This window comes from Denticeps clupeoides, chromosome 1 (genome assembly GCF_900700375.1).
Source record: "Denticeps clupeoides chromosome 1, fDenClu1.1, whole genome shotgun sequence".
In the NCBI taxonomy this organism is placed as follows: Eukaryota; Metazoa; Chordata; class Actinopteri; order Clupeiformes; family Denticipitidae; genus Denticeps; species Denticeps clupeoides.
The window spans coordinates 11681343-11915712 of NC_041707.1; the positions used below are offsets into that span (position 1 = coordinate 11681343).

General features: G+C 42.0%; 3 protein-coding genes and 1 pseudogene across 16 annotated transcripts; 1 reads left to right on the forward strand and 3 right to left on the reverse strand.

The window, feature by feature from the left end:
* Positions 1 to 4524: 4524 nt before the first annotated feature.
* Positions 4525 to 28352, reverse strand: kiz (kizuna centrosomal protein). Of its 7 annotated transcripts, none has more exons than XM_028996619.1 (15): positions 28226 to 28352; positions 27770 to 27832; positions 27252 to 27414; positions 24549 to 24614; positions 21487 to 22042; positions 20992 to 21256; positions 17367 to 17498; positions 16547 to 16711; positions 15794 to 15944; positions 14354 to 14519; positions 13414 to 13473; positions 12152 to 12268; positions 11862 to 11934; positions 6383 to 6429; positions 4525 to 5335 (listed from the first exon to the last, which is right to left on the reverse strand). In XM_028996619.1, the coding sequence occupies exons 1-15, from the start codon at positions 28288 to 28290 to the stop codon at positions 5238 to 5240; spliced, it is 2187 nt and encodes a 728-aa protein (XP_028852452.1). In that variant the 5' UTR covers positions 28291 to 28352; the 3' UTR covers positions 4525 to 5237. The 7 variants fall into 7 exon arrangements, with proteins under 7 accessions (XP_028852452.1, XP_028852461.1, XP_028852442.1 ...); XM_028996628.1 differs by having other exon boundaries at positions 6383 to 6426; positions 13414 to 13476; XM_028996609.1 differs by having other exon boundaries at positions 13414 to 13476.
* Positions 28353 to 96475: 68123 nt separating this feature from the next.
* ralgapa2 (Ral GTPase activating protein catalytic subunit alpha 2) lies at positions 96476 to 187299 on the forward strand. Of its 8 annotated transcripts, XM_028969623.1 has the most exons (43): positions 96476 to 96729; positions 112447 to 112557; positions 113998 to 114047; positions 123203 to 123260; positions 124974 to 125017; positions 126052 to 126232; positions 126856 to 126971; positions 127309 to 127447; positions 127960 to 128162; positions 128537 to 128767; positions 129045 to 129221; positions 129315 to 129449; positions 129556 to 129704; positions 129973 to 130084; positions 130250 to 130487; positions 131037 to 131210; positions 132387 to 132527; positions 132984 to 133106; positions 133349 to 133449; positions 133576 to 133666; positions 136228 to 136398; positions 136793 to 136945; positions 138014 to 138207; positions 138515 to 138613; positions 138918 to 139073; positions 142464 to 142592; positions 143055 to 143183; positions 143276 to 143334; positions 143488 to 143596; positions 147513 to 147623; positions 147746 to 147814; positions 148072 to 148209; positions 150980 to 151163; positions 154404 to 155232; positions 156830 to 156901; positions 157625 to 157748; positions 158026 to 158181; positions 160955 to 161113; positions 162544 to 162671; positions 178797 to 178921; positions 180350 to 180409; positions 181601 to 181641; positions 184841 to 184971. In XM_028969623.1, exons 1-42 carry the CDS (start codon positions 96624 to 96626, stop codon positions 181603 to 181605), a joined length of 6039 nt encoding a protein of 2012 aa, XP_028825456.1. In that variant the 5' UTR covers positions 96476 to 96623; the 3' UTR covers positions 181606 to 181641; positions 184841 to 184971. The 8 variants fall into 8 exon arrangements, with proteins under 8 accessions (XP_028825456.1, XP_028825479.1, XP_028825438.1 ...); XM_028969646.1 differs by lacking the exon at positions 180350 to 180409; XM_028969605.1 differs by lacking the exons at positions 180350 to 180409; positions 181601 to 181641 and having other exon boundaries at positions 184841 to 187299.
* A 1657-nt stretch (positions 187300 to 188956) lies between these two features.
* Positions 188957 to 191690, reverse strand: insm1b (insulinoma-associated 1b). Its single transcript, XM_028990232.1, has one exon. The coding sequence runs from the start codon at positions 191586 to 191588 to the stop codon at positions 190041 to 190043; it is 1548 nt and encodes a 515-aa protein (XP_028846065.1). The 5' UTR covers positions 191589 to 191690; the 3' UTR covers positions 188957 to 190040.
* A 12747-nt stretch (positions 191691 to 204437) lies between these two features.
* On the reverse strand, positions 204438 to 210221 carry LOC114788327 (NACHT, LRR and PYD domains-containing protein 12-like; annotated as a pseudogene).
* Positions 210222 to 234370: the final 24149 nt, after the last annotated feature.

The window sequence follows — 234370 nt, forward strand, 5'->3', positions numbered from 1 at the left end:
ACTCAATTGGGCCATTTGCTGGCAGAAGACGCAAGCAGACTGAACCACTGGTATACCAGTGGGCGAATCACAAGTGACCTCGAAATTCAACTCTCTTCCTCCTCAACATCTTCTGTCATCAACACATTACAGAACGCCACACACCTTTCATGGTTTCTGGTCCCCTGGAGGATCCCAGATTAGATTTTTTCAGGAAACAACACAATGTGTAGTTCTCTTGGAATAGAGAGCAACATGCTAATACGTTGGAACAGAATAGGCAAGACAAGTACATCACATTCAGGGAAATATCCAGCCACGCATCTTTGCGTAGATAGGAAAAATTAATTAGAAAACAGATGCACTGTAAAGCTATATTTAAAAGCATCTTACACTGTGGGGGGCAGTGATGGCCTAGTGGTTAAGGAAGCGGCCCCGTATTCAGAAGGTTGCCGGTTCGAATCCCGAACTGCTAACATGCCACTGAGCAAAGCACCATCCCCACACACTGCTCCCTGGGCACCTGTCATGGCTGCCCACTACTCACCAAAGGTGATGGTCAAAAGCAGAGGACCCATTTTGTTGTGTCACCATATGCTGTGCTGCAGTGTATCACAATGACAATCACTTCACTTTCAAAACTGGAGAAAAAAGTTAGGACACTTACAAATACAATATTGTAGCATTCTAAACCCTTCGTGTACAAATGTTTTTTTTTGTCATTTAATCATCTGACTTCTGTATTATACAGCTGCTGTGGTAAACCCAGCTGTGCCTCTCTCAGCCATCTGCAGCCACACACTTCTTGGAAAATGATTGTCTCATTCCAGAGGAAAGAAATCGATAGGCCAAATGCTATCCTCTCTACAGAGGATTTGCTGGTGTGGTTTTCAGAAATGTTGATAGAAAAATGTTCGAAAAAATTATTTATATTAGGTGAAAGGAAGCAGCCTCTCACTTCCTCTTCAGAATAGGCAATTATCTTCTGTTGTTAAAGCAGCTGTATTACAGTATTACCGAAGAGAAGAATGTGTCAGAACATCTGCACTGGTAAGGCACCAGACATGAGGAAAGTTCTGCAAGCTTAACGTGCCGTTTCATGATTTAACATTCATGCTGTGAACATGCAATATGTTCCACACGGTGATTAAACTTCTTCTGCCATATGCACACTGATGTGGAATGATTCAGCAGTTGTCTCAGACCAAGATTATGCAGCCATTACCGATCAGGGACATTTATGTCCTGATTTTTTTTGCAGCCAATCACATCTCTATGCCACCGTTCCCCCAAATCCACACCAACACACACAGCTACAGAATTAACGTCCATTAATCTTTCCTAATCCTGATGAGGCACATACACAGTATACACAGTATACCGTGTATTGAAATAATGTTTCACACAGACCCCCCATACTGCAATCATAAAAGAAAATGTATACAGTACAGGCCAAAAGTTTGGACACACATTCTCATTCAATGTGTTTTCTTTATTTTCATGACCATTTACTTTGGTAGATTCTCACTGAAGGCATCAAAACTACAAATGAACACATGTGGAGTTATGTACTTAACAAAAAAAGGGGAAATAACTTGATGTTTTATATTCTAGTTTCTTCACCCTTTGCTCTGTTTACTGCGTTGCACACTCTTTTCAGAGGTGTTTAGCACTTGTTGGCCCCTTTGCCTTCACTCTGCGGACCAGCTCACCCCAAACCATCTCGATTGGGTTCAGGTCCGGTGACTGTGGAGTCCAGGTCTCCACTTTATGTTAAGTACATAACTCCACTAGTGTTCATTCATAGTTTTAATGCCTCTTTTGATGAGAAGGTGTGTCCAAACTTTTGGTCTGTACTGTATGTATATACACTAAACTTAACTAACCAAAACTTAACCCTATCATAGGTGCAAATAAACATTTACATTTACATTTAAGGCACTTGGCAGACACCCTTATCCAGAGCGACTTATAACGTGCTTTCATGTTTTCATCGATGAAGTAATCAATACTGGTTCACTAGGACCCCCAACTATGAATACAATCTTTTTATTCACTCACTACTGTGTTGTGTAGCAGTCGCTAAAAGCATTTCACTGCATATCATACCGCGTATGACTATTTATGTGACAAATTGAATTTGAATTTCACCTCAAGGGGTAGTTCATTCCACCACCAAAGGGCCAAGACGGAGAAGAGTCTAGATGAATGTCTTCCTTTTACCTTTAGCGATGGAGGGACCAGGCGAGCAGTACTGTACACACCATACAGACACTCCGGATAGAGATGTGTTTGAGTTTTTTCATGTGCTGAAGAGCGGATAAAATCAGAAAAAGGATAGGGTCAAAGTCAAATGTAATGTGATACATAAAATTGAATGGAAGGACCCAAAATGCCAAAACCTTTTTGTGAAGGCAGGACTCTGGAGGGCCGCCCCGGTCTGTGCATATATGTACTCCAATATTGTGTAGTCTTCACTGGATACTTGTATGTGAATGTTTGTGTTGTATTTTGTGCACTGTTCTAAGTCCCCTGTCCAGTCCATAGCAGTGGTAGCCTAGTGGTTAATAAAGCAGCTCTATAATCAGAAGGTTATGGGTTCGATTGCTGAAGGTGCCACTGTGCCCACACTGGGGCACAGACTGCTCCCTGGGCACCTGTCATGGCTTCCCACAGCTTACTAAGGGTTTATGGTTAAAAACAGAGGACACATTTCGTTGTGTCACCATGTGCTTTGCATCAGTTTCACTTTCTTTTTTTCCAGTCACAGTCATGCAAGTGCGTCCTTCCTGCTCTGTCCTGTTCCTGCCACCACCGTGACACTTTTTCATGTGCACAAAATAAAAACGAACACATCTGCAGTTCTGAAGACACATTAAGTGTTTAGTTTCATTTGGGAAATTCTTATATGCGCATACTGCAAGGGTGCTCGAATGAGTCTATGTTAAATAACACATCAAGTAGTCTTTAAGCTGTACAAAGAAAACAAAAACTACTTTTAAAGTAAATGGTATCCAAACATTTGTGCATTTAAATATTTTTATAAAGCTACATTATTTTTGAAAAGATTATTCCACTTATATAATAGTCACTTGAAACCTAATATAAAAAATGGCCTTCCATGGTTCTTTCATCACGGTTTTACCATTAACATTTACTAAATAATGTTAATAATCAGACTAGCTTGTTTCAATGTGTTACTATGGTTACGTGGGGTCCTTTGCTACCTCATGGCTGGCAGAAATATTAAAAATAGTTATTGTAAACATAAGTGGAACTACATGCCTTAATCCCATTGACCTTGATGCATATGTGATCATGACATATATATACTGAAGTCATAATAGCCATGTCATACTGCACTTCAATACAACATTTACTACCATAAAAAAACACTAAATATATTGGCAGTAATGCACGAGAGGGAGCATTAGGACCAAGATATTAGCATGGTTGTGCCACATTTGTGAGCATGAGACAGAAGGTTGAACTTTTTTTTGCAATTATACATTAATAATAATTACTCTGATGTTATTGAAAGTGATTATGAAACACTGCAGCACAGCACACGGTGACACAACGAAACGGGTCCTCTGCCATGACAGGCATTCGGGGAGCAGCATGTGGGGACGGTGCTTTGCTCAGTGGCACCTTGCGGATGGGGATTCGAACTGGCAACCACTGTTACAATAATTACTTTAAAAATAGTGAGATTTTATAGTGATTAATTAATTCACCCACCTCTAATGCAGCTGTTCCTATGCTGCAGTCAGTCAAATCGTGTTTAAACAACTACAAACAATGCAATTAAGCAAAATTCTATATAGATACCTCAGTGTGCTTGTAAGATGATATATTTAATAACTAACACAACACAACACATTTAAACTACAAAATGATTTTTGACTGGAATTCAGTTTTAAAGTTTTGATGTAGACCATGACATGAATTGATAGATTTTCAAGACATGAATGTTGTGGAAGCCAAGTGCCCTGAAAATGAACACCATCTCCCTAGATGAACTGATCAGAGGAAAAAAAAATTCTCTCAAAAACAACTTATTGTGTTGTTACATGTTAGAGCAATATAACTCTGCTCTCGCTTTGCACACAAGTGTCTGTTGACATGATCCTTAACACAGATTTTATGTGAGGGGAGCTTTTAAGTAAAAACTCCAAATTATCCACACGTTTCATTTTGCTCACAGCATAAGGGTCAAGGCTGGCTGCAGCCATTACGCATAATGATTGTGGAGTCCTACTCTAGCATGTTCAGGCACATAAAGTCATCTAAAAGCTGACTAATGGAATCACACTGATGGTCACACCAAATGCTGCCGTTTTTGCATTACAGCAGTGCAGTAGAAGTTTGTCCATGTTAAACGTACCTCTGAAAACAAATGGGGTTTGAGGTTGGGCCTCATGAGGATGTACAGCCTATGAAGTGTCGCGAATGAATCACCTTGATTCGTGGAGGTACACCCACATCTGGTATTATTTGCTTGTGTAATCATTTCATTCATTAAAAATATTATGATGAAGCATAAAACATGAGAAGGCTTTTTATTTCATCAAAGCCAAGCAGTACATCCAGTATGCTTATACTAGCAAGCAATTATTAATTAATCGGTCCATACATAAATTTGTCTGCAAAACTTTTTTTTAACAACACTATTTCTTTAAAGATCCCCTGTCCAGTACAATTTCATTTTTTTCAGTAGCATCTAATAAAGGCATTATAATGATCCAATGTATGCAGTGAAAGTCTGAGAGTACTGGGAGTACAATGTAAGATTAAATAAAGGTCAGAAATGAATTTTTAACTAATTTAAGGGCACTTAGAAATCTAGTACATATCAAACTATACACTTTATTTGGATACTTTTGTAAAGTTGGTCAAATGTGACTAATGACCCTACAGTTGTCATCCCTCTAGTTACGCCCTAGCATTAAACACAGCATTAAGACATCTATACCTCTCAACCTTAATGCAAAACTCGCAGACTAACAATTGTTCACTAGCATTTCAATCAAGTTGACTAAAAGCATTCCACATCAGACACATATGGCCTGAATGTAAAAAGAAATAACCAAAAGATGGCCAGTTACAAGGACAGCCTTTTAATTAAGGGGTGACGGGGTGGAGAAAAGAAAAAAGAAGCATACAAATCTGAAGATAATATAATTTTTTTTTTTACATTTTTAATACACATAGCACATGTAACATAGCCCATATTACTGAAAAAAAAAAAAAGTCAGTCAGTCGTAGAAATCATCATCACTGGTAGGATTCCAAGACTGTGGCCGCAGGGCGATTTCAATGTCTGAGCTGCTGTCATCTGATTCACCCCAAAAAGCTGGAAAAAAGCAAGTGATACAAACTCCATTTACTTAGAAATATTTGTACAGTGAATTCACAGGCATTTTCAAAATTTTTGTTTATATATTATACATATTTTGTTTATATTTTCAAGATTACAAGAGAGTCGTGGGTTCAAAGCTGTACATTCCAACACCACATTGTAAGAAGGCAAGTGACTAGTCGCAACATTAAAACTGTGTGCGCTGGCAGACCATCTCTCATTGGATGAGGAATGGATACAATAAAAAGGGTAAAAGGTACCACGATTTTGCCTGGGTTGCCTGATCTGCAAAATAAACCCCCCCCTGACCCTCACTGGATGTCCATCCTTGGGCAACTTCTGGCAGGTACAATCCACTGCACACCAGTCTAGAGATGCACTGACTTGACTAAAATCACTAAAAAATGGACTAATATATCCAGTTCATGGCAGTGTCCAGATAATGACTGTTCTTCATCCCACCTCTGAGTGGTTTAAAATGTTATGTCTGATCAGTGTTAGTAAAACACAGAAAAATAAGATTAGTTTTGTAGAAATGTTATTTTGACAGAAGAAGTTATTCCAAATTTTCCTGCGATCAAAGGGTCTCATTATAGTGGTCAGTTGACTTAACAAATCTAACATGGAAATGAAGCTGATCTAAGCAACTCATTAGTCACAATCGCAATAAAGTTGCCATAATTACCTGCTGCAATTAACAATGAGCGGCGAGAACAGAGCATGAAATAAACACACAGATACCAGGTGCTTATGTAAGTTCTGATCACGGCCAGCCATGGCAAACAAAAAGGTCTGACACCATTTTCAACCTTAACGTATTAATATATTAGACAATCTTTCAAATGCAAGCACACCACGGGTTGTCTTTTCATATTCCGATGCTAAAAACACTCGAGCAGGAAGTAATTTCCGGAACATTTTTAAGCTTACATGTTACACTGGCTAATGCATTAATACAAAGCAATGATACTGTATTTATGACAAGTGTAGCATAATTTGTGGAATTGAACAAAAACAAACAAGTATGTAAAAATATCTCACCTTTAGACTGCACTGCAGAAAGTGCATCTGCTTTGGTTTTGTTTCTGCTGAATAAACAAATTAAACAGTTGTTCAAATGTATTGTATGCTGCAGTTAAATATGAAGCTTCCAATAATATTGCACAAAAAAAAAAAAAAAAAAAAAAAAAAAAAAAAACACACACACACAACACTTTACCCAATGTCAACATTTTGCTAAATTCTACAGAAAGCAGCAAAACAAACTAAAAATATGATACTTGCAACACAACGTTTAAACTCAAATACAGAATAAAGAACCACAATGTCCCCTGAGGGATACAAATGCTAAGGACAATCTCTGTTGGACAAAGTGGTCAAGGCAACTTCCGTGACTCCTTCTCTAATCTTCCTGAAGGACTCTGTCAAGGCGTATTTAATTTAAAAGCGTTCCAAGCGCAGGGTTACTGGGTTCCCATAACATCACTGATATCTTTATGTAAATGCACAACCTCGGAGAAGCCTTTGATCTGTGCTGATGCATATGCAAAAGCCTGGGCTACTTTTCTTTCCCCTCTTCAATTTACATCATCACAGACCTATTCAAGATGCCACAATGTCGGCCCATCCACTTTTTAGTTATCGTACACCCATATGGCCCATTGTTTGGATTTTGTGTACAAAGAAAGGCCATCTACAAAGAATTAAAAATATTTATTGATGTCACAGACCAAAATGCCTACAACTGATATCAGCTGCAGAGTCAGCCACCTGATCACCTCTATCTACTCTACTGCAGGACTTGAAATGATAGTAAGCTGGTTGTACTGATATTTGCAGTCTTGACTGGTAAGAAGCCAACTGTAAATAAATGAGCAAAAACACGGTGTTAGAATTCCTGGCACCCACACAACCGAAGGCTATTTTTGACCTAATCACTAGATTCAGAGTTCTTCTGCTCTTGTAATGAATATACAGAATTTAGATTTGCAGATCCACATGGCTATTATTATTACTTATAAAGCAGGTCAGACTGGGTCTTATTATAGTATATCTATATAGAAGTATAACATAGTATATAATACTAATATTACAATAATACTGTAATACGGTAATACTGTATTTTTTGTACATAATTCTATAAAATGTTTATGAAACATTTAAATGGTAATAATAATAATAATAATAATAATATGTCTGATGTTTGGTATGCTTAATTAATTGTAATTGGCATATTTAAGAAGGAATAGGACACAAGGGCATAAACGAGCTTTGAAACGGAGCTGCGCAGAGCAGTTCCATTAGCCTGTTGCTACACAAACAAGCAGTGTTCACCTCATTCAGAGAATGTTCAGGTCAAAGTCTGAGAGGTGCTTGTACAGCTCTACTGAGCCCATATCGCATCACTTCTCTTCCTGTCATAGACTTCTTTTTTATCAAACGTTTTTTAATGCATGTCAAGTGATGATGTTATCAACAAGGGCTTCTTTATACTCGCAGTTTTGAATGAGTCCTTGGATGGACCAACCGGCAAATCTAGATTTAATTAAAGGAATGTTTCCATGAGATATTTCTTTGGCTTTTTCTATAGAGGGGCTATCAGCAAACTCCTGACAAGATGGCTCCATGAGCAAAAATCTGTCCAAACGACAAAAAAAAGAAGAAAAATGTCCCTATTCCCATGCAAATTTCAAACTGGATTAACAAAATCTCATGTCATGATATTTCAGCTTTAAACACGCTGAAAAATTCAACATGGCAAATCATAGCCAGTATATCCACTTTTCATCAGAACTTCAGAACAGCCGGTGTACAAATCCAATATTAGATGCCACACACATTCGGTACTCATATAAAATCCAGAAAATAAACGGCGGCATGAAAAACGCCAGACTGAAACGTTTATGGGAGCAGAGAGGTGCATCCCATTGTGCCTTTAACAGCTATGACATTTACAACAACATTCAGGGGGTTCTTCTGCCTCTGTAATAATGACCATAATAAATACATGTTTCCGTGCAGTAAATTGGGCTATTCTTTCCCATAACTTCCCTGCCATGGGAGCAATCTATCAGCTGTTCCACTTCAGACAGGGATGGGGCTGATTTCAAGACTGTGCTATTACCACAGAGAGCTGCGGATGGCATTGACCCTTCCAATCTAATATTCCATTTCCATAAACATTTATGCCAGTTCATCTTGGGCCGGGGTTCACTTAATTGAAGCAATGATCTGAATATGTAAGACTGGACCGGTGACTGTTTGGCTGAGTCTCATACACAGAGGTGAATGTAATGTGTAAAATGATGCAAATTGCTGCTTTGACTGAAATGCATCATTATTCCCCCCTTTCCTGTGCCTTTTTTTCCCCTTCACCGTTTAGTACATTTTGTTTTTAGCTATGCTCTGGCTGATGCAGGGCATTCTGTTAATTTTCCCAGATATCACCATATATTTATTTGTGTCTTTTGCTTTGTACCAAAGCAATTTTGTGAGGAGGGTGAGGAGGGGAAAAGCCTATAAAAATGGAGGACTTTTATTGCCTTGGTAACTATACTGCTGATATATGTGTGTGCATGTCATTACAGTACACCAAGCGAGATGTCTCTTTAATGCAAAACCCAACAACAACAGAGGCTGTGTTATTATAGATGATGAAAGAGAGGGGAGTCATCCTGCTTTTACAATATCTTTGCCCGAATAAGGAAAGTCAGGATAGATGGTCAATTGTCATTACTGGTTAAAAAAAAAAAATGCTTTTGCTCTTAAAAAAATAAAGACAGAAAGAAACAAGGAGACCTATGTTTGTACTGGTTGGACACTAAGGGAGTCCTCTCAATTTTTTCTTCTTTACAAACATACAGAACAAAGAGGCTGAATAAACAGGAGCAGAAGTGAGGCGTCAGCGCTTCCCAATGAGTAAGTTGGGGGATAATGAACATTATGCAGCCTCTGTTATGGTCATAGTGCTATCCTGAGTGCGAGTGCCCTCTGCTGGTGGACACAGGGAACTGAACTGAACTCTCAAGCCAGACAAATAACAGAAACAGTAGTAACTGGATGAAATACCAATAACAAAAGTTATTTTCTTATCTGAAAATGAAAAAAAAAAAAAAACATAACATGCTATAAGCCAAAATTGACCTTTGTCTCTTTTTGAAAGGTTCACACACACACACACACACACACACACAGTGAGGGAGGGAGAGAGAGAGAGAGAGAGAGAGAGAGAGAGAGAGAGAGGGAGGAGAGAGGGAGGGAGGGAGGGAGGGAGGGAGGGAGGGAGGGAGAGCGCCAACCTCTGGCAGGTTGCTCTGTTGCAGCTGCACAGATAAGCTGGCAGACCAAGAGGGTTTATCATTCCTCTATGAGTGAGCATAATCAATCCAATTACACTAATCAACTGTAAGAAAACACGGCAGCGTGGCACTAAACATTTTTTTTATTATTCTCAAAGAAAACGCACCGCAGACCTGCTGAAATGCCTACAGTAAAGGGGCGGCAGTGCATTGGGGAGGAGAGGAAGCGGTAGTATGCACCCCAAGACAAAGCGGGGAACAAGTGCTCTTTACATGGAGTGCAGCTGCTTATAGAGACTCACTCCTTCGTGCATTACGCCTTTCATTCCCACTCAACCACACACTGATTCTGCTTTGCGCACCACAATGGCAGCAAAAGATTTATAATGGGCCAATCCTTAATAAACTGTTGCCGATCTGTCTGCGTTGCCTGTGATTTATTATACAATAAATGCTGTGTTCTATAAAATGTAGCTCACTGAAAAACATTGTGCAGAGTAGTGGAGGGAAAGGGGGAGAGAGAAAAAAAAAAAAAAAAAAAAAACACAGAATATGAAAGACCCCAATTCTCTCTCATGCCATAATAGTGAAATGAGCACATATAAATGTGTTAAGAGTATCTCTTTGCATCTTGTATAGACTGCATGTATTTAATCTGGAAAGCTTATTAAGACTGAGTCATTGCTATGCAAAGCAGCGCCCAATGCTTTTCTCTCTTCTTTTCAGTGGAGAGCAGTGTTTGGCCAATAGGGCTGGCCCCCCGCCTCTCATTGGGCATTCATAACATGCAACATTTGCACAATGTATCTCTCAAAGGGCTCTGAATAGAGGGCCTTAATACTCATGTAAACAACTGCAAACCAATTACTTAATGAATCGGCCCCACACATAATGAGGAGCTACACAAAGGCCCATAAATGCATTTTTTGCACCAAAGCCCCTGCTTTAAACTCCAATCCCACAGCTGTAGTCCGAGTTTAACTGGCACATCATAATTATGTGTAAGGCAACAGAGAAGCTGACAATCTCTCCCCCTCCCTCCATTTTGGCTCCGGCCAGTATGTCTTTTGATGTAACTCATCAGCTCAGTAACAAAATAACGGCAATAAGAGTGGACAATCGGGAGCATGAGCAAGTGGCGGAGAGACGCAGAGATGGTTTAAATTTGTGAAATGGGGGGAAACAGGAGTGAAAGAGAGAAATACTAGACGCCAACAGGTAAACATTGGAAGAAAAATAGAAAGAGTAAGAAAAGTGAAGGTGTTTGTCACAGTGTGTATGTGTGTGAATGACTAACTGAGTGTGAGTGTGTGTGTGGAGAGGAGGGGGGTGCTTGTTATGCTTGTTCTGAAGTGCAGTGCTTCCAGACCACTTGTATAAGCAATAAAGCTCTAAAAGTGACCGAGGTAAGTGGAATCTGACCATCTAACCAGACACCCCTCTCAAAATAAAAATGGTTGCGGCTATGTCAGACAGGGCTTTCCCCCACAAACATATTCCACCACTGTTGCTATTTCATGTTAAATATTAGAATTGTATTGGTAATAATAACATTATTATTGTTATTATCATTATTGCCATTGTTCACACTTTTATTCATGAAAAAGTAAAGTTCCCCACCCAACGCACACACACAGACACAGACACACCAGAGACGCGAAATCAAAGATTATTATTCTTAACATTCACCCTCTCGTTACGACCCACGCTGGGCTCTTGGACAAGAGCTGATCAGCGAATGGAAGCTGCGTCGCCGACCATCTTACCTGATTGTATAAAGTTGCTCAAGTGTGAAGCCCCCAGTAATAAGATACTTTAGATTTTTTTGCTAATCAAAGCTCCTCTGAATAAGAGCTCCTTGGATGCTGTGCAGTTAAGAATAAAAAAACTGCAATTTTCCATCATGTCATGAATTTTTTTTTTACTAGGACACACATGCATAGGAGCTTTGAAGAGCTGAGTTGGTGGGGGGATAATCTTGCTTTTGCCCTGCACTAGAGCCACCATGTGTCTGACATCTGAACAACAACCATCTATACAATCTTCTGTACCGCTGCTCTTTATTCCCCACATCAAACACTCAGCCCCTCTATAGGAGACATTTGTGATTGATGTGCCTGTATGATCTCAGGCTGCATCTGCTAAAATATCAGCAATTTACAGCATTCTTTCAAAGGTCCTATTTATCACATTTAAAACATTTAGTTGGTTTTTTGTCTTACCGAGAAGCAAAATCCTTAACAGCAGGACCTCTTACGTGCAAAGACTTTCCAGCATTTTTTGTGTTCAAAGAACCTTACAGAGAAAATAAAACATTATCTTCTGTGAGCTTAATACAACTGTGATTAACAGTAAAGCATAAAACAAATTAGTACATTTCATGACATACAAGTAATAATTAAAGAACAAATAACTAATAAAAACAATTCTATACATGTATAACAACATTGCCGCATTCCCATGTATTATCAATTGTCAACTTAGTTATCCCTTTATCTTTTCAAGGCCTAACCTGATAGATCAGGACCTTCCACGATGTCGTCCTCGTCATCCTCCTCATCCCTACTTTTGGATCTCCACTGTCCCTCCAGTGTAGCGGATTGTTTAAGCAAATGATATGCCTTTGTATCTGTTTAAAAAAACCCAGCTGAAGTCAAATATTTACCCAAGTCCCCAGTATCCAAATATCCAGGGGTCCTGTGTTTGATGAACCAACACCGGCTACGGCGACTGATTCTTTAAGTCTCCAGACGAGCGGAAAGCGGAACAAGTAGCCGCTAAGCTGCTGGTATTAGCCATGCGTGCTCATGAGCAGCGGTTTCCCCTGATGTTACGTCACGTTAACACCTCAAATAGACAGCCGTTTAAAGTCATTGTCTCAGTTCCAGACACACACACACACACACATATACACAGCATTTTCCCTCCCCAATGGAGTACTCATTAAAGCCAAATGCGTGTAGTATTTAGTCCAGCAAACATCAAGTTCAATTAGTCACCAGGAACAAAGCTACAGCATATATACCTCACTGCATAGCAATACCGCTTACTGGTAGTGGACAGCGACTCGGCGCAAACTACAAAGCCCCCATGTGCATTACATGCCTCATTATGAGTCCGTCCTTTGTGCAAAGTTGCAGGGAACGGGCATGCCTCAGCGAATCACTTTGAATATTTCATAAAAGTGCAGGAGGAATGCAAAGGTTTTCTTTTTGATTAGTAACAATTTAAAACTGGACTTTTTTTTTTCTTGGTGTTTGTGTTTCACCTTGGGGAGGCCTTTGCATGAAAAGCCCAGTATGAAATCAGATAGCCAAGTGGAATAATGGACGGTTTTACATTTCTAAGCTGGCGCTGGAGACGCAGTACCCCGGGTGTCTTTCAGAGATGCCTTAACATCTCGTCTTTTCAAGTCTGCCTCTGGTCTCCATTGTTTAGTAGATAATGAGAACCAATGACAGATCTCTCACGGCGGCGGCCCCCGCCCCGTGTTCGGACAATTAAATGGACACATTATGCAGTGGCAAGATTTTCTGTTTTGTGGCTCGGGTGGGCTTATTTTCTGCTGATAATTAGAGGCGCTGCTCTGCTCTTCAGGTGGGACTGTGACCCCAGATTCACCTTGATCTTCCATCCACAGCTATCTTTTTCCTTTTTTTTTTTTTGTTTTTGCCGGGTGTAAAGATCGCCCACCCATTATCCTACAGTGTAGGAAGAAGACAAAACGGACACTGAGAACTCCCAACAGGGCGGGCTTCTGCACTGCCTTTTTACCTCTAATAGGAATACTTTCCACTGGGCTTTGGTCGGCACTGTCCTCTTCACCACTTTGTACTGCTGGAACGAGAAGAAAAAAAAAAAAAAAAAAAAAAGCAGCTCAGTGAGACAGAGCAAGCGGCCGAGAGATGGAGGGACTGTCAGAAGATCTTTGTTTCGGTACAGACCTGCTGATCAGGACAGACTGACAGGGGGGTGGGGGGGGGGTACCTTTCTTTTTTCTTAAGAGGAATGTGCATGCACCCGACATGCTCAAGAACTCAAGCCCTCTTTGTACCGGCTTCTTTTTATTTACGTTTTTTTGCTTCTCTGTATTACTATAATTCAATCACAATCTGTACAACTTCCCGAAGTGCAGATCTAATTAGCTCATAGATGGGTGTGTCTAAAGGTAATTTATTTTCAGAAATTAATGTAAGTAAACAAACCACTGTATACCACACATGTCATGGGGCAGTGGTGGCCTAGCGGTTAAGGAAGCGGCCCCGTAATCAGAAGGTTGCCGGTTCGAATCCCGAGCCGCCAAGGTGCCACTGAGGTGCCACTGAGCAAAGCACCGTCCCCACACACTGCTCCCCGGGCGCCTGTCATGGCTGCCCACTGCTCACTGCTCACTCAGGGTGATGGGTTAAATGCAGAGGACAAATTTCACTGTGTGCACCGTGTGCTGTGCTGCTGTGTATCACATGTGACAATCACTTCACTTCTTCTTCTTCTCTCACATTAGGGATGTGCTAAATGTACCAATGTTGGGACGCGATTAATTGAAATCATGCAACTATAGTATACACTATAATGAACTAATGTAAATAAACAATACCCAGCACTAGTCAAGATAACTATCATGCATGTTTTGTGTAGCAGATTTTCATGCACATAGGTCATTAATCAGCCTGCACCCTGGAATGAGTACAAATCATGATAAAGTGTTACTGGCCTTGTGAACCAGCAGAATGACTGTTCCGACTAATCGGCCGTGCTGGTTTGATCTCGCCGCTGTCATTGAGCAGTGACGGCAGGCCGCAGGACGAGGACTCTTCACTGTCCTCTGTTGGACTGGCCAGGGGCAGCGTGTTCAGAAGATTGTTCAGGAGCTCTTCTGCCTGCAGGTTTCACAAATTACTCATTTAATAAAAAAAAAAGTCACAAAACATAATCTCAAATCACAAATGCATGTGTCAAATAAACAACAACAACAGAGAATCGTGATCCTCTCAACCCGTGTAACATGAGAGAAGCTACTGCCTTGCATCTATGTTCACTTTTTATCGTCTCACTGAGGGGCGGCTCAATTAAAAAGTGTTGGGTGTAACGAGCCATGAGATTGAGGAAGATGACACCTTTCGTTATCTTGCCTGACAGATCGCTGTTATCTCAGACATGGGGCCCTTGCCTCATCAAAGCTGTGCACACAGCAAACTTTTAATGAGCACTAATGTGTAGACTGTGAAGAGATCAGGGTGATATTTCTATACAGAGAGCCACTTCAAATGAATACTGAGCACAAAGTTTCTATCATCCATAGCTTAAAAGCACTGACTGCACTAGACAAATAGCAAAAGAGTCTGTTCTTCTCCCAAACAAAGGTTGACTTAAATTCTATAATGAACTAATGTAAATAAACAATTTAATTACAGAAATAATTATTCATTATAAAGATGGAGGAATATAAAAACAAACAGAATCTACACACAAAGGAGATAACTTTCACTCTCACATAACCACTATGTCCTCAACAGGCAGCTCACTCAAAAGTGCCTTAATAATAATTTATTTGCAGTATCTTCCACTGGACAGACGGACTATAATTTGTAGACCTATAAGCAATCATTGATACGAATAAAATGGCTTTTGATGAAAATGCAGTATTCACTTTGTATTTTATCAATCTAATGTTTCGGTAGAAAAATACCAATACATACATTTTTATAAACAATACAGGTCATGCTGCAATATTTGAGTAACACTGCCCCCTCCTAGATCTTATGGACACATGATATTACTTTTTCTTTTTTTGAAAAATGCATGTAGATTTTTTTTTTATTTCATAATTTTTTTTCAATGCCATTTTTTTGACTGAAAAAGAAATATTAAGACAGAATCTGCTATTAATAATGAGCTCCCAGGCCAAAGTATGAATCCGGTCAAGGGCACATTTGTGCAATGATGTGATAAATAGACAGAACTCTATTTTCCAGGCAGCAAATTAAATGGCCTTAAAACCTCCTTCTCCACTGTCAGTGTCTTTTCTGTGAAATGTCATTTCAAACACCATCTGCACACATCATTGTCTTTAACATATGGGTTCAAGGTAGTGAAAAAGGGAAAAAGGAAAAGAACAAAGACAGTGGGGGGAAAAACGGAGAGAAAGAGGTACCTTTTCAGTGTAAGAGGCGGCTCGCTCCACCAGGAGGGACGTGAAGACCTGTATGATCTCTTCAGTGGAGAGCACATTCTCCTCCCTCAGGCAGAAGACATGCTGAAGCCAGCGATCCCAGAGAGCAACCCCGTCATGGGGCACACAGGACCTGTAGAGGAGAAACCAGAGGAAACGGTCACAAATTTACTAAAACCAGTCAAGCATCTGAAAAGCATGGCTGCATAAATAAATAAATAAATAAATAAACAAATGATCAAATAAATACAATTATAAAGTATTCATACTTTACAATTCTGACAAAAGCATGTACAAATATAAAACTAATTATCAGAATGTATCCTTTTATTTACATCTTGAATAGTATTTTAAATAATTAAATAAATAGGATGTCTATTATTGTGAAATAACACAATTTTTAGATTATTGATATTTAAAAATATATATATCTCAAACCTTCAGCACACTTAAAACTGGATTGAAAAACTTCTTTCAGCTTGTCATCACCCAAAGTACTAAAAAATGTCAATCTAGCAATCTGACACATTTATGATAAAATCAGAAATGCAATAAAACCATTCAAATTATTTGATAACGGTTGATCTGTGGCTCAGTGGAACAGGATACAAGTCTGCAATTGAAAACTATCCAACAACAACTCCACGCTCAACACAATTCGGACTGCTCCAAAAGTTAAATGAAAAAAGCCCCCGGTGCCCACCTGCAGGTGTTCCCAGGTGCCCAGTGCCGTACCTTATTTTCTCGGGCTCGGCGGAAGCACTGTTACCCCTGACCAGCTCCCACGGCAACAGGCATCCCTTTGACGTGCTCCATGACAACCTCTGCAGCTGTTCAGCGGCTACGGCTTCGCACGCTTCCAGCTCTACTCCATTCAAGCCAGCCTTCCCCTGACAAAGGCTGTGGAATATATAGAGTGGCGTGAGCAATCACCATGGAGCAAAGGGGCTGGAGATGGACAGTCAGAGTTTGGATCCAACACACATACACACAAAAACACACACACACACACACACACACACAGCAATCATAACCTTTAACAGCAGTAAGAAAAGGATCCAGACTCCTTGGTCCATTTGGGCCACTGAATTATTTCCTGCACATGCAGGTATTCTATAATCTGTTAGATTGTGTCTGAAATTGAGTAAAAAAAAAAAAAAAACACTATGATTCTGTACTGTAACAATAACTTCATAAACAAGTTATTCAACTGCATATCAACAAATTATTTACTCCTAATTTTATATGGAATGGCTCCTACTATGGAGCCATTCTAAACCCAATTTTCACTATAAGGCATGTAAATGACTGCCTTTTACATTCAGTATGAAAATATTAAAGCATTAGAATCCATTAAATACATCCCAATATTTTTTTTTTTTTTTTAATAAAATAATTTCTAAATTATTACAAACAATTTCAAAAAAGCATTCAGATTTGAAGTCGGTGCAAAGTAATGACACTTAATTTACAGCGAGAGCACTTGAGGACTGGATAATGCAATTCAGCACAGACATGAGTGGAACGGTGGCAAAAGCAGCAAGAAATTTCTCACCTCATCACATCCCTGTGCTTTTTCTTGCTGACCCTTGAGACACGATATGGCTGCCTGCCGCTGCCGGCTCGGACTCGTCCTTCTATGTGGTCCAGTAATTGGAAGAAACTCTCTAAAGGGAGCATGGTGTCTCTGAAATCCAAATCATCATGAGAAGGACATACCTGGGTCAGTTGACAGTAGGTATAATAGTCTTTTGCGCTGAAATAAATGTTGTAAAAACGATCTACATGTCCCCATACAAAACTGGATCATAATAAAAAGGGAGCAATTCATCCTTCTTTATTTAACATTTTGAAACTCAAACTTCTGATAAATCTGGTCAAACCAAGAAATGTGTGTCATCCATGTGCGTTTGGCGGCAAGAGAAGGGAAAAGAAAGAGAATGGGTGAGTGTGAGAGTATTAAGCAATGGGTGGCCCTAGCTGAAAGGCCTCGCAAAAAAAACCCGGCCTCAAACCCTGAGCCTTCACGTCATAAAAGGGCCAAAAAGAATTTATGACAATCTATAATGGGCTCTGGGGTCAGAGGTCGGCAAACAATTGCCTGCTCTCTTTGGCAGGATGCTTCCTGGTAACATTCTGATTGAGCTGGCGCTGCGAATTATATCCATGACATTCTGTAGTGCACAATCCATCTGCGCTAAGTCCTCTTCAATGCAACTGAAGAAGCATGGGCAAAAGCTCTGCCTTTTACACCCCATCCACCCACCCCTTCAGTGTGGGCCTTGAAACAGTCATCATCCTTCTCACCACTTTATTCATTTCTGCACTTGTAAATGGGGGTGTATTTAACAAATTTGCTGTGTTCAAAAGACCTCAGTAAAATCGTGGTGTGCAAGAGGAAGATGTTTTTCATTTCTTTCTTGTAATGAATACAGTAAATGCATACACAAACACAAGGTATGAACATTTATGTATGTACATTTTTGTTAAAGTATATTTTAACTCTTATGCCCTCTTCATACATTTTTAAACATTTTCTGGCTGTGTTAGAGCATTTGGCATGGATTTCTCTAGGAAGTCTTATTTTTAGCCAAATTTTTGAGATTTAATTCCAACTCTGGGTATGCATTTTGTAAAATAACTTGGTCAACTTGATCCATTTACAAAATAATTAAACATTCAACAATATTCAGGATTTTAACCCCTTAAATTCCAGTTTAAACATCATTGATTATTTATTTTTTAAAAAATCAATAAAAAATTATTTTACTAACTAATTACTAACTAAAAGAGTAGAGGTATGAGACAGTGGTACAAATTTTTGTAGCATCAAATAGTGCCTCTCGACACCCCTTGTGGCCAAAATGTACATGTAACAAAATCTGCCATGAAATTGTCATACATAAATAAGTCAACTTGTGCATTTGGGTGTTTTATTTAAGTTTAGTTCAGTTCTCTTCCAGCAGAAGACCAGCAGGTCCTGCAGCATGTGACCGGGTGCTGTCTACAAATGCACCTATTACACCTGGTGCAAATGGTAGAAGATCATTTGAAATTATCTGAGATGCATGTTTACAAATTCACACACACACACGCACAAATCACTATTGCATCGCCTCCTGGTGGTCAAATGGCTTATAATTGGCTAAAATACAACAATTTCATGCAAAATTTGGTAAAAAAATTCAAACATAACAAATTGTATTGTAAATAAAATGGTGACATACTGTTTTTATACTGTGATGGCAGAGAGATAAAACAATGTGATTTCCATTGAAATCAATGGGGCATTTTAGCCACAAAGGTGTCCAGAGGGACCCTAGAAAAAAATAATAAATAAAAAATCAATAAAAATCAATTTTGTTGTTTTTCTTGTCCAAGACTAATTACTACCAATGATTCATCCATACTAGTTATTTTTTTGTAAGTGTTTTTTTATTATTATAAATAATCAATGATAACAATGATTAAATGGCATTTAAAGGATTAAAATTAAATGATCATTTTGTGAAAGGCTCAAGTTGATTAAGTAATTTATGATATATATATTGATGTATGAGGATTTTATTGCAGATTTTGTGCATGTACATTTTTGGCCACAAAAGGTACAAACGGGAGTATTTAACAATACACAAAATCAAATAATTTTTTTGTTGATCTTTGACATGACCAGAACTCAAATTATACCCACTGATTTATCTCTAAACTATTTATTATATGATATATATATATATATATGTGTGTGTGTGTGTGTGTGTGTGTGTGTGTGTGTATATATAGGGTTAAAATCCTGAAAACTACTATTTTCTGTGTAAATTGTGTGTAAAAAAAGGCTGAGAGGGTAGACGGGCACAGGGTTAAAACTATGCTAGAGGCTCAAATGTGGAGTGACAGGGAGGTAATCTGGTCACCTTGTTCACCAGTTCAGTTATCTGAATCAACCCTAGAGTCAAGCTATCTCAATGTGTAAAAAACATTACTGATTAAATGCAGATATTAACACAAGTTATTATTATTAGGCCTGTCGTTTCAGTTAATAGCTGCATTTAATCAGCAAATGCAGACACAAGGTGATCAGAAAACATCATACCCAAAATAAATTAATTTAAAATATTTGTTTTTTTCCTAATCCTTAACTTGATAATTATCTGCAAGAAAATTCATACATACATTCAACTAGCAGAAAACCAAACACTGGAACACTGAAATTTTAGCCTTTCCAATGTGCAATCAGTTAATCTCTGCAGCAGTACACAGCTGGGTGGGAATGTTGGCAAGGAAAACTAAATCCCATGTCCCTGCTGGCCAAGCTAAGAGCTGCTGGATAGCAGAGAGTGAGGCTACAGGACTTTCTAAACCTCCCATGTTGGGTTCCTTTACAACTGGGTGAGGTGAAAAACAGAAGCCAGAGAAGTCTGGAACAAAACAATGTTGTTGAATAAGGAAAGATTTGTTAAAAATGTGCACAAAAACCAGACAGTGGGAGCTACACTGTGAGCCAAACTTCGTGGCGACCCGGAACCATTTAAAACCAGTGGACAACACCTCGCACACCACTCTCTTAAAGTGCCGTCCAGACCCCCACTCTTCAGAACACTCTAGGGAGTTGACAAATTGTTGCTGCTGCTGGGACTTCCGAAAATCTCCCAAGCAGAAAATTGCTCCGTTACAGCATTATCTTGGATTAAGGCAATAATGTCAGATACGGAGGCCTTAGCCCTTCCTGCAAGGTGTGCTGCACCCGCCACTGAGCTGCACTGAGTGAGGCCCTTTGGAGCGTGACCCACCTCATCTCACACCGACCCACCCACCCACACACACACAAACAATCCTGCCAGCCATATGTTAGATGCTGTGCCTGGACTAGCACGAGTGAGTTCAGAGTATATGTGGCCAGTGATCGACTGTTAAATTTTATCCCTGTACAGTTATACATGAATTTTAAAAGTGTGTGTGTGATTATATATATGTTTTAACCATCTGACCCCCAAGCTGGAGCAGTCCAAATAAATAGATTCTGGTCAATACAGAACCCCATGGAAAGGATTCTAGGTGACTAGTTCATATCAAAACATTACGTGACGTTCTCTGCATTTGCCATTGAACATTCTGAAGTTGCGATTTGCACATTTCTGAACATAACAGACACCAAACCATAACTGGGAGATACAGATGCTCACCTGCCCAAAGCCGATTCCTCCGACACAGAGTCTGAAAAGTCACCGTCACTGTTGTGAGGTTCTTCGGTGGTCATGAAGGCACTGGGTATTATGATGCTGTTTGTTGACACAGTCTTCGCATCTGCTTCTCTCACTTTTGTCTTCTGAGGCTCTTGGTCCATTACAGAGTTATCCATGTCGGTGCTTGCTGAAGGCTCCTTTGAAACTTCAACACTTGAGTTTGGAACACTTGGACTCTTGGCTTCCACTTCATCCAAAAAAGTTCCTTACATAGATAAATAAAGATGAAAAAGATGAAAAATCACATGAATGAGTTTAATAAAAAAAAAAAAAAAAAACCTGCTCTGTTCTGGAAATAATCGAGTACTCTAGACTCCGGGTTAAAGTGCTGCAAAACATAATGTACAATGCAGTGGAAAGGGCTCTTAAGAATCTCCAATGAATCAAGGTTTTTAAAAAGACACAAGGGTTCCTACAAACCAGGGACATCTTTACCTTCAACAACCGTGCTGTAAGGCGAAGAGAGCTGAGAGGCTTCTCTTGGGTGAAGTTGAGAGGACGACACTCTAAGGTCATTTTTGCTATACGGTGACAAGGAATGGATAGTGGTCTCAGACAGCAAACTAGGCAGGAGCAATTCAGCCCCGGCCAAGGTCACGTGAGGCGAGGGCAGTCTGTCGCTCCCGAGTGGCGTAGAGGCTCTTGCAGCAGAGCCACAATCAGATGTAACCCCAGGGGCTCCCTTTTGATGTTTGTCACTCAAAAGGATGTCGTCAGGGAAGCGGTTTGAGTTTAGAATGTCATCTGATAAGGACGCGCCGGCGTCGCCTTTTGAAACTTTGGCGCCCTTCAAAAGGGCACTCTGAAGCGAAGAACGTAAACAGTGATTAGGCGCCAGGTCTGACAGCTGCAGTGAGAGTACACTCGTGGAAGGATCTGCGGCTAAATCTCTGGCGGTCTGTCGGGCCGCAAAGATAACGGAGGGCTGGTACAATCCCTTAGCAAAATTCGGTGAGGAATTATGTTCAGGTGGTCCATTTAAACTGCTGCCCTGCAAACACAAATGACTGAAATTAATGTTGAAACCTGCAAAAGTGTCAGGATGCATCTTTTTTTCCCCCCCTAACACCAAATGAACACTGTGTAAGTATTAACCATGGTAAATTAATTACAAAAAATGATTGGCGGCCCTATTTATAATACATACTTAAAGGTCCCCTATTATGCATTTTTATTTTGCTTTTATATAGTTCTTAGTGGTCCCCTAAAACCAGAAATATACTGTGAGCTTTGTATGCGTATCAGTTCACAGTTGCGTTGTTAACATTTCTGCTGCTACTGTGCGTCGTAATATGTAGTGTGTACTCCTTACCACCAGGGGTCAGTGTCAAGGACACAAACCAAATAAATGAACGAATTCTAATGTACCAAATCCTCTGAATCTCAAAATAAATAACGGACCCTGATCTGGATTGGCAGCGTCAGTGCGGATTAATAATTGAATCACTCAGCATTTCTATAAACACAGTAGAAGATAAGGTCACTGGTAAAAAGTCACAAACACCAGGTGGCATGGATGGTTTTATGCATAAATGCCAATTTTTACTCAAAGGAGTGTTACATCTAAAATTTTTTTCGTTTAAAATGTTGTAAAACGAACACAAGTGAAGGATATTTAACCAAGCATCCACTCCATGAGCACTGGTTTCTTCATATACATTGCTGCTATGCAGCAGTAACATGCCTCCATTGAATGGACATGTCAATGGCAGTGGCACTTAACCATCTTAAATGGGATTTATTCACAATTTCATGGGCAGTTCGGCAATTAAAATCCAGAAGGCTGTAAAATGCAGTGAGATGGTCAAGTGCACTTCTGTTTGAAAGGCCGACTGAACTGTACTGAATCATTCCTTCACTCTTACAGTTTTGGCAGTCTGTCTCCTCAATGTCAGAACGCCCCATTGAATTCATAAAGGCTCTTTTTCAAACACATTTTACTTGAAAGTTAGCGCAGAATGTGGCGTGTGCATTTGGGTCAAGGTCAGGCTTCTCTTCCAGCTGTCTTTTCAGAGGAATGCGGCATGATCAATGTCTTAACTTTTTATCTCATCCTTTACTCCAAAGTTCCGATTCATGTCTGCAGTGGCACTGAGCAGCGAAATAGAAAAGGGTGGGGGAGGCAGGGGTGTTGCGCTAAACACAATAACAAAAAGCATGGGTTCTGTTTCTTTTCTGATAAGGGTCTTAAATACCAAACAGTTAGCTGCTTAATAGCATTCTCTGTAAAACATGCAGCTTGTGCAGTAGATCCAGGGAGTAGGTAAAAAAAAAAGGGAGGGGGGGAAGGAAAGAGGAAGGGGGGAGAGGAAAAAAAAAAAAAAGAGGAAAAGTTAATTTCTTGGCTGAGTGATTCCATCGGCAGCTGCAGGGCAAAGTAGAAAGTGTTTCACTAAAGTAGCAATTGATTCTTCTATCAATCTGCGGCACGCGCGTGCTCTTCCAAGGAATGTATTAAATATGAAAATCATATCCCGTTATCATCGGTTTCCAGCTTTCAGCCCGGTAAGCTCCTCTTAATGAATGCTGCAGCCTAAGGGACATGCACACTGCCAGCAGTGGCTCGTATGCATAATGGAGTGACGGTTACCGTCTCTACTCATTACAATATACTGAGGCAGGAAAGGAGATGGCGGGCAGAAGTGTGAGGGAGACTGGGTGATAGTGTGTGTGTGTGTGTGTGTGTGTGTGTGTGTTTGTGGTGGGGAGGTTTGCACACACAGTCACAAGTGACTGCTCAAGACAGCATGCTCCAAGTTATTATGAGCTGTCTTGCACATTTCATTTGAAAAGAGCTTTAACCGCTTTAAGTGAAAGGAGAAGCAGCCTCGGGCTTGAACTACATCTGCGGCACAGGCCAGCAGCTGGGATTAGACACCTGTACCATCGCAGATACGCCATGAAAATATAAATAAATAAAAATAACACCAACAAATAAATAAATTTCAAAAAATAAAATAAGAATGCTCCTTCAGACACTTTTGCATAATGGGAGACTTTAGTGTGAAGCTGAAAATCTGGAGAAAAAAAAAAAACAGGAAGACTATTTTTACTCTTTATGCCCCTTTGTATATCACATCAGCATCGTATCAAATAGGTGGAACAAACATCTTTAGGGGAGGAAAAAAAAGATATAGTACACATAAGTAATTGCTGTTTTTTTTTTTCCTGCGCACTGGGTTCAAGAGATTTCAAGTGAAGGGCAACAATGTCAAAATAAGGTAGAAACAACGGGCCAATCAGCCATTTGATCTTCAAAAAAAAATGGTGCAATTATATTTGCCGAACTGCTTTTGATTACAGTGATTGCATCAGGATCACATACTTCCCTTCCACCCCCAGACTGTGGTTTCTTCACTTATTTTCCTCTCGAGTCTCTCTACCATTATCAGTTCAGACGGCTTTTATCAAAGGTACAGTCAGTATTATTATTTGTTTTATTTGCTTTTTCACAAAAATCTCTAATGACATGTTTTTTTTTTTTCTTCTTCAGTTACCTTGTCTCTTTGGGGCTCTTTCCACTTTTTATCCCTGAATATGTTGAGTTTATTCCAGCACTCCATCTGTAACATGCCAATATATAAGTGAAAGTGAAGTTATTGTGATATAAGTGATGTAACAACGTTTAATTTATATATATATTAGTCAGTGTAACATGAACTTTATTTTATTATATATTAACTGCACACTGGAAAACCAGAATAATGTTTAGAGTTGAAATATGTAAAATATGTACTGAGAAGCTCTCAACAAACATGTCCGGAGAGAAGCACCAACCTTTTTTTCCAGAAATATAAGTCAGCCACCACGGCTATTCCCCAGTGAGGGCCCTCAATCCTGCCTGCCAAGGCTCTTAATCAATTATCTGAGTAGCCAGGCTGACTGCCCTAATCCCAGCTCCAATTAAACAGTCTAATGGCAGCATTGAGGGCACTAGGATTAACTCCAGACCGCAATGCCATTTCTCCGAGATAATAGAAACAGTCCATAACGAAACACTTTGTTTGTTCATAGACAAATAAATGCAGCACTGATATATTTGCACACACATCCCATGGTGACAGTCATTACATTGATAAATATTGACCCTGCTTAAACACACACACATACATACATACATACATACATACATATATATATATATATATATAATGTGTGTGTGTGTGTGTGTGTGTATATATAAAATAAAATGATATTTTGGAGGCCACCGGTAATTGCTTTAACAAAAATGCTGACTGCAACACTGGGCCATTTGTTGACCAAGAGAAATAAGTAGAAGCAGACAGTTATTATTACTGACAAGGTTGCGTTAGACCGCTCATACTGTACAAGGTTACTGATTAAAAGCATTTTAAAGTAAGAAAAATATTTATTTTGAAGCCTCGTACACCTTCAAAACTGTTTACACAGTCCTATTCTTTGTTGCATTTTTCTGTAAATAAGTAAACTGTATAAAGTGTATTCAGTCAGTCTTCTACTGACCGATCATTGGCTGGCTGTGATTTCAATCTCTTAAAAGCACGGGAAAAAAAACAAAAAAAAAACAAAACAATACAAAGCAATTCCATTTTCCTTAATGTAGAGGCCTAAAATGGTAGCACTCCACTGTAGGCCAATTAATTTGGTGGGCTGTAATTAGCCAATTGCATTCATTTTGATATGAGGCTGTCGAGCACATGTCAGTTTTATGTGATAATCTGACGTGCTCATTGTTTTCTCTTTCTTATTTTCTTGGAGTGATAAATTGCATCATTGGTGTGTCTACAATAATCACAAGTACAAATAAACACACATTTCTGAAAGACCAAATTAAGTAGAAATTAACTGTGATACAGATATTAACACCATGAAATGGAAAGTTGTAATGAACATTCACCAGTGACTCGGTGTTTGTGTTTAACTAACTTTGTTGCTTTTGCATTTTTTATTAAACTTCATGTTTCTATGTCATAATAAAACAACAAGCAATTCATACGTTTCAAAGACTTTTAACAAATCTAGTGTGAACCCAGTATTGACCCTAGTGCTCGCCTTATCAATACTTGAAGCTGATCACAATTTAATGGTTTCTGTTAGTCCAATCCTTCTTTGCCACCCTGCATTTGGTCAAAAGTACCTGCAAGGGCCGCATTGCCACATAGCTGATTCCTCAGGACGAGACCATCATGGTGTTTGTTTGACACTATTCTTGGGCAAGCTTAAAGCCTTCTTCGCTGCAAGTAAACCTCTCTAACTGGTGGGGTTATTTTACGTGCATTACTTTTAGAGGTAAATACTTTGCATGCATGGACATTTTGATGCAAAACAATGATGGATGCACAGCAGTTCGTGCTAAAGCCATTGATGACATTTAAACCAAAGACGCTCTTGGGAATTTAAGGAAACTGCTTCTAAGGCTCTCGAGACAGGAGTATTGAAACAGCGTAATTCACCAACATGAAAACTGAAGCAGCAAAGTTATTGAACCACACAAAACAAGTCACTGCCAAAATGTCTGTCCAAGACAGTAGTATGAGGTTCTAATGAAACATGTTCCTGCTCATCTGTAACATTTTAATTTATGTATGTCTACTCAATTATGTTTGTCTAAAAAATATTATACTATGATTATCAGCTATGACTACAAAAATAGGTCTCTTATTGCACTACATAAAAGAAATGTTGATACATTGACATACATTAGTTATGTGCACTGTTAACCACAAAAGTGCTATATTGTCTTATTATGTAATCGTTTGTATTGTTATATTACTGTATGTTCTGTTCTAACAATATTGATATTGTAAATATATATATTGCCTCTTAAAATATTTAACACTTTTCGTTATTTTTCTCCCTGTAAAATAAAAATGGTCCAAAAACATTTTTTTTCCCCAGGGTTTTGGTATCGGGATTGAATTTCTAGTGTTGTTACAACCCTATAATGTAACAAATACAGCAAATATTTAAATATAAAATGTACTTATCACCTTTTCCCCACAATATATAAATATATATTTTAAATGCACTAGTTATCAATGTCTACTCTCATAGAAGCCTTTACATGTATTATCTGCAATATATTGTTGCACTACTTCAACAACAGGTTTGAAATGCTCACTTGTTCCACTCTGTGAAACAAATGAAGCCACTACCACTACAACACAAGCATTTGTGTCAGTAAATGAAGGCCCGCGACTCCTCGCCTAGTGTCCTCTTACCTTGATTTGATGCAGTGTGCTGCAGTCAGCCTTATACCGCTCTGCTTGCGACAGCATCGAATCCACGTTCTTCAGAAGCTCACAGTTCCTCGCCCTGGCATGCTGCTCCCTCGCACAGGCCTCTTCCAGATGACGCCGTAGTTTAGCACACTTTAACTGAGCCCTGTAGTAACGTTTACACCAGAGAATATGTGAAACGGGTCTAGTGGCATATGAGGTATGTCAATGAGGCATGAAAAATGTCTGTCCCAACCACAGGGTCTTCTACACGTCAATGTAATCATAGAGGGGTTAGAAAATAGTGGGGTTAGAAATAAAGGGGATGGAAAAAAGATACCAAGGGGGTACGCTGGGCAACGTTTCTTTATGATTAAATCAGGAATGCAACAAATGACCGTACTCTTTAACAAGGGAATAGGTTGGTTTCACTGTATTTATTATAAGATGGTTGGTTTGTAAGAGTTTGTAAGAGTAACTGTCATTGAAAGAGGGCTTTACTGTGTTATACGTTGACTTACACTCGACTGTCAGACCTGCAATAAGCGAAAAGATCTCTCTCCAGTTCAAGCCTCTTCTTTTCCCTTCAGAGGGGGAAAAAAGATGACAAAAGGAGAAAGATTTAGCCACCATTTGAAATCTGGCCACCAACCCAACAGCCCAAAACGTTCCCAACATCAACGAGAACAGAAGCGCGTCAGGTCAAGTTCCGCGCAGCAAACATTTCAGCTCCAGCTAATTCATACAAATGAGAAGGGTTGCGAGCTGGACCGGGTACGCCATTTGAGACCATCTTCCAGATATAAACTTATCTCTGAAACAGATGGGACGCGGACAAGAGACGCAGCGTCCTGGTCCAGAAACACACAGCCCATTACACGGCTATCATAACAGCTAGCTAGGTTAACCAGCAAGACGGCCATTTATCGCGAAACCCGTCAGACTACCGCGCTGCTTTAGGAACAGAACAGTATTACCTTTCGTGTATTTTCTTTTGTAAATTCCCAACTTTCTCAAAGTATGCGTCGTTGCAGAAATCCATTATTGCTTTGGAGAGCGTAGAAACTGTAGCGCTAAACACCGCCTTCGCAATGTTGCCAGACCCTTGAGAGAAACAGGCAAATAGTGATCTTAAAGCAAAACTCCGTTATGGATAAGGCAGAAATCGCGAATCGACCACTGGGAATTAACTTAAATTTCCTGTTTTATCTGCTGCATTTTTTGTATGGCGATAACATTTGTTTTACCTCCTTAAAAAACAAGGTTATCATCGCCTAGTTGAAGCAGATTTGGCAACGTTACGTTGACGCCATACGCAACACTACCCATAATCCCCCGAATACAAAAGCCGGCTCCGGAAGAGTTCTTTTTGCTCTTAGTTTTCCAATAAAAAACATACCAATGAACAACCTTTTTTTGATAACTTAAAACACGTATAACAACTCAAAGCACCTGTATAGCAGTATATTCTGGATGCACCACTATTGTTAGAATGGAATTGTAGTTACATTTTGAACTGTAAAACGTCATTTCCCGTCGTCCCGTTCGGAGGAAACGGCTGACGTCATGGCTTTTTGAGCAGCCCGCGCCACTGAAGGTCCGCTGGAACTGTGCTGTGCTCGCTCATGCTTGCAATTTCAAGGTTACACAAAAGGCGAACAATTTGCTTTGCTGTGGTGGAAATTAAATTGTCTGCATACAAATTTAGTTTCGGAAAACGTGTTAACTTGCATCATGTCGACTCTTATCGATAGCTCCACGTTAAGTACAGGTAAATAGCAGAGAAACTAGACTTTATGAGTATTTATTTATTTGTCATCTTTTAATTTGTTATCCCTACAAGATATAAATACACATTGGGATGTAGTAGGACATTAATATTTTGCTCAATTTGTCTTGAACATTATTCATTTCTTGAACATGAATTTGTCTTGAGCATTAAACTACATGAAAAATAAAATAAAAATTGAAAAATAAAAGAATCCCAATTTAAAAAACATGAGCACGTTGCTTATGAGGTCACACTGTGCACTGTTTTTTTTGTGTCATCTGTATTTAACCATCACCCTTGGTGAGCAGTAGGCAGCCAAGACAGGCGAGTAGTGTGTGGGGACGGTACTTTGCTCAGTGGCACCTTGGCAGATCGGTATTCAAACCGGCAACCTTCAGATTACGGGGCCGCTTCCTTAACCGCTAGGCCACTGCTGCCCCATAAAACTATATTTCAAGTCATCACGGCGGGGTATTGGGTAAAGTTTTCAACTAGCAATAATCGTGCATCGGTTAAAACTCATAGGACAGATACTGCCAATTCATTACTGCCACTGCGCAAAGTATAATATTTTAGGAATGTCATGTCAGACCACAAAATGTATAATACATGCAGCTTAATGACTCATATGTTTTGTTATGTCTTTTTTATGTAAAGTTTATTGAAAGGCCTTTGGGGGAATTAACATTGCAAACTTCTGTAAATCGGATAGAAGAGTCAGGCAACATTTAATTAAAACGTCCAAATGTTAGCACCCAATAGACCCAAATATACTACTGCTACTACTACAAAAAATATATATATAATTCAGTTTTTTATTATTATTAATTAATGTGAACATTAAATGATTTGGTTCCTCAAGCAGAATCTCTGATTTCGGTGTCCGCCCAAATGAAAATGTGCTCCTCTGAAGTTCAAAGTTGATGTTTTTCAATTAACAGTTTTTAGCACATGTAAATTGCATATAATTATGATGCAAATAATCTGCATCAAATGGATTCATTAATGAAAATAAGGTCCTCACTGAGCTGTGCTATTAACACATAAACTGCTGACAGATTGAATACTACAATAATCGCTTGCTCATACAGTTACTGATATCGGACAAGTGGGAAGCCCGTCCTCCATTCACAGACTATCCAGACACCAAACGTGGCCTGCACATCTGCCACAGGGTGTATCTGTTAAAAGGAGTGACTTTTTATATTTACAGTTGCTCACAATTATATAGAACGTGTCGACAGTTGAATGCCATTGACAGCCATTTTGGCATGAACTCAACTATATGAAGAAAGTTAAGGAAGGTCTGAAAACCAATAAACTACTTTGCAAGGCTTGCCATCCAACACCCCAATCAAGTGATTTCTGCTGACAAGTATGTATAGTATATTTATATATAGAAAGACAGATTTATAAGTATATTTGAAATGTTCTGTTGAGCACTGGATGCAACATGCCCATTGTCTATGCAATGCAACTCTCCTGTAGTCACCTGACCTCACCATCATATACTGCTGCCTGTTACAGAATGATCTGCGTTTGACATTACAGTACAACTAGTTTGTTGAAACACACGTACATTGCAGATTATCAAGAAAAATAGAAACCTTTCACACTGACGTTCTGCTAAAGATCAGAACGTGTTCTGCTTGCACTGGTGTCTTACCCTGATTGTGTTAAAGTGCTAACCAGGAAGAAAGACAAAACTTCAGTCAAGGGACGGAATCAGCAAAAAATGTTGGTTAGATGGGAATGTGACATGTGCCGGCGACACCTCCCGTCTCACCACATCTCGCTGTTATGCATTTTCTGTCTCAGGTCCATCTGCTTTACAGGTCTGTGCGTTGTTCCTTGTCGTGTCTTCCAACCGAGGGGCGCTAATTGTCAGCCCCTCCAAATTTAGACCCTAATCAAGTAATTTCCCCAATTCCAGCCCCATCAAATTGCTCTTTAGCTGTTGAACCGGGGAGTTTTGATGTCCTTTTCACATGTTAATGTCCTCCATTCAGGGTCCCTCTGTGAGGCTATTTGTTGGGGAATAAATCCCCTTGTTTGCCTCCTGCATGTATAATTGATATTGTTGCAGGGCCCTTTGTTTGCTCTGCGGAGCGCTGAAAGACGGTACTTTGCGGCGATGAGGACGTGATAGTTCCACTGGAGTTCTGCAATTCAGCTTCACCCGGGCATGGCGGTCAGTCTCTGCACATTGTGTCCTTTCGCTGGTGCGACACACAATGTTGCTGGATATGAAGGGGTTTGTGTGCTCACTGTAAAAACGGAGCTGTAAAGGCGTATTAGAACCCATTAAAGTTCAGCTATTTCAGTTATGATTTTTTTTGTTACATGACTCTACACATTTTTAATATTTTTTTGTCAATGTTTTACTTAACAATATACCTTTAAAATGCTATATATTAGCATTGTTATAAATGTCTCAGAAGACGTCACAAAGCAATTATTTGAATTTTTATTTAAAAATCAGAACTATATGGGATCGTTCATTATAAATGCATAGAAAACCATTCCATTGTCCCGCCTTTGTGCCCCTGCTAATTTGTACGTATTTTGTTATGTTCCTTGTCTTCATTCAGCCTGTTGTCCTTTAGATACTGTATGTAGGGTAATTGATATGCCTTAACAGAGGTCAGAATTTGCATGAGAATTAGCGGCAGTAAATTAAATTGATATTCTGGGCACACAGCAATGATTCCTTCAGACCTTTGTTTCCCCGTCTGGCAGACCCATGGTTCAGCTGCAGAGCAGTCAGAAACATCTGTGCACTTAATAATTTGATAAACAGCTTATACAAAATAGTCTTCAAATTATCTTGAGGAAAGCTCATTCCACCCCCCCCCCCCCACCCCCCCGCCTCTTTCTCTTGTGTGAAACTTGGAAGGTGCTGGCGCTGCCGCGAACGCATTGGACCGGGTTTATCTGCCTTTTGTGGCCAATCTTCCAACCTTAGTTTCCATCTAGCCTTCGCTTAGTTTTGCTTGCTGCTTCGAAACCGTTTATGTATTTTTAAATCCGGGTCTGAGGTTAATTCAAAACTTTACTTCATCCAGGACTAAGCGGAAGGGAAATATTTAAGGCCTCCCATTGTGGCAAATGCACAATAGGGAACATTTGGATTATTAGTTTATTGTTCACTTAAAATATTTGTACAAAGGCGTTCTGAAGGCCAGTAAATAGTGGAAATAAAGGAACATGTTCTGAATGGACTCCAGGGAATGGCGCTATAATGCTCAATAGGAATATCTGTCTGAGGACATTGTTTGAAAGGAGCTCAAGAGAGTCCCACTGAAATTGCAAATGAGACGAATTAATTTTTTTTTGCTCCGAATTTACTCTACATCATAAAATAAAAGCTTTCAAGTTCTGTGTGTTAATTCAATGGTCACTTGTTTATATAATTGGCTTTTGCCATGGGGAAAGTGAATTTAACCAAGCTTTTATCATTGCTTTAACAAATGGACACTTGTGCTTAGCATCACTGAGGCTTCATTTTGACACATGTATTAAATAAGTGTGTTTTGTCATAAATAATATTCTGAATGCTGCATTTGAGACAATAAAAAAAACATGGTGTCGTTTTTTTTACGTAATTATAAACCTTTTTAGTCTTTATCTTTAGAAGTGAATTTGCAACATTTAATTAGCAGTTTTAGGATAGACCAGTGTTTGTACCAGTTTGTTCTTTACTGGAAATATGAACTGAAATATTTCTCACTTATTTAAGTCGCTCTGGATATGAACGTCTGCCAAATGCTGTAAATTACATTTTTTTTAACATATGTTTTTTCTTATGAATTGTGAACAGGCAAGGGGGTAAGACTTACGTTAAATATGGAACAAATAAGGGTCACTACTAGTACAGTCTTATTTACCACTAAGATCTGTAAGATGTTACAAATAAATGTAAATAAGATTATTTGTGTGAAGTGAACATGGAAAAATTTAGGGGTGCCCTCAAGTCTTAATTTAGACAGAAGAATTTGCAGTACCTGATACAGAAATAACTACAGCAGTCACTCTGTGTGTTTGTGTCTAGGGATGCTATTAGTTAAGTGCTGTCAAGTGGATAAAAAGGTGCAAAACCCTCTCACTTTTTTTGCATGCTTGCTTTTTTCAGAATTTTTTGTGGCAAGGAAATATATTAAAGGAAAATGGAGTGAGACTTGATGAGAAGGAGTTTTTTCTGATGGCTTTTCCTTCAAAGCGTAAGATTAAGGGGGAATTGGACACAGCCTGTCTCAGAAACAAATGTCAAGGCGCAGCGTCACCCCTGCCAGTGACAGTAATTGTCCTACTTCAGAAAGCGGATTCAAAGTTGAATGCAGTAAAGAGTGCTGCTCATACATTTTGAATTGGTGCGGTGGGCATCTAATTTCAAAACAAAGGATTCTGTAGGATGGCCATCTCATCATGGGTAATTATGAAAGATAATTTCTAATGCTTTTGGACAACATGCTCCAGTGAATGTAAAGCAGCTTAATTGGACTAAATTGATCGGAAATGAAAGTACTCCGTTAAAAGCATGTAGTGTCACAGTCAGATAACCCTGTCTTTGAAATCTGCCTGGCAACATATTGGTGTGAAAGCTGTCCGTTATTAGCTGAGATAGAGAGACTTTCTCCCCCAAATAAACAGTAATGTAGTGGTTAAATTGGGCATTTATTGGATGATTTATTGAACAGTATTTTTTGTGGCTTTTTTATGTTATAGCATTTTAGATGAATGATTACTGATGGTAATCATTCCAGCGAATAAAATATAAGTGTTGTATATAATAAAATGTACTTTAAGCTTTCATTGTTTTATGAAAAGCTTTATACTATACGGAATTCAAAGGGAAACACTTACAGTATAAAGGAATTCATGAAATGATTGTATATGTTTTATATATAAAACATATACATATACAATCATAAAAGAAAAAAGTTTAATTTTATGATTGATTGCAGTTGTTGCTGTTAGGGGTGCCACAGTACTATGACACTGGTATCAGATAATCAGATATCATTTCAATAAGCACGCAAATGGCTTTACTATGACTATGAGGATTGTCAATGATTCATTTTGTAAAACATATGAATCATTCTGTCGGGACCAAGAATGGAGCACATATACAGTCATGGAAAGAGCCTCAATGTGAATCACACATGCTACAGGATCAAGTTTCATGTCCGATTACCATTTCTTTAAAAGCAACATTTCAGGGTTGGCAATGTGAAAACAGCATGGGTTCAAGACTAAATGCTAAATTAAGTGGCACATTTTATATTGAAGTTAGTAAAAAATTCAGATGGATTAACACAAAATCCAGAAAACAGCCAACAGGACACCTTTACAATTTACTGAACTGTTAAATTGAGAAAAAATGCCAAAAGGAAAAAGCCTTTATTTGACAAACCGTGCTCCATTCTACCATGTCCTTGGTGTCGTGCTTCCTCCAAGTGCCGCATTCATCACATCCGGCGTTCTACTTCTATTTAACCTCATCGAACTACTTGTGCCACTTTAAAGACATAAATTATTGTGGGCATTAATCCATTAAGAACAATAATATAGGGTGATGTGAGGGCATTTGGCACAATTAGCACGCAGGTGAAGCACTGTTCCCCTCAAGTTGGCATTACCATAGGTAAAAGCCAGTGCTGCATTCAGGGCCTTTGGTTTTGCTCTTTTTTGTGGGCAGCAGTTCAGTCTCAAGTGCTTTCGGGGCAGACAATCGTGCACAGTGTTTCTCAATCACAAAGCCTACCCACGAACAGTGGCTTTTTGTCCGTGTGCTTCCTCTGCGTGTCCAGCAGATGCACAAAGTCACAGGATTGCAAGTGGATGCGTCCTGTGTCAATCTGTTGATAAAGGAGTGCAGTGAGAGATTGCAAACATACACACACACACACACGCATACACACACTTGGTTTGAGCCTGAGTGACAGCTGATAATGGTGACAGCGTGATGACAGTGAGGCTTTCTGTTGGGCTATGATGGCCACTGGGGCCAGCGGAGTCAGTGTGCTTGTCAGGTCTGCATGACTAGCGTGGCAGATTAGAGGATGAAGACAATGCTCACTCAGAACTAAGACTAGCCATTCACATGCATAATCTGAGAGCTACCAGTCGTGTCTCATTTGCATACTTGTGTTCTAAATCTCTTTAAACGGAGATTTTAGCACCGGGAATACAATTTCTGGTATTATTACACTGTAATCATCATGGTTTTTTTATGATTGTACAGCAATTACATTTTTCGATTCTCTTTTACAAAATAAACAATATTTTTTCACACCTCATCCCATTTTAAGGTCAAACTATTCTGTTTTTGGTGGGCCATTTGACATCAGGACCTCCTCCTTCAAAAAATGGCGTAGGTCACCTGGCATGTCACGCCAACGGCAGGCGGTGTTTATTTGTACCCGGAGGCATAAGGGGCGGCTTTGCATTCGCACTCACGCAGGGTCACACTGGCTGACACCGCCTCTGGAAAATGTGCTTATGTGGGCTTTGTCTCTCAGGTCAAATTATCCTCCAATTCACCCGTCACAATTTGAACTCCCATCTGCGGCCGAGCCGGGCCCCCGGCGCCCGTCTGTATTAAGCCATCGCGGTTATATAAGACAAGCTCATACGACGAACACTCCCCCTGCTGCCGTATCCCTATAACTCTCGCATGCATAGTGATTTCCAAGCGCGCGTACGCTTGCGAGGGAAGGAGGGGTGTTCGGGTTGTATTTATTTCCCTCTTTTATTCCCGAGAAGCCGGGGATTCGAGTTTCTCCGCGGCTGATTAGAACGCTCATGCATAGGGAATGGCGGCGCGGCCACGCTCTCTCCCATCTGCCCGGCGGCGCAGGTGAAAACAATTTACACATCGGCGGGCTAATGGGCAGATTCGCGGGGAGCGGGGAAATGGGGGCGGGAGGAAGAGAGAGAGAGGGGCGATAATGGGCCCGGGCCAATGCAGGCCAGAGACCCTGGTCAGGCGGCCGCCGCAGATAGCAGCGTATCGGATAACATCTAATCGCCGGGTCGCCGGCTAATGAGTGCGGCCGCGCCCCGCCGGCGTTGGCTTTTGGCCCGAGCTAAAGACACTCGTAAACAATTCAGCCGCCTCGCGCCGTCCCGAACGTGGCGATAATGTGTTTATTCTGCAGGTAATGAGAGGTTCCCCAGAATCAATACCCCCTTTTCGCCACCTCCGCAACATCGTCAACCGCGTCAAGCAGGTGGCGGGGTCGCCACACCTGCCTCTCCCGGGTGACCCTTCCCTCTGCGGTAAGGACACGGCGCCGTCTGAAGAGGACCGGCCTCATATTGCGGAAGGCGCCCAAGTGTCAGAACTTTCATTCAAGGCGGCACAAATGAAGAGACGGGCCCCGCATGCTAATGAGCGACGGGCTATTTTCCACCTTTTTTATCTGCACATTATGCTCTTGACTTTGGAGAAGGTGGGAATTAGGTTGGACCTCAGTGTCAGACTGCCTGATGGCTGCGCTCAGGAAAACTGGTAATTGAAGCCGATGGCTGCCGCGGAGGAGGTCTGAATTTGGAAATAAACAGTTTCAAGCACTGCGCGTCACCACTAGAGAGATGACAGGGGAATGGAAATGAGCTGTCTGGATCTAATGTGGTTTCGCAGCGGGGAAAAAAGGGGGCCGTCTTTTCAGATGACAATTCCACTCATTAGGACTTCAATGCTCTCGTAATGACAGGGAGCCCGGGATGCTAAATTCAAAGAGGGCAATTAGGGAACATCCTAAAAAAAAAAAAAAAAAAAAAAAAAAAACAGAGCCCCCCCCCAAATAAATGCAGACATAAATTCTATACGTCCCTGTTCGTAACTCGTCGTGTGATACATCTAGTCGCTTTAAAAGGGGTGGGGCAGGGAGAAAAAATGGCTTCCCCCTGAGAAATCTGCAGAGGTGCAAGTTTTGTTTGTCGTTATTGCCGGTTTATTAGCATAATGGGAATTACGGCAATTATTTCTCCTCCTGTTGCCGAAGAGACTCATTCGTGTTTGTCCTCGTGCTTATTACGAGTCAGGCTTGCTTGAACATCTTTCATCTGTCTGTGTGTGTGTGTGTGTGTGTGTGTGTGTGTGTGAGTGTGGCACTTCGGAGGAGGGTGGGGGTTGTTGGTGGGTTTTTTTTTTGCCAGCGTGACACTAGGCTCATTGTTCACACCTGTTATGTAACACTGCACAGATTTCAGCGTCGTAATTAATTTCTTAAATTGCCACAAACTGTCATCGCGGAGCGTTGCTTCCAAGGACTCAAGCTTGAGCAGACTGGGTTTTTGAGTGTTTAGAAGATACCGAGAGTTTTTTTCTTCTTCTTCTTCTTCTTCTCATTTCCTATTGACTACCAAGTTTGGAACTCACTTTAGAGATGAATATTGTAAAGCTATTCCCGGGGACGTGGCCTCTTACCCCCCTGTTTCCAGATGGAGCCCCTCCTCACGGGCCCCTACGGCTATTATCAGTCCAGCCCGCCAGGTAACAGCAGCCCTGGTGGAAAGCCGTCAGTGTCCACCGCCGCGCCCAGGAGCCCATGGCCAGCTCTCCCTCTACCAATTTCCCGAGGATTATCAGCAGCAGTGCACATCATCAGATGTGCAAACTTTCTGTCCAGCCGTCACAACACTTTCCTGGTTTTTTTTTTTTCTCTTCTCAACCGCATGTGGAATGAGCGCTTGCTGCCTGCGCAGCCGCCACGTTACATGGAGGCGACCTGTTTTTCAATCTCCAAATTGACTGCGCCCCCGTTAATCCCCGTCGGTTCTTAATGTGCCATGTCAAAGACACAACCTCATCCGGGCCGTGATTGATGTGCGCGTGCAACCTTGATGTGCCGGGAGAGACCACGGGGGTTTCTCGACTCGGATAGTCTTCATGCTCATGAATAAAACAGGGGCTTTAGAGCTTCCTGTGCAGCTAATTCGCAGAGCTGAGTCTCCCACCCTCCACCCAGCCCCTCTCTGTTTTTATGGTGCTTGGGTGGAACAATATCGCTCCTCTCTCCAGCGGGGACGGGGGGGGGTGGTGGATTTTTTCACTGTTGTTCTGGGCCTGTAATTTCCCATAATCAGTGTTTTTTTAGATTTCCACCCGAGTGGAGGGAATTCAGGCTTTCTTATTTATTTCCCTTCAAATCCATTGGCAAAAGAGGAAGACACCCAAATCTGGCAGATGATGAAGGCATGAGGTTTTTCCATCAACCAACAAGTCGTCATAAAAAATTATATTCCTATTTCATAATAAGCATTTTAAGGGACTAGGCAGTGTCTTTTTATAGTTGGAATCAGGATGAACCATTACCTATTGACAGCTTAACATGAACTCAACCAGACAATTAAATAATCCCAGTCCATTTTAAGAAGGTATTTCGACATTAACCGCACCGTGCATTAATACCATTTGACCACTTGAGGGTTCATTCTAGATAAACATTAGATTTCCTTGCCAAATTATGATGATTTAATGATACCAGTAGGTATGGATCATGTCTCAGGTTTAGTGAGGAATCACACCAACCGCAGACCTTTATGGAAGCTGTGGGAAATTATACTTTTTTGCACAGGAAGTCTTGTTTCATAACCTTAAGAATCTTGACTACATCAATGCATTAAAACAAATGATGTTGCAAGTCAGTATTGCACAATTCATTGCTGATTCTGTATCTTCTTATGTATTCATACATATTCTTTATTCGTTTGGAACATACCCGTTCCAGTGTGTGCAAAACATGACATGGCCTGATTTCTCGTTGCCATCAGCCCATGCGTATGACCAGCAGTGCTGTGAGCAAAAGTAATCTCCTCAAGCTGTCTTAAGTTATCCGAGAGCTTCCATGCTTCCCTCCACTCTTCACCCGACGCGTCTCATCACAATTAGTCATGAGTGGCGAGGCGTTTCCTCGCGAGTCCTGTTTGCAGACTCATTATCAGGCCCCGCTGGTGTCTCTGTGGCTGAGAGGTAGTCAAACAAAGCGCCACTCGTGTCTCCTGCTCTCTGCAGTGCGAAGAGGGCCTGGACCTTGTGCTGGCAGAGGCAGACGGAGGGCTGGGAAATTCAACTTCACGACCTAGGCTAGTTACCACACCCAGTCGACAAGAGTGTTGGGATGGTGTCTTTAACATGGACTAATGATCATTATGGTGTTTACATGCACAAATGTAATTTGTCGATTCTCCCAACTCTTCAATGCCACCCTGGACAGGTAAACCGTCCTCCTTCTCAGGCGGCGTGTTTTTGTCGCAGGAGCTGCCTGTCCCCGTGTGATTACTCAGTGTCATCATTAGCGAGCGTGTCATTGGTCTATAAACTCCTCGGAGGCGCTTGCTGTGGCAGAGGCCTGCGGCAGAGCAGTTCATCTCAGCCAATTAGAGTCAGAATCAAAGACGTGGGAGCACATGAAAAGCCTGGCTCAGCGGAGGCTGAGTTGTGTGTGTGTGGTCAGTAATCGTGGCACTCCTGCTGCGCACGCTGTTTGTTCGTGTTGCTTCAGCCCCAGAGCCTGTCCACGAGTTCATGCGGGAGCTTTTCCCCCACTTTTGCCCAGAAAATGTGAGGCTCACGGCCTCACGGTTTTTGTATGAGTACACGTATTCCTGGTATTTATTTGCCACTTTAATTTATTTAGCAGTTCTGGGAAGTGTGTAAACTGCTTTAGATACTATAGTACACTATAGTATACTTTATACTTCTTTAACTACTGCTAAAGGTAAAATATCTAAATTAAATATACTCTTGCATAGATAATAATGTAACTTACCTGTAGCATTAGCGTTTTTAAAACAAAACTTAATGCATATAATCAGTAATACTATTGCTAATATTAAAATAATAACTATTACTAATAACTGTTAACTATTGTTAGTATTACATGTATTACTATTATATTGTAACTTTGTGCGTTTTACTAATGCAAAAAAACTTAATTAAATTAAAGATTTAAAAAAACTGTAAATTAATTGTAGGTCTAGAATAAAAACTGCCTTTGATGACAGTTTGGTTGAGTCTGTGTAATCCTACCTGTCCCCCTTTTTTTGTCAGTAGGACTTTGTCCATGAGTGCATGAATGGCTTTACAGGTTATATTGTGTATAGTATCATTATGTGGATGTGTGAGGGCATGTGTGTGTGCCTGTGTGTGGTGGCCCCACTTAAAAGTGGTGTCAGGGAGGCCTCTCTGTGTGGGTCTTTGGAGTTCCCATCTGTTTTGGCTGGACAGGGGCGAAAGAAAGCACTCTGAATGGGCCATGAACAGGCAGACATTGGCCTTCGTTGTCTAAAAGAACCATGCCATTCCACTTTTTGTCCCAGGGGAGCCACCTGGAGTCAGCCGGGACTTGGATTTTCAGGATTAGTACTCACTCTCTCCTTTTCTATCTCTCGCTCTCTCTTCCCCCTCCCTCTGTCTGTCCCCTAGCCACACTGAATACCATCATATCTGCATACCTGTGGTAGGCTTCTTCAGCCAGTTCTTAGTGTGACATTTGTGCATTGTTCACTTGTGATGCACCCCGCTGGCCTTCAGCAAACAGTGTTTGCTCACACATGTGTCTCCATGCGCGTACGTGTGAGTTGGTCTATTTCTGTCCGTACACCCACCATTGCTTTCATCACCGGCCTTACCGCTGTAGCCGTATAAAGAGCAGCCACACAGATCTCCATGGGAGGGAGGGGCAGGAGAAGGAAATCACAGACTCTGTCCTGGAAACGGCCAGCCTGATGGCGAGAAAGGGGATCATTAACTAATCATATTGATGAGGCCTGACTAATTCATCTATCTCTTTATTTATTTGCTATATGGAATGCAATTAGCGATTATGTAATATTCAGCCTCTTGTGCGCCATGATTGCTGTCCACTGTTTGAAAGGCTATAGTTCTAGTGAATTAGAGACTGATTAGTACATGGCAAATCTACTTAATTCTAAATATGTTAATTAACAGTCTCTGCTCTCTGTTAGCTGTGGTTAAAAGCACTAGTAACCTCATGCAAGCTTCAAATGTGCTGCTCTCTAAATTGCTTGCACTGAGCTTCTTTGAAAGGCTATATTTAATTAAATGCTGTACTGTAGCCAGTTTGTAGGCTAATGGAAGTTATATTATATGTAACAGATCTGGTGGGGAATCACTTAACCATACCTAATAGACACATTTTCACTTTCTGCAGTTTTTCTTGTGAGTTCATTAGATGCATAAAGCCACCTATTTAAAAGGCCTGATTGAATTATTGCTTAATAGAATAATTGGGTTGCCAAACATTTATAAACACAGAACGTGGATGCACACATGCCCTCACACTCTAGTTTCAGGAGATACGACAGGTAGGGTTTGTTAAGTAGCTCTTGAGAACTGGCAACTAGCTATTTTTTCTGTGTTTTTCTTGGATTTAGTATTATCTACCAGACAGTGCTAAAGTGCTGCAGAACCTTAATAGTCTTTTCCCTCCAGCACAATAAATGGAAAGACACACACAAAGAAGAAGGTTACCACAAATGCATTATGTGTGGAAACTGGTCAAACATCTCAACAGAGCCATCTAGCGTCTGTGCTTTGTCACAAATCGCTCTTCGGGCAGAATAGGATTACAGTGGCAGTACATTAAACTGATGTGTTGACTGTGCATGCGCTAAGCTTTCAAACTATTTTAATTGTTTTAGTCATAATGTGTTGCGACCATTTTGCGAACGCTGTTGCTCTTGCAGTGGGCTCATTGTCAGACATTTCTGTCAGGTCACTTGTCAGATAGTGACACATTTCAGATAGATGACATGTCTGCAAACCTTGGCTAAGGCTGCCACCCCCTGGTAACAGCCAGAACTTGGCCTTAAGGCGCAAATGAATTAGATGAAGAAAGAAATGGGCATTTAAATCCAGTAATTAAAATAGGTGTAATTAATAAATAAACATGTATATATTAAATAAATTGAAAGTATTTCAATTAACGCTTTTTAAATAATTGATAAAATGTGTAATTCTGAAATTAATCACATTAAGGGTCTTATTATGGTATTTTTGTGTTTTAGCAAGTGTAAACATTATGCACGACTTTACTGTTTATTTCCTGTGATATACACATACAGACACTAATTCATGCTACTGAGGGCCAGGAGGTGTTGAAGGCACCTCAACTGCAACAGTTGTTTTGGGCAGGCAGCGTGAGCCAGCCAGCCAGTCCTCTTTCTTTCTCCGTCCAGCCGTCTCCCCCTGCCATTTTCCTCTGCGTGCTGCTATTCTGCCCGTCAGCATGGAAGTCTATTAGGTGAGGTAATGACGGACACGCTGCCCTGGGAATCAGCTGCTCAATAAAGTCTTCTAATTGCCTAGCAACAGTGTTTTAGGCCTCTCATTTGAGATCAAGAGTTTGCTGGACTGAAGACTCCGCTTTGGAGAAATAGAGCTTGAGCCATTAGATAAGACAGTGTTGGGGAAGCATGTGGGGGGGCTTTATCTCCTTCCCCACTCACTCCCCCCATCAACCAAAGTCACTACGCTCACGGCTTCACTCCACTACCCCCGCAGCCAGTGACACCCCCCCCCAGAACCCTGAACCACCGCAGTGTGATTATGTTACCTTTCAACTGCCTGATGTATTCAATTCAGTAGATTATTTTCTGTCATCTCGGTTAATTGAATTCTGTCCATCACATTTAGATGGTTCTGCATTTGCATAAAGGTTAGAGTGGTGAAGAGTGTCAAACTTCAATTTAGACAATGTCAGTCAAATAAATATATGGCTTGCTCCTCGGAAAAGGATGGGTATTTACCGATTCTGCAGCAATTTAAATATGGCTGCCTATATTTCCCTGGATGTGCCGCTCTCATATACATGCAAATACAAATATGAAAATGACCGACCGGTGGTGTGTGTGTGTGTGTGTGTGTGTGTGAGACAGTGTGTGCAAATGCATGATACTACGGGTGACGGAGCCCATTTTCAGCCATTTGAGGACCCCGTCCTAGCCTCCGCGCCGCAAACACCCTATCTCAGCACGGACCCACTCGACAGACCCTCTCTATCCCCCCCCATCGAATGCCTAAGTCCCCAAATCCTAATCTGCCATGAGAAAACACAGGGTACGCCCCGCGAGGGAAGAAGAGATGTCATGTTCCAAAGCACAGCCCGGCGTCTTAGAGCAACGTCTCGCCATTAATTAAACGCGCTGCAGAGAAAAGCGGGCCATTAAACCAGCAAATCTGGAGAGACTGGAGTTCGAGCTGGAGAGAATGTCATAATGGCATGTTCCACCCAGTGCTGCCAATGAGAGGATAGAGGAGACTTAAAAAAAAAAAAAAACCAACATGAAATGTCCTCTCTGTCCGCAACGAAGACCTCCAGGTTTGCTGGAGTATACCTACGCATCCAATTATGCTTTTCCTTGGAAAATTGATTCGTATGTCTTCGACGGCAATTTTCATATTAGCCCCCCTTTTCAGGCGGACGCCTATTAGGTTTATGTGCGGCGCGGCGGCTGCCTCCGCACGGCGACTCGCTCTAAAATAAGTGCGTGTCAGTTAGTCAATAAAGAGGAGCCCGAGACGGAGGCCAGATTAGAGTCCTTATCTCCTTTCATCGGCTCTGAATGCTGGCTGAATTGAAGGTCAATATCACATGCTTCTCCAGAGCCAAGCAGGTGTCTGGAGGGTATAGATTTGCTGGGCTACCGAGAGCCCGCCGTTCGGTCATAATCCCCCCCCCCCAACGACCACCTCCACCACTCCGGCCCCCGCCGCCGCCGCCGCCGCCTTCTGTCTCGCTCTTTGTGAGGAGGAGGAGTGGGAATCTCCAAGGCCGAATTTGGCAAGCAGACCAGAGACCCGATTGACACGAGGCACTCGTTGGGTGTCGCCCGCCTCGCCCGTGTTTTTATTTGCCGCAACTGGCTTGCAGCGCGGGCTGTAATGGGGAGTCAAATTTCCACGGTTCAGCAACTGCCCAAACGGATTCCTCCCCCCCCCCTCTTGCCGCTGACATTTTTTCGCGAAGGGAAGAAGACGGAGAGCTGGTCTCCATGCATCTGTTGGAGGAAAAAAAAAAAAAAAAAAAAAAAACGCCCCGCAGGAATAAATTAACGGCTATAAACACGTAGCCCTGAAACACAGAGGGGATCGAATGCCCCCCCCCCACCCTTTCTGTTAATGGCCCATCCGTTCCCAGACACTTTCAAGGCCGTCTGTTATTGATTACATCGCCTTTTCAGTCGCTCGCACATTGCCTTCTCGGTTAACTTCTTACCATGACAACAACAGAGTGCACCGGTGGCATTCATAGCGCTAACACACGTTTCCCATAGACCCTCAAAACCCTGGGCGGGGTCCCCTCCTCTGCTCGAGTGTCGCCGCGGAGCGGCCGGCGGGCGGAGGGAGGCTAATACGCCCGGGGCCGGGCAGCAGCCCTCTTCGTCCTCGCAGGCTGTTTGTGGAAGGGCTTAGAGGGGTCTTGTTCAAACTAGAAAATCACACAAACCGGTGGCCCAGAGGACGGTGCCCCTCGAGTGGCAGCACACAAATCGGGGTGTGTGCGTGCGTACGCGCGCATGTGTGTCTTAAGCAAGTGGGTTCATTCACTCTGAGTGTCTGCACTTATTGCATTCTCCTCTCACCCCGCGCCCTCAGCCTATCGAATGCACGCGCTAGCACCTTGTCTGGCGCTTCAGGCCGGTTGGCCTGAACATGCAATGAGGACGAAGCCGCGATATATAAAACAGTCGCTAAGTGATTGATCCTGTAGACTGCCCCAGCAGATTTTTTTACAAGATGGAGGAGAGCACATGTTACAGTGTGCATGTGGACAAATTGCCAAGCAGGGTCGGGAATGTTAATTAGCACCGGGTCCCATGTAACCGCTCCCCATTGCAATCGATTAATTTTGTAATTATTAAAAATGTCTAGTCCTAAATTTGAAGCGACACGATCTTGATCTCTTCCACCACGGGGGCAAAAATGTAGAGCAGCTGATGCATAATGAATTTTCTCCTGGCGCCTGTGCGGTCGGCGCATGCAAAAAAAATCCCGGCCGTTTTAATGTATGAATCTATAATGTCGCTGTGACCTGCTTCATTCAGCCGGTGATGCTGCAGACCCTTGGCTTCGATTTACATGGCTGTGTTTTTTCCCACTCAGCGAGAGCCACAGATATCTCCTTTCAGCCCCCACACAATGCCCCGATCTGGCAGTTTATTTGTTGCTGTAACTACCTCTTCTCCCCCCCCACATTCCAAATATCTTTGGTTCCAACCTGGTGGCCTTGATGGTCTCTGTTCTATGGAATCAACTGGGTCTTTTTTCCCCTTCCTTTCTCCCTTCCCTACACAGGTATTAACACATGGCCTTGGTTAGTTGTCCTGTTGAGAAACAAACCTCATGCAACTTTCATCTGAGATCCAAGTTTCTTTTATGTTTTTATGCTCTTATCTATTTTTCTCTTGCTCTTTCTATGGAGTAGTTTTCATGGAGTGTGGCATTATGAAGGAACTGAATAGGTAGCACAGGAGGTCAACGCAAGCCAGATCTATAAAAAAAAAGTCTTGTTTTTAATAATGAATACTGTGAATTTAGAAAAAAAGACCATTATATTTTTCTCTTAATAGACATTTGAAGGCTTTTTTAGAGGCACAATGTCCTTTAAACTTGAATAGTCACATCATATAATGCACATAGTATAAATGCATGTGAAATATATGAAGTAAAAATTTTAACATCTTTACCTTTCGTATGATTACAACCAAAAGACAAAAATGTAACCATGTATAATGATAACAGTGAAAATAATCTGCTTTTGGTCAACATTACTTATGAAAAAAAAAAAAAAACAATGGGGGGCCTACATCTGTACAATCAGATGTATTTCTGAGTTATAGCTAATGAGACACAGAACCCTCTATGCACAGCGATCGTGTCTACAGACTCTGCAAACTGCGACATCTGCTTTTGGTTTTTTTATAGCTCGCAACATATGTCCCTTCTTTGGTGACAAAGCCCGTCATGGCTCTCTTGCTGTCCCCGCTCCCCAGTCCAAACAACGCGTCTTTAGGTACCTGTCAGCTTTTTTATTATGCTGTCCTCTGCCTCGCCGCAGATAAGGCCAGTTAAAGTTTAATGAAATGCAGACGGCCGCACAGGCCCGCCTTTCATAATTTGTCACCGTCTGAGCTCTGGAAACTCGGCACTCTGCAAACACGGTGCCGCCGTTACCAGCCATTAGTCCCTAAATGACGACATGCATGTATGTAGGAGGCGCGGTAAATGTCAGCCTGGTTACTGGGGGGGGGGGGGGGTCCCACACATTTTACTGTTGCCCAACTGAGCGTGGCGTTTAGACCCCAGCTGCTGAAGTGAAACATGGCGTGTTTCTGCCCGGGATATTGATTTGCCGACTCCTCTCGGTATCCTGGGCGGCTGCCGCTGTGGCCTACGGCTCAACTCTCAGCCAGAGGGCCGCGACACGTTGGCCTGCAGAATTTCACCACGTGGAGAGGGTGTGCTACCGAGCAGTGTCCCCACACTTATGGGAGGTTGTAGCGTGCTGCCCTGGGCTTTAAAGTGTGCCAGCGCCCGCTCTGCAAAATAATATGCGTTATCAATGCAGCACGCTAGTCGAGCTAACAAAGCAATATGCTAGCAGACAGGTATATTGTGGTTGTTCGATGGCACAAATCACACCATGTAGCGTAAAGGCAGTCACACTCAAGCATGCGTTTGGACTCTTTCTTGCGGGTCCATAGGCAAAAGAAGCCCACACGGGCACCTGAGCGGCCGAACAATAGACAGATGAGCTTTCCCTTGGTTCCTCTCTGTTTTCCTCCCGCTCCCTTTCGAACGCACACACACACACACACACACACACACGCAGAGGCCGCGGTGGGGATGGCTGGCTGTAATCAGCGGCTCTTTGACAGAGGGGAGGTGGAGGCTGGCGGGGGGGGGGACAGAGGGACAGGAGCGATAACAGATTGAGCCGCTCTGATAAAGCTGCCGCTAATGGCTCTGCCTGTCCCTCTCCTCCCTTTTTTTTTTTTTTAAACCCAGCACCTATTTTGTGGAGTCTTTCGCCGCTGGAGGGATTAGCAACCTGGATAAGGGCGAGCAAACACTGGCAGCTCCTCTGAGCAAGCAGACGGAGAGAGCGCGGCAGAGGGAGATATAGAGAGGGAGCGAGGGAAAGTGATGGGGAGGAAGAGAAGGAAGGGAAGCACTGGACGGTGGAGGGGGCAAAAGAAGAAAACAAGGGAATTAGAGGAGGCATCTTGCCACGGTTTTGCTGACCCGCCTCCCCGGCCTCCGGCGGGGTCAGCCGCCGCGCTGCCCGAGCTAAGAGCCACTCCCCCCAAAAAAACCCCTGCGTGTGTCCCCCCCCCCCCACACCCTGCGCCCCCGAACAGACGGTCAAGTGCAGGGTTCCAGGTGGTGTCAAACGCGGCCCTAATTCTGTGTGGTTAGCACACAGACTGCCACGCGCGCGACAGGGTAAACACAGATTAGCGTGATGTCTCAATCACGGACAGGCAGCCTGACAGGCCTGACATCTGGTGCGACTTCCTGGACAAAAAAAAAACGTGTCTCGGCGTGACACGTTAAGGACATGACATCTTAACAAATCGAAACGACCAAGACCAAGAAAAAAAAAAACGTCATGTTTTCGGATCACCGTCCATAACCTGCGCACTGATGATACGTGTCCAACAGGCCTGTATTTAGGACTTAAATCTATTCTATTCTCCTGTTTAGCTCACATTGATTATTGAGTGAGTGCCATGCAGGGAGCCTTGGACGTCATTTAAAGAAAATGTCACAGACATCCCGCTATTTCAGGTATATTATCCAATCAAATTCTTAATGATACAGTATATTAGCTTCAATCCTATGCAGAACTTTTCCATTTTACAGTGGTTATTTAACCAACTTGCTTTTTTCACATGGACAGTAAAACAGAAACTATTTTGGCTGCATCATAAAATAATACTGATGGCATCATCTTATTTGAATATGACTCCCGGAATCTGAGAGGAGGATCTTTGTTAGCTCTGTTGCCATATGAAAGTGTGTCCAAAAAAACACCACATCCTCTTCAAGAGCCCCTGAGCACCATCACTAAGCCGAATGCGACTGTGTCAAGTGCCGCAAACAATATACACTCACCAGAAGCACATAGTGATTCTCAAGACACCACACTCCAATGAATATAGCAGTCCTGACTTTATTCTGCAGTAGACATCAATGAAGTCTTTACGTTTTTGTTGTTGTTGTAGTGAAGTCATACACGGTTTGTAGTTCATACCCAGCTCCTTCCTGAGAACCGAGAATCAAGCAGAACGGAGCGTCTTTCGGCGCTGATTTGTGGCTACTGTGACATAACATGTAATTCATTAGTAATAAATCACAGCATCAGAGACGGATCAGAATAACACACACACACACACACACACACACACACACACACACAGAGCTCCATGGAGAAAAACGTGTACTGTAGTTCAGCATGGTGCACTGCCTAAATTACCAATCTGCCTCTATTAATTAAGCCTTTTAATCAGCCACCAGCCTAATTGCTTAATTAAATCATGCGCACAACCCCCCCAATCCCTTGGCCAAACAAGCTACTGGTGTGTGTTGGGTAATCAGGGCGAACAGCGACCACATGTTTTTGTGGGATAATGGTTGGAAAATATCATAATATTCTTTTATTGTTGTTGTATGAGAGTAGGTCCTCATTTCAAAAGACTCTCATGGACAATAATGAATTTTATCAATGTCAACCATAACTGGAAACAAATTACAGTGCAACCAAATTTTTGACAAAAAAAAAAATTTATTTAGCGATTTTTGCATAATTAATTTTTGAGATAGTTAAGAAATCCAGGCAATTATATTGGTTCTCAATCATAAATGGCCAAATGTTGACCCATATTGTTTTATGAATTGTGTGGTTTCTGCAGGCTGTAATGCCCGCTTTTGAAGTAAGTAAGGCTGGAGTCGGCTGGCATCAGTAGGCCTTGAGCAAACACCTTGTGTGTTGGCATTGTCACCCTGCGCATTTCAGCCAAGTGTTTCGATTCCTGAAGAGCTTCCAGAAGAAATTAGTATGTAATGACCGCACTCTGCGAGAAGAAAGACCCATTATGGCTCTCGCTGACTGTACTTGGCTTTCATTTCCAAGCTAAATGGATGCGCAAGAAGGTGAAAGTTCACTAGCCATTCAAGTATTTGGCTTTAACCGGCTCCAGCACTCTTGCTTTAATTCAAGCAGAAGGACAAGTATGAATAATCGCACTAGATAAGACTGATCAAAAACACGGCTCCTCATCCACGGCCCCGCATAGCCCCTGCCTCCCCAAATCTAAACGGCCAGGGAGGGGAGCCTGATGACAAAATACAATTTACATCAGGCCATTTAATTTGTAATTTGTAAACGCAATCTGATTGAGTCGTGGCATGACGCACTGTACTATTTCCATGCAAATTTCATTTTTTTCATTCGTTTGCTAGGCTGAGGGGAGAAAACGGCATTGTTAATCAGTTATAAATGGGAGTAGTAGAACGCAACGCTTATGAAGGGAAAATGAACGTTGGCTCTGATTAGACGCCTACACCCCCAAAAAACAGGCCGATATAGTAACTGACACGTAAATGCGCATGGGGCTGATGCATGTGTCACCGCACACGCACATGGCCAATTTATTAAAACTGGCAGTTTGGGAGGATTTCTCATTGTGGAGACATAATAACCAAACAGTGAATGGTTTATTTAGATACATGAGGTTGCACGGACAAAACTGCTAATTCGAGCCCCCGAGGGTCTTCATTTCACATAATATATGCACAGGCTAATTTATTACACTGTGACTAATTTCCATTTCTTGTGCTTGGAGTTGCCTCACTAATTATGGGATTCCCCCCCCCCTTCGGTCATTTTTCCTCTCTCTCTTTCATAATTATGTGTCCGCATTCAGGGGAAGCATCGCAGCAAATGAGATGGGCCTCCACGTGTTCGCTGATCGCCATGCTCTTGCACCCAGGTGAGCCCAAATCCCAGGCAGGGCACATGGCATCTCCCCGCACCCCGCCCGGGTTACGCACAAACACACAGCAGCGTCCCATCCCACCCACCCACCCACCCCAATCATCGTCCCCCCCTGTCCAAGAAAATAAATAAATAAAAATCTTTGATCTGACTCTCCCTCGCTCGGGCCAGCATTTCCTTCCACCGCGTTCGGAAATATCGGCTCGAGCGAGGCGTAATTAGACGGACGACTTTAATTAGGAAAAAGTTAACTGTCACATGAAAGCTGTCACATCTGTGATCCGTACTGCTGCCTCGGCTGTCGGCTCCCAGGGGGTCTGCATCAAAAGGCCGCCCCCCGCTGCGCGAGCCCACTCTAGCATGTTCTCAGCCGACAAATCAGGCCCTCCGAGTGGCTGGCCGATGCCAGGGGACGGCGCAGAGCTGAGAACACAGGCATGAGCTAACTGCTGAAAGAGAGGGAGACGACGAGGAGGAGAAACGAGGGGGAGAAAGAAGAACAACAAGGGAAAGGAGGGGGGGGGGGCACGAATCTCTGGCCCGTCTCTTTCTTGTCTCTCGTTAAACAGGGAACATGTCGCTGACACAAAGGGATCTGAGGCAAAACAATGTTGCTTAACAAGACATCACTGGGTCTTCATTAGCAATTTGGCCAAATTTTCCCACCCCTCGTGTAATAGGTGCGCGGGGATGCACCGTAAAAAAAGTGCCGCTTGCTTCGTGTTTGCCCTCGTCTCCTCATTTATATATTTGGCCCTGGTCACAAAAGCGATAGTTGCATATCTGATCATAAAAAAAATAATAATTTCAAAGGTCTCCCCACCTATGCCGATGGCCACGATAGCACAGTTATACGGCATGATTACAATAACGGACTTGTTATTTAATTGACTCCCGAACGTGTCTCAGTTTGTTATGTCCTTCTCCCAACTACCACCTTGTCGAGTAACATGCTCAATCTAGATTCGAATGAATAAAAAAAAAAATGTTTAATTGCAGAATGAACCAACGTGGGCCTCGGCTTGTGCCATTTTAGAATACTGGGTATGCTGAAGGCAGATTTTTTTGGTGTGTGTGTGTCTGTGTCTGTGACAGCATCAGTACCTTCCACGCCGTGGCTTCTAATTCTGACGTGATTGCCTCTCTCTTCTGTCTCCCTCTCTCCAGCTCTCTCACTGTAGAGCAAAACACTAACAGCTGCATGCTGCTATGGCTGCGTTAAATACGGCAAAACGGCTTGACGGATATCGGCGTCATTCATCACGGCGTGGGGGGGGGAGTGGGATCTTTTAATTTCATTGTCTGTGCATCCTGTTTTCCGTCCTCACAGATGGTAGCGACAGCGCTCAGCAGACAAGCCCGTCCACTTTCTGGATGTCTCCTCGTCCCCTTATGTGTGGTGCTTTTGTGATTCCGTAGACATTGAGCGACCATTTATATTCAGCTGACACACCAACACAAGGGAACACAAGCACACAACTCATAACGACAATGCCGGGTGACTACGCGGAAAGTAGCGTATGCGAGGGGGAGACAAGTTAACGGCAGTAGGGACAAAACGATTGCAATGGCACAAAGTTCAGACATTTTTTATTTTTTTTTTTAAACCCAGCGTCCAGTGGTTTGCACCTTTGTCTATAACGTAGGGCATAATAATGCCTCAGTGCATCTTGCCCGGACTGTTCTTTAGCTCAGGGTGTGCAAATCCAGTTAATTTCTAAGCCCATAAAATTTTACTACCCGGACACCCCTCATCCGGGCAGAAACATGCGTTTATTAGCCGGGCTTAACAAAGCTGCCGCGAATCCTGTCCTCAGTCCTTCATTGCGAGTGTATTTAATGTGCAGACATGCGTGGCGTGGCGCAGTGCCGGCGTGGACTTGGTGTCTCTCCGTCGGTGGAGATTGTGAAATCGATTTCCACATTGTGTTTCACACCCTTTCATCAAGCAGCAGCCTCGGCGAGCCTGGAAAGCTCGCCATTTCAAAAGCACTTAACATACGCCAGCCCCTTTGTTCGAGAAGCAAACTACTTCTGAGGAGACATCAATGCAAATAAAACCAAATATCAACGCGACGGAAAAAACTCGAGCTGAAGAACAACCAAATTAGCCGAAGATAATGCGTCTTCATTACTATTTATTTATTTTTTCCCCCCGCGTGCCGGGCGCCAAAAGAATCCCCCGCACTAATGATTTCCCGACATTAAAGCGGCAGCCACTGCTGTCACTTTGAATATGAGACGAGAAAACAGATTATTACAGAGATTTCTTACGTTTCCTGCTGCGAACACCCGAATGATACTTAAAATATAATGACGTTCTTAACCACTCTCATTAGCAGGACCGAGTCTCGGGGAAGGGAATAATGCTCTTCTTTGGGGAAGCCAAACAGATTTCAAATTAGAGCATAAAAAGAAGGGAGCACTCATCCGGGGCAAACAGGCCTTCTGCTCAGTGACATCTTTGCATTTCGGGGGGACGTAAATTTTCGATGACCCTAAGGAAGCGTCGCTCCCAATAAGCTTTTTAACTTTTTTGGAAAATATTTACACTAAATTATTCGCGTAGAAAATATATACAACGGGTGGTTTAAAATACATTATCATACATTATATGCAAGGATTCAAAAGCCTGCTGTATACATGATAAAGAGAAAAAATTGTGGCACACTGGTGCAGACTGCAAAGCTCGGTTACGCTGTCTTCTTTGTTTAATTTCATTTTTTTCCCTCCTCCTTTAATTTATTCACATGGCACGTTGAAGGTTTTCGCTTTGCCCCGCGCAGTGATTTAGTTTGCATTTCATTTGAATATGGATGTTTTTCGTTCTTTTCTCCTCCACTGTCATTTTGTAAAATCATTTCAGTTTTTTTTTTGTTGTTGTCGTTTTTTTTTCCCCTTTGCGGTTCTTTCAAAATTTCCTACCCATCAAAAATTTTTTTTAAAAATTAAGAAAAAATAGGAGCACCCTGCAAATTATAGGCCCGAAGTTGTCACCGAATGAGAGTGAATGAAACAGGTGTTGAGAGGAGACCTCACTGTAAACAGGGAGGGGGGGTCGGCAGCGGTTGATGATGGCGTATGATGCGTGTGATGGCAGCGTTTTGACCTCCCTCGCCTTCTGTTAATTCATACTTGAGTAGGGACGTGAGCCGCCTGCGTTTCGACTTAGCGGCAGGCCGCATTAACGCACGTGCAGGACGGCGCATAATTTGCACGCCGGCCACCCTCGCCTGGTTAATTGTGAGTGCAATCGCCCCCGGTGCTCTGAGAAGGGTTGCAACACGTCACTTTTTTACTTTTTCTCCCGTTCTCCTCCCCTTTCTGTCCCTCTGTGCAATTCGCCATGTCATTTGAACTCAATTCGCGTAGTGTGTCTTCTCGGAGGACAATGAAACCGAGTGGTGGTGTGTAGGCTGCCTTTTGGCTTATTGTAAAGCACTAATGACAACAATGGCGCATTCTGAGCATGCCACTCATTGGCTTGCTTTTCTCCATGCGATTTTAAGAGGCGGTGGCACTGCCTTGCACGAAAACTGTGGGAATGACAGAAGTTCTCTATAGTGTGGAGACGCATTTGCCCAAGGTTAAAGATATGTGGAGTAAAAACTATTGTTTGCAAGGTCACTAAGACATGGCACCTTCTGTGAAGATCTTCCTTGTAAAGCGCTAAATGAAGTAGGTGGCTTGATTGACAAAAATAAAAACCCTTCTTGGTTTCAGCAACCGTTTGTTGTCTTTATGTCACGGTGAAAAACACATCTGGATAAAGTAGAGACGCTGGCTACATTCAGGGCTCTAAGCGATCCTTCTTTCAGCGGGGACATAAATAAGGCGGCGTTGATTGTCCTGTCAAAGTTAATCCGACAGCTTGGGGAGGCAGTCATTTGTCTAATGACAAGCTTTCCATAAAGGCGATCAATGCTGAATGCGAAGCGAAGAAAAACGGCGGCATAAAACTGAAGGAAAGCCTGCACCGAAGGTTGATTCTTCTTTGGCAGAGGGACAGGATGTTGTCCTGCGTGAGCTGCCATAAGTACCTGTACATACACACCCATATGTGCATCCTTACATGTAATGAAACTTCGTTATTTTGGGAACCAAATCCCGTTGTTTCAGGAAGGCTCTGATGGCTCGTTGCCCCTAATATATATATTTTTAAGACATGGAATGAGCGTTCTGAACATTTCAGAATAGATTTTTGATAGACAGATTGTTTTTATCTTTCTGTCTGCCTCATCCACTCAACGGCTTCATTCACACAGTGGGTTCAGGCTTTTTTCACGTCTGCGCTTTTATTCATCAGAACAAAGGACAGGAGACATTTTTAAACAGGCAAAATTGTTGCGGGGTACATAGTTAAGCGGTTTAGTCGTTTTAGTGCTCATCTGCAAATGGAAAGGCTCCTCTTACAGGGACTCTCCAAAACATTTAGTTAAATGGCTGCAGTGCTTCTTTCTATGCCACGTGGGTCAATTTATTTCTGCTTGGCACTAGATATGGTGGCATTTTTACCCCCCCTTTTTTTCGGGGGTTACTGAAAATTGGAACAAGTGTGGTCAGTAGCATCCATCAACAGATGGCCTACATGGGGCTTTCTTTAGTAACGTTTTTCTCATTTTCTTTTCGAAAAGCTGGTTTTAAACGATATATTTTGTCATGCTTATGTAGAAGAATTTGCTTACAGTAAAGCGCCATTCCCATTACCTTCATTTACATTTACATTTAAGGCATTTGGCAGCTGCCCTAATGTTACAATCAGTAATGTGATAAATTCTGGTTCACCAGGACCCCCAACTATGAATGCAATCTTTGATTCACTCTGTTGTAGTTTTTATGCATAAGTAAACATTGCACCTGAAATAGTGATTCACATTTATAAATGCTGTAATAAAGTAAATACAATTTTTTTTCAACTATTGCATCGAGAAAAATGTGTAGGAAATTTTTAATTACTGAAGCTTGTTTAAAGACATATGGAACATTAGCATCGGGATGCTTTAGAAAAAAGGCAATTGGATTATATTGTATATGTGCAACATTTAATTCCCTATTAGATAGCATCTTTTTGGCATTAAAGTGGCATAGCGCAATCTTCCCAGAGAGTCGCAAATGGGATTGTTATATTGCCTCACATTTACGTCATTTAAAACTATGCCTGGAATTTCTGATATTTTGACAGAATATTTCCAACTGGGTCGTCTCTGACAGGAGAACACAAAAAAGAAACTTTGACAAATATCATTGGTAACATTCAAATGGCCCCATTGTCATTATGGACAGAGAGATTAAGTTCACCTCATCACACATGAGTATGACAGGTGACTCAATAGGCTGATGCCAAGCGCCTAGCCAAGAAGATTAGCAGGGCACTGATATCATTATTTCCGCCTATCACGGATTCAGCAGGGAGGCAATTGTAATTTCTAGGCTTATTAGTCCACACTCGCAGGAGGAGAAAAGCCCGCCGATAAAGCTTGTCGGTGACAGGCGGGCATTCCGGCAGCAAGTGCTGTCACCGTGACACTTACCAAATGCCAGCGTGCCTCCGTCCCCAGTAATCCTGCCTAATAGAGGTTAAAACGCACCACAAAGAGGTCCTCATCGATGATCAAAACAAGTGGCACATTTGAATTTTTAACTCAAAGATGCCAGAAATATGGGGAGGACTCACAAGAACCCAAATGGACGTTAGTGTGGCGGCACATGGCTGGGGTGCTGCGTGCTGCATGTGTCACGCTGTCCGCATTCTGTCACCACTGACACCTGCGGGGCCGCCCTTGTTTGTACAGCCCACTAAATATTGCACGCCGCCTCTTCGTTGAGCTAATTAATGTTTGCTCGTGCCTTTTTGGTAGAACCAGATGTAAACAAGGCAAGAAATGGAATTCTCCACTCGTCACACATCCCGTCCCAATATACGACAACGGCTGGGCTGCATAAAGGGCCCCGCGCGAATCTGTCGGTGAACGGGGCACCCAACACCTGAGCTGTCGTCTGAAGAGATTTTAAGGTGCAAGTCCGGGCGCAAAGTGCGACGGTGCTCCGGGAGGGGAAAAAAAAACGAGGGGATGAAGATGTCTCTGGCTGTATTTGGCAGCCCGTGCCCTTAATTACTCTTCATTTGTAGACCAAACAGCAGCTTATCGTTTCGCTGTCTCTGGCGGCTTAATCTGCTCTATCGGCAGACGGGCAAGCGTGACCGTGACAATAATAAGATCCGCTACGTTTCTCGAGGTGCGCTGCAGTCGTTTTCCGTATGCACGCTGCCTGATAGCTATCATATTATTATGGAGGTAGGACATATTTGCTGTATATATATATTTTTTTTTTTTTTCCTCTGAGGCACGGGCAGCAGCGTGAATAGGGGCGATAATAGCATTTGCCAGAATCCTGGGGGATCGTCGGCAGATTTAACGTCTTCTTTTGCGGCTGACATTTAAGGACGCGCAGGAGGCGGCAGCAGAGGGTCCTCGGCCCCAGCCTGATTTGACATGGATTTGAACGCGGATCAGTAACCTCGCGCAAATGAGCGATGCCACATGTTTCACAGCCCGTTGCTATTTGGTCCGGCCGCACTCATTTGATCAACTTGGGGTTAATTGTGCTGTTAATATGCCGACATAAACAACAGCCCGTTTTTGTTCCATGCGCTGTGCGTTGTCTCCTGGTTGTGTGTGTGTGTGTGTGTATGTGCACATATATGCATGAGGAAGAGAGGGAGTGAGAGGATGGATAAGGGGGGGGGTTGGCCCTGGGAGTGGGTGTGCAGGCGTCAGGATGAAATCTACCTGGTTTTGCCTGGACCGGTGCAATTATCATTAAGCTCCCCATGTAACCAGCCCTCTTAGACGAGCTGAAAGCTGCCAAGGACCCACACATAATATTAGATTAAATGGGACCAAAAAATCAATACACAATGCAAATGAAAAGCGGCAGAAGTAGCCACTCAGTATGCATATTTCCTGTCAAGTACACTTTCTGACCCAGCAGAATGCCGCTCGGCGGCAAAACTCTGTACTTTGCGGAATAATAGGCGATCCCGGTGCTATCAGCTCCTGCAGGCAATATCCACGATAGTGTACAATGACTCAAATAAAGCACGGCGCGGCCATTAAATGAACAGGGAGGAAACGCGACGCGTCCCCCTCCTTCCAATGCACGCCCAACAGAAACGGCTGTAAGCAGATGCAAGTGAGAAGCCCTTGTTCGTCGATCACCCGGCAGCCGAGGAGGCCACAATTATTCACAGGCGGGTTGAGGTGAGGCGCAGGAGAGACCGGTGCTTATTTCTCCCCTTTTGTGCCCATTGTGCAGAGCTATAACTATGGGACACAAACATGTGGAGGAGCTGTGAGTAGGAATCCTCAGCACAGAAGCAGGGCACAGAAGTACGGCCGCAGCCTGTCGGCGCGAATAGATAAGTGCTTATCATATCCCCGTAGCCAGAAGGTCACAGTCAATGTTGCCGGTCAATTCCGTCGGAACGGTTGGCCCGGTTGGATCTGCCATCTTAACCGGTCAGGATTCGTGCCTTTTGTTACTGTAAGCGCCTTCAGTCTGTGGCTGTTTCTGCATGAAGCGGGCACATTCTTTCACATGAAAATGCACTCATTCCTCCACTTTCTGTTTTTTTTTTTTTATATTTCTATCCTTTTTCAAACTCAATATCTCAGTATCTTCCCAATCTTCCTGTAAACAGCACGGATGTCACGTGCACACCATTTTGGCCTTTTGTTGATAATGTTTCAGCTAAAAATGTGCCTCTATTGCTTTGGATGTGCAGGTGCAGAGACTACAACTAGAAGTTGCTGGAAGTCCAAGGGCCCAGTTCAGTCTGACTTGTTATCTGGGGAAAAAAAACATGGAACTCAGCATGAATGGACCTCTCAAATGGTCTCTGATTTACTGAAAGAGATATGCACAAACTTTTTCTCATTTTATCATTAAACACACATCCCTCTCATTCATAGTCAAAGCCTTCTCACAGTTTTAGTGGCTCCAATGTTCCCTTTGGCTAAATGTCACTGTTGGCATTAGTGCAAATGTGGGCAGAAAAAACATTTTCAAACGTTTTCTGCGTTCTTATCACATGGCAATGCCATTGAGCACTGAAATTCCATTCATTTAATTAGCTGCTAACTAGCATGGTCACAAAATGGGATATCACACAAGGAAAGTGTTAGACACGCAAATATATCTTGTTGGAGGTCATTCATTCTACCTCACTACCTTCATAATGGCGTTGCCCACTGGTCTACCTTAGCTAAGGACGTTTATGGATTCACTTCAGGACCGTTGTGAACTCATTACGGAAAAGGTCAGGCCCATACATAAATGTATGACATGATGTTTATCATTACCAGGATAACGCTACTTTAAACAGGAGACCGCGAGGGGGGTGGGGTGGGGATGAGGGGCAACAGGCCTCGGAGGAGTTGTAGAGGTCCTGACTGACATGGTAAAGCAAATCTACCACTATTCTTTGGCTGCATTTCATGAAAAAGGTTGGTTCCCTTTTCAAGGGAGTTAAAAAAAAAAAAAAAACATTAGATTCATACAGGTCAAGAGCACATATCAAACCTTTTCATTTTTTTTTCTGACATTAATTTGTTTTTAATTGTGACAGAGAATAAGTGAAAATAACTCATTAATTAACCCGTATCACTACCTATTGTGCCATCCTGACAGTTTGCAGCATTGCAGTGTCTCTCAGCTCGTCAGATTAGCTTGTGACATTTCAAGGGTGAGGTCGACAGAGTGATGGCAGTGCAAAAAAAATGCAAAATTACAGCTAATTTAATTTAATATATACATCAATATGTATATTTTATTACCCATATAAAAATTTGTATTGCAATAATAAAGTAAAAAAAAATTCATGTCTGACACTTGGGAAATGTTACTTCTGTTATTTATGAAGCAAAAATATAATTATAAGTGTAACATAATGGCTTCTAATTAACATTTGCATAGATCACAGAAGGCCTCACTAATTGCCAATACGTTCACTCCAACCTATAGTCTGCATCCTTAACCATGCCGGTTCTAATTAACTGTGAAGGTATCCTTTCACATTGCACAAGGATATCTCCAAATTGCCTCCACCAGTCAACATAATTAAAGTTCTCTCGAAATGGCCACTTCCATAGAGCCTTTGCCTGCATTTTACCATTTAATTAAACAATACACAACATATCACAAAATATCTGAAATTAGAACTGAGAGGTGTCAGACCCAAGAGATCCCCTGCAAAAACAGTGGCTTCCGCCCACAGAAAAAAATTAAATGAACAAAATGGCATCATTAGCTAATTATAACTCAGGGGGTGATGAAACAAGCAGTGTCAAAATGAGCCCTTTCACTGCTTAAAGAAGTGGCACAGTTGTGTTGTTTGTTTTCACGTTTCCACATGCACACACGGAACTGACCCTTAAGGCCAATATTGTGTAGGTCGGGACGCTCACCTAATGAGACAGAGCACAATGTGTTGCTGCACAGAGCTCCAGCCTGTCGTTGGTGGTGGCATTGTCCATTCACACGCCTGGCCCTTAAAGAGTCATATCCTGCCTTGTTTGGCCAAAGAACATTTTCTATCTGTACAGATCCCGCTGCTCCCCCCTCTCCTCATCAGCCACAATGGGGGACTTTAAGATTCAGCACTGTCAAGGGGCAGCGGGACAGACCACCAGCATACTTGGCCACAGCGTGCCCCGTAATCGCACCCCAGACAAAGGCACATTGAGGCCTTTCTGCCTCCCTGGGCTTTTGTGTGGCGACCCTGAGGTACCAACGCCCACAAGGCACCATGGCTCCACTTCCTGTGCCTTGCCTTGCTGGAAATTTATGGGTCCCGACCGTCAATAACGTATCCGTTATGTTGGGAGATCGGCGGTCCAATGAGTCCACTAACTGGTGGTCCCGCGCTATTGAATCTGAAATCAAACAATGGCACATCTTGTTGGTTTTTGTGATGCGTTTCTTTCCGTTTCCTCTGTCTTCTCTACTTAATTGATGAGTGTTGGGTGTGGGAGCAACTGGCTCTGCCTGCTCTCTTCCTCGCAGTCTCTGGCCGTAGCCGCTCCCCCTGCCTGCTGTAGATCCAACCTTTGTTGGGCTGCACTAATAGGATTAAAACCACAAGCTCTATCAGAGAAAGACACCAACTAGTCTTAAATGCTTGGTTCTCTTGGGGGACAGGTCATTGTTGCTCTGGATCCCACTAGCCCAAATCCTCCCCATACCCCTTTTCTAGGAGACTTCGCTCTAGAGTCTAGGAAAGGAGGATTGGTCGGGTAAGGCTTGACCCCCAAGAAAATCTGAGGATTATGGGAAAACTCATTACAATGCACACAAAGGCCTTGGGACCAGGGAAAGCACAAATGGAGCAGCTAAGTCAAATGAGGTTGCCAGCAGGATCCTCTGGGTTTCTGTCCAGGTCTGATCATGTTTTTGTGCAGCGCCACTCCCTTCATTCAAACCTGCATCACCTTATGGATCCTTTGGGTGTGAAGTCATTGATAAGCCTTTGATAAGGTCTGATAAGCCCTTTTGCCACATTCATCAGCCTTGAAAGATGTGTGACAAGTGTTCCACCCCGGCATAGTAAGCAGTACTAATGGATCATTTTTTTAGTCTATTCACTCTGGCTGGACATTTGATAAAATAAGACAACATATGGCTGTTCTATCATAGCAAATATCAGTGATATTGACAATTGTTTCTGTTGTTTTCAACCTGCAGTTAAACACTGTTCAAAGAACCAAATTGAAAATGGAAAAACAATGTTGATATGTATGCAAATGTAATACTAAATAGTTCTGGTTGGCATTCATTACATTTCTGAAGTAAATTCTATCAATGAACCCAACTCCCTCAGCAATGGAATTACTGGTGGTGCATTTGACTCTTCTCGAACTGATACCTGGATGCTTGTAGGTTTTAGAACCTTGGCTCATCATACAAATCCGTTTTTTAATGAAAGTCAATAACAGTTCGCCTATGACATTCTAACCAGTTCTTTATGAGAAGAAAATAAGAATAAACATTTAACAGAAATGTAAAACATTTTATTTTTAAATCCCATTTAACCAAATTTTGTTACTTCATGACAGCAATGATGTTATTATACATTAAATACAGATATGTCAGTTCAAGCCTGAGTTGCAAAGCAATAAAAAAAATTCTAAGCACAAGCACACAAGAGCAATTTAACTTTAAACGGCGCAACAACACTGTGAAGATCTCTAGACATGCTGCTATAACAATATATTAGGTGCCAATTTAATCAAAAGACACTGGTAATTGCTATCCAAAGGTGACACGACCTCAGATTCAGACACAACAGTGGAGAGTCAAAGCCATTTCTCCTATTTACACTGCCAAGCAATACATTTGCACAAACCAAGAATTGACACAATAGGGTACAAACCATTAGCATAACATAAAAAAGTGGCAAATTGCAGATGTGAATAATCAATTAATATTCCAAAACTCATTGAATGCTCAGTGCAGAGCCAACGAGGAAAGTGTACATAGGCACTACAGAGTGACCCTCAGGAAATAAAGCATTCAGAGCACCGGGCACTGATTGATGTTTGTGCTTGTTTCAATGGGGTACTTAAGAATGGTGTGCACACACAAACACTCTCCTACACACACACACAGACACACACAACTGTACCAAAGCATTGCACTTTTTCACATATAGCTCTGCTCACTGCTGATTTGAGAGACAGGCTGTAGGAGGAACAAAAGCGCGGCTTGACCCAGCACACATGCACAAATGTGCACCATCTTCTAGAGGCAAAGCATCCTGGGAAGGGAGGCTGTTACAGAGGTTGCTCAGAAGGGCGGAGGTGGGTGATTGAGTCATCTCGCTGACGCCGAAGCACCGCTGTGGCCAAAACACAATCTTACCGCACAGCTCAGTTTCTATTCACTGGTCAAACACAAACATGCTGATCGTGGGCTGCAGGCACAGTGCATGGTCATTGCAACAGAGAATAATAATAATAATAATAATAATAACCGCTGAAGTATACCATAGAAATGGCTCGGTGAGACAATGCACTGCCATTGCTTATACTGACCCTTATTTTTCCAGTGTGACAGCCTCACACACACACTTGTAAAAAAACATTACGCAGTAGCCAGCATGCTACCTAATGCAGTGCATGTTTGTTATTTACTTTACACAGATTAGATTGGAAAATTGTCAAATTGAGCCCAAATTACTTTTTTTTTTTCCTCCCCAAAAATGCCTATGCCACTTCCCGCAACCCCTGTCTCCGAGTCTATCCTGTGGACATATTTACAAATGGATGCAGGAGAAATTCTTATTTTAGCAAAGACCCAGATAGGCAGGCAAGGCCACATTTCCATAGCTTTAAATAATGTCAATCTGGGCCCCTGGATTGAAGGCCTGGAGCCGCAAGGCACAATTTCTCTTTTGCCTACAGTCTGATAATGTTTCTTTTTTTTATTTTATTTTTTTTCCTCCAGAGCTATTGGCAACTTGGGAATTTCTGCCGCCCTTATCACATGGGCTCAGCGAACTTTGCCGCGGCTAATCGGAGCCCAGATCACTCATTCAAGGATTGCATGATCATGTTTTTCCCTCAGCAAGTGACAGCTGTCCCCGGTCCGCATTAGCAATGCAGATGAGGCCGCCTAATAGGTTAATGCGGTACACCCGAAAATGAGGTTTAATCCCCCAGCGAAATAATCGAACAGCCACAAAATTCCTTGATGCGGAGGGATAGAGATGTCGCCTGTGACTCAATTAGGCGCCATGCAGATCAAAGCGAGTGTACCTTGCGACCGCTCGAGTCCCTATGCGGCGTGTGCTCTGACAGGGGTAGAGAGTCATCGGAGAGGGTAGGTCTCTCTCTCGCTCTCTCTTTCTCTCTGTGTGTGTGTGTGTGTGTGTGTGTGTGTGTGTCTCAGTTATACTCTAGGCATACCCAAGACAGCTCTAACAACCACCTGACAAGCCCTGTCTACTTATTATTCTTACTTACTCTCCCCGCTGCTGAAATGATGTCAACAGCCACACACACACACACACACACACACACACTAACAGAGACTCGTCTGAAAATAAACACACATCACTGGAACCTGCAGAGGAGCGATAACTTCAGCCTCTAGCACAGCGGCAGTGTTTTCAGCCTAATTGGAACTAAGTAGCGGACGCACGTGGGGGGGGCAAATATATGGCTATATTCATATTCACGTGCCCCGGTTTGGATATACCACCTATTTAAATATAAATTGAACTGGGGGAGGGGGGTGGGGTGCTGCTCACATCCAGTGTGAACGTTCGCACTAATGTCGAACCCGGTCCTGCATCCAATCCTGTCGTTATTTCTGCCGCCGTACACATCCATTGTCATATTTGTATCGTCGACTGGCTTGATTTCTTTTTCTCTGTCAGAACCAAGTTGAAATAGATTAGAGCCAGCATGGAAGATTGTTAGTGCCCTGGGTAGTCCAGCTTTATTGAGGGATCTGGGTCTTTTGGGTCATTCAGGTCCCTGAATCGCTGCTTGGAAACGCAGCCGGGGCACTGGGGTTGTTGTTGCGCTTTTGCAAAAAAAAAAAAAGGTAAATGTGTTGATTAATATGGAATTATTTTTATTTACCACATTAACAATGATGCTAGAACCTCTTCTTAGAGTACCATAACATGAATGAAATCATAAATTCATAAAAACCCGGGTCTGAAGGCTCTGAAGAGGCCATCAAAGCTTATGTCTGATAAATAATGCCTGTGCAGATAAAGAGATGAAACAGCATCTCGATCAGCTGATCCAAACCACGGAGAACGCGCATTCTTTTACATCAACGCTGCGGCTTATTATTCGGAGACTCAAGCGGAATATGCGACTGGTACATGAAAAAGTCAGTGTGGTAACACACAGAACCAGCCCATCCTCGGCTAGAGGGTTTTTTTTTTTTTCATCCCTCAACAGTGGAGGCAGGCACCATCAGTGGATGGGAGGGGAAATTTCCCAAATGTGACAATTACAGGCGCTCTGCACAAAATCGAGAAATCAACAGGGAAAGGAGCCGAACAATCAGCTGCAGGAGCGGCCAGCCATCACGCGTGGAGTGCAATACGCGGAGAAACAGCAATTAAATGCGTTAGCATGCGCGCAGTTGTTTCCATGATATCGGGGCATCTGTGGCATTACGAAAGCCACTCTTTGTGTATAATGGAGCCCGGGGAAATGAATGCGCAATCTACCTCTGTGTTTTCATCATTAGCGTGCAAGGTTTCCACCCCCCCTCACCCCCATAACGTCGAGAGAGAGAAAAAAAAGAGGATTTGTGCGCCCCTCGCCGATGCCAAATTAATTCTTGTCTTGACATCTTAATTCTCAGTTCTTGTGTGTGGTCAAATCAGGCTACTATAGAAAAGCAATCAAGCAATTATTCCTAAATTATATTTGCCCAACACACACTGATTGGTTATTCTTTTTCTTATTGGCTAAGCTCATTAATTCTGAGCAGCTTGCTTGTTATGCCTCTACCATTACTCCTTTTCCTCCTCTCATCCTGCACTCCCCCCTTTTTTTGCCCTCTGGGATCCATGTTGCCAGGTCTTGGGGGGTGTGGAAATGCAGCCTAGGCGTTTCCTCGAAAGAAAAAGGGGCACAGTCAGTACACCAGTTTAGGAGTCTGCGTTCCACTGAGGTCTTAATGACAAACAGATACCGTTAGTTATGGACATTTAGGAACAGTTTCATTTGAATATTAATAATAACACGAACCAATATGCATATGAGGTATAAATAATTCTCAGGGCTTGGTACTCAAGTATTTGTTTTGGGGACTAAGTTTATTATTTTTACATGATAATAGTAAATGTAAGCTCTAACCTTCTTGATCCTAAGCGCATCATGCAATTGGCTTCATGGCCCTGTTTCTGAACTGAATTGTGTGAGGGAACATAATTAACTTTGTTGTTAATTTGTGCAGAGCTTGCTTAGGGTTTTTAGGGTATACACTATATACTATAGGGAGCAGAGCACATAGGGAAACTGTGAAAAATATTGCCTTTGTGCCCCTTTCACACTCAATCTTGTTTCTGAAATAGACCAAAAACCACATCCCTGGCAACCCTGTCTCATAGATGCTCGCATCTCTCTTTCTCTTTCTCTCTGCATGTCTGTCTCCTCCTCCATGGCTGTCAATGTTTCCAGATGACGTGTTAAGACCAGATGAGGGGGGGGGGGCTCCCTGATCCTCAGCATTGTCTCCTCCACCAATTACCATCCCCATCTCTGATTAACTTTGATGTGGAGCCTAATAAGATAAGGCTGGTTTTAGAGGCAGCCTGCGATAGCAGCACTGAGTGAAAAAAATAGTAATGGGGAGTGAAACGCAGCTCAGTTCATCAACCTCTGCCTGAGACTCTCTCCCGCAGTATTTTACTCGGTGTGCGTGCACATATGTCTGCCGTAAAAGAGAAAACGGGGGTGGGGGGGGCGAACCAACAGATTTGCAGGAGGCATGAAGCGTGCTCTCGCAGTGTTCATTCAACATCTTTCCCCCCTTAACAGATACTCAAGGATTTTAATAGCCATGCTAATTGTGTGTGTGTGTGTGTGTGTGTGTGTGTGTGCGTGTGTGTGAGAGACTGCTATGCTATCGCCCTTATCTACAGCATCAGGATCCAAGATTAAATGCTTCACATCTGGCCCCAGTATACACACAGTCACAAGGCGTGATGGAGGAAAGCGGGCTCTAGAGTGACCAGTGAGAGCAGCCCACCCAGTCTCAAGCACGCTGACGACGTGTGGACAGCGTGCCAGGAGCATCACATCCGACGTCTGACGCGTGATGGACAACCCTCCATTTTCCCGCAGACATGTTTCCTATGGAGGTCTGCGTCATTTCTATCTACCCCTGTATTATGCTGAGTGCTGCTCGCGTAAACATCATTATCCCACAATTATCCTGCCATAAAGCGCGGCTCCCGTTTGTTCTTTTTTTACTTATAAAGGATGGCACTTTAATCCAGAGGTATTTTTGAAATCTTACCTACCCATTAGCTCAGGCCTTGAGATAATACAGTCACAGAACATGAAATGGTGTTATAATTACTCAAATTCTGATGCCATAATTAATTTCCTAACTTAAATTAGGCAAACACTAATTTACTGTCACAAAGCACAGTGACTGTTAAATAGCTGTAAGGAATACTGTAAATCTAATTTGGCCGGTAATTTTATGTATCCTGCAAAAGGCTAGTCAATTAATTATGGCCCTCGTTTAGAAGGGTAATGTAATGCAATTCACTGTAGTTAATACAGGCCAGAATTTTATTTTAAAGCAGGACATCATCACAGCGGCGTGACATTATCTAATCCACAGTAAAATATAAAAACAACTTTGCCGCATTTCTTCCTGCACTGTCAGTGGGTAATTTTTTTTTGGGGGGGTGGGGTGGATGTGTGTGTGTGAGTGCATGCGCCTTTTGATTTGAAGTGTAAAAGTAAATAATATTTGTACATCTAACGCACACTCAAAGTGAATGAGCGGCGTGTTGAATGTGTCTCTGTAAGCTATGGAGAGCTCTACAGACTTTAAAGCAGGGGCCCAATTAAGCTCTGCAGAGAGCTGAATGCCGAAGATAATACATTTGGCGGGCGCGCGGCGTAAAAATTAGAGAGAAACATCTTGATAACATATAAAAAAAAAAGAGGCGAAATGAAACAGACTGACAGGGACTTTCACTGCAGTCCCCTACAGCCCTCTTTGAAACCAGTTAACCAAATACAACTATTCATATTTGGCACAATTAATGGTGTCCCTTTCTTCTCCTCATAGCAAGGAGAGAAAGATGATGTTTTTTTTCTCTCTTTTCTCTCTTCATTCAAATTGCAGCCAATTTAAGGACAAAGCAGTGCCCTCCAGCTTCTCAGAAAAAGAGCCGCAGGCACAGAAAAAAAAAAAAAAAAAAAAGACAGAAAAGAAAATGACAGTCGACATTCCAATTTCATTCAAGGAGGCAATTTCCTAATGCTAATATTCATCTGCAGATGCTGTCCACTGATATATATTTTAACATTCCCTTCGTCCCCGCTTCCAGCTGAGGCCATGTGAAATTTGTCACTACGGGGAAAAGAAAAAGGGGAGAGAAGAAAAAGAAAAAATGCAGACAGCGCACGTGTTTGACTAGCTCCTTGATTTCTGTTAAATCTCCAATGGGTTTTAAGAAGTTCAAGGTAGTGTAGCTGCCTCCTCTCTCCCGCTCAGATGTGGTATCAGAGCTTACTGAACCTGCCGGAAGAGCAGAACTACACGACAGAGAGGCATGAAAAAAGGGAGCACTCTGGATTTTTTTGGGGGATTGTTTTTTTAGTCAAAGCAACTTCATGACGAGTCTAGGTAGCTGCTACCTTTACAGAAATGAGATGACATTTTTCTTCATAAAACATTTTGTCATATTTTTTTAGTATAAATATGAGATGTTCATAATAAAGATGACATTTATCCACTATTTAATATTAGTGTAATAGGTGTAAAATATGTCTTTACTGCTGGGTGTGTACACCACAACTCGGGCAAATTAAATACATTTTAAAAGGTTAATTTTGCCATTTGTGGCCTTGCCTGAAATGAAAAGTCATTGACTTTGCACCGGGCTCACACCATTCAAGGACTTTTATTGTGTCTGTTCATTCATTGTGTTCAATAAATCCCTTTGGAGTTTACCAATGGGTGGCCTGTCTGCATCAACAAAAACAAGCTGAAGAATGAACACCAGTTGCCATTTTCCCATGCAAGAGCATGACTACTAACAACTGCTAAAAACATTGAGCACATTAGTACCGTTGAAAAAAAAAAAACCTGTTCCGGTTTATTTAAAAGGTCTCGTTTGACTGAAATTCCCTGGTTTATTCTAGTGCACGGTATTTTTATTTTTAATTTTTGTGATTATGCTATCTGCATTGTTGCAGACATATTTAAATTGTCTACTTATAAATGTGAGCTGCAAACAAGTGGCTGAATCTTTTTTTTTTCGCTCCAATTTTGGCCCATTGTCTTTAGAAATGTTGAAGCAATCCTCTGTATAAATTTAAGCTTCTTTTATGTCATCTATGAAATGTGGCCAATATGAATGTGGAACCAGAATGAATGCATGTCTTTGCGTAGCCCAGAGATATTGTGCAGAACAGTGTCTGGCTCCTCCGCTCCTTTGTTTGCTCTGTCCAGCCGGTGGCCACTAAACAAGCGCAGCTTGCCACAATGCCAGACTCTGTTTTAAGACAATCCCGACTCGTGCCCTCTTCAAGCGTGGTAAGCGATCAAGAAAAAACACTGGAAGACAAACAGGCCCTGCAGCTGTCTGTGCTGAGGGGGGGAACGAAACAAACAAAAAAAAAAAAAGCGGATAAATCAATCCACTTCCGGGCCAGAGGAAACGACTGGGCCTTCTCCTTACCCTGAAAAGGGGCCATTGTGCTTCTCCAAAGCCGCAGTGTCACACGCCACTCATTTGAGTCAAATTTTAATTTGCCTCCTTTATCTTAATGGCCGCTATGGCGGGACCTCTGAGCCGGAAGAAAAGGCCCACCCTGCTGGAAAGAGGTGGAATGGCTCCAACCCTCCTCTTTCCCCCGCTCCTTCCATCCCTCCAACCCGATTAAACCAGATTCAGCGCGTCGCCCAGCCAAAGGTACTCGACATGCCGCGGCAATTCAACAGAGGCCTGAAAAGCGGATTCCCATTTTAATATGCGGCACACCAATTCATTAACATTCTATTTGTCCGCACAATGCTGACTGGAGAGTCTTTGACCCTGCGGATTGTGGGATCAAGGTCAGTAACTAAGAAAATAAAATCTATATGCCGTACAGTCTGTCTCACAGGCCGCTGCCATGTTCTGTGAAGAAAAGTAATTTTCCCTCCACCACTGACGAGCACATTCATCACGCTCTCAAAGGGGCCCACTTCTGAGAGAAAGGACTGTGTTTTAAAGTGAAATTATTATTTTGATCTTAGAATATGAAAGGCAATCGCGTGCTAAGGGTGAGCTGTTTTGCGTGGATCCACAGCTGCTTGCGGGCGACCCCTGCGTTGTGTGGGCTTGTTAAAAGGACGTCCGTAGACTGTGTCAAGGGTGTCTCAGTCTAAAGGGAGTGCATGCATTTTTTCACACCTCTGTATTGGCTTTTTTTTTTTTTTTTTTTTGGAGCATTTTTGCATGTTTTTCTAATAAAATTAATTCCGTAATAGACATTCAGCCCACAGGTAGCACTGACTGAAACATGCCTTTTTTCCACAGATTACAACTAGTTCATTTATGAGGGAAACGGTTCGCTGATTGGCAGGAGGACATATCACCAAGGGCGGATTGAACAAACCCAATTAAACCCCATTCAGAGCTAGTGCAGCTTTAGTGGGTGTGGAGGATGTTCCCTCAAGATGTCATTACTGCGACCCCATCCCCACCCAGTGGCATGTATGTATGTACGCCCCTGCCCTGTTTCTTTTTCTTCCTCTCTGTCTCTATCCAAGCTTCTCAGAATCACACACACACACTCGCCAAACCAGGACAGCACAATGGCAGGCTCTTTTATAGCCCGTGTGGCCTGTTTGCCCGCGGGGTCACTGGTAATCCTCTGGGAGTTTTCACATTGTGTTTTAGTTGTCTGGGGTCAAACTGTTTAAAATGAGGGGTTTAGTTAAACATCTATTAGCCAGACTCTATGTGTTGGCCTGATTTATGTGGAGGCTGGGCTCAGCTGGTCAGATACAGTGCAGCGTATGTGTGTTGTCTACCAAGGGCTCACATACGTCCCTGAGCACAAAAGGCACGGTGTCTGTTTGGAACCTAACACTTCTTCATCCGTGTCAGTGTATTCCACAGCATGATGTACTCATCAAGACATGACGACATGAATGTGTCACGTTAAATTTGTTTATACATATTATTATAGCATGCCATACTTATTATTAGTAATATAAGATCCATAAATGAAACATTGCAATGAGAGTTAATTCTGCAGGCACAGTTTTTATTACATTTAATGTAATAAGTGTGTTATCAGTATCAAAAATATGATGGGGTTCAAATTGTTTGACCACAATTTGTTTTGATTCATTTATATACTAAAATCGAATCCAATTGCTGATTATATATGCTATTTACACTCAGCTATTTTTTTTTTTAACAGTAATTTTTTTATTTTGTATTTGCATGAATTCTGGAAATTCTATCAGCTTTCACTTTAAGGTCAGTGTGCACTTCAGCTGGAAGAAGCACAATGCATTTATGCATCATGTAAGCAAGATCAATAGAGACAATTCTTGATAATGATTTCATATAAATTATTTCATGAAATGTAGAAAACAGTTAATGAGTGGTAGAATCTTTTAATTATTTGTATAATACCAGATATTTACAGAAATGTGTGTTTACTATATATCGAAGATATTCTATGATATAGTATTTAAAGATAAATTGATGCCATTGATGTTATGTAAAATTTCGCAATTTCCATAGCTTAATTAAAGTGATCATTGTTTAATGTGTATTTGGTTTTCATTTTTCAAAACCCTAAAACTTTCTTTGTTTCTAGGGTTTCTGTGCCAGACAATGGTGAATACATAAAAATAGTATTTTCCAACTGTAGAAATCCATCTGCATTTTTTCCCAGTTGAGGTCGACTTTTTTCCCGCCTCTATTTGGGAAAGTTTTACCACCGGAAAAAGGCATGTAGTTTTTGCTCCTTCTGAACAGCCCTCATTGTGAAAATGTTGAGCGCAAAATTGTCAGACATCCATCTCCATTTGAATAGAATTTGACTCTTGGCAGAAGTCAGCGTTTTAGAGCAGGCAACATGACATCCTCTCAAGACTGGAGGTAAACAAGCGCTAATTAGTCTCACACTACAGCAATTCCCCTGCATGGGCAGCAGAATGTCAGCCTATTACTTCACTACGAGTTTCAAATGCTCAAGATAATGACCAGTTACTAATTGGTGCTTATACCTTAAATCGGTTTGCGCGGAATATAATTGCCGCTATTATGATCGTAAATAATCCTCGAAAAAGAGCATCTTTTAGGCAAAACATTCTAAGCAACCAGGATGGGGAGTGGTTGTGGGAATGTGGGGGACACGGGCAGGAAGGCCTCAGGGACCCCCGAATTTCTGTAGGGGAAGAAAGAAGGAGGGCGAGAAAGAAAGGTGAAGGAGGGAAGGGAGAAAACACTCGTGTAGATGGCACGCCTTTTGTGTGCAGCCCTGCGTCAGCTGTTGACTCGCTGAGAGCCTCGGCCGTGGGCGTCTGTGTCTCTGTGAGCTGGCTTGTCCTTGCTCGACGCTCTGACTGCTAATGGCTGGCCCTGGACAAAGAGACCACTCTGAGCAAGGGTTGGGACAAGAGGGGGCGGGTTGGGTGGGGTCCATGGGGCCCAAGGCTGCCAGGGTGGGCACCAGAAAAGAGGCGTGGGGGGGGGGCGTCCTTGCCACCTTCCCAGCCGCCCCGGCAGCCTCTCCGCTCCCATGTCACGCTCGCGTGACTCGCCACTCTCCTGCGCTTGTTTGAACTGTCCTTCCCAATTAGCGCTAATAAGTGACTCTGTAAGGATGAGCAAACACGGTGTATCCAATCCCTCGCTGACACTTAGCAGCCCGTGAAAATCCCCAAAGAGCACAACCCCCGCTAATAGACAGAGAAAGCCCAACGTGTCCCGTTTTCTGAGCAAACAAGTGCCGGTAAAGAGGCAAATTAATGACAAGTCATTTGAAGGGGTTTGTCTGGGGGGGGGGGGGGGCTGGGGGGGGGGGGGGGGGGGGGGTGCCGGTGAGGGATTGATTAGAACCTGCTCAATCAAAGTGCCTAGATCAATAACTGGAGGCGCTAAGCGGAGAAAAGGCGCGCTCCTGCTCAATTTATTCCTGCCACTCGTCCCTTGTGAGCGGCGCCAGGGAAGGGCCGCGCCGTAATTTGCCGGGTGGAAATTGCCGCACCTGTTTAGGATGCAGGTTCAGCCGTCCGAGCGCACCTGTCAGGGTCTTTTTTTGGACTAGCTGTGCATTTGCTCAACTTCTGCGTGCTTCATGCACCTTTTAAGAATAAGACGGTTCTCGTGTGGGAGGGTTTCATATCATATTTTGTTATGTTTTGTTATGCCATGTGATGTTACTGTACAAAAAACAGGGCACCCATCTGATTTTGAAAAATCCCATTGTCATATATCATGTGAATTGCTCAATAAATATTTATTGAAAAAAATAAACAGACAATTCTTCACAAGCATTCTCACGACTTAGTTTATTTATTTCCTATAGAGAAATTATTATTTAATAATAATAAATAATATTAGTTTTTTAGCCCATACCTGACCCCACAAAGCATTAAGGAGTTTCAAGGCCAAGGAAAAGTAAAAATACTCCCTTTTATTTTTTTTTGTTAGTTAGTTAGTTATTGACGTATTTGTGTGTGTGTGTGTTTGTGTGTGTGTTTTAACTCCCTCTTTCTTTTGTCAGGCAGCAGGCAGAGGGTATTAAAGACAGACTGTAGCATTATTTTAAATGTGGCTCTGAAGATTAGCCCCCTTGCCAAACCCTGTGGAAGCCCTTAATTGATTTGCTTTCGACTGTTTACCTCAACAGCAAAGGCTCCTGGAGCAGAGCGGCAACGGTGGCCTCCGCGCCGCCAACAGTCCTGCCAAGTGCCTCATTAGTATTCTGCGCAGTGGCATTTGCCAGCCCGAGCGTTGCCTCGGCAACGCTGCCCACACAAGTGATGATAAATGGTGCTTTCAGCTTCCTCCCCACTCGCCCATAAAACTAAACAGGGAGACCGAGGGGGGCCACCAGCACAACGCTAGCAGTGTGGGGAGGGGGCACAGGCCTGGAGAGGGTGGCGTTATTCTGCGGCCTGAGTAGAGGGGCGGCCCAACATGTTAAACTGTGTGTAGGGCTAAAGGGTGGAGGATTGAGAAGTTTATTATGTGACACTTGCAGCTGGGCAAGGTTCTATACGGGGTGGGACGGGGGGGTCACACACATTAAGTTGGTGTGCATGATGTGTGTGTGTGTGTGTGTGTGTCCATGTGGCCCAACCAGCAGTGAATCCATTGTTATGCATTAGAGCTGCCTTAAACAATATTAAAATTCCAGCTCCATATCCTCAGCAGCGATATCACATCACACACAGACTGTTGCGGTATGTGCCTCGGGTCTCTTGTAGTAAACATGTGGTGATGCTAATTAGCGATGATAAAGCTGACGCTAGAAAAAAGCGCTGAGGAATAACAAACTGCAGCAATCATTGTCTTCAGCCCTGGATATTTTTCACAAGCTGTGCTAATTGTGGTTAATTATTTATTGGAAAAATTCAATTCTCAGTTTAGGGTTGTTTTTCAAAAATTATTTGAAGCTGTAACCAACCTTTGAACCCCAATCTAGTACATCATTAATTTTGCCACATAGGAAATACAATACGATACAATGCAAAACTTTTTCCAATATTTTATATATACATATATGTATATGTTTATGTGTGTACAAAAATGAATAAACATGCATTATAATTTCTAATCTCTTTCACGTGTGCCTACAGAAGTTGGATTATGTTCCATGAAAGCAAACAGCCTGTGGCCTCTGCACAGATGTGCTGAGGGAATTAGCCAGCGTATTTCGCATTGAACACCAGTCCCCCTCATTCCGAGCACGCCGCATTATTCCTGTATTATAGTGTGCAGCTGCACCGCGCATTAAGAGTCCGTCTGATTTGAGATTCAAAGGCACTTTATGGAGAGAGTGAGAGAGTTCAAATAATCAGCTGAAGAGCACCTTTATTAGGGATGAAAATTCCTTCTTTTGCCTTACGCTGACGTCATATTATAATGCAATGTCACACCTTATACCATAGAAGAGAACATGCATTTTTATATCTTATCTCAGATAAAGGATCATTTTTTTGCATTTTGTTTATACATATGTGTGTGTGTGTGTGTGTGTGTGTGTGTACAATATATGTTAACGGGAGTAAATGGGAGTATTTTTTTAGCGCGTGCTATGTAATTTAAGAACTTTTTTTGCTTCAGTGTTTGCATCCATGGCAGGAAGCGATGCTTGATGAGCCACAGACGAATACTCATGCACCGCTCAGCGGTGCCTCACGGCAGCCAATTTTGTGGAAGCAATTAAAAAATATGAACTAATTACAAAGCTGCGGAAGGACACCCTGGCGAGTGGGGTGCAATATTTACCTGCGGACCTAATAACAAATCTTATCACCACTTTCACCCATAAATCATCGCTGCAGAAGGATAAGAATGATGCAATAATGGCCGCCGGACTTCATTTTAAGGCAATGGCCAGTCGGACTGCACCCCCCCCATTAACAACACCTCCACCACCACCGGCCTGATTTGACTTCTCTAAGACACTGAGAAGTGACCGCATTCAAAAAGATGAAGAACAATCGGCAAGTGTGATCTGTGGCCCTGCCGCTCCTGCACTTCCAGCCACACAGAATGAGAGCGGATCCTGTCTAGGGGCGGGGGGCAGCAGCTATTAAAAGATAAATGTACTTCCCCTATACATTATTCATGACCACGCTGTCCTGGGTCCTGCTGTATCCCTGTACCTCACACTGTGGTGTGCCAGTGACAGCTGTGTGTGTGTCTGTATGAAAGGAAGAGGAAAAAGATAAATACTCAGATACTGTCAAAAATTTACTCAAAGACAGAAGGGAGACTGAAATGAAGGATAGAGAATAGAGCCAGTGAACAAGCTACCTTCCAACCTCTCCAGCTCTCCTTGTGTTGAGGGTTTGGGCAATTTTTTTTTTTTTTTAAATCATTTGAGGAGCAAACAAAACAGGAAAACCAGATTAAGTCAACCTGGTTTGTCTTTCTGGTCACTCATTTGAAGCTTAGACAGAGCTCAGTTCTCCGCAAACACGCTGGAGAGAATGTCAAACAGTTCCAACGATGGTATTGGGAGAGATAAACCTTACCCGATGAAATCGCAAATCTCCAGCGTGCGAGACAGAACGAGAGGGTCTGTGAGTGTCTGAGACGCAATTATACCGGTGCAGGTCCCGATGCTCTGTGTCACCAGAGCTGGCCAGAAACCAGGCCAGTTTAGCTTTTTTTTGAGGACACTTCACTACATTCACAGACCTGGGTTTAAACCATCCAGAATGAGGAAGAAGCATGCGTGAGACCTATATTAATCTATATTAATAAAAATATAATTAAAGCTTGTGTTTGAGCCTATGTGCCCATAAACGTTCAATTTCAATATTTAAGTTTCTGGAAAAAAGCTCATAATAACAAAACTGAACAAGTTGATGGCTAAACCTTTAGAATTATTCCTCATAATTCTTTGAGCAGCACAGTGAACTCAGATCCCAAACTGCATTGCAGCAAATAAAATTATTACATAAAAATACATTGATTATTTTAGTGGAGACCCTTATAGACATTATTGTCTATATATTGTCTATAGGTTCTTAGCTGTTCGTAAATATTTGGTATTCTCAGCTGGTATAAGCATCGGAAGGGGGGCTGGATCCAGTACCCGGTGTCCTTCTAATCAGACACTTCCAAAATGTCTCATTACTGTCTATAATTGAACACATGCTGTGCAATTTAGGTGTTTCATGTCAATCCCCATTTAGCAAAACTGTCTAAATGATGGCCTGATTACAAGCTTCAGCCTGAGACAATCGCTGCAATGCCACCCATCCCTTTTCCCAGCTCAAAGAGCCCACATGCTGCCATTATGCTTCCCATTCAATCAAGGTAAAACGCATCCGGACGGGCGCATGCGGAACGTACGCAAATCAATACGCAATTCCCCGCCGCCACAGCCTCTAATTCAGCCGCACACAATTAGAATGGTATTATGACCAGCAACCTGTTCACGTGTGCAAGCATGTTGCCTGTGGCAGGCCTTAAAATCCACCAGCAGCTTGTCCTTTATAAGACTTGTTGTTTTATATTTTTGAAAGGTTCGACTTTTATTAGTGCGCTATATACGAGTTTCCCAGAACTGCAGCTCACCATCACATTTTTATTTAATTGAATTGATGCTGCTTTGTTATTGATATTATTCCCTTACAACACATTGAGGGGGGGGGGGGGGGGGGGGGTAAAGCCTAGATGTGACTGTTTTTTAAACGGAGCATTTCAAATTCAGTGCGACCTGTGAAGGAGCTTCCCTTGTTGTACAAGAGGCTGAAATGTACAAATCTGGGGGTACATGATATGGGCATAAAATGCACACCGACGTCGAGGAGAAAAGAAACGTCGAATTACAAGAAGAGAGGGCGGTCCGAACACATCTCTTCACAAGCCTCCATGCTGAGTGCATTTTTATTTAGACAAGAGGACACAAGGGTGGGAGCAAGAGGGCGAGGGAGAAACTTTGAGGAGCGTGAAATTTCCTCGTCTGTTTGTGTGTGTTTGCGTGTTGGGGGGTGCCGTTGCAGGATGGGGGGGGTCACCGTTTCTATTTTTCCCTCTTATGCATCCCGGGCTAAATGAAACGTGAGAGACAAAAGCGCTCATATTTGTGCTTTGGCGTGTCAAGGATTACTTGTTCCATTGAATGTGGCAGCCATTATCTGCTCATCACTCTCTTTCTGTTCGCTCCTCTCTTTCTTGTCTCTGCTCAATGGCTTCCTCTCACTGTCTCCTTCCTTCCCTCCTCCCTTTTTCAGGCCCCGCCACCCCTCCCCGTTTTTTTTTTTCCTCCTCTGCCCTCCCTCTCCGTCTATCTTTTAACACTTACAAAACTGAAAAGGCTCAGTCTGGGCCTGGCCTGGGCCACCTGGAAGCAGCAATGAAGCTTTCTCTTGCCAGCAAAACCCACCCAGCCCCCCTCCGCCTTTGGCTCCTAGCCAGTTGCCAGCTGTAGCATTGTGTGCCGCCCGTCTTAGCTAATTCCATGCATTGGCGATTGTTGCCGGCCACTGTTTACAACCGCCCGACCGCACCCCCCTCCTCGGCTACTCCCAGGGTCCCCCAGGCCGATTGTCCCAGGCCTTCCCTTGTTTAATACTGTTTTGCAAGTTATTAAGCCCTGGAAGTCCATTAATCACAGTTCACAGGTTGTGTAAGCCCACACAACGGCGGGCGGGGGAGGGGGGAGGGGTAGGCACGCTCGCTGGCCTGAATGGGCTTGGACGGTGGTCCATTCAGATCCCTAACGAGATCATTACCGCTAACTAAATACAAACCTGACCCCTGCGACCTGCTGGGAAATTACGTAGGAGGTCCCTCCCGGGGCGGGACATTAATATGCTGTCCCCAAGCCCACCGCCGTCACCACCATCATGCCACTGACCCCCACCCAACGTTCCTACGCGGCTGCACCACACCTCCCCCCTTCTCCCTCACCCTCACTTTCTTCCCAATGGCCAGAAAACTAAACCTGTCATCAAAAGAAGCCTAATCACTTCTCTGATTGTGGTAAACCAAGCCTGTCAGACGTTTCACTGGAGCCTCAATGGGACCACATCAGCGCTACGTCCGTAGCCAAACCCCCTCCCCCTGCGCTCTCTCTCTCCCCCTCCCTTTCTTTTTAAAGCAGACCTCTGGCCAATGGACAAGCAAAGAAAGCAGAGGGGCTTTTCAGATTACTTGACACACTGTGTCCACTTTTCAGGAGACCACCTGGTAAGCTCATTTTAATATAACACCAACTCAGCCCCTCCCCCCCCCCCCCCCTTTCCTTCTTCCCGCTCCCTCTATCTATTTTTTTTCACCCCATTCTCCTCCTCTAAATCTGCTTCTCAAGCCAAGTTACCACCATGAATTCCTTCTAATCCATTGACCCCAGTGGAACATTCCTGGTTAACACTCCTCGGAAGAGCCTGGATTTGGAGGGATTACATGGTTCCATTTCTGTTTCAGTGGCACCTGTGACTGCGAAGCAAGGGGAACAATTATGGCTGGCCCTCAGCAAAGACAAGAGCCTCCGTCCAAACTTTTTTTTGGTTCTTTATTTCATCGCAGTCTTTATTTTGTTTTATTTCCACCGAGAAATTGCAGACCAGAACGTCACTCTGGACCTAATCCCCGCCTGTAACAGTAGTGTTGCGACGCCCTGCGGGGCGAGCCACAGCCCTGTCCGGCAGGGCTGCTGCAAGGGTCAGGAGGTGGAGGAGAAACTTCTGTGTGGGCGTAGCGGGCGGAGGAACGGGGGTGGCCGCTCTTCCCTCAGCTTATGTTAAGATGTTGTCACTTTCAACATCTCGAGTGTTCCCACTTCAGAAGACGCAGGCTTAGTCGTGGTTTGGGGAAGTGTGTGTGGTGGGGGGAGGGTCCTCTAGGGGGAAAAAAAAAAAAATATCGCTATTACAGAGCACCGGTTGCCAACTCCTGCCGGAATTTCTAAACTTCTTTAATCTCCTCTTCTTCCCTCCCTCTCTGTTGCTCTTTCTCCACCTTTTTTTTTTGTTTTGTTTCAAGGACCCTCAAAGCAAACACTTCCGTCTTATTGATGGACAAGGCCCACATTAATTCTAGTGGAAAGTGCATTGTTTTTTCCTTGTTGAGGACATTTAAACTGTGTCTGATAGGTGTGCATGCCTGTTAGAGATGCCGGAGAGCCATTTCAGCGTTTTAATATCTGATAAGATATCACTCCTCGGATGCTGTGAAATGGAGACGCCGGTGACGACGTGGCCTCGAGCGGATCTTATCCCTGTTGGCACCGCTCACAGCAACTTCAGCGCTCATCCGGGTATATCGGGAATCTGCACAACACTTTCATACGGCTGTAGTTTATGGACCGCCTGAGTGCTTGTCCTTTGCCCTCGTCTCACACAAGCACACACACAGAAACACATAGACTGTTGCCTCGAGGTTGTTTTTTTTTTTTTTTTTTGCGTCGACCAATTGCGAATTCATCATGATGATCTCGACCATGACAAGTGATTTTAACCCACCCCCGCCTCGAGCCGACGCTCAACCTGCCGCTGTAAACAAAAACAATTTGCCGTGCTCCAAATTTAAGGGTGCATTAATTAAGTAGCGGTATATTTTTCCTGTTATTTGCTCGGCTAGCAAGCATCAGATCTCTCGTGTGTGTACAAATAAACACTCAGGATAAACAAAGGAGCGGTTGAAACGTTAAAAAAACGGCGCAGCGAGATCTGGCAGAAGAACGCTGTATCAATAACATCAGGCCGAATGCCGAGATTCCATTCGCTCGAATGTGCTGCTTTTTGCGGAGTTCACCTGGAACAGACACCTCATCGTCTTTACAGCCTCAAAACAGCGTAGTGTCATCAATCTGTTCTCATCATAGATCAATGTACATGTGCAGATGTACATTTTGTATCAAGTGTACTGACACACACACACACACACACAAATTCATTGTCCATTGCTGGCCCTGTACTCTGGCGCTCTGTTATTGCCTTTACCATTGCAAGCAGGCCTGGCCCTAACAAACTTGCCGCCTCAGAACACAGTTTTTTTACGGCCTTACCTTTTAAAAAATGTGTTGTAAATTTGATGATTTTTCGCTCTTTTTTTGGCATGCCATAATGGAGTGGGAAGGGTGTGGAGGAGGGGCCGTGGATGGATTGCACCCTTATAGGGATGGTTGCCTATACTTTTCAACCACTTTTAATTTGGTTGAAATAATGTATGTTGGGTGGTAGTAGCTTAGTGGGCAACACACTCACCTAAGTCAAAGGTTCAAACCACACTTACTATGGTGTCCCTGTGAGTGTGTCCAGGGGGACTGTCCCTGTAACTACTGATTGTAAGGTGCTCTGGATAAGGGCGTCTGATAAATGCATAAATGTAAATGTTCCCATGTTTAGTGCTTATGGTCGTACAAAAAACGTGTTTTAATGTGTGTTGATTCTGAACATGTGCAGAACTGCTTGGGCAGCTAGTACCGATTGGGTACTGACAGCAGTACCCAATTTAAACTTTTAAAAAAGTTCTTGAAATTTGATGTCTGGGACAATGCCTCAAGTGCTACATCTATGATAGCTCTACCTTTAATTCCTGTTTTTTGATGTGCTGTGAGAAAGCGCCTTAAAACCCCCAAATCTGCCCGCTGCCACCAGTTCCCTTCACGCAATGTGCAGACACACACAATCTGCTCCATATTTCATGCCTGCGGCTCATTCTGGTTGCATGGGTTTCGACTCCAGTCCCGAATGTTATGGATGAGCAATTAGGGATGAGCCCAACAGGTGTAAGGGAAACAATCGCCGCCGGAGCTGGCTGGAGATGATTACTCCGACGGCGAAGCCGAGCATGTGTGTGTAGCAGCAGCGTCAGTGCCTCATGTTTCTAAGCAGGGCCTGCCTCTGGCTTGGCTTACCCACCCTCCCGTTCTCACCTTCCTCGCTCGCCCCGGCGACGGCGGCAACCGCGACGCAGCGGCGCGGCAACCCGATCCGGCAAGAGCGCCGGGCTGGAGGTGAGAGACAGTAGGTGAGTGTATCTTTCTATTCGAGTACCAAATGAAGCAGAAATGATGGAGTGTTTGTTTTCCCACACAGCTTTTTTTTTTTCCTCCACCGCGCTCGCTCCCCCTCTCTCTTTTTCTTCTTTACTTCCCATCTTCCCTCGCTCCTCTTTCCCAGGACTCATCAAGCTTGAGCCGCAGCGACGTGAAGTGAAGTGTTAATTTGCCGCTCCCGCTGGGCGGCTCGTCGGCGGCGGCGTTCTGGAGAAGTGAGGTGAGCTCTTGCAGAAAATGACCCTTATGGTCTGATTGTTCCCCTTGTGCTGGTCCCCCCCCCCCTCTCTTTTTTCCTGGTTCCGAAGCCCCGGACCACCACTAAAAGGACCAAAATAAGCAAAGCGAGTGGAAGGAGAGCTAATGCATCGAGCGGCAATTAAAACAAGTCACCCTGAGTAAACGTACAGACAAATACATACATTGCACGCACGTATGGGCACGAGCATCCCCGCACAAACAACTCTTCTCCACATGGCTCCAAGACAAATCACATACTTCTGCACCCTGAAAATAAAGTGATTGCAGTAAGCAAGATCCCTGAACCCCCCCCCTCGCAGCTCCCCCGAAAGCCCTTTCACTTAAGCTGAATGATTAATTGGGCTGAGCTGAACCCCGTACTCTGTAAAACTTAAACAAAAAGATGGGGCCTCTTCAGTGATCACAGCGGCACATTAGGGACGGCGTGAACCATGAAATTGCTTGTCTCCCCACCTGCGGTTTTTCGGCAGCCCGGCAGCGGCCTCGGCCAGTCGTGGGGTTGCATTAGTGTTACATCACTGACACACAACAAAACAATTTGCGCGCTGGGATTACGCTGCCCGGCACCTCAGACGGCCAACCAGAAGCGATGAAATGTATACTAGAGAGAGGGCAGAATGCGAAGCCTGGGCGCAATCATCCAACGAACACCAGCTCGAAATGAGCCGCTCTTTGATGAAGAAAATGCTAAATAATCCAGTTGAGTTGAGGAAAAGGCAAAAAAATTAATAAAAAAATCAGAAAGCAGCCAAAAGGAGTTGGTTTGACGTTTGATTTGCCAGTGACTAGTCAATAAATCCAAAATGTTGCCGGCCTATCTGGCGTGCGTCTCGTTATCAAGGAGCACATCTGGCCTGGCATCCGGGTTCACCCGAGACCAAAGAGCTGTAGAGATTTTTGCACAGAAGATTTTCAAGGGCCAGGAACTGTTTATATAACGAGTGAGGACATCATTTTGCCGAGGCAAATTAAAATGTTGAACCCGGACCTTTGTGGAGCCCCGAGTGCGGCTCTATGGGCTTATTGCAGCTGCACAAAGCACACTGCATTCACATTTGACATTCGTATCTTGAGTTCTGAACACAAAAAAAATATTTCAGTTCTCCATCCCTTCAAAAGATCTAAATTCAATAGTTCTTCACTTTGCTTTTTTTTTTCATAATTTCATCACCTCCTCTCTGCTTTTTTTTTCATGTCTTTTGACTTGCAGTGGGAAATTCAAGTGACTCCACCATTGAGCGAAACTGTAAACAACTTCTTTTCCGCATTTGCTGGAGCTGGAGTATGTTTAAAGATATATTCACTGCCAGGAGAGAAGGTTAACTGTGTAATTATTTCAGAGAGGGAGAGAGAGGGGGGAAGAAAAGAATTATATACCTTCCTGGCCTCCTTCCTTTAAGACATTTGTTTCATTATTCACTTTCTTTAGCCGGCCCAATTCAATCATTTGAGGTCATACGTGTATGCTATGCAAATCTAAGCAACTGAGACTGAACTCATTTCAATGTGCGTCCCAGCACATGAGCAGGCGGGGGGAGAGTGAGAGAAAAAGGATGAATTCTTTTCTTTATACCGTACCTCCAATTTCTCTCTGCCATAGAGCATCAAGGCTACATTTTACATAGTATTCAAATTTTTTATTTAGCGTGGCACAATGAACGCTTCGGTGGAGATGTGAATGCGGGAGGAGCACAGGGCTCTCAGGATTCCCCCTGCCCGCCTCTCCACTGGTGTTCAGTCTGTAGTCAGAGTTCACGGCAACTAGCCAAAGACAGAACAAGGGGGAGAAGGAGATGTAGGTGCGATTTTGTGGTGTGGTCCTTGAAGCCCTCCCATTTTCTTTAGTCCTTAGCTCAGCTTTCAGAAAATGCTATTTTTTTTTACAAGATTTAAAAAAAGAAAACGGAACACATTTTACGTCCATTGTGTTGGCTGTCTGTGCAATTGTTCAAATTGTCAAAAGGTTTGGAACAACTGGGTCAAAGATCTAATTTTTTTTTTCTTAAAATTTCTCAGTTTAGAGTTTGGTGTAGTACAAAAAAACACATCCATTAACGGTTGCTTATTCATTTTATTGTTGTTGTTATTATTATTATTAGTTGTAGTAGTAACACAAAATTATGCAGATGCATATATGATTGTGCTATGGAAATATATTGTAATCAGTTCAAATCTAACTTCAACATATTTCAGTGTGACTAATACATAAATATGGTGCTCTATGGGGGGGGGGACTTGGTGACTAATAAAGTAACAAAAAAACAACACGTTTATTCTTAGAAAGTACCAGCACCATTCATCAGCAGCAAGAGGCGGCAGATCACTTGCAGGAGCGATGCTCTCTTTTTTTCCACCTCCACGTTACGTTTGATTGACAGGAAGTGTTGCGCGAGAGTTTCAGCGCATGCCCTGGAGGCAACTGTGAAAGGCTATTATCCCGAGTTATCCCTGGGAATAAAGTTCCAGACAGCGCCAAGGCCCAGCAGGAAGCTAACAGACTGGGCCAGAGGACACCCCCCCCCAGGCTCGGGGCATTGTGTCAAGGCCTTGTCTACTTCACACACATTAGGGATCAAATGCCACAATTTCACAGTACCGTGGGGGGTGGCACAACCCCAAATAAACTGGCTTGCAGCTCTGGCGTTTTCAGCCAGCGAGACTGAGATGCCATTATTTACAGCGTGACTTTCTTTGTTAAGTGACTTGAGAAAGTGAAGGTCAATGCGATACTGTTGCTAAACATCTCAGCTATGGGCCTTGATGTCCGGAACGATTCGGTGTCTGTGAGATGTACTTATGCTGTGTTCCAGAAAAGCATCGCTATTGAATGCCACAGTCCTGCAGGAGCAAATTTTTCAATGCTCCACTTCAAGGGTTGAAGACATTTTCTCCTGCCATTTTCCTCCAGTACTTCAGTGTAATTCTTTCTGCCCTCCATTTTTTTCCCCCGACAAACGCAGTGCGAGTTGGTCTGAATTGTGTGTTATTACCCAGCTGGAGACAATATCATTACTACATATTTGCTGTCAAGGGTCTGCAAAGAATGGTGCCGTCTTGGGCCTCAGTGATCTAACAAGCTCACACAGTGCTTCTGAATTACCCACTCCTGTCAGAGGGAAGTCAAACACTACCAGTTAGAGAGGTGAGTGAACAAAAGAGGGCTCTCTCTTTCTCCCTCTCTCGCTGTCCTCTCCTCTCAACCTGCTTCAAGTACAGAACGCATCTCAATAGACCGACCAGCAATGGCCAATGCTGCCAGCCGGCACCCTTATAAATAACACATCCACAGGCTCTACCGCCTTCCCGTTTCCCGTCTGCACACCAGAACACATGTTTTAATCCGACCTTGTGCGCTAATAATTTGCTGTTTTTACTTATGGGTTCAGTCCTGTATTTGAATAGTGGGGTATTAAAGCTCAAACTCTGGCAACATGAGAAAACCAAATAAAAGACACCCTGTATTTAGAATGTGATTTTTTTTTTTTTACTAAGTCTTATGACCGGTGGACATTTTTTTACATATGCAGAATGGCACAGCCATCTATTTTCCTTAGCAGAAGATGCCGTTCTGAAAAGAAAATATGCTGGCCGCAAATTGAACCGCAAACAAGGAGAGGAAGCGTTCAATTCTGTCATCAGATCCACGTTTATGTAAAATATGGGAGTCTCTGATTGCTCGTGCATATTGTGGCACGCTAAGGGCATCAAGGAGAGGGGATGGAGCCCAAAAAAGCAATACGAAGCCATTATTTAACACACCTCCCGAAAGCTGGAAAGGAGACAGACAATTCCCCTCGAACGAGAAAGCAAATAAAAATGGAGAATACTCTGGTCAGATGTAAACAGGAAGAGCTGATGAGATACAGATGAGCCCCATCATACAGGAAGGGTCCTTGATTTCTGAGAACAATACGATCGAGCCAAGGGAGACACATTTACATCAGAGAAGTCTTCCTGATGGTGGTGGAGTCACATTCAGGAATACATATTATGTGGTGGAAATTGCACAAAACTTTCTATCCCACTTAACGTTGGCAAAAGATGTAGTGTAGAACTGTCCTTACGTCTAACAAGATTTTTTTCTTCTTTCAAACTTTTTGCAGGATTATGCAGAATCAACTTGCTCAATTTCCATGGAACTTGCTGGAGAGACAGAGCATTAGTGTGATTTCATGTCACAGGGCAGACTCCCAAATAACAAAACTGTCCCCTGACCTTACAAACAATGAAGCTGGCAAAAGGTCAATTGTGACGAAACATCACATAATGTCACGACTGCAAAAACGTGGAGTTGGTCAAACTTTGTACAGAAGACAGTTGTCTTGGATAGGAATAGGAAACTCTGGAATAATCTGGAGACTCATTAAGGGAGACTGGGAATTTTTTTTTATAAGATAATTAATTGCTCAGCTTGTGTCTAACGTCATGTGGTGAAACTCTCATAGGCTAATAACGAGTGATTGCATCATCAAGCCAGGCTTATCCTTCCAATTCCAGCTTGTGCCTCATTCTCTCTCAAACGTTAGACAGAAAATCCCATTTTCCCACTCCAAACTCTGTAGACAAATTATGAAAATAATGTATATATCAGGACAGTCATAATGAATGATATATGCGGTGCACAAATGCATTATGCACCTGCATTATTGCAGTGATGTGTGTTTTTTATCTCTCTTTTTTATAGTGATCTGCCTCTCTCTACTGAGATCCGAGATCCTCAGGTTTCTGATTTGAAACCAGAAGTACCAAACTCCCCTTCTACACCTACGAGAAAGGGAAAGAAAAAGAGACAACACAGATCTTCTGATATGAAAAGGTTTTGAAATTGCTGCTACTACATTAACCTAATATTAATGGGATTTGAGATTGATAACAAGTTAATGTTTTCTTTTCAAGCCAACGTATGAAATAAAAAGTGCTACAAATTGATTCACGGTTGTTCATGAATGATTTTTTTTTTATTTCAGATAATGCGATAACAGATTAATGGTTGCTATCTCATCTTGTCACATCCTGTGAAATTACTGGAGAGGATGTGATTAGCTGAACAATGGTATAAGAACCCACTTTATGGAAGCAATCCAGCTTTACTGACAAAAGGGGTTGAAAATGACTGCTGCCTCTGGGGGAAACACTGCCGACAGTGGATGACCTTGTTTCTGGATCGCTATGCTCACCCAAGGATTTGCTCGAGACCTGGCTACAAATGATACGCCCACACCAAGCTCGTTGCGATGCTTCTGGATTGCTGTGGACGACGTCTCTCCAATGCTGCCAGTGTTTTTTTTGGTGGTAATGGATATTAGATGCATCATTAAGTCCTTTAAATGAACTCCACCCATCAGTGGCAAAAAACAAATGTGGCTTTTTGACCATCATTGGCACCACTTAGGAGAAACAAAGACCGGCCAAGGCCTGCTCCTTTGTCTCATCAAAGACCAGCGAAGATGAATGGGCCATTCTGACAGCATTGTGCGACTGTTGTCCTACTAGGGCAGAACCTAATATCTGGAAGCAGACCAAACAGCCCACTGTGTATTTTGGATAAGGAGGGGAGGGTTGTCTGATCCATGACCCTGTAAAACACATTCAAAAAAAAAAAAAGCGAATGTTTGTTTGGCCCATGGGCAGAGATAGTCGAGCCATGGCCTCTCACTTCACCTGCTCTGGCCAGAGCCAGAAGCTCTGAAGCTTAGAGCTTTTTACAGAAGCCCTGTTTGCTTGGCCTTTTTTGAAAGCATAAAGGATGACCAAAGTGCATGATTGATTCAAATCCTTGTAGCTTTTTATTAAAGATACAAAGAAATCTCTTTTTATATTATTTAAATAATGCTAAGAAGTGGCTGGTGGAAAATATTAAATATTACAAATAATTACATAATTAATACTAATATCTTAATTATTTAAACTAGGATTCAGGACAAAGTCATCTTAACGTCTGCTTTCTGATTCAAGCTCTCTCACATCCTTTTGAAGAAAGTAAAATAATAAAAAAAAATGTTTGTGCACTGATATAGACCTTCGTCAACAAGAAGCAAACCTGTTGCCATATAATCTGACTAAGGCTGTCAAAAGGACAAAGACAATCATTTTATCTTGATTGGATTAGTTTGACATCCGTTACGAGATTTGTCAGAAATCCAGGTGCAACAGTTTCCTGCAGTGTGCTTGTAGGAAAATGTGTTAGTCTGTTGGTGTATTAATAATTTAAAGCATATAGGGTGGTAGTAGCCTAGTGGGTAACACACTCGCCTATGAACCAGAAGACCCGGGTTCGAATCCCACTTACTGCCATTGTGTCCCTGAGCAAGACACTTAACCCTATAGTTGCTCCAGGGAGACTGTCCCTGTAACTACTGATTGTAAGTCGCTCTGGATAAGGGCGTCTGATAAATGCTGTAAATGTAAATGTAAAGCATGGCCCAGAAGTCTATGGTAATTGGGATTATACTTTTAGGGCTGTGCAGAATTATATAAATTATGGCTTCCTGTAAGTTTCAAATTGGACCCCTCTATCATTCCCAGCTAAATCTTCTGCTTGACACATGATGAACAAACATGATGAACATGATGAACAGCTCTTTTTAATTATAATAGGACCTCAGGATTATAATGGGAACATTGGCAAATTTGGTCTGCAGTGCATAATAATGTTTTTCTTATATAAAGAGGCCAAAGAGGACAAACAGTATAATGTGAAAATAGGTAACATGTTAATTGACTAGTTAGTTTTCATATTTTCAGATTAGTGGAAATGTACAGTCTGGTTTAAAATTAATTGTTTGGAAATGTACAATGATGTGCCTCTTTAGGACACACATTTTAAAGACATATTTGTTAATGCAGAGCCTTACTTTTGAAACTTTAATTTTCACAGATGAATGTAAATGCATTAAATAGACGGGGGGAAAATGAGTCAATCCAGGTGAGTGTAGCAATTTTCTCATTTTCAGCACATCTCTGCTTTTGCCATGAATCTGTAACACAAACTAGTCCTGCGCTGTACTTCAGAGAGGCATTAACGTGGAAAGAAGCGAGTCACCTTGAACTCCGAATTTCTTGTTGGACATGCAGCGATACACCACACCATTTAGGCTCTAGGAGATGTTTAGCCAAAGAGCTCTTCTCCCTTCGCCAGCTTAGCCGAGGCAAGTGGGCTGCAGGCTCTCTATTTTCTCCATTTGATTCCCAGCAGCCTTTTGCCTTTTCAGCTGCGGGCACAGTGTTTCATCCATGTCCTTCACATTTCATCCGCTCGCAGACTCCCGATGCGTTTGATGCCGCCTGTGTGTCCTTTAAAAACAGAAAGAAAGGGGGAAAAAGGAAGAAAGGGGAAAAAACCTCGGGCCCATTGTCTTGGTTTTACTCTGGGCAGCAGTTGAGATACGGCAAGGGCATCGAGCCAAGTAATCCTTGAGGTGCATCGTTCAGAAGTACAAAACAGCGGCCACGACAACAGCCGCCTAAACGGCCTCAGCATAAAAAAAAAAAAAAAAAAGTTAAATCTATATATGCATTTCAGTAAATTTCCAAAGTGTGCTTTAGGGAAGGGAGCATTGCAGGAGGAACTGGGTAGGGGGCTGTGAAATGACAACAGACTTCAGTGAGGATGGCGAATCGCCCCATTCATTTCTCCTGTTTAAAGGAACCTTGAGCAGCATCAAAGATCTTTTCAAAGCCTTAATCCTAATAGGTCGCAGTTTGTTCTGTCACATCAAAAGGGAGTGAGAGGGAGGTATGGGGGGAAAGAATGGGGGGGGGGGGTGCTGCTGGCAGAGATTCTTAAGGGAGAGATTGGCAGAGGATTTGCGGTGCGGGGAGTACTAAAATCTGAAATATCGGGGCAGAAAGCCTGCTGTAATAGATATGAAATAGGCCTTCTCCACGCCATGAAAGGCTGACATTTGCCGAATGTTTGTCATGAGAAGCCCTTTTATACCGCCAGGTTTATCTGTGTTTGTACCGCCATGCTGTCCACACTGGAAATTCGCAAGTGTCACTCTTACTAGTTCCAACAAGGCTTGGCCATTTTGGTCTTTGCTCATGGTTCTTCAAAACATTTTTGACCAACTCAGTATGAGGAGTTTTACATGCAGTGTTTTAAGAACTCAACAGAAAAAAAAAATATTTTGAAGCTTTTGGTTATTGGCTTTTTCTCATTTCTCAGTTTCACATAAAGGAAGTTGTTATAATGCATTGACTATGGTTTTTTACAATTTTGTAGTAGCAGTAAGCCTTGACAAAGACTATAAACTTTTCTTTTGATGACTTCCTGTTGGACTAGAAACTGAAATCACATCTTATTTATCAAGCTAGGTAATATAGGGAATATAGTTTGAGGGAAAACTGATGAATAGCTTCAACTGTCTTTGATGAAAGTAGAACTCTGCGGTGCCGTCGCCTTCTTGCTTACTTCCGTCCTGTGAAACCAAAAGTGGCTGGAAATGATCTATTGTATCAGAAAGAGTACCGGTGGCAGCATTTCGACTTTAATCAGGGACGTCTGAGGGCCACCTACGAGTGCCCCCCACCAGCAACGTACGGGCCGAGCGACACCAGTGTATTTACTTCCCTAATCTGACACGTTATCTGTAGCCTGGTGTCTCTGGTGCATTCCACCCGATACAATCAGGGCACATAAAGATCCGGCCTGTGCAGCCACATCACACAAGTGCCTCGTTAATTAGCCGCCCGTGGGAAAGCGGCCATTGATTTTCTGTCGGGTCGTTTTAGTGGCAAAGGGTGAAAAAAAAGCACGGCTGTAGCTGTTTGTCATTGCACTAAAGCAGTCGGACGCAATTGATAGCCACGATAAAACAGGTTTTACACCGACAACAAGATACCGGTAAAACAAACATCACAAAGACCTGAGGGAGAGGCGGGGGGGTTGTTGTCGGGTGGGAAAAAAGGCAAACTTGCAGTGGGAGGAAAAACATAATAATGATGTCTGATTCGCTGACATTTCTGCTGCAACTACAAAGTGGGCGAAGGCAGTGAAGTGACTTCGGTGAGAGGAGCATGGTGGCGCCTGTAGAATCTGGCCAATTCAGGGAGTTGGCCAGGTCCCGGCCTTGTGGCAGTCTGGCTTAAATCCCACCAGTGCTTGTTATTTCCCACCCCTGTGGATAGAGGCGGAGGTAGAAGTTGGAACACAGACAGTGAGTTTGCACACACACACACACACAAAAAAAAAAAAACATTCTTTGCAGAAGAGACTGGGATAATGATCCCACTGTGCAGACAGTCTCCATGCTGAAGCAAATCGTGTCTGTGGGTGCAACAAGCAAGATGTTTATGGTTCATGGCCACGTGGCCGTGTATTTAATCTATTGTCTGTTTTTTTTTTTTGTTTTTTTAAGCCCTACACATTGTGTGATGTGAAACTGATGTGAGCATTTCTGTATTAGGAAACAAAAGAATACGTTATACATTCCAACATCTTAAAACATTTGAAGCCCAAAACTTGTTTTTTAGTAAGGCATTGTCATGGTTTAAAGCAAACATAGCCATAGACATTTGCTCATTATTTGCACATAGGATGGAGGTAAATAATGGCAGGGTTTTTTTGGAGTGATGATATCTAATAGGTCTTTCTTGGACCCACCACTTGTGTAATGGCCAGTAAAGGCATCGGGATTCGTGCTGCCAATGAACCAATCAGTGGCACAGTGAAGGTGGTGGGGCTCCAGCTTTGTGCTTTGCTTCCATTTGATGATGTCTCCCATATTTAGGGAGTGGCTTATGATGAGCTGTCTGCAGTGTTAGTTGAAGGGGGTCATTTTCCCCCAGTATCTGGTAATCCTCCACATCAGTATATAATTTATAGAATTATCATTATCATTATCATTATTGTTGTTATTATTTTGGATAAATTATATTAGAATAAACGGTTTCTGTATTGTTTTTAAGGGAACCTTTTTAGTTTTATTATTAGTTTTAGTTTTATTTTTGTGTGCACTTTGCTTCATTACATAAACGTCAGGCTTTGAAATGCAAGGCCAAGAGTGAGTGATGTGGCATTACGTTACAGAAAAGACATGTGAATGAGCATATTCTTTTCAGAGCCTTAACTGATGCGTACCAGAATCCACATCTTGGTGTTTTTTTTTTTTTACTGATATGCGATTCACTCACAGGAGGTAATTTGGTATTTAAACGAAGCCAATTAAAGCAGCGACGTTTTCAATTAAACATCTCTCCACATGTCGTGTCAGTGTCAGACTACGAGTTAAATTGGAATCAGATTATAAAGTGAGAATTACTGGAGAACTGTTTGTAGCATCACATGTATGATGATATATTTAATACAAAATCATGTAAGAAGCAACACCTTTTCCCTCCCTGTTAATGATTCTGTTCCTATTCTGCCTATTAATTCTCACAGTAGATTATCTACCTAGATACCAAATGCTGTCTGGAAAGAGTTTTAATTAAGTGTGTGCCGAGTTTCTACAAATATTTAATGCAGCACTGATAATATAATGTACTGTAACATATTCCTATTAATCACTTACTTTCAACTATGGTTTATAGTTGCATAGTCAAGGACAAATGCAATAAGGAATTAATGTCATGCCATTTGATACCTTCTCATAAACAATCACTACACATTCCAAAGTATTTGACATCGGGGTTATTTTTTTAAACGGGGAGCTTGTTATCAATGTGCATGTGTTCTCTGGAGGTGATGTACAAATGACAGGTGACTTGTGCTTTTGCCTCACAGCAGTAGGTGTCCCCTGATGCCCCCTGGTGGCTGAGGGATAGATGTTAATTCCAGTTACTGCCTGCTTTTAATCCCAAATATTAGAAATATAAGTGTTGAACTCCAGGTGAATGTTTTTGCACGGGTTAATTCACAGACCGATGAATCACAGAACTCTCTACCAACGCCACTCCTCTATGTGCAATGCTATTGCTGGCATTGACATCTTAGCTGCCACATAAAGGCAAATGATATAATAGTCATTATTCCAGAACTATTATAGAATTGTTATTACTATTCATGGTGTGTACAGGGATGTACACATATTCCTGCTTTGAACGTTTGAGCTTGTGCATTTGAACCGTTGCAGTCCACACTATAACATGCCACACTGTGATACATTAGCTTTTAATGGTACTTACGTGCACAAAAAGGAACGGCATAACCATACAAGGAGAAAAGTCAAGTATTTCTGAGCTCTTTATAAGAACAATTTAGAGCACACAAGTGCTGTTCAAACCTTGGAATAAATTCAGGGCGGCGCAGGGGATCATTTATGGAGTCATAGTGCCACCTTCTGGCTACATTTGGTAGGTCCTACCAAAGTGTTACTGTTGCTCCAGAGACAACGTGACTAACGGTCTGATGGTTATTTTTAGTTTTAACAGGATCAGTCCTGTCTGGGTTTAGGTATTTACAGACTACAGACTAAAATTCATTCATCAAGAACGAATGAGAAGGACATGTTCAAAATTAGATCTCTGTGAAAGTGAACAATAAATTTTAAATTGAGAAAACTGGTAGTGAAATGCACCACTCTGGATACTTTGGCATAGAAATTCCAAGCACATTTGCAGCTGTGATAGTTTGAGATCCTATCCCATTGCTTTGTCCTTGTTGCTAAGATATGGTTGATGGTATCAGGCCCAGATAATTGCTTTCAATAAAAATCTATTCTTTTTTTCCTACTGAACGCCCTCATTAAAAATTGTTAATTGATGGGGCTGATGCCAAGCATTCAAGGTGCATCTTGAGGGTGTGTGTGTGTGTGTGTGTGTGTGTGCAAGTGTGTGTGAGAGAGTGAGTGCGTCAAAAAACATCTAGCATATTTCAGGTAACAAGGTGACTGTGCAATTAGCCAACAAGAATTCCAAGGACTTCTAGTTCTGGAAAATGAAGGAATGGTATCCACTTCAATTAAATAAGGCAGGACTCATTCAAAGGGTTGAGAGTCATCTCATTTCCTGGTGGTGGATTCCGTCCTCCTTTCTGACCATCACACCTTTCTGCTGTGCAGGTCCTCTGCACATACTTGCTGTGTTAGTTATAAGAGTGAATTAGATGGGTTAGATGGATGAAAGAAGCATTGTCCACTCTAAGAGCTTGTGCGTCTTTGAAGTGCAGACTTGCATTCAGGGTTCACTCTGCCCTAGGTAACAAGTATCTTTGCTCCTGCTGAGAGTAAAATGTTGACCTCAAAAGAACAGTGAAAGTGGTGCCCAGCTTGGCTGAATGGGTCGCTTGCTGACTACGAGGTCTCAAACTCTCCGTCTCAACGTGGAGATCACATGAGAGATGGGCGATGACCTTGCCCCTGTGTTTGCTTTTAGTGGTGTTTTTTTTCGTGAAACACATCAACATCTTTGTCTGCCATGGTTCCCGAACATCAGATTCCACGCTGGGAAGTGTCAAGCTAACAGGCATTGTTCTGCGGGATTTCTCGCCACAGTCTGGCCATGACTGTTTTCTTGGTTAAAGGCGCCACCTTCTGGCATTACTTAATATATTTTAATTTCTGGTTTTGAAATTTGTTTCATGAAAAAGAAACATGATGACACTACAGTGTATTATTTAATTGTGATCAGATGTTATTTGTAGACTCCTGATTCAGAAACAGAATGCTAAAAATACATATTCAAAAGGGCAAACAAAGAACACTGACCGCTTTATAATTCCATAAGCTAAAAACTAAGTCAGAGTCTGAGATTGATAAGCATGCAAATGCACACACACATGAACAAACACCCAAAATGTTCAGTCATCAGCACGTTAATTACCTGAAAAAATCAATTAGAATCATCAGGAAGCTGAAATCGCCTTAACACAGCCTAACCTTTCGTTCACTTACACCGCAGGAGGCCTGTCTGCCATAAAATTAGATTTCTTCATCGGTGCAGTGAAAGCTTCCAGTTAACAGATCAAGTAAATGGATGGGGAGAGGGCCTGCCTGGGGCAAAGGAAAGTGCCGTAATGAACCGCTGCCCTTTATCTATGGCTATCCAGCAGGGTGCATGCACACAAGTCTAGAACAGTCTTTATGCAGAGCCCTTATCTATTTTACAGTGGAGGGGAGAAGATAACTCAAGATGCAATGTAATTTTGGTCGGCGGTAAATGTTGGCAGGATCGAATATTATTGTTTTTCAGTGACCGTCATTTTAAAAAATGTATTTTAATACATTGTAATGCACTTAAATCATCTGAATGCACATCATTTTAAAACATCTATACATACACGTGTGTATTTCACCTGTTACATTAAACTGTTGATTGATATGCAAACTGATCTGCTCATCTTATTTATGCACCTGCTTGTGTACAAAGTGAGCATTATTACTTCAGGATAATAAAACATGTGACCCAGGTGATTTGAATACATTTGAGCTTTCACACCGGAATAAGTAACACACCTTTTTAATACTAGATGGCGCTATAATGCACCACATCGTTTTCCAAACAATGATGCACTGTGCATCTCAGCTGTGCTGAACCGTTTGTGTTGTTGATGAGTAAAACAATGAATTTATTGTTTTTATGTACCAGAAACATATGTATTTATTGCTGAACTGCAGTGAGAATGTGATGCAATTATTCATTTTAAAGGTCTTCAGGTAAAAATATAACAGTAGTGAGCATAGTGAGTAGACAATGAAATCTTAATGCCCGTAAACCCATAAACGCTAAATATTTTAATATTCCCGGTATGATATGAAAAGGTTCCCAGCCAAATATGTCTCAAAGGAGAGGTGTACTGTGCAGTTTAGTTAATTATAGCTCAAATGTTTTTAAGAAATAATGTGACATTTTGGCCTGATATCAAACTTGATTAATTAAATGTTTGTGATGAGCAATTGACATGATGTCTGGTGCACTAATCTGTGAAGTAGAACACTATGGAGATCTGCACTACATGAATTTATGTGTGTCATCGAAATACAAGGTGTGTCTGCATGCATCTGCATGCATTTTGTTTACAGGGCCAGAGATGAAAACGAACCGGTTTCTTATACTACAGTGAATTCATGTCACTGCTTCAATAAAGAAAATGACTTCCATTATGAATGTGGATTCCGGTCAAATGGTCAAAATCTATTATTAAAAAATCAGAAATAAACTAAAACGTTGCTGTTAGGATACATAATCAAAAGGACAGAAAAGAGAACCAATTGCTGAGTAGCAATATAAAAAATATGAAGTGCTAGAACTGATCAAATACACTCCTTAACTAGCTGTCTAACGAGATAATAGTGGGAAGTCCCTTCAGTCTACACAATGTCTATGCAGTTCTCTTGCTAGGTGTTGGAAATGTGCAATATTTTATATGAACTCAGCCCCTCCTACTATATTCTGCACGCGTATATGGGTGCATCCCTTTAAGTACAAGGAGATCGAATAACCAAGCATGCAAACAGTTCCTAGATTTGCTGCAAAGAAGGCCTTGGTATGGAACCCTGCATTGCATGAATGTACACATTGTATGATGTGTAAGATGTGTCTGCATGTATCTGTCTGTGCATTTGGCAAATTCCAATTTCATCTCACTAATGTGTCTCTACTGAGGGGAAAATGTACAAGTTTGAACAATTAATTGGATTCTGGTTCTAATGTGTTCTAAGTAAAGCTACAAAACCTGCTTAAAGGTAGACCAGACTTTTAGAACAAGGTAATTGTGCTATTTCAGCTTAATTCATGAAGGAACAATCGGATTGCACTGGCACGCAGACATGTTTCCGTGAATATAACAGCAAATAATAGAATGGGTCGCAATCAAACGCTGATGTTTCGTGAGGCAACAATTAATAAGAAACAATAATTATTTTTGAAAAAATAATTATTTCCACTTTTAAACATCCTACACGATGTTGTACTGTTTGTCCTGTTCATTGTACAGAAAAGTTTTGCTTTTCTTTCATAGAGGTACAGTAGTTATGTTCTAGTCTTAAGTTTAGTTTAGTGTGTACCGGTATAAACATACAGTACAGGCCAAACATTTGGACACACCTTCTCATTCAATGAGTTTTCTTTATTTTCATGACCATTTACATTGGTAGATTCTCACTGAAGGCATCAAAACTATGAATGAACACGTGTGGAGTTATATACTTAACAAAAAAAGGTGAAATGAAAACATGTTTTATATTCTAATTTCTTCAAAATATCCACCCCTTTCCTCAGATTACTGCTTTGCACACTCTTGGCATTCTCTCGATGAGCTTCAAGAGGTCGTCACCTGAAATGGTTTTCCAACAGTCGTGAAGGAGTTCCCAGAGGTGTTTAGCACTTGTTGGCCCCTTTGCCTTCACTCTGCGGTCCAGCTCACCCCAAACCATCTCGATTGGGTTCAGGTCCAGTGACTGTGGAGGCCAGGTCTCCACTTTTTGTTAAGAACATAACTCCACATGTGCTTGTTCATAGTTTTGATGCCTTCAGTGAGAATCTACCAACGTAAATGGTCATGAAACTAAAAAAACACATTGAATGAGAAGGTGTGTCCAACTTTTGGCCTGTACTGTATATATTTTTCTTTCTTTTATGAAGTATGCACTATGGGGGTCTGTGTGAAACATTATTTCAATACACGGTATACTGTGTCTACTGTTGTACTGACAATAAACCAATCTTGAATCTTGAATAAGCAACCTGCGTTTTGTGGGGGCGTGGCCAGGCAGAGCCTACGTCACCAGCTCGGTGCGCTTCCGTGTTTACACACCCACGACGAGGAGGAGACTCGCCCACAGGGCAAGTTTACCCAGCAATCACAGAGCATTCGCGGGGCACGCAGTGGCACACGCGAACCCGGCTGAATGGTCAAGCGGGGGTGAGTTTAGCCTGCAAAATTGCCTTCTACAGCGGAATGTTCACTCGAAGGGGCTATGGGGACGTCAAGAAATCTACACAGAAAGTTCTGGACCCAAAGAAGGACGTGCTGACCCGGCTGAAGCACCTGCGCTCGCTGTTAGGTGAGTGGATGTGACAGCGCGGGGGGGGGGTGCTTTGATGGCTAGCCGCCGAGCGGAACGGCGCTGGCCGGCGCTTCTCCCTCAGGCACCTGTGCTAGCCGCTAGCGCCTTTGTCCAAAGATAAAAAAAAGCGAGTTTAAGCCCGGACGAAACGGGCTCGTCGCGTGTTAGCGCCGCCGCCGCCGCCACGCAGGGGGACGGATGTTGTTTACCAGCTAGCGGCAGTTTAGCCGTAGCCAGCCGGCTAGCGCTGCTCGCTAGCCGCGTAGCGGTAGCATTTTTAAAAGCTAGCGTCAGAATGAAAGCAGCTGCTGCGGCGGAACAATGCTGTCACGCCGTTTGCGGATCCGTTCCGTGCGCGTTTCGCCGTCGGCTGCCTCTTGTGAGGGAGCGCGGAGTCTCTCGGCCTTCGGTTTCCGAGCGCATCTCTTAAGTGATTCAAACGAACAATTGAACGGCTTAGGTGTTGTGGGCAGATGACGGACGCAGGTATTGTAAGGTGGAACGTGCTGCCATTTAAACCTTTATTATAAGAACGAGGCGAAACTGAGCTTGTACTATTTCGTTCACCTTTTGGATGCTTTCAGAATGCCCTAAAATACCGAATTTTGTTGCATTTGCAGATGTTGCATTTGCATTGTACATGAAATCCCTACAGCACATTATGTGTTGGCATGATGAAACGACAAAGACAAAGTATTAAGCCCTGTAAAATACCTCAAGTTTCTTTATATTGTCTATGTGAATATGAAAGTAACCTAAGCTCAGTTATTAATATACATTATATAGTGTGTTACCCACTAGGCTACTTCCACCCCTTCTGTAGTCCCTTCTGTACAAGTTACTACCATATGCAGATCTTTTTTATAATTAAAATATTAGCTCTGATAATTGCAGACAAACTATCATTTATCAGAAATAAACAAATATGAATGAGTTGTTTGCATTTCCTTGCACAAGGAAAAGAGAACCAATGACTTCTTAGCAGGCTAAAAATAGGAAGTTCTAGTATTGATGGTCCGTTCCTTACCTAGCTGTCAATTGAGATTATTTTAGGATATGTTGTGTCAATTTCTAGTTTTTGGTAGCGTGAACACCATTGCCTTGTAGTTCTGTTGCTATGTGTTTGTATAAGTTCATCCCTTTCTAGTATGATGTGCACACATACAGTCCCTGACAAGTCTTGTTGTTTATCTATTTTGTAGAAACACCTGCTATTAACCTGACTTTTAATTAATCAATTGAAATTAATTATTTTTACTGAAAAAGTTTCATCATTTAATCAAGACAGAAAGGTCAAATTTTGGCAAGACAAAAATGTGGTCGCCTTTACAGAAATTGAACAAATTTACAGCAAATACTGTGAGATCTGAATTAAATATATTGTATGACTTCCATGAGCTTGAAGGACTGCATCCATGCGTTTTGGCAAGGATTCATACAATTTATTGTCGTCATCAGGAATAGCAAAGAAAGCAGTTTTGCATGCCTCTCAGAGTTCATCAGTACTTTTTGGTCTCATCTTCCATGCTTCCTCTTTCATCATACCCCACACATGCTCAATGATGTTCATGTCAGGTGACTGGGCTATCCAATCCTGGAGCATCTTGATCTTCGCCTTGAGGATCTTTTTGATATGGAGATAGTAGAACGTGATGCAGAATCTGGCCTCTTTTATGGTAGGTAAGAGGCCAAATTCTGATAGCTAAGATTTCTTGGCAGTTCAGACTATTGATGTTGCCTTCCACCCTGCAGATCTCTCGCACACCTCCATACTGGATGTAACCCCAGACCATGATTTTTCCACCACCAAACTTCACTGTTTTCTGGGTGAATCTTGGATCCATGTTGGCTCCAGTAGGTCTCCTGCAATATTTTGTGGCGACTGTGGTGTAATTCAAAAGAAGATTCATCTGGAAAAAAAAAAAATCCATCTGCTGACACTTTTCCTTTTAGCAGGCTGTGGGCCATTGTCTTTTGTTTAATGCTGGCTACTGGGCACTGATTTGACCATGGAGGCCATTTCGTGGCAGAATCCAACAAACTGTTCTGGTTGACACAGGGACTTCCGATGACCAGGTCTCGTGGAGCTCTGCTGCAGTGGAAAATGGGCTGGCCTTGGATTTTCAAGCCAAAAACAGTCCTCTCAAGCAGTTGTCTTGCGGGGTCTGCCTGACCTGCGCTTGTCAAATGTCTCCAGTCTCTTCAAATGTTTTTTTTACATTTTTTACAGGTGTCTGCCACATCAGCAGTGGATCTGGTCTTCAGCCTCTTGATAATCAACACTTTAGCCTCAGGGTGAATCTCAGGCATGTTTGCAGAGGTCTAGTTGCAGTTGATGTGAAGGTCTAGTTTACTGGGCTTCTTTTTATACACACCTGACACCTAATTGATCCATTATTAGTCACAGGTAACGTTCATATGACAAGGCGACAACACTTATGTCTTTGCAAAAATTGACTCAACGGACTTTACCAAGCTTTGAAAATTAGTATTCTTTTGGACAGTTTTGTTTTGCACTGAAACATTATTACAAAAGCTGTTGGGAATAAAATGAGCCATTTCTTTTAAAAATATGTTGATTAGAAATATATTTTGGCGGCACTTGAGGTCAATTTGTACACAAGCGACAAGACTTTTGTCAGGAACTGTAGATGGTCTTGTGAATACTCACAGATCTTGTCAACTACTGTGTTCTGGATTCCAGGGCAGCTCCTATTCAACATCCCAGGGGCCAAGTTTGTATTCAGAGCCCTGTGATCTTCATGTTTCCCCCTCTAACTCCAGTTTCTATGACATTCGCTGTTGAACATTACATGCTGTTTTTCCAGCAGGGCTGCTATTAGCCTGCACAACCGAGCCAACTGTGCTTTTATTTGCTTCAAAACAAGCATGTTGTTTTGGCAATGTCAGAGGAAATGAAAGAAATGAGCACCATGAGAATCTGATTTAAGATAATGAGAAGAGAAGATGTGCTAACCCAGCAGAAATGCTTGGAAAACAATATTAAAAGAATTTACATTTGATAAAGTGATCCTGGAAACTAGAATAGAGGACGAGACTAGAACTTTGACAGGGGAGTCCAGTTGGTTCCAGTTCCACTTAGTACCAGTTTTGGTGGGATTCCATGCAGTTTCCTCAGGTTGTGATTGTAGTTTGAACTTGGCCAGACGACTGCCTTTGTCCCTGCATAGAACCATGGGAGGATAATCAAATGCCAGGGGACTATGTGTCCTCTTTCAGCTTGTTTCGTATTGAGCCTTTTCTGATTGACCTATTACATGACAGATCTAAACATTATACAAAAAAATGAACTGGCAGTGAATTACAGTTCTGTTAACTTTATATGTGGTGTATGCTTTATTATTTTTTTCTTTCTTTTTGTAAATGAGCTGCCCATTATCCCTTGTGGTGGCAGACTGCACCACCAGTTTCTTGTCATTTTTGGGTCAAAGCCTTGACAAGGGAGTTGTGGAGCCTGCACATAATTTCCAGTATTGCAGTACCATTGGTCCCCTATAATGAAAAATTCACATTGTGATACATTATCTCCACTGATCGTCATGGCTTTCAAACGTGCGAAGCATTGCAGTTGCTCGCTGATACTTCTGGTTGGTGAATGGTGTTGATGATGTCATTACCACGAAAGCCTGCTCACTTCTATAGGCCGCTCACCTCCTTGTCCTGCCTCTCTCCTACTCTTTATCATTTGAAGCTACAGACACCGAAAGGTGCATCCTGGGGAAATCTCATTGTGTGACTGGCTAAAAGTGGCTGTAATTCTGCACCAAGGCTGAATTTCAGAAAGATATTTCAGATACAGTATTAAGGGACCACTAAGACCTTTTATAAAAGCAAAAAAAAAAAAAATCTGTTCAGAGGGCCTTCAATTTTGAATGATTTCCATCTAACATGATCTCACTGGTTTTAGTTTACTAAAATTTATTATCATGTAACATGCTGATTTATTTATAGCTTTGAATTTCTTGCACATGTTTTGCTCATATGCTAAAGTATTACAGTAAACCAAAATGACCTCAACCTCTTGAACTTTGCAGAATCACATGTTTGGACAGTCTGTCACTGGGTTTCCTGCTGACTCCAGACTGGTTTAATGTCAAGACCAGAGGTCACAGGCTAAGGGAGTTTGTCCACAACTTCCTAGCTCGTTGTTAGGTCACCATATGCCCAAAGACAGATAAGACACCTCCTTTAGCCTGTTTATGCAGTGACCAATTTGTTTCCTTTATTTTTTTCATTGCACCTTTATTACGTGATATTGTATTATTCATCAGAGGAAGGATTAATCCGCTGGTCACGGCACATTGCACACTTCCAGTTTCGCGCAATTGCCATATCAGATTGTGCAATTTCATGAACGCAAAAAGATTTATGAAGTGACATTATATCTCTCTAAGTTAACCAACTGACTAAACTGAGACCCACTGATCAATTTCGCTTCAGTCTGTTAACCGATCATGCCATGTTACGGGCAGATGTCAATCATTTTAATCTGTTTAATCTGTAAATGATAGTCAATGAATTTCTGATCTATAGTTGACTATGCAGATTAAGGGTCTTACATTTGATGAAGGTGGTCTTAAAAAGTCTTAAATTTGGCTCCCTTAAACCTGCAGAAACCCTGCTCTTACTGCCTTATTCCAGTGTGGATAGGAAATGAGAACTGACTCTATAGCTTTAATAAAAACACACCCTCCATGTCAGAAACACTTGCATCTTTTATCTTCTTATTCCATTTATTATTAACACAACTTTTTGGAGGGAAAGTCATTCATGTCTTCCTATTATGAAGAAATCACTAGTGGAAAATAGTCCTTAAATTATTCTAATATCCTGAAACTGCAGAACAGGAATGCTGAATTACCGTTAGAAACAATTGCCTATCTTATTTGTTTATTCAGGGTGTTGTAATAGGCCAGTGTTGTTAAAAATTGATGTTCATTACAATGTTCTTAATAGCAAAATGTTTTTATGCACATAATGTCCTGATTAACAACATACATTGGTTCAATTTGTATAACAATTACACAAGAAATGCTTGATTTAGCAAATTACTCTATCCTATTTCATCATATTTATAATTATAATTAGAGTACAATATTTCTGTGACTAAGCGCTTGAGTCAAATGAGAAGGACACACTGGAAGCCACTTTGTTTGTGTGTGCATGCCCAGGACTGCCTTTGGTAATCAGCAGACCACCTGATCACACAACACCTCCCCCATCCTTACACACCAGTGATGGTAAACCAGATCTTGTAGACACCCTTTTTGTCTAGACCCTGCAGACATGACACATCATTGGACCGCAGTAATGGATCAACACTGTTGCCAGTGTTTCTATGTATTTGAACAGGCTGCTACAAATTTTTGGTACAGTGGCGCAGATGTAAATTTCTATTGACTATTGTCAAAGTATGTCTCTTTCAGAGCATAGTAAATAGCATATTACTCTCTTCAGTAAGATTGTGGGGCAGAGGTTAACCAGAGGGTCTCAGGGACCATTTCCATTCACAGTCTTTCCAGGCCTGGTGTCCATGAGGAATCCTCCTCAATCATGCATAGTGCACCATACTGTTTTTTTTATTCAGACATTTTTCAGCATTTTTATATTTATGATGTATTTATAATTGAAACAGCTTTGCTGTTCCGTAGTTTTTTTAAGGGCATGGATTTTACCTACATTTTTCTAATTGACTGAAAGGATGCTTCCCGAAAATTAGTTGCTTTATGAAAAGCAAAGTGACAGAGGTGCGGTGAATGATTTGAAATTCTGCAGAACTGCAGTAAATTTGCCATCCACCTTACAGCGTGGCCTATTTCACACATTCTTTGAAGTGTACGGGGAATGCTGGATGCACAAGAGAGTTCCCGATACGTGTTTTTTTTTTATGCAGCTTTTGTTAGTCTACAAGGCGGTGAACAGGAGGGGTTTAATAATAAGCTCAATGGACTGTAAAAGAGGGATGATGCTCACACAGAATGCAAATACAATAAAAGGGGCCAGATGACTACCATACTTGACAACTGAAAAATGGGTGAGGAGGTAAAGTGTTTAATGTTTTTTGTACAAAACTTTTGACAAACTGAAACATTTTTCTCGTTACTATTTTGTTGATTAATAAATTCAGTATAGTGTGGATACATATGGAACCATCACCAAAGTGTGTATATATAATGTCTGTGAAATGTAATGCAAGAGAAGGTGGAGTTGGCGCAGCCGTGTGGGTAGAAGTGGTCGACTAGGCTGCCTCTACCTGGCATTTCTTCACCAGCTGTGTACTACACAACAGACCATTCAACTGTCCCCCTTATAACCCATCGACTGCTTCCTGCTCAAGGTTCTGTTGACACTCCAACTGTGGTCCATGTCGTCTAGCCAATGAAACTCTCAAGGTTGAGTGTTTAGAGCAGGTTAGGGTTCCTGCAGCTAACCATAGGTAAGGGGAGAGACACTGCATAGTACTGGGCAAAGTAGGAGAGAGGGAGAAATTCTGGAGAACCTTGGCAGACACAGAGGGAGTGGTGGTGGCCGCCAACTATGAAGCCGTGGCAGGACACAACAACTTTGCATAAAATTTGCATCCACATTTCTCTGTCTGGATACCTGCAGCTTGGAGAAAATAGTCAGCCTGAATGAATGGCCATTGCTGTTTACCTGCATTTTAGCGATCAATTTACAGTCATGCATAAACACAAGACAATTATGTGGGTAATAATTAAACACTTATATTTACCTAGTTATTCTTCAATGCATGTAGCGAAAAAACAGCAAAATTATTCAATTGCCATCACTGTTATCCACAATTAAATTATCTTATAAAAGGTGATAACTGTAACTAAATATCTCATTGGATCATTAGTGAACGGTTTTATTGGTTGGATTTATGTGGTTCATGGTTCCTTTTAAAAGCCTGAAAGGTAGTTTCCTGGTTGTTTGTACTTTGCAGAGGAATCATTATTTTTGAGGGCATAATTTCCAGCCATTACATGATAAGCATGGGGCTTTTTCACCAGTGTAAGGCATTCTTATGGATTTGATTTTCGTCTTATGATTGTTTTGTCATTGCAATGCGCAGCAACCGGTGCACACAATGAAACGTGTCCTCTGCATTTAACCAATCACACTTAATGAGCAGTGGGTAGCCATGAAAGGCGCCCGGGCAGCAGTGTGTGGGAATTTAATAGGTTTTAAAAATTCAATATGAAGAAGTATGGTATGTCCATGTTCTCTTATTTAAAACTGGTTAATTAAGATCAGAAATTATTTACACACCAGATAACTACCAAGCAGCTCTTTCTTGCTTTATGTATTTATGTAAAAGATGAGGACACCATTGACTTTTACTACCAGTTCGAATAAAGTGTTTAGATAAGCATCATCTTATATGCATTTGATGAAGGAATGTGTGAAGTATTTTATGCAGTAGCTGAAATGAGAGGTTCTAAAAAAACATTTATGAGGTTGGACTATCCTTGCTGACAGTGGAGCTGTCAGGTCCTTTATCTCAAGCTGGGCGTAGTGTGGGAGCAGTACTGGTTGGGCGACTCTGGGCGTTATTAGCACTGCCATGACTAGGGTGTATGTCCGCGACTGTGGCTGCTGCTTCGTACTGCAAGACCTGCTTCCACATAACTGTTTTGTGAGTTGCCACTCCCAGTTTCAACCGTTACACCAGTCACTTGCTTTAGCTGTGTTCCCATGTATTTATACAAAAAAAAAAAAAGGAAGGAATCAATCTTCTGCTGCAAGGCAAGACATTTAGCAAGTTTCCTGTTGAACAGCTCAGCAGGAACAATACAAAACCTATGAGATTTTTTTTTTTTACTGTGTCTGGCAATGTTTCGGGAAGAGGGAGCATGATTGCTGGAAATGTGTTTAAAAAATATTAAGCTGTTTAATTTATTTGCTCTTGAATGCCCCCAGCCAATGGAAGTCTTCACCAAAAACTGTGCAGTAATACGATCCTGGATGGACCTTTTCTACCTTATTCTGACATTCTGTAGTGCTTGATGTGTTGAAAGTAGTCCTGGTCGATCTATGATTCTATTTATTCCCATCTACATACCCACTTTCTTTTTCCTGGTTTAAGTCCATTTGCTGTTTGTTCAGCACCTTGGCACCACTTTTTCCCAAGGTGCTAGTAAAGAATGCTGGCACAGACAGCCCTCTCAGCTTGACTTCACAGGCTCATTGACAAAGCTGTTTGAGAGTGACCTCGGGAACAAGTGTCAGTCTCCAGTTTGTGTCAGTCTGTCTGTGGTTAAGCTGCCTGGATTCCGTTCTGGGAGCTTCAAGTATGGTGAAGCTGCAACTATTAAAACTGATTCATGGTTTTCATGTCCGCAACTGCCCACACCTGGTGTTTGTATTTTGTAAAATGATGTGTTCAAAGTGTGTATATATAATACCTGTGAAAGGTAATGCAGGAGAAGGTGTGAGGGTAGAAGCGGTCGACTAGGCTGCATTTACTAGGCATTTCTTCCTCAGCTGTGTACTACACAGAACAGACCATTCAACTGTCCCCATATAAACTGATTCAAGGTTTTCGTGTCTGCAACTACAACTGCAAGTGCAATATTATATGTGATAATTTATTGTTCACTGATTATAATCTTAAGCTCTTTCGGAGTGGTGACTGCAAGTCTATTGCTCCATATGGATATGTTGAACACAGTGTGCGTGGATCCTGGATAACGGAACTGGCCAATGGTGACTAATTATATGTTGTGTCAACTGCTCATAGTATGATTCGTTTTTTTCTTCTTCGATCACAAGCCAATGATCCTGCCAACAGTGGGTAAGAAATATCGATGGCTGACATTAGCTCCTGGTTTATCATTGTTCAGCTTGTTGTTTGGTGGCAGTTGAAGGAGCAGCTCATTTTGGCATAGGTTTAGAATGAGCCAGGGATCTCAGCTGGAAAGCGCCAGCAAAAAAAAAAAAAAAACGCCTGTTGCCAGGCACCCTAGAATGATTTGCCTTAAAAGGCTTCTTGTGAATTGCATAATGTAATTGCAGGCATGTCAGCCCGTCTGGCCACTGTGGATTAATCATTAACCTCGATTTCACGTGGTCAAAAGTCACTGCTGCCACTAGTGCCTTTTTAAAAAGTGTAGTCTTTTCCACTTGTCTTCGCTATACTGCCGTCTGATTTGTGATGTTTCTCCTATTCAAGGAGAAATCCTATCAATTCATCTGTACCACGGGAACATAGAAGAAGAAGACTTGATACCGGAGTCTCCATAACCTCTTGACAGATTCAAGACTTCATGCCATGCCACTTCTTCCTAGCACATGTTTATGACTTTTTCTGCTAACCCCCCTCATTGGACTCTACATCTGGAAGCACCTTGTATGCTTTTTTTTTTTGTTGCTCTCGCTCTCTCCCATTGTGTACTTGACAGGCTCTGCTTCCTAAGCTCGTCCCTGGCCCCATCCTGTTCACGTGGGACAAGTCATAAAGCTGCTTTATTTGACAGGCCACAAATGTATCTGAAATTTGTGCCGGCTTACATATCACTATGCAAATATACCCAAGTGCAACAAGAGCAGCAGCAACCCTGAATAGACTGTAAAGATATTGCTAGATATTGATATGATCCACCCAGTTCCTCCTTTTATTGTTGACCAGTTCTGATGCTGCTCAAGCAGTCTGTTTTGGAGTGAAGGTCAAGTACCTCTGCATTTTCAGTGATATTAGTCGATCCATGGTAACTGACGACATGTCGGTTCTTCTTCTGCGTTGTCTAATTTTTTGATTTCGTTTCTTGAACCACAAATGATGAGCTGACACCCAAGAGATTTCTGTGCAAAGTGTATTCTGTACAAAAAGCAAGGTCGCGTCACACATCGCGTCTTTCTGCACCTCTCTCTACAATATACAGTATTAAAAGAACATAAAAAAATATTCACAAAATAACACACATGCAAAATATTCCTAATATGTACATAAATTAGAATGAAAGAAATAACTTACTTGTAAATTTAGTGTAACCATTTAACTCCGGCACAATAGCTTGCGTAGTATAGACCCAGCTCCCAACCCAACTTTGTGAATAGATAAACGGCGATATTTTTTTTTATCGCCCGATAAGAGTCTCACGTTAACGCAGCACATTAACGCCGATAACGGCCCACCACTAATATATATATAATATATATATTTATATGAGATAGATAGAGAGAGAGAGATTGAAGATCATTACAAACAGTGCTTAACAATATATGCCTGTGTTTTCCTTGGGTTTACAGAAATAAATACACTGGCTTGCTAGCCTTTGTCTTTTAGAGGAGGGATGTTTGCAATGTTTGTGTGCAAATATTTCCAAAAACCTAGAAGGCATATTTTAATAATGATTTTCTAAACAAAGTCTCCTCAGAGAGCAAGGACAGCTCATCATACCTCTTACTCTTAATATTGCATTTAACTCGTTTTTTTCTGTGTCTCTCTCTTTGTAGATGATTCGGTTAAATATCAAGGTGATTTCAATATCAAGGGCACATTTTCTGCTTATTCTGTGTAATATCAACGCATCAACATTCACCTACAAAACGGGTTTTCACTGTTTGTCAGCAAGGTGACCAAATTGAGCACAAAGGTCTCTCCTCCTGCTGATATTTCTGGCTCCACCTTAAAACCGTCGGCTGGGCTGAGTTATTATTTATGCCTATTAAAATGTCCTTAAATGACATCAGCCACTTGGCAGGTGCATTTTTTTTCACCTTAAAATTCTTTCGATATTTTTAGTTTGCATTGGTGTACCTTACAGGACTGAACATTTTTCTTGGTGGCCCTGACATAAATCCTCTGCTCCAACCGTCATGCTCCACAGATTTTACTGGAGGATAATGTAGTGGGGAGAAAAAACGGATGTTTGACGGCTACAGAGAGCAATCTGGCAGGTCTACGATGGCTTGTGACATAACACCAGAGCAAAGTGATCCTGTCATTTCTGGTCAGCTTTTCTGACTGACACGCATCAGCTATCCAGTTGGAACACACACACACAAACAAGCCTGTCATACAGCCTGTCATGAGAACAAACCTCTCAAGAGAAGGATATGTGATGCCAGCGTGGCCTCCTTTCTGTTTTTTTTTTTTTTTTTTTTTTTAGATCTCTCTTGATGGACCAGTAATTACTGTGTTTTCGTGTGATTTTGTAGGTCAGAGAGTCGAATGCCTTTGTGCCAGTCTGCTGAAGAAATTACGGTTAATTGTGTGGTTTTTTCTGGAATGGGAAGTGTTAAACCCTTGCGGTTTGTACCAGTAGACCAGTATCCACCACAAACACCCTCATGTTGGTGGTTGGGGTGGAGGTATTTGTTGAGTAGAGGGTGCAGCGACAGATCAGCAGTGTTGACCTCGTGAGAATATAGCCTCAGTGTTGCTGCTCACTTTCTCTTTCCCTCAGCCTGAGGATGTGCCTGTTATTGGACCCACTCCTCTTTGAACCAACATGCTTTCCTGACTTGCAGGAAGGGCCCGACACAATGAGGAGTGTTGAAACGGCGAGCATGTGAGGCACACAGATAAGAACTCCGCCCATGGTGTCACCACTTTTCCTCTCTCTGGAGCAGGGAGGCGAAAATCGACACTTCAGAAATATTTATCAGGAGCACATGCGAAGGTTCATTTTTAAACTGTTTACATAAACATGTTATGTTCTGCAGCCTGCATGTCTAATTTTATCCTCTACAATATCATTGTTTCCTGCATAACTGGATCATTCATGTGAGGGAGTTGGCACACTTTCATATAAACATCCTCTAAATTGCTGAGTTGGATGGTTTTGGACCATGTTTGGACCAAGTGACAGTGGCTGAGTTGAGGGGTGGTGGTGAGCCTGTGGGATACATTGACTGACTGACACAACTGTCCCATGGAAGTCCTCACCCTGTTCTGGGTTAGTGCTGGACTTTGTTCTTGCATGAGAAATGGGGTTTAAACACTTGATGTAACCTGTCTTTTCATGACTGGTCACTGCCTGCCAATCCAGTAGACCCAGTTCCCACTCAGGCCATGTCAGGTGATTAGTACAAATGTCAGCAGGTCTCCAGGGGACAGCTAAGCAAACGTTCCATGTACCACACCATATCCTTTCCCTGTATTTGTTTTATAAATGGAACTTTATAAATGCCTAGTATCTAATTGTCTTTGTAATTGTCGTTGTTATGTTGCCATCAAGTACTTTATGGTGGTGAGAGAAGACTATTGTCATTTTTATTATAATAAATTTACATTTGTATACTTACATTTATGGAATTTAGCATACCTTCTTGTGTTGAGAATCATGTTTCACGAGTGGAAAACGTTCTTAAAGCATGAGGGCGGAAATTTTAACCTGTTTCAGTTTGTTCAGACTGCATGAAGGCACAGATGGCGTTTTTGTATTACTTTTTTTTTTTTTTTTTTCTTGTCCAAAGTGACACCTACTTTGCTTTTAGCCGACAAATACCTATGTTCAAAATAAACTGCTTTATTTTACTGTTGTTAAATGCTGCAATACTGCTTATTAGTTACTATGGCAGTTTAGAGTTGAGATCAGATTAGCCTAAACGAGGAACAAATGCCAATCTTTCTTCATTTCATTTATAATGTCTAGTAATACACTCCCCAGCCAAGCTCTGCCTGGCATTTAGAAGCAGAAAAAAATGATTTGTGTGACTCTCTGCTTATCTTTGTCCGAGCACTGCTGTAAATTGGTCTGCGCTGCTGGTGCAAATTGGCTCTGAATGCCCGTGTTCCCTTAGAGCTGCCTGGCAGCCCAGCTTCTGGAGGCTGGCCAGGCGGCGTGCTGTGTCTGGTGTTTTGTTAAAAGAGGTGAGAGATGCATAGCAGAAGGCAAAGCTTAATTGCACGATTAGCTTGCTGCTTCCTTTCGTGTTCCGCTTATGTCTTTATGTTTGGGAACACAGCTAGCGTTTGCTCCGTGATTTGTACGGATGATACGAAGTGACTGGGTGGTGTTGGATATGCCGATCTGTCGGTCTAAGACTTTGGGCCTTTTCTCTCAGATGAACAAATAACCAGGGCTGTCAATAACAACACATTTTGGAGTGAATAAATTGTGATTAATTATTAAGATTAAAGCTTGTTTTTGTTACTTGTTAAAATCTATGCAAACCATAAAATCTTTTTTTTTTTTTTCATCAAACACTCTCCAGTCTTTGACAATTGTAAAGGCAAAATGTCTTTTCGTTATCTCAATAATTAATTTTGGCATCTTTTAAAGAGATTTTTCAGATCACCACCCCAAAAACACGGTATATAACACGGTTCTGTATATGTTTTAATCTAATTTCCACGATCTGTGGTGCAGGTGCTACGCTGAAACGCCACAAGCAAGTTGCTCCCGTTTCTGAGCCGCGTGGCTCCATATGCACAAAATGATCTGAACTGGCCCTCAAACTCCTTCACTGTCAGTTTCCGTCTTTATCTAGGGATTCCCTATTTCAACTACAGCTGGGTTAATTGCAACTTTCCCTTATACTGTCTAGTAATAGTAAAGTGAAGTGATTGTCAAATGTGATACAGTGCACACAGTGAAATTTGTCCTCTGCATTTAAGCCATCACCCTGAGTGAGCAGAGGGCAGCCATGACTGGCACCCAGGGAGCAGTGTGTGGGGACGGTGCTTTGCTTCGTGGCACCTCATTTAGGCACCTTGGCGGTTTGGGTTTCGAACCGGCAACCTTCTGATTACGGGGCCGCTTCCTTAACCGCAACTGCCACCACTGCCCACGTTAATGGCACCAAGATGGCACCCGTGTTGGTGGCCTGCCGTACATTGCTACCCTTTTTGCCTGTGTTTTATTTTTTTGTCTTGTTTTCATGTGCTATACGTTGACTCACAACCACCAAACTCTTTGGAAACTTTGTGCATCTGCCGCAAAGTGGAGTCAGCCTGGCCCTGAAGAACAGGCCTTTCCTGCTCTTCTCTGGAATACCAACCTTTCTCTGGCGAACTTCAGCTCCATCCCGCTGGAGAAAGCGCCATCAAGCTCATGGGAAACGCGGTGGGCTGCTGGGGAAACTGAGAATGAACCTCTCTTGCCAACCCAAGGTCTTTCTGGTCCAACAACGACTGGACCATCCCCATTCCATGCCAGGCCAAGTCTTCTCCTGGCTTGTTCCTCTGGTCTGTTCACCACAGGGCTTTACACCTCTGCGCTTATCCCGTCCACCCTGGCATTGACGGGGAGTTGGCGCTCTCCCTCCAACGCTGTTGTGCTGGTCCCGGCATCAGTCAGGCTGGGTTCAGTAAACACCATTTAGTGGCGAATAAAACCTACATTCTCAATTTTTTTTATTTTTTTTACTTCACATGAACTGGACTTTCTTTGCTTGACAAACCTGGATATCTCCTGGTGAGCCCAACGCTCTTGTCGAACTACCATATGACTTCTCTATGGTGGTTAAGCAACCACCTTAATTCAATAAAGAATTTTAATGTGAATTGATCGAACTTCCTGGCAGATTTCATGACCAGATACGATCAAGTGATCATCGTGGGAGATTTTAATGTTCATGTGTGCTGCCAGGACAAGCCCATGGTCAACGACTTACTGGACTCTTTTAGTCTGGAACAATCTGTGAATGGGCCCTCTCAGAAGCGGGGCATACACTGGACCTTGTTTTAACACGTGTGATATCAGTAGGTAACCTGGAAATTGGAGATGCATCGTTCTCAGATCATAAGCCTGTGTTATTTGATTTATTCAACCCGTGAAGCGTCTTCCACCGTGTTTTTAAATCCCGCCGCTACTTTTACTTGTGAGCAGACGTTACAATCCTCGCTGTCTGGCAACTCTGAGGAGCTATTAGCTATTGCCAAAATGCTCTGAACCAGGTAGCACCACTTAAACCTCAACAGTCAAGGCTGGTTTAACCATGGTTAAATGACATTAATCGTGCTATCAGACGAGAGTGTAGGAGCAAATGGAGAAAAGATCGGTTGCAGGTTTCCCTTGAGCACTGGTGGCGTTATGAAAGTCGCTAGATCTAAATTCTATTCTAATCTAATATCTAGAAATTCCCATGCCTACATTTTACATGCTAAATTCCATTCTTAATTCTCAGGAACCTGTGCCGTTAAAGGTCTCTGTTGAATCCTGTAAAAATGTTGTTTTACAGGATTGTTTGTGCTATGACCTACCAATCAGTGTCAGGCAGGCCCTGCATTAAATATCATTTGAAAACTCACTTTTACACCCTGGCTTTAAACCCAGTGTGAGGTGGTTCTAATATAGTTTTCTTGCGCAGTGTTTTTTGTGGTGCTTTCCTGTCCCTGGCAATTTTAGTTTTTCATTTTAATGTACAGCACTTTGGTCAGCTACTTTGTTCTTTTTAAGTGCTATATTAATACGGTATGTTAACTTTTGGTCCATTTTGATGGCATTAAAAAAGAAGCAATATTACAACCAAAAAAAGGTTGCTTTTAAATCAATGCAGTCAACTAACCTTAACCTAGAGACTAACCTATAGTCTCTTCTTCATTGTTCACACAAAATAATTTTCTCAGTAGTATAGGCAGATATGCATGGTGTCTTCCTTTGCCACTTAACTTCTAGCTGAGAACCTGTCCATTTAATTGCAGTACTATGACTAGTTATGGGCTGGAGGATTTGTGTGCCATAAATGTTTTTCCTGTACAAGTTGTCATGTTTTGTCTGTCTTTCGTTTTTTTCCCCGCAGATAACTCTGAAAGGTGTGAGCTGAAGGCATTTTTTGAAAGCAACTGCTCCCAGATTTATTTTATCTTTTACGAAAATTTCATTACACTGGAAAGTAACTTAAAGCAAAAAGGTGAGTACTTTTTTTTTTTTTTTGCCTAGATCTGAAATGATTTATTAGACATGAAATCACACCCTGTTCTGTGTCCAGAGGTGGTGTCAGGTTTGGCCTGCCGGAGTTGTGATGTGTTTCGCTCTAGTGCTCTTTTTTTTTTTTTTTTTTTTTGGAACAAGACTCATAGTAGCCAAACAATTAAAACGGCATCTGCTGTACTCTGAAAAATTAATGAACAAAAACACTGTGTTCATCCATCTTCTGACTCTTATGTAGAGCTGATGGTTTCTCTCTGAATGCAGACATTTATGATTATTAATGCCTTCAACAATTTTTCTGACACTGACAAACTAATGGATTATGTTGTTTGCTGACAGGGTTTTTTTTTTTTGTCAGTCAGTTAACTAACTTTTACCAACTGCCTGCCATTATATTAATTTAGTTAATGGTTGTAATTAGAAATTATGGTGCATCACTAACTTGCTACATAGACAGTTATATGATGAAAGGTGCTCACTCAGTTTTGTCACTTAAATTTTAATCTAGTCATGTTACATATAATTTCAACAGCAAAAAAAAAAGTCGTTTGGATTATCCTGTCTGCTACTGCTCAGCTGAGCACTTTGACATTTACATTTACACTTTGAGGTAGCATGCCAAATATACCTGCTCTGTTGCAGTCACAAGCTCTTAAATTATTAAACTGGTACTCTGTCCTGGCTTGCTGTGACATAACTGAGTGATTATGTCCTGCGCAGCATCAACCCACATGCCCTCTTATTCAAAGTTAATGAAGCTTTAGAGTTTCCTCCGGTTATCCTGGACCATTGTGTTTCTCTTAACATGCATTGGTGAAGGTCAATCCATCCTACTACCCTTAGTGTAATAGTAGAATCCAGTGTTGTATCTGAAAACAGTATTTACCTTAAGATAACTGATAAATTGTTAGAGGCATAACAACCTTTAGTTTGGACATTAACTAAACGGTCAAAAATTACCATTTGAATTCCTACAGATTCAATAAATCAACAAAAAGGAGTGTTTTCAGACTGATAACAAAGTGTCACTAGAGCTACTTTCAGAGCATTCTGTATACCTCCCAAGCACAAATACTGATTGTAAAAAAATCATGCAAACACAAATATTAAATTTAGCTTAAGCCCTAAGATTTAGCCTTTGTATCTTGCAGGTTTTGTCTGTAATTACATGATCAGTGTTTTTCTTCTCCTCAGCCTGTCATTACCAATTTACCAGCTACTCCCAAAGTTGTCCTGTCTTTTCTCATTAAACACAGTACACAGAACCACACAGTACCATGCAAAATCCCCAACATTCCCTGTTATAGCCTTTGGGGCTATAGACAGAGTTGACAGAAGGTGTTTCAGGCACCATATGAAATATTCAGTGTGGCGTGCATATCAGGCCATTTCAATTATTATTCTTTTTTTTTTCTTTCAGGGAACAAATCTCACCGGGAGGAGCTGGACTCTATCCTGTTTATTTTCGAGGTAAGTTTCTAATGACATACATTTGATACTATGTCTCACAAAAGGAAAATATATATTTTTGTAAATATTGTATACCCTTCCTTGGGACAACACTGAGTATATGGTACTTTGATATAGTGTAAAGTAAAAATATAATGTAAAGCTGTACAATGGTGTAAATTTCCTGTCTCCTCAACATAACTAAACACACAGCCAAGTCTATCCTGCTGGCAACAAAAGTGCGTTCACCCCTAAATGAAAATGTCACTTGTGCCCAAAGTTTTGTGTCCACCTCATTATTGTCCAGCACTTAACTCTCTTGTGCATGGAGTTTACTAGAGCTTCACAGGTTGCCGCTGGAATTTTGTTCCATTCATCCATGATGACATTACAGAGCTGGTGCATGTTAGACACCTTGTATGGTCTCAGCCAACATACTGTAGCTCAGTTTCAGGCAGTTGGAAATAGTTTTAAGGTGCTTTCAGACCAAATCCAGCCTGCAAGTTTGTGCTTCCTTGCAAAAAAGGCGGGGTTCAGTGCAAAAATTATGTATGGTTTTCTACTCCCGGTAAGACAGGGTTAAGGAAGCAGCCCCTTAATCAGAAGGTTGCCGGTTCAAATCCTGAGCCGCCAAGGTGCCACTGAGCAAAGCACCATCGCAACACACTGCTTCCCGGGCGCCTGTCATGGCTGCCCACTGCTCACCAAGGGTGATTGTTAAAAGCAGACTACACATTTTGTTGTGTGCACCGTGTGCTGTACAATGTGCTTTCACATTCACTTAATGTCATGTTGTAGATCTCTGGACACGCAAAAACGCATCACGACGCACGGCACTCTCAAAGTTCCAACAAATTTCAATCTTGACCGTACAAGGCCTCAGAGTTGCATGATGCACTTCTCTTGTGCTACGCAAGCCATAGAAAATGATTGGTTTCAGAGCAAAGCGCAGCAAGTGACTCGTTCAGGCCGAAAGCTGCTTTAAAACCCAGGCCATCTTTTATTTAGAGCAAGAATATGAGTGTGAGAGCCATAATACAAACTTTAACACACTTGCTCCCCATTGACATCTGACTCCTTGTAACATTAACGAGTTGCATGACACCATGAAGGGAAAATGGCTTATTGAGCACAATTGGGGTGTACTCACTTTTGTTGTGAGCAGTTTAGACATGAATTTCTTTGTTTTTAGTTATTTTGAGGGGACCGCATATACTGGGGACAGAGATACTATAGTTCTCTTCTCACAATGTTTGTATTGTGAGGTGGTTTTGGGATGTTTTATGTGTACTCTGTGTTGGCCAGTTTAAACATTTGTGCAGGTCTAGATGCGATAGGGTGGTAAAAAAAAAACTAAACATTATTTATTGATAGTAAAATGTAGTATAGATTTTGATACAAGTTAGCACTGGTATCGATACTTAATTTTGCATCTGCCGGTTCACGGAATTCACCATCAGATTACAGCAATTTTCAACAGTCATTGCAGCATACAGCTCCTCCTCCGGGACGGGTATAGGCTAAATTTAAACAATTTTTTAGTCCAATCGGATGGGTCGAACTCATGTGGTGAATGATTAGTCATGAACTTCATAAAACCTATTCTTTCCATATGATAATGTAAAATAAATGTATTCATTTATCATTTATTTATTTACCCATTCCTGTACTTATTTACTCATTTGTTCATATTTTCTTAGTATTTTGTTCGTACACAATCCTAAGATGTAAATTGCCAATCAGAATTTAATTGTCTAGTTTGAATCAGCAAAATAATACCTGTTAAAAATTAATAAAATGTGGTGTCACAGGTGATTTATTTTTTCTTGAATCAGCAGTTGGTTTACTGTTGAGTGAATGTGAACCTGCTGATCTCTTCTGTCTTCGTGCCCTCCTGCTTCTGCCTAGTTATTCTTTCCACCTTGCAAAAAAAAGAAAAGGCGACTCCAGTGTCCAATACAAAAACACATTGTCTGGGCAGACCTGGCAGGCTCTGATTTCATTTGCCATGTGGGCTGGATCGCCTCTGTCTGTCAGTGGTAATAGACTCTGGGTGTGAACAGTCTTCCCATTTTGTCCCCAGAAATCACCTCCCAAGGTGACCCCTGAGGACGATGACTAGGTTTATTATCCTCATGATACGGTTTCTGTGCCCGTTTGATACAAGTCTCTCTAACAGGTACAGTTAGGGAGACTTGGTCAGACTATATTTATCACACTGATAAACTTGTGATGACCAACATTTGGGCATCGGATATGATCAGAACAACATTCCCATTGTGGTGGGTGTAAATGACTCCCAATCTATGGAAACCGAATGAGAATTACTGGTGTCGTCTCCTTGTAAGTCGCATTGGATAAAAGCATCTGCCAAGTAAAGTAAATGCTTTTGTCCGGTCCCGTTCTCCCCACTGTGGCGTAACTGCAGCTGCTTCTCTACTGCCTGCAACCCTGACATTAAACAATCGAGCAGAATCTGGTTGCAATCTGGTTGCAATATCAGTCACACCATAGAATAACTTGTAAAATCACGTTTATTAAAATCGTGATCTCTGTTCGATTTTATAAACCTATCTTTCAGCCCCACTATATAGTGATTGCATCCTCTCCCCATGTTGGTGTGGGTCTCCTCCGGGCCCTCTGGTTTCCTACTGCCATCCAAAGTGTGCATGCATATGTGGGCACTCTGTGTTGGCCTGGCAGCCTCTGTGCCCTGTGTTCCAGGGTGGGCTTAGTTAGCTGTGACCCTGTATAATGGGACTAAGTGGTTATGGAAAGCTAGTGAATAATAGATGTAAGTGTTTGGTTAATTTGGACATGGCAGATGACCCATCCCAACATTTAAAATATTCTACGTGAAAGTAATTAATTCAGACAATTTGTGTTATTTGCTGGGCTGTGTTGTTTTGTCATTAGAGGTCTGTCTGTCAGTTGTAGAGGAGTCATTGCTGCTGCTTGTCTAGTCAAGTGTGATATTTGTGGGTTCAGTCCTAGTTTCACTTTAAGCCATAATGGCCTTTTGCTTTTTGAATCAAATTAAATTATGGTTTATAATATTTTTAACAACCTGCCCATAGCCGCTATATAAAGATTTTTACACCATCGGTCCATCATTCAAATGGCTGTGCGCTAACACAGCCCAACCATTAGGCAAGGCCCAGGAGAGACTGCAGGAGAGAAGCCATTAGTGGATCCATGCTGTGTGATGCTCTGTAATGCAGCTTGACAGTCAAAGACCCCCACCATCACAATCTCTCACCCTGCCCCCCCTCATCTTTCCAGCGAGTCCCAAGACTTGTCTGAGGCCAGACATTTGAGTCACACGGCTCACGTTGCACCTCCGTTCACTTGCCCGCAGATGAAATGCATGTACGAGCTCATCCTTTGTCTGGATTACATTGTTACTGTTTTGATTGTGGCTTGTGGGATTACCTTAAACACATCAGAGTGATGTATGTGACCCTCTTTTTTTTTTTCTGGGTCATCAGAATGGTGGTGTGTGGGGGTGATATCATCCCTTGGGCGAGCAAGGGGGGGTGTGTGTCTTTTGTTTCGTCCCACCTCTGCTCTCTTTGTGTCTGCTAAAATCTAGACACTCCAGACACCCTCTGCGGATGCTAAAGTGTGAGATTTATGTGTCTGCTCATATTTGTCTTAAACAGATTCACGTACAGCTATGTACCATTGTGTTATACAAAGAAAGTATATGCATTTTACATAGAATCTGTACATCAGTTACAATTTAGTGGAGGCTGGAGTCATTAGTATACAGCATGTATGTTATTTTGAAGAAGCCAGTTATCAAAGGAGAAACGGTTGAAGATTTCCTGCTTCATAATTTGGTACAAATCACTCAGCGCCTAAAACACAATATGTAGTGCCTTGTGATTTTATTTAAAATTTCATTTATGTTTTGGGATATCATTGATTGTTGGTTTTTATGAAGGTTAATAACCATTAAAGTGGTCTTTCTTGAAATTATGAAAAATTATCTTTTGGACCGTTAGTTTAGTTTATCATTTTGGCATGATTTATCATGCTTATATGCACTTTGGCATACAATATTTCTCTTTTTAGATTTTTGGGAGTTCTGTTAGCCTTTTTTATTTTTGAATGCTCATTTTTGCTCTTTTATATGACACCAGTAAAAATAATTGCAGAATTTTTTTTAATTCCTCGACTGTCTTTTAGCCAGTGTTTGATATTGACTGACAGTAAAGTTCATGGCTGTGCCAGTATTTTGTGTCACAAGAATCATTTGATCCATATATCATGCTGTGCTGCACAAGCTTCCTCTGAATATCAGCCCTGTAAAGGCACTCTTTGCCTGTTTACTAAAACTGCTTGGCCCTCACACCCAGATGGGCATATAATGGGCGCTTTCTACTGGTCTTGTCTTCTCCATTACCTCTTTAGTGCCTGCTGGTCTGAGGCACAGGTGCCGGGCACAAAGGGCCTCTCATGTCACTGGGGAAGTGGCCAGGCAGACCGATGCGCACATTTATGTTTAGTTTAGTTTAAAAATTCACGAATAAATCTCACACCATTCACTAATGATTTTCTTGATTCAGCACATACAATTTATGACTTACAAATAAGCGTAACACCATTCACAAATCCATTTCTTGACTCAATTTTTTTTTTATGTGTTTCATAAATGTAAGCGCAGTAACATACTGATAAACCTGCATTTACAAACCACCGTATATATGAATACCCTTACATTTATTTGTGGATTTTTGAAACTTTCCTGACAGCACTTTTTTTCGAAAGGTAGCCAATCACATCAGCTGATGCTCGAGATTTTGATTTAATTTTGACATCTCTGCACAACTTTCGTGTATTGTTGAGGCTTGTTGGAAGGAATTATAAAAGCATAAGTTTCATAAAATCGGGACAAAAGTCATGAATATAATGCAAATCCTCCAGTGTTTTGTTGTGGTAGAAACTGTGTTTCTGCTAAATTTAAATTAAAGTTTCCCCACTCGCTCATGTCATGTGGTGTTTGTCAGTCACATGTCTACACAGACAGCCAGGTGTCTGGACATACCCTGGATACAAGAATACGATCTGAAATTCTGAAACAGCAAAATCCTTCCAAGCCAATGAAAAGGGAAGTTCTAGTGCAGCTGTCCGCTATGAGAGTCCATCACCAGACCATTTTATCTCACACGTATTTGCGTCTGTATGTGTAGGATGACCAAGTTGACACAGTCACGTCCCAATAGACCATAACCAGCAGGTAAATGTGCAGCAGGAATCTCCCACATCACGGCGGCTTGCTTTTTTTCTTTTCGGCTAGTCTGTGGCATAAGTCACAGCTTCCCGAGTGCTGATGCATTTTAGGCTGTGTCTCAAATCCCTAGTACAATATATTTTTTTCACCTGACATTTATACCCAGACAGGAACATTTGTTTAACAAACAGCATAAACAAAAACTGGACACAAACGATTGTTTTGTTTCGTTTTACTCAATGATTATCCAGATCAAATGTGTATCTCCATGCGCATTTGCATGGCATATCCTCCTTCCTGCTTGCATGTGTGTGAGCCTGGCATTGCTCTCTCTGGGTCCATCTTGTAATGCTTATTTTAAAGGATATTTTTTTTCAAGAACTTGCTTTTTCAAGCTTTACATATTTAATTTTTTACACTGTATGCTCATTCATTTGTAATGAAAGGGTTATAATGGACTCAAAACCTTTCGAAAAATACAAACATCACTGCTTTATTTGCTTTAGAAGTTGGATAGGCTATCTACAGTCTGCCTCTTATGAGAACAGCACAATCATTGCCATTGTAAATTGATAACACAAAGCCCAGTGGCTGGCTGTTGCACATGAAGCGCGTTAATATATAACTTTGGTGGCAGAGTAAAGTATGTGGTTTAATGCCTTTCTGTAAATGTCATATGTCTGCTGTTGAGGGCAATGGCTGCAGTTGGTTAAAATCTGCTTCTCAGTCTCTATGTCCTTCTACGGATCTCTGACTCTTAGAACTTCCACAAGAATTTTGGGAGGCATTGGGATTTTATGGTAGCTGGATGATTAATGAGGATTAAGACTTTAAGGCTAGGTTGTTCCCAGACTCCTTAAAACCTGCCCTGTACTAAAACCTGCCCTGTCCCCTCAACTTGTCATCTGCTGACGTCAATAAAATTCAAAGGTTTTGGACCACCCTATGCAAACTCAAATACTTAGCTTCAATTTATCAGTCCAAAGGGGGCTGGCGTTCTTTCAAAAATAGGAAAAGGTCTTGATGGTTAAGTATGCTCAGGCTATTTCACCATTCTCACCATATTGAAAATGATGTCTGTCACAATCATAAATCAACAGTTGATTCATATATTGGCCAAATCTTAATTGTTTAATATACATTATTTTCAGTCTGATAATTCTGTAATTCTCAGCTCTGGTAGATGGTGACGTCACAATCCTGGAAAAACACCATCAGGATAGAAATGTCATCATACAATAAAGAGGATTAATCTCAATAACCATTCAGTAACACATGAGTCAGTACAAAGGTAACAAAAATAAATAATAAAAAGGCTTAAAATCCTCTCTTGCAACCTCACTGACATGAGTGTTTTTGGCAGTATTTTGAGTGACTCACCATTACATTTAGTAAAACTGGATTTACACCATGCAGCTGTCAAATGAGCATCATAATATTAAGTTGAGAGATGGCTACACGAGGATAAAGAGGCTGTTTATGCCAGAATATTCTGCCACTGATTCATTTACAACGCTCAATGTGTGATCGTCAGAAGCTGACAGGCACCACTGATTGTGATTGATGCTAGCTTTGGTTCTTTTTTACACTGACTGCTCATTAAAAACATGTTATGGAAATGGCCCATGTAGGTCATAAATCTGCCATCGTGGTGTCATTTCAGGGCATATCTGCAATAGGTCTTCCACTCTGTCGGGTCATTCAGAACCCCCCCATTGTTTAGTTGTGCATTAGTTATGAGTGCAATGGTGCAATTTTTCATAATCTTTTCATATACCTTCAATTCTGTTTTATTTATATTTATTCAGTGGCACTTTAGTCTTTCAATCTATCATTGCCATCTTTTAGGATTTGACTTGAAATAACCCACTGATTCACATTCAAGTGTCTGATATGCCGCAGTGTTGTTTTCTAAAGCATACAGCAGCTTTACAGTGTAGCTATAGCTTTTCTGAGTCCAGCCCCTTCTTTTCATATTTGTTAAACAAATAAGGACCACCCTGAAGATCTTTGAAACACCAGGCGATGTGGTACTTCTGTATTTTTTTTTTTTTACTTCATGATGGGCAGTTTGTATGGATAAAATAAGTAAAAGTCTAATAAGTATATGATACAAGGACATGGCACCATTTGTAGCACACAACAAACCAATTCAGGGTTCAAGCTGATCTGGTTTAGAGTAGCTCTCTAAAAAGCGTCATTAGTGATGTATTGCTGCCACCCTCTGGACAAACTGGTGCTTGGACTCTGAGGTTTTCTTGTTATAGGTGACGGATGATACAGCTGAATTAATATCTTCTCCATGTAATTAGGACATACTTTTTACCCATTTTTTATAGTTTTTCTCCAATTGCACAATTAGCAGCAAAAAGCATAAAAAATGGTCTTAGAAAACAACAAGGACAGAGAGACAAATTAAACAGCAGGTAAAGTAACATTGGATTGCAGTAAATGATGCAAAAAGCAACACAATGGATGTAGACATGATGGAAATACACATTTAAATACAGAACATCAAAACATGCTTCTCCACATATTTGTAGCCTATAGGTCTAATCAGCTACTGTTCGCTCCTTTGCTGGTGCTCAATTATCACTAAATGGAAAAGGGGGGTGTAAAACGGGAAAAAACAAGCCCTGTAGCAAAGTTACTCCCTGCTACTTTGTAGAAAGTGAAAATCCCCGACAGGGGACACCTTCTGTGGAAGCGTGTTCTCGGGCGTGATTGCTGTTCGGCTGGAAACCTAAGCGCGGATCATGTAAATGGAGGTTGTAGGCGAGGTGGGCCTGCTGTAATGCGCCATCTTTATGCCTGGCGGCCAGCTGCAGATTAGAGGAAACTCCAGCCACCGAGGCTTGCGGATGCGCCGAGACTCCAGCTGAATACTGCCGTGGCGACTGCAAATTCTGGCTCGGCAGGGGGTCGCTCCCCTCTATCCGCCTCCCTTTTGCTTCCTGTGTGGTAAGTAGTGTAGGAAAAAAAAAAACTACCCCTCAAGTCTGTTTGTGGGGCTTAGGAGGACCTCCTGCTGTCACCACCCTGAAGCCCTCCTATCGATTAATCCAACCCCTTCCACATACATACACACACTGGATCAATAAGTGTGTGCCTGCCCGAGAACTGGTGAACATGTGCCGTCACGCGTTGCATCAGAACTCTGAGCTCCTGAAGAACGCCCAAGCAAGCTGGGTCCTTCAGGCATGTTGCTGGATGCCCGTATAGCCTTGAGAGATTTCCCTGGGGCGAGAGGGAGACACCCAGGAGTGTTTGAGAGAGGCAGCTGGAAATGGTGTATACCCACTTCACACTCAGTCACTTTCAGGACACAGTGCGCATAATGAGTCCTGCTCGCCTTCATTTGGCTGGTTCAACCTCTCATTTCTTTGTCTCTGTGCCTTGTGGCCTAGACTCTTGCAATTAAGTGTGATGATGATAACTTTTTTGGGGGGCATTCTCTGGTCCCGAGGTGATCTGGTGCTCCCAGTGATGAGTCATTCATGGTGTGATTGGTTTCACTCATAAAAAAAAAAACAGCAATGATGGTGATGGCCTGGCCCATACCTCCTGTTCCCCGGTCTCCATTTCCATTAGTCTATTGCGGCACTGGTTGATTTAGCATAATGAGGCAGTGTCAGGAGGTCACCACATTCTAATAGAGTTATAAATCCCACAATGTTAGGGTGATAACATGGCGAGCAATATTTCATGTCCTCAGACTCATCCCCAGCTGGGTGGCCTTTAAGGATAATGTTACTGAACTCATAAAGTGGCTTTTCACCACACACTTTCAGTTTCATGGCTGCTCTGCAGGTCCCTTGAACTTCTAGCTTGATTGTCAATTACCTCTTGTGGGATAATTATCTTTTTCCCTCTGTCATATTAAAACTTTATTAAAATTGAGCTGTGCTGAACAATATTTTTTTTTCAAACTTTTTTCAAGAAAATTCTTCAACTTCTACCGGAAAAAATCTACAGCCGATGGCAGTTCCACAGTATAGGTAAGGATTATTGTAATAGAATGAGACTTCCTGAAATACATAACAGTACATTCATATAACACATCAGACATGTATTTGATCAATAGAATACAGTAATAAATGTATATACATTCTATGTAGATTATTAATTTTGTGTTCTTGAATGCGAATGGAAACTCTGCAGGGATGCTCAGGAATCTATGGTCACACTGGTGAATGAGAATCCTGGATGCAATGGGTTTAATCAAGATCCCACATCAAATCATTGATCTTTAAATAATCTGTACTGACGGTACCCATTCAGGGTAATCAGTTCCTCTGTTTGACATTCTTGAGCCAGTTACTTTCACTTTTGGCATTGTATTTTGTTTTTTGAATGTTATCTAGATACCTAATTAAGCAATTTACTATGCTTCAAAAACTAGAAACCGACTGCACAGATATGAGCCTTGGACCTGCTGTTTCATATCCAATTCAGCGTCCTCTTTGATAATATCATATGATATATATATTTTTTTATTATTATTCATTATTTTTTATTTATTTTTTTAATTAGTAAAAATTTACATAAAACTATTTATCTTTAAACATTATGGCAAATGTCTAGTCTAGAATCACCTGCAATATCCAATTATAAACAAGAGCTCTCCAGCAACCAAGGTTCTCAGAGTCTGTCGCTTTTTGGTCCCTTTTCCTCGCTGAAACCATGACAACATGTCATGGACGCAAAAGATTATCTACCTAACCTGTCTTAAATGGTTGCGTGTATGGAAAATAATTAGCTGTGGAAGGTGGTGGGATTAAATGAAAAATGCAAACGAGGGCTTCATTTGAAATGCTAATTGATAATTGAATTATGCATTGCTTGGTTTCATCCTCCCCAACAGAAGGACCCGTTGAGGAGAGCGATAACCCCAATTAGAAACCTCTGTTTGTCAGACACGTCTTCTCCTGAAATGCTTAGGATGGAGGCAGACGGCATCAGTCGCCCTCAATCATACTGTTATCCAATCTCTGCTGATCCCCCTACAGAGCATTTCTGCACACAGGCCCGTCTCCGTTCAGCAGCTGGCTAAAGCCTGACTTTCACTCTTCATCCCTAGACGATTCTCCCACGTCAGTCATGAATGTGTGAGAAGGGTGCAGGTCATTTTTGTGTGGAAATGCAGATGATGCACTGAATTTAAGGATATTCTGGCATCACATTTTCTTAGGGGGAAAGGGATAGCTGTTGCTCTACATGTAACCTTCTGGTGCATGGCTTAAGGACAAAAGCAGGCTTTAGTGGAGTGGCATGGAGCAACACAAGTCAATAGCAGTCCTGTAGCACTCTTAAGAGGGCCAAGCAGTGCTTGAGGCCTCCACTCCTGGCCCCTTATGCAAGTGCAGATGTTAAGTGATGCTGGACTTTAACACTCATTTTGACAGAAAAGGCAGCCCACTGCCTGCTGGTTCATCTCACAATCTTTTGGATTTGCTTGAACCAGTATAATGGATCCTTTTACACCCTTTCGGTCATAAAAATGATTTTTAATCAATGAACATTTACACATTTTAAGTACGTCTGTAGTCATCAGGGAGGTAGAGTACATACACCAGGCAATTGATTTCTATGTTCCATTATTTAAACAAGCACACACTGAAAAAGACTAGTGTATGCCGGGTGGGTAAAATTACAAGATTTGTGGCTAGAATTGTACCCGTAGTATGTTAACTATGTTTCTTTCCTTCTAGGTTCCATTCTGAAAAAACTTTTGCACACTGGAAATTCATTCAAGGTAAACATAGAAAAACTGTAATAGGCACTAGCTATGAGAACCATATACATTTAAAGGTCCCCTATTATGATTTTTTTTTTTATATAGGCGTTAGTGGTCCCCTAATACTGTATCTGAAATCTTTTTCTGAAATTCAGCCTTGGTGCAGAATTACAGCCACTTTTAGCCCTTCACAGATTTCTCTAAGACATGACGTTTCGGTGTCTGTAGCTTTAAATGCTAATGAGGACGAGAGCAACCTATAGAAGTAATCAACAACATTCACTGACCACAATGTTTGCTGCAAACAGGACGTTTTGTCAGCGTTTTTCCAGAAAAAATAATATTAACCCTTTTTTTCCTTTCTAGAGTCTTGCATGATTGAACAAAAAAAATACATTTGCGCTCATCTAATTATCGAGCAACTGCAATGCTTTGCACATTTGGAAGCCATGGCGGTCGTTGGAGTTAGGGGAGGGGTGGGAAATTATCTGGCCGTACAAAGCATTGGAAACATGAGGTAACTTTTCCCCTTATGACAACATAAGGGGACAAATTCCAGATCGGACTGTCTGAGTTGCCTCTTTGAACGGCGAAGCACTCTTTATAAATATCACAATTTCTAGCCCTTGCAAGACCATATACAGGCTAGGGGAACTCATATTAATGTTGATTTCACTTTGTGAGATTGTTTTTCATGTTAGGGGACCTTTAAATAGTGAATTAACCACACACATCATAAAATCTATACATAATACTGTGGTAAAGTTTTAATGTTATGCTGTACATTGGGTCTAATCAGAGGGACTTTTTCATGCCTAGCTAAAGATGAATCATTATCATGTACACTACCAGCAATGGTTAACTTGATGCTGTCATTTACTATAGCTCTGACATTATTCAACCATAAAGCAAAACATGTAATATCAAATAATTTCTTAAAACCTGAAGAACATGCTTTTTTATTACAGTTCAGCTGTCTGCATATGCAAATCAAACCAATTCTGAACTGAAATGCTAAATCTAATATGTTTCTATGTGTTTTGTGCATTCAGATCCGTTGTGAGGGCATCCGTCTTTTCCTGCTGTGGCTGCAGGCCTTACAGAATAACTGTGCTGAGGAGCAGCTACTCATATTTGCCTGCCTGGTGCCAGGCTTTCCTGCTGTGCCCTCCTCCAAAGGACCCTGCACTCTTGACACAATCATCTACAACCCTTACTCCAACCCACCTGATGGTGAGAGCAACTTTTTGATTATGCATCTTACCAGTTAAATGTTTATTTCATGCCAGTCCTGAAAGGAATCTTGTCCTAGCACTAACTCTACTATTCAAATGTCACATTCCTGTTAACATAGAAGTAGCACTGATTACTTTTAATGTTAACCACTGCAGTTTTGCTGAGTGGGAAGAGAAATGACTATACTGTTTCTCTGCCTTCAGTGTTTCTGTTTGGCAGCTCTGAACCACAGAGCACTGTGTCTTGACATTCAGTAATTTTCAGTGTTATCTAGTGGTGAAAAAGTAAGGTGAAATTGATTAGTTGTCACATGTGACACACCAGAGCACAGCACCCAGTGCACCCAGTGATTTCTGCATTTAACCCATCCCCTGAGGGAACGGTCCATTTTTATATAGAATCAGCATTTTTAATTGATGAGGTAAATATTAACAAAATTTTGAAATAAAAATATTTAAGAAGATTCATACTTGTTTTATATTTTTTATTTTAGGGTCTATGCATTTACTTGTTTTGCAATATTAGTTGTATTTAATTTGCAATATTCTGCTATGAAGAGCATTTTAATTGCAGGTTAAATTTTGGTGCGAATATTGAATGTCTTCTGTTATATCCTGTAGCTAAGGTTGTGCCTGAAGAGATCACACCACTGGTGCCAGCTGTCCCTGGAGAGAAGATACCTGATGACCACACATGCTGTGTCCTCCAGACAGTCCTCAAGTTTATGGTGGTTCAGGTGGGAACCTAGTGCCTTAGTTAGACATTCATTCTCACTAAACTAGCATGAAGCATCATGTGAACTAATGGGATTTTAATGTTTAGTCGCTCTCTTAGTGTGACGTGTGTGAATTAAAAAAAAAAAAAATCTGTTTTATGCCTGCCAGTATGTTCATTTGTAAAAACATTCACTATTTACATGTTTTGTCAAGCCGCATCAATATTAGGTTAAGTGTGTGCTTCAGTGGTAGTTGCTGGGTTAATGGGAAGGTTCACTGAACACAGTGAGCTTGATATTATATTTTGAACATCTAATTTAACAGGAGATAGATCATTTGCTTATTGTTTATCTTTAGGCATCTAGTTTAGAATGGAAAAACAAGGACAACCAGGACACGGGCTTCAGGTTTCTGTTCACCCTCTTCAAGAAGTACTACCTGCCTCACCTCTTCCCTTCCTTCACCAAGCTCACGAATCTTTATAAGCCTTTATTAGGTAGGTTGTTCTTTTCTTAAAGATAAATGCTGTTTCAGTACGTCATTACTAGTCTCTTTAACATAAAGGTTTGTATGCTGTGAACATTTTAAACATGCATGAAAGGACTTTTAATAATAACCAGTGTGACTAAAAAAAAAAAAAGTATGAATTTCCTGCATGCAAAATGTGCTCATATCTGCATAAAAATGTTCCGCTTATAACTACAAGCAGGTCTAGTTAAATATCTTGAGAAGATTGATTAGAGTGACAAGCTAATTTCTACACAGATTTACTGTGCCTTGTTTGGTGTATATTACAGAAACATTCTGTTGGAAATTAAATTGCAGACCCTTCTGCTTTTTGGAATGAATTAACAGATGGCTGAAAAGGCCTTTTTATGGTGTCCTAGCTAATTTTGGACATTTCTTTGATAGTTTGTGAGCATCCAATTTCTTGACAGAAATATATTAATTTTATTTGCAGACTAAACTGAACAACTGTTTCTGCTCTGTTTATTGTTTCATCATCAGATCTGCCTCATCACAGACCAAAGCCCCTTTATGTTCCTGTGACTCGTAACAATGAGAGCACCTTCTGCACACGTGATCAGTACCTAGCCCCTCGTGTGGCCTTCATCACCTGGCTGGTCAACTTCTTCCTGGAGAAGAAGTACATCAGCACAGCCAACTCCAGCACTAAGAATGGAGGGGAAGTCCTCCCCAAGATTATCCAAGTGAGACTAGTTTTGTTTTACCCTTGTCTACAGACTCGCAGTCATGAAAATTCTAGACATTTAAATAGGAATGGTACTTTTTTTTACATATTGAATTTTTTTTGCTGTCAATGTTTTTACCTATAATCCTAGATTTGTGCTCCTTTTGCTCCTTTATTTGATTAGTTAACTGAATTTATTTGGTCACTTTACCTTATCAGTGTCAGAGTCATTGCTACATTGGGTGTGTTCCTCTGCCAGATATTCAGCTTAATTACTCAAAATCTGCACTCAAGTCTATAAGTTAGGATGTGAAAGGTAAATAAAATGATAGAAACCCTTAAGTTTCTAAACCATCTAAACTCAGCACTGGACTTCTTTTATGCTGGACTCAGACTGTGACTGCAGGCAGTAGCAGCCAGGAGAAGAACGCTGAGCCGGAGAGCAATGGGCTGGCTGAACCGGAGAAGAGCCACTCCAACAGCAGTACACTGTCTGACCGAAGGGCCAGCAACTCCAGTCTGTGCAGCATTGAGGAGGAACACCGTGCTGTTTACGACAAAGTGCATTGCATCCTCCTGTCTACACGAGACAACGTCAACTTTGTCATTGAGGTCTTCCACCAGGTTGGGACTTTTACATACAAATATGTAGCAGTATCATATGAATAAAGTCATAAAAACAGAAGGTTCAATCAATGCCATCATCTATTTATCATCGCACATAGAACCCACTGATACCACATTGTGTCTTACATGTCAAGGGTTGGCTGTCTCTATTTGTAATGTGCTGCCATCTAGTGACCAGACAAAACTTTCAGGCACTTTTTGTGATCATATTGCTGGTTCTAATAAACTCCCATAGTGCAGGATGTGAAATCAGAGGCTCTTTCTCCTCTCACAGGCTTTCCTGTTGCCCTCCTGTGAAGCATCAGTAATAAGGAAGGTGATAAAGGTGTATAGGAAATGGATCCTGCATGAAAAGCCTGTGTTCATGACTGAGCCTGACAAAAGCAGCCAAGAGGAGGACAGAGAGGACATGGTCCAGCTCTCTTCAGAGGCTGAAAGCACAAACACACAGGTAGCGTAAATGCACACACTCTTACTCATTAATTCTATCTTATTTATAATGAACATTAAGAAGGCATAGCCTGACCTTCCTGTATAATGTCAGACAATGGAGATCCATGGGCATAAGCGATCGTCCAGCTGGGGGCGCACTTACTCCTTCAGCAGTGCCATCAGTAGAGGTTGTCTGACTGAAGAACAGAACCATGATGTGAAGGCTGGCATCCAGCCTGTGCTGCAGGTACACACTCACACAGCCCAGTAGTCAGCAATCAGTCCTTTCCAATTTACACAATGGACAATTTCTCACCTTGGAAGCCTTGTAAATGTGAGTGTGTGGTCCCCAGGTCTTTCTGACCAACTCTGCAAATGTGTTTCTACTGGAGCCATGCCAGGATGTGCCCAAGCTGCTAGACAACCAGGTTGAGGTGTGCAGAGCAGTGCTGAGCATCTACCGGCACATGATTATGGAGAAGAGCATGAACGGACAGACTTGGTAAGTCATTCCCTGCCTCTGCCTCTTACGCACACTCTCTCTGGTGTGCATGTGTAGAAACCACTGGACAAGCAAAATTTTCCAAACACAGAGGCTTAGCATTATCAGTGATTTTTGTGAAAGTACAGCTAGTAGATTCTTTTTGGATTTACATTAATTGTTGGTGTAAAATGTTCTTTTTACCTCACACATGCGTATGCAACAACATAGAACTGCATGCAGACTTTCTGAGCTCTTCCAGTTGTTGAAGTAGGAAGTATCTTTTTAGGGAGCAGATGCTGCAGGTGCTGCTGCGGATCACGGAGGCCGTTATGAAGAGGCCACAGGAGAACCAAAAAAAAGATCCCTACGCTCAGAGCCTGGCCGGAATCCTCTTTAGAGTCAGTTGCCGCCTCTTGCTGTTTATAAAACCAATATTGCATAAAATATGATTCAGTCTCCTTCATTTAGTGAAGTGGACAGCGTTAATGCCTCTTTTTTTGTTTGTTAGTTTTTATGGAAAAACCTTTTTGAACTCCTGTGCCATCTGTTTGTGTTTGTGTTAGACCATCATCGTGGCATGGGTGCGTGCAAACCTGAGTGTGTTTATCTCGCGTGAGTTATGGGATGAGCTGCTGAGGGTACTATCATCCCTGAGTGACTGGGAGGAGCTGGTGAATGAGTGGGCCTCCATTATGGACTCCCTGACTGTGGTTCTGGCGCGCTGTGTGTACGGTCTGGACCTTACCAACCTGCCACTGGACAAGCTGTCTGAGCAGAAGGAGAAGAAACAACGTGGGAGGGGTGAGCTGTGTTTGAGTCGTTAATTTACCTGTGCACGTTTTTTCGTGCTCTGCTCAGATCAGTGTATTCCACAATGGGCACAATTTTAGGCATCTATTTATTTCCAGCCCTGGTATAGCCATACAGCACACAATATTGCTTACGCAGTTCCTGCATCAAACATATCCTTAGGGTCTCCTTGGCTTACATTATAAGAGAATATGTAGAAGGGACAATCAATCAATCTTTATTTATTTGGCATAACAAATAGAACAGTGCTCAAGGCCAGAGGTCACAGTGGCAGGGAAAACTCCGTTTAAAAATTAGGAATTTTGAGTGCAACCGAGACTCGGCATGAGGAACCAATCCTCCTCTGGTCATCACTGAATCATGTGTTAAATTAATTATTATTGTATATGAAGGTTATTGCACTCCACTTGTGTATTATGAAGTAGCATCAAGGTAGTGTGTTAGTCTCCCAGCAAATGACCAGTCCATGGAGGTCCGAATGTCACGTGATCGCTCCAAACCAGGATGCTGTTTAAAATGTTTCTTTGTGTCTGTGTTCAGGAGTGATGCATGACTCCCAGAAAAGTTCAGCTGTGTCACGTTCCTTCTCTCTGAGCTGGAGGAACAATGGGGAGCCACCTCCACCTCAGGAACCCATGAGGTTCCGCAGTGCCACCACCACCGGAGCACCCGGTGTAGAGAAGGCTCGCAACAATGTCAGGCAGAAAGCCTCAGGTCTGAACACTTTGCACTTCCTCAAAGAGACTAAATAGACAGGGATTGATTTTTAAATATGACAATGTCAAATAATAGCCCATGGTCTGTCGTCTACCAAAGTGATGAAAATGGGAAAATTCTTGTGCTTCAAATGCCTTCAAACTAGTTTTTAAATTTTTGGAGAGAGTGAAGATAACTGAAAGAGACGATAACTGGCAAAGCCATTGCGTCCTTTCTGTCCTGTTTTGTCTGGTGCTTTGTACATTCGCCACTCTCAGAATTAAAGGGAGTCACAGATGAAAAGTGTGATGTCTGAGTGGCTCCAGCAAATGCGTGCACACACAAACGCAAAAAGAGGGCAGGTTTTTTTTTTTTTTTTTTCCCCTCTCTGTCTTTTTCCTATTTCTCCTCCCGGCGCAGAGGAACGATTGCATCTCTTCACGTTGAAGAGCTTCTTGAGTTTGGAGCAGATGCGGCGGAGGTTGAAGAAGGACACTCTTAGACAGCCCACGCGCGTGTCTCTGTGTGTGCGCGCGTGCGGCCGAGCAATGGAGAGAGGGAAAGAAAAGAGGAGAGTGGCATGAAACGCCTCTCTCACATTCCTCCTTTTCTCTCGCCTAATTGGATTTTTCCCACATTGATCTTCAAACGGCTGAAGAGCCCAGCCACATCAATTGCGTTGCCGTTTTTGATAGTTTCATTAGAGCCTAATTAATGCTCATTAATATGCATAAATAGGTAAGCGGGGGACAACGTTATCTTGAAATAAAAGCGACTAATTAATGTATATGGCATCATCTGAAAAATAGACTCTTCCGCTTTCATGTTTTTGTCATGAAGTGCTGTGCTGGCGAGACACAATGGCAATATTATTCCTTCATTACCAAGAGTGAAAACGGAAAAATATTGGCTATAAATGTTGATTAGCTAGTTGCTGTAAACAGGGAATCCTATTGTTTCTGCGAGTCACAGATACAGTAAAGCCTTCACCTTGACAACAGTTTGAAAAATAAACAGTCACACAATGAACTTGATTCATTGTTATTATTAACAATATTTCAGAAATGTTTTGCTTGTTTGACAGTTGAATATGAAGTGATGTCCCTGTAATGTTTACCCAGCTGCTGACTTTTCTTCCCTGTGTCTTTCTGTCTCCCTTATTCTCTTTCTCCCCTTCTCCTCTAAATCCGATAGCTAAGCGAAGCCAGTCTATCAGCAACTGTGTACATCTTTACGAGGCTTTGCCTGCTACTAAAAGCGTTCCTATGCTTCTGCACACTGTCAGCTCTTTCTTACCTGGTATCTCTTCCAACTCTCTCTCTCACAGGCTCTCAGGTAATGTCCTTTTCTCCTACGTAGTCTTATTTTCATTCCCCACACCTTCCTTCTTTTTTCTTTCCCATCTGTTAGAATGACTTAGAATGACTCAGAAACTTTTAACCCTGCTTGCTTTTGCACTATATGGTTTCCTTACTTTTTGATGCTGGCCTGCCCTGCTTATATGTTTCTAATGCAATATTTGCAATAATCTTTAATAAAGATTAATATGTGCTGAAATGCCAACTGCAAACATTTACTATGTCATCATTCTCATAGTTGTATTAATTCTGTACTAGTGCTGAAATAATTACATTTGTGAATAATACTGTGTATACTGTGCTATGTGTATATGTGATCTATTTGTGCAGTGTTGTATAGTGAGGTGTACTGCTCTCTGTGTTTTATAAGCTTGTATGTGTGTGGAGGTGTTGTGTGAATGTGTGCTCCCTGACAGTATTTCTCCGTGTTTAGACGTGGAGGAGTGTCAGGTGTCTGAGAGCGGGGGTGAGGGGGAGCCGGAGGATGGGGACAGCCCTCTGCCCCGCAGCAGCAGCACCTCGGACATCACCCAACAGCTCACAGACTCATTCCCTGGTATGCACTTACTCTTCTGAACAGGCAATGTCTCCCTCTCTCCCATACATGGGTAATTTCTGGCTATTCACATGAATGCAAAATAATTAAATAAGATGATAACATGAGGAAGAATTTTATAGCACTACTGCCCCCAAGTGGAAAAGTCGATATCTCCAATGCAAGATCAACCTCTAAATGCGCCAGTTACCCAGTTTGTGGGTTTTCTACTAAAACCTTATATATGCATTTGTGAATTATAGGCCAGAAAAGAGAGGATTCACCAAACACTGGCAATGCAGATGGCAGAGTCTATTCCTTAGACACCAACTCCACAGGCAGGAGAGACAGTGAACCCCCAGCAGTGAGTGGAACCAGCTTCTAATTCATCAGTCAAGCCTAATAAAAATTCTCAGTCAATGGTTCTACATTTGTCTAAAAATATAACAATCGTATGCATTATTATTACTGCTTGGTGCCTTAATGTTAGATTTTGATTCGACGGAGCAGCAGTCCACCTGACTTGGAGTGTCCTGGAGAGGTCCATCACACCAGCATGAGGACCAGAATGTGGGAGAAAAGTAAGATTGTTGCAGTGTCAGACCTGTGGTTCAAATTCTTTAAAATTTTTATTTTATTTAATAATAAAAATTGATAAATTTATACAAATCTCAAGCAGAAGTAAAATGCTGACAGAAAAGAAAAGAATTCTCAAGGACGTGAGAGAAGAAAGTGAACTGTTTGTCATTGTGAAGCACAGCACACGTAGCACATGCCCAAATGTGTCCAGTGGGCAGCCATGAAAAGCACCTGGTGAGCATTGTGTGGGGACGGTGCTTTGCTCAGTGGCACCTCAGTGGCACAGTTTGGGATTCAAACCAGCAACCTTCTGATTATAAGTCTGCTTCCTTACCCACTAGGCCACCAATGTCCCAGGAAAAAAGTCAAATGAAAAGTTAAACTGCTCAGTTTCATACAAATTATTGATGTAATTGTGTACCATTGTTTTTTTTTATTATATTATATATTAAAAGGTTTTTGCAGTAGCTCACTATTTTACTGCTGGCTTTTATTTTTTTATTTTTTTTGCATGCCTTTACTAGAGTTTTGACACCCATCTCTCATTTTGGCCAGCCCCAGATAGTGTTCACTGCTAGAAGCACGAATTTTGGGGATTAAGGCACGAAGAAGTGGCCATGAACCTTGTCTATCCAATTTATGATTTAATTCATTTTAATTATTTATTAAATATGTTGACTCTGTGGTAGAATATGCTATCTACACATTATGTTATTTACGGAGCACAGAGCTTTTACCCAAATACTGTCTCTGCCACATCCACTTGATGGCGCTCCTTCACCTCCAGAGACACTTTCTGTGCACCTGTTGGAAGCTTGCGCTGGGTCACCTAGACTCTGAGAACAATCAGAGGGGTATCTTCCAGATTCCCTTATCCAGAGCGACTTATCCAATCAGTAGTTACAGGGACAGTCCTCCTGGAGACACTTAGGGTTAAGTGTCTTGCTCAGGGACACAATGGTAGTAATTGGAATTTGAACCTGGGTCTTCTCCTTTTTAGGCGAGTTCATTATCCACTAGGCTACTACCACCTTTTCAGTCAATGGCTTGGGGGGCATCAGCCTTTGAGCTGAGAGAGGGGCTCTCTTTTAAACAAGGACTCAATTCATGTAATTCCAGAGGACCGAAGCTCTGAGGGCTTCTTGTTTCCAAAAAAAGGTGTTGGCATTCACCCGATTTTGGATCTGAGAATGCTGAACACACATCCTCGGCATTACAGATTGAGAATGTTAACAAAAAAAATCATTGTGTTCGCCATCATGATTATTTCACATCGATCAATTTAAAGGATGCATATTTCCAGATTGGCTTATATCCCCCACACAGAAAATTCCTGAGATTTGATTTCAAAGGTGCTACATTCGAATTCCAGGTTTTGCCATTCAGGCTGGCTCTATACCCCTGAGTTTTCACCCAATGTGTAAATGCAGCGTGGAGTTCTCTGGGACTGGGCATACAAGTGATGTTGCCACAGTGGGTGTTAACATTCCGGCAGTTTTGCCCGCTTTCACCAAATGGTTTTGTTTCATGTGTGCGGATGCTGGGTCTGATTGCATCTTTCTTACACATAATGCCACTGGGGTTACTGTTTATGAGGGGTTTTCAGTGGTGGGTCGCTGCGCTCCATGTCTGCTCAGTATGTGAATCGTAGTGGGAGGGTGTAATGCACTCTCCGGCTGCACCGCTTGCTTTCAACTGCTTTCTTTTTGTGGAAACCTTGCACCGTTCCTGCTGAACTCTGGTCCATGTCCCAGGGAATGTAGACTCCACTCCTGGGTCACTCCACTCTGTCACACCTGTGGCCGCACTGAGTGAGTCTCATTCTGCCTACCCTGGATAGTGTGAGGTCAGGGAGCTTCACTATGTTTTTGTTAGCGCCTGGCCCTTATCTGGTTTGCAGGAGTTATCCACTGTAAATGCGTATTTGGCAGTGATTTCTCCTTGCCACATAGGTTTTTTTTTTTTTTTTAGCCTCTGACAGTAGAATTGAGTGTTGGTGCCTTGTAAGACTTCCGTACTGCTTGCACTGGTGAGTGAGCTGTATTCCCCCTCTCTGTGCATACCAACATGCACTCAGTTCTCTGAGGGTGACGCAAAGGCGACTTTACACCCCAGTCTGGCATTCATCCAGAAGGTTTTGAATTCTTTTAGTTAAGACCCAGGTTCAAATCCCACTTACTACCATTGTGTCCCCTGAGCAAAACACTTAACCCTAAGTTGCTCCTGGGGGGCTGTCCCTGTAACTACTGGGCATCTGATAAATGCTGTAAATGTAGCAACTTCACCATTGATTATCAGAAACTGTAGATGACTTTACTTATCAATAGATGTAAATGAATGACCAAGGGGAAATTTGCCCTCATTATAATGAAAGAATAGCGGTTAAGGAAGTGGCCCCGTAATCAGACTGTTGTTGGTCTCCACTGCTCACCAAGGGTGATTGGTTTAAAGCAGAAAACACATTTTGTTGTGGCATCGTGTGCAATGCAGTGTATTACAATGACAGTCACTTCACTTTCACTTTTTCTCTTTCAACTTTTGCGTTCCTTTTACCTTCTTCTAGGTGAGAGTGTGAGCAGTGAGACATCCAATGGCTACTTCAATGATGCAGATGTCAGCTTGCTGGCCTGGCAGGCCTTTGAGGAGGAGCCAGACCCCCTGATACCCAATGACCTGACTTCTGATGCAGACCAGCAGAAGAACCTTCTGTTGAGTCATACAGATGCATTGGCAGGTAGAAGACAATTAGGACAAATAACAACAGCATTTTTTGTTGTGTATAGTGTTTTCCCTTTTGGTTGTTTTTAATAATTAATCCTATTTTTATACACACATAGCATAGCCAGCTAAAAACAGAAACAGGAATAGGAAAAAAGAAACAGGGTCAACTGAATATTTGGAAATAGTATCGAAGAACAATAGTTTAGAGTACAGAAACAGCAATATGCTATTATGCTGCATTTTTCAAATACTCAAAAATACTAAAGTTGTGCCCATGAAAAGTAAGCAATTGACCCAGTTGAATCTTTACCTTTTAAATGTTGTGATTGTACCCCTCTGACCACATAGACTGCTGTGTCAACCGACTATCTCCCCAATGTGACCCCCCCCCCTCCATCCGTGTTTAGGTCCTGAGTGCCCCCCTTCCCCAAACTCTGTTGTCCCATCCCCACACCCTCCCACCTCACCGGCTTTGCTGGTACCCACCGGGTACCAGGATGGCACCCAGCTGCTGGAGGACGCCATGCACCCGTCTGTCCTACACATGCCAGAGGACCTGGGTATTTCCAGTCACCTTTCACTGCCCTCCTCTTCCCTCCATTCCCCCTCTCTGTCTGCTCATTTTCATTGAACTGGAGAAGACCACATCTACTGATCTGCATTTCCTGCAGCTTTACATTTCCTGCTTGTCTTCACTGATCTGAAATGACTGAATTTGGATTCACTTGTACTGAATACAGTTTCTTGTTCAGTGTTTCAGAGCAGTGATGTTCAGTAATGTGTTGAAAAGCATATGGTGACAGTCACTGAGTGCTGAGTGTCCTTAAAGAACCATGGGCAGCATAGACTTATGTAGTATTTTTTTCAGTAATGTTTTGATGGTGCTTTAAATAAAAATATTGTGTGAAACAAAATGATGTACTTTTCCAATTGAACAATTAATTAAATGTATAATGCACTATGGAGGGTTATGTTATAAGGGTTTGTCATTGCACAACAGTACAGAAAAATGTACGGTTATTGACTTTGTGACCTCTATTGTTATTCATTGTGTTAACAACGGTTAAAATTTATATAATTGAAACCTTAGTTTCTTACCCTGAAATCATGAATCCCAATTGAAGGTTTGTTCAGCCTCACTCACAACAGATTTTCAAAGCAGATCAGGACTCTGCTACTCTCAAACATTCAGACAGCGATATTATTGTCACTCTTTTCCACTTAATTTGATTTGTATAAGACTTACGGCCTGCCCTGTCATCTCTCTGCTCAGCACGTATGTTTGTTTTACCATTTCTGTTGTCATCTTTCATGCTTGGCTTTGACTGGCCTCTAGGCCATGCAATGGCCCTCTGAATTGGCTCTGGAGACCAGTGTGATTCAGACAGAGCTCTCCTGCACATGTATCACCCAGCTTATCACCTGGACCTCATTGACCCTTCCCCACTGACTACTGCTGCCTGGGACTCTCAACCTCTTGAGAGGCCTGTCCTGCATGTGACAGCAGGGTATATTCTGGGTGTTGAAGAGTTGCCGGGACATCTCTTTCGTTCTTCTCGGTCACTTGATCTTTTATTCTTGCACGTTGTTCCAGACTTTCACTGAAGTTTTTGTTTTTTTGCTTACAGACAGCAGTGAGTGTTTGGCTGATGATGTCAGCATAATTGCTGGTGGCAGTCTGACTGGATGGCATGCTGACTCAGCCTTTGTTCTTTGGAGAAGGACTCTGGGAATTCTGGGGGATGTCAATGCCATCCATTGCCCCTATATTCATGCCAAGGTGTTCACCTACTTGTATGAGCTTTGGCAAAAGCTGGCAAAGGTAATGGTCACAGTTTCTGGTTATGTATAATTGTCACAAAAATATTGATTGATAACAAAAGTATTAGTTGTTGTCTCATTTTTGTCTGTGTTTTGTGGCATGTATGTTTTATAATGAGCCTACACTGCCAGATCAATGCTAGAATGTCTACAATAATTTGAGTGACCACAAGGAGGCGACATAATCTCAACAGATGTTCTTCACTAAATGACATTGTTCACCTGACATCCCACCTGAGAGTTTACATCTATTAAAATTCCCTTTCGCTCTATGAATAAGGCACAATGTAAATGTGTTCCATGTGTAGATCCGAGATAACCTGGGCATCAGTGTGGACAATCAGTCGTCCCTGCCACGACCTGTGTTCATCCCACCCCTGCGCATGTTGGCGTCCTGGCTCTTCAAAGTGAGCACACCCCTTAACTGGAGCTATTATTTTTTATTTGTTAGTCTGTGGGAAAATACCCACAATTACAAATACTATATTTTAAATTTATAGTAAATATGTCTGGTATTTAGTAATCATAATTTATTGTTTGTCTAAGTTCTCCATGAAAGTGGGGTAAATATTTTATGCAAGATGCAACAAACTCATATGTATAGAAAACTAAAGGTCTTGGAATCAGAGTGACCTTTGCTTTACAGCAAAGATTACTATGGCAACTTTCTGACTGTCATCTTTTATACTGAACTATTACCTGTGCTCTCAGGCTACAACTTTGCCAGTGGAGTTTAAAGCTGGAAAGCTGCAGGCCTACAGATTGATCTGTGAAATGATGACCAAGCACCAGGATGTCCTGCCCAACAGTGATTTCCTAGTACATCTGTACCACGTCATGCACAAGGGCTTTACGAGTGATGACATGGTATGCAAGGCCAATGAGGATCTTTGTGTGTGTATGTATGTGAATGTATATTTGAAATGATAAAAAATGATTATGCTTATGTAATATTTATACTTATGTTCATGAGTTCTGTATAAACTACAGAATAGTTCACAGAATAGTTGGTTGAGCTGTTTTAGTAATTTAACCACCAGGTGGCACTGTAGACCAACATTTTACAATATTAGATGAGAGTGACGGAGTGATTTTGTTTAGTCTATATGGTTCCATTTGGTTCCATATTCCCCTCCTGTTAATTATTTGCCATGCTGATGCTTATTTTAGTAGTTACTAGTTACTAATTTTGCCTTTAGTTGAAACTGGTTATTTTTAGCATTATGTTGCTGAAGTTGTCCGCACTTACACATCCTGGAGAAATGTTACATTTTGTAAATGCAATTGGTCCTGTATAGTGGTTCTATTTAGCAGACATACTCATTAGTGGGGTTTGAAACTGTGAATTTGGGGTCTTCTGGTTCATAGGCGAATTTCTTACCCACTAGGCTACTTCCACCCTACAAATAAGCCCACTTAATAAGCTAGATCATTGTTTCATTCATTTAAGTAGATGATTAATAAATATCCTGTCATTATGACAGTGGCTTAGATGTCCCTTGAAAAGATCCCTCAGGGTGGTGGACAGCTGAATTAAAAAAGTGATTAAATTCCTTTGTTTGTCGAATCTGAATGCCAATATACCCTTGCCTGGAGTATAGCTATATTCCATTCTGGCAGGATGACAAGCTCATTAGAATGTTTTCCATGTCATTAAATAATGTTGGAGCTCCTGATTTGTTTGTGTGTGTGCGTGTGTGATTAATTAAGGATTGACGGTTCCACGCCGTTTGCTAAGAGGGATGTGTTGGCAGGAGCGTGTGTGTGTGTGTGTGTGTGTGTGTGTGTGTGTACAGTGGGGGCCAGAGTGGGGATCTGTCCTCTTTTGTTAGAATTAAACACAATATGGAGCTGAGTGAGTGACAGAGAGGGGGTGTGTTAAGCTGATTGGAGTAGAATAAAACAGAAGTAAACTGGGATTGTGTATGCAAAGCTATGGCCACAGTGAGTCTTCAATGGACCCTTCACATTGTTTATTTAGATCCATCAGCTTTTTTTCCTTCAGTTTTTCACTTTTACGCACTCATTTTTCAACCATAAAATGCTGCATAAAATCCCCTAATTTGGAATTCATTCTGCTTCAAGAACTGCAGCTTGAATTGGCTTAGTTGTGTTTTTTTTATAAGAATAACAGCTAGTAATGACAGCTAGTATTTGCTACTTTAGCAAACCTATACAGTAAATTAAGCTTACAATTGGGTTGCTCATTGGTGACTACTTATATGAACTCTCTTTTATCTCATTTTCATGTAAATGTTATACTTGTATTCGTTTTTTTGCCATCTGAGGACTAGATCATTCATCAGCATATAATCAGCATATGTTTTAATCGATTCTTCTGTTCTTTGTGATTCCATTTCTATACATTTTGTGTGAGTTTTGGCATTACTATTTAAATGTGTTAATTAAATATCCAGACTTGAAGAATTTTATGAGAAACACTCAGCCCTAGTCCCATCCATGGAAACAGTCAAGAAGTTGCCTAAATGTATCTTTTTTTTTTTTTTTTGGTGACAGAAGCCACTGCCAGTGATTGGTCCACTAACCCGACCCCCACACCCACACCCCGTCCAACCACCCCTTTTTTTCCACAGGCGCAAATTCAGATAGGCTGTTCCACATTTAGAGACCATAATGAGAATGTTTCACAGAATTACTGCTTCCGCTAAAACGACCATTTCAGGTAATCACCCCACTGTTTTGCAGAGGCTAATTACGAGCAACTCTTCTGTGTCTCTGAGGTCAATTATCACAGAAATGAGGGTAAAATGTCCCTCAAACTGCCGCTCCTACCAATTTTCTGCCACAGTTGGTGTACGACATTTTTATTTACTTTTTTTTTTTCCTTCTTAAACCCCCTTCCCCGCTTTTTCTGTATTGCCGTTGTTGGTTTTTATTCATCTCTGCCCCCTCCCTTCCTCTGTTTACAAAGGATTAAATTAAGGAGATGAATGTAGCAGGTAGGGAAGAAAGCGCCATGGCAGGTGTTTGCCGAGGTGCGTGAGAGGTAAACACAGGGCCATAACAGGCACCTTCTTTTTCTTCCTTTCTTTCTTTTCAAATGGCTTGAGATCTTCAGAGCAGATGTTCACATCTCTGAGCAAGATGCATTTGCACATAGCAAACTTACAAACATTTGGCTTTTACAGTAAAATAAATGCTGCAAGCCCCACACAGTGGTTCACTTTCAGTATCTGTAATATTTGGGGTTTTTTGGTTTTGTTTTTTGGTCTCTTCCTCTGATGTGTAAAGAGGTGGACCGTATTAAAATACTTTGAATGTAAAGCTCTCTGGTCAACCAAAGATTAATATCAAACTTTTCTGTAGTTTATTATCACAGTTAATGACATGGTTTAGTTTCATTGTCATAAAGTCTCTGTAAAATATTCAAAATTCTGTTTTTATTTATTTATTTAAATGCATGGCACACTGATGTGGGAGGGTAGTGACAGAGTGATGAAGATGCAGTAGGTGCAGGTAGATGTGAGTCGTGTTCTACAGATGACCCATCCAAATCGCAGCATATGTCACCAGTGACCGAGCACCCATCTGCCACAGGGCTGGGTCGACATTCACAATACCTGAGACATGGCTTTAATTACAGGTGTGTGTGTGTGTGTGTGTGTGTGTGTGTGTGTGTGTGTGTGTGTGTGTGTCTGCAAGACACTCAGTCAACATGGAGTTATATGAGTATGGCTGTGGGAAACACATGCGTTCCTTTTCAGCCAATTGTTGATCTCCCTGATTAAATATTGATGGCTTTACCGGGTGTTGACAGTACTGTGGTACAGTACAGCTTTACCTTTTGTTCCACCTGAAAAATACTCACATTACACTTTAGAATGTGTATATGTAGTTAATTATCAGCCATGTGTAGGTTTTTGCTGTTTCATTTAACATCCAGATTTTAAAATAATCATTGTCATGACTATACTTCCAGTTTATACCACTTGTTTGATGTCAATGTTTGTCCGTTTTAGAAAATAGAGGGCGATAAAGATTAATCATAGTGTGATTAAAGAAAGTCCATCTCAAGGATATGATTTTATGAAAAATAGAAGAAGAGTCATTGGTATTATAAAATGCTACTGGGATAAAGGGATATTGCTGGAAAATAATATTGTGGTTTGAAATGCATCCATCCAGTTTTTCTAAATTTGAATGTCACTTTTATGGCTTATTTGTTTTACAATCTGATTTCCTGTGCCCCTCCCCTGTCTCTCCCCCTCTCTTTTACTTTCATTTGCTTCATCCCAGGATGTGTTGAACACAATGATCAAGTGGTGCTCCCCACGTTTCTTCTTCCTGGATCTGCCAGGCTTCACCATGCTTGTGGGTGACTTCATCACAGCAGCCGCACGTGTCCTCAGCACTGACTGCTTTGAGGTGAGTCTCGTCAGGTTCAGCCTCACTAGCATACTTCCAGACATAAGGAACTTCACGACAGGGAAACATCTGACTTAATCAGGTCACTTGATCCGAGCCATAAGCCACCGGTTCACCTGCTCAGTGCCATGGGCCACGTATCAGAAAGATAAAAAAGATAAAGTGAGCACTCAGTTCTCCCCTGCGGTGTTTAAGGCAACTGTGTACAAGAAAGCTGCATCAAATATTAATCTTTTGTAAAGAAAAAGTATAAGCGGTTCACTTGCCCTTAATGTATATCTTAACCAGTTCCATAGTATTGTCTTATTATAAAGTGCATTTTTAATAAGTGGTTTCTTCTTGTTGTCAATGAAATATTGAGCAAAATTGCCAAACCAATAAATATCATAAGTGATATTTACAGCAAGATCAGTCCTGGAAGTCATGATGTCTGCACTGCCGGCTTTGATTTGTGTCTCTAAGGCCCCACGGATAGAGGCTCAGACGGTCCTCGGTTCTCTGGTCTGCTTTCCCAACCTGTACCGCCAAATTCCGTCTCTGATGTCCACTCCTGGATCTGACGACATTGTTGTGGGCAAGGAAGACATTAAGGTATAGTAGTTAGTGAATATCAGTATGGTGACATCATAAAGTTCTGTTTGTGACACATCTATATTATTTTCTCTTTTTTCCACCTTATAAAGGAGTTCCTGGTTAATGTTCTGCTGACAACTGCACGCAGCGAACCTAGTGAAGCGGCCAGGTATGCAGAAGGCGCCAAAAACAAAAGAAGCTCACACAAAATCGAAAAATCAATTGAATCTATGTAGTAATTAGACCGTGTGGATGTCCGTAAAAACCTGACAGCAGATTAATTTACAATTTGACCAATAAACATTTTTTTGTTTACTGACAGATGCATTGCCATATGTAGTCTGGGTCTTTGGGTTTGTGAAGAGCTTGTGCAGCAAAACATCCCTCATCAGGTCAAAGATGCCATCAATGTTTTGGGAGTCACACTAAAAGTGAGTAGTTAGATTCATTTTGTGACTGTGGTCAGATAACTGGTGGAAATCAATCAGTAAGAAAGCATAATAGCTTTGTAAGTCCTGTGATTTAGGGTGGAATATGTTGTTAATTTTTATGTATAGTCTTCATCTAAATCTGGAAATGAATTGTGAAAAATTAAAAATGTCATCATCAACACCATTACATTACATTGTACCAACTACAATGTTCGACAAGGACAGGTGGTCGTGTCAGCATTTTTCCAAAAAAATAAAATTAACCCACTGTCTTGTGTGGTGGAACTAAAAAAAATAAATTTGTGCAACGCTTCACACGTTTTTAAGCCTTTTTAGGGGAGGGGGGCGAAGTTCTCTGGGTGTACAAAGCATGAGAAAGGGGAGGGTAACCTTTTCCCCTATGACAACATAAGGGCACAAATTCCAGATCCAACCATCTGAGCTGCCACTCTCTGAATGGCAAAGCAGAATGGTCAAAGCACCATTTCTGCTTTACACCTGTCACCTATTTCTAGCAACTGCAGGACCATAGACAGGCTAGGGGAAATAGTATTAATGTTAAATAATGTCACAAAGTGAAATTTACATAATTGGGGACATTTAAATTATCACTAATCATGCTTTCCAGGTATTTGTCACAAATTCTACAGACCTTAGAGCAGATCAAGTTATGAATGTTGCATGCATTCTGAATCCGATGTGTTCATTTGTCTTCACTATCACCACATTTGAATTTACTCTTTGTTATTGATTCCTTAACGTTTCAGTATTTTTAGGTTGTCTTCTCATTAGCATTATTTTCTTTAAAGAACCTATATTTGATGCACCCATCTTGTACTGTTATGTTGCTCTTTTTCAGTTTAAAAAGTGCAAAATTTTCATTTTATTGTGTCAAGATGATGCTCAGCAGATTCATGCTACGTTGCTGGTATAGCTGGAAAGAGCACCTGGTACAAAAGAACATTTAGTCTAGCCAAGTTCAAGGTTACTTTGTCATCAGCAGCTTTATACATGTACAAAGTGTGATGAGTTAATGTTTCTTCATGGCCCCGGTGCAACATATATTAACATTAAATATTACATTCAACAGGACAATAGGTGCAAACAAGCAAAACAATAAGTGCTGTGCAAAAGTGATATTTACAGTAAGGATGGAATGTACCCCTTATAATGTTTAGAATGTCTAGCATAGTGTATGTTTTTCAAGGTTGAGCTTTTACTGTGTTGTGGTGAAGGACCTTTGGTTTTGACTTTAGCATGGGGTTTTGAAGAACTTTTAACCCTGCACCTGCTATTGATGTCAGAGTGATAGAATTATACAAACCTGCAGTCCAACAGCCTTAAAAAATGTAGGGACAAAATAGAGAGCTATTTCCAACTTTCCTTTTCTCACATGAGTTGTCCCTTTTCAGATCTCTCAATTGTGGGCTCCAAACAGCAGCCCCTTGAAACCCATTAAAGTCTTTGAATTTTAGTCTTTGCACAGATTTTCTCACAGCCTTCTCCCCAGAGTAAAGATCGTAGAGCCATAAGATAGAATGTTGCCATGACTTGAGAGACCTAATTTTTTAGATCCATTTGGTTAACTGTATCCTAAGATACATCTTCTCTTTAATGCCCTGTTATAGAAAGCACTGAACAGTTCCTGAGCAGTAACAAAATAAAGACTGGTCACAAGCAAGCTGACCTGATTAGAAAGCAATAAATTTATTAACCCTGGAGGTCATCCAGCACCACAGGTGGGACATGAGCAGTACCGCGCAGGTTTACAGGCATTACAGGGGCAGCACACATAACCGGGAGAAATTATGAAGCTTTGTCACATGAGACAACTCTCTCGACTCTGACATCTCTTTAAACAACAAGAGAATATGGAGAATTGGTGTCAGAGGAACAATCTCCACCTGAACGTCAGCAAGACAAAGGAGTTGATAGTGGACTTTAGTACCAAGCGGGAGAGGAACTACCAGACCCCTGTCATCAACAGGAGCCCAGTGGATAGAGTGGACAGCTTCCGATACCTCTGTGTTCACATCACGCAGGACCTGTTGCATCAAAACTGTGGTGAAAAAGACCCGGCAGTGTCTTAACCACCTCAGATGCCTGAGAGACTATAGACTGCCCTCCAAGGTGCTTACAAACTTCTACTCCTGCACCATAGAGAGCATTCTGATGGGAAACATCGCAACCATGCAGGTTAGATGGATCGATCAGCTGAAAGCATCATCTGTACCAAGTTCCCTGACCTTCAATCTACAGCAAGTGGTGCTGGACCAGGGCCAGGAAGATAGTGAAGGACCTCAGCCACCCCAACAATGTACTGTTCTCTCTGCTGTGATCAGGGAAGTGCTTCCACTCCCTGAAGGCCAGCATAGAGAGAATGAGGAGGAGCTTCTTCTTGCAGCCTATACGAGCTCTCAACCACAACACTACATAGGACAGAACTCTAATACACTTCTGCACTTTCAATCACTTCTGGACTCTATCCCCCTAGACATTTGCACAACATCACTTTGCACATTTGCACACCATCACCCTGCTTGTTACACATATTTTATGTTTAAAAAAAATTTAACATTTGTTTGTAATATTGGCAAATTTGTTTCACTTGAATACTTGCAATATTAGTAATATTGAGGTCAATGGCAGTCACACAGGCATTTCACTGCATGTCATACCATGTATGACTGTGTACTTGGCAAATAAAAAATGTATTTTAGACATCTTGTAATGATCATGGCAGATACTGGAAACCAGTGTAGTGAGCAGAGCACTCATATTTCCTCACTCATCAGAATCCTGGCCACACTGTTCTGAACATATTGGTACACTGCTCAACAAATAAAGGGAACACCAAAATAAGGTGTCCTAGATCTGAATGAATGAAATCTTCTAATTGAAAATTGTTTTTTACATAAATCAAATTATCAACCCACGGAGGTCTGGAATTGGAGTCACACTCAAAATTAAAGTGGAAAAACACACCACAGGCTGATCTAACTTTGATGAAATGTCCTTAAAACAAGTCAAAATGAGGCTCGGTAGTGTGTGTGTAACTTTACCATCATATGGTCTCACAAGGGGTGTAAGGATCTCATCTTAATGGCAGTCAGGCTACCTCTTAGCAAATTTGCCAATATTTGTGTTCTCTGACAAATGCCAAACATACTGCTCAGTGTTGAGCTGTAAGCACAACCCCAACCTGTGGATCTCTGGCCTTCATACCACCCTCATGGAGTCGGTTTCTGACCGTTTGAGCAGACAGTTGCACATTTGTGTCCTGCTGGAGGTCATTTTGCAGGGCTCTGGCAGTGTTCCTCTCGTTCCTCCTTGCACAAATGCAGACTTAGCAGCCCTGCTGCTGGGTGGTTACCATCCTGCAACCTCCCCCACATCTCCTGATGTACTGGCCTGCCTCCTGGTAGGCCTTCATGCCGTGGACACTACGCTGATAGACACAGCAAACTTTATTGCCACAACTTGCATTAATGTGCTATCCTGGATGAGCTTGGGGTTGTCTTGCTAATACTTGCCTATAGTTTCCACCTGTTTATACCATTTGCATAACAGCATGTGAAATTGATTGTCAATATTTACAGAAGTGTGATTGACTTGGAGTTACATTGCATTGTGTAAGTGTTCCCTTTATTTTTTTGAGCAGTGTATGTTCTTGTCAGGAATCCCAGTGAGAAGCGCATTACAATCGTTGGACATGTTTACATGCTTATATATTTGTAATGTTAAGATCTAGATTATAATCTTCCCTCGTTATTGTAGACATATCACAACGCTTTCCAGGTCACATGACACACTGTAAATAAGAAGAATGGTCCTCCATATATGTCTGTGCTCTGGCGATATATGTATGTTTACCATGCATTTTGTAATATTATGTTTCTTTTTTTTTTCTTTTTAGTTTGGGAATAAGGTGGTGGCTCAGGTAGCCTGTGATGTGTTTCAGCTTCTCATCTGCCACTGGCAGCATCTCCAGAGATTAGAAAACTCCCTCCCAAAGAGAATCATTGAGGTATGTGAGGCCACATTTTCATCGAAAAGTGCCTGAAATTGATATGAAAATGTACTCTACCTTTTATTCCCATTAGACTACCAGTATTTCGCTAAAATAGCCCCTCTGTTCGTTTGATCTAGATCTTTGTGGCTACCATTGCTTTTCTTCTACCCAGTGCTGAGCATTCTACAGTGGAGGCAGATAAAAAGGTAAAGCAAATGGAAAATCTTATTGCGAGGAATTTTGTACAATTTTTCTTCCATTTCTCTGTGATGAATTCAGAAACTTGAATACTCCCATCTCTTTCTCTCTATCTTGCTCCTGGTTTTTCATTCAACTCATTCTCACTTTTCCCACCTATCCCTCTGGATTTTCTCACTGCTTTTCATCAGCCGTTTATTGATTATCTTTGGCTCGTTTTCAGTATGGTAAATTGAAAATGGCTTCCCTCTTTTGTTCGGCTCAGCTCATGGTAGCCCTGTTGCTATGCCTGCTTGACTGGTGCATGGCAGTGCCACTCACCACCTTGCTGATGCCTATCACAATGCCTGTTCTGGATGACCCAGGATCCCAGAAGGCCCCGCTTTTGGATTACATCTACAGGGTAGGTGTCAGTCAGTACTACTGTCCTACACCAATGTCGACTCCAACCTTTTAGTTTACACATCCTAAATACTTGGTCAAATGACAATTTTCTTCCTGAAGAATGCATGAAAGTTTCCCAAATGCAACTGAACTGTGGCGTAATTATTTTGGACCCTTTCCTATCCGGAGACAAGTAACTCTGGCTCCACCCCTGCATATTTTCCACACATCTAGATAAACATGACCTAAAACATCAGCAGTATATATCTGTGGCAGCCCTTTACACTTAAAACTCTGTTATGCATTTTGAAGCTAACCATTTTCAATTATTTAATTTTGAAAGGTAAAAAAAGGAAGATACATATGAAACAATTATGCATAACAATAAAGGGTACAGTTTGTTCTTCTGATTTGCAAGTCAAAACTTAAGATATGTGGTTTTGGTGCAGAAAAGCACAGTTATTCAAAAAGTGTCAGTGACATGTGCACATAAAGAACAAACTAAATGAAAAAGATCTGGATAGACAGTGGTTAGTAATCCACTATTCACAAAGGAAGAAAATTAATAAGGTATTAGTGCAGTTTGGCAGATGTGGTCAGCTGTGGCCTTTGTACGGATGTCATTGCTGCAGGAAAAAAATGGCCAAATTATTTAAATAGCTATTGTTCTCATGCCTATGAAAGCCAGACTGAAAAGTCCAGCCTATGAGAGAATCTGCACCTGGTGCAAAGAAGACAAAGCGAGATGAAAGTAAATTTAATTAATACAAACAGACCCTGTACTCATTAAGCTATTTGTTACTTCTCTGTTCATTGAAAAGGTAAATGATTGCTCTTTTTATTAAGAAATAAGATGTCTGATTGTGATAAATAGTGTTTTATAGCAGCGTTGTTAAACATGAGGTTGTCCCATATTAAGATATTTAATATTTATTGGGGTGGTTCATATTTATCATCTTAGATAGTTTGTGATCATACTTATAATTGATATGAACAACAAATTTGGCAAAGTCACAAAAAGTAAACACAAAACCAAATATGTGTTCAATAAATGAAGACATGCTGTGTGCATTGCTAATTAATGTCATTTCAATAATGCCGCTGCCAAAGTCACAAAAAAGGTTCCTATTTGCTCAACACTGGCTTCCATTTTTAACTAGTGGTGAACCTAAGTTTAGGACGTAACGGTCAGTGGTACTAATCTTAAGCAGAGTTTTTTGTTTTTTGTACAAGACCATTTTAAAGGAATGAATCGTTCCATTCATCCACTCGTGATTTAAATACAGTTTGTTTCTGTGCATTCCCACTATTCTTCTCTCATTCTGTGTCTAACAGCATGAAGCTCTGTCCAGTAAAAAGCCTGATTGCACTTGGTCTTGTCAGGGAGCTCCATCTGTTGAGTCTCTTCCTCGGCAGCTGCACTGCACTGCACGTTTTCATGTCTCTGTGTACTATGTTTTGTGTCCACACACGAATGTATATCCTCTTGTATTTTTTTTTTCCCCACCCCACCCCTTCTCTTTTTTTTCTTCCTTTCCTTTACATGCACGGTGCTCTGCAACTGTTACTATGCAAGACAGCCACTTAGTTGTCAAGCAAGCAGCAAAGGTTCTTTTATTCATAAAAAAGGAGCCACTTTGAGGCTGTGGTGTAGCAGCTGTACACCTCCCGCACGTCCTGAAAAGACTATGGCATAATGATCTACATTTTGCAACCAGAACTGTTACACACCAGTGAATATGTGTGTCTCTCGTCCAGATCCAGGCATGCATATGCGAACAGGATTAACTGTTCATTTACATTGAAGCAGTAGAGCTTCATAATGGGGTTTTTGGAGTCCACCTGTTATGTTTGGGGAGAACAAAGGCCGCTTTGCCATGTTCTTTTTTGATACGAACAGTCCAGGGACAATCAGAGCTGACTGCTCTTATCGTGTATCATAGAAACGCTTTATCAGTTTTGTGGCTACAGAACTTTATAACTCTGCACTGGTGGCGTGATGATAACTTCCTGTGTGAGTGTACGTGCAGCACTTGTTTGTGGTTGAGCCTAGGGATAAAGTCTTAATTAAATCAAACAGAGCCAACCTGTTCAATCACTTTAATAAACAGCATCCAACTACCTCTTATCTCATTCTGCCAATGGAAGAGAGACCATCTGCTTTGTGCATTGATGCACCCCATGACCGCACCAGCAACAGATCATGGTTGTCGATAAGGCATTTTTTCTTTTTGCAAATAATTGGCCCTATTTGAGTGATCTGGCAAAGTGGAACGAGGATAATAAACATTTATGTGGGTGTCCAAGTCCAATTTGCCATTTTTGACTGTGGAGAAAACAGACTGTGCCCCAGTGCTAAGCAGAAAAAGGTTGTCCTCACTCTGCTGATTATTCAGTGATGTGTTGGTGTGTTACTTGCAGTCAGTAAAGAGAACAGCAGTAGGGGGCCTAAGTAGCTCCACTAATGCACACATTTTATGCAATTGCTTCAAATTGATTAGTGGTTTCAAACTAATATTATACACTAACTACTCATTTATGGGTCTTGCATTTTTTACATTAAAGGGGAATTGAATGTTTTTGTCACTGTGAAGCACAGCAAACACAGGAGCATGACTCCTGGAGCAAGTCATGCTTAAGTATCTTGTTCAGGAACACAATGGTAAGTGGGCTTTGAACCTGCAGTTTTGTCATCTGCTGGTTCATAGATGAATGTGTTACCTACTTGGCTAGTACCACCCCTTCAAAACCTGACAAAACATTTTGTTGTTTGCTGTGATGTCGTGTAGGTTCTGCACTGCTGTGTTTCGGGGTCTAACCTGCACACTCAGCAGAGCCACTACCTCCTGAGCCTGGCTGACCTCTCCACAGACTACGACCCCTTCCTCTCACTTGGACAGGTCAGAAGCACTGAACCGCCACCACCTCACTCTGCAGCTGGGGAATTTGGAAACTTGCTCACCGTGGCTGAGGGTAAGGATTCTTTTGCATATCTGTATAGAATTGTGTGATATGCACTATTAGAATTTTTTGGAGAGCTTGTTGAATACTGTGTTTCCTACAGCTCAGTCAGTAGAGCAACATCAGGAAGTGCAGACCATCATGCTACAATGTGTAATATTTGAAGTGAACACAGCACAGCACACGGTGCACACTCCAAAAGTGTCCTCTGTATTTAACCCATCACCTTGGTGAGCAGTGGGCAGCCATGAAAAGCACCTGGAGAGCAGTGTGTGGGGACTGTGCTTTACTCAGTACCACCTTGGTGGTTGGGGAACTGGCAACCTTCTGATTAATGGGCCGTGTCCTTACATACTAGGTCAACCACTGCCCAGTGTGTGAATTATAAATGAAATATATATACAGTACAGGCCAAAAGTTTGGACACACCTTCTCACACCTTCAATGTGTTTTCTTTCATGACCATTTACATTGGTAGATTCTCACTGAAGGCATTAAAACTATGAATGAACACACGTGGAGTTATGTAGTTAACAAAAAAAGGTGAAATAACTGAAAATGTGTTTTATATTCAAGTTTCTTCAAAATATCCACCATTTGCTCTGATTACTGCTTTGACTTCACTCTGCGGTCAAGCTCACCACAAACCATCTCGATTTGGTTCAGGTCCGGTGACTGTGATACACTAACGATTAAAATGATTAATTCACCCGTTGTCAGTGTCAATGTCACTACCCAATATCTACCATTCTGTTTGCGGGGGTGCCGCTGTTTGAGTAAATAGGGGAAAAGTGCCGCAAACAGCGGACGGTGAAGAACACAAGTAAACTAACAACAACAGAGAAGAAGCACAGAGAATGGCGGAAAATAATAAAAAAACTAATCAAAGACCCACCCGCTAGTTTCCACTCAAGTGTGGAGACACTTCGTGTTTTACGAGACAGTCAAGACACTACGAATTTGCAAGTGCACCTTGTTCGCTATCACGGTCAACTACGCTCAGGTGATAATGAGTGTGTGTGTGTATATATATATTTATTATAGCGCATATATATATATATATATACACACACACACACACACACACACACACACACACACACACACACACAATAGATATATATATATATATATATATATATATATATATATATATATATATATATATATATATATATATATATATATATATATATATATATATATATATATCTATATATATATTATAGCAAATTCTGTATGGAATACATCTACTTCCATATAAGTTTTGTTTACAGACCAACATATATTACCCTCACGATTTTATTAGAACAAACTGGTGCAAAAGTGCAAACACCTAATTTTAGGTGAAATGCAATGTTTAAATGATGTGCATTAGTTGCTCCCATCCACTTAGAGCCCATTTATTCCAATTATCAAAAAGAACAAGTTTTCTTCTTTGACCTTGTTGGTCCATCATGTGACATTATTATGCACTGCTCTGAAGTTTGCAGCTCTGCCATGAACTCCCATCTATTCTTCTTAATTATTATTCCTTATTGTGAAATGAATTCTCATCTCTAATGTAGAAATTAGAATAATGTGATGCACAAGTAGTGTGTAGCAAGTTGAATAACATTTATGAAATTATCCAAACAAACTATGTAACCATAGCAACATGCAGAAGTATTGGGAAGTCTCGGCACAAAAGCGTAGATTGTGTCTCTTTCTTTCAATTAAGTACTTGCCGTCTCAAACATGACACACAAAAACAGTTTTAGATTTGTCAAAATAAACATATATAGATGCCTATTGTTTGATTTTATACAGGTGTATTACTGCACCAAGTGCTTTTAAATTGGTTGTGCTGATATGTTGCTAGGCAGCCATAGCCTGTTAATGAACTGCACTACATTAATTGTTTGTGCTGATTAATGGGCATTAGAAATGTATTAGTTAACCTAGTTGTGCTTTTGCAACAACCATTTTACCAAAGCCTCTTGATTTTGCAATTATCTGTGTCTCATTCTATATTTTATTAGTACTGTTTAATATTAGTATTATTATTAGATATCTATTTATTGGTACAGTAAAGTTGTATTGATTATAATAAATATATTATTATGTGTTTGTTATACATTGTGATAGTTGTCATTTTTTTAGTTGTCATACTTCAGATGTAGGAGTTTTAAAACCTTGTCTTTATATAGAACAGAGATCTTGGTAACCCATCCTTTCTCTAAATGTGAGGCAGACAAAAACAAACAATGGAACAACTTAAAAGCAGTCTGCCTTTGCCATGGCACATATTGATTAGTTCACTTCAAAGCATCGAGCATCCCTAATGCAACCCTGCCATCATTCAGAAAAGCTTTTTTTTTCTTCTTTGATGAGCATGATGGCATTGATAGCAGTGTTAAAATGTGAGCACCTCTTTCCTTTTTCCTCATCTTAATATGGAAGAATAATAATGATATCCCTTTCACTTTGAGTGTTCGTGAGCATTTACATAACTCTAATTCAGTAAGTGCTGTAGATCTCTATTCACATTGCAGGAAAGATGTGACGCTCATTAGCTGGGTCCTTTGGATAGTTTTGGCCCCATTGTAAAGAATGAATGGCCTTTTCAAAGGTGTCTCCTATGATTAGATGCTGCCTAAAAGAGTCTGTGAGATTAAGCATGGTGTGAAATGAAAAACAGCCTGCTCTTGGTAATTATGATGGAGTGCTAGTGCCGAAGCTTTAGAAAAGGTGAAAGTACGAGACAAACATATCTATACAGAGGAAGGCTGACAAGATAAAAGTTTAAGGTGTTGATAAGCGTCGGGCAGTGTTACTCTGTAGCCTTTTAGAGGTTACCTCATAATGGCTTTTTTCAAAATTTAAGAGCAATTTTTTTTACCTTCACCGTATTGCCCTGAAAGATCTGCAGCTTCAGTTGAGGAAAGGCCACCAATGAAGTAACAAATTTATTTCTGGTTACTCTTTCAAGGAAATATTTAGTTACTAATTTTATGATATTCTCTTAATTCCTCAATTCTAAATTCCTTACATTAAAAAAGCTTATTTAGCTCAATGCCTATAATGCTGTTTTATAGATAACTCTACAGATTGTTCTGCAATCTGCTGTCTATCCACCCCCAAATTCTAAATATAAATCACACATTCTGAAATTTCTTTTTTTTTTTTTTTTTTTTATCAAAATACACACAGTTGTAATAGATTGAACAATGAACATTCAGCATTCTTTCTTTCCATCATCTTTCATTTTAGAGAAAAAGAGGCGCAATATGGAGCTAATCCCACTGACTGCAAGGATGATCATGACACACCTCGTGAACCACTTGGGCCACCATCCACTTAGTGGTGGACCTGCCCTCTTGCACAGTCTCATCAACGAGAACCATGACAACCCCTATGTGGAGTCCTCTGAACTTTCGTCTGAGGTTTTCAAGAGCCCCAACCTACAGCTTTTTGTTTTCAATGACAGTACACTAGTGTCCTACCTGCAGATCCCTTCTGAAAGCTCAGTCTCTGACTCAAACCCTGGAGACCACTCTGCACCTTCTTCTGAGGTCCGTGTTATTGTGCGTGACATTTCAGGAAAGTACTCTTGGGATGGCGCAGTACTCTACCGAACTTTTGATGGATATCCGTCACAGTCTAAGAACAGCAGTGGGGATCATGTAGCAGACCACCACAACCAGTCATCACTTCCTACCTTTCAGACTTTGCCTCATCAGGATGAATTTGCACCTGGAAAGACAGAAGTTGAAGAAGATTATGGTGGACTTGATGTTCTGGACCAGCTCCTGGAGGACCTGGGTCACAGCAGCCCAGAATGTCTACCCCAGCCCAGGCAACGGCTCACTGAGCCAGCCCCTTCACCTCTGGGCATGAATCCGGAGCTGGAGGCCTCCATCATGGATGCAATTCACCGTCAGTCACAGCAGGAAGAAGAGGAACTGGCCAGGTGGAAATGTGGAGACCCAAGCATCAAGGCAGCTCAACAGAGGGAGCCCACATACCAGGAGCCCAGAGCCCCTTTTTACTACTGCAGACTTCTTCTAAATGACCTGGGCATGAACTCTTGGGACCGCAGGTATTCCACCTTTTCATTCTTTCAATTTTATTTATAAATGAACTGAGGCATTGGGGGTTGTGAAATGAATATTTACTTGGGTCGGGCTGATAATGAATTTTTCATTATTAATTGTAGCTGCAATTTTTGAATCAGGTAATATATATTTAGGCAAGAGCCTCTTGGACAATATAAATGTTGTATTTTGGGTGCTTTTTCTATTTCCCATCAATCCATGTATAAATTAACCAGTACATTGCAAATTTTTGCACAAGCTCCCCTTGACCAATAAAAAAAAATCAAAAAAAGTTTTGTTAATTTGGTATGGTTGACTGTCAAATTTCCTTGTCAAATGACCTTGTAATATATTCAGTAATAGTTCTGTACATATATACCACATCTACCATTCGTACTACCATTCCAAACCTATTGTCATTTTAAAATGATCATGTTTTAATTAAAAGAAAATTGTCCTTATTTCACCAGATTTCAAAATATTGTAAATGACTATTTAGCTGGAAATGGTTGTTATGAATGGAGTATCTGCATAAATATAGAGGCTCATTATGAATAACAAATAGTCTCAAGCTGTTTCTGATTAATATTTTCTCTTCAAACTCATTTCAGGTTTCTTTTTCTTGGAAGACAATGACATTTATAAATTACCCTTAACCGTATGCTTTAAAAATGTACCCATCCTGCATATGAGTTAGATTATATGTTGGTTACTGTAGTGCCTTTTTTGGCATGTATGTGCTCTATATGTGTGTTCAAATGGACAAATGCCCCCTAAACACAGATCCTGAATATGTTTTGATTTTGAGAGGTTACAAGGGTATTAATTAGGTCCTTCTACCGGCAATTTTTGTCATCAGAGGCTTGTTTCAGACCAAGATCTCAGTCCAGCTATATCGACCACTCTATTTTTCTTCATGTGGAGATCATTCATTTTGGAGATGCCTGGCCGTCTAAGACTCTTAATCTGTCGCAGTGGTTTTGGACACCCCCACTGTTTTCACCCCGGTTTACTTTGGCATGTTTGTTGCTCATCTAATGAGAGGTGCACAGCGTTTATGGAGGTGGCTGGCCACCTGTAGATTGGTACCAGAGATTGCCATAGAGAACCACCATCTTGATGATACAACTTGGACCATGACTTAGCTACCTGCTACGTTTTAATGATAAAAGTGACATGTTTGCTGTTACTTATTGTAAACTGTTTTTCACTACCTGTGTTGTATATGATTCTTTCTATCTGTTTTGATAAAATAATACCTAGAGTACTTTCTCTCCAGATATATAAAATGATTGCAGCAAAGTAAGGAGCAAATCAGCTTTGCCCATTGACTGTGGCTTAATCAAAGGAGAGGGTTATGTATTGTAACTTCCACTTCCATCATACACCCTCACTTGAAGGGGGGAGGCGAGACTGCAGATAGTCATGTTTAAATAAAAATACTGTTATGAAAAGACGTTTAAGTCAATAGGATGTGAATCAGATAATTTCATTAATCTTTGAAGATGTTTTGAGCAAACCGTACAAACTTTCTTTAGGTTTGTCTGAACACATGTTTTGTGCCAATTACATCTGAGAAGTCTTTCCATTTTCCCTCTTCAGGAAAAGCTTTCATCTGCTGAAGAAGAACTCTAAGCTTTTAAGGGAACTTAAGAATTTGGATTCAAGACAGTGGTATGTCCACCCCAATAAACAGTCTTCTCTGAAAAAACTGCTTAATTTTTAGGCCGGATGGCCATGAGATGTCATGACATACTCTTGCTCACCTCACTCGTTCCCCCATTTTCTCCTACCACTTTAATCCTGCCCATCGTTGGCTGGTCAGTCACAGTCCTCCTCAGTACACCGCGATCAATAGGCACTCCAAGTGGCTAATTACCAGGGCTTATTAAAGAATGCCTGCAGGATTGGGCCACAGTTCTCCCCTGACGCATGCAGTGGCTCCTCTCATGGCAACCGCTGTCAGAGCATGCCAGGCGCTCCAGTGCCGGGACCAGCCCTTTCCTTAGCAACTAGGACAAATGGACTAAGTGTGCACCCTGCTATTTGTGGCATGGACTGATACTGCAGGCGCTTGCATACCACATGCTGTCATCTGCATCAATTAATTGTCCAGTACAAGAGCACATTGATTGGGGTTAGATGTACCAGTTTGTAATATTTGGAGCACTTACTAATATTTTCAGTGGGGTTTTTTAATAAAATAAGCAGACAACTTGTTTTGGTTTTGTGCTGCACAAATCTAAATGTGAAAAGTCTTGCTTCAAGCGGACACCCAAAGTTAATATAGTGACCCCTGCTATAAATGGGATGCCAGTAGAGCCCTATTCGAAGCTGAGGGACACCAGCATGCCAATATTTGAAGTGATGTGGGTGCTATTTTGTTTTGCCTTGCAGTCGGGAAACACACAAGATCGCTGTGTTCTATATTGGTGAAGGACAGGAAGACAAGTGCTCCATACTGTCAAACACAGAGGGCAGTCAGGCCTATGAGGACTTTGTGTCTGGCTTAGGATGGGAGGTACTGCATTCTGACCTTTTACTCTCTTGTTCACATTTAACATGCCTGTATTCCAAAGATCTGCCAAATTCTTTTTTTTCTTTTATCAAAGTTTGACAGCTCTTTACATTACAGTAAAGTAATAAAGATGTAACAAATATAACATGCATGATTGCACAAGAGAGACCACCATAAGATTAGCCATGTGGATTTAACGTTGCAGCTCATTTAATATTGTACCATGAAGAGTGCATTGGGCAACCCCGTCTGTATAACATTGTTCCCTTTGAAACGTCAGGTGGACCTGGCTACGCACTGTGGTTTTTTGGGAGGCCTACAGAGAAATGGCAGCACAGGACACACAGCACCATATTACGCTACCTCCAACGTGGAAGTCATATTCCACGTCTCTACACGCATGCATTCCGACAATGAAGACTCCCTCACCAAAAAGGTACCTATATCCTACATTGTCCCTCCTGGAACAAATTTAGCACAAGTTTAGAAATTTTCCAATGATTCGTTGCTACAGAATTGCTTCACCCCGATGTGTTTGATTGCACCTTATCTGCTGAAATGCCCTTCTTCTCTAGTCTGCACGTCCAGCTATTCAGCCTGGCTGCACTTTAACTGGAGCTATGGGGCTTCAATATGGTTGTGCCAATTTATGCTGGCGCTTCAGACCTAATAACAGGATCTGTAGAAGCGCGCCCACAGTAGTGGGGACTCGGCCTTGAGGTGGAGATGATAGAGGGAGTGGAAGCGTTCGGGGTGTGCCTGCTCAGCAGTGCTCTGGATTAAGAAGCTGTAGCAAATCCTTGCTGACTAAATGGCAGAGGAGCTGAAGAGAGCAGTGGGCATGTGCCGCAGCGGTAATGACCCTAATTTGCGAGGCCCCTCCGTGCACTGTGACCGGAGCCCGGCTTCGGCCATTATCTCTCCCTGTCGGAGCTAAGGGGCCTGTCGGATGCCAGCGGGGCTCTGCTATCGGATTCCGGGCCGCTCAGGCAGGGGCGATCGACAGAAGCATGCCCGCGGTGACGTCAGAGTGGCACCCGGCTTCAGAGAAATGAGCCGCCGGACCAAAGCCATCAATCCTATCCAGGGGAGAGGGAGAAGGAGGAAATTCATCAAGCAGCCCTCGGTCCTCCATCCCAAAATCCTCCCCTCACTCCCCATTGTGACCCTTTATTGAACCTAGCTCGCTCCCTCTCTCTCACTGTGTGTGGCAGCCACGGATATTACTTAACTGAGATTCGATTTAGGCGAGCTCATCTGAGGCACCGGAGGGGTAGCCCAGCTTGGGCCTGGGGAGTGTGTGTGCCTTCGGCTCCACTCCATTCATTTGGGCTCAGAGATCTCCGTAATTGCAATTCTCTCCCCCTTCCACTCCCCCACCAGCAGCCCCTTCTTGGCTCTGGTCACTGGGGGCGACTCGCCGGCGTGTGCGGGCATGGGGGGGGCTTGGTTGGGTTTTAGAGGGGCTGTGGGGACTATCAGCTGCAGCCAGGCAGGAAGCTTTTTGTCCAAATTACAAATGCAACTTTCAGCGTCTCCAGCTCGTGCCTGAGGACATGTCAAGGCGAGAGAAGGGTAGGAGGCTGGGGGGTGGGGCTCGCTTTGACCAGATAATCAAGGGGAGGGTGAACAGAGCCTTCAGCAAAAAAGGCAGAAATTTTACAGAAGAAATAGAAGACAGAATTCCTGAATGGGTTGTGTAGCTGGGGGTGGATGGGAGCAGAGCAGCTGGTTGCGGTTTGTAATGTAGTTACAGGGACCAGGGGGTCAGGTCCTCCATGGCCACAGAAGCACACACACACACACACACACACACACACTCACTCACCTACACACACCCCCTCTGGGCACCATTTTCACTGACCATAAGCTGACAGTGTTGGGCAGGAGCAGAAAGAAAGGCTTGTTTTTATAAGGGAGCACTTGTACCTCGAGGGCGATGTTTTAGTGGCCTGTGATACGTGTGTTCGAGGGAGACAGAGGGCCAAAATAACAGCTGGACGAAAGGTTAACAAGGGTTAATATCTCATTCTGTAGACTTTGGACAGGGACTCTGCCTTCACTGCATACAGGGATGGTGTGTGCGTTTCCAGCACTTCCAGAGCAAAAACCAAAAAGGCAGAACTTTGATCATCTGTATTTTGTTCCATTTTCTTGTCCTTCTATTACAAAATGTACAGAAAATGTCGTCACCTTGTAGTTCAGTTGTACTCAGTTGTTTTATATATGCACAGTGCACATTTTAAAAGATCTTCACCATTTACTAAAAATGTATTCTGGTGTCATGCATAATGTTAACAAGTTAACTTCTGGATATGAGGGCTGGGCTTGCAGAATTGTTTCCTATTAAAAAAAATCCTTCTGGGGATGGTTGCCAAGAGCAGCCCACGTTGTACTCATACTGTTATCCACTTAAAACCTAGATTTCCTCTTGTTCGTTGCTTATTATTTAATCCCTTTTAATTGACTCCAGTGCAGCAGACATATGGACAGTACTCCTGCCTGTCCCCTTTAGCCTCCTTTCTTCTGGAGCCATTGATCCATAAAGTCTGTGAAATGGATCACCTCACACAAGCTCGGTCGGCTTGTTGTGGATTTGTTAAGACATTAACCCATTAGCATAATTAAGGGCTTGTGAGAGAATGTGCTAATTACATTTTTGGGTGGATATGACATGTTTTGCTAATGGCTCATTAAGCCTGTGTGCATTGGCAGATGTTTCTCCAGCCCGATATGGAGAAGCTCCACGAGTTGCAGGGGGGCGCGTTTCAGCACTTATTCATCCAGTGCTGCTCTGAGCCTTTCCTCCTATGACAGACTGAGAGTTAAAGGCAGTAATTTCCTCTATATGTACCATTGTTCTCTCACATTATCGTGTTCTTAAACGAAACTGGAAAATATTCAATTTTTGGTGCCTCAAGGGGGGGAAATGTCAATTTGATTGCATGATTGACTACATAATACCTTATTTTGGAGGTTTTACCAAACTCATTTTACAGAGAATGGAAATGACTAAAAAATACTTGTATTCTGTAAGTTGTAAGACTGTTATTCTTTCTGTTTATTTTCCTCCTAAATTTAGTTTATTATACAACCAGCAAAGGACAAAGCGAAAGAAGTTTTCTTGTCTGAAGTATTTATCATGTGGTTGGTGCACGCTACAGCTAGTCATATGTGTACTAACGCTGGTCAAATATGATTGGCTACAGCTTCGCCACCTGGGAAATGACGAGGTTCACATTGTGTGGTCGGAACACACAAGGGACTACCGTCGCGGGATCATCCCTACTGACTTTGGCGACGTGCTCATCATCATATACCCCATGAAGAACCACATGTTCTTCATTCAGATCATGAAGAAACCACAGGTGGGTCTGCTAGTTCTTTGCAAACATTTATGACGGAAACATGATTTACATCATTGTCATACTCAATGACCTGCTCATTTGGTCCATAACTCGGTATCTTCAGTCAAGCTAGTTTACACTAGCCAAGCTTGGTTCTTTCTTTAACTCAAAATGTATAACTTGCATGATAATGCAGTTTTAAAAAAAAAGAACTAATGTGTCTACAATATTTGACTGATAAAGGAGAGCCCTATTATGGTATACTGTTTGCTGGATGGCAGCAGGTGAAGAAGAGAAGCTCTTACACTCTGCCCATTTCTGCAGTAGGAGTTGGTCCTGGTAATAGCCTTTGGTCCGACTCCATTACCTTCCCTGTCGGCAACTCCCTCTCAGGGCTACTAGGTTTGCTTTAATCTCGACCACTCACATCCGCAGTGCACCGATCCGCTGTTAGTTTGACTGGATGCAGGTCAAGAGCACCGGGACCCTGATTACTCCAGTCTAAATGCGGCTGCAAAGTGCTTGCAGTTGCAGACTTACATCCTTCATCTGGCCCATTTCCTTTCATCATTTAAAAGTTTCTATCGTAGGTGAAAAATAAAATGCATGGGAATGCACTATGAATTTAATATATATGAGTTTGTTTACTTCCTTCATGGCTCTGTTCCATCAAAGAGACACAATTGAATATTGAAAATGTATAAAAAGCAAACATCCCAAAATCATTACCGTCCGGTGAACCCTCAGGCCAACGTGCATCCTGTACATGCTGGCGTTCACTGTCACTTGCCTGTCTTCACAGTTCTTTTTAAGGCTTTTTATTGTTAATATTTTTTTACAGTCTTCAGGGTGTACACAACCATGTACTTCGTAGTTAAAACAGCAAAAAGTGATTGGCCATTCAGTCCAAATAAAATTAATAAAATAGTCAAGCCTCACGCAGAGACCATGAAGCAGCCTTTTACCCGTTCACCATTCCTGTAGGTGTCCTCTGAGGGTTTGTCACCACATGTTGCGAGTGGAATTCCCCCTGCTCAGTTGCTCAGCGCTATCTGCTCCCTAACACAAATAGCTCCCATCTGATATGTTCAATAGCTGTCAGCCTGGAGAACGGAAGTCTGTTTTGCCACATTGACAGTAATTACTTTGGCCTTGTTTGTCCTGTCACACGCATTGATCCATGCTGCACAAGAGAGGGATAAAAGAAAGGGAGTGTCAGTGAGCAAGTGTGTGTGTGTGTGTGTGTCTTCTTGCCTTTGCTCTTTACTAAACAATAGCTCGAAGGAGCATGAACAGTGTTTGGATGTTATCCATACAAATTAAGAAAGCTCAGGCATTTCTTAATTTGCTGATAAATATATAATAATTGAGTAGTAGGCCAAAATTATTTGTTTTATTTATTCATTGTTTTATTGAGATCACGTTACAAATCCATGTTTTCTCACGTGTAGGTGCCGTTCTTTGGGCCGCTGTTTGATGGAGCTATTGTAACAGCAACGTTGCTGCCCAGTTTGGTTCGTGCCACCTGCATCAATGCCAGCCGAGCTGTGAAGTCTCGACTCACGCTCTACCAGAGCTTGTATCCTTTCATTTTTCTGGTGGCTGAAAGCGGTAGTACAGGTAGGCCACAAAAATGGCTCTGAATCTCAGATTACTTAATTTGGCTAAAGGTTGTCTTATCAGTATCTTTAGTGATTAATTCTATTTAAACATAACATTGCTTTCTTTATTTTATAAACCACTGGGTGATTGGTCACATCCTCTTTTTAAGAAATGCACTAAAAGCCAGAAGTTTCATCCTCCTTGGTCCCTTGGATTATGAATAAATAGGTAAATTATATCAGTTCTTTTATAGTCCACCAGCACATTCTCTTTGCATGTTTGAAAAGGTCCTCCAATCCTCCAGCAGTGCTTGACTGGTACCACCATTTATCAAGGTAAAGTATTAATCTAGACACTTCTCTGTCTTGACGCTTAGGTGGTGGAATAGTGGACCTTCCACTAGATGTTAGAACAGCTGAGTCACAAATATTTTCAAATATGAGCAAAAAACCTTCCTTTGTAGAAAATACTTAGGTTTAAAAGGGCTCTTATTAATAAAAATAAATAAATAAAACATTGGTTCTGAGTTATTAAGATAATGGTATTTACAGATTGAGTCCTAGTGAACCAAATTTTAATGATGGACATTTTAAAGCACTCATGTAAGAGTGTCTGCCAAATGCTGTAAATGTAAAAAGGTGCTGGAAGCTTTTGCACACAAAATATTTAGAAAAATTAGAATATGCTGCTGTAATGAAGGCAAAAAGGGTCGTTAAGGTTTTATTGTAAAAACATTTTGAAGGAGCGTTGTATCTGGCCTGCAGTGTACATGGAGGTATAATGTGGCTTATTTAGGTAGCTTTTTACCTGGTTTGAGTGGTTTGAGTGTGTTGTCCTCATGCAGTAAGTACATGAGTCTGAGGGTAGTTGTCAATATATGTGAGACTATACAGGCTTTGCAATGTTTTGTCCTCTTAAGTACTTGTCCATGTGTGTTCGTGAGCTGCTCCCTTGGGGCGTCTGTTGGATGTGTGAATAGCAGATGGGAGTCTCTCTCCTACTGCACCCCCCCATCCCTTATTTTGCTGCTATGCATGGGCCCAAACTAGCAGCTGTCATATTATACCTGACATTCTTCTGAAAGACTGCAAGAATTTACATACACACTCTCCATCAGTCATGAACATGAGCCCAATGTAATTCGCCTCCTCCACTTCAGGCAGTACTTGAACCCTGATCTGTAGAGCGGTGTCCACTCATTTCTAGGTGAGAATCTTAGTTTTAATAGTGGCTTAGAGGCTTAGTTTTTGTGAAGTTCTTATCCTCATCTCAGCTGCTTCACACTCATTTGAGTGCACATTGTAGGTTGAAGTCAGTGGGGACCATGAGAACAAGATCAGTTGCAAATAGTGGGAATGTCTCCTCCAGATTTTCATCTATCCTCAGCTGCATCTTGTGGTCATATCCATGAAAAGCAGAAACTGCATTGGTTACTATACATACCCTTGCATGTGTAATGGCCAGATTGAACAAACTTGACTTAATGCAAGTGCTGATGAAAGTGTTCATGGTATATTCTTACAGGAACTGTATTGGGACAATCATTCCATTCTACAAACCGCAAACCATGATACAACAACTCTGGATGAATGTAATCCTTCTTTGCAGCCTTACCACTGAGTTGTGACACTGCCTCAAGTGCAGCTAGAGTTCAATGGAACAAGCAATCAGATTGATGATTGTCTATGTGCCTTTCTCACCTTTGTCCGTGAACTTTGGGCAATGCCAAAAAACAGATTCAGGTTCCTTTGCAGGGTTACTTAAAAAATGAAATGACTGAGTAGAAAATATTACAAAATGAGTAAGAAAGAGTCATTGAGAAAGTTAGAAATAATTATGTACTTCAGTCTACATTTGCTGATTCATTGCATACTCAACTAGTGTGAAGGTCTGTTTTATTGCTTCTTTAATCAGTGCAACTGTTTCAGCTTCATTAAGATAATTGCAAAATTGTTTTCTTGTAATCAATTAATCGTTTCAAGAAAATTTTTTTTATAAAAAACAATTTGATGTTCGTTTAATGGACATAATTGTTTTCTATCAATGACTAAACATTTTGAAAATCTAGTACTCAAACTGTCTACATTCAGTGCAGAAGAAAGCAGGAAAAAATGTTTTATATTATCAAGGCGTAGTCTCACTACCCTCGAAAACAAGCAAAATTGTCCTTTTAGAATGACTCCTATTATAATGGATTTCTCTATGGGACTACCTTGTAAAGTGGTCTGGTGTGAAGATACGTATTTTGTGTCTTTGTTACAACTGCAACAAAGACTGTCCCTGACCTCATGAATAATTGATTGGTTTCTGACCCATAGGCACCAGCACCATGTGTTCTTAGTGTATGATTTATTTGCAGGCACAGCTGCTATGCTGTGCTGTACTGTACATCTGCTTTTTTTTTTCACCCCTGGATCCCCTCCTTCTTTCCATCTATCACTTTTAGGGCTTCCTGTTCCTGTCTTTTTCTGTTTTACTCTGATCCTTGTCCTCTCCACCCTCCGCATCGTAGGGTTGCATTTTTGGTCAGACACAGTGACCCCCATATTCGTGCGAAAGGCCCGTGTTTTTTAACAGAGATGAGCTCTCCCCGCCTCACAATGGCCCAGACGTCTGCAGTCAGCTGCCTTGTTGTGCCTCGGCCCTCCAAGGTAATTAGTTTAGTATTTCTTCAAAGGGGAGCCTCCTGGCCCCGGCGCGCGGCCACAAAGGACAGCGTGGAGCTCCGGCACTCCTCTCGGCCCGTGCGGCGGATGGAGAGGCCTCCAGCGGACCGGCCGCTCTGGTGAGGGTTCACTCAGGGCTAATTGGATTTGATATTGAGAGATGAACACCAGTGCTCGGCTGTAGGTGGGGTTTGGCAATCTGAGGCTGCACCCCAGGCCTCACCCTTCTTATACCTCACTGAAAATGAAAGATACAGCGGCATTGCATGTGTCACTCAGAGTGCATATAATCTTATCTGGGCTCCTCACGACACACACTCATCCCGGCAGCGCTGTAGATGCACCGTTATGTCTGAGCCCCTAGCGTGAGCTCTCTTTTTCTCAGGGTGAGATGCTGCCCCTGTAGACACTATATTACTGGGGCCTTTGAAATCACACATAATGGGTCACCCATTATTTTTTGAGCACTGGTGGAAGAAACAACCATGGTGAGTTTGAACCGGAATTTGCAGTTCTTGCCACTGCTCTAGAGATCCTCATGCACGTGCTCACAATTTTTTTTTTTTTTTTTGGTTCCTTTTTTTCCCCCCTCTTCCTTTCATTTCTTTCCACTGAAAGAATGTGTGCGCATTCTCTGCTGTGTCTGTCATTGTTTGGGTTAGATATATTTTGGAAATTGTGTGTGTGTGTGTGTGTGTGTGTGTGTGTGTGTGTGTGTGTGTGTGTGTGTGTGTGTGTGTGTACGTACATGGCTACAGCTAGACAGGGAGGGGGCTGACTCTAATAGGCAAGATGGAGGAGTGCTGACCTTCAGGCTGCTGCACTGCCTGCCCCACAGGAGGGGATCAATACAGTTAGAGTTCATCCTCCTTCTCTCCAACCTCCCTCCCTCTCTCGGCGCGTCCTTCTCCAGGCGTAGATCAATAGCCGTAATCTGTTCCCGTCCGCCGCCAGTCATGCGAGACCAGGGCTTTTAGGTGGCTTGATGGGAAGGACTTTGGAAGAAGAGGTGGACCGAGGGGAAGAAGAGCTGCTCTTCTCCAAATAGCCTTACACTTTAGCATGGCTGTACTGCGAAGACACTCTCTCATTGATCCAGGTGTGTTGTGGACAGAGTTTGTGTGGTTTCATCCCTTAGCTGTAGCTCACCGATTCCCCCCCAACATTTGATACAATCTCACTTTCATGCATTATATAAGCACAGCATTCATTTGTCAGATCATTAATTTCAAATGCAGATGAATTAAGATGTCATTAGCTCACCTGGAATCGGTGGCTCTCTTTTTTTTTTTATTAAGTTTCTGGCCCTTTGTCCGATCCTTTCCGGCTCTGAATGGAGAGCTGGGTAAAGTCACTTTCATATTACGCAGCCTTTTGTAGAAGGGTGTTTTTAAAAAGCTGCTGATAATTAGCTAGCTCCATTCCTCATCGAAGCTTTAAAGAACACAACTGAGAGTATCTTCACTGTGTAATTTGTTTTTCTACCTCATTTTCCATCTTGGCTTCAGCTCAACACTCAGTTCTGTACTTGTTGCAAATAGTGTGAAATGTATTTTTTCTCTCTCTTTTTTTTACCTCTTAAGGGCTTTATCAAGAGACACCATTAGAGCAACTGTCTGTGGAGCATTGGTTAATGATTCCTGCTCTGAATCTCAATGTCTTTGTGAGATTTCTGCCTCCAGCATGGCTGCACAGTGACCCTGAACTGCATGCCGGGAGTGAGTGGGTCCCCCCTCCTCAACTTCTCAAATCAGCCCGGACTAATCCCATCAGCACTGTAGCATGCTGCCGCCATCTACTGCCTGCGTCCCCCAGCCCACCAGCTGTTCCCGGAGGCAGTGGTCCGATATATTCAGATCATTGCTGCTACCTCCAGCCCATTTTTTTGTAGCAGTATGGACACACACATTCTCTTTCTCACTCGATAACGGTGGTAGACTGAAACTCACTTACTATTTCACAGTCCTGCACTCACTCACTCACACACACATTCAGTCATCCGTTCTGTGTATCCGCACTTTTCTTTCCTTTACCATAACCACCACCCCCTAACCCCCACCCCACCCTACCCCACCCTCCCCTCTCTCAGGTCTGTCAGGTCGACCCCGGCCTGTGACTCTGGAGGGGCAGTCGGGCCCATATGGCATCTGGCGTCTCTCTGCTGCCGCAGCTTCATATGAAATGCATGACTCTACCCCACCCTCTGTTGACTAATGCAGGATGACTCATAGCATTAGTGTTTTTTAACCCATCACCCCTCGGGGTTACAGTAGATCTGTTCTGTTGGCAGCAACTGGCAGCTACACTGTGTGTGTAAACAAAGTTCTAGCCGAAGGGGAAAGTGCGAGATTTGTGCACTCATAGTTTTATCATCATGTCAACTTTTTTTAAACACTTGTTTTCTTCCGATTCACCAATTCAGCAGAAAAGTCAAACCAGAAACATTACAGCACTTGCAGAGTTCCCTAATGTATGCACTGTGTCTTTAAACTTGAACCCCGCCTCCCTCTTCCTTATTCTCCCATTTAAAAAAAAAAAAAAAAAAAAAAAGAAAGAAATCCCCCTCAAGCATTCATGCCTGACATCTGTCCGTTTTCTGGCAGCGTGCTGAATGGTGGAGCGATTGCCAGTTCTCCATGGGATCTCCCTGTCTGCGGGATTCTGGGGGACGTGTGAGGAGTGAGTTAGGGTTACCACCTTCATTAGGACTCGCTTAGGAGTGAAACACTCAGGGACTTTGAGCACTACTTAATCTTCCTTCAAGCCGGCTCTCAAGCGCGACTAGGTCCAAGCATGAGGCTGTACTGCCATGGGACATATAAACACACTCTTTCAGAGATTATTCATTATAAACATTATAGAGTCTGGACTAAATAACGTTTGTAGGTTTTTTTTTTTCAAGAGAGGGGGGGTTCATTGTGTTCAGTTTTGTAAAATACTTTCACAAATTTTTAATAAAAGTTACTAAAATGATTGAAAGATTGAATTCAGCCAGACAGCAAATAGCTATTTTTTTGTGTGTGTATGTGTGTGGACTTCCTGCCCTTTGCCTCCATTGTGTTGGTACACGTCGAAGGGGGGCGGCCGGCGTTAATTGTGATTGATGTGCGTGTAGCCGAGTGAGTGCATAGCAAAACCTGCCCGTCTTCTTGGGGTAATTAGCATCCAGCTAGCCGCTCCATCTGCTCCCCCAAGCCTTGTTTAATTAATGAACTCGCTCTCTCTCCTCCCAGCACTGGGGGGGGAGCTGTTAGCCCTCTCAGGTTATCTAAATGGATGTCGTTCTTGTTGTCTCCTCTCAATGAATGTGTTCCCATTGATTAGTTCTGTGGGGTTTTTTTTTTTCTTTCCCACTCGCTCTTCCCTTTTGATTAAAGGGAGTGTTAATGAGGGATCTTGGCAAGTGCTGACACTTTTAGTCTGGGAATATTTTGGTGTGTGTGTGTGAGCATGTAAGTCAGAAAGCCTGCGCAGCATGAGAAATGGCTATTTTACAAACTCAACCACAATATCTTTTAGGGATGTTATTGGCTAACTCATTGAGAATGTTTGTGTGGGTGTGTGCTGTCATTTAGCAGAGTGTGTATCTCTTGCATTGTTTGACTCTAATTGCTGATTGGCCCCATTCTGGGGTCTGCGTTCCTCCTTTCCCTGAATCCAATTCTGATAATGATCCAGCTTCTAGGGCTCTTGTGAAATTGAAATGCTACATTATCTGAGAAAGAGCCTTCAATCCTGCATTATCAGTTTTTTCCTGAGATTACTGTTCGGTCTCACAGGGCCCAGTCATCAGCCAAACCGCCACGGCTTGAATAGAGCAGACGTCTCAGTCCTGCATCAGGCCTACTGTTTCCTCTGATAGAAGTGACACGTCCAGCTCCACCAGAAAATGTCAATAAAATGTCACTGGCATATAATCTGCCATACAAGTCGTCATGTGCTCTTTTTTTTTTTGTCTCCTCTTTTTCCAGTCACCCTCTCCTGACTTCAGACTCATTTTTTTTCTCCCTAGTGCTTTGTAAGCAGACCACTAAGCTGAAAGGCATAGTGTCCTTTTATTCAGTGTCTTCCATTGTTCTATTCATTTTAAAGAGGAATTAGTTTATTATTTATAACTTGCGCATTAAATCCACTTTTTATCAGTTCAAAGGCAGCGGCAGCTCCTCGACGGCCATGACTCAATTGTTCCGAGGTAAATGATGTCCTTGTGTCGGGGCATTTGCATCTTAGCGTAAAATGGAATTTTCTGCATCGGTAGACAAACAAAACAACAAGTGCAAAAATAACGGCAACATAAAAGTGCGCATCCTGCCTTTTTTCCAGCCATCTTCTTAGAGATGCCGCTCTTTGATGTGGTAATGGAGGTGCTTTACATGGTGAAGTGGCGGAGCACACTTTGGAGGAGATGCAGCGGAGCGTTCGATAAGACTTTATTCTCACCAGGCTTCCCTGGCTGCACGGTGCTGTTGGCTGAGAAAAATACTTAGTATTAATAGGTGACTGTTTGCATTATCCTCAAGATTAGTATAGAATATTAATAATATTAATATGGTGTATTCTTACATCACTGGGGCAGTGGTGGCCAAGCGGTTAAGGAAGCGCCCCCTGTAATCAGAAGGTTGCCGATGCCAGTTGTTCGATGTCATGCCTGCCCACTGCTCACTAAGGGTGATTGGTTAAATGCAGAGGACACATTTCTTTCTGTGCACCGTGTGCTGTGCTGTATTGTTTCACAATGACAATCACTTTACTTTCACATATGATAAAACCTCATTTATTGAATTCAAACCATTCAGTAGTTATCTTTACTACTTTTATCTTTACTATTATGTTTATGGCATTTACCATAAGCCCTTATCCAGATCGAACTTAGTATCAATAGTTAAAGGGACAGTCCCCCGGCTGCAACTCAGGGTTAAGTGTTTTGCTCAGGGACACAATGGTAGTAAGTGTGGTTTGAACCTGTGACTGTGGTCTGCTGCTTGATAGGGGAGTGTGTTACCCACTTGGCTACTATCAACCGTATCATACAGTCATTCATTACGATGTTTGGGCTGTGCCAATAAATTCAGATTTATAGTCATTTCAGTCCATGTAGAAGGGCATACAACACAATATTTGATATAAGTTAATATAAAAGAATGCAATGGAAACCTTCCCCATGTGGTGATTGGCATTTCTTCTGCCCTCATTGGGCTACTCTTTCAATACAGTCCATGGCACACGTGGTATGTTTTGTCTTTGAAACAAAAGCACTTAGCACCCCATCATTTCATCATGTAGCGCACATGTCTTTATTGCATACTGTATGTATAGCTGCTAATTGCTCCCGTGGAGCCTCTAAGCTGAGTTTTTTTGGGGGAGACAAATCTATAGCCATTGTCATTCAGATGAGGGTTAGTCACGCTTTGATTTCAGAGCCAGGAATGGAAGCTCGGAGAGGCTTTTTGAGGATGCAGCATCTAGTTGTATGCCACTGCAGCTACACCCACTTGTTTTTGTCTCAAGCCCCTGATGAAATCTCGGGCACCCCCCTCCGCCAGCATTGTCAGTGTCTGTGGAGATGCTGCGCCACTTCACTTGTCTTATTTCCCTCTCTCCATCTGGTTTCTGTCTTATGAAAAGCTCCATTATTGTCAGAGCGCTGCGTTGATCAACTCCAAACGAGGGATGGCCTCAAACGCTATGCAGCGTTCCAAAGGAGTAGCCGGGATTCATAGTTACATTATGTCCCCCTCTTCCTCCAAGTGTTGGAGGCCTTATTGTCTCGGGGCCTTGCCATAAAAGACACGCTGTTTGTGGGCCAGTGAATAGGCTCCATGCAGGCAGAAAGGGGGCCAAGACGGACTCCTGATTAACCCTGGAATGACTAGCTAATGTCATTGAAGGGGGACCACCTGGTGGGGGGTGTGGTGCTGTGGGGGGGTTCAGTTGGTTTTACAGTCAGCTGCCACCGAAGGCCCCCAAAATGGTGAGGACCAGGTGCTGGGCTGCTGCCTCTTTCTAATTGTTGCAGTGTAATAGTGACTGCACAGTATGGCTTGGGGCTGGGATTAAATTTGGAAAGGCTCTTTTTTTTCTCTCCTTAAAGCTGTTGCCAACACAAAACTCAATTTTCTTCCCTCCCCACTTTTTAAAATAACTTCAATTTGACATTCTTCCTTTGGTGATCAGGTAGGCCTAGGCCTCTCCGTTCATCTTGGGCTTTGTGTATGTAACCATGGCTTCAAAAGAATTGAATGAAAAAGGCAAAGAAATAGCAACAGAAAAAACACCCCCATTTAGTAGTATAGTAATCTGAAATAATAATTTTGCATATAAAACTAGGATTGGATCTATGGTGAAAAGAGGGTAAATTTTTTTCAATTTTATTACAGTTATTAATGCACCATTCATTTCAGTCATGTCTCAACTGCAAACAGACACCATTCATAATGTTTGCTTCAGGTCCAGTGTAAGGAGGGTGACTAGAAATCTGTCCCAGTAGCAGTGCAGCATTTTGCCACATAGCAGTCATTCACCAGTGCACATCACAGAGGCACCATTAACATAGCAAATGCTTTAGCAACATAGAGATCGAACTGTGAGGTTTGTTGTGGTGTAGCTTGTACTGCTTTTTTCATGAATATTAGTCTATTGAAGGATTTAAAACCACAATCTCAATTTTCTTAATTTAATCTGGACCAGTTTTCAGTTTTGTGTCAAGACATTCATTATTTCATGATTAACCCTACATATTCTAAAATAATGTATACTTAATATCACTTTCATTTTAAAGAGATTTATATTTTATTAATAATTCAATTAGCTATTTGTTCTGTAGTTATGTCTCTTAACAATGATCAGGAATCTGTGATTGACCTTTGAACTCCAGATAGGTTTAGTCTGGTGCATTGGTGGCCTTTAAATGCTTTTTCAAGTCTGGCTGCCATAACAATAGTCACCCCACAAGGCCTGTTGTGTGTTTACTCTTCTTCCATGGCAACAGATGCTTGTCATGGGATTTTACCTCAAAAGGCCCCAGATGTACCCTTAAATGGCTTAACATGCAGACAAATGCAGAAGACTAGGTTCGCTTAAATGTTTTTATTAATTTAATATTTACAGTTACATACAATTATCCCAAATAAAACTTACAGCAAAGGTTGAGGTTTTGTGTGCTCTATATTTTTTCTCTGATTGCTGATGCCTTTTTAATTACGGTGAGACACAGTGTCCTCAGGACAAACAAGTGTTGCTCGTAAGTGATTTGGAAAAAAGAAAAACACAGTAGTGGAAGGGAACATCCTGGCTCCATACATTATTCACCACCAGAGCGACTGGGTTCTACAGTTCACACCCTCCCGACCTTACCTCCTCTTAAGATGTAGGTCATTATGACTTGAACTGACTCAGGAGTTGAGCCATCTGAGGTGATTAGACGCATTGACCTTGGTGTTCTCAAATGGATGTGAACAAGAACATCCCTTGACTTGATCGATAATTTGTGCCATGTCTCTAAAGAGAGTGCAAGTGCTCAAGAAAATAGGGTGTATGTTATTTAGAGCCCTGTTAACTCACACCCCATCAACAGCAGACAGCCCAGTCTGGAGAAGCTTCATGGGAATCTGGTGTGATGTCACTCTCGTATCTCCCCATCCGCATGTCTTGTTCCCCCCTGACAGATGGTGCCGAGGTGAGGGAGCCAAACCCCCCCTAGGTTCAATTAACCTGTTCTTATCCCTCCGCCCCCCTGCACCAATAACCGCACCACCATCTGACTCTGGTTCTTCCAACCGCTGAACCTAATGAGGCTTCTTGTAAAGTAAAGAGTTCCTCCCCACTACCAGAAACCAGCACACACAAGCCACTCCCCTCTCCCTCTTCCTCCAAATCCCTCTCTTATTCACTCACCTGTCACTCCCTTGTTTTTTTGAACATTCAGTATAATGAGTCTTCAGGGTCTTGAGCTTCTAGGACCATTCTGTGGCTTGACTGGGACAGGTATGGTACATTGTTTTACTCGTCATCACCACCCTTCCTTATTGTCATTTTCTGTTCCGACTCTACCTCTTCTCTTTCCTATCTCTCTTTCCATCCCATAATCACCTCACACCTCTTCCTGGATCTTTCCGCTGGGACAAGCTTCACGCCTTAGTCCAGCACCGTGACAACAGGTACCCTGGTGCCCAGCAGCCCAGACGTTCTCCAATCAACACCTGCCGTCTGATGTCAGCACTGCTGATGTCAGCTCCTCTGTCTCTCGCTGGGTGACTGCCTGCACTCTTGTCTACCCCCTTTTCCTCCTCTCTCCTTGCCATACTCTCTTCTTGATGATGAGCTCTTTGGCATGCATGAAATTTTAAGCTACGCCTGTGTGGAGCCCCAGTCACATTCAGTATAATTCATTATGCTCTTTATTATTTTTTTGTTTAAATATAGGTGGATATACAGCAGGTTCCTAACCATGATGGCATGTGTGTAATCACCCATTGGCTAATGGGCCGTACAATGTGTGAATGCCGGACTGGCGAGTTGGTGCCTCTTTGTTGATGCCTCATTAAAAGAGGCTGTGAGATTCATTAAATGCGTGATGCTCATTATGACTCCGAAACATTCCATTCGTCCAGACGAAGCATGTGAGGCATGTCTGTTCCACCAGCATCCCAAAAGCATTAAAACCTGCTCACTTACCCTCCCTTCTGACTTGCTCAGCAAGGTCAAGCTGATTGGTCAAGGTTAATGACTGGTGCTTGACCACAGTGGGACTTATGCACCTTGACTCTTTCCACATCAGCTGTTGAAATTCAATGAAATTATTTGATGACATTTTCTTTTGACCCTTAGATGGGTTTTTTTAGGTCCAAAATTGGAAATTTTGTCTGTTGAGGAACATTTCAGTTTCCACTCTTAATTCAGTTTTTGCAATTGTGCATTTTCAGACCTGCACTTTTGCTGTTTTGTGTGTGTGTGTGTGTGTGTGTGTGTGTGTGTGTGTGTGTGTAAATGGGCCCTCAGACCTGGTGCCTGTTTAGTTCTGCTAATTGACCTCTGGTCACCTAATCCAAACGCCTGCTGCCCAGTGGGCTTTTACAACACATTTACATTTCCCTTGCTGACCCCCATTCTCCTCCCAACTGCTGATCCGGTGGCCTTTATAACCATTGTTTGCATAAGTGACTGATATTATGGGTTGAATTGAAAGCATTCCAAAATGCAAATATATATCTTTTATTAATTTATGGCACACATTCTTTAATCAATGCATTTTCCTCTTTTGTATTACTTCACAATGATTTTACAATCCATCAGTTTGATAATTTGTCAGTGTCTCATTGTCTTGTTTTTGGAGACATACATCTTTGCCAGCTCAGTGACCCTGTGGCTTATTGCACACTGCGTCCAGGGTGAACCCACGGCGGCACTGAACTCTTTTGTTTGTGTGTGAGTGGTGGTCTCAGAGGGAGTGGTGCTGAGGATGGTTTAGAATGGGGCCCCATGAGGTGGGGACCTGAGCGGACTGCTAATGAGGGGCCATCTGAGGCCTCCCAGCCCCCGCTTACCTTGAACATGGCCACTGCTTCCACCTGACCTTGGCTTTGATCCATCAAAATGCTTGACCCCCTCAATTCCCCACTGGCTGTACTGGCCATCCCTGCCATCTGGAGGATCCGCACCCGATCCCCGCTCTTTTTCTATCTCTCACACACTGGTGGCCTAGCGGGTAAGGAAGCTGACCTTTAATAGGAACCGCCATGGTACCATTGAGGTGCCAGTGAGTAAGGTGGTGGTAGTAGTTAACACACTCGCCTATGAACCAGAAGACCCAGGTTCAAATCCCACTTACTACCATTGTGTCCCTGATCAAGACACTTAAATTGCTCCAGGGGAACTGTCCCTGTAACTACTGATTGAAGTCGCTTTGGATAAATGCATCTGATAAATGCTGTAAATGTAAGGTACTATCTCCACACACTTCTCCCCACATGCCTGGCATGGCTGCTCAGTAAGGGTGATGGGTTAAATGCAGATGACACAGTTCATTGTGTGCACCATGTGCTGTGCTGCAGTGTTTCACAATCACTTCACTTTCATTTATAGATACACACAGGTGTGTGGGAGGAATAAGATGCTTGAAGACTAGTGCTGCCCATATCAGTCTCTGGTGACCTGTATTTTGTATAGGCTTCACTGTGTGCAGCCTTTTCTCCAGCCAGGCCCAGCATCTGCAACGAGTCACCACTGTCCCCAAGGTCCCTGCTTTATCTGAGTGGTAATTCACTCCCTTTGTCACCTGGTGCACCATGGGGAGGAGGGGGGAGGCACACAGAGGAAAAGGCCCATTATCTGTTAAACCCCCTTCTGCAAAATGTTTAGAAGTCACATTCATCATTAAGTGGATTTAAGTCATCTTTTTTTCACCTCTCCCTCACTCCATACCGCATCCCTCTATAACAGAGACATTGTTATTTCTATTTCCATCTTCTTTTTCCATTTTCCCAAAGCCTGACCCGTGCTTCAGGGAGGTTATCACATTATTTTACATAGCAGGGTGTTTTTCAGAAATCTTTTTCTTTACAGTTTTTCTTTATTCAAAGACACTCTATCTTTACTAGTCTTTTTTTCTATTTTATGTATGTATTTATTTATTTTATTTTTGGCCCACAGTAGGGATTTGTTTTGTTGCTTGTGGAGTTCTATAAGCGTTGGTTTTGAAATGCATTGCTGAAGGAAACTCCCGTATTGTCTTTCTTGTGGCAGTTCCCTCGACCAGTTGCATCAAGGTTGACTTACATTTCTTTAAAAAAAGGGAACTTCCAAACTGCTTCCAGTCACTCATAACCTCCCATATGGAGTGACTATATTTTGCCCACCCACCCCCACCCCCCAAACAAATTTTACCTGTCTTTGTAATATAAAATTACACTTTCAGCAGCAGTGCTCAGGAAATTGTTTTCTAATTTTATTTGACTTTATTATTTCTTAAACACAGTAAATAGATTGCGTATGCAGGCAGAGCCCAGCCTCACTACAGAAAATTGTGGCTGCCCCACCCCCCCCCCCCATCCCCCCCCCTCCCCATCACCACAAAGCAAAAACACATATTTGCCCTCTGTAATAACACAAAATGCCTACAAAGCAATTGCTGAGGGACTGCTGCATGCACTTTTATCTTGGCCGTGAGTAGTTATCTGGCTGCACGTTCATTAGTGTCTCATTATGTCCAGGCTGGTCTGACACGCTCGCACAATCGCTTCTGAACCCCACAGAGAGCAGACGAAGGGCCACTTTCTTTCTCTGCTCTGGTCACAGATAGTCACCGTGCGTCACAGTCTTTGCCGTGTCTCTTGATTGAATTACTGTGCCCTGATGTGTATGTATGCAACGGAACATGCTGTTCCCAGTGTCCTGTCATTAGAGGTAAAGCAAGAGGGCTGGGGGACTTCAGAACAATTAAAGAGATGCATCAAAGCATCTGAAGTGTCCATTTATTCATCAGTTACTGGATTAAGGGATCGGTCCCATTGTTTGTCAGCTTGCCTCACACATACTCAGCATCTTATCATCCTTTTCTCTTCTTTCAATCCCCTTTACCAATTTGAAAGGTGGACAGGAAGCCAGAAACCTGCCGGCCGAACCTCACTATCAGAGGGCAGTGGATGCCCCAGCTGGAGTCAATATTTGTTCTAGGAATCTCAATAACAGGGCATGCTGCAGTCATCTGCATCTCCGATAATGGAGCGCCATATGGCTCTGTTGACCTAGTGCAATCTGGATTATTGCTGCCATCTTTTTTTTCTTCTCCTCTTTCCACTCTTTCTCTATCTGTTATTGTTTCTTGACTCTTTTCCTTTTTTCTGCTGGAACACCTAGAGAAATGTTTCATTGGGCCAGTTTCTGTAATTCTGTAATCTGCCTATCTTTTAATCAAACTGTTTTAGAAAGGAAAATGGTGTTATCCTTTTGAAATGACTAGGGATAAAGTGTTTCATTTATTTTTGTTTGTATGCATATATATACAAAGAAAAACTTTAGTTGTCAGCCTTTCTCACTCCCTCTTCTTTCTGTCTCTGAATGTTGATAGAGAAATGATGGAGGGAGGCTTTAAGCAGATTGCTCCCTCCCCGTGTCGAGGCCCCAGGCTCAGGTGCTTGTCAGCACTGAGTGGAGACGGACCCTTTCAACAATTTGTCACGTCTGCCTCGGCCCCTGCTGCGGTGGCACGTGGCGGTGCCGCACACACACACACACACACACACACACACACACACACACACACACACACAGCACATGCACCAACGTTTGTCAGCTAGACAGGTGCTCTGGGCCTGACAGCTCGGCAATAGTGGAGTGCTGGGGCCTTGGCAACAGCCTAGCACCATGCAGCATAAGCAGCCTCCCTAATGAGGCAGGAATGGCACCAGTGGGTCCCTTTAGAATTTCAGCAGGCAAGCGTGCAGCTCCACTCTGGAGAGCTTTGGCAGGCTATTCATTAGACGACACAGTCATCAGGAGTTCAAGCCTGAACCGGACTTGGTGGGAGGACATATATGTAAACAGCCGCGTGCAAGAGTACTATGCATATTCATGAACATGCATTTCATCTGCTATGTGTTTAAAAAAAGTGACAAGTTTGCCAACCAAACTTGTCACTAGTGTTATTTCCATTTTATCACTCATCTTTGCAAGGATAACTGTGATCATTTAAGACCATGCTAAAATGTTAGGACGTTGCAACCGTTTTACCAGTCTTCAGAGATATTCAGCAGACACCTGCTGGCCTATTTGTTAGTTACTTATTTCATGGTTTTTTGGGCATTTTCTTGTGTTTTAATTTAATTTTATTGCAAGGTATTACATTTTCAATTTACTTATACAGACTTCAATTTAAACCTAAGGGAGTTCTGAGCTGAATGAACGGTCTCAATGTTGAAAAGAGAACACTACAAGTTCTAAATGTGCTTTTCTGAATTTCTCTAGAGAAGTAACTAGCAATTCAGGAAAAAAACATTTTTGTCAAGCATAGTCATTGTTCTGCCAATTTTGCAATATTTAATTCAGCGTAAATTCTGCCAAAATCACTTGTCACTTTATTAGTATATGTTGAGATTGTAGTGTATAAATGTCATTAATATGTTCTTTATATGCCCACAATTTCTTAGTTCTTAGTACTTGTTCCAGCAACTGCCCTATATCACCTTGTATCTCACAATGCTGGTTCAGTTCAATTGCAGAATGACCTTACTGCATGGTTTCATGCAGAATCAATTGCATTTATGGTAAGGTTTACCGCATTGTTTGTTTGTTTATTATCTCTCTTGACTTTTTTTTTTCTGCTGCCATTTTTGCTTATCTGTACTAGCAGCTCAATAAGATTCTAAAGGGCATGCCACTGTGTCATGCTCATTTTTAATGGAATGTTCACATTCACATTTCTTTAACTCTGAGACATCAAGCTATGAGGAGCGAGCACTGTACCTGGAAGCAATCATCCAGAACCACAGGGAGATCATGACATTTGAGGACTTTGCCACTCAGGTCTTCTCCCCATCTCCAAGCTACTACCCAATGGGTACTGCAGGTAACTTAACTTTACTCATTTTATTCTTGATTTTTACCTTTATGTCCATGCCTCTGTTTTGTTTGCTTTTATCATTTGAATTCACCGTTAAGTTTGAATTAATGTTTGAATAAGACCTCAGACGTTATTTCTGGCTGAACATCAACATCGTAATGATTAGATTATTTTTAGCGTCACGCACCACTGGACCAAGAAGGTATTGATCAGATAATACTGAATGCAGAAAGCACTCAGGGATGGTTAGAAAAACAGGTCTTATATTAGGATCTCTTGGTTGAATGCATGATCACAGCATCACAGTATTGTTAATAACATGGTTCTTTAGCACTACGGTGAATTGACATTCTGACCCTCTCACCTTTTTATTTATATATGTATATATATATATTAAACTTCTAGGGAAATCACTGAGGGTTAAAAAAAAGTTGGTTTATTAGTTTCTCCATATTGTCTATATTTCTGTAGCAGATGCTTTTGTGGTCAGATTGTCCTAGTCAGTCAAACAGCTTGGAATACAGCATGGTTCATAAATGGTCATAACCTGAATGTTCATAATTTTGATTGATTCTAACCACTGCTCGTTTGCTAGGTTAAGCTTAAATCATCCACCACCAGTGTCCTACATTTGAAGTATTGAGAACGTAATCAACATTTAATGGATGCGCCCCCTCTTGGTGTGTCGGAAATCCATTTTGAACAGCCTTTTGTTACCACAGATTGAGCCTGAATTGATTTGCAAACATTATGGCTAAGGCATTGTGTTTGACATTTTGTGTGTGTGATGTATTGGTGAGGACCAAAAGATGTGGACATTTTCTTGGTCTCAGCTCAGAAATAATCTTATGTATACGCACAAAAATAATATTTAAAGCTTTTTAGATTATGTTTAGGGATCAGGTTAGTTTTAGGATAATATGTTTTGTTATAGAGCCATATAAAACAAAAGATATGAGAAAAACAATTTAGCCGTGTCTATCCATGCAAGTTTCCATACCCAGTCACAAAATAAAAATCAATAAGCAGGTTTTATTATAGTCCCCTTCAACATTGTTTCATGGAGTAAAGATGGTACATTTTTCACCAACCAAGAATAAAGAAAACTAATTTAATTAGTATCTTAAAATGTTGTTTATTGATGTACAAATAAAAGTGTAGCGCTTTGTAATAATAGTTTTTAATAATGTGGGGACTTTTTTTTTTTTCTTTAATGGAATGATGGATGGATTGCACTGAATCAGCTTCATCCGTTGGTTCACATCCATGGTCTGTTTAAAGCTTTATCCTGCTGCCTCTCTTGTGTCAAACATGTCCCCCTCTGCTCCACACATGGCTGCTGTCAAGAGTCCCTTTAGTGTCTTTACTGTGATTGTGTTGAGTGTAACCACTGCTCCCATCCTTCTCCTTCCACTAACACTTCATCCATGGCAGCATGCAGGCGTTGGCCAGGAATGTGTTGGGATGTGGAGAATCCGTGGGCCAGGCTCAACTGTAAGCTTTTTACTCATTTCCTCACCTAGGCATGTCGCCCCAACCCAACACCTCTTTGTGTGTCTGTGGTATTACATATGTTAAATGTCTTCAGACACCAAAAGTTTCTCCAACACTGTGATTGTGTTACTATATACTAGTTTAAAACATTTTGGTATTAGAAATAAAGATGCTTCAACTTTGCTGCAGTGTTAAATCAGAATCAGCTTTATTGCCAGGTACGTTTACACATACGAGAAATTTGTTTTAGTCACAGAACTCTACAGTGCAACAAAAAGATAGTGACACAGGTCACTGACAAGACACAGGTAGTAAAATCAGTTATGTACAGTTATACAAAATATACAAAAGTTTGTGCAAAATAGCAAAGACACAATACGTAATATATAATACACACACACATACACGCATACATGCATATACACACACAATTTAACTCCAAGCCAATCACACTTCTGTGAAATCATACTGTCCACTTAGGAAGCAACACTGACAATCAATTTTACACTCTGTTGTGCAAATGGAATAGACAACAGGTGGAAATTGTAATTTGCTAGACGTCCCCAATAAAGTTCCTATGCTTTCTCACTTTGTCACTTTGAATGCTGGTGGTGCTTTCACCCTAGTGGTAGCATGAGTCTACAGCCCACAGAAGTGGCTCAGGTAGTGTGCTTGTGTGTGTGTGTGTGTGTGTGTGTGTGTGTGTGTGTATATATGTATACCAATCTAAGTTGGTGAAGTGAAATTAGAAAAATATATTTTTTTATTTTTATATATTTATATTTTTTTTCTCATCTCACTTCATCAACTTAGACTATTTACTGCAGATCCATCATATAAAATAATTGATTGAACAAAAAATAGTTTTACTTTAAAAAGCTACTGTATATGCTGTATGCCTGTGTGTAAAATGAGTGTCGCTGGAATGAAATAAAGAGATATTTGGCGAGTGTCATGTAATGTCACGCACGTCTTCAGCGCTCTTCATAGTTTGTGTTATCTTAGTGTTGGTTCAGTTTTCTCACAGAAATAACCTCTATCTGGTCACAGGCTCTGTTGATAAATGTGTCAATCACTCCTTCATGACCTATACACCCTTGCTCTTCAATTGGCACTCGTGTCTCATCCTCTGTGTGTGTGCTGTGTTTGTGTCTTATGTCATGCTTGTGTTGTCTTCTCTCCTCTTTCTAGATTAAAATATTTTAAAGGTCTCATTACGCTATTTGATGAAGGTAAGAGCTCCTCCACCCCCTCCCTTGGCTCTTTGACCGAACGCTTGTGCACCTCAAGGAATCCCATGGCTGGTCTCCTCATCTTGTTCCTTGCTCTTTTGCTCTTCTCTTTCTGTACTTTCCGGTTTTATTGCCAGACTGCTTGTACAGGAGTATGGAGAAATGTGGCTGGTGGTTGATTGGCTGGCTGGCTGGCTGGTTGGTTGGTTCATTGTTCTCTCGGCCAAGTTGGCAGCAGAGTTTAACGCTCGTCAGGAACGGTCTGCAGCCCCTGATGCAGCACTGCATGAACAGTATGGGAGAGCTCACGGGTGTTTTATCTTCACCCAACCTTTCCTTATGCTCCTCTTCATCTGTTGCATGTCTTTGCTTTTTTTAAACTCATCTCTCTTCCTGTTTGGGACTTTTGCGTTGGGCGCCTGACACTAACACCTGCCATGTTGAAAATGGCTTTGTACCTGGGTTTGAATTGCTGCAGGGGGAAGGGAGGGCTAATGGGAATGAGGCCCATTTGCTTGATTTGTTTTTTGTGTGTGTTTATCTTCACCGTTTCGTTCTCTTCTCTCACTCCAACACACTCACTCATAAATTTTTGCTAAGCATGAAGCACAATTTGGTTCCTATTGAATCTTAACTTCTTGTAACAGGTTGAAGGAAAGCCAGTTGAAGGTGGTGTCCAGATGAATAAATGCAAAATAAATTTCACCATTCCAAACCTGAATTTGCATGCCATGTTAAAGTCAGAGCCATAATCATGTGGATCTAAAAATCAAAATCTAAATGTAATTCAGAAGACAACAATAGATATTTTTAAAATAATGCTTTCTCAGGGATCTATGTTAGAACAGGATATACATTTACATGGACAGATTTGAATAAGCATGGCTCATATCTCTATTGCTCAAACTGTGTCGTATTGAATATCCATGTATATATTTGTACTGATTGTTTTCATCATGTTACTGATTGTTACATGAGTAAAGAGGCTCAAGATAGGGACTGCCTGGGAGATTATGTGTTTTTTTTTTTGTTTGTTTGTTTGTTTTTTTAAACCCTGCAGATAAATCTGATAAATAATGCAGTGCCAAGGTTTTTTCAGTTGGACAACTTTATATTTATTATATATATCCACTTAATAGCTTGTTAAGATTTTGCAGTCCCAAAATGCTCTCAACAGCATGCCATATAGTACCGAGGTGCTGGAGATGCATCCAGACACAGACACATCATAGACCACAAATTTGACTGCATTAATCTTAATGCATAATTTTTGACAACAATTTCAAACACTACATTTACATTTATATTTACAGCATTTATCAGACGCCCTTATCCAGAGCGACTTACAATCAGTAGTTACAGGGACAGTCCCCCTGGAACAACTTAGGGTTAAGTGTCTTGCTCAGGGACACAATGGTAGTAAGTGGGATTTGAACCTGGGTCTTCTGGTTCATAGGAGAGTGTGTTACCCACTAGGCTACTACCACCCTAGGCCTGTACTATCAGCACTGAAATGGGCGGATCTTTCCAACATTCATGCAATGACAGGCGCTATGTGTTGGGATGAGGCACATGGTCTATGTGTTTGTACCCACAGCTTAATGCTGGTGAGACTCCACTGGCCAGACCATGCAGGACAGGCTGCTGGGGTGGCTGGGTGCTGGCCACTCAGGCCATCTGCTCCTCGTATGGCTAAAGAGCCTTGCTGTAGAAACCTGAGATGCTTAGACAAGAAAGACAATGGAAAGAAAATAGCCAAGCAGATGCTTTCTCCAGAAAAGAGGGGAGTTTGTTTAATTTCAGAGCATTTTTAGAAGGGGAATGAGTATAAAGAGCACTTTCTGCCTGATGACATAAACATAGACTCAAATACTAATGCTGAACTCTAGCATGTGCATTATTTAGAGCATTTTTATTAATTGAAGCAGAACGATTTTTTTCTTTTAAATTACATCACAGAATTGATTTAATTTAGGGAGTGCAATATGTGTAATTTGCATCTTGTAGTGTGCCACACTACAGACAGAGTTCTAAATAGGATTTAAAGATATAAGTTCACCCCGCATTTATGAATCAATTAGACAGGTCTGTACAGTAATGTTTAGTCTGGCTATTTTAAGATTTAGGTTATGTATGTGCATCTCTGCTATGACCGAAATATACTTTCAGCTTAGAGGTAGTTTTCTTTTTCTGGATGTGCTATAATGTCGCAGTCTAATACAATAGACAATAAACCTTTTTACCTGCCGATGTTGAGTGGTGAATTGGGCAGCTTTGTACATGTTATCCTTCTGGCTACCACAGTGTTCATAGGACGCTTCCAGCATAGTGCATCCAGTCTGTCAGTCATCCAGAGTGGATCCAGTTTGAAAATTTACATGCCGGAGTAGCTCAGCTCTCAGTTGCAATATTTGGATTTGTTTGTACAAATTCAGTCAGAGTAAATATGTACAATTCCAGTTTTAGATTTTTCTCTTTACATCATGGTTAAAACATACCATTCCAACTGCGTGTTGATGCCACAATAACTGCTTTGCAGCATCTTGCTTCATTGTGGATTTGGTTATCAAAGTCACCACAAATGATGACATGAGCGTCGCACCTATCAAGGCTGTGTTCCAGAAAATTCTCTGTGACTAATGTAATCTTGATGTTGTTAGTTTGGTTTGTGGCCAGCATAAGTCATGTGTTAAAGAATGCATGTATACCAGACAGTGGTGCCGGGTAGTAGCTGTTTTAACCATTATTTGATCCTCGGTCTGAATATTAGTTATTTATTTGTTTGTTTGTTTATTTATTTTTCTTTATTTTTTGAGTGAAATTAATACACATACAAATCTAGTTAAGTCAGTTGCTTATAAAAAACAAAACAGCAGGAAGTTTGCAGTGAAGCTGCTGTTGAGAGCAGTTATAGTGGTGTGAGTTTTTATGGCATGAAAAGTCATAAAGTTTGTTCAATAGCATTAACCACATTTAGAAAAACATCATCTGCATGTTATGTTTATGATTAATTATTGTTAATTATTTGTAGAAATGGGGATGAAAACCAATTATGAGGATATTGTGTTTTATTGGATTGTTTTTTAAGATACAGATAAATTGTGGCAAAAATGTCCTAAACAGCCATGCAACCACAGTGTGCTGGAGCTTTGGGATTGGGTCCTACAATCCTTCTCTCTCCTCTTCCTCCTCTTGCTAGGGTCACTCAGTGGCAGTACCAGCGCAGATCTTGCTGTTACCACAGTGACAACCGACTCTGCTGACCAAGTGTCCCCAACGATGCCACGGGCCACCAGGAACAGGGTGTCTGGAAAACTCCGCCGCTCGGCCAGTGCCATCAGCAAGACCTCCAACTGAGCATCACCAGCCCTGAAAGTCTCCTTCAGCTCTGCAATGTTGCGATTCTAATGTGAACTTTTTTTTGGTGTGTGTTATTTTTTCTGTCTCCATGTTTTTGTCAAACATAACTGGAAGATGTAATGATGGTGACTTTGCAAACACTGTGCGAAAGGGAAGTAATGCTGCCTCCGCTCTATTACTGGCAGAACTGGAATAATTATAACTCCTTGGTTTAAAAGTAATGATGAAATTATCATAATAATAATCACAAATAATACCAAACTACAGAATGGTAAATAGGATTAAATAATCTAAATATGCCCAAATGTGAATGGAAATTTTAGTGACAAGAGTTTCTGCGCCCTTGCTGGACTGCTGTCTGTCAGTGTCTGTCAGAAGTGGTGTACTTCTGATAAGACAGTAGACCTGGTAGACCCATGACCCTTCTGTGTGTGTGTGTGTGTGTGTGTGTGTGTGTGTGTGTGTGTGTGTGTGTGTGTGTGTGTGTGTGTGTGTGTGTGTGTGTGTGTGTGTGTGTTTTAAAATATGCTCGTCTTGCACATCCAACTGGACTTGAAATGGGATATGAATTAGAGTTAGAAGATGACACTGAACTCGCCATTAGCAGAGTGCAGCTTTATTTAATGGTCTGGCTTCTTGGCCTTGTCTGCAACTGTCGCAGGGAGAGGGGGGGCACACTCGCGTCTTGGGGTCCACTTTTAATGCTAATGTCTACCATGCCGTAGACAGCCACCACAGCCTCAAGGGCCAAGGTGAGATTGATTGTTTTTTTTCTTTTTAAATATATAAAAACTTGTGACCTGTTTGTGCTTGATTTCCATGCAAGAGCAAGGGTAGTAGAAGTAGTAAGAATATGTAGGAACGTTTTTAACCTGTACATTCAACGAGGTCTGTTGTCTTTGCATCACGTAAAGCCACGTTTGACATTCCATTCCTATTCCTGTTGCAGAAAAATAGAGGATGCATGGTGTGTGTGGGTTTTTTATATTGGGCCTTTTTATGTCAGTCCTCAGATGTATGTTGCTTTAAATCTTATGTTGGATTATTGTAAATATGAAGTAATATTTGTCGACCTGTTTTGCTGTTTAGCTAAAATGCGTACGTGAGTTCAGTAGAACTGCCACCGGAGCCTCAGGTGAATCTTAACTCCATGCACTGGTTTGTATGTATGTGTGTGTGTGTGTGTGTGTGTGTGTGTGTGGGAGCACAGAGTACTGTGTTATAACCTGTCCATCAGGATCGCCTCCTGTACTTTACTAATTTCAGTCAATGCCAGATTATTTATGTCTTTTTATTAGATCCATGCACCTGACCAGCAGTGATGGGGAGCTTGTTTCGGACCGTCCCCATTCTTCTAAAATGTGTGTTCTTGTGTTTAAAATATATAGCGAGAAGCTTGATCCATGGTCACAGTCAAAGCCCTTCTGTTCCACTGCCTTTTCCAATCCCTGCAAACATCTCATGCGGGCAGGCGGAGCGGAGTGGCCGTGGAATGCTTCTCTCCATTTTGATTTGATGCTGATTCGGTATGATAGCACACCTGCTCCACTTTATTCCTCAGCTTCTGTCTGAGTGCCCTCGCCATGCCAACGGGGAGTCGGAGGACATGCCAGCGCTGAGCTCTCCGTGTCCTCCTAGCAACCAGCATGCTGGCGCTGCCCGTGCAGCGTCCCCCAAGCCCCCGAAACCACATCCACCTCCGCTAACAACCCAACCTGGCACAGAGGTTGCCATGGTGGCCAGGTGTTGCACGTGCTACAAGCTCCGCCTCCTTCGTAACGCCACACCTCGCGGCGATTTTTGCCTTACCTGTACATTTCTTCTTTTTTTTTTTTTTTCCTTCCTGTTTTTAACCTTTTTTTTTTTAATTATTATTATTATTTTGTAAGCACTGTAATAATCATGTAGGAGGCATGTTCATGCTCACCGAGTCGGCTGCTGCGAATGAAGGATTTTTGACGAATGTATGCAAACCTACAGACCCTGGTCAGTCTGACATTTCACCCGCCCAGTAGTCACCGCGCCCGATAGTAGCCACCCTGAATGCCACGTGCTTGACGTGCTGAGGATTTACGACGTTGAGCGGATGGGGGATCGTGCCCCCGGTGATTGTGCGAGTCGACGAGGCCCGAGACTCGCTCTCCACGGGCTCCGTTTAAGTGAAGTGGTTTCTAGGATTTGTTTTAGCAACCTTGTACATGTGTCCCTTTTTTGATGGTTCCTATCTTGATGGAAATATACATATATATAAATATATATAAATGCCTGTAATATAATCTTTGTAAAAGACAAAGTGGGGGGAGGGTTTGGGGGGGTCTTTCATCATTTCTTGTTAACATATCAAACTGTTTTTAATGAAAAAAAATCTTGTTCTCTATATTAGGAAAGTGAAAATTAAAACATTTCATTAAATCAATTTGAAATTCCCTGTGTGCAGAACTTTCTCTTTTTTTTTTTTTTTTTTTTTTTTTTTTTTTTTTTTTTCTTTTTTTTTTTTTTTTTTTTTTTAAAGAGGTGCCCGGCTGCTGCAGCAGGCTGCCTTGTAACCCTAGTGGGGTGAAGAGGAAGGTTGTAAGAGCAAAGGGGGGAGGTGGCGTGGGCTGGGGGGGGTTAGAAGTTGTCTTGTTTTTTATCCAAAAGCTGCTGGAGCAGCAGGGGTAACTTGACCCCCCTCCCATCTGTCCCCCCTGCTGTTCTCCAGTGAGCCAGGGGAGGTATGGATAATAGACCTCCTCCATCCCCCCTCTGTGTGTTACAGGTGCAGAGTCCGCAGCACCTTGGGCTGCCACGGGAGGCAGGCTAAAGGCTTAAGAAAAGCACTCAGACATAATTGGAGGCCCCAAAGCACTGTGTGTGTGTGTGTGTGTGTGTGTGTGTGTGTGTTTTCTCCTCTCTTTCTTCCCTTATTTCCCTTTGACGGTAAACCTTGTGCGGATGCTAACACCCCACCTCTAGTTGAAGTGTAATGCAGGGCCCATGAAGCTCTCCAGCAGGCCTAAAATATGCGGGTTACATATTTTATAAAAGATCATGTTTGCACCAACTTTTATTTGCAGACCAACTTCCGTCGAAAGGTCCAGACGGCGCAGTACGATTGAACTGAAATCATTTTGGCTAACTTTGTATCCCCAGGTTAGTGTCCTTTGTCTTATATGAAAGCACTTCATACCCACTTTTCAGCAAATGACTCCGCGTGGACACAGTGTTCGATCTGGTGTTCAAAATGGCAGGAGATGTTTAATTTTCGAATAAACTAATTTACCACCCTTCCTTCTGATTGTGTGTGCGTGTGTGAGGAACTTTCTGCCCTTCTGCTAGTAGCCTGTCCCCTGCTGTCATGTGGTGTCAGAAGACCTGCTGAGCTGCTGTCATTAAGCCCCCGGTTTTTAATAAACCTGCACTGCCCTGCATTGTACTTTCACCTTTAACGGATTAAAACAATGAAGTAATATCACCTCTTCAAAGTGTGACCCGCTGGGTGACCTTGTACAGCATGACCTCTTCGCCAATCAATACCTCTGCACTTAAAAACGGGTATAAATGAACTGAACATGACACAACGTAGCATTAATGGAGGCCACCAATCATGTCACCCTTCAGAAAGACTCGAGTCCAAGTAAGTGGGTCTATTCACTGTTACACTGCTGTGTGTGTGTGTGTGTGTGTGTGTGTGTGTGAGAGAGAGAGAGAGACAGTTTTTGACCTGTACTATATGAAATACAGTGCAATGGACTGAGTTTTCAGGTTAAAGGTAAGGGTGAAATAGCTTTGTTAAGCACTGATGTTGGGGAAACTTAAATGTTAAAAGCTTGTAGTGTGAACCTGGGGTTTCCATTCCCAAAAGTTAAATCCTGAAATCGTGCCTGTTCTATATTAAACTTGTCATATGCATTTATTTTTCTTGTGATATATATATATATATATAAAACAGTTTCATTTAAGGCCACACGTAAACTTTTTTTAATTTTGAAAATACTTTATTTGTAAAGACAAGACAGACAACACATTTCTTTTTTCTTTTTTGTACGTACAAACGAAGCGCTAAGACAGCAAACATTTAGGGGAAATAACCTGTCCATAGAAAGAACATTGCATTGGTAAGAGTTTCACGTTGAACAAGAGCTGTAAGATTGTAAGATGAGGGACCACTCACGACAGAACACGACAACTTCCACCCCACCCCCCACAGACAAATCATAAAATAATATCAAATAAAACAACATTTGGCTACAGCATGTCCAGACACTGTATATAACTCACACAGCACAATAATTTACATAAAGTCCAATAAATAAATAAATACAAAACCAAAAATACGATTAGAACATATTGCAGTAATTACACTTAAATAGTTAACATGTGCCGACATTCATGTATGAACTGAAATAATAAGAAAACAACAAACGTACATCACGTGGAATCGTTTAAGGCAGTTTCTTCAATAAGTACAGCGTGTGTCGTGTGTTTCCAGCTCTACAAAAGGCATCTACAAAACGGGGTTACCGAAAAGGGGGCCAACGACGTCACCCCCACTTCCCCCCGGCTCCGGGCAAGGAGCATCCCGCCATCCACAGGCTCTAGATTAAAGCTACGACGGGAGAGAAACGATCGGCGTGTGGACCGTCACCGGAGGTACACCTACAGTCAGACGTGTCTTAGGTCTATAAGCTATAACATTTAAACCACGTGTGCGCCGCTCCTACAAAAATAACCATCTCGGGCATACTAATATTTTCATTCTGCTTGATTTGACATTCTAGTTTCAGAAAAAGAAAAAAAAATAAATATATATATATAATTTTAAAAGTCATAGATCCATATAGACTGTTTTTAAGCTGGATGAGTGTAAGAGACACTTTGTGGTTGCCAGATCAACTTTTTTTTAAAAATCCCTCTTTCAAGTCGATTATAAATTTTAGTGGTTTGTGGACCAAACGAACTTTTTGTCGTTCCGTGCAAGGATGGTTATTTCTTTTCTATTACATCTGCGTCCATTTAAAATGCAACACAAATCGCTTTTTATTAGTAGCTGCGACGGTTCACAGCGCCAGCGGCTCGCCCCTCTCGCGAGATCTGGCGACGCCGACGGGCGCCTGCAGCAGGATGACCCGCCGGTTCTCGGACGGGTGGCATTTGTTGATGTGCCGTGTGAGCCCCGGGGAGCTGTAGAAGGTGGCCGGGCAGTACTTGCAGGGGAAGAGCTGCGCGGCGTGCAGCAGGCGGACGTGCCGCTCCTGGGCGGCCCTGCTGGCGAAGGCGTCGCCGCACACCGGGCACAGGAGGCAGTCCGCCGGGCTGAGGTTCAGGGGCGCCGGGTTCGGGGCTGCGCCCTCCTCCGCCCGCTCGTCCAGCTGGAACGCGTGGCTCTCGAACATGTCTCTCTGCGCGGCGTGGTGGTGTCCCAGAACGTGTTTCCGCAGGTACGCTTGGCGCTTAAACCTCTTCCCGCAGTGCTGGCAGTCGTACAGGCCGTCTTCCGAACCGGACTCGGATGGACCCGGACTCGGGGTGTCCCTGTCCTTCGGGTCGGCGCCGAGGGGCTTGGCGGAGTCGCCTTTTACGCACGGAGGCGGCGGAGGCGGCGGCGGCGCTGGCGCGCCCTGCTGGCCCCGGGGTTTGTGCCACCGCCGGTGCGACGCCAGGTTCGCCGGGCAGCTGAACACCTTGTCGCACTCCGGACACCGGTACTCCACCCGCACGATCCTGGAGCACTTGTGCTGGGCCAGGGAGAAGGGGTCCGAGTACTCCTCCTTGCACAGCTGGCAGATGAACTCGCCCAGCGGCTGGCCGCCGCCCGCGGTCGCCGCCCTCGGCTTCGCCTCCACCGGCCCTTCCTTGATCTTCAGCCCGAGCACCGGGGACGTGGTCACCTCGTCCTCGAAGTGGAGCTTCCGGATCGCTTTGGGTTTCTTGGCCGCGTGCTTCTGCTTGCGCTCCTGCTCGGGGTTGGAAGGCCTCTTGGTGCCGCCGGTCCTGACGGTCGCGCCCGGGACCGCGCCGCCGGTGCTGACCCGGTTGCTGTTGCTGGTGCCGATTTTCAGGTCGACGGGCGCGAACAGCAGGTGGTCCAGGCTGGTGAGGGTGGCCGGGGTCGGGAAGGACTCTGCGGATATCGGCGAGCCGAGGTCGAAACTTTTCTCGAAGTACCTCCGCTCGTGCTCGCGGCTGATGGGCCGGGTGGGGCTGTAGAGCGCCGGGTACAGCGCCTCCGGGTCGCCGAACTGCAGGTGCTTCTGCTGGGGTCCCGCGGCGGGGGTCGGCGACGCCGCCACCCGGTCCGGACTGGACGACGATATCGAACCGGTCGGGGACGCGCCGGCGAGCACCTGGCACTCCTCTTCCCCCGCGCGGACCCGGTAGGAAACAGGCGCCGCTTTCCTGTTCCTCTTCACCAGGAAACCTTTGGGCATGGTGTTGGCTGGGTGGATGAAGGCACTTTCAAGGTGGGGGGAAAAAAGCAAAATAAATCCGATCCGGGGCGCGTCGGGGCGCGGGCACGTTATGAGGAGGAGGAGGAGGAGGAGGGGGCGGCTGATGGTGATGATGATGATGCCTCTCCTCCTGAAATGCTTTCGTCTCCGAGGCATAGCAGCACTCTTTTTAAGGAGGAATGATGCTATTGTTCTCGCCCTTTGTCGCCGCGTCCCCGACCAATCAGGCGGTCGGAGGGTCCCTGTGGAATTGCTTGTGGGAGGGGTCCAAAGATTCGCAAATTGCTTCAGCAGACGCAGGGACTAGCTGCGACTTTTCCTTTACTCATTATTATTATTATTATTATTATTATTATTATTATTATAGTAATGCTTGCGCGCGCGCATCGGGCCCCACCCCGCACGAGGCACGCGCTGCGCGCACCCCCTTTTCCGGGGTTTTGTATACGGACCCTTATTTTGTGGGACCCGGCGATGGAGCGAAAGGAAGCGTTTTTTCCCCCCTCCATTTTTATTAAAATACGAAAATACGTCAACGTGACCGTTCCAATAAACGTTTAGTCGCTAATAATCAGAGATATTTAGAGAGGTCAATTAAAAAAATCTCCACCCACCTCCCTTTTTTTTAAAATTGATAGTCCCGTGAAGTTGCAATGATTTGTGTTGTTTTGGACCTTTAACAAATGTTAACAGAAAGTTAGCCCGTTTTATTATATTAACGCCGGTCAGATTCGGTGTCCGCGTCCTGTACAACCCAGAGCACAAATCAACATCACGGGAGTTCACGTTTCATGTGTGTTTGCGACTTTTTTAATTATTGGTCATACCCACAAGCTATATTTTAATATTTTTTAGGAAATGTAAAAGTTAAACGTGAAAACGAGTCCGACCGACCCGCAGCGTGGAAGTTAAAGGCATCAACCGTCACCGCATCTAACGGGAGTTACAGCACAGGACTGTGGGATATTAATACTGTTAAAGCGGACAGGAGAGAGAGAGAGAGAGAGAAAGAAACACTTTTTATCTGGCTGTGTAAATCCGCCGTGGCCGCGACATGCATAAGTAATAAGGAGGGCCACTCATCTGCGCGCACAATGGCCGCGTCTGCCGTTTGAAAAGCAAATCGACCTCCTCCTCTGCGGAAACGGGACACACACGTCCAATCTGTCCAAAACGACGGGCGCGTGCTGGGGTGCGGTGTGCCCCCGGGGTCAACTGCCCACCCCCCCCCCCCACCCCCCATCAGGGCCCGGGTCCGCAGGGCATCGCCGGACTTACTCCTCTCAAGCGCTTTGAACTTCTATTTATTTGTAATTTTTTTAAATCATTGGATTTTAGTTGTCATATATAATTTATATGTGTGTCATTAGGTGAACTGTAGGACAAAGTTAAACCTGAATTGAAGTTGTATTTTTATTATTATTTAAGGCTTTTTACGTTTATATTTGCGGCCAAAGCGCCATCAGTACAATCAGTAGTGACAGGGACAGTCCCCCTGGAGGATTTGAACCTGGGTCTCCTGTGCTAGCACCCAGCAGCCCCCCCCCCTCCTCCCCGCGCTCATTGTTCTGCTCATTAGCATAAAGCTGCTGTATGACCAAGTCAAATAATTACACAAGCGCGCACGCGCACAGGCGCTTCCGCCGCGCCGAGCTCGTGCCGTGGATCGTGCAGAACGTGGAGACGGAAAAGACGCATTTAAATAAGAACAAAAACTTTTTTGCTTGTCGAAAACGCGTTACCGTATCTGCTTAATTCTTGAGTTGTTTGATGGCGTTTTAACGATTCGCTTGCGTGTCGCCACCGGTCCACCCCGGCGCTCTGTGGCGCGTGCTGGTCAGCGCGTGGATGCGTGGGCATTGCCGCCTCATTAGCATACAGCTGGCCGACCACGCCCACCCACCCACCAGCACGCACAGGCACCCAAACAATCTGGAGACATACAGGCCAGGCCTTTCAAGGAATCATCTTTTAATATCAACGAGTCCCACCTCCTGCCAATCATTTTTAATGGAACTGCTGTAATGAAATCGTCCATGACTGAAGCTATGATGTTATCAGTGCCCCAGCACAGTACATCCTTTTACTTCTCAGTCTCTTCTTTACATTTATAGCGTTTACCAGACGCCCTTATCCAGAGCGACTTACAATCAGTAGTTACAGGGACAGTCCCCCTGGAGACACTCAGGGTTAAGTGTCTTGCTCAGGGACACAATGGTAGTAAGTGGGATTTGAACCTGGGTCTTCTGGTGTTACCCACTAGACTACTACCACCCTACCACCCTTTAAATCTGCTACCAAGTTTCCCAGGTTGGCAACGATCAGCTGTATTCCATGATCCTAGTCTACTTAGTTCTGAAGCATGTCGATTGTACCTATTTCATTTACATTCACAGCATTTATCAGTTACAGGGACAGTCCCCCTGGAGACAGGGTCAGGGATAAGAGTCTTGCTCTTCCGGACACTACCTGTTAGTGGTGGTAGTATCCTAGTGGGTAACATACTCACCTATGAACCAGAAGACCCAGGTTCAAATCCCACTTACTACCATTGTGTCCCTGAGCAAGACACTTAAACCTGAGTGTCTCCAGGGGGGACTGTCCCTGTAACTACTGATTGTAAGTCGCTCTGGATAAGGGCGTATGATAAATGCTGTAAATGTAATGTACCTGTATCGTCTGGTTCATAGGCAAGTGTCTTACCCACTATAGGCTACTACCACGCCTCTGTCATTTCCTGCAGCTTTCTCTCTCTCTCTCTCTCTCTCGCCCATGTCAAATTCGTATTTTTCAAGCTTTTAGGTACCAGTGTCTGAGAGAAAATATGCTCATATTAAACTTGTCTTGATTTTTTACATTTTTTTTATGGAGCGTGATGGAACAAAACCCAAAGTGCCAAGAATCTGCCTAAAATAAGAGGGGGGCCTCGCATTTACGGGCCCTTTTTAACCCCGCACCTCAATAACGGCTCAAGATGTCAGTATCATTTGTCACAAAATGGGCAAAACGGTATTGTCAATTAATTACGGTAATGGATGGTTTCTCAGCGGAGCATGATGGCGTAATCGGATTGACAGAGACCCTATTCACTTTTGTGTCAGGGCCCGGCGAAGAATGCACTTTTAACCAAAATTGGGCAAGGATCCCAGAAAGCCACCCTTTCTGCGCAGAAAAGGAGACATGTGTCATCGCTTTTACACTTTTGTACTTAGTTGGGGAAGTGACCTTATTGTACTTTGGTTAGACCTTCGGTGAGAGTTTAGTTTTCCATGTGGCGCATGCATTTTCCAGCAATATCGGAATAAAATGACAATTTCACCCCTGCTGTATGTTAGCGATAACTAGTTGCTTTTTCACAAAGGCGTAACAGTCATTGTACGTGACATGAACCGCTGTTTGATCCTTTGTGAAGGAGTATTTGCGTAGTCACACCTCGGAATGTTGAACACCAATTGAAGTCAGATTTACAGGTCAGCTGACTGCCTGAAATGTGCTGCCTTTTGGCCCATCTGCATATTCAGAGGACGTCTCCCTCATTACTGGCAGCAGGGGCTGTGATCTTCTCCAGCAGGTATTCTCACCTCTCTTTGATCCCTCAATTAGCCTCGCAGCAGAAATGGCGAAAGGTCGCTCCGTGGCGGAGCGTAACTGCGAGTCGGCCGTCATTCGCCGTGGGAGTGGAATCGATAGATCAGCAAGGTTCAGCTTGGCGATGCATCGAATGAAACATGTTTTTGTTCAAGGGGTTGCATATGAAATGCTGCTTGCTAACGCTCTGTTCGTTTCTAGCAGCTATTGCATGCTGTAGAATGATTTAAAGTTCCATCCAGTGAGCATTTATTAATAATAAAAATATGAAGGGACAGACAGGACCAATAAAGGTTGTGTACGTTTTGAATCACTGCAAGTTAAGTTTGTACAAGTGCACAAATTAGAGTTCGAAGTTGTGACAGTCTTCAGAATTATGAAAAAAAGGGAATTAATAGACTTGGGATAACAAGAAAAAGTTTTTTTTCAGATAATAAGTTAGGGACATTGTGAGAGACTAGCGGTTAAGGAAGTGGCCCCGTAATCAGAAGGTTGGCAGTTCAAATCCCGAACCGCTGCCACTGAGCAAAGGACCGTTCCCACACACTCCTACCCGGGTGCCTGTCATGGCTGCCCACTGCTCACCAAGGGCGATGGATTCAATTTCACTTTACTTTCACTTACATACAGTGTTTGTTTCACTTCAGACATTTTTGGGATAGTGAGGCAGTTGTATTGGGGTGATAGACACACCTCATTTTGTGTTTTCCATGTAATGGTGTCATTGTGTACAGGTGTGTCTTATATTGGGGACAATACTAAGAGACGACCTTTATCAATGTGGCATCAATTTCAACATTCTGTGGGTATTAAAAGCTGGTATTGTCAGGAAGTCATTACAAGTTCATCATTTAAACAGCCATGAACACATGATGTCACTTAACGGACGCCTTCGGGTCGGTGCCAGGCAGTCAGACGTTGCTCGTGGACTTGGTGTGTCTCAAAGTGTCATCAGCAGACTTGCATCAAGACACAGAACTACTGGCAGAGTTCATGACAGACCCAGGAGTGGAGCCCCACGAGTGACAGACTGCAATGATGACCAGTACCTAAGGACCTATACACTCAGACATCTTAATGCAACTGGCACACAGCTGCAGGCCTGTTTAGGAGATGCGAGTGGTACTCGGGTTGCAACGACTCCACCGTTCTGGCTTGAATGCCAGACGACCGTTACTCCAGTGACACCAAGACACCAGCATGAATGTTTGCAGTGGGCACAAGACCATGTTACCTGGACACTGCAGCAGTGGTCTACCATCCTGTTCACTGATGAGTAGGCGAGGTCAACATGGTCCCCAGGGTTTGCTTTGGTGGAGGAGGTGCAACAGTCTGGGCATCACCAATCAGCGCAAAACAGATTATTTGGGGCTATCCCTGGTACAAAATGTTTGGGGTAATAAATATTTAATGAAAATGGTGTTTTTTTCATACATTATTAGTAACATCAAAAGGAACATTTACTTATTTTATTAAAATTCAGTGCAATAACCATAACTTAATGTGAGTAGTGTACATATGCATAAGTATCTTGCAAGCTGTGCACAGTCTGTACATAAACCTTTTTCAATGATCTCATCCTTTGTGTTATGCATCTATCCTGTATGGACATATGTAAGTAATTACATAATTCAATTAACCAGGGGTTTACCCGTGTCTATAATTGTACCACCTACTGAAATGGAAAATGGTGAAATTATTCGAATAATTCAAACAAACCACCTAACACATAGCGGCTCACGTCCATGAGCAATTGTGCTAGTCATTTATTCAATTCAGTCTTACAAATGCAGTTATTTATAGCCTGTTCTGATGACAAATTATGACTCACAGTGCCCCAGCGGTAACCATTAACCTGAGGAGAACAAAGTGCACAGATACACAGTATTTATAGAAACAGGATAGATGTCCAGTCTGGAACACGTGTCCTCCTGCCGATGACAAACAGTCAGAGTAAAGTGTCTCTCAGCGACCAAGGACAGTCGGCTGCAGGAGCATCAGTGTTTTATTGGCGCCGTCTACGAACCTCTCTTAAGCAGACCTACGTTACTTTGTCATGCACTTCTGTTATGTTTTTATTATATTGCAAAATGCTCAGTACATGCTGGGTGTAAATATATACGTTTTCAGCACTGTCCTAACAGGGTAAAGCAGCGCAGCTGCTGTCCATGGTCCTGAACTACACAACTCCAGCAGCGCGCTCCCAGCCTTCAGTTATGTGATCCAAGGAACTGCAGCCATAATGAGAAACATCACGAATTACGCTAAAATAAAGGACCCTGCGAGGACGGTTCAGGACACACATTTTCCAAACAAAGCGCTTCCCAAATTGATCCAGTACTCATTAGAAAGCATAATTGGCATTCCCTCGAAATTGTGCTGCTTCCTTAATTATTAAATGATCTCCCTTATTAGCCAATATAATAGGGTTAATCAAGCTCTGCTCATCGCGCTTATTATTTTCCCTCGGAAAGGAGGAGAAAAAAAAAAAAACGGATACGGGACTTAATTAATTATATCAGTCTTTTCATCAGCTCCCTCCCCAACATTAATATCATGTTGCAAATGGAGGGAAGGAGCATGGCCTGGCCCAGTGAGATGAAAGATTGGACTCAAATTAATTATGTCCTAATTATACAGTGGGAGTTGGGGAGCAGTTTGCATAGTAAGAACAAATCAAATGGGATCAGACACGGGCCTGCAGGCGACATAGCGCCTCGTTGCCTTCTGGGCAGAGAAGGGGCCTTTCCCTCCTTTTTTGACCTTGACTGTGCCCTTCTGTGACCTGACAGACTGCTATAATAGGCCTATGTGGGTGTGGGTAATATTGCTAATGTTTTACTCACCTTAATACATCAGTATATACAGATAAATCAACGTTTCTTTCCTTTTGTTTGAAGTGCCTCATGATTGGCACTTAATAATGGGATCAGAGATGCACAAATGTCAGTGTAATCATCTGCATTCTTTTGTGTACGGGTGAATATTTCTCTGTCAGATTTACACTAGGAATAAGATATTCAATCGCTCCACCTCAAGACAAAAGACATCACAGCACACATCGTTGTTCAATCAAAATCTCAAATTAATATTCATTCAAAGCTGCTCTATTTGCCAACCTTTTGTATTTTGTGAATCTTGCATTTTAGTGACTGCAAGACTAAATCATTTAGCCGTGCGCAGGTATCACGATGCGTGGCTCATGGTGGATGATGAGGCAGAAGCTGCCCTGGTAGCAGGCCTAAGTTTCCTCCTGAGGGCTCGTGGATCTCCTTCCTCAAATGTCACCGTGAAAATGTCAGCCATGCCTGCCTCCTCTGCTATTTCATGCTTGCAGGTGGCCCTAAGCTGCAGCTGCATTCCTATAGCTTTAGCAGCGGAGGCCCAGGAGAGAGAGCAGATGTTACCCGCAGATGAGAGCGTGGAGAGGCGCTGTGCCTCATCCCAACGGCGGCGCAACTCGCTGCCAAGCCCAGCCTCGCCGCGGCGCAAGCTGAACCGTAGCGCGACCCTGGGTGTTTGCTATCAATATGGCAAATGTCCGAGATATAAATTTATGCACGTCGGGGGCGTACCTCTTACTGGAAGGATCAGAAGAAATGAAAAATCGAAGCATCTGTTCCTTCTCAAGCCTGTAAACCTGTTCTTCACTTCATCTTGAAGGTACATATTTTGATGCCACTTGACCACTGACAGCAGGATAGTAAAACATGGAGTAAGAATGTAAATGACCTTAACAAGCTGGGTCAGAGCATCTTCAAAACTGCAAATCTTCATGGCCAGCAATGGACTGGACTATCATATGTGGTGCAAGGAAGGAAAAAATGATGAAGCGAGGGGGTCGTTGATGATCATGGGTGTATAGTGAGGCAGTAGATGTAGGAGTACTTCTTGACACTAGAGAAGGTTTGCATTTGATAAAAATGTATTCTTTGAAAGACAAAAGCCTCCTCCTCATGTCAGATTTTCTGCCTTTAACTGGCAGTTGCCCACACCCCAGGACCGGGTGCCAAGCATGACCTGATCACCTACGTCATTAACGGGAAACAGCGGTCCACTATGACAGACGGTCCCGGAAACATTCCAGGTCATTGGTGACCATCCATCTCTGTCCGAGGGGGGAGGGGACGAGGGCACGTCCCTCGCTGCGAGCTGTTTTAGGGGAGCCCACAGGGTGAATGGGTGGGGTAAAGGGGGATGATTGGGGGCAAGAGGCAGCAGCCGGGTGGTGGTGAGGTGTGGGTGTAGGTGCGGCCAAGCGCACGCTCATTGTCCCACACTTCCTCTTTGTACAGCGCGCAGCCGTCACAAGTGTGTGGCCGCTCATTAAGTTCTGCGTGACCAGCGATGAACATGTTCGTTGTGAGCAACTTGTTCTAAATTTACTTTGCCTCTCCTGACAAGGTTTATTATTCCCAGCTTATGGTTGGTCGAGAGTTTCAAGACCATGCAACTACACCACGACCACAAAAAGAAATGTATTTATCTGAATTGGTTTAACCTTTAAATGTGTTACATTTCTCTACCTTAAACCCATTTTCAGAAGACACCCTGGCAATGTTTCTTCTACACCAGTTTGGCTGTGTTTTAATGTATTGTTTGCTTTAAACCTGTGGCAGTGTGAACTGTGTAAAAGAAATGAACCCAGAGACTGGAGAGTAAAGAACTCGTCTTGGAATAATTCATTTTCTGCCTTGTAACCAATTCCACCCACCTCCATCATATGTCAGGCTGCACGTCCCTAATAAAGGTTTACAGGCAAAAATGTGACAGCTGCACCCTCCATGCCGGCCAGCACAATATGATGGCTTGACGTGGTCTCTCTCGCTTTCTCTCACACACAGTAAACATTTCGCACTTGTTCGAAACCCCATCTGGCACCTGGGCTATTTAAACAGTAGATGCAGGCAGAGGAAAAGGGCAGCCCGCATCACTGACTCCAATAAAAACAAGCAGACCCTGGATCAGCCACATGCAGGTACCGGCCTGCGCTGCGCGGCAATAAACCCAACGCTGCGCTGTATAAAACAGATTCACATTCCGCCCCCATTTTGGATGCCGCGGCTGTAAAACGTGTCATAAATCCACTTAGTGTGAGACTCATCTCGGGCTTTCAAGTAAATTCCGATTTTTAAAAGTTCAACAAATGCCTCTTTGTTGTGGCAGACGATGAAAAGGAAGCAATTACCCCCTCTGCTCAATAAAGCGATAAACAGAGGCCATTATAGTCCAAGGAAAAATTCGTTTTGAAGGCATCTATAACATAACCATCCCAGGGAAATGCACAATCTTGTGTGTTCAGTACTGAGATGTCCATTCATCAAGGGATGAAGTGTCTGCAGGATTCACAGCAACTGACATCATAACTGAGCTACGGTACGATAACAGGAACCTTAGCTGACCAGATTTAACCAGGAGCTTGTTTGTTAGTAAGGTGTCCTCAGGATTTACATAAACGGTTCAAGGAAGAAAGAAGCATTTTGTCTGTATCTTGAAGAAAATGTTGCTCAGAACTTAATTTAATCTTTCCTGATGATTGGCAGCTCTCATGCATGATCCCTTCACACTCTGGATGATTTAAAACCACGCCCATTGATAAATCACATGTGAATTAAACAATTGAAGATTGTTTCTTTCTTGACGTTTTTCCATCCGTAATAGTGACATAAAGCTAAAAGTGAGACACTCGCTGTCTCATGGCTTTGGCAAGAACACAAAGAAAATAAAATTCTCATTCTTAATATTAAAAAAATTATGCACAACCATCATCATTAGGAATCAAGTCCATTGGTTGTCTATGGCTGTCTAATAAAAGATATATGCAGGTCATGGGTGTTTCCACAGCTCAACCAATCAGATTTCCAGAACCCAAATGTAAAGTTTCATGAAATGTCTGTAAATAGTTTTGATTTTGACAGTCGGATTTAGCCTACCTGGCACATTTTTAAAAAATATCATTGTACACTGGGCTGACAAGAGGGGATGAGACAATTTGTTAAAATTTTCAAGTTTAATTAAAATTAGTCTGTAAATTGACATATGTCTTGTAAAAGTAGATAATTTCTGATGTACTGATGAAAAAATCTATGAAGGTCTTGTGAAGATCATCATGTAGAAACTCTTTGAACCTTGTTAAGAGTAATCTACAGCATCAACACTAATGAAGGCAATCATCAACCAGCATAATTACATTACCATCTTCATGAGAATAAGGAGGTTTTTTTGTTTAAAAAAAAAAAAAAAAAAAAAAAAGATTTTGGAGAGATTGAATTTTTCTCTCTCCGGAGATCTCCATCTCCCAGAGTTCATCATAAGTGTCACATCAACTGCACGCTGCCTAATGCAGTTACAACCCACGCTGACCTGGACAGTGAATCCATCTCATGTCAGCCTCCAAGGCTTCAGCACAATAATTTTATTTGGGGACTCATCATTTCCACTGTATCAGATGGAAGTTTGTACATGTTAATTAACAAAGCAGGAAGTCGCGTAATATCCTCACAGTCTGAGGAGAAGGACAGCGAGAGTCGTTTGTTGAGGTAGCGAGATGGGGGGATGAAGAAAGAAAGAACTAAAACACATCTTGGCTGGCGGTGAAACACTTTAGTGTGGAGAGTCTAATCTCTCATCAGCATTTCCCAACACAGACAGCAGGGCCACGTTTCACACCGTTAATGTGAGGTCTGCTTATGCTGAGATGGTTGCGTGTCATTCAGCAGGGATGCCAGTGATTAGGAGAGGGGAAGGATTACAGAGCACTAAAACAGACCAGCCATCCCTGGAGACGGATTCAACCTCCACAGAAGCCCTTCAGACATCGCTTTCACACAGTCAGTGCAACCAAACACAAATGGATATTTCTTTTCATTTAAATGACAATTTGATGAACACGAAGGCATAACAAGCTACACTTTAGGTCAAAATATCAATGGATAATAGCTCATTTATTTTATTGTAATAGCCCATACTTCCTCCAAGGAGAACAATGGATTCCTTTATGATTTGCAAATTTACCACCATGCATGAGATAAGTGCTCCAAGACAATAATACAAACTGCAGGTGTCCAACACAGAACTTTTCCAGCCATGAACGTGGATTATTGAGTCATTGTGTTCATGAATCTTGAACTTTTAGTGCCATCTTCAGATCAAGGACAGCACAGTTTTGTTGGGCTTTAAACTGGAATGGTGTTTCTTTGGACTGCACTACAGTGACATGGAAATTGGGCCAGTAGATTTTCACATAATCAGACGACCAGACATACCACACAGAAGACATGAGCTCTTTTGGCAGAGGTAGTACTAAACTATAGGTATTAAAAACCAGAATTGTGTTTTGCACCATCATTCTAAATCTGTTAGTTCAGGCAAGGGGCACATCCACTTCTTTTGAGAGGCTGCCATATGTTCACAGGGAATATGCCAGCTCTCCTCCATCTGAGTACAGATGGAAGGCTCATCCTGCCTCACTCATCTCGGGTGAAGATCCCAGGAGGACCTGAGAGACCAGTGTGAGACATCAGCAGAGATGAAAAGAAACATGTGAGTTTACCAAACAATACCAAAACTGTGTTCAGTGGCATTTAACAATGACAAAAAACTTGAGGGCTTTCAATGTAATAATTACAGATAATGAGGATGAAGAGACATCTGGTCCTGAAATTACTACCATCTTTTCATACAGTGGTTTCATACTATCTTCATTTTCTACAGTGCTGGATGAAGTTAAGATATTTGACTTTGCAATGTAATGGAGTAAAAGTAAAAAAAGGTTCTCCAAAATTACATGTACTTCATTGCCGTTACCTGTTTTCATGTTATGTCTGAAATAGGGTTGTTTAATGTCATGCAATTGCAAAGTCAAAGGTCAGAGTTAGTGTAGCATGAAAATAGATTTTGTGGATACTGGCCATGACATGGATCTAGTCTAAAATATGGTTGTTTCTTGACACAAGTTACATTTGCAATCGTGTGCAAAGACAGATTGTCACGATTGGGTGTGGCTGTGCAAGCACCTGGCACCAATCTGCTTGACGTCAGGGCTCCAGCCATGGAACAGGCGTGGTTAATTAGGTAGACATGGCTGTAGACATCTTGTTTCCCATTATGTCCCGTTTCTGCGCTTCATTCCCCCGTCAGCTTGCGGACATGACAGAATGTCGCAGCTCACGCCTGAAGCGCAGAGCAAAAAGGCAGAAAACTACGCAGAAGAATTCAGCCAGCTGCGGAGAGTGCAGGCGCCAGCAGGGAGTGGGGCCTGGGATACGGCCCCCAAGTACTGGTTGATCCACGAAACCTGGAAGCGGCAACACAAGAGGAGAACCTCAACGAGGAAGCGTGCCTCCAGTGGGGATATGGGCCGGCTCCATGAGTTCTGCCCATGGGAGCTGATCATGCACTGGCTCAAGGGAGTAAGCAGAGTGGTCAACCCACGTGACTTCCGGTGGTGCGAAGGCAGCGAGAGAGAGCCGGACAGTGAGGAGGAAGGTTGCCGGAGGGTCCGGGACTGCCTCCCTGCATGGTGCAGGGAGGGGAGCTGATCACACTGCCAGCAGGGACGTGCAGCGAGAGGGGCTGCATGTGCCGAGAAGGCTGGGGTGCAATAAACGATGGCCGGTGGGTCCGGGACCGTCTCCCTGCATAGGGACGTCAGAGGGGAAGTGCAGAGATAGGGCCCGCATGTACCCGGAAGGTTCGGCCTTGACTTTTGTGTGCAGGTTGGAGGGACCGAGGCCACCATGCAGGACGACGTCTGGGAGCCAGCCAAAGGGTCCAGGGTTAGGTAGACATGGTTGGAGCCTGATTATAAGGACTTGTTGAACAGCCCATCAAGGCTGCGACATTTTATGTGGACCGTACAACTTGTGTGTACAGTTGTTTTCAGTTCTAGCAATCGGCACATGCCTGCGAATTAGATTGTGTTCTCCCTTTTTGTTTCCTGTTTTCAGCCTCGTGCCATTTTTCCTTTATTATATAATAAATCTTGTTTCCAAGTATGTCCCGTTTCTGCGCTTCATTCCCCCGTCAGCTCACTGACGTGACACAGACAAAGCATACGTAAAGCATAAGATTTTATTTTCTCCGTTTCAACATATGGGATATGAGGGTGAGCAATTTAATTGCATCTTTCATATGTCTTTTCAAAGAAACATACAAATTGAAATCTTTGAACATAGTTCATTTTCCATAATTTTCCAAGACTTGAGCAGCAATCAGATTTTATTTAACAAAAGACCTTTCAATAGTTGAGAAGTTAATTCTTTCAAAACCTGAATATTACTTATATATAATACAGAATTACTTTATTTTACACATCTGATATACACAGAATTCCAGATATACACAGAATATGAACACACATTAATGAATGGAAAATGATAACTAAAGCTAAAAGTAAATGGGAAATAAATAGTGTAAACATAATGGAAAGAATACTAGAAGTAGTGAAAGTAAAGTGATTGTCATTGTGATACACTGCAGCACAGCACATGGTGACACAATGAAACGTGTCCTTTGTATTTAACCATCACCCTTGGTGAGCAGTGGGCAGCCATGAAAGGCACCTGGGGAGCAGTGTGTGGGGACAGTGCTTTGCTCAGTGGCACCTGGCGGTTCAAATCCAGAACTGCCAACCTTCTGATTACAGGTCCGTTTCCTTACTGGCTAGTCACAAAGCCATCAGCATCTGAATTTATACTTTTTTATATTTAATAAAGGCCAATAATGCACATTAGTTTAGGATATAAGACTATGAAGTAATTTTTCCTTTCTTGCTTTATGCATTTGGTATAAAATCCTTCTCCATTACATTTATTATATTATACATATTTATATTATGTAGTTTCTATATATACTATATCACACATCTGAGATTACTACTACTACGAGATTACTAGGTCAATGTTTAAATGGATTTAAATGTATATCTGTGTACTATACATACATGAAGCAAATGAAATATGTTTGTTTGATCTAACACAAGGAAACGTTGCGTAGGTGTGTAGTGTGTAGGTGTGTTAAAATATCTGAGGAGACACAGTAAAATGAAATACTGTGAGCATCCCAATCCAGATACACTCCTACTTTCACAGAGGTGGGGTCTGGTGATGGAATAATAATTTCACAATTATTGTGCCGGGCGTGGTACTGGTCCATGGAGCAGGTCAAACTCCAGGACTTCAGGTTGTCCCCAAGCCTGCTGTCACTCTTCCATCCTTTCCTGTCAATATCCTTATGTGTTACTGCTATACGGACATTCCCAGTCCAGTAGCCCCAGCAAACCTCCCAGTAAGAGCGTTCCTGTAAATCCTCCATGCATAAGACCTGTTCAACATGCTCAAATCTGTCTGGGTGTTGGGGATAAGACTGACTTTCTGCCTTGTGTTTCGCCACCTTGTTTCCTTCGGCCAGAGAAAGAGATGAGTGAGCCGTGTTGATGTCCAGTGTGAGATGAACTGCATCTGTAAAATGTTTTTGGTGAGTAAAAGTGACGTATTCACAAAATGAAATCGATTTCTTACTCGAAGCCAAAGTATGAGATTGTGAGGTTTCTAGCGACATCTAGTGTTCGCAGAAGGGTGACAGAATTTACATTTATATTCACAGGATTTATCAGACGCCCTTATCCAGAGCGACTTACAATCAGTCCAGGGACAGTCCCCCCTGGAGAAATTTAGGGTTAAGTGTCTTGCTCAGGGAAACAATGTTAGTAAGTGGGATTTGAACCTGGGTCTTCTGGTTCATAGGCGAGTGTGTTCTCACTAAGCTACTAAAAAAGATGAAAGCATGACTGCCCCTAGTGGCCACATGAGGATATTTTGCAAGCTGTTCTACATTTACATTTACATTTACAGCATTTATCAGACGCCCTTATCCAGAGCAACTTACAATCAGTAGTTACAGGGACAGTCCCCCCTGGAGCAATTAAGGGTTAAGTGTCTTGCTCAGGGACACAATGGTAGTAAGTGGGATTTGAACCTGGGTCTTCTGGTACATAGGCGAGTGTGTTACCCTCTAGGCTACTACCACCCCAGTCAATTCTAGTCAATTCTGGTAAAGCTGAGGAGATATGCTCACTGCTAGACAAAAGCCATGGCTTACATTTTTGCAGTCCCATTTTCAGTCTGTTCTCCCCACCTTGGTCAACACTGAAAGAAAACATTTTATTCACAGTGGATTACATTTTGGCTTATATTTACTTACATATTAATAAATGCTAGTTTTACCAGAACAATTTTACATTAAGGCAGCTCATATTTGTGCATCATAAAAACACTAACTTGAGTTTCTTCAGATTACACTTTGAGTCAGACAGTCTCATCTTTCCCGTCTCTCCTGGGTGGTTGTAGCTCAGATCCAGCTCTCTTAGGTGGGAAGGGTATAAACTTAGGCCTGAAGCCAACTTGGCACAACCAACCACTGAGATACAACAACCTGAGAGCCTAAGTGGGAAAAAAGGTTCCTCTCATAATCTTTGAAGCAAATAATGTTCAGTTGTATCATAATTATAGAAAAACATTGTCACCAAGTTTGCCCATATCCCAAAGTCACCACTGACCCCAGTGTCTCGAGTTTACAGTCTGGGCTATGCAGAGCATCCACGAGCGCAGCCAATCCCGTGTCACACAGGTCGTTGTCCCGTAGCTCCAGAACTCTCAGCTCTGTGGATTTCGACTGAAGCATTGATGCCAACACGTTGCAGGACTCTTCTGTGAGTTTGCAATGAGCCATCCTGCAGATTAAATATTCATTCACTCATTTTCATAACCGCAAAGTCACAGTTGCCATTGTACATTGTTCATTAATTCATTAGGCGGGTGGTAGTAACCTAGTGGGTAATACACTCACCTATGAACCAGAAGACCCAGGTTCCTCTGGATAAGGGCGTCTGGTAAATGCCGTAAATGTAAATGTAAAGAATTTTGTAGTACTGACCTCAAAATCTTTAGTTTACAATATGGACTCTCAAAGCCAGGAGAAAGCAGCTTGATTCCTGAATCCAGCACGTCATTGTAGCTCAGGTCCAGCTCTGTCAAAGGTGACTGACTTGACTGCAAAGCTGATGCCACAGTTTTGAAACACATGTCTGTTAGTTGACAGCGAGCAAGTCTGCAAAGGCAAAAATGAGAACTGTGTTGAATGACACAGACAGGGAGTGTCTTCATCCTATTTCATCATTTCAATTTGCAATGTCACGGTCATGTCCAACTGGAAACCATGATTAACAATTACAGTTACATCAGAATGCTTGGCGATATGAGCACTGCTGAGCTGATGGAAAGACCTTGGCCTTCTGCCTCATGTCCACAATCACAACCCACCACTGCTGATATCTCAGAGTAGGGTACCAATGTGTATTGTTGATCATTTATAAACTTACATAGCTCTCTTGCACCATTTCACTACTGGGACCAATCGTCTACGTCCCTCAGGTGATGTGTTGTATTTTGATGCATCAAATGTCTCCAGAACATCCGTGGACATGAGAAGGACGAAGGCCAGTGCTGAGCAGTAGGACGGTGAGAGTTTCTTCCCTGACGTCAAAAAGGTCTCAGTTTGTTTGTGAAGTGCATTGCTTTTAATCTCGTGGAGGCAGTAGAACAGATTGATGCATTGTTCGGCGGACAGGTTCCTTTCGGACTGCTCGCTGATGTACTTGGTTATTTCCTTGTGGCTGTTTGACGTTTGTATTTTCTCCGGTAGCAAGCCCAGTAGGAGCTCCTGGTTAGACTGTAAAGAAATTCCGAAGAGGAAGCGAATGAAGATGTCTAGATGGCCGTTCGGACTCTCCAGAGCTTTGGCCACCACGCTCTGCAGCAAATCATGAAATGGACACCACCGACGAGCCACTTTGAGGAATGATTGAGCTCTATTTTGTTCTTCACCACATAAGAATGAAATATATGGAGGGCAGCAAAGAACTCCTGAATAGTTGGATGTACGAAGCAGTACATATTTTTCCTGAAGAACAGAGAATCTTCCTGACTGATCTTAGTGCATATGCCAGAGTACACAGCAGCTTCGTCCACATTGATGTCCAAACTTGTCAAGTCATGCTCAGAAAACATAAAATTGCTCTTCTCCAAATGTGTGAAAGCCAGCTTGGCCAATCTCAGAATCATGTCTTTGTGCCCTTTAAGAAGTTCCTGTTTATTTTCCAGGTAGGATCCATGAATCTTCTTGTTCATCACATTTGTCTGAACTAGGAGAAAATGTATAAACATTTCTGTCAGTGTGGTGGGCAGGTTCTGTCCATCCATTTGTTTGCGGTCCCCTAAGACAGCAGCTGTGATCCAGCAGAATAGCGGAATGTGGCACATGATGTGGAGGCTCCTTGTTGATCTGATGTGTGAGATGATTCTGTTGGCTTTGGTCTGGTCACTGATTCTCCTTCTGAAGTACTCCTCCTTCTCTGGGTCCCTTAACCCCTGGACCTCAGTCACCTGGCTGATGTACTCAGACGGGATGCGACCGGAGGACGCTGGTCGTGCTGTTATCCAGATCTTAGCTTTGGGCAGCAGGCTACCTTGGATTAGTTTAGACACCATGATGTCAACAGTTAGCTCGTCAGCGGCAAATGCCTCTTGGAAATCTAACTTCAGCTTGCTTTCATCCAGACCATCAAATATGAACATCAACTTGCACTCATAAAATATGTCAGGATTATCCAGCTCTTCCAGTTCAGGATAAAATTTGACCAAACATTTGTGCAGGGAAAGCGTTTTTGCTCTAATTATATTCAAGTCCCGGAAAGGAAGGAGAAACATGAACTTTATGTCCTCATTTGCTTTCCCTTCTGCCCAGTCAAGAACAAATCTCTGTACGGAGAAGGTTTTCCCAATGCCACCAATGCCTTTAGTCATCACTGTTCTTACGTGCTCCTCTTTAAACATGCCACTGTAGTTCACTTCAGCAGACGCTCTTTTCCCAGACGCTGGGCTGATCTGCAGTACCTCGTGATCATAGTTCACGTCTTCACTTTCTCCCTCTGTAACGTGGAGCTGTGTGAAAATCTCACTGAGCTTCCTCCTCTTCTTTAAGTCTGTGCCTTCATGTATAAATTCAAACCTCCTCTTCATAGCATCCTTATGGCTCTCTAAGACACGGTTCAATTTGGCCTCATCCTGTGTACTATGTAGAAAACAAAATATGCAAGAAATGTTGACTGATTAAAATGAGAAGTCACATGAATTTGAGTTTTTGAAATACAATGTATTTTATCATCAAAAATTATGAAAATTGCAGATGGTCTAAGGGTTCATATAAAGTGAAGTGATTGTCATTGTGATACACAGCATAATAATAGCATAGTGCTAATTCCATATATATATGGAATAACACACACACACACACACACACACACAAATGAATATATAATTTACCTGACTGCTCTTATATGCAAACAGCGAGACTTTACTTTTTCTAGAAGTCCTCGCTTTCCCATTCTCTCCAGAATGCGGAATGTTAGTTCCAGAGCGTCTTTTTCAGTATAGCGCTGAATCATCTCCTTTGCAAGATCTTCTCTAGCAGCATCACTCAAAAACTCTTCAGGTATGAGCTCTGGCACAATCTCATCTCTCAATTCAAACTTGAAACGTTTAAAGTCGTCTCTCCCCAGATCGTCCAAGGCCCGGGTAATAATGTGCCTTCTGGAAAACTGTAAAAGGATCAATCATTTTTTTCATTACTACATGTATGTTATACTGCATATATTTTATTCATGTATGTAAAACATTATTAGGGCGTATATTTTATTATATTATATAAAACTGCTGAACAACTTCTTAAGATGGTGGAAATTGCGAGCCATTTGAACTGATCAGCATTAAAACCAGGCTTTTAATAAAATGCTAACTCTTGCTTCTGGTTTGTTCGTCTACAATCTGGTTCCGATCCACAAGTGCAAAAAAAAAAATGCTAAATTTAATTAAACTTCCCACATTTCCTTGTCTGAAGAATCGGTTCGGAAGTGTGTGACAATGCAATAAGTTTAATCGAAAAATACTCATCTCCCTCAGAAGACTGCATTTTGAAACCACGTCGTTCTTCCCCTGGTTATGTTTAATGCGGAAGTATCGGCAGATTCATCTCCCGTCCGCTGTGTTACAGCGCGATCCCACGGCCTCCCGCTACAACGCTAAAACCTTCACACGGGTACAAAAAGTGCGGTGATCTGTAGCCCGGATCACGACAACCCACGGTTGGCGGGAACCGACGAGCGCGGCAAAGCGACGCTGCGCCACGTGACGCGCCGACACGGACGGCTACACTTTAGAAAGGCGGGATCACAAAATGACTTTTCGTGGGTCATTTGATTTACTGTTAAATAACTTTTCTCCCTGCTGCTCCAGTCATAATATGTGGGCGATAACACGTTAAAAACGTTTGCTTGTGTCTGTCCAGATTCCACGTGCTGCTACTAGGACGTCAGTTCTACATTTGCGCATGTGCAGTGAGAAAAAAACCCTCAATACGGACGACTGGACATCTCGGAGGGGTCAATCGGTGATCGAACATCACATACAAAGCGCGACCAGGCTGTAATTCGGACATTTGTTTAAGGGCTCAGGATATTTTTGTTTCAGACCCAGCATAGAACCGGCTCCATTCCTCAGCCGCAACCCCATTATTTTTGTTAAAAAAAAGGTGATGTGTCCAAAAATGTGTGTTTTTGTACAGTGATTCTGTGTAGAAATTACTGTCTAGTTAAAAAATAGACACACACATGTGGTGCAATTACATTTATCTACAGTGTATGTACAGTATGTACAATCACTGTTACGGATGTACAGCTCATAAAATTATTGTTTTTTTTTTTTTTACTTTTAAAGAGGTACTCACAGTATCTGAAAGTAAGTACATCAGATCGCATTTTTAAAATGGCCTCGAACATTGGGGTTACAATCTACACTACTCACAATAAGTTAGCGAAATGAAAGTGAAAGTAAAATAAAATAATTCTACATTAGTCCCACAAGTGGGAAATTATTCGGACATTTGTTTAAAGGGGCAAGTGAAGTGAAGTGATTGTCATTGTGATACACTGCATCTCAGCACATGGTGTACACAACAAAATGTGTTGGCAGCCATGACAGGCGGCTGGGGAGCAGCGTGTGGGGGTGCTTTGCTCAGTGGCACCTTGGCGGGAACCGGGTCCTCGAACCAGGGCGCTTTCTTAACCGCTAGGCCACCACTGCCCCTAGGCCACCATATTGTGAGAGACTTAGTGGATGTCATACATACGATGTATGTTTCACTTCAGACATTTTTGGGATATTGAGGCAATTGTATTGGGGTGAAAAACACACTTCATTTTGTGTTTTCCATGTAATGGTGTCATTGTGTACAGGTGTGTCTTATATTGGGGCCAATACTAAGAGACGACCTTTCTCAATGTGGCATCAATTTCAACATTCTGTGGGTATTAAAAGCTGGTATTGTCACTAAGTCATTACAAGTTCATCATTTAAACAGCCATGAACACACAATGTCACTTAACGGACGAGGAGTGTCACCTGACCATGGCGCGCCTTTGTGTCATTGGCAGGCAGTAAGACGAACTTGGTGTGTCTCAAAGTGTCATCAGCAGACTTGCATCAAGACACAGAACTACTGGCAGAGTTCATGACAGACCCAGGAGTGGAGCCCCACGTACCTAAGGACCTATACACTCAGACATCTTAATGTAACTGGCACACAGCTACAGGCCCGTTTATAAGATGGTTACTAGGGACATAGACAACCCAATGCCATACGACCGTTGCAGGTGACTCCACTGACACCAAGACACGGCCGTGAATGTTTGCAGTGGACACAAGACCATGTGACCTGGACAATGTAGCAGTGGTCTACCGTTGGGTGTCACGTAATCTTGCACAGAAGTGATGGTCATCAGAGTTGCTGGAGAAGGCGAGGTGAGCGATACGCTGAAGTCAACATGGTCCCCAGGGTTTGCTTTGGTGGTGGAGGTGCAACAGTCTGGGCATCAACAGTCAGCACAAAACAGATTTGGTTATTGTACATGGCTCCGTCACTGCACGTTCTTACCTGAGAGACATCAACCCCCAATTCTGCAGCACACCCCCAACTTTCTGATCATGGATGATAATGCTCCATCACACTTTGGCCGAATAAAGGCTGAACATGGGGCCCAGCCACAGCAGATTCTGTGGGTGCGCGTAAAGTGTCCGGGATCCTGGTCATGTTCAATTTGCGAAGTGGCTGTGAATGGACTATGTCCTCAGGAGTGTCTGGGACCAGCCTGTTTTAATAATAGGGTCCCATCAGCTGGGAGTGGGCAGTTTATCTGCTTTCCACAGCTAAACAGCCCCTTCCTCGAATGTGCGGGTGCTGTGGACGTTGGGTAGAGTGGAGGTGAGGCCCACACAGCTTTTCCCCCGGGGTATGAGCCAGTTAAGTCGGCCTCCACAGTGCCACTCCAGCGGCCATGGTTTTTTTCTGTTTTGATGCGTTTTTGGTATTTTTGGTATAACTGTGTGGTTTTCTTTTGTTAAGGAGCCAGGACACGACCGAGTGGGTGTCCTGGGTGGGGAAGTACTTTGTTTGGCTCTTGGGGTTTTAGAATGTAACCGTGATGAGTGTGAATTTAATTTTGTCCACACAGTGCGTCCCTTTGCTTTTCTTACTGCCCCCTATCCCTTTATCGTAAGCGGGGTCGGCTCAGTTTTATTTCCTTTGATTATTTAATTTTATTAATAACAAACTAAAAATTGGAAACACGTCTCTTGCCTGTCAGTGTAACGGACCTGTGTGCTTTTTTTTTGGCGTAATTAAAAAGGGTTTTTCCTGAGTGTCCCTTGGGTGACGTAGTCGAGCTTTCCTCGGTTCTGCCACATACTATATAGGTCTGGAATTTTGGGTGAAGTCGTTTTCACATTTCATGCTTACCTGCAACCATTAATGATGATATACAGGAGGTACGGACTAGATATAGTATCTACATCTACAATATTCTATTGATGGATTTTAGATTTCTTGGTGAGTCTGGAACATTCATTAATTGAACAAAGCTAATTGTGGCTGATTCACTAAATGTAACAGTATACGTGCTGTTAACAGTTACTGTGTTTCACATTACATGCATTCATTTTTAAATGGCCAGAATGATTCAACAGCAGCATCAGTCCCAGAAGAGTGACAGTTTAAAAAAGTCACCACTGTCAGAAATGCAGAAATCAATGATCACAACTAAAAGTGACAAATAAGCCTCTGCACACAAATAAGCCTCTGCAACTCAGAAATGCAGGTTTTGTTCTGGCGCCCCCTAGTGGGAAGTGTCTGCGCCTCGGCTTAATGCTGAGTTCAACTGATTGAGCAGGACCCTTCAGCTTCAGATGCTGTTTCCAGTTTTTACAGTCCCTTAGCAATGTGACTGTAATTGGTAAAGGACTCACAACTAACATAGTAATGACAGAGGAATAACTTATTGTATTTCGAACGTAACTGAATAATAGGAACTTCATTTCGAATGAAAATACTCTGTAATGTTTATTAACAGCCAGTAGGTGGCATGCTTTTCATTGTGGTCTAGGACTGACACGGACACCTAGAGAAAAAAAAAGGAGCCATTTAAAGTGGTGCAGATATAATGATGAGTACTATCAACAGGATAATGTGATAACTTGACTGTTAATCATTAAAAGAAAAAAAAGGTCAATACATAAAAACTATTAGCCATTTTGCTTCTGCAATTTCTTTCGGAATATCTACTCTGTGATTGGAGATGACAACGCTTTTATTAACACAATTAGGCTGTCCGTCTGAGGTGATATATTGGATGTTTTGGGAGAAATGCTTCAAGACATGTCGTCCTCAACAGCCAGACTGTCTTAAAGCCACTGTAGGTCTCCTGGTGGCTGGATCCTGGTTGATTCCTGGCAGATCTCTGACTGTTTTCGAACCTTTTCATATTTCCAACAGTACCAACCAAGTTAATCGAGTTAAAACCCACAGACACTATAGCTGAACACAAGCTGCATCTGCTGAATCAACCTAAAAAGCTTTTTACGTTGGATCTGAATAAAGGACACTGCAGCTGGAGTAAAGATAATGTCTTAAACTTTTTTTTATGATGAATAGATTTAGTCAAGTCACAGTTTTACAGTAGAGACATTTTATGAGTTTTATGATGCCTATAAAATATGTCTTAATTCTGTTACATCATGGAACAATGACGTAGATTTTTTTTTCCACTTCACCTAATGGGCTGTGTCAGAGTGACATTCTTTTGTGTGTCCATGCCGCTAAAATGTGTGGCCACAGCTACAGCTTTATCTCTGCTGCACGCTGTTTCTCGCCCATGGCAGAGGAGTTGGTTGGAGATGGTGTCTGACCAACAGCACTGAAGTCGTTCCACAGATGCTGGATTGGACCTTGACTTAAGCATTTTTGGTTTTAAGACATTCCTTTGTGGATTTTGCTGTACGCTTCAGCTCATATTCATTGTGGAAAACTGTCTCCCACTTCACAGCATGGGAGAAAATCTTTTCTTCCATACATCGTCCCTCGCACGTTTCCCAGCTGTCTTTATGGGCTTGACACAGCTCACCCCGTGCTTTGCTGTAAAGTTTCTGTGATGTTGGTGTGATTCCTCAGCCAAGTCATAACAGCGATAATTCGGTTCTTGGTCACAGACCATCTGTGTGTAGCTGAGATGTGAGGCGTTTCTCAACAAAGCCTTTCTTTTGAGCATGCCAGGTTTCTGAACTGTGGATGCTGCTGTTGTCTCATGCACCGCCGCTGCTGCAGAATGCTGTTACTCCTGTAGAGTCGCCGTAGGTCTCCTGGTGGTTTGGATGCTGATGGATGCTTCCCATGCATGTCTTATTTCCTTGTGATGGAGTTTATGAAGGGCCTTCATCTTCTGCTAGTGTTTATAGTCAATGAAAACTCATTGACATTCAAAGATCTGTGACTGATCTTCACAAGATGATTTTCGGCTCCCGAGATCAGAGAGAAGCCAGAGAAAAGAGAATGTGAAGTAGAACAGTGGTTCTCAAGTATCACCTCTGAAAGCCATGTTAGGTTGTCCTGATGTACCACCAAACAGAGTCCGGTCGTACACAGACCAGTTTGAGCACCAATAATCTGATGAGTAGAGTTCATCCGTGTGAACGTGGAGGCTTTAAGGAGGCTTTCTGTACACACAAATAAAAAATGAACACACACACACACACACACACACACACACTGTGTTCCGAATGGCCTTTCATAAATCCAATTAGCATAATTGCAAACAGGCACGTGTCTTGATTGGCACTGCTTCTCTCTGCAAGCTTTTGATTGGCACTGGGCTCGTGGTTGGAGTTGACCAGGTGGAAAAAGTGAAAACCATGTTTGCATGAAGCATGTAATCTTAAGACCTTTATGTGAAGAGAGTGGCGGGGGGACCATGTGATTTCATCAGCCGGACTGTAAACCCACATGAAATCCACACGCGGTGGCCGGGCACAGGGGGCTGATGAATGACCAGGCTGTGAAAATAAACCATCACTCTGTTGTTATTCCAGTAACCTTTGCATGGATGATAATGGGGTTTTAAAGAAAGTTAGCATTGGAAAAAAAAACGTTTTAAGAAAATTCATTTCCTGATTTTCTGGCATCAGAAAGGGTGGCAAGAAAGATAACTTATATATAAAAAAACAGAGGTGTTATCTTTCCACCGCTCCTGCTGGACTGTGCGTTTCAGGCAGCAGTGAAAACCTGATAGATCTCTGCAGGGGCTCTTGGGGGGCATGGACTTCCTTGGATCCACAGGGATATGGGTCATAGGTCTTCTCAATGTCTTCGTCTTCCTCAAAAGCAATTTTGCTAAAGCTATTCCGGACCATTTCCAGCTGGACCATTTGTCTGAATGAAACCTTTAGTCTAGCAGTTGTCACCATGTCATGATAATGCCATAAGTTATTTTTACGTTTGATGAGAACTTTGCCAGTGAAGTATAATATTGGCTACTTTATAATCTAGAGCCCAGCATACAGCAGCATCTGCATTTGCAGAGGAAATACACACCACATAGACGCAAAAGATGTTCATGTTAAACTCCCGTATGGTATTTTCCCCTCTTGGCTGTCTCTTCAGTCGACTATGTGTGGTTCCAGTTGACATCGCATAGATCCTCCTGTGGGATCATGCAAATGAAGAAATTTTTCGAGCCACTGAGCTCATACGTAACATTCATTTACTTGAAATTTATATTGGGCTGAAATTGACTGAAATGTCAAGCACCATTCAATTATATTTTCTAAAAGTGGAAAAGTGATGTAATGCTTCTGGAATACATTAAGACATCAATGTTTGTCATATAATGTTATTAGACAATTGAACTACTTTTTACAAAAAAATATTATTCAGACAGTCACTCAAAAAATGAATCGGTTTACGATACGTTTCTCTGTGAAAACACGTAATGAAGCAATGGATACTGCTGCTATTCTGATTGTTCTTCTGAGACATGAAGGCACAGAAATTCAATGTTTACTCTGATTATGATGATGTCCGTAGTACTTTGTTTGTCCTTCAAACAACCAACACCGCATTGGGGAGGTCGACGAATCCTGGCCCCGATTTTGTGTGGAGTTAGCATGCTCTCCCTGTGTGGTTCTCTGGTTTCCTCCGTCTTTCACTATTTAGACTGGTGACTCTAAATTGTCAGTGCGTGTGTGCACCCTACGGTGGGCTGATGGACAGCCCTTGCTCTGTGCGACCCCGAACCGTGACCCTGCACGACCCAGTGTTAAATAAATACATTTGGCTACTGTTGTTACTACAGATGTTAAATGCATAGTTTGTTTTGGGAAATGAACACAGATGTTGAACTTACTATGAATATAACTTACTACCATTTTTCTTTCGTAGCTGCTAGGTGAATACGGTTGTGTTACTACTATACACTACTGTTCAAAAGTTTAGGGTAATTCAGAAGTGTCTTGTTTTTTTATTAAAAACAATTATTTTGTCTGTTAAACAAAACAGACATTGTTAATTGATGGGAAATGGCTGTAATTGAATGGAACATCTATCGATATATAAATTCCCTTACAAGTTATTACAGCAATGATGATAGAAGCAATAAAACTGGCCTTCTTCAGACTAGTATCTGGAACATCAGCAGATGTGGGTTGGACCTGACGATTATTTCTGTTGGTTACTGTTTCTCATTTATTTCATATTCACTGAAAACAAAATATCTAGATGACCCTAAATGTTTTTTTTGTGTTTTAATAATGAAAAGTTCGACTGAACTTATGGTCACCCAAGTAATTCAGAACCCTCTTGTGGGCTGGATTTTTTAGTGTCTATTTAATAACAAACAAACAAACAAGTGTTTTAAATGAAATGTGTGGAATTTCCTTTTCAAACATCTGAGCTCCACATGTTAATTGACTAAGATGAGCAACATTTTGGGCAACAATGAAAACATTTTAATTGACAGAACATTTGTAAACAATCCCTCCACAGCTTTTAGGAGGGGCAATATGGTAAATATATCAAAACATGATTTGCATTGCTTTCATAATTATAACCATGTGGCTGAAAAAGAAGTTTGGCCCTGTACATACATAAATAAAAAGCTATAAAACAAAGGCAGTAATGTGAAACTGTCAAATAGAAGACAGTGAAACCTATTGTTCTATTGTTTTCCATCTGTAGACTTTTGCTTGTAGGCGATCATTCTTTAGTTGTAGTTCTTATAGGATATCTAGGATACCTTATAGATATCAACAGTTTTTCTCAAATCAAATGAAATTATTTCACTTTAATTATAGCCCATTCCTGAACAGAAAGATACTGTTGGGAAGATGAAAAACCTTTAATCAGTTTCACTTCCGCCTAAAACATTTGCACAGCATGCTACGTGCTAGTATGCACTTGTGTGGTTGTTTGATTCACACTGAACATACCTCGGCAGGTTATTTGAAAGGTTGTTGTCAACAAGGCTGCTCTGTAAAAAAATGAAGCTGGAAAGAGGAGCCGGAAAACTGAGCCGGCGGAAAACATTCATCGTCAGCAGCCACTCATCATCTCTGGGTTTAAGAAGGGCAGCGCCTAATGTGAAGAATCTTTGCCTGATTAATAAGTCTTCAAAGGAAGCCGCTGTCAGTTCATTTCACAAACAGAAGTCACGTCTGTATTATATAACAGATGTTCTTACAAGGTGTCCTGGTTTTATTTCTGTTCTTATTTTTTACTGCTGTACCCTGTAGTACCTTTGTTGGTTGACCCTTTTCGTAGGCCTCTCCCGGGGTACGAAGTGGAGAGCGATGGAAGATGAGAACATCACCCCCGTGCACCCACGGAAGTGAGAAGTCATTACCTTGTCTAGACGGCCTGTGATGTATGGCACTGCACTGGCCACAGGGACCTGGGGAGATCTTGGCAGACCAATCTCAATCACGACATGTTCCCTCACGTCAGCAGACAATGTGGGGCTGTGGTGGAGGAATAAGCAAAGCTTGAGTCATGGAAACATGAGCATGCCTGTAAACGGTTAATTGAAGTACACTGGGTTCCTATAGGATGGTCAGGAGCCAGATGGATCTGTGGAACCATGGCCATCAAATTTTAACCTTTCTGTACTAGATTCCATCCTAATGCTGTCATTATAGGGATAGTTATGAAATAATGGATGAAATCATATCACTGCTGTGTCTAGCCGACTCTCAGAAACCACATTTCTAAACCACATATAGTATCAATAATAAAAATAAGAAATAAGTAAAGAAGTGTACAATAAGGCTCTATTTATATACCTTTACAATTCCTTTGCCCCAAAGATCTGCTTTCTGCTCATTCAAGCACATGGCATTACGCACTTTGGAATGTGACCAAATCAGTCTGAGGTAAAGCAGATCTCCTTCACATCCCCATTTTACCCCTGAGTGTGTGTATGTAGTACCTGGCCTGCAGTGCAGGGTTATGCTGGAAAGAAAGGTGATGGGAGGTCCATGGCTAAAAGCCAGCAGTGTTGGTCAGTTGCTGACTCATACACATTAGTCAGGAATTTTGAAAGTAAATAGTAATATATCAACCTGCCAAAAATCTGTTTCATGCTAGAGTTGGTAAAAAAAAACAAAAAATAAACACAACAATTATCCTGACAAATTTTATCTCAAGAGAATTGGAAATCTTTAAATTTACGTCTCTATTCTCTGAGCTCGCAGTGTCATTATCCTGCTATCCCTTCAGAATATCCTTTAATATTAAAGAAGCTGCATAGAACAAAGGCACATAGTAGGTGCCTTTGAAGAACCTTTCAATAATTACATCATATTTATACATATAGTTACTGCTTACTTCACTGATGTGAGAGGCCAAGTGAGAAAATGGCAGAGGGTCCCAGGCTTTTCATAGTTTTGATGTGTTCTCTAAAATGGAACTCTTCTGTCAGTTGATGTGACTTAACTTTTTACCTTACTGAGTGTCATTAATGCAATGGATGATCATTTGAGTGTAAGATCAAGGTTCTAACAGCTGTGAATTATATATATATATATATATATAAATTTAACAATAAATTAGAAATTTAGAATTGCCTCTTGTTTTACTTTACTTGTCCTCCCTTCTTTATCAGTGACCCTAGACACTATTTTTAAAAACTGCATTAGTCTCTGGGAATACGTAGCTTTTGTCAGTCAGATAAGATAGTTACATGTAAGTCTGTGCTTACATGTCCATTAAATGTCAAACTTCACATTTCAGAACAGAATATTGGAAAACATGACTAGTCTCTAAAGATATCTTTTCTGCAGTACAATCCCACTTTCAAAATTCTTTCCTATGCCATCAACAACCATCAACTCTGATTTTCCATTTTAAAAATAAAGATCGTATCTCTTCTTAAAACACTACTTTGATAAGTTAAGGCAACAGTTCTTCCACTATGATGTCCAGATTATCTATTGATATTAAAATTATTTTTATTTCTAAAGTGTAGCAAGGTCAGGAGAGAAGGTACCTTAGAACAGCACCCGCCTGTATCCCAGCATGCCCTAGGGCAGTCGTGACCTCAGCAGCTGTGTCTGACCTGGCATTGGACTGTATACTGTATATGTTAGCGTCCAAAGATGAACTGTGCATGCACATAAAATGTGTGGAGTGACCCAGGCTCCAGTGGACGGCCTTTTAAATGGTAACCTGATCAGCATTGTTCCACCTGGGCCATCAGGACAAGTGCAACTAATACGCTTTGGCAAGTGTGCACAACTACATTCATTCTGATGATGTGCAGTGTTTATGTGTCAAAAAAGTGTAATATTTATTATATTATTTAAACACACTGTATTTTAAATATGAATAACTTTTTTGAAAAGAAGAACGATTGGTACAATAAAGTTAATCACAAAATGGTGAAATCCAGGCCACTAGGTGTCAACATGCTTCCCCATACAGGGAGAGTCTGTCTCCTCATTTATTGCTGTGATCACATTTCAAGGCTTCGTTTTCCGTTTGCCCACGGGACTGACTGACTGTTCACAGTGTAATTTTTGCAAAACACCTCATCAGATAAGCCAGGCAAACCTCACTTTTTCCACTGCTACATTTAAATAGTGAGGACCTCCAGAAAACACAACGTATTTATATAAAGGTCTAGTGTGTGGCCATTTTATAAAAATAAGGGCACTGTTTAATGGCAGTCAAATCAAACTGGCAGTTCTGAATATACTGGGGACAATTAATTATCAACATCACTTGTACAAAAAGTCAAAAAGAAGGAATTATAAAAGATTATAAAATCTTATTGTAGAAGCCCTTTAGCAACTTTTCATTAATGGTGTATTGATTTTACTCATTTTATTCACTGTGGGCTGTATTGAGTTGGGTTGGACATTAACATTTACTTTTATGGCATGTATAAGACACCCTTATCCAGAGTAACTTACAATCAGTATTTACAGAGACAGTCCTCTTATATCTACTTAAACTGGTGACAGAAAAACATTACACAGCAAAAATTTATTTGCAAGACATTGTTCTATTGTCATGTTATCACAGACTATAAAACAAGTGAGTAGATGTGAGTCATGGAGGCCAGTACAGAACTTAAAGAGCTTCTCAAGGTGGGCATCAACAGAAGTCAACTCAGAAGCACATAGACCACATGCAACACAGACAACCAACAAGGTATGGGGAGCTTATTTAAGTGGGGTTAAATGGATACATGTAGAAAGTTTTCATTAGGGAACAGGCATGGACTCAAAGGAGGACCGATTCAGTGGCACCGATACATTACGGTGGAAATAAATGTGTATTCAAAGAGTTCAAAGTTCTGGATAATTTACATTTTCAGGTACGAAATCAAATAAGACCAAACATCAGTGGCTAAATACACACAGAAAAAAAGCCCACTGGGGTTTATATTACACTGTGGAAAAAGAAATAAACCAAACCTTGTTAAGGTACCTACTGTAGATACAATTTCCTCAGTAATTTATAGGCGTCAAACACTGGTTAGTTGTGGTTAATTGTAAAAGATGTGGACATGCCTGCAGTTGCTTCTGACATTCCTGAGTGCAACATGTTTTCACTTTGAATCTTCATTTGTCCCGTCCCTGATAACGTCAGCAGATGAATGCACCTAGTAAACTTCATAGATTGTTGTGCGATGGACCGTTCATTAAAGGTCTTAGAGAGCAGAAGTTAAGAATGTGCAGTTCATCTCATCAGTCAACAGGTTTAAATACAATAAGTATCATTCTATTTTTAAAATATATATTAGCATGTCAAATGCTGTCACCACAAGTCTGACTAAAACATTAAGACCAAGTGAATGATACTGCATAGGTTCCCTTTGTGCCATCAAAACAGCTCAAACACATCATAGCATGGACTCCACAAGACCTCAGAAGATGTCCAGTAGTACATGCAAACTTCACCAGAACATGTACATTTTATACTTGTATACTTCAAGATTTGTTAGAAAACAAAATTCTATCAACAAACCAAATGTATAGATGTCATAGTGACAAATATGCAACTTAAACTGTTTCAGAGAGATACAGTATTGGTTCAGTTCTGTTCTGTTCGGTTCTGTGTGTAGCCTGCCTGTGGAGGTCTTCTTTCCATTGGGATAGTTTCCAAATATGTGAAGAGATAGAGCTGTGGACCTCCCTCGCCACTGTTTTCCTGGTAATAAAACCAAGGGATTCTTGTCGGGGAGAATCCCTTCATTTCCAAAGAGCCATGGGATGAGTTACAAGCTCTGATCTTGTTATCGCTATCCAAAACAGGTATGGCAGAAAGGAGTACAAATACTTCTCCTGAAAACCCTTCCTTCTCCAGAGCATCTTCACTGATCTCCACACCCAGTTTATTGCATTTCTCAGATTTATTGTGAGGTTGGAGCTTTAAAGAATCGGGGGAGAAATAACTCAGGATTTAGTACTGTTATAAAAAATGATCAGATACACATCAGAATATCATACAGAAAATTGAGATAACCAGCCCCTTTTATGAACCAATTTAAACCCATTTAAATCAGATTTACACAATACAGATGACTTTACTGGGACCATACCATACAAATGCCATGAGAAGAACTTCAGAGGTGTGACTTACACCAAGAACCTGTCCCTTTCCCAGGATTAAAAGCAGTAGCCACTCTGTTCTGTTGTCCCTTTACCTTTATGCATTCCAGCACATGTGGTCTGAATTATGTTTCTGGCAGGAGGAACAATCTTGAATCTTCTCTGAAAGGCTGTGGCCCAGGCAGACTTTTTATTCATCCTTTGCTGACAGATCTTAGTGGAAAATTTGTGCGCACTTATTTTGTGCAAATATTCGGCCCTGAACCTGGTCAAAGAAAAAAGCAAAACAAGACTGCCCAGTGGTGGCATGGCCACTGCAGTCCCTCAAAAACATTCCATTCCACTGTAACATAAGCTAAGAGGAAAAAAACCCTACTCCAATCTCAACAGTACTATAGATAATAATAATTACAGTAACTTGGAACAACCTTCTCATCCATAGATTTAAACAGTGCATACAGTGTAGGTGCATCAATTTTATTTTCATTTGTTTTAGTGACTTCCTGTTCTTCTACTTCCATCCACAGGACAGTGACCAATACAACAGCGGTTTCTCATTTGAATGCATTTTGAAATAATGCAGTAATTTCATATCAGGGCTTGATATGTCTCTGTAATTAAAATGTAAGGCCATAGGTCACTTCCCAAGCTGTACAAACACATAAGTATACTAAACCCTAAACAAACATGAAAGGGCTCCTGGTACCCACAAGGCACTCTGATTTTAGCTTTAAACATCAGCATTGGCTGTCACAGCAAAGGGGTTAAGGTAATTATATTGTTAAATCTGAAATCTGAGTCCCTGGGCAACTGCAGTTTGTTCAGTGTGTCTCTTGTTACAGGGCCATTGTTTTACTTCAACACAGACATATGGCAACGCTTACGTCGAGCAACGGATTTCTTTCCATCTGCGTTAAGGTCTGCCACATACTTTCCCTATTTTAGCTCAAATATTTATATACAGACCTGAACTCTTTATCACAGACCACTGTACGTTCACCGCAAATGGTACTCAGCTTGTAACCGGCAAAATCCCATATCTAACAAATGGCCGTACTTCAAAGGTGCATTTAAAAATGTCTGTCTGCAGAATCTGTGACTCACATGGCAAATATCTTTTTACAACAAGAGCTGAATTCTTAAAAGATGAAATTAACAGATTTTGTGAGGTGTGTCCTGTTTCTGTGAACACCTGAAACTGCAATCCTGATTTATATTTTAATGATGAAATATTTTACATAGGCTGTGTTTTAAACGCACCTACTCATTTCTATTTCTGACTATTTCTGCACTGGAGGACAATATGAAGACTGAAAACTATTACTGTGAGGTTCTAAACAAACCAAAAATACTTTATATTTGAGGCTATTTAATGTAGGAAATGTTTCTCACTATCCTTCTCTAAACCACCTTAAAAGTTAAGACAATGGTGATGGATTTCCAAAAGAGTGACCATCACTTGAATTTTGGGACACTTGTTCAACCATGTGGTGTTCTGGCACTGGATCAAAGAACGAGAAATCCTTTTGAGATATAATACATGTATACTGTATATCACCAAGGTCAAAAAATGTGGTTCATGGTGCTCAGGTGCCGATATCTAGCACATGTCCATTCCTGAACTCCACCCTCTGTGTCCCCCCAAAAAGTAATTACACTGACAACTTATATTAAAACCTACCAATACAGTGAAAGTGCACACAAAGCACAAGACTATATGTGATTTTGTATTTCCTTCATGCCATGCAGCAGCTGTAGACAGCCAGAAGTGGAGCCTGGGGAGTGGTTCCAGGGGAAGATACTACCCTGGATCTCAAGAATAAACATATCCAAAAAGATATCTTAGCAGTTCTGTCTCTAATTATTCTAGTAGCTCTTGTTATTATAGTAATTAGAGATTATATGTGATTAATTCTTCAAAGTTCAGACAGCACATTCAGGCAAATGGCATCTGGACATTCTTTCCTCCATAGCCCAAGGCAGGGAAACTGTTAATTGTGCAGGTTTTTGCTTCTGCAGAGACAGGTCTGAGCTGTTTTAAGTCTTACAAGTTAGACTGCAGCAACAAGAGCGGAAGGGCTTGTAGTGTTTGAGATGTACAGAACGAGTCTCAGGTTTTTTAGTGTAGGTACTTATGTGGTCCTGTCCTTAGTCAGTTCTAATTACCAAATAGAATACACATGTGGGTCATTAGGACAGTCACACACTGAATTGGTGCCACCTGGTGGCCAGGGGCACTGTGTCCTGACAGAAGTGTTGAAGGGGAAATACACTGCTTAAGAAAATAAACGGAACACAACAAATAAGACATTGTATATCTGAATGAATGAAAACAATCACAGAAAAAATATCAATGGAAATTAAATTGATCAACCCACGGAGGTCTGGATTTGGAGTAACACTCAAAATGTCCTTAAAACAAGTAAAAATGAGGCTCAGTAGTGTCTGTGGACTCCACATGCCAATATGACCTCCCTACAACACCGGAGCATGCTCCTGATGAGGTGGTGGAGAGTCTCCTGAGGGATCTCCTCCCAGACCTGGACTAATGCATTAGGAGGAACCCAGGGACAAAGATGTGCCTGCATTTGGTTTCACACATGTCTGAGGATCACATCCCGGTACCTAATGGCAGTCAAGCTACCTCTGGCAAGCACATGCAGGGCTGTGCGGTCCCACAAAAGTAATGCCACCCCACACCATTACTGACAAATTGTCAAACCCACGTCCATGCTGTAAGACGTTACAGCAGAACGTTCTCCTTGATGCTCCCCTTTCACGCTGTGTTTTACCAAGGGTGAGGGTTAAAAGCAGAGGACGCATTTTGTTGTGTCACAGTGTGCTGTGCTGTCTTTCACAATGACAATCACTTCACTTCTTACCTCTGCATCCCTGCCACATCAACACCATCTGAGCGGCTGTTTTCTGCAGCAGGCAGCATAGATCTCAAAGAAAACTACGAGCCTGAACCTGGAGCTAAGGGGTTGGAAACGAATGCTTTTAATGATTTTTTTTTTTTATCCGATTCTACAATTAATGTTAAAAAAAAAAAAAGATCGATTATTAAAATAATTGTTAGTTGCAGCCCTACACAAAAAAATGTAATTGACTTGGAGATGTTGTTGAAGTGTTGCCTTTATTTATTTATTTATTTTATCAGTGTACATTGATGCCACATCCAGGCTAATCTTCCTCAACAGAAATAGCACAATTGTGTAGAAAGCTGTCGATGTAAATCCACTTATCATAACCACAAATAAATATAGAAAAATCCGACAATTCTGTTCACAAGTTTCAAATAGATATTTCTATCAAAATGTGTCACTATTGTTATACATACAAGACCAATCTTAGTAACGCAATGAAAGAAGGGCTGATTGATTTGTAGAGATGTGCTGATTGATTTGGTGTAATTAGTTTCACATTTGCAAACTTGCATGTGTCAGGTCATTGTTACTGTGTAATGGTTAGTCCCAGATGACATGGCTAGAAAAGTTGACTGCTTGGAAATGGTTTATAATGAAGGATTGTGATGCCTGAGAGAGATCACAGAGGAAGGAGGCAAGACAGTCCTGTGGTTTGTACACACAGAACAGAAGTGTACATGTAATCTGCCATTCTCTCATGACACCAGAACACTTTATTTTTCCAGCTAGTGGAAACCCCGCTGTTTACAGTCCCTTCACATAACAGAAATGTGGTCTATTGTAATTACTTACTGGAAAGGCTTCCTCAGAGCCATTATATTTATGTTCTACAGCCACAAAGTATTATTAATCATGTTCAAGTTCACATCCAATCGAACGTTTCTTCAATGGCCTGCTGCATTTCCAATCCAGCGAAAATCCTGCTGTGCAAGCCTTGTAAAGCGGTCCAAACTGGCTCATTATTTTAGCTATGTTCTATTATATATTGCACTTTTATTATCGTTTTTCCCTTAGCTGAACAATAATGTGGCTTTTTCATTTTAAAATCACATTTCCTACTGTAAATTTACTTTTATGCAAATAATTTTACTTGTATGACTCATTAGGAGGTATTGTTATGGGTAAATTGAACAAAAGTATTTATTCTACTTTTCTGCAGTCGTTCAGTTTTCCCTTGCCAAAGAAATCCTTACTGTAAGCCCTACACTGCTGGACTGCTGGAGAGAATTTACTGTAAATGCACCCACATTGGCCCTCTGTGGATTAGGTTTGCCTGCCCCTTGTATGCTATTGGTTGCAGTCTGTTGCCTGTAAGTGATATTTTTAACTGGTTGACACATCACTGGAACCTTTCCCATCTTTTTTTTGAAGCTTGGATGGATCCTTTATGCCTCACAATGACAAATCACAAAATTAAATCAGTTTTAGACCTTCATATATGACATTGTTAGACATTTTCCAGCAGTGGTGGCCTAGTGGTTAAGTAAGCATCCCTGTAATCGGAAGGTTGCCGGATCGAATCCCGGCCCCACTGCTCACCAAGGGTGATGGTTAAAAGCAGCTGAAATATTTTATGTGCACTGTGTGCTGTGCTGCAGTTTATCACAATGACAATCACTTCCCTTTCACTTTCAATCTCCTTTCAAGAACTGAGATGGTTCCTCTTTCTTTTTCTGGATTAGAATGAATGTCAAAGGATCAAATAAGTTATTCAGATCTTGGTTCCAGGACTTGCTCTTCTAGAAACCAGTCTTTGAAGTATCTCTGATGAGAAGGAAAGCATATAAAAAAGATTATAAGTTTGATCTATTGTAAACCATCACATGAACTTTTTCCCTCTCCTGCAATTAATTGTGTCTTAAACTGTTGTGCATAGAATATAATGTGAAAAATGCTAAATGTTAGAAAAAATGCACTGAATATTTATTTTTACAACGTTTAAAATATCAGAACTGTATAATGAGAGATACATGAACAACAAAATGAAGGCCCATTTCTTCTTTAATTGTTTATGCTTACCCAAGCTGTGAGGATTCACACTCATGTTTGCACATTCTTTCCATACGAAAGTGAGGAGGCAGTGTCTGCTGGGGAGTGATCGTCTCTGGTGTTCCCAGAAGTAACAGGCCAGGATCAAGGAAATCCTGCGCTGTTCCCGCCACATGCTGCTAAAACCATAATGATGAAAGCATCTGCATCTCCATCTGGCATGACACAGTGAGAAAAGGTGATTGCCAAAAGACGCGCACACTTCTCCACTATTTTTGGTCTCCCAGAATTGTTTTACAGGAATGACTGTGGAAAATAACACAAGGTTGCCGAACACATTCTGGATTTGACACAATGAGGTAGTTGCAATACAGATCATAAAAAGTAATTAAGACATATTTAAAAGACAAAGTCATAACCCTTTTCTGGACAACTCAATTTGTAGTAGCTAAAATATTACATTTCACACAAAGGTGAAAAGGAGATCATTGCAAAATCTACTTTATGCTATAATATGGTTGCGTACTGAGTACTGAGTATTATGGTGATTAGGATTGACCCTAAATCTTACGTCAAGTGGAACAAGTCTGCGCACCCGTCAATATGCACTTTGCAGATATTCTGGGGAATTGAATATTTCTTTCCATGCAAATAAAGCTCGATTCCAACATTCTGGAGAATCTGCAAAACCAGTGCTGCACTAACCCAATTTAAAATTTGTTGCGACTGTTGGGCACACAAATATTTCCCAGGCAAGGGGGTTGAGCTTTAGTTCCCAGTAGTTTGCAAAGCTGAGTGATGCGATCGAACGTTCCCTTTCCACATGTCGCTGGGAGGCAGCACAGTACTTTTTCACCAGCTTGTCCGTTCTCTGAATTGGCCTGATTGTAAACTTGGCCATTCAGAGCGAGCATTATGGCCTCGAGCCAGAATGGAAGCCCTGCTGCTGACTCACAGACTGACATTTTGCACACTAACCGTATTGAGTCATGCAAGCCAAAGCAGGGGTCAGCAACCAAGGCATCCATCTGTATGGACTCATCTCAGAGCCTTACGTCTTTTTAAACAAGCTACTGCTAGATGTTGGATCCAACTGTCTGTGTCAATAAAGCATCAGGGGTATTTTTACAATTTTTTAAACCAACTGATCCTTTATGAGGTGTAACTTCTTCTTCTAATGCCTTCTAATGCTTCTGAGCTCAGATGGCTCTCTTTGCGCTGGCACCAGTATTTTTGGAAAATTTGTAGAATAAAGTGGAGTCAGAAAATGGGGAAAAAGCGGATGTCTGATCAAAATTAAATTAAATTCGTCTTCGGAGGCTTCTTGCAGATTCCTTGGCAACATGGTAGCTGGTCTAGCAGTTAAGGAAACGGCCCCGTAATCAGAAGGTTACCGGTTCGAATCCCATTCCACCAAGGTGCCACTGAGCAAAGCACCGTCCCCACACACACAGTGTTTCACTGGGGGGGGGGGGGGGGGGGGGGGGGGGGGGCATAGTCCACCTTTCACAACTGCAAAGCTTTCTGTGATGGTATGAATTATCATAAACTGAAAGAAAAATGCATTGGACTGTAAGCAATGCAACAGCCAGCATGTCGGGCTGGACAGTTTCCCCTATTCAGCCTTTCTGTGACTGAAACTTTGTCAGACAGTCGCCTACACAGCAGATCAGAACAATATGGGCACTATTCAACCTTGTGGTAAGCACAACAGTACATGTTTAGCATTGTGCTTGCTTGCTAGTGTAAGAAAAAAATAATATAGAATGAGATGATCCTGGATAACTCTGGAAGCTGTCAATCATAGAATTATATTATGCAGAAATGTTTAGTCTAAATCACCCAGGCAGATGCCAGAGTTTTCTGTTATGTAAGCATGTCAAGCAAAAGGCTCTGGCAGTCCAGGTGAGGTACAGTGGAATTTGCACATCTCTGTAATTTCTTGATTTATTGTCTTGAGATCACTGAGATCAGAAAGATACACATACAACTAAAACTCCATCTCCTGTTTATTGCAGTGACAACATGGGCACTACAGAGAACTGCACCAAAAATATTGATATATATTTTGCTCTTGATATACCATTAAAATACAGTGAATAACATACATTTTGAATGATAGTAATTGCATTAAAATAGTTCTACTGACAGTTATTTTCTCTATAAACATGAAATAAATGAAGTGTTCAACAAAGCATCAACAAAGCACCGTTAATACTCCCCCAGACTCTCAAGAGAGGTGAGTCACTGCTGAAATGTAGTTTCTCTTCCTCCAGGCCAGTATGATAGAATGTCTAGCCCAAACGTGACATCTAACCCACTGTTGGGGTTGAGGGTGTCCACTGTGACTACTCATTTTTCTAAGCATTAATTCTGGTTTCCTCCTACCTTCCGGGCCCCCTCACCACCCACAAATGAGGAAATCTAAATGATGCCTTTTTAATGAAATAAATCTGGTCTGTTTAACATTTCAGTGTGTTACGCTTGGCCTTATGTTTGGGTTGGAGTACATCTACAATATATGAATATCAAAGAATGCATTCATTATTTAAACTCTTGACAGTCAAATATTAATTAATAATGATATTAAAAGTGAATTGTAATTGTAATTATGAAAACACAGCACAGAACATGGTGACATAACAAAATGTGTCCTCTGCATTTAACCATCACCCTTAGTGGGCAGTGCGCAGCCATGACAGGCGCCCGGGGAGCAGTGTGTGGGGACGGTGCTTTGCTCAGTGGCACCTTGGTGGATCGGGATTCGAACCGACAACCTTCTTAATACGGTTCCATTTCCTTACCCGCCAGGCCACCACTGCCTCTAACTATTTATTATTTGCTTGCATAATGCATACTAACAAAACTTTTTGCTCAGTATTAACAGAGGTCCAAACCGCTTAACCATACAAAGTTCATTATTCATATACAAGTTCATTGGTTTTCTCCTGAAATATCCAAGTGCAAATGTGTCGAATATTATTTCAGACAAAAGAGGTTCAAGAGAAACCCCACAGGAGAATCCTGTTGTTCCAGCTGTGCTTAACTGGACACCACTAGGTGCCTTGCTGAAAACAGTTCTTTTCTGTAAATAAATTTAGTGTAAAGGAAAGCAGTTAATGAAAGTAATGTGAAGTTAATTAACCCTTTAATGCATTTCTGAGACCCATTGCATTACCATTACATATAAACATGCATAAAGCCCTTTTGCACACTATCTGATGCTTTTATACTGTCTTTTACCTTTTGCACTACAACAATTCTCACATACAGACAGATTAAAGTGAGATTTAGTGGTACATTGTTTCTAGATGTGATATACATTTGTCTTTCATAGTCCACAAGAAGGAACGATGAATCAATTACACAATTTACAGATTGAAATGTGATATTTGCAACAAATATTTAGACTCAGTATTCATGAATATCTACATGATGGCTAATTTATAGATGACTAAATGGAACTTCACTTGATGGCAATTTGAGTGACACATAGTGCCTTGTTGAGACAGATAGGAATTGGACTCCCAATTCAGAGAATGATTATGTTTGTAATTGCCCCAAATATCATGTTTATTTTTACATTTTAGTTAAACCAAATTCAATTTTCTGTCCATTATTTCTTGGTTCAGGCATTAAAGGGTTAATGACCAATCCCCTTTTTGTACAGTGACATAATACATATACTCAGTCAACAAGTCAACTTGGTAATTGCCATTTTAACTATTCTTTTCTCTATGTATGTTTTAAGGGGATGCTCGGTACTTGATTATTGAGAGAACCAAAGCCTGTGGAGGAATTAATACATTCTGCAGAAATTTTTTTGGCTGGCACTGTTGCTGTTTTCATTTCTGAACTTCAAAGCACAGCGGTCCTCCAGAGCCTCTGGAAATCCAGTGTCTGCATGTGGAATGCATGAGTGTTTCTAAAGCCCTCCCTGTAGTTTCATACTAGTACACCATTCCCTGCCAGTGCTGCTAGGCAGACACAAGTCAACATCCTGCACTAAATTATATGGTCTGTTTAATGTGTTCTTTGTTTTCAAGAAGCTACAATGCGATGACTGCGCCGTTAATTTTATGCAAGTTATAATGACATCTGCTCCGACTTTTCTTCGGCACAAAGTGTGCTGTGTGTTGTGTTATGCAAGCGTTGCCACTATGTCAGTTGGCAGCCATGTCTCAGTCACTGCCTTTCCCATTCTTGGTAGAGAACATCCAGATTGAGTGGAAATTATGCATCTAACAAAATATTTATGCATCAGAGTATTTTTTTTATTGATTGTATTTTAAAGCATAAATTAGCATTTAACTATTCAGGTTGGGCCTTCTATTTAAAGTTGTCATGTATAATATCACAAAGTGTTATCATTATTATTACTATTATTATTATCATCACTATTATTTAGTTAGCACCAAGTTATTATCTTATGCGTGTGAGCTGGTGAACACCCTGGAACCGTTAACTTGAGTGAACCCCGTGTGTGCTGGCAAAAGGTAGTATGTGCGTGCACCTACATATCTCCCATAGGAGGAGCGGGCGGGTGGGTGGGTCAGTTTTGTAGGGTCAGGTAGCTGGTGGCGGCTTCACCTCTGTACATATTGTAAATAACATTAACCTTAATAAACCTTTGTGAACACTTTGCACCAACTTGTCTCCCCTGTTTTACTCACAGTACCATCAACACCCACATCTCCAACACCCTTGCTCCCCCTGACCCGAGATCAGGGTGCAGTTTGTAACAAAATAGATAAACAAGGAAATAATTGCTCAGTAATTACCTGCATGTTGAAGAAAAGGAACTAACTAACCTTTGGTGTGTGTGTCAGCTCTATCTTTAAACCCATGCCCATCATGTTTCTCTCTTTTTTATCAGTGTATTTGTAAGACTAATGAGTCCATTTATTTGTGAAAATTGTGCCCGTTGCCACTGTTGTGCCAATCATGCCTTACACCACAGCACATGGCACTGTTTGTTCAAACTGTTTGCCTACTGAATGTCCTTTGGGGACGGAAAACCCATGCAGAATTTGGGGGTTCTCATGGATAAAGGGGAGGTGGTGGAAATTTAATTTCTCTCTCACTCTCTGTGTTCCTCTCTCATTAGAAGTACAACTCTTTTCCTCAATGGAAATGAAACATAGTTGATGGAATGTTACACCAACAAATGTGAAACAAATTATGCATTGCGTCTGAATGCAGAACCTCCTACTTAAAAACTGGTAATTTATAACCGCTGTGTATGCACAACACGTGAACAAAAAAATTCTAGGATGGTAGTAGCCTAGTGGGTAACACACTCGCCTATGAACCAGAAGACCCAGGTTCAAACCCCTCTCACTACCATTGTGTCCCTGACACTTAACCCTGAGTGTCTCCAGGGGGGACTGTCCCTGAAACTACTGATTGTAAGTCGCTCTGGATAAGGGTGTCTGATAAATGCTGTAAATGTAAAATGTAAAAAGATTCAGTATGCTCAACTGAAGTCTAGCGCTCATAGCCGGTCTATTAAAAAGCTTGTCGGGTCTAGCTACTGTGACCACCAAACAAATTTTTTCAGCTTTCACTTCACCCACAAGCACATACAACGGGTACTGAAAGTATTTAGACCCCTGATTTTTCACCCTTTGTTCCATTTGGTAAAAAAGGTCTGAGTACTTAGGAACGTGTGATATTTCAGTTTTTCTTTGTTAATAAACCTGCAAAAATGTCAACAATTCTGTTTTTCTCTCAATATGGGGTGCTGTGTGTACATTAATGAGGGAGGAAATTAACTTAAATGATTTAAGCAAATGGCTGCAATTTTAAAGCCAAGGTACAGTACAGGCCAAAAGTGTGGACACACCTTCTTATTCGATGTGTTTGCTTTATTTTCATGACCATTTACATTGGTAGATTCTCACTGAAGGCATCAAAACTATGAATGAACACATGTGGAGTTATGTACTTAACAAAAAAAGGGGAAATAACTGAAAACATGTTTTATATTTTTATTATACATGTTTGCTCTGATTACTGGTTTACACACTCTCTGCATTCTCTCGATGAGCTTCAAGAGGTCGTCACCTGAGATGGTTTTCCAACAGTCTTGAAGGAGTTCCCAGAGGTGTTTAGCACTTGTTGGCCCCTTTGCCTTGCGATCCAGCTCACCCCATCTCGATTGGGTTCAGGTCCGGTGACTGTGGAGGCCAGGTCTCCACTTTTTTTTTTTTTTTTTAACTCCACATGTGTTCATTCATAGTTTTGATGCCTTCAGTGAGAATCAGTGTGCCCTGTTCCATTAAAATGAATTTCTCTGGAAAATACCTATGCAATTATAGTGTTTTGATATGAGGGCACACAGTAGGTCTTCTAAGCAACATCATTTGTTTTGTTTGCATGTCAATGCCATAAACTATATTTTCTAGGAATCCTTCAGCAAGGAAATGGGTGCAATTAATCAATACCTTAGCATATGCATTTTTTCCATAAATGGTTGCCAACTAAACATAGATTTCACAATGCCTTGATAAATGTTTTAAGCCTCCTAAAGATTCAAGATTTTATCCATCACGTGCATATTAAAATGAAGGTGAAGTGATGCACACAACTAAATGTGTCCTCTGCTTTTAACCATCACCCTTGGTGAGCAGTGGGCAGCCATGGCACCTCAGCAGATCAGAATTCGAACCGACAGCGTTCTGATTAAGGGGTCGTTTCCTTAACCACTAGGCCACCACTGCCCCAGAGCAACATGAACTCTAAACCAGTACTGACATTTATACCAGTACAACATGCTCTGTTTTGATTGTGCATCAATAGGACATTTGAAAGTTGGAAACAAGACTAATAAAAAATGTAATTAAAACTAAAGTATTTTATTTTTAATAGTTTTGTTCCCTTGTTCCCC

What these genes read in the sequence shown, in the direction of transcription:
- kiz (XM_028996609.1), bottom strand. Translation starts at nt 28,290, where the DNA reads ATGGATTTCTGCAACGACGCATACTTTGAGAAAGTTGGGAATTTACAA. An exon ending in GCACACTGCATCAAATCAAG is followed by an intron (nt 24,615 to 27,251) that starts GTAAGAGGACAC and finishes GGCATGTTACAG; the next exon opens with ATGGAGTGCTGGAATAAACT. An exon ending in CCGCCTCTTACACTGAAAAG is followed by an intron (nt 14,520 to 15,793) that starts GTACCTCTTTCT and finishes TGAAACCTGCAG; the next exon opens with GCAGAAGAGCTCCTGAACAA.
- ralgapa2 (XM_028969605.1), top strand. Translation starts at nt 96,624, where the DNA reads ATGTTCACTCGAAGGGGCTATGGGGACGTCAAGAAATCTACACAGAAA. An exon ending in GCTTTACGAGTGATGACATG is followed by an intron (nt 139,074 to 142,463) that starts GTATGCAAGGCC and finishes GCTTCATCCCAG; the next exon opens with GATGTGTTGAACACAATGAT. An exon ending in TTTTGGATTACATCTACAGG is followed by an intron (nt 148,210 to 150,979) that starts GTAGGTGTCAGT and finishes GATGTCGTGTAG; the next exon opens with GTTCTGCACTGCTGTGTTTC.
- insm1b (XM_028990232.1), bottom strand. Translation starts at nt 191,588, where the DNA reads ATGCCTCGGAGACGAAAGCATTTCAGGAGGAGAGGCATCATCATCATC.